The 269,050-nt window shown below is 35.6% G+C and overlaps 1 protein-coding gene across 1 annotated transcript; it reads right to left on the reverse strand.

Annotated features, from left to right (window-relative positions):
- Positions 1-26,686: 26,686 nt before the first annotated feature.
- Positions 26,687-231,339, reverse strand: LOC127983686 (alpha-(1,6)-fucosyltransferase-like). Its single transcript, XM_052585905.1, has 10 exons — positions 231,194-231,339; positions 61,315-61,775; positions 50,762-50,877; positions 46,891-47,056; positions 44,847-44,961; positions 41,030-41,267; positions 33,904-34,150; positions 32,423-32,599; positions 31,650-31,800; positions 26,687-30,693 (listed from the first exon to the last, which is right to left on the reverse strand). The coding sequence occupies exons 2-10, from the start codon at positions 61,515-61,517 to the stop codon at positions 30,364-30,366; spliced, it is 1,743 nt and encodes a 580-aa protein (XP_052441865.1). The 5' UTR covers positions 61,518-61,775; positions 231,194-231,339; the 3' UTR covers positions 26,687-30,363.
- Positions 231,340-269,050: the final 37,711 nt, after the last annotated feature.

Here is a 269,050-nt window from a genome sequence, read left to right on the forward strand (position 1 = left end):
AAAAATTATGATGCACCTAAATATTTGTGTTTTAAGCATCAACAAACAGACAGTGAAGGCACCAACACGAACCCCCATGTAGTTCCATCATGAACCTCAATTAAGAAACCCTGTGCTGAATTATTGCAAAAGTAACAATTTTATAGACATGGATATGGAATTAAGCATGATAGGATATATGACAACTGCAGCAGGTTTAGCATTAAAAAATACTTTTCGTCGGTAGGTGGTGCTGTTCACAAATTCAATCCCCCACAGGAATTGGTTGCTTACTGTTTAGAAGTCTTTAAAACATTGCAAAAGTAATTATATCAAACAATTTCACCATGCTCAACAAATTGGACAAATTATGCTTTTCTAAATGATCTGACTTGTTCAGACAATGTTTGTCAACCAATAGAAACAACACAGAACATCTTATTAATAGTTTAGCAAGTACTTCACTTCCTAAAGCAAAAGCATTAACACAGCCAGGAGAAACTCACACACAGACTTCCATTAACATCAGCAAACTCATCATCTCTTCCACATTCACAGCCATATGCAGGATCAATTAGCATCAAATTTGAATGCCCTGCACTGATGAGGAACATCACAACACACACACACACACACACACACACAGTCCTTCTGCAGTTCTAATAAGGTCATGAGAGGATCAGAGCTTTAGATGAGGTGAAGTTTTTACTCAGCAGTAAAAGTGTAACTTCAGCAGAATTACAGCAGCTCTGCTGTTCAAACGCTCGCGGCCAGAAAATCTGAGCCACAGCAACCCATTCAAGCTTTACATAATAAATATTAAAGTGTTAGTTCATCCGAAAAAATCATTGACTTACCCTCATGCCCATCCAAACGTGTGACTTTCCTTTTTCCACTCAACACAAGAACATAATCCTTCGGCAGAACTCATTGGATTGTGGACGGTGACTCCACGTACTGGAAAATGGGTTTTCTTAACATTAAATGAAACACTTTGTGTGTGAGAATCCTGAAACATAATAAAGCTACTAAATATCAAAGCAACCCAGCAGCTAAGCTAACTATTACTGGGGAAAAGCACTTGTTAGCATGCTAAATGTTGCCATATTAAACAATGCAAAAGTATTGTTAAAATTGTAAATAACAAAGTGAGAGTATTCTGAAAAAAAAAATGTCGGCTAAATAATTAAATGGAAATATAGATATTCTTGATGCATCTATCCTGAAGCTAAACAAATGCACCACTCTTCACCATAATGGTAACCCTTAAAACTGCTAACAGAATCTCTTTTAAATCTCAGTAACAGAACACAAAACACTATTAGGTCTCTCTGTTGTCTCATAGTTTAAAAACACACGAAATGCCACTTAATCTCCACAGTTACAGTCCACATTCAATTACATGAAAAGCATGCTGGGAACTAAAAACCCCTGGCCCAGTTTTAGCAAAGCCACATTAACGCAAATTAAAATTATGAATGGAGTTTCAGTATAAACATATTTAGTAAACTTTTATATGACAAATGAGACTGAGTACGTTCAATGCATTAAATTACATGCAATGCAATGCAATGTGACACAATATTCATGAATTGTGATGCATTAAAGTAGTAAAATGATAGAGAAGTAAAATAATTTTAATGAAATTTATGCTGCCAAGCTCTAAAAAATGAATAATTAAACGTATCTTATTACAGTAGTAGTCCATTATGCTTTGTGTATTGGTATTTAAAGGAATAGTTCACCAAAAAAATCTAAATTTGCCAAAATGTACCCAGCCTCATGTTGACGAGTTTGTTTCTTCTTCAGATTTTGAGAAATGTAGCATTGTGTTTCTTGCTCAGCAATGGATCATCTGCAGTGAATGGGTGCCGTCAGAATGAGAGTCCATACAGCTGATCAAAACATCACAATAATCAAGCACCACTCCAGTCCATCAGTTAACATCTAGTGAAGACAAAAGCTGATTGTTTGTTATAAACAAATCCATAATTTAAACATGTTTAACTTGAAACAGAGGCTAAAATACGAGTCTGAGAATTAGTGTATAGTTTTGCAGATTTGGTGTGTGGTTCTGGCATTTCAGTGTCGGGTTTCAGAAATTGTGTCACAAGTAAAGATTTTATGTGTAAGCAGTTGAAAAAAAAATGTAATGGTGGATTTGTTTCTTGCAAACAGTTTTTGGCTTCTCCAGATGTTAACTGATGGACTGATGTGGATTACTAGTAGATTATTGTGATGTTTTTATCAGCTGTTTGGACTCTCATTCTGACGGCACCCATTCACTGCAGTGCATCGATTGGTGAACAAGTGACACAATGCTACATTTCTCCAAATTTGATGAAGAAACAAACTCATCTACATCTTGCATGGCCTGAGTTTGAAGACCTTTTTAGGAAATTGTCATTTGCGGTGATCTATTGCTTTAATGTCAATGACACCTCCAGCTGTTACATGTAATATGTGAAAGCTACTTTACGGCAGAGGCAAGATTATCAGTGAATACTGACAAATGTCAGTTTGTTCCTCACAAAATTATCATATGAATCCCTTATTGAAGAATTTTGTGTTGCAGTCGTGTGTGTGTGTGTGTGTGTGTGCAGTAGAGAGATCTGTTGTTGCTGCTGTTAGATGTGTGCTGCACTTTGATGACAGACTTACTGCAATGAGAGCAGAGAGACAGAGAGTCAGTGAGATGACTAATGAGAAAGTGTCTTACAGAGACAAATGATGGAATTCTGCACGACACACAGGGAAAGAGATAGAATAGAATTACTTATCAGGGGTGGGGCAAAATTCTAATTTAAGAACTGTCTCCTTTCAATTCATTATTTTGAAATAAATTGACCACAACGCAGGAAGCTGGAATGACAGGAAGAGAAAATTACTGAACTGCAATTAAAAGAAACTGAACAGTGTCAACAAACATACTTTATTCCAGTACACATACATAAACATAAATAATTACATTGTAACATTTCGACTGATTATGTCTGATATATTACTTGATATACACAAAATATATTAACTGATTAAACCTTTATCTAAACTAATATCAACATAGGTCAGATCAATTAATAGCTTCTTATTTTGTCACATGGCTCCACTCTGGTTTCAGATTATATGCTGTTTGACTCTATTTTGAGACACCAGAGCATTCTGGGAAAGTGCTGTTATAACAGGGTCCAATAAATGATTTAAATAAAATGAAATGTTTTATTAAAAAAAGTAATTTCCAATTTGTTTTACAATAAACAAAATGCAAAATGTACACACACAGACTAGGGCAGTAGAAAAATTGAAGACGTTTAATAAATATGCAAATACATATAAAAGAGTATTTCAGATTTTTTGTTATATTTCTGAACAATTATTTACACACACACACACACACACACACACACACACACATATATATGCAAAAACACATATAGAGCACATAAATATGCACACACACTCTTCACATGACCTGTGCGCCGTGATAAGGTTGCTCTGAATTCAGAAATATGCCTGCTGCACGTTAAGGGCCCTTCAATGGTGCCCCCTGAGGCCTCTGCGCATCCCTACTGAACCGTTGCATTTCTGCACACTCTGCTCTCCTCTTAAAAGCCTTTCTTTATCTGTCCTTTTACTCCTTCTGCTATCTCCTCCACTGTTTTTGTGCCTATTTTTCAGATCAGATGAGTTGAAACCTTTGAGAAGATCTGAGGTCGAGGTTTTACACATTTATCAAAAACCAAAACCTGCAATGGCACTGAACGAGGAAGAATCTGTTTCCATCCTCTTTACAGAAAGTAAGCCCAAAAGGTTTTTGGATACCAAAGACAGACTTAAAAATGTCTGAATGTCATGTGCGTTAAATAAAATATCAAAACGAGTGGCATTTATTTTAAGCCAAACACTTGCTAGATGAATAAATGTAGATATATTTAATGCATTGATATTAAGACATTTAGGTGACAAGTGCTGAAATGTTTCTTCATACTTCATACGTATAAAGAGATGTGAATGACTACAATACAATTACTGAATCATCTTTCATATGAAATGTCATGTGAGAAATTGTTTCTTTATGAAATAATTAATTTAAAATAAAATGGATGTCCTTCAAACATAATAATTGCTTGTCTTTTTATCTTTGGAAGAAACAGAGGATCATTATCTCCCAGAATGTTGTCAGGATTGGATCTGTTTTGTCGTGTGTTTCAGTTCCTGTTTTGCCTTATTTGGTCTGTTTCCTGTCCTTGTTTAGTTTGATTATTAGTTGATTCCCCACACCTGTCTGTCCCTCGTTATCCTATCTTTACAAGCCCCAGTCTGTTCAGTTTGTGTTTGTCGGGATGTGTGTTGGTCAAGCTACTGTTGTGATGTTTCACAGTGTTTCCTTGATTAAAGACTGTTAAACATTCTGTTGTGCCTCTATGTTCTTCCTGAACAGTGTAACGTGACATGTGTTTTAAATAATTATAGGCAGAGTATCTCCAGCATATCTTCTCTTTTTAAGGTCCTGTTGATAAAATCCAGACTGAAGTGAATAAGGATAAAAACCGTGATAACCCCAAAAACAGACACCGCTTTACTCCTTCTGTATAGGCCTAGATATATGCAATATGCACCTTTTGTACTGTAAGAGTGTAAGCTGAAAATGAAAGTGTCCTCCACTTTGCTCTCTGGAGGACATTTGTGTCTTTCTACCCCAGTTTCTAACCCGTTTCTCCTGTAAAACACCTCTCTGTTCTGTCCTGTCCTCTTCTACTTTGCTGCAATGCGCTTTAGAGTAAAGCGTGCCGTCACAAGAGCACAGCATGCTCAGATCAATAATTAATAAACACTTGTGTGAGTGATAGCTATAAAGAAGAGCCTAACACACACACACACACACACACACACACTCGTGCATGTGCTTCCATGTGACAATGTGTCGATATGAAAAGTGTCATGTTCAGTTTAAACTTGTAATGAAAACATGGAAATCTGCTGGGCGGTATGACATAATAGAATAAATCATATAGAATTAATAATAAATTGATTTCCATCTGTATACATACTGTACATTCAGCACCTTTTTCTAGATAGATAGATAGATACTCTGGACTAGGTCTTTGCAATGTTTCTCCAGACTGTATTCTCCACATCATCCAGCAGGTGTCAGTATATGCCTGAAGTTTTATTACAGTTTTACTGAATTGCTAAAACACATTTCTCCAAACCATCCCTCATTTTCTTAAAAACCTTAAAAACAAATCCAAATACTAAGCTAGATTCATTAAAACTCTGACTCTTCCATAAAAATCTAACAATCACTGCAAAACCATTTTTCTTGCACTCAAAATCAAACGGTGCTCTCAGATCACACACACTATCCAATAAAATAAACCGTACAGAGCATTCATTTGACACTACAGAGAAAAATATATTGTATTTAGTAATAGAAAATTTGCAATCCTGTAAAAAAGTATAATAATTGGAACTGAATATATTGTATAGGCATACTGTATGTACTGCAAGAATAGTATTGTGCTGAATATTGAATAGTACAGAATTTGGAAACTGCATAAATACTCTATTCCAACTGCAAAGACCAAAAGGGTCAAATACAGTTTTTCTCGATTGCTTAAACACCAAGCAGGCTTTTGAGCTAAAATTTTAAGACCATAACACAATTTTTCAGAAAGCACACCCATTTCGCTGAACTATAAACACAATTCCCCTGCTTTAACACACGAGTCAGATTTGGTCAGCTCTTACTCTTACTGAATGTATCTCACCAGTGTGTAAGACTATGTTGTAGTGTGTGTGTGTGTGTGTGTGTTTTTTAGGGCTTGTGTGTGATGTCTGAGGGCAAAGTTTGGTTTTTCATCAAGAGTGACTGGTTTTAAGTGTAGAGCTTCATTTTGACCTGAAAATAGGTTGGTTGGGGAATTGGGTGAGAAGTAATGGATTTGTGTTTACTGTTTTGAGAATATGAGGCATAGTTTCAAGAAATGTGTTTAAGCAATCGAGAAACACTGTAAAACTCGAGATGAATGGCATGTTACAGTACAGTCAAATAATGTAAGTTGTGCAATTGTAAAATCAGGGTCTGTGAGAGATTAACTCCGTCTCAGCATCACGTCTTTATAAAGAGTTTGTCCACACCACAAGTAATGTTGTCTTTTCTGCCAGACAAAGAAAAAACCCTCTGGTCTGACAAATCCAGCCTTGATAACACTCTCTCCTCATCCTCCACTTCTTACATGTACTCCTCCTCCTCTATTTTGTACAGTTGGTTTGATCACATCATAAGAAACAAGTGTGAACAATTTCGCTGTGTAGACGATGACAACTGTGCTTTTTAGTTGTGTTTAACTTTTGACGCTTGTGTTACGCATTTTGCAGCACAAATGCATCACAGTGTGATAAGTGATTAAGTGAATGAGTTTATAGAGTTTTGCAAAAAAGATTGCATTAGATTTGACTGAACGTGTTTAGGATTTATCAGAAAGAGTGCTACATTCGACAAACTGGTTAAAGCTAGTGAGACTTTGGTTCTGAGATTGGGGTTTAGTGTTTTAGCAATTCAGTCTCTGCTGGAAGCAGAAGTACATCATGACCTGATGGTAATTGCAAATAATCTGCAGGAAGGGCCTGTGGCTTCACGTGTCATCCCGGCTACGATTAATGGGGCTTCAGCCAGAGGATCCAGACAGAGCGTTATAATTTATTCCAGTTAAAGCTGTAAAAAGAGGTGCGTTCTTGCTATAAAAACATCCCCTGAGACATGAACATAATTCAAAAGACAAGAGTCAGAAGCAGGGCCAAAAGCAGAACTCAAACAGGTCAATTTTAGCATGTGAAAACAATGTTTCTACTCCTGCATTTCCACGGTTTACTTGGAGTCACTTGAAATGTGTCAAATCATGTCAAACTGATGCAATATTTTTCCGTCATCATTTACTCATCCTCAACCTGTTTGAGATTCTTTCTTCACCAGTGTTCACCACAAACAGTTGACGGTGCAGACTTCATATAATTAGGTTTTGTTACACCTTAAAGAAGAGTTGCCCAGCCTCGACCGAAATCAGAACACACCCTCTCACTTCCTGAAAGGAGATATGAAGGAGATATGACAACTGCTGTTTTCAGATGTATTAAACACGCCGTAATCTCCCTATATTTGTTCATGCTGTGTTGTTTTCGAACAGCGAAAACCGATAAAGCTTTCCTCACTGTGAGTGTGTGTGAGAAAATGATTCCATTAATGGCCAGTAAGATGAAAGGGCAGCAGTGCAGGATGAGACAACATCTCGTTTCTTCAATTAGTCCATAATACAGAAAAACACAGGCCAGCTGAGACCGAGACGGAGCGCTCGTCTTCCATCTGAATGCACTCATACAGGGGAAATCCTGCCAAACAGAGACAAACACAAGCACACACGCCGCCCATCATGACATTAATGACGATGGACAGATGTGCAGATGGATGAACATCACATGGAGGATGAGGACATGAGATGTCATTATCTGTAGTGCTGCAGGCTACTAGCTAGCAATTCTGATCAGTATCAAGTCAAATTACACAAGATAAATGCAAATAAAAACAAAACAAAATCAGTCGACCTTCATCTCACACTCTGGTTAAATTGCAATAAGAAATAATATAATGCAACTCTTTCATTCTGACAATAGTACATTGTATTTACTCCTAAAATCACGATAAAGTAATAGCTACATATAATAATTTTCTTCAAGGACATTATTTTCATGACAATTTAGCACATTTCCTCTCTAAATTCGCATTGCAGTAATGTGAGCAAACCTCATTAATGGTAATATAGTACATTAATGAGAATGTCACATTTTTATTTAGGAGAAGTCTTGGTTAATTAAAACAAAAACTTCCATGAATATATACATACATATATAAATACACACACACACACACACACACACATACATAGACGCATTACTATACTGAGAATGAGCATTTTTTTCTAAATTAAATTAATGGTAATCTAGGGGGGAAAAGTCAAGAAAAAGGTTACATTAACAATTTGAATGAGTCAATAATATAATATAATATAATATAATATAATATAATATAATATAATATAATATAATATAACATAATATAATATAATATAATATAATATAATATAATATAATATAATATAATATTAAAGGCATTTAGCAAAAGTTCCTTTACATTTACAAGTACATTTGTAAAAAAAACCTCACAAACAAAATAATTTTCTTTTTTTAACGGAGTTTTGATTTTTCAGATTTTCAGATCTTTCTCCTGAGAAAAAGACCCCAGTAGACCAACATGTTTCTCCTCCAGATTTTCAGAAAATATCTCAGAATCAAAAGTCAGAGATATATCTCACAATAACTTATCAATTTAACCAAATTCTCTCTAAATCAAATGATCTGAGCTGCTACCCATATTCATTTAGCTCTAAATATTTGTCACCTTTACATTTGTGTCTATTTTTAATTCCGCTAGGGAATTTTAGGAGAAGCATCTGTAACACTTTAGTACAGGGACCAGTTCTCATAGAGACATATTCTGCATGACCATATTCAACATTGCAATAATTACATTTAACAACCACCTTACTAACTATTAATAAGCAAGTTTATTGAGGCAAAAGTCATAGTGAATTTTTTGTTATTAGTGAGAATTGGACCTTAAAATAAAGTGTGACTGAAAAACATCTTATGCTTTCATTCTGAGTGCATCCTCTGGGCTTTCTTCACGAGAGATGACTTCTTTGACTCTCTCTCTGAGAGCACTTGTTCTGTATTCTGATGTCATTTTCTAGCAACCTGACCTCCTTAACCATCATCTTCATCTCTTTCGTTCTGACTCAGTGCTTTTGTTCTCTCAGACTTTCTCTCTAACTGTGGCTTTTTGCAGCATTCGTCTAGCGCTCAGTAAAATCACCGCAATCTGTTCTCACATGTGTCCATTATGTGAATGCTTACCTATATATAACTGTAAGGAAAAGGTTTGGTTTTATATACCTGTAACTCGCAGTTCTGCATTGCTGTGACTGTAACACACCTCAGACACTCAAGGGGTGCTATGTTTTTCAGGTAACTAGATAAAAACATGCGGTTTGACCAACTTAATCGCTCATTAAACATTTTGTGCAAACACTTCCATTACAGGATTGACTCAGCTTTTATCTGTTCTATCCTAATAAAAGCAAAAATGTCATTACTACACTATATCTTTACACTGCAAATAGTTGTCGGCTGATAAAAACTGTATAGCAGCCTTAATTAATGTCGGAAAATAGGGCTTGGGCGTCGTGACGTCATTACTTGGCGTGGCCGCCACGTTGAATGCTTCCTTTACTGCCACTCGGACTACTGCGCAGTGTTTAGACATACTCTCTCTCATCCGTGTGTCTTAATTTGATGAATTAAAAATCTATTTTAACCATTTTCAACCGTTGCTTTATTGTGGGGTGTAATAGCGCAACACATAATAGCCATGGGGAAAATAAAATGAGAATGGATTAACTTTACACCGCTTTCCTGCTTGGAGGCGCGACTACGGAGACCATAACATCTGAATATTAATTTATATAGCTTAAGTCAACATTGAAAATAAGGGAAATTTCTCGAGTTACTCATCCAAAATACGGGAAATTTCAACATTTATCTTTTTGTTGCTATCCCTCTGCTGACAGCAAAAATTCGTACTATAAAACTGCTGCATTAACTAACGTTAAGCGATTTGTGAAGCTAGGTCTCACGTGATTTTAGTTACAGATTGGCGTGAAATCGTGGTCTCACAACAACAACGCGATCTTAAAAAGCCCAACATCACGCTAAGGTTGCTTTCAAGTAAACAAAACGATGCTTTGAAAACAGCTGTTTCGCTGGAAGGGCATGGAGTAGCAACAGGACAACAACACAGAGACTTGACAGGTCTGATGGAGGGGCTAACGGGATATTTTACAGGAAAATACTAAAACGGGAAGACAGCGGGAAAACAGCTCAAATACGTGAGAACCCCGGAAAAACGGGAGAGTGGACAGCTACTAACTACACTTTTGAAACACATTGTTTAAACTCCATGTGTGAATGGTTGTTAGCACTAACGGTTACTGAACTAGCAGCTAGGTAGAGTGCAGCTTACCGGATTACTGTATACTGTTTTGCCGCTGTTCCGTTTTGCAGCTCCTGAACCCATCCATTTGTGAACTGTACATGAGACTTGACTTGTAGCTTCGGAACTATTCTGAAGTGTAGGCGCTCACAAAACAAACAAGGTAGCCGAAGATATCTGTAATGCAAACATGCGGCAAAAAGTCTCCGTCGGTACTCCACTATTTGTTGGGAATTTCATATGGATCCAAACCGTTAATAGAGCCGATTTTGTCCACATACCGGTCCCTGGCATCCCTATTTAGCGTATCCCTATAAATTCCACAAACTTTTCGCGATTTTGACATCTTTTTTTCTTTCTACCAACTCTGCTCTTCTCGTTCAACTGGCTGTATGTTTACATTCGCGAAGCTGGCAACATGGCCGCCACGTCCCAGAATGCAACTTGGCGCCCAAGCCCTATTTAAATCTATTTTCTGAATTTGAATCAAGTAGCAAACAGGAAGCATAATTACCAATTGAATGCAAGAAAGTAGAAATGAAATTAAATGAAATTCAATTAAATATCACCTTACATTTGAACTAGAAATCTAAATGCAAGCTCTTGTTTTTGAACTTCTATAACAATACCAAAATACATTTCAAATATTAGTTTATTAAAAGTTCAAATGTATGCAATTGAGATGACACATTAACAGAGATATGAATGCTTATGTTTATGGCTCACTGATACTGTAAAATGAAAAAAAATTATACTTACCAGAATTGACATGTTGAAAGAGATTTTCTCTGCAGTTTTGAATGGCATGATCCTGGTGTTCAGTACAGTGTTTTCAGGTCTTTTTGGTGAATCACATAAAGAAACAAACATCATCTTTCTCCTTTTTTGTTAAGCACCCCGAAATAACTTATTTAAACACTATTCTTCATCCTGTGGCAGTGAATGTGTTTTTTTTGTAGCAGAGCTCAGGCAAGCTAACTCAAACTGGTTCTTGCCCAATTAAAAGAGACATTCGGACATTGTTTGCACTTTTTACTTTTATTCAAATAAACTAAAGCTCCCTGTTTTGTATATTCCAATGAACATAAAATCCCTTATGGGATTTTTGTTTTATTTATCACAAGACTTGAGCTCACATAATAAAATAAGCCTTTCTGGAAAGCATCAGGGGAAAAAATGCAGATCTCATGACACCCTTCTTCTGACCATCTGCAAGCAGAACATCTTTAAAATAAAGATCCAAGGATTGACATGGAAAGATGCAAGTGTAACACTGTGTGCAATGGAAATCACATTTACTTTAGGAATATATATATATATATATATATATATATATATATATATATATATATATATACACACAGTTAGCGAGTGAAGATGGACAAATTATGATGTTCCTAGTGATCTGAAGAGCAGCGGCTTGTTGAATATTTTACACACACTGGTACATTCAGAAGCAAATGAAGTGTTAGTTAGAAGTTGAAAGAGTCTCTTAGACTCACACATCACATCTCTAGAAATGGCTCGGGACCCTCCTTCAAGTCTGCAGGATTTTTCTCAGCAAACCAAAAAAAAAAAAAAAAACATAATCCAATCAAAGAAAGAGAAAAAAGTGGTTTAGCGCCCAATGAAACGCATCTTGACAGGAGGATTGATATCTGCAGATGCATCAGTCAAGTGTAAGCTTAAGACCACTTTTCCTTTCTTACTGCAATGCATCCAAATTTACTCTAAGAGCATCCAGCATCATTCCTCAAGATGGATGGTCATACTAGCTTTTTAAAAATTTATAGTGAATTTTCTCCTCTCTTTGTGGTCAGGAAGATTCACCCCCAATGCATTTGTGTTAAAAATAAAGCAATAAGCTGCTGGAGTCCGTGAGCTAGTGTTAGTTTCCATTCTGCAGTGTGTTCATCATTGTAACCTGATGACAGACCTCTGACTGCATGTACCAGAAACATCCTACAACACGCTCATAAGAAACACCACCAGAATGTCACGACCAGAATCATCAGTCTTGTGTCATATCTAATCTGTTACAGAGGATTCAAGTACTTTACCCAAAACTAAAATAAAAAGCACAGTACTTCATCACAAACTCACCAACAGAATGGTTGTGCATCTTTCAGAACTGAAAAGAGCATTTTAAATTTCACTGCATGTCCTGAGATTGAAATGAGGTAACTATCAGGAAGCAGAATTACAGTTTGAAATAGAATGCAAGGAAATACACTTACACTTAACCAAAAAACTAAACTGAACCAAAATTCAAATGTGACCATAAAATTAAACTAGAAAAGTTAATGCAAGCTCTTGTTCAGAATTCTTAAAAATGCATAAAATATATATTTTCCCTGCTGAAAATATATTTTAAATATTTGCAGACATAAAATGATATAAAATACATGATGAAATTTAAGTAAAACTTAAAATATTAAATATTAACTTAACATTCATATTTTTTCCATAACTTTATTTTAGTACTTTTTGTATGGGAAAATACCATGCAAGGCATTTGTAAATTTAATGTGTCTTCCAGTTTGTTTGCTTTCAGCTATTTCAGCTGTACAAAACAGCTCATTTTCCAAACTGGTGTGACTTATCATATTATTTTAATGTATAATCTTAATTATGAACACACTGGTAGTGCAAACTGTTTTGGTGGAAGCCTTTTATATTAGACTTTTATGGACTTCATTTCTCAGAATGCATTATTGAATATATTTTAACTTAATTCCACTCTTCCCTAAGTTAGTCATTTGGGTAACCCACTGGCTAGCGCAAATGACTAATTTTCAAAATCGAAATCCCTAATTGCTAGACAGTAAAGTGTCACTCGTGCAGAAATGCTCGATCCTCTCTGAGTTTGGCGTCATCTATCGTGTTTAAGTCTCTAGTTCGAGGTTGTGCTGTGATAACATTGTTCTTGTGCCGTGCTGCGCCCGGAGCCATAATCAATGCTGTCACCCTTCCAGAGCCTCCCAGCGCGCGATCAATCCTCCATCTGTGATTGGACATCGTTTGACGCTTCCTGCCGTTTGCTCGCGCTCGCGGCTCCGTGCTCCGGGCCTCTGTCCGGTGGCGGAGCTTATAATTGAGATTTATTAGACATAAATCAGAAATAATTTCTAATAGGAGATGGGAAGTCTCCCAGCAATCTCTTCCAGCTGTGATTTTCCCATCCGCAGTGAGTGATGGTGATGGATCAGAGCACGGTTTGATGGATAGAAGCTCAAAGGTGTCTGCTCTCTGCAGGGCCGTAGCCATCCTTTCAGAAGTGAGGGGGACAGAAATATATATATATATCTTACAGTTAAAAAAACTATTAATTGGTAGGCTATATAGATTACAGAAATGTTTTATAATATATATATATATATATATATATATATATATATATATATATATATATATATATTTTACATTTCTGTAATCTATATAGCCAATTTACAGTTTTTGAACTGTAAAACATTTTGTTTTTAAAGAAGTCTCTTCTGCTCACCAAGCCTGCATTTATTTGATCCAAAGTACAGCAAAAACAGTAATATTGTGAAATATTTTTATATTTAAAATAACATTTTTTCCTATTTGAATATATTTTAAAATGTAATTTATTCATGTGATCAAAGTTGTATTTTCAGCATTTTTACTCCAGTCTTCAGTGTCACATCTTGAGAAATCATAATATGCTGATTTGCTAATTATCAATATTTAAAACATCATAAAAAAAAAAAAAAAAAAAAAATCTGTATTCTTTGATAAATATAAGGATCCAAAGAACAGCATTTATGTGAAATAAAAAGCTTTTACAACATAATATACTATATCATTCAAAAGCTTAGAGCCAATATATAATTTTTGTTTTTTGGAAAAAAATATTATAGAAATTAACACTTATATTTAGCAAGGACTCTTTTGTGGGTTCGAGTCTCAGGCCAGAAACACCACTGCTCCCGAGGCACCGCTGCTCCGGGTGTGTGTTCACTGTGTGTGTGTGCACTTTTGATGGGTTAAATGCAGAGTACGAATTCTGAGTATGGGTCACCATACCTGGCTGTATGTCACTTCACTTCACTTTGAATTGATCAAAAGTGATGATAAAGTAATCATTTTTCAAAAGATTTCTATTTCAAATTAAATGCTGTTCTTCTGAACTTTCTATTGACAAAAAAATCTACTCCACTGGTTTCAACATTATCATGTGTTGTGTGTGTGTGTGTGTGTGTGTGTGTGTGTTTTTGAGAAGCAAATCAGAATATCAGAATTATTTCTGAAGGATCGTGTGACTGGAGTAATGATACTAAAAATTCAGCTTTGAAATCTCAATAAATTACATTTTGAAATATATCCAAATTTCTGTTTTGCTTTACTTTGGATCAAATAAATGCAAGCTTGGTGAACAGAAGGGACTTTTTAAAAAATATTAACAAGCTTAATGTTCAAAAACTTTTGACTGGTAGTGGATACTATAGGCAACTTTAATTTTTCTATAATTTCTAGCTTTTAAATGGCTTAGAAATCTATAACTGCTGGACACTAACAAATAATAATGACACATCCCCCGCCTAATCTACGCCCCTGCAGATCGCAAATCATTTGAATCAGTTCGGGAGTTCAAAGCGGGTTCGCGAATCATTTGAGTAATTTTGGGGATCGTCAATCATTTGAATCAGTTCGGGTGTTCGTAGCGGGTACGCGAATCATTTGAGTCATTTCGGGAGTTCGTAGCGGGTTCGCGAATCATTTGAGTCATTTCGGGAGTTCGTAGCGGGTTCGCGAATCATTTGAGTCATTTTGGGGATCGAAAATCATTTGAATCAGTTCGGGAGTTCGGAGCAGGATCGCGAATCATTTGAGTCAATTTGGGATTGCAAATCATTTGAATCAGTTCTTGGTTCAAAGCGGTTTCTCGAATCCTTTGAGTCATTTTGGGGATCGCAAATCATTTGAATCAGTTCGGGAGTTCGTAGCGGGATTGCAAATCATTTGAATCAGTTCGGGAGTTCAAAGCGGGTTCGCGAATCCTTTGAGTCATTTTGGGGATCGCAAATCATTTGAATCAGTTCGGGAGTTCGTAGCGGGTTCGCGAATCATTTGAGTCCTTTTGGGGATCGCAAATCATTTGAATCAGTTCGTGAGTTCAAAGCAGGTTCGCGAATCATTTGAGTCAGTTTGCAGATCGTGACCTGACTGGAGCTCTGCTCTAATGCCTCTGACGTCACATCATTAAGGCTGAGAGAAACACTGACGATTCATTGGCGGTTCCTTTTTAATCAAATTTCGACTTTGGAATAAAAAAGAAAAAAAAAAGAAAAAAGAAAATTATGAAGTTTTATTTATTTACTTACACTTTCATGCTATTTTATACAACCAGAATGTATTTATCTTGCCTCATGCAAAAGCCATTTTCTTGACATTTTGCCACTAAACAAATATGCATATCTCGTGTTTCTTTAACTCTTCTTTTTTCAATGCTTTTGATCTTTTAGAATACAAAATGTTCATTTACATTGACAAAATGCTTTAATTAATAAAACGTTTTACATACACTACACAATTCAAAAGTTTGTCGTTGATGAGATTTTAAAAATGTTTTTAAAGGTCCCGTTCTTCGTGATCCCATGTTTTAAACTTTAGTTAGTGTGTAATGTTGTTGTTAGAGTATAAATAATATCTGTAAAATTCTAAAGCTCAAAGTTCAATTCAAAGCGAGATATTTTATTTAACAGAATTCGCCTACAAAAAACGACCAGTTTGGACTACAGCCCTCACTAAAGACGTCACTAAAACAGTTTTTTCACATGAATTCACAAAAAGGGGGCGTGGTCTTGTTGAGCTCCTACAGAGAAGAGGAAGAGCTGCCTTTGTGCCTGCCGCCCAATATTTTTGTGGAAACTGTGAAATATTTTATTTTTCAGGATTCTTTGATAAATAGAAAGTTCAAAAGAAAATATTTATTTGAAATAGAGGTCTTTTGAACACTACTTACTTTTATTAAAGAATGATATGTACTGTCACTTTTGATCAGTTGAATGAATCCTTACTAAATAAAACTATCAATTTCTTCAAAAAAGCAAATACGTAAACTTTTACTTACAATACTTATACAAAAACTTTTCTGACTTTGTCACTTTTGGTAAAACGTGTAGATTGTTCATATTTAAAATAAATTCTCATGTTACACAACAAAGACTATTTTTGGCAGAAATGATTGACCGATGTACTGTTCTTGTTTTATCTGTCACTCTAACGTTGATGCATTTACACTACGTCACTTTGAGCTCCAATAGCAAGTCATTCTGACTCAGTCAGATCCAGAGCGATGAAGCTTTGATCTTCATGTCCACCTGCATCTGTCCTTTAATGTCAGAGGTAAGGAGAAGTAATAATGCGATCTGTGATGCACTTCCTCCATAAATAGCGAGAGGCCTGAGCATTTTATTTGCACTCAGTTTTGAGCTGATTTGACTTTATTCTGAGCATTATTACTCCATTCATCTGTCCTCAAATGCTTTTCCTTTTCAGTAGACCTCATCAGAGCTTCAAAGTACAACTCATGAAGACAATCCTGTCTGAAAGTCATGCAACTCTATCCCAAATCCCTTCATGAGGAACTTAAAGATTATGTGCAGAACATTCTGAGCTTGGATCAAAAATTCACATATTTTTTCACCCTTATCTTTCTGGAGGTTTGTTTCAGACAAGACGACAGCAGCGTACTGTCGAGTGATGATTCTTCAGGGCTGAATGTCTAAACTATGTCTTTATCCCAGTTTGCATACTTCTACTATTCCCTCGATGTGTGTACTTCACTGGGAAAGTTATACTTTTGAGAACCAACAAAAAGTTACTTGATAACACCACCATGCGTCACATTTGCTGAATTAAATACTTGTTTCTTATTCATTTTGGGCTAATTCCAAAAATATTGCCCGTTTGCTAAAGAATGTCACACTTTTTCATTACATTTTTTTTGTGTGTGTGTGTGTGTGTGTGTGTGTGTGTGTGTGTTTTGTTTTAGCATTTTTTTGCTTTTAAAACCATTTGTAAAGTGAAGAAGTCTTGCACTCTCCCTTTATAAGCAGAAAAACTGCCACAAAGACATGATTCCTGACTTCCTCTGAATCAGCTATTTGCACGCACACACACACACACACACACACACACACACACATAGGCTTTAATGCAGTCAAATGTCAAAAGTTTAGGTTTTAATATATAATAAAAAAAACTTTAAATTTGTGAAGAAAAACAATTTGGGTAATTAAAAAATAAATAATATAATAATAATAATAATAAACAATCAATAGGCCAAAATATGTTCAACATCTGTTCTTCCTTCAGCCAGAAGACCTCTAGATATCATTGTGTATTCTTTCATGTGCATGGGCTCATTTGATAGTCAAGTCTGTTTGAGACACACATACGGCTAGATCTCTCTCTCTCTCTCTCTCTCACACACACACACACACACACACACACACACACACAAAGTGGGATTGAAGAAACTTAGAAAAGTCAGCAGTTCACATAAGAGGAAGGCCTGTATCAGCATTTAAAGACACTCCGCCAGCTCAGCAGATATGAGTGCGACAGTAAAAACCTGATAAAATAAAAAAGCTAAAGAACTGGAGAGAGACTGGGCGAGTGAGCATAGATATATACAGGGAGAGAGAGGTGAACAGTATGATATATTCTGACAACTTCAGTATGTTTTGTAAAGTGACAGATGAATGCACACATGTTGGGAATGCTTTTCTATTGCTTCAAAAGAGATGAGTTGTGAGTGCATGGAGCAGTTTAGCATTATTTGAACAAACCCCAAACCCTAATAATCTTCACCTAGCAAACGATAAAACAAGCGAGGAAATCACTTACACTGAAAATTTAACAGACTTGCTTTGCATCAGAAATTCCTAATATGCCTACTTTATATTATGCCAAACTCAGTATGTCAAACACTGTAAAACGTTTTTCATAGCTGTTATTTCAAAATTTCAAAAAAGTTTCCACCACAGAAAAAAAAAAAAATCAAGGCAATTGTGACTTTTTATCTCACTATTCTATCTCCCCCCCTCATGATTCTGAATTGCATGAAATATAAACTTAGAATTTTGAGATCTAAAAAGTCACAATTACCTTTTTTATTTTTTAATTCATAATTCAGTTTTCTGGAAGGCAAAAACCAGAATGGCAAGATATAAACTCAGAATTCTCAGAAAAAAAAGTCAGAATTGCAAGAAGTAAACTCGGAATTGCAGAAAGCAGGTTCGCGAGTCATTTGAGTCATTTTGGGGATCGCAAATCATTTGAATCAGTTCGGGAGTTCGGAGCGGGTACGCGAATCATTTGAGTCATTTTGGGGATCGCAAATCATTTGAATCAGTTCGGGAGTTCGGAGCGGGATCGCAAATCATTTGGACCAGTTCAGGAGTTCGGAGCGGGATCATGAATTATTGGAGTCATTTTGGGGATCGCAAATCATTTGAATCAGTTCGGGAGTTCGGAGCGGGATCGCAAATCATTTGGACCAGTTCAGGAGTTCGGAGCGGGATCATGAATTATTGGAGTCATTTTGGGGATCGCAAATCATTTGAATCAGTTCGGGAGTTCAAAGCAGGTTCGCGAATCATTTGAGTCATTTTGGGGATCGCCAATCATTTGAATCAGTTCGGGAGATCGGAGCAGGATCGCGAATTATTTGAGTCATTTTGGGATTGCAAATCATTTGAATCAGTTCGGGAATTCAAAGCAGGTTCGCGAATCATTTGAGTCATTTTGGGGATCGCAAATCATTTGAATCAGTTCGGGAGTTCAAAGCGGGTTCGCGAATCATTTGAGTCATTTTGGGGACTGCAAATCAGGTTATCCCTTACGAAAAATTACCATGGTTTTATTATAGTAAAACTGTAGTAACCCATGGGTTTTTTGGCGTGTTGACTACCATTTGTATAACCACATATTTACTACAAATACCATGGTTAAACTATGGTTAATATAACAAAACCATGGTTATTTTGTGGTTACCATGGTTTAACTATAGTAACCATGTTTTTTTGGTTTTATTTGTAGTAAAACCATGGTTAATTTTCGTAAGGGATAATTCAGTTTTCTGGAAGGTAAAAACCAGAATGGCAAGATATAAACTCAGAATTCTCAGAAAAAAAGTCAGAATTGCAAGAAGCAAACTCGGAATTGCCAGAAAATTTAATAAATAAATACTGAAAAGTATCATCTTATAAAACATCTGTGTAATATGAGCATTAGTTTGAGTTTGAGTAACATGATTGTATAAATGTTAAATAAATTGTTATGTATTCATATTCATGAGGAGGTTCAGTGAAATGAAAACAGGAATATTTAGAGTCACTCACAAACTGCAACAATATGCTACACACTTTAAATGATCATCCAAAATATTTCTCCCACTTTATTAAAAGTCACTTTTTGGAGTGGGACTGAGTCTAATGCAACTCAACAGTGAAACATTTCTCAAGTCTCTTTTGGGACACTCTAAATAATTCATGCTGCATCCATGCGGTTATCTCCTGGGGAACATCTCTCTCTCTCTCTCTCTCTTTCACACACACACACACACACAGCGAGATGTCCATGTAGATAATCTGTCTTAGTTGAATCTCTTTAAAGGTTCAATGAGTCTTCATAGGAATATTAATCAAGACGGTCCCCGTCAGCCTGTGTCTCTCTGCATCTGGACCGCAGACTCCTGGGACCCTCACGGGGTTCGGGAAACATGTTATAGCATTTTTTTTTACCTTGAAAAGGTTGCAAAGAATAACCAGAGACCAGACGGTATATCAGAACTAATGACTGCTACTGAGAGACCCTCTTATTGTGAATCTCAAGAAACATGTCCAGGTCATAAACCCTAATCTAAAAAAAAAAGCTCTAAAAATAAAGAAAACACTTTTTTTATGGAAGATTAGTAAGACTTTACGTAAATAATAGCAGAAAGCCATTATCTTATATTTAAGTCAGGGTTATTATAGTTAACTAAAACTAAAAACAAACCAAAACTAAGAAAAAAATCATTACTTTAAATAAAATATAAAAATTTTAATACTACTAATAAACAACAAATAACGTGGTGTTAAAAAAAAACTCATTAATAAAATGGCGAAAACAAAAAACTTTTAAGTTAACTAGTGTTAACTTTAACATACATTTTAAGTTAAAGAAAATCTAAACAATATAATTTAATAATGAAAGATCATATTATCACTGATTTTTGTTTGGCTATAGTTTATTTTTAATTTTTTACTTAAAGGGTAAGTTCAACCAAATATGAAAATTAGCCTGTTTTACTCACCCTTAAGCCATCCTAGATGTATATGACCCTTTTCTTTCAGATAAATCCAACTGGAGTTATATAAAAAATTGTCCTGGCTTTTTTGTGCTTAATTCATGACCAGCGTTTTGTTTTGTTCCTCTCTCTGCACTGATCACTAATAACACTACGCCGACATCCACATCATCCGCTGAAACTGTGATAGCGGAAGTGATAGAAAAGTGTTTATAACATTTAAAATATGGATGTTAATCTGACCAAAATGCACGGCTTCGCTACAGGAGGCCTTCATTCACCCCTGAGAGTCGTGTGGGGCATGTTTTATTATGGATGCATGCTTTATTTCATGTGTTTTGGACTGTTAACGTGAAACATGCGTCCACTACAAAGACAGAGCTTAGAAGAGCCAGGACAATTTTTAATATAACTCCAATTGGATTCAACTCAAAGAAGAAAGTCATTAATATAGGATGGCTCATTTTCATTTTTGGTTAAACCAACCCTGTAATTTTTGTAACACACACACACACACACACACACACACGTACATACATACACACACACACTATATCTAGAACTATAAATCTTAACACATTCACTAACTGCTGTGAATCTGTCATTCAGAGACCACAGATGCATGAATTTATTAAACACAAGGCTTTGTTTCTGAATGGACCATTTACAGTTTCAAAATGTCTAATTTAGCAAAATGACCTTTAAAAATGAGCTGTGAAATGTACATTTCATTGGAAAATTGGATTTTTCTATTAGTATCAAATTGCAAGAACACTGCTGAAGCAAATCAATCAAATTTTGACTAATAATAGAGCATTTTTGCCATTACCTAGAATGAACGGAAACTGACAGGCCATTTCATATGAAGCAAACTAATATAAATAAAAACCACTAGTAATCAACTGAAAGCTAATGAGAATCAAACACAAACTTTTTTCTCTCCTCATTATCTCATAATGAACCCAAAGTCACTTTGCCGTTTCAGTTCTCTGTAAATTGCACAGTGTATTTTAACTAGCACAATATGTCATTACAACTACTGTATTTGGAAAGTTTTACAGGCCTCCAATTCTAGTTAATGTCAGGATTTTGGATTCACACTTTTTGGCTTTGTTCTCTCAGTTTTGCTAGTTTGCACACTGAAGACATGAAAAAAAGTTTTAAAGCTTGGTCGAATTAAAGCACATTTCAAGAATTTGTGCTGGATACAAAATAATCAAAATAAAACTAAAAAATTCAGAAAATAATGAAGACTGAAGATAAAGCAGTGCTCTGGGTTTATTATGAACATATCGTGCTTTAAGTAGAGATATTTTCTAAATGTTCTGTTCATCCGGTTCGATTGAGACACTTTGAATTACAGAACAGAACACAGGATAGTGAAGGAAAAGCACCAAGTGCTCAATATGTTCCTCATTCAATATTACCTAAAAGCTTGATGCACATTTTACAGATGCATGAGTTATTGAGCAGAAATGAAGACTAGATAAAGACAAATTGCATATTTTAAAGTTTGCATGACTTCATAATAAAACAAAATAATGATTATTTGTCTAAACCTATACTAATAATAATAACAGATTTCTATTCTATTAATTTATTTTATTTTATTTAGGCATTGATTCTTTAAAAGGCCCATCTTGGCTTCCCCAAAGACCCCTTCAGTTATAGAGGAACCTTTCTTGAAGAACACTTTAATGATCTAAAGATACACTTTGAAATATCCCATGGGTGTTAAAGGTGCCATATGCAAAAACTGAGGTAAAAATATCCATAACATGACCTACACGCATCAAAAGAATGAGAAGAAATAAGGGCGGTGATGTCATTAAAAAAATGTCAAGTTATAGTGCTGCAGAGATATCAACCTTAATTAGCATTAGCATTACTAGCCCCGGCCCGACAGGTGTCGTAATACCAGTTTCGGCCATGGGAGGCGATATGCGGGCAACATAACCACCAGCCAACCTGCAATACACGAATAACTCGCACGGCTTCTGGGCGTGTACTTGAACCTGATGTCAATCGTGTGGAAAGTACACCCGAGTACTTCATTTCAGTTCAGGGAAGAGAGCGTCACCCGCTACAGGGAAACAACCGCGCTCGGAATCACAAATCAAATTAACATTGGCACTGCTTTTAATCGCTGGAGACAACAGATGGACCTGAAAGAAATGAGGTTCGACTCCAAACTTGCAACATTTATTTTGGATTGGTCAGTTAGATGCTGTTAGTATTTCGCTAAAAGTTTGTTTTATATGTTTGTGTATTTGTTTTCGGAAGTTATAACATAGAAATGTATCGAAGGCTGTTCGATAAACGTGCTAATGTTAGCGATGGCTAACCGTAGCTGCGTTTGATAATTAGCTAGCTATAACTTAACGTTACCCATTTTATTATATCATAACTAACCTGCTCTGTCTAGTCTGTTGGTCTCCGTGTCCTCTTTGCTACGTGGTTTTTCTGTGCGTGAAAAAATTGATGTGTGGCGTGAAAGCGTGTGAAAAGAGTCAATTGCGTGTGTCTCACGGTGAATGCTTGAGAGTTGGCACATAGAGGACAGGTTGATTATTGCTGTTTAGCATTTGTATTAATCTATGATGTGTCCCTGTTTGCCTACAGGGACATAAAAAATAAATTAAAAGTAATACGTGGACCAAGGTGTCTGGGATTGTTCATTTTAAGTAAAGGATCCTAATATTTCGTCCACAACAATATTTAATGACGTTAACTTATAACTCCCTGTGGTTAGTCTGCACGAGATCAACAAGCTTGTTTTGATTTGCGGCCGCTTTAAATACAAAATAAGCATTCGATCTGCGTCTGAGCGCTCACAAATCTTTCTGCAGCGTCGTGAGCAGAGCGGCAAGAGCGATTTTTGACGCTCTAGACGCCGGCGGTGTGAACGCACAGTTAGGCTTCGGCTATGGCTGTAGTGTTGTTGTGAAAGTAGGGGCGGAGCATAGAGACTATGCCGTTTCTCGTTTGTTACTCTAGAGTAGACCAATTCACTTTATTGAGGCATACTGCCCCCATCTGGTATGGAATGTGGAGTATGATTTGATTTTTTTTGCAAAATATTACAGATGGCACCTTTAAAGGTTCTTCATGAAAGCTTTATTTTTATGGGTGTATCACAGTAAAAGTCCGATTGTTGCTGAAATGATTTTTGTAGTATTTCTGCAGTGGATGTCTGCACCCCTTTAACTCTTCACAAAGCTATTAAGCTGTCAAACAACAACAGTGTGATTAGGTGCTGATGAAAACAAACCTGGAGCCTGAAGCACTCTGGGTCGTCTGGGGACCGTCTGTCTGTGTTTCTCTGTGTGTGTGCGCGTGTGTATAGAACAAACTTTTTAAAGTTTGAAGACGTCCAACAACTTTCATCTTTGCTGTTGCAGCACTTTTATTGAAAGTTTACTGTCTGACAGACTCTTTCAGATGGTAGAACAACAAGTTCTATAGTTGCTTTTTAGTAAAAAAGACATCTTGCAATTCTGACAGATTTTCCAAAAAAGAGCATATCTCACAATTCTGCATTTATATCTTGCAATTCTGAGAATTTGAGAGAGAAAATAGTCTGAATTGTGAAACAGTTGCAATTCCCTTGGAGTCTTTTTCACCGTGGCGGGAACAAGCTTCCAAGTTTGAAACAACAATGATAACAACTTCTAGTCCTTTAATCCTGATCTAGAAGATTAAACTCACTTGACACCTGTTTTTGAGCTGTTAAACTCACCGTGAAACAATCTAATGGGATTCCAAACGGTTTTTAGTAAACACAGACTTCTGAAAAGTGCATAATGCGATGGGAACATGCACAGCCCTGCAGTTTTATCAAAAGCTGCGGACGGAGACAGATGGCTTTGAGCAGGAGCGATAAGACGAGAGAAAGAGCTCTAAATCACCGGTTATCTCGCGCAGACCGCCGCTGCGTGCTAATGGTCATCACAGCGACTCACAACGAGCTGACAGCAAACCTTTCACTGCCCTGGAACACACTTTTCAATCTGTGAGTCTAGATTTCACAAATGCATAAATACAGATTAGACTCATGTAATCACACAGGGTGATTTACCTCTAGTAAAGATCTGAGTAACTAGCAGCATTTCAAATACAGCGATTTGTGTTTAAAGTTTACCAAAAATGAAATGTCATTTATTTATCTTCATGTCGTTACAAACTGTGTGAGTTCTCTTTCATTGAACACAAAAGTACATTTTTCATTCAGATTTTATTTGTGCATGAATAGGGAGTCAGATTGATTCATTTATGTGAATCAGATCGAAGTGAATCAATTCAAAACTCTGTTTCAATGCTTTGTTTAGCCTAATTCACTCATTGTCCATTGTGTGGCATTATTTGTTAAAATGACTTATTAAAACATATGAAATAAATATTTCTGTTTATTAATATGTATTTTCATGCCAGTGCATATATATGAAAAATAAATTAATAAATATTAATTGGATTGATTTAGTGAAAGCTGGTTTAAAAAAAAAAAACCTGCTTTTATTAGTTTTTTAAAATCTAGATTATTATTATTTTTGGGTAAAATTATGGTTACTCTTTATATATATATATATATATATATTATATATATATTTTTTTTTTTTTTTTTTAATTAATCAACAATTTGACCCATATTTAAGAGAAAATATATAATGGATATTGCCAAACGTTGATAAAAAAGTGATACACGTTCACTGAATGGAAAACAGAGTAAGAAGGAAAGTCATATGGATTTGGAATATGAGGATTAGTAAAAGATGACAGAATTATTGCATGCACTTTTCCTGTAATACTGTAAAGAGTATCTGTCAGCTCTGATTCTCCGGACTGTCTCTCTCATAATGCAGAAATAGCTCAGGCTTTAAATATACGGAAGGATCGAAACAGATCAAAATAAATCTGAACACAAGACACTAGGGACCGGTGGCCAATTAACAGAATAATGGATCCAAACTAGGATCCATTCAGAAAAAAAGGTCACAGGGCAGCACACTCACGGCTTATAATCAAAGTGCTCTCAGATAACGTGAGGGTTTTCCACTCATTTAATCACTGTACGAGTACTTTTTGAAGGATATTTCCAGGTTGAATACAAGTTCAGCTCTGTGGCCAGCATCTGTGATGAGCATAAAATCAAACACAAATATGTTTAAAGTAAAACACGTGCATGAAAGTCTGTGGAACTGTTTGAAGATATAAGAAGAGACTTCTGTGACAGAAACACTCACCAACTCTGTGCAAAGTCATAATCCATGAGCAAGTAAACTTGTTATGAATTATAATACAAAACAATGGGACCTAGATACAAGGCTTCGGAAATTAAAAATGTATTACTGGAATAGTTTACCCAAAAAATAAAAAAAAATTTATTCACCCTCAGGTCATCCAAGATGTAGATGAGTTTGTTTCTTCATCAGAACATATTTGGAGAAATGTAGCACTCTATCACTTGTTCACCAATGGATGCCCTGCAGTGAATGGGTGCCGTCAGAATGAGAGTCCAAACAGCTGATAAACACATCACAATAATCCACAAGTAATCCACACCACTACAGTCCATCAGTTAACATCTTCTGAAGCTAAAAGCTGTGTGTTTGTAAGAAACAAATCCATCAGTAAGGCACTTCCAGCCAAAATACAAGACCATAATCCATAATAACACTTCCTCCAGTGAAAAAGTCCATCTCCTGTTATCTCTCACATCAAAATCCAGCCATATATTTGTTTAGAATTGTTTTACCTTGTAAACGGTGCTTGATCTGTGCAGATCTCTCTCCTGATTCAGATCGGATGACTTTTTACTGAAGAAAGCATTATGGATTATGGACATGCATTTTAGTTAAAAACATCTTAATGACGGATTTGTTTCTTTTAAACACACAGATTTTGTCTTCTCCAGATGTTAACTGATGGACTGGAGTGGTGTGGATTATTGTGGTGTTTTTATCAGCTGTTTGGACTCTCATTCTGACGGCACCCATTCACTACAGAGCATCCATTGGTGAGAAAGTGATGGAATGCTACGTTTCACCAAATCTGTTCTGATGGAGAAACTCTCTTGTATGGCCTGAGCACAGGATGCATGGAAGATGCATGGAAGTTTCACAATTAAACATCTAGGTTGCAAAAGAGTTACCTGCTAGAAGATGGTCACAAAGCACTGGTCTGAGGGATTCATGTCATGCAGGCGCATTAAACCTGAACTCTGATGAAAGGAACCAGTGAAAAGTCTGCAGACCCACAACCATCTGAAGGAACACATCAGCCAATCAGATTTCTCCACTTTAATCGATCATTGGGTTTATAGAAGGCAAAACCCGAAAACAAAACAAATGAAAACCGTCTCGCAGACAAAGTGAACATTATTTGTCTTCATTACAAAAGAAAGTTAAACTCCGAGTTCAAAGCAGCAAATATACAGACAAATAGTGTCAATAAAAATAAAGAAACGATGAAAGCTGAAAGAACATTTGGGTTTGCCTTCAGCTTCATTCAGAAACCATTTCAAAAGAGCATCTTGTCATTTTTAAATCCTCAGTTTGTAATCGCAGCGACAGTAACCATTAATGTTTCTAACACAACAACAAAGCCTTAAACTTACAGTGACACTTGAATCACATCCATTTCTCCATATGATGCAAAAACACAATTCATTTCTGGGGGTTATAGTCTCATCAGTAAAAAAAGATGCTTAAAGGGATACTTCACCAAAAAATTAAAATTCTGTCATCGTTTACTCACCATCATGTCGCTCCAAACCTGTATGAGTTGCTGAAGATATTTTGAAGATTGCTGGTAATCAAACACTTGGTGGTAGCCATTGACTTCCATAGTATTTTATTTTTTCTACTATGTAAGTCAATGGCAACCACCAACTGTTCAACATAAAAAAGCCACTCATACAGGTCTGGAACGACAATGATGACAGAATTTAATTTTTTTGGGTGAACTATCCCTTTAATGAACATTAAACCAAAAAAATTTGGTTAATTCTTTTAAATCTAGAGTGATCTCATTAGTTTTCATAAGTATCTGTGTGTAAAGTAAATTTGCGATTTTGACATTTGAACAAAAATTGTATTTATGTGCAATTTTTGTATATTCAATTTGTTATATCTAAAGAAACTTGCATTGCATTCAGTGTGCACATTATATAAATTGATGCATGAAAACATTTACGTGAAATGTATGTAAAGTAAAATTTGTACTAGTCACTTTACATTACAATACTTCCAATGAGATCATGTTTATAAATCATAACATCTAAAATTTGACTATAAATCTAATACTTTAAAGTATTCATTGTTTTTTTTTTTTATTAATTTGGAAAATGTCCAAATGCTTCAGGGTTCGCTAACAATGAGTAATTCGATATTGATGGAAAATTGTGAAGTACCACCTATTTAAGAATTTATATATGTATTTATATTTATATGTAAGGGGACGTTCACATATCGCGCCTAAAGACGAGTGGAAAATGCTAGGCGCGCCGCTTTTTTCTTTCCTTTCCAAAGCGCTCGGGCAGTTGCGCCCCTGAGGCATCTGCCTTTGCTAAGCAACCATGACGTGCTCTCTCCATGAAGACGCGGAAGTTTCAGCAAAGGATAAATGAATTTGCATGACTAAATATCGGTTGCAGTAGCTCTGCTACTAAATTTATGTCAAAATGTCAATCCATATACAGCTATGATCAGCTGTTCCTTCATCTTAGCTGAGCTTTCAACAGTGTTACAGGAAAGGATGAAGCTGATTGGTTAGTTCTTGTCACATGACCCGCGGTGCGCTTGCGGCATTCTGAAAAGTTGAAACGTTTTTAACTCGATGCGGTGCGGACGCGTCTGGAAAAAACGGGCGCGTTGCACCGCGTGCGCGTCGCTTCCATTATGAGCGCGCATGCCGCGCGCCTACATAGGAAATAATGAACTTGAGCGCGCAAAAGACGCGATATGTGAACGGCCCCTAATGCTTTCCTTTAATTTCAGGCACAACTGTGGATGCACAATACATAAAGCGCACAAACAATCTTTGTGAACACACACTTAAACACACACACATACGGACTGAAGACAGATAAAGAACTTAAGAGTCTGACAGGTGTGAATCAGATTACACCAATAAATCAAAAGAATGAAATATAGAAATTACATTTTGCATGAATAGCGCAAAGCCTGTTTTAGGAGCATTAATTGTTTTGACATTATTTATACATAAATATTTTCAGCAATTTATTTTACTGCATTGTGCATGAACATTTAATCTTTTAAAAAATAAAAAAGCATTATAACGAATACTACCATCAGGCAAAAATTATATTATATAACTATAAATAAATTAACATAATTACACATTTAAATGTACAGACAATTAATAATAAATACATACGAAATAAATAAATACATTTGCATTAATGTCTCAGAATGCTTTACTGATTTTATAATAAATTTAAGTCAGCTTAAAGGGGTCATATGATGCGATTTCCATTTTTCCTTTCTCTTAGGAGTGTTACAAGCTCTTGGTGCATGAAGAAGATTTGTGAACCCAAATATTCAGATGAGTGAAGCACATGTCATGGAGGATGAGGACTGTTTTCAATGTGTCTGTGGCACAAAGGCTGTTCTTTAAAGAGGGGCAGTTCAAACTCTGCAAGGACAGTCGTGCTTCTGACTCACAGCATGTAAGTACTGTACATTTTTTATATTCAAATAATTTCCCAGTGATGATTCAAACACGACTTTTGAGCAGTGTAGAGTAATGCTTGTTGTTTCTCTGATCACAAATTGCAGACATGGTTTTATGTTTATGAGGCATGATATGCAATGCAACGCATAAAAAGACAGTATAAAACATTATAATCAATAATTATGTCCTCAGTAGATGCAACAAATGCCTAGTTTGTAATGGGTTTTATTGATTTTTGTCTCCTCTAGTGAAGTATGGATCGCAAATGAATCTTTCTATTTAACCAGATTTTCTTGTTCACCAAATCGATCTGAATCATTTGAAATGGTTTTCGTCTCCAGTACGCACTTATCCACAAATTACTTAAGCTATTTGGCTTATAAACATGCCTGACACTCCTTCTGATGAGAAATAAACCAATATCCAGAGTTATTCACGCTTGAGGCATTCTGCCAATCAAAATCCGCTGGATAGCTGGCCAATCAGAGCACACCTTGCTTTTTTAGAACGATGAGCTTTGTAAAAATCAACACGTTTCAGAAAGGTGGGACATAGAGGAGAAACAATGTATAGTATGTATTTTTTTTTTACCTTAAACTGCATAAACACATTGCTGTGCACGAAATTCACAATTTTTTTGCAACATCATGACCCCTTTAAATAAAAGGAAAAAATTAAGAATTGAAATAATATTTTTCTTAATATGATCATATATTATAGCGCTAACAAAATGCAATAATAAAAAAAATTATAAATAAATAAATTACAAAATAATTTTAAATTTTTATGAAAATAAGCTGAAACGTTTGCATTAGATTTTATCCCCTGCTTTAAATTAATAAATATTATTTTATTGTCCAGACCTTTTTTTTGTACTTCATGAAAATAAATGTCAATGCAAAATATTCAAATAGGCTTCGCTTTCCTAATGCAAAATATAATGTCTTACTTTTTCTGTTGATTTTGTTGGTGAAATTTGTTCTCTATGAGTTTCACTCCAGTTTGAGGATAGAGAAAGTCACTAAAAAGGCAATAGAATATAAAAAACCCATTAAAACATTAAAAAAAAATGTTTTTAGCATTAGTTTCTGCTGATCGGAGTGCTGTTTAAAAGGCTCTTGATGACCACAGCAGTTTATGAGATCCTTTTGCAAACCAAAAAGGTGCGTCCATCCTATAAATACACACACGCATACATCTCTTGAGTGTCTGTTATCCAGTGCATGGCAAGTTCAGACGTCCATGCGTTAATTATTCATGTGTTGTTCTATAAGCTCAGCAGCTTGTCTGCTTCAGGGTAAGTGGGATACTTCACCGTCTCGATCTTCTCCTTGACTTTATAGGACGGATAGAGGCCGGTGCGTCCCAGTTTGCGGTTGACCCCTTTCGAGTAGCCATCCCAGTGGTTTCCGGCCACTCCGATGACGTCTCCAGGCTCCAGTGGGATGTCCTCTGCAGTGCGCGCCTGGTGCGGGTAGATGGCGATTTGGTTGTGTGCGTTCTGTCCACCGAAATAGTAGATATCGTCCAAAGAGCGGAAGAAAGCCGAGGCGTCCGGATGAAGAGTCTGCATGATCTCATACGCCACACGACACACCTGAGAAAACCAGAAGAACAAAGTCAGAAATCTGTTGGGCGGGAAAAACAAAAAGTGTTAAAGTAAAATGGCAATTCTTTACAAAAAAGTTAACATTAGTTAATGCATTAGTACGAAGCCACGGTTTACTAAAACAAGGGAACAAATGATTGATTTACTGTATTACCACAATACATATTTTTCTGTATGCATGTCATGTGCAGGGCTCCATAAATATGAAAATAGCAATAATTTTTTTTTACAGCATTTATTCATTATATTGTTGTTTTAGTAACAATAATTGTCTACCATTACTGCGATTACAAACGTATGATTTCAAAATGACAAAAATTCTGTTTATAAATGAACCTTTATGAATGAACTTGAGGCCTGTTTAAAGACCATTATAACTATTATTGCATTTTGGCATTATTTTAATAACAAAGCATTATTATGATTAACTAAAACTGAAATTAAAACCATAATACAATTGCATTACTTCAAACTAAAAAGTTAACTGCAATGAAACAAAGTATATATATATTTTTCTTTTATTTTAGCTAATTCCCAAGGCAACATTTCTATTCATTTTAATTAAGTTAACTTAACTTGATGTACTGAAATAACAAACTAAAATAAAAATGATAAAGAATTTAGACACACACCCATAAACAAAAACAAAAAAAAAGAAAAACAAACAAACAACAAAATGTCAAAAAAAGAGGAAAATATAAAACACTATCTCAGTAATACTGAAATAACACTTCATTATTTTTAATGACTTTATGTACTTACGTTTATGTTTAATAGATTAATTATTGACAGAAGTCATAAAACTATTATATTAACATTTAGATTAACAAATGCTGTAGAAATAGTGTTTACTGTTCATTCATGTTTACTAGTGTACTTAATGTTAACAAATTAATCCATATTGTGTTAAATGTCATTGATAAAATAAACAATTATCGATGTACCTGTGAGGAGAAGGTGCAAACCAGGAAGTCAGTCTGGGACAGGAAGTGGATGTCCAGGATGACGCCTCTGAGTGAATTCTCCGTGTATCGGTTATGTAAACTCGCTGACCAAGAGATGGAGTTATCACTGATGAACTCATAATCTGGATACCTGGAAAACACAGAATACTGGATTTCATTTATACTATTTTAAATCTCAATATTTTATATATAAAAGAGTTTCACATCATAGAAGACATTGTTAGCATCTGTTTTTTAAATGGTAGGAGACTACTGATAAATTTTGAGTTTTTTTGGCTTCCAAGTTTAAAATCTTCATGCCGTCTTTGATGTTGACAATGAGGATTTTTAACCTGGAAGATTAAATTATATATATAAGATTATAATCAAATAAATTCCAAACGAAAAAAAAAATAAAAATCGGAAACTATAAATACATATTAATTTTCATGACAATCTTAAAAATAAATGTCTAATTATAATTACATTTTCATGAAATTATAATGACTGCTGTGCATTAACATCTAGCTCTCATTGGATATCTGTGTATTCGTGTAATGTAGTTTAAGCTTTAATATATTTGTTCAGTTTGCTGAAAGCAGCAGTGAAGTGTAGAACGCATTGAGGAAAGCTTTGATGTTCTTTACTGAGATCAAAACTAAACCTACTATAGTCTGTAGTTTGTCTCCCATCTTTCCCTGAACTTTTTTCGGTTTGTTGTGTCATTTTTCAAATCTGTTGTTTCATGTCCTTAAGGACTCATCATAACTCACTTGATTTTTGCCTCCTGTAACAGCGAGGGGTCGTCGGTGGCCAAATACACTCGTTTTTTATCCACGCTGCCTCGTTGAGCCATGTACTGGTATTGTTCCTCCACATGGACCATGTACTCCTCTATGGGGTGAAACGCAGCCTCCGTCCCAACTTTATCTGTCCGTCTGACGTGGACACTGTAAGAAAAACTGGATTTATAGGCTTTATTTTTACACAAACCATTGGGATTTTCCACTAATTTTTTTTTATCTGAATGGTCATAAGTAAGTTTTCTTCAGTGTAGCTAGTAGTAACTATGTTGATTGAGCTCAGTTGAGTTTTAGTAAAGTGAGAAGGACAGTGTAAAGAGTTTAACTTGCTTTGCATTATCCATTTGGTGCCTCACTGAAAACCCTATACTGAACAAACATTAGAGCACAATGCTAGCAATGCTAAAGTCAAGGGTTCATTTCCCAGGAAATGCATGAACTGATGAAATGTGTACCTTGAATGTGATGTAGGTCACTTTAGATAAAAAGCATCTGCCAAATGCACTGATTTATTCATTTATGCACTTAAATAAACTGATAAAAATGATTTGTGAATTTTTGCATTCATTTTTGGTTTGCTAAATTACTTTAAATACTTATCAAACTCAAACATAAGTTGGGAATTTGATTAGTTCACGCATTCCCTGGGAAACAAACCCATGAGCTTGGCATTGCTAGTGCTGTACTTTACAGTCTGAGCTACTTATGCAGTCTCAACCATGAAAATATGTAAATTAAAGGCATTTTTTAACGATTCAAATCACATATGAACATGCAACCAGAATAAACACTTGTCTTTTGCATCATGCATTTTCCAAGGTTTGCTTTCTAAGATTTTTCAATCAACATGACTTGTCATGAATTAAAAACATAAATGAATAAAAAGATCCAAAAACTATTTGTCCATGCTGCCCTTTAGCATACAGTGAAAAGTGATGCAAAAGTGCATAAAATAAATAAATGAATACATAATATATATAGAAAATTAAACTTTTGTTGGCCTCACCAAGCTTATTTTTTTACACCAATCCAAAATCCAATGTTTCAGAAAGAGGTGCAAAAACTGCAGAAATCAAGTACTTATTCACCAAACACATCAATCACTTTCTATCTCTCTCTTTTCAGCTGATCTCTATGCTTCACTATAGATTTACTCTATTATATTTTGGGGGTTATTACATTTCACAGTGCTTTCAAGAGACAATGGTGCTTCCTATGGGGCCGCAGTCATTTAATTCTCATTTATTCTCAATTTCATTGTGATTGTGAGTCATGTTCACTCTTGTTATCGTGTGCCATCTTCATCTCGCAGTGTTTTATCAGCAAAACACCCACCCAGACACATCCGCCACGGGCGCAGATAACACACACACACACACACACACACACACACACGCACAGACAGACGGAAAGAAATGTGAGAAGACAAACAAGACGAGAGAAACACCCACCCAATGATGGGGTGTTTAAAGCCCAGTTTGCCACAGGTCTCCTGGATCTCCTTCTCCAGCCAGGCCTGAGGACGGACCAGGTACTTGACGAACTGAGACACCCACCAGACGGACGGGTCACCGTGCAGGCGCTGCAGTCGGGGAGCAAGGTCTTCTGGGATAGCGAGCGGGAGGTACGGAGGTCTGGGGTGAAGACTGTCCACGATGGGCAGCTCCACCACCTGAACGTCTCGGTCGTGAGCCTCACCTGTAGAGAAACACATCATAGCAACACATTGTTTTAAACCTTTACTACTGTTGGAGAGCTTCTAGCATCCTAACCAACACACAAATACATACAGTGACGGTCAAAGCTCAAGAGTGATCAAGGTTTTATAAAGTTTTTCCCTCAGAAATCAGTCTAATATGCTGATTTGCTGCTCAATTATCAACATTTATGATTGGAGGTCAATTATTATGAATGTCTTTACTGTCACAATTGAAAAAATTAAATGCAAATCATTGCATAAATTTTTTTAACTGCTCAGAATTGCAAGAAAAACTAAAGACATTTGTCAGAATTGTGAGATATAGACTGAGAATGTCAGAAACAGGCTTCCATAAATGATGGCATCATTTTAATTTTACTAGCAATGAAATAACAGGTGAAATAATACTAGAATACAGGGTGAAACTGTTTATTTTTAATTGGAAGAAACATTCCTGTGTACAGTATCAATCCTTTGTTGAATAATATACTGAGCTAATCACAATGCATTCGGGGATTGCAGATACATGCAGCGCTGCCAGAATGGCCAAAACAAAGCATTTAGCAGCCTGCTATGTGGAGCGCTGCATTGCCAACGATGCTTTCAAGGTAGAAAGCTCAACAGAATTTGGATTAGAGCTGCAGCATTTGCATCAAGTAGCTCAACCTGGCACTGCTCACTCAACCCATTTATCACCATTTCAAGACGCATGCAAATGTTTGATACAAATGACAAGCCATTGTTTAAAGCACAACCAATTCGCAATGCATCTAGCCAAGGTAAAAACAAAGAAAATGTCCGATTTGCATGAGAAAACTCATGTTTTTTAACAAGAAGGCAGTGGCCGCACCTGAAGACAATAGCTCACTCTTATCAGCATCTGTCTGCATGCACCTGTGTGCTCATAACAACACCAACACCGCTGCACCTGCTGCTAAATGATGAAATATACAGCCACAAACATGCTTTTGTGCTGAAATCTTCATTTTGAGATATAGTTTATTAGCTAGTAACTGCTACTATTAGCTAGAAGCTGTTTATGGTAGACGAATGTAAAAACCTGAAGCATTTTATTACAATTTTAAACAGTTCACTGCACAAAATTATCTTCTTATTCAATATTTTTGTCTTGTTTTCCAGTACAAATATCTAAATATTCTTAAATCAACATTCATTTAATCAAGCCCAAGCAAGATTTTGCTTAAAACATGAAACCCTTTTATTGGAAGATATTTATTTTTCTTCTTGTTTTAAATATAAACTCACTTAATTTTGATATATTTATTTATTTATTTGGTTTTAACCACACTGACAGATATTTTTCTCGTTTTAAGCATAAAACCATTAAATCTTTGTTTATTTTTTCAGAAAACAAGACGTAAGAAGTGAGACATAACAGTCATTTTATTTCTTAAGTAAAAGTATCTTTATTTAAGAATGTTAAGATATTAAAGAAGAAATAATAAAGAAAAAATGAAGAAAAAATCTGCCAGAAGAATCCGAAAAATATCATACATATTCAGTAAATCTCTCTTGTTTTTCTGTACAAATATTTAACTTAAATACTTAAATATTAAGTTATCTTTTCTTTAAAAGATATAAAAATTAAGCCATTTTGCTTAAAAATAGAAAAACTATTTGTCAGTGGGTGAGAAAAACTAATCCTGATTTACCACCGAATTCTGCCTTTTTGTATTTCATTTCATTTATTTATTTTTGTTATTTAATTTTACCACACAATTTTTTTCTTTTTGAAACACAAATTCATTTAATTATTGCACATAAAAAAAAGAAGAAAAAAAAGTAATTTTATATTATTTATTTAAAGTATATGGAATATAGGAATTTAAGATATTTTTACTGGAAGGCAATACAAAATTACTAATTTTTGATTATAATTATATCATATAATATAATTGAATATAATATGATTAAAATACCTGCTTTATTTTAATTTTTTTCTTTGTTTAACAATAAACTCCCTTTATTTTTGATAAATGCTAGAAAGAAGACTAATCTTAGTAATTTAGCAGCAATATCTCAAGTTATTTTGCTCATCAAGTAAACATATCTTGCTTTGATTGTTTAAATATTTGTATTAGATTTTAATTCTCAGCTGAGTTTACTGGATTACTCAGTGGATTCTCATGCATTAACCATAAATAAAAGCTTGACCTGCATGCTACAGGTTTCTCATAAATGTTTGATGCAGATGTCTCGTGTAGCGTTAAACTGCGTTAAAGTGTGGCATGCTTTATGTGTGACAGTAAAGTCCCCCCTGAGAAAAAAATCCCGATTAGATGTAATGGTGCCATTTGCATTACACTGGGCAGAGGAAGGATGAGAGCACAAGAGGAAAACAGAGAGAGTTTGATCTGAAGACATTCCCAAAGTGCTCCGTAGGCGAGTTTCTTCAAAAGTCGCTGGGTTTTGTGTGCCAAGGTGACCTGTTTCTGCACTCGCACACAAAACAATCCAGCTCTCCCTGGTGCTGGAATGACTGGCTCTGGTCTCGGGGCAGAAGTCTGGACAAGTCAGATTAAACAGGTCACTTACCCGCAGTCCTTTCACAAACACCCTCCAGAGAAACACAGAGGGATAAAAACACACAGGCCAAGAGAAAGAATGGAGCAGCAGGAGCTGCGGATGTTTATTCTGCAGATCAACAGAGAGCTTACAAAAACACAACACTATATTTTTATTTCTATATTTTCTTTTTTCATTTAAGTTAAAATTAGTTTTAGTAAATTTGTTGCGTCTTTCTGTGGTTTTTAGTTACTAATTAAAATGAGAAATGTTACTTTGGCATCTAGCGGAAATAAAAAAGTTTTCTTTGGCTCTAAAAACTGATAAATAACCAAACAATCCAAGGTTTGTATTTAGCACGGTGGCTAGATGAATAAATAACCAGAGCCACCTAATCTACATATTCCCTCACAGTTTACTAGTAATGACTTTATGAATTTTTTCACTGATAAAATAGATACTATCAGAAATACAATAACAAATTCAACTTTATTTATCGCACCCAAAGAAAAACTGCAGTGCTTTACAACCATAGGACAGGAAGAGCTTAATAAATTTATCACTGCATCTAAATCAAACAACATGTTTATCAGATCCTGTACCCACTGAATTACTGAAAGAGTTCTCTCAACATTATTAACTCGTCGTTATCATTAGGTCACGTCCAAAAACCATTAGAGCTGGTGGTTATTATACCTATTATTAAGAAACCACAACTAGATCCTAGTGAACTGGCAAATTACAAATCTTCCTAAAATATTAGAAACTTTGTGTCTGCTCAATTGTGCTCCTTCCTGCAAAAAAAATTATCTTTATGAAGAATTTCTCCCACCATAGCACAGAAACTGTGTTGTTAAATTTATAAATGACTTGCTTCTTGCGTCAGATCAAGGCTGCATCCAATTGCTAGTTTTACTTGATCTTAGTGCCACACTTGACACCATAGATCATGACATACTCATAGATCGATTACAAAACTAATGGGGTATTCAAGGGCAGGCTCTAAGATGGTTTAGATCCTACCTGTCTGATCACTGCCATTTTGTTTATTTAAATGGTGAATCAACTCATTTATCACAAGTAAAGTATGGAGTGCCACAAGGATCCGTCCTAGGTCCTCTGCTAGTTTACATTATATAAATGTTGCACCTTGGTAATATTAATAGAAAATGTGAGATTAGTTTCCACTTTTATGCTGATGATACTCAGCTATATATCTCAAAGAGACCAGATGAAACTTCTAAACTATCTAAGCTAATAGAGTGTGTTAAAAATATAAAAGATCGGATGACCAATAATTTCCTCCTCTTAAATTCGGACAAGACAGAGACATTACTAATTGGAACAAAAAACAGTTCACAGAATCTTGTAGATGTAAATTTGCAACTAGACGGATGTACTGTTACTTCATCTACAGTCAAAAATCTGGGTGTTATATTAGACAGCAACTTCTCTTTTGAAAATTATATTTCCCATGTTACAAAAACAGCATTCTTCCCTCCAGTTTCCTGTTTCTGATGCAGAAAAGCTAGTTCATGCATTCATGACCTCTAGACTGGACTATTGTAATGCACTTCTAGGTGGTTGTCCTGCTTCTTCAATAAACAAGCTACAGGTAGTCCAAAATGCAGCAGCTAGAGTCCTTAGCAGGTCAAGAAAATATGATCATATTACCCCAATTTTACAGTCTCTGCACTGGCTACCTATTAAGTTCCGTATCAGTTACAAATGATCATAACTTACCTATAAGGCCCTAAATGGTTTAGCTTCTGCGTACCTAACTAGCCTTCTACCACGTTACAACCCATCACGCACCCTAAGGTCACAAAACGCTGGACTTTTGGTCGTTCCTAGGATAGCAAAGTCCACTAAAGGAGGTAGAGCTTTCTCACATTTGGCTCCCAAACTCTGGAATAGCCTTCCTGATAATATTCAGGGTTCAGACGCACTCTCTCTGCTAATCTAGATTAAAAACACATCTCTTTGGCCAAGCATTCAAATAATGAATCTCATAATCTTGTACTGCAGTTATATCTGATCACATGCACATTAATATTATTCTTTAGCTTGGGATAAACAAATACATTCTGCTTGGTCGGAACATCAGCTACGCTAATTATGTCTCTATTTGTTTCTCTGTTTTTACGTACACTTTTATGCACTTCTATGACACTTTTATGATGCTTTTTGTAATTTTTGGAGAATTGGTCCTCATTCCCTTTACTTTTTTAAAGAAAATAGCAATGTGAAAGCTGTTAAACATCTCTTTTTGTGTTATGCAGAATAAATAAAGTTTTGAACAACAAGATATTGAGTAAATAAAGAGACCAAGTAAATTTTTGGCTGAACTTTCCTCTCACAATTTTTCTGTCACACCTTTATTAGAGAAATGAAACGTTTCTGATTAACCTACAAGAACTTGAACTGAGTTTAGAAACACACAAACCACAAATTAACCGAGTCTGAAAGTGTTGCATAGAAACAGAGGCTTTGTTTTAATCGTTTGTTAAAAAACAAGTTATGTCTGCTAATTATGAGCGTTAAAGCAGCAAAACGTTCCTGACCGCAAACCAACTGACAAGCAGCTCATTAAAACTCTCCCTAACAATTACCACACAACAACAGCGGCGGCTTTATGGCCTTTCCACCAGCAAGTGCACATGTGATCGGAGTATGCTTCAAATGTTAATTAGCTAAAGCATGAAATATTGAAGAAAATCTCCCAAGCCGTTACTGAGCTTATGTAAGAGCACTCTCAGCTCTTCTTCATGCTTCTGGCTGCTGGAATGGGTTTTGACGAGAATCCTCAGATAATCTATTCCTTCAACAGATTCTCAGCTGTAATAATTACACAAAGAAGAGAGGAAAGTTTCACAAGTCCTTATTATGCTTAAATAACCGTCTTGTGATAGAGCTTCACAAATTGTCTATTTAGCATTAAGAACATTAGAGGAGTTTTACAGTAGAAAATGCTGACGCATAAATTAAAAATATAGTCCTGAACTAACTTACAGTGCATTTCGTACACAGTGGTGCTTAACTAGCATAAAAGGAATAAAGATTAAAATCAGTTCAGAAGATAAAAGGACTGAAATGAGAGTTGTGTTCATTTAAAATCACATTAAAATGAATTAGAAGGAAAGCGAAAAACAATTAAATCAATGCAATCAGAGTACACAGATAAACATGTATTTTAATTAATACATTTAGATGTTACTGCAAAACTAAACTATCTAAAAAAAGTCTAATGTTATGTTGGTTTTGCAGGAAGTTCAAGAAAAATGGTTTCTATATTGTTCTTTACATTATACATTTAAAGCAAATTAAAAATGAAATGCACTACTATCCAAAATATTACTTGAACAAGATTATTTGAAATAAATAATGTATTTATGCTACAAGGATGCATTACGTTAACCAGGAATGACATTATCTACATTTTGAATGTTACATAAGATTTCTATTTCACTTAAATGTTGTCCGTTTGAACTTTCTATTCATCAAAGAATCCTGAAAAAATGTGGTTTACACAAAAATATGAAGCAGAAGAACAATCAGAAATGTTTCTTGAGCGCAAATCAACATTAGATTTCTGAAGGCTCATGTGACACTGAAGTAATAATGCAGAAAAATCAGATTTGATCACAGGAATATATTACCTTTTATAATATACTACAAACAGCTATTTTAAATTGCAATAATATTCCAAAATATTACTCGTTTTACTGTTTTTTTAGTCAAATAAATGCAGCATTGGAAAGCAAAAAATACCTTTGAATGGTAGTTTACATTTTTAAGTCATTTGATTATTATCATTATTTTTTTATTAAATTAGAAACATTGAAACTAACATTAAAAACACTATAACTTTGAACGAGACTAATGTAAAGCAGTGGTAATAGCCACCTTCACCATATCAGAAAATTAAATAAAACTAAATAAATAAAAGCTAGCTGTCAAGGCTAATCACAATCCCTTTTTCATTTAATTAAGTGTAAGTACTAAAAAATAAATAAATAAATCTACACCTAAATAAACAAATAATAAAAAAATATAAAAACATAAATAATAATTAAAATAAATAAATAAAATAATAATGTAAAAATATAAGAAAATTACTAATACTTTAAGTGAAAAAAAAATATAAAAAAAAATATATATTTAAAATATTAACAAAAAATAACAATTTAGTACTGTATTCATGATAGTGACTATAATAGTTTATTAAAATAATAGTTTAATATCAATGACAGTAAAACAATGACAAAAGAAAGAAAGAAAGAAGTCAGAAAGACACATTTTGACTTTCAGATCTGCTCCCTGTGAACAGCTACAGCAGGACTGACGCTCACCTGACCAGTGTCCGCTCGAGGCTCCGGATCGATCCGTGCAGGTGTCGCTGACGGCCCGGAAGACCGTCTCCCAGCCTTTAGGAGCGTAACGCCAGTTGTGGGACTCGAGGATCAGGACTCTCTGCGTGCCGTAAGCGATCATGAAGCAGTAAACCACGTGATGGAGCTGACAGCCGTATCCACAGCCTTTATTGATGTTACACACCAGCTTACGAGCTTTACTGCAGTCCTGCGGGTTCTGAGCAACAAATGACATTCGGAGCCCTGCGTTTAGATTGCATGAATTTGTATAATATGGCATACATAAAATAAAATAAAATCAAGAAGAGAAGTTACATACTGTACGCAATGACAATTAAAGCAGAATTTTAGATTTAAAAAAATTTGTACCAATGTTGCATGTGTAAATAAAATAAAAAATCTAGAAATCTAGAAAAAAAGAAGAGAAAAAAATGTATAAATACAAACGAATATGACAAATGAGATTTGCAATTAAAATTATCACTGCATTTTAGATAAAATGAATTTGCATGTGCATATGCACATACAATACAATGAAATATAATAAAGCAAACAAATATATAAAACAGAAAGATTAAGAAGAGAAACTACACATGTTATTAAAATCAAGGCTGTGTTTTAGATTAAATGATTTTATCCTAATATAGCATGTTAAAATAATAAAATGTAATAAAATTATATATAAAACATCAGAAGACTGTTTCCCAACAATTCCTTCACCAGGTTGCAATGCTTGCTTCCAGTGCAAGCTTTCAGGTTTTACGCAAATTCATATTCTCCAGTGAGAACTGATTTCATTATTAAATGACATTCACTGCATGTAAGCAGGGTTTCAAAGAGACAAGAAAGAAACCCAGACAGAGAAACAGAGACAGAGGGACAGAGAGGGACACAGTCAGCCCTTTGGAGATTGTAACAATCCCATCTGATGTCAGAAAGGCTTTCATGAGAAGCTTGATGCATTAGATCATCTACTTCATTCAGTGTTTTATCCACAGGGAAAGAGCGAGGTGAATAAGGTGTACAGCCATGCATAAGCAGGGTCAAAAACAAAACAAAATACAATTGTTTGGGGTCAGTAAGAATAAAAATAAAGCAGCAAATCAGCATATCAGAATGATTTCTGAAGGATTATATCACACTGAAGTTCAGCTGACAAACAGAGAGTGTGGGACTAAGAAATAACATGAATTTATGCATTTTTATGTGTTTGAAAGACGACATACTGCAGTAATAAATGGTTAAATTAGGAAGAATCAACGAATATGAAGTAATGATGCTGAAAATACAGGTTTGCATCACAGGAATAAATTACATTATACAATACACTCATAAAACACAAGGGTAGTGGTATTTCACAATTCAGCTGTTTTTACTGTATTCTTAATGAAATAAAATCAGCCCTGGTGTCATTTTTCAAAAACATTCAAAAACGTATGGACCTCAAACTTTTGAATGATTAAGTAAATAAAAGGTTGCTTGAAGAAGATCTCATATTAATTCTAATACTACAGTAGTAATAATAACTGCAGTTATTTGGGCAGAAATTATGGTTATCATGTTTCATATTTGCCAGAGATGAAGTGATTCTGTGTGTCCAGCAGGGGAAGATTTTAGCCGTCTATATCTATTTTTCATTTTTATTGTGCCATTAGAGGAAATGAGTTACGATAATCGAATTGTCTGGCGGCTCTTTCACGTTAGTGTATTTGTCTGGGGATTTTTTTTTTTTTTTTTTGAGTGAAGGCTATATAGACTTTACTCTTAATCCAAATTCAATAGTGTTGGCATGGAGTTTGCTTTGGCAGCAGATGAAGCACTCTCATCTCAAAAAGCCTCAAAGTGCTGCCTGAGCATAAAACTGGAGCAGCATTCGCTTACACAAATACACAGGGACCGTACTATTGTACAGTGATGCTGTGGAAATCAGCCCTCAGAGAGTATTTGATATATACTGAATGATAACCAGATTTATTCAAATAATATTAAATAAATTAAATAACAAATACAGAAAATTCAATGAACTGAGAATTAATAATAATAAAAACAAAAATATTAAATAAATAAAAGTGTTTTTGGTATGTTACAGTGATACAAACAATTATGGCACTAAATGATAAATAAATCAATAAAATATTTATCAAAATAAATACTATGGTACATGGCAATATAGTAGAGTGATTGTATGAAGATCATTGATAAAATAGTATTTGATATGTGCCATGGTACTGAATTATAACCAGATCCATTAAAACAATTTTGCATAATTAAAATAAATAATCTACAATAAATACAATTTATAAATTAAATGATAAAATGGAATATAACCGTAAAATAAAATAAAAATAAATGAAAAATAAAGTAATATAAAAAGTGTTGCTGAAGACTTTTCTCAAATAAATTACTGCTGCTGCAAAGTTACATCAGGTTTACATCAGGTGTGCTATTACACTGAAAAAAAAAACAATAAGTAGATTTACTTAATTTTTATTTAGCAAGTTTTTACGCACATACATTTTAAGTAAAATTTAAGTATTGAATTAAGTAAAATCTATTTAACTAAGTAAGGTGCATTTAGCAAAGGAATTGAATAAATTTAACACAGCCAGTAGGGAGTTTGATGAGTAACATCTGTCAAGTTATTCTGTTAAATACGCAATCCTTAAATACATTACCCTCATTATAGCTTTTATAATATACTCAAACAACGAAGCACTGGAAACAACCATGCTATTAAAGCATGTGGATCATTTGCATACATGTAAGCAAGCAAGTAGACAGCTTGTTATCCTCTGAAGATAATATGTCCACTCAATAATTATTACCCAAATGAACAGAGACCTTGATACTTGGTACACCATACACAATGACGGTGGATTGTGTTCGAGTATAAATGGATCATTTTGAGTAGAAAATTAACTCCAGATATTACAAAACAGCAAGTTACTAAACCTAACAACAAAATCAACCATAAAACAGTGTAAATTCTACTTGAAAACAGTGAAAATGGTAACCTTTTTCATTATTCATGCCCCAGTGCATGATGGGAAACACAGGATCATAACTTTGATATTTACTTAAAGAATCCTTGTAAACATAATACAATTTCAAGTAAAATAGGCTTATAATTTCAAAAACTTTAATTTCCACAAGCTTAAATTGATTAATAATATAGAATTGATTTTTTTAATTCTTGCCTGAACTTAGTTATTTCATGTAGAAATTGCATTTATTTTTATTTAGTATTTACTTAAATTATTAAATCATATATAAAAAAAGTTTTTCAATGTCATAATTTCGTTTTTTTTATTTTTTAAAGGCATTATTTTTTTTCTTACATAGTGGAAATGGGCTTCCATATATCTTAACCATATTTTGAATTACACATTGCATTGTTTTAGGCTTAAAGGAAATGTCCAAAAACTTGTTATTGACCGTTTTCAGAACTGAATGAAATATTAGTCATTTTAGATAGTTTTGACTAGATTTTAGCATTTGTGAAAAAATCTTTTCAACAAACTGTATGATTTGATGATATGATTCATTTCTGAAGCACACAGTGTGAGAGAGGACAAAATGCATCATTAATTAATTTTTCCATTAAATATTAATATAATATTAATAATAATTTAACTTATATGAAATCAGCATACTAAAATGACACCGAAGACTGGAGTAATGATGCTGAAAGTTCACCTTTGATATTACAATAGGAAACGGCTATTACAAATGGTAATTTCCCAGTTCTCCCTGTATTTTAGGAAGACTGAGCGCAGGAGGAAGGGTCCCTCTGTACCTGCAGGAAGGAGATCCTGTTCTGCACCAGGCTGGAAAGATCTCTGGCCTCCTTCTGTCTCCAGTCTCCTGCTCCGTCCGCCTGACTGAGATCCTGCAGGTCCGTCATGATGGTCCTGACAGAAACACACAGGAGACGCTCTAGCAGTGATTACATGAGTACTCAAAAATTACACTACGCTAGTGAACATTCATTGATTCTTTCGTAATTTTTTCTTATTTAGATGTATTGCAGGGAACAGTTCTTTGAGATTTTTTTAATGCAGGTAAAAAAAAAATATATATATTTCATTGTTTTGGTAAGCGTTTTACTTTAATTTACTTTAATTTTTATTTTATTTTGTTTCTATGATTCAATTAATTATTTGCGTAAATGTAATGATTAATGCATTTCAGGTTGTTAAAACCAACAACTGGAATATATTTTCTTTCTGTTTGATTTTTATTTTATTTATTATCAATATGGTTTTCCGATTTAAATCAATGTGAAAAACGAGTTAGGTCACAAGTAACCTGATTATATAATCTATATATAATCAGCTTTTGTCATGTAATCAGTAATCACTTTGAACAGAACTAAGAAATCAAGATCATCCTGCAAACTGAACAAATGCTACACTAAATCATAATATCATATGAAATCATAAAAGAACAGCGTGAACATTCAGCCCAACAACAATAGAAGAAATAAAGCAATACAGGTTTAAAACATGTTTGATGATCATTTATTTTTTTTGCATGAATTATTTCTTTAATAAATCAAATAAGATCTCAAAAAGCCCAAAACACAATTGAGTTTGAGATATGCTGGGTTTATGAGGAGTTTAATTATTACTTCATCAATGAGAGACTCCTCAGGGAGCCGTCCGCTGGAAAACAGCACCGTGTTAAATGTGTATCGAACACTTCTCTTTGTCAAAACGGAAAAACAGGTGTGAATGTGCTGATGGAGCGTCTGAGAGACTCTGAGATAATGAGATATTGACAGCGTCTCTGTCCTTAATTAGTCTAGCGGGTGATAACTCAAAATTAAGTGCTGCCATATTTCTAGTACAGCACTGTTAGTGTCTGGAGCGGTTTCATAATGATGAAACCAGAGATGCACGTCAATTCTTCATCATTCAACTCACCAAAAAACAATCCTGAATGTTATTAACCCTTAAGTGTCACTGGCCCACCGGTGGGCCCAAAGCCATTAAATATTTAAAACCGTAATATTCTATACTAAACCTAAACTAATCTTGACAAACTATATATCATTGGAGACCTTAGATATTGTATTTTTTATATTTGACCACTGTTTTATATTTTAAATTATGTAGTGACAGTAATTTATTAATTTGTGACAAGAACATTTAGCAAGTCGTCATTCACAGAGCATTCACAGCTCATTCCAAAACCAGAAAAATATAAATAAAACATATTTTGCTTTAGGAACATTAAGATTTTTTGCAATTGACAAATATATATATATATTTCCAAAATGTATACTGTATATATATATATATAATTTTTCGACACTGATAATAATTATATTATAATTTAAAATACATTTATAAAAATATAAAAACATTGTACATTGTATTGTATGCTTATTTTAATTATTTTTCTATTATTTCTTCTTATTATGATTTCTTACTATCTAGTTGTCTAGTTAAAATTCTAGTATAGTAAAAATAATAGCATAATGTATTTTTTTATTAAAGGCAATACAATGTGATTTATTAATAAATTTACATTAAATTAAAATTAAACAATATTTTTTTTTCTTATTTTACATTACAAAAATAATGTTGTCATTTTTTTCTTAATACATTAAAACGAATTTTGAGGGTAAATGTGCTCGTCACAATGCAATACATTTGAATACTTTTTTGAATACTTCTTCATTACTCTTTATTGTTTTGACTATGTGTCTAAATATGCTTTGAGAGAGACAATAACAAGGTTAAATGAGAGTAAGTGAAGCCTCCCAGTTTTCATTTCTCCTAAAGAATTAAAGACAAGACTTGAGCAACAGCGTGATCGTACTGTTCGTATCTGACCTCTGTTGATGACCGAGGTCCTGCAGCAGCGTCTCAGTGTGTTTCTGTCTGTCTGACGGCTCCACGTGACTCAGCTTCTGTATCTCGCTGTGAATAAAGTACCACAGCTCTTTCACTCCGTTCTCCACCTTCCTCCGCAGTTCCTCCTGTTCTCGACCCGGACCAACTGACAAAGAGAAGAGAGATTCATTCAGTGCTCTAATTAGGCAATGATGTCTGAAAGGCTGTGGAGATAATCACAACTAAATGGCCTCGGTACACAATGACTTACCAGCTATTACTGTTGACACATGTGTTTTATACAAAAAAGATGGCGGCTAGATTTGTAATAGTCTGAGCTCTTAGAAGAAAAGGTTGCAATTGCTGCTGATCTTCCCTACAGATTTCGACTGTCCTCTTTTTGATCCTGCTTTCGTCTCTCACTCCACACTTCTCTGCCTACTTCTTTTGCTCTTATGTAATAAGTTCAATTCAGTGCTTTTCAAGATATAATCTCTCCGGGAAGGGGGTGACCCCGAATGAAGACTCCTGAATCTGCTGTATGCTGTATACATGGGCAGCATCCTAACAGAGATGGAAACTCGTTACTGACTCGTTTAGATTCTTTGCATACGGTAGGATTGTTTGCTGTTCGTTATCTGGCTCGGCTCGGTGTTCATCACAGCAGTTCAGTCAGTGCACTGTTTGAGTGCATGAATTACTCCGGGATATTGGTTTGTTTGAACTCAGAGGGAGGGTCAGCCACATTAAAAAAAGTTAACAGTTTAAGTCATTTGTGGATTAATGCGTATTAGAGATGCGAACCGCTTAAAACGATTCAGTTCGATTTGGTGAACTGGTTTAAGAAGATCCGGTTACATCGAAAGATTCATTCGCGAACCGGATATCACAAACTGCTTTGTTTTGAACTCTCTCTCACAACAGACACGGAAGAGAAGACAATGCTGAATAAAGTCATAGTTTTTGTCATTTTTGGACCAAAATGTATTTTCAATGCTTCAAAAAATTCTAACGGACCCTCTGATGTCACATGGACTACTTTGATGATGTTTTTCTTACCTTTATGGACATGGACAGTATACCGTACACACAGCTTCAATGGAGGGACTGAGAGCTCTCAGACTACATCTAAAATATCTTAAACTGTGTTCTGAAGATAAACCGAGGTCTTACTAGTTTGGAACAACATGAGGGTGAGTTATTAATGACATATTTTGCTATTTGGTTGAACTAACCCTTTAAAGGTGCTGTAGGGAACTTTTGTAAAAAAATATTTTGTACATATTTATTAAACCTGTCATTATGTCCTGACAGTAGAATATGAGACAGATAATCTGTGAAAAAAATCAAGCTCCTCTGGCTCCTCCCAGTGTCCTATTGCCATTTGCAGAAACTCCATCGCTCCCGGTAAGAAACAACCAATCAGAGCTGCGCTCCGTAACTTTGTTTGTGTTCAAAATGTAGAAAAATTTATATAATAAGCGAGTACACCATGAATCCATTTTCCAAACCGTGTTTTTGGCTTGTCCTGAATCACTAGGGTGCACCTATAATAAGTGTTTATATTCGGACTATTTTAGATTGCTTCGGGGGTACCGCGGCGGAGTAACCCAGTACCTTTGTGATTCTTCATAGACATAAACAGAGAGAAGTAGATCCGGCTACGATGTTCTTCTGCAAGACGCAAGCAGTTCTCTTTATTAACCGCTAGAGCGTCAAAAGTTACCCACTGCAGCTTTAAGGCAGTAACAGTTTATGTTTTATTTCTTTCAACTATTTTGAATTTTTCGCATTATGAGTGATCAAAGCTCGCTAAAGTCTTAGTAGTCATATCTAAGTGTATGAGTTGTTAACTTTTAAAAATGTGTTTTTCCATTAACGCCATTATATAGTTCAATCTGACAGATTCATGAATGATGAACACACACAAACACAAGAGGCGGATTTATTGCATGAACCAATCACAGCCAATAATAACTAGTCATATCTATCTATCTATCTATCTATCTATCTATCTATCTATCTATCTCCAAACATAAACATGTGTATTTGATATATTTTAAATATTTAAATTGTCCTTATTTAGCTTTACTTGGTTTTAGTATCAAAGGAAATGGCATATTTGTCATTCAATTGTTTACAAATTTACAAACAAATCTCTAAATCTAAGAAATATACTGTATATAGTCCTTTTTTGAACATTTAGAAATTTGTTAAAATTATAAAACTACAAATAAGGGTTTTATTAATTAAAACTAAAACCACGAGAATTTTTTTCTGTCAACATAAATGTTTTATATACATATATATGTGTAAAATAGTGATAAAGATTATTACATATATGCCGTAGATACAATTACAACACAACTAAGGCAAATGCTGTTCAAGTCTACTGAAGAATCATTCAATTAAGATCAGATTAGATTAGATTCAACTTTATTGTCATTGCACATGTAAGGTACGAGGCAACGAAATGCAGTTAGCATCTAACCAGAAGTGCTATGACTGTGGCTGTGAGGTGCAGGTGCTGAGAAGCGTTCTCCTCTAATCCTGCTCTCATTACAGCAGAGGTGACCTGAGTGAGACACACAGCATCTATCGGTCTTTTATAGGGTCAGGACACCGTGTGAAGCAGCACCAGAGAAACAGGCTCTTTAAGGATGATTCTTATACATCTGTGACCCGTGCTCTTCTACGATGATGATGCTGCTGCTGATGTTGCTAGTTATTTCTGGCAGATCCTGCAGCAATGAGATCTCCCAACTCTGACCCATTCGCTAGCCATGATTATGCATGCAAAGACATGTTCAAACAGTCTAACTCTACCTACACAATGACTCATGCTGTTGTGCTTCTGTTAGGCCTACATGGACGTCAATCTGCAAGTCGAAATCTGAATATAAACAACTATTTTGTTATGTTAAAATGCAATATTGTATCCCGATTTCACATGTAACTACAAGTAAGACATACGTTGATTTCCTTGGAAAATGTCATATTCTCACCAACGCTCAACTCTGTCTGGAGAGCAGTTTATGCATTTTGAGATTTATATTTAAATGAAAGCAATAGGGCCTGATTCGAGGAAACAAACTGCTACTGATGATGCATAGTTTGTTATATCCGTCATAAAATATTCCCTTGCTGGTTCACAAAGAAAATTTGATTCTTGTTAGAAAAAAAAAAAACAAAACAAAAAAACAACTCAATCGATTTATAGGCTTAAACTGTTCTGATTGTATTGAAGGAAGTGCTGTCAAACAATGAATCATGATTTTGTTTACATATATGTGTGGGTACTGTGTATTTTTATTATGTATATATAAATACAACACACATGCATTTATATATATATATATATATATATATATATATATATTTATCATAAATGCATTTGGTCTTATTTCATGTTGGCATGATTTCTGAAGGATCATGTGACACTGAAGACTGGAGGAATAAAGCTGAAAATGTTCCTTTGACCACAGGAATAAATCTAATTTCACAATATTGTCAAATAGAAAACAGTTGTAATAATATTTCACATTATGTTTAACGTTACTGTATTTTTTGAGCATGAGACACAAAAAACATGCAGTGAACTGCGGTGTAAATTAGACAAATGTTACTTAGATTTTTTTGTAGATAGTCCTAAAAAAGTACATGTATTTACAGTATATCTTACTGACCTGGCATATTCTCCATTTGTTTTTAAATTTGTACTTAAAATAAGTTAAAATAAAAACATTCATATAAAAGATGCATTGTCTAAACAAAAATCTCTTAAAATCTTCCGACCAATGGAAGACTATGAGTGTTTGGGTTATGATTATGGGAAGGTTTTGTTATTGTTTATGATGATCTCCTCTCTTACCATCTCCAGATAATCTCTGAAAGCTGTGGATCTTCTGTTTGGCTCGGCTTAGCTGTTCCTCAAGAGACCGCAGTCTTCCTGATGATATTGGCCCGTCCGACTGTCCTTCCGGAATCCTGAAAAACACACATGGTTTGTTAGCGAACTCCTTCTGCAGCTTAAAGCGTTTGCAAACTCGCAGCATCCAGGAAGAAAGCAATCAGTCTGCAAACACTGCGTTAACAAACACAAACCTACAAGCTCCAAATGTTGATTCACTGGAGACCGATTACCAATTGGCCATGAATAAAATAATCATAAATGTCTTCTGTGATGTTCAATAGCGTTTAGTGTGATGCATAACTTTGCTGCTTACACTCGTCTAAAGCATAATTGCTAATTACAGTTTGACTGTTCATTTCTATTCAGCTGATTTAGATGAAATCACCCCTTAACTAATGAGCCTTTGGGAAACTCTGCATGACACCATGCTTATTTCACATTGCATATTTTCATATTGCCCTTATTTTATTACTGAATGTTTACTGAATATTTGCATTTGTTTTCCATGCGACGGTCAATATCCGTCCAAGTGCTGAAACCACTGAGTGGATCGTTTAATATGGTAATCATGCATTAATATTAATACTGCTGCTGCATGCATATGCATGAGGTCTATATGCAAAGGAACAAAGATTAGCGTTCAGAAATCAATAAAGCATGTTAGCACAATTTTCAAGAGTGGAATACTAATTGATTCAAAAGATGCAAAAAGGCTTTCATTTTAAAGCAAATAACAAAAACAACCACGAGTGCTGAGAAAACCAAAAGGCTTTTATTTAATTAATTTTTTTTATTCAGCAAGGATGCATTAAATTGATCAGATGTGACGGCAAATACATTTATTATGTTGCACAAGATTTCTATTTCAAATAAATAACTTTTAAAACGTTATGTTTATCAAAGAACCCTGAAATAAGAAATGTATCACGATTTTCAGAAAAAAATATTACCCGTTTCCAATATTGATGACAATGAAAAAAATGTCTTGAGCTGCAAATCAGCATGTTACTGTAGCATGATTTCTAAAAGACCATGACACTGAAGACTGGAGTAATGATGCTGAAAATTCAGCTTTGATCAGGAATAAATGACATTTTAACATTTCATAATATTACTGTTTTACTGTATTTATTTGCTTCGTGAAAGTGTGAAATACACAACACTTTTGAAAGTATAGTCTTAGTTATTGAGACTTTTGAGAAGCTCCTTTGATCTGAAAAAAAAAGAAAGTTATGTGGCATGAAATACAATCAGTGAAGAAAGCTATAATGAATAATTAGATTAAGGTTTCTCCAGGCTGCAGCGATATTATCCCAAGCAACCTTCCAATTAGATTCAGATTACAAAAGTTCCAGGTCTTTAATACAATAAACATCCAATTAAGATTTAATAGGAACATTCTAATATTTTATCATATCATTTGGATGCCTCAGACTTCATGAAGGCTTATTCAGAGCCTTTTTGCTTTAAGAGAAGCACATAACTGTAAAGTAAAAGAAAAACGAACACCCTGGAAGATTAAATTAGCCTTTCAAGTCCTGAAATGAACGAATAGACCCTGATTCCATAATGTGAATTACGCCTCTCTTATCTGCAGCTTGTAAAAGAAGTAGGTCGGTCCGCTGTAAGCAGCTTTGCATCATGATAAAGAGCTACAGAATCCAGTTCATTTTATAAACACCTGCGCTTAATAATGAGGTCGAGTTAGTCATTTACATCATGACTGTACATTTAGTATAGAGACTGTTCAAAATTCATAAATAAAGAAAAGAACTTACTCGTCCACAAGGTGTTCTGCTGAATTTCTTCTGTTTGATGCAAAAGATGTTATTTTGAAGAATGTGGAGAGTTGATGATCCCCATTGACTTCCATAGTTTTTTTTGGAAGACAATGGATACCATCAATTCTTCGGTTATCCACATTGTTCAAAATATCTTCTGCTGTGTGCATCAGAAGAAGCAAACCTCACACAGGTTTGGAACTTGAGGGTGAGAAAATGATGACACAATATTCATTTTTGTGTGCATTATCCCTTTAAATATTTAGGAAACCAGCAGAGATGGAATTATTCGGACAGCACAGCAAGAGCGGATAAAGAGAGAGAAATTGGGAAGCTTGTGGCCCTCAGGTGTTAGCAGGGAAGCTCTTTTCCCTTTGGACCCTGGACGTTCCTCTATTACACAAAGGACCCTATCAGCTCCCGTCTGCTAGAAACACACTTCAAAGAGCGCACATGGCTCAGTGTTCAAGGCTGCAAATATATATCTGCAATATATGCAAATGGGAACTAATATATATATATGCATGCAAATGAAAGTGCCTGAGGACTATTGAATTTAAGCATAAATGAAACATGTTATTAGAGCGCAGAAAGCTCAGTTCAATTCAATCTAACGAGTGTGAGACACAAGCATCAGAGGCGCAGAACTTCAGAACTGCTGATGGAGAGCAAAACGGAGTCTGATACAGGAGCGAACGGCGGCCAAATGACATTACAGTGAGTGAATTACTGTCAGTCACTGCCACATGCAGCTCTCCGGAGGAAATTACAAGGGTCGCGAGATTAGTCAGAAGATGATGATGATGGAGACTGAAGCCTGAAGATCACACAGATACGGCGATGAAAACGAGGCAAGAAGATCTGAATCCTGCAAAATGATTAGCGGATACGAACAAACCTCTAATCTTATGGTAAGTGTGCTTTTACTTTTTAAAAGCAATCAGACTGAAGGTTTTCACCTGCTGCTGCATGATGAAATCGGTGGAAAAATCCAACAGACTTACTTTGAAAGAGGAAGCCGAGCCATATCTACAAACCAGAAAACCACTGAGACCTGATGAAGGGATCTTTTCAATAGGACCAGTAAGAATCCACTCAATACCACAGTAAACGCATATCAACATGTTAAAATCATCTAGAACACGCGAGTAACTGCATAGCAACATTACATTAATCCAAAACACGCTAGCAACTGTAGAGCAATGCTACAGCCATCCAGAGCATCCTAGTAACTGCATACACCTATAACTATAACATACACCTATAACATCATAGCAAGCACACAGTAATATGTTAAAAGCACCAGAGTACTCCAGCATCCATATGACAATGCCTTGGCAATCATCTCAAATGTCGTGTCAACACAAAACTAAATACGCAGCAATGTGGGGGAACTTTTCTGCTGATAGTCAAAGTCTGGCTTTGCATACTAAGTGCAGCGGACAATATTCTTAATCATAAGAGACCTTTCAGTGAAGAGAAGCTATTTCATTTTCTGTGTTTTTGTGTGTGTTTTTGGCAAATGCTACTATGAAGAATGTCTGTGGCTGAATATTTTCCTGGGCTCGGAGGCAATTTTAATTGCACATATAATGCTATTGACAGAAAGCACACATATCTTCAGCCGGCCTGAGGGTGTGAGTGCTGAGTCTCTATGAAACAAATCAACGTTATGATGTGTGGAGAAAGCTTGGTAATAATGCACCACACACACACACACAGACACACACACACAGGCTGTTGTCAAAAACCATTCAATTTTATATCAGCAAAGGCTGCAAACATTATATTGCTTTGAGCATCATTTCCCTATCTATCCAGTAGGTTTTTACCATCACTTTATGATAGTAGTATGTGCATGAATAAATGACATAAAACACTAAAGTGCCTTTAGGCATTTAAAAAGTGCATTGTTGAAGATTTAAGAAACGTTTTGTTATTTTGGCAGAAAGGCGATGTTCTCTAAAACAATGTTTCAACATGGCTGCAGTAACACAAACTTTATATTTGTATTTTATTATTCAATAATGTATTATTATCAGAATGAGCTTTATGAGGTTTATTGCTAGGTATGTTTTCACAGGAATTTGTTTTCATGACAGAAGCTTCCGCAGTGCAACAGAAAAGAGCTGCAATCGGGCCATAAAAGTTAGGTTTCGACAGGTTTCGGCCCGAGTCCGACAAGTAACTTTTGAGCCCGAACCCGTTTACAGCCCGACATTATTCAAATGTGCGCACGCACACAGCTCTTTTGCCTTTTTTCAAGAATATGTCATTTATACATGTTTTAACATAATTTATTCATAACTAACCACTTGGAAGTTGGACTAAAGAAATAAAATAAGTCCTCTGTGACATCTTAACATCTCAGCACTTTAAATAGACATATGCTCATTTAACCCATAAACAGACCAACGCACCAATAAAAACAAGTCTTTTTTAACAAATTAAATTAAGATACATTTTTAATTAAGATGGGTATTTGGCAATAACGAAATTAAGATAAAGGCTCCGCCGGATTTGCATCGCCACTAGCAGCTGACATTAAAGGGACAATAAGTAACTTTTTAGGTATTTTATTATCTAAAATCAATATTTTTATTCATAAATATGCCCTCAATGGTGTACAAATACCTATGCCAATGTTTAAACTAATCCTCGTAAATGAAGAATTTATTATCTTTATATACATGGGACGGGTAGGTCGACGGAGGCTTCCATGTAGTTCCGCCATCTTGCAAAACTATAATAGCAGAGAGGGACAAAAAGTACTAAGCCAACGCGTTTCCACAGCGCGTTTTCGGTCAGAGCAAGAAACGCAGGTGCAGAGCAGTGAGAGGCGCTTGAAACTGCACCGGCAAGTTTAAAAGTCTGGATTGCATTCTTATTATGGACCATACATATGCCGCACCACAGGAGAAGAAAACATCGTCGCCAAAACAGTCAAAAATAGAACGTAAAAGGAAACGTGACCTTAGATTACAGAAAACAAGAGTTAATGTCGGGGAAGCTTTTTCTAGGTGGAAAGAGCTAATGCTTGATAAAGATTTCAAAAGAGACGCTGAAGTGGCCAGTTTTCTTCTAGACAGGTAAGTCAGTGTTACAATCTATATTACAATATTTTTTTTATATCTAACAATGCACATTATTCAGAAAATATAACGAATAAAGAAGACATAACTACTAATTACAATATTTCATGTTTTCCACAGTCAGTAATTCATACTGTAACATTCGTTTGTTAGTTGTCATGTTGCTGTTTGTGTGAAATAACACACCTGTTCACCTGAAGGAAAACTCGACGAAGTGCTATTAGAAGACATCCTGTCAAAGCTTTTTGGTACATATGGCCTACCGTAGATGCAACGCACATTTGAAAAAGCGAGGCGCTGGAGAGCAAAATTAGTTTGAATGCAAAATATAATTTCACCACTAGATGGGAGAAATTCCTACTTAGTGTCCCTTTAAAAGAATAATGCCAACATTAGCGTAAATACTCTGTCAACATTATGCATTTAAGACTCAATGAATATTTAGTTATCATTTGAAACCTTTACTCACAGCGATTAGGCTAAGCCTCCATGTTTTTGTGAAGGAAAATGATTGAATCCACTGTTGATGTCTTCAGCGCGCTCCTGCGCTCACTGATGATGCGTCATTATTCACTCATTATTCTCATTATAAACCTGGTCAAAACTTTTCCACACTTCAGACTTTGCTTTAGTTGGTGCAACCAAAACATAATCGCCAGAGGCAAGCCTCTGTTACACCTAATCAGCATCCATTTTCACATCTTTCTTGCACTAATCGAAACACATCACATGATCGGACGTTCAACTCGCAAACCGGAGCGCAAGCCCGAGCCCGGCCCGAGCCCGCGTAAGAGGGTATAAATTAAGCCCGACCCCATCGGGACACACACATATATGTACAGTATGACGAACTCTGCTGCAAAAGCCTCTTAGATCTAAAACTTTCTTCTAAAACAAGTATTTTTCTCAGGCTCTAATGTGAAAGTTCATTAATTTCACTTTAATGCCAATGAGTAGGTTCTATTTATTGCCATTAAAGTGAAAATTTGAATGTAAATATAGGATCATGAGAAAAATGCTAATTTCTGAAGAAGATTTCAGATGGCACTAAGAAGCTTTTGCATCCAAGCTCTTCATATATATATTCAAAAGAACTCAACACAAATGAGCACTATTCATAGTGAATCTTGCCTTAAACCCCACTAATAAATACAGCTGTTTCATAATCAATATTCCTCCAGTTCCCTGCTGCTGGACCTATCAGAGATCTGGGATTGTTATCATGGACCTCCAGGTTTAGAGCAGATCAATGAGAGACTGAGACCCGACCGAGGCTGAAAGACACACAAGAGCCACGATGGACGATCTGTTTGGTTTTAAAGCACAGAAGACATTGATCAGATCAAGATTTATATCTGAAACAAATGGCCCTCCTTCAGCCTGACAAAGACAAATGACCAACGTAGCTCTATTCAATCTAGATTGGCTTTCTGGATCCATAGAAAAGCTGTTTTTGAGAAACTACACGCTTGTGTGCTACAGCTTCGAGCCCGCTTCCCATAAAACTAAACATCACTGCACTGTAATCAACACGTTTCCCAATTATTTAATTGTGGTAGCTGTAATCCTTAATTATTTCTTCAGTTAATTTTGTAGTCCTGATGCAATCACTGATGATCTTGTTCAGAACTTGCTTTCTCCAGGTCCTCAGCAAAAAACACTTTTTCTTTGACATTTTGCACAATACTCTGACATTTGCTGTGCAGCGTCAAAAGTCAGCCAATGAAACCATGACAGCACCAAATTTCCTCCAAACTAGTATATGCTCTTTATATATTGTGACTTTTTCCACCAGAATTTTAGAAAACCTCCCTTATGTCTCTCCAGAACATCCTGCAAAACTCCTCAGACTCTGAGTCACACGTCACAAAACTGCAAGAACTCTGTGTGCCTCAATAAAAACAGTTATTGAGAGGAAAATAAATATGAGTTCAGTTTACAGTGAGACTTCTTTTAGCATTTTAAGTTAGGAAATTAATTCCAATTAAAAATATATATTAAAACATGCACATTTTAAAATTTATATTATTTAAGTATTTACATTTATCCAATAGACTTTCAAAATTATGAATATTAAATATTATAGTAATTACACGCACGCACACACACACACGCACACACACACACACACACACACACACACACACACGTATATAAATCATGGTTGAAAGCTACGGCCAGACTGGCTCAGTTTTGCTCAAAAGTAAATTTAGAATCATGGGATTTTATAATTTATAAAACAACAAAACGATAATATACAAATATATGTTTTTACAATGCTTTAAAATATTTTGTAACATTTTACAGCATATTATTAATATAATTATAAACAAATAAATATAAAATAAAAACAATCATTATTGAGAGGAAAATAAATATGATTTCAGTTGAGCTTTTTAATTCAGTTAAAACAGTTTAAAAATTCAAAACAAATGTTAATAAAAACATTCATATGTTATTAGTATTACACTAACATTTCTGCATTTCTCTGATGCTTTTATCAAAAGTGACTTGCAAAAAACGATTAATATTAAGATTATAAAATTTTAAATAAAAAAAACATTTCTAAACCTGTTTTTCTAATATAATTTATTAATATTAAAACAACAATCCAATAATATACATATTATAATTGTAAGAAGATTTTAAAATCATGTATATGTTATATATATATATATATATATATATATATATATATATATATATATATATATATATATATATATATATATATATATATATATATATATATATATATATATATATATATATAAACATTACACTGCAAGAGCTCTAATAAAAAACAACAATTATTGAGGGAAGTAATTAAAAACAAATGTTAATAAAAACATTCACATTTTAATATCAGTATTCTATGGAGCCAAAAGAGTATCAATAAAGATAAATGCACACACTACATTCACATATGCACACATAGGATTCATACATGCACACACATGATTCATGAATACACACAGAGGATACACAAATGCGCACAAAATTCACAAATGCACACACAAAATGTAAAAAAGCACAGAAGATTCACAAATGCATACAAAATTCAGAAATGCACACAAAATTCAGAAATGCACACACAATTCAGAAATGCAAACAACATTTACAAATGCACTCAAGATTCACAAATGCACAGGACAAGATTCAGAAATGTATTTCTGATGCACACACACATATATCTTGATTTACAAACTGCTTGTGGTCTGTGAACTTCACTGCATTTGTGTGTGAAGACTCCTCTGACTTGGCTCAACACACAAATGCCTTTTTTTTAAACAGGGAATGATCTGCAACCAATCAGATATCTCCCTTGTTTGAGCCAATCACAAGAATGCACCCCACATGGGGGATTGTTTACTTGTAAGCCAATCAGCGAATGACTCACTTTCCTCAGCGAACGACTCACTTTCCTCAGCGAACAATTCACTTTCCTCACGCAGCGAACGACTCACTTTCCTTAGCGAACGACTCACTTACCTCACGCAGCCGGACACCCACTTTGCGCAGCAGGAGACTCACTTTCCGCAGCCGGAGAGTCACTTTCTTCTCGCTCGCAGCGAACGACTCACTTTCCTCATGCAGCGAACGACTCCCTTTCCTCACGAGTCACGCAGCGAGCGACTCACTTTCCTCAGTGAATGATTCACTTTCCTCACCCAGTGAAGTTGAGCGAACGATTCCCTTTCCTCACGCAGTGGCGACTCACTTTGCGCAGCCGGAGAGTCACTTTCCTCTCGCAGCGAACGACTCACTTTCCTCACGAGTCACGCAGCGAACGATTCACTTTCCTCACCCAGCGAAGTTGAGCGAACGATTCCCTTTCCTCACGCAGCGGCGACTCAATTTGCACAGCCGGAGAGTCACTTTCCTCTCTCAGCGGACCACTGACTCTCTCTTCATGTAGGGACCGAATATTATAATTAAAGTGACTTCTATATTGCATCCAAAATAATATTTAGATATACTTAAAATAGATATACTTAAAATACTTAGATATACTTAGATATACTTAAAATACAAATTTATGAATCCATGGTAAAAAAAAAATCTGCAGTCACAGTCTGGGCTATATGTATTGAGACATTTTTAAATTTATATTTTGTAAAAAATAATAAAAAATAAACCTGAATTGTAATCTAAACATCTGTATTTCCATACAATTTCATAAATAGGCTGTGTGAATGGGTTCATGTGATTGGCTTATAAGTAAACAACCATGTGGAGTGCGTTCTTGTGATTGGCTAAAAGAAGGGAGACATCTGATTGGTTGCTGATCATTCCATGCATTTGTGTGTCAAGCCAAGTCAGAGGAGTCTCAAAATTCACAGACAAATGCAGTGAAGTTCACAGACCGCAAGCAGTTTGTAAATCAAGATATATGTGTGTGTGCATCAGAAACACATTTCTGAATCTTGTTCTGTGCATTTGTGAATCTTGAGTGCATTTGTAAATGTTGTTTGCATTTCTGAATTTTGTGTGCATTTCTGAATTTTGTATGCATTTGTGAATCTTCTGTGCTTTTTAAATTTTGTGTGTGCATGTGTGAATTTTGTGCACATTTGTGTATCCTGTGTGTGTATTTATGAATCATGTGTGTGCATGTATGAATCCTATGTGTGCATATGTGAATGTAGTGTGTGCATTTATCTTTATTGAGACTCTTTTGGCTCCATAGTATTCTACAGACAATTCTGCATTTAGCAGATTATAGACATGGGATTTTATGTCTACAGAACTCATATGCTTCTATTTCTCTTGTTCTGTTAGAAGCACAAGAGCTGACACTGTATGGAGGGCACTACACTCACATCAGACAGAATCGGGCCAAACGCTGCACATGTTAGAAACGCTATTTGGTGACAGAACTCAGCCTTGACACCATAAACCAAACTGTGTCTCAAATATAATATTCACCAACAAATTAATCTATAATACACAATGCATCTTTATTTTATTATTTATCAGCATTAGCTTACAATCTGCACAGGAGTGGAAAAACTGGAACTCAAGATAAAATAATGTTATCAGAATCATTTATACATGTGAAAATCTAATAAATAGTTGTACTTTGGTTCAAAAGAAAGACAGGAATCATGTATTTGTTGCAGTTTTTCTGCTGGTTAAGGGAGAATACAAGACTTCTTCACCTTACAAATGGCTGTTGAAAGCAAAAATAATATGAAATGAATATATGTGACCCAGGATCACAAAACCAGTCTCAAGTCTCTGGGGTATAATAGTCAACAATACATTGTTTGGGTCAAAATGATTTGCCAAAAATCATTAGGATATTAAGTAAAGATCATGTTCCGTGAAGATATTTTGTAAATGTCCCACTGTGCATTGCTAAGAAACTAATGTAAAGGCAATTTTCTCAGCATTTAGATTTTTTTGCAGTTTTTCATATAGTCGTATCTGTCAAATATCATAATATCCTAACAAACCATACTTCAATGGAAAGCTTATTTATTCAAATCCATAAATGCATTTATTCAAACATAAATGCACACATACAGTATGCACAAACTGTGAAATGCTGAAGCAAAACACCAAAATAAGTCAGAAATACGTTTAACTAATTAGATGCAAAGCAGTGTTATTTGACTGTAGTGAGCTGCTTTACCGTAGTGACTGAGCCATGCGCCGCAGGTCTTCGTTCTGCTGCTTCAGTCGCTCCAGCTTGGTGAGGATCTTTGCCAGCTCACGGCTGGAGCGTGGCACATCTTCGTTGTCTCTCACCAGATGTCCCCCGATATAAAAGAGCAATGTCCCCCAGGCCAGCAGGACCAGCGCTATCCAGCGCCAGGAGCCCGTCCATGGACGCATGCTGCCACCAAACTCCAGTCACAACCGATGGACGCCGGGCATGCTGGGTCTTAAAGTAGAGCTCTTCAAGTGGGGCGTCCAGAAGCGGTTGTGTCTATGTAGATACATCAATAGACCGTGGATATTTGTGCATCATGACAGATCTACCATTCTGTATCTACACTTGATGACTGTGGGGTTTGTAAGCTTCACTGGCGTCTCATTGGCTTTAACAGTTTTTGGAGTCCAAAAGTTGGGATCTCTGAATGCATTACTGCTCTGGAGAAAGAAAGAGAAAAAGATGTTACATGGTCGGTGGGTTAGAAGACAGCAGAGAAAAAACAATTTTCAAGCAACTATCTGTCATTGATATCTAAGGTTAAACATCATCAATCAAAAGGTTTCAATACATGCAAGATTCACAACAGGTGCATAATATATACATGTCTGCTCTAACATTGACAAATCTGAAAGGTTATATAAATAATAGATCTAACGTTGTATATTACAAAGTTAAGGCTTTTTGTTTGGTTTTGTATGAGAAACACTGCAAGTAAGAACAAAACTAACTTTTCTATGCGACCCTGCAAGCAAAGTAGAACTGTCCTTAAATAATAAATGAAGTTGTCAACACTGCAAACGCATGACCCTTCAAAATGTACAGTGCAAGAGAACCAGAACATTTCTGTTTAAAATCAACAAAGCTGACCAAACTGCAAGTGAGAAATGCAACAAGCATGCAACTGTGCAACACTCCAATTAAACACATCAAAACTATAATCTTCCTGTTTGAATCAATGACATTGCCAGCACTTGATATGCATAACGGCAAGGGTGCAATGCAGCAAAACTAGAACACTGCCAGTGTGTGATCCTGCATCATTACTAAAGTGTTCCTGTTAGAATCAACAAAGCTGTTTACACTGGATGCATGCAACGCTGCAAGAGAACATGTGTTGCAGTTGTAATTTAACGCACTGCAAGTGCATGTCTTTGCAACACTGCAAGCGATGACAGAACTAAAGTTCCTTTTATAATCAATGAAGCTGTTTACATTGCAATTGCATGCAAAACTGCAATTGTGCTGTTCAGCCATTCTATTCCTGTTGTAAATCAACAAAGCTGTGCTTACTGCAAGCATGCAGCATTGTAACAAAACAACTAGAATGTTTCGGGTTATAATTAATTAAACTCACTGCATGTGCAGGTTATTGCAACACTGCAAGCAGAGAGACACAACAATAATATTCCTTTTATAATCAATGAAGCCGTCTACACTGCAAACGCATGACCCTGCAACATTGCAAGAAATAGGATGTTTCTGTTTAAAATCAACAACACTGACAAATCTGCAAAAGAGAAATGTAACAATTAAAATGTTCCTGTTACAGTCAACAAAAGTTGTTTACATTGCAGGCATGTGTGATCATGCAACACTGCAAGAGAGAAATGCAATTAAACTAAAATGTTCCAGTAATAATTAATTAAACTCAAACTGCATGCAGGCCATTGCAACACTGCAAATAGTGTGTGACAGTGAAGTTGTCTAGACATTTGCATGACTGTAAGTGTGGAATTATTATATAAACATTTTAGCCTCACACACTCCATATTCCTAAGACCAAATTTTATTTTAATGCTTACTTTTTTCTGATAAAGTGTTTCTGTTTTGAGACACTACTTCAAATCCAGAGTCCTGATTCAAAACAGTTGCTACAGAGAACACAGCGGGCTAATGAAAATGAACTGAAAACATCCAAATACAACTAAAACACACAAATAAAAATGCAGTTCCTCACAGCCCTGCCTCAGCACCCACAAGGATTGATCAAAATGACAATCTCATGACAGATGTGAGGAGACTCTTAAAATGCCTGGACCCGCTGCGGCTCCTCACCGCGTACATCTGTTCTGCCCTCATCTTCACGTCTCAACTCTTTCCTTCTCACGGATTCAGACCCTGACAGCTAAATCCCCCTCGTTCCCCCAGACATGTCCCGCAGATGTTGACACATGCTTTGTGACCAATCGCCATGCTGTCAAACTGATGTGATAAGTGCACTGGAACGACCCAAGAAAACCCAGCATCATCAGTTTTCCTCCAGGAATGAGTGAGACATTCATTGCTGACAGCGATTTGCTGCGATATAAGCATTGGCAACCACAGGCGATGCAATGCTGTTGAGGAGAGTTTAACTTTATGCAAAATTAACAGAGTTATGTGGTAGCTACCAGTGGGAATAAGAGCATAAATTAAGCTTTTCTAGATGCAACAACTACAAAACTCTCATTATAATGAATAAAGCTGTCTTCTCAGCAACATTGCAAACCAACGACGCACAAAACTAGAATGATCCCTTTATAATCGGTGAGGATGATAAAGATATCATGTTGTTGTTTTATCTTAGAAAGCACAGTTTAAAAAATTCCTGTTTTAAATGAACAATGCTGACTATACTGTAAGTGAGAAATGCAACGAAAACTAAAATGTCCCTGTTATAATAAAAAAACGTGTCTACAGTTCACTGCAATGCAAAGAAACACAACTGGAATGATCCAATTATAACTCATATCTCTCACTGCAAGTGCATTTCATAACAACACTGCAAGTGGTGTGATAGTACTAGAACTGCAAGCAAGCAATGCAACAAAACTAAATTCAGATGCATTGATCTGGTTTTAATCGATGCAGTTTCTACAGTGCAAGCGTGCAGCTCTGCAACACTGACCAAACAAAATGTTGGAATCAACAAAATTCACTGCAAATACATGTCTTTACAAGCCCTGTGACAGAACTACAACAAATGCATGATCGTAAAACACTGCGGGTGTGCAATGCAACAGAACTACAGTAGAATGTTTCTGCTTTAAAATCAACATAGCTGACTACACTGCATACATGAAACAGTGCAAAGAAACAAAACTAGAATGATCCTGTTTGTTTTAATCAATGTAGTTTACAATGAACACTGCATGCAAACACAACTAGAATGTTTCTTATAAATCTACAAATTTGCTGCAAGTGCATGCTATAGCAAGCAATGTGACAACTAAAATACTGCTTTTATAATCACAGATGCTGTCTACAAACACATGGCACTGCTACAACGCAAGTGTGCAATGCAACAGAATGAGAATGTACCCGTATAGATACATTCTAAAAGTCTAAAGTACAAAATAAAGTACTTTTTCTTAACAAGCATTATTCACAAGTGCATGTCCTTGCAACAATGCATGCAATGCAACAAAATAAACAATATTCCTGTTACCTCAAAACAGAATTCTACACTGCAAGTATGCAAATGCATTTCTGTAAACACATGATACAACAAAACTATTTACTGTTATGATCTGATCAACAGCACTGCAAGACAGTAATGCGAAAAACTAGAATGCTAATATTTAGAGCAAAACTGCCAGAATACCTGTTGTAGACATCATAAAGAGATCATTCTAGTTTGTTGCATATCTCTCAATGCAAATGGAGCATTAAAGAGAAATATGACAGAACAGCTTTTAATGCATCTTTATTGAATATTAACAGGACATCAGTTTTCATTAAAAGAGAGAAAGACAGAATCCAGTGTGAGGGCTGATGAGGGATGATATGTCTGCAAAGAGTGAAGTTAAAGCAAGGAGCTTGTGTCATCATTTGATCTTCTAATTCCCCTGTAGTAACATCACAGTTGAGTAATTGTGTTCAGTTACATGATCTTTCAGCCACACTGTGCACTGATGTAAAAGTCAAGCCACATCCGATTTTCCTGCCATTTCTCTGATTAGAGACTGGGGGGATTCATTAAGAATGAGTCACAGCTGCTGATAGCACTGTGTTTTCTTTACAAGCCAAACTATGGAAGCCTGATTCTGCTGCAGAATAATAATAACAATAATAATAAACATAATCGCAACTTTCATCAACTCTCGATCCCACTAAATATTCTGTATACTCTGAAATGCATTACGTTATGGAATTGAAATTTGTTGCAAACAGCATTTTTGTATCATTTACACCTAAAACTCACCAAACAGAGCGTCAGAAATGTCCTCCTGTACTCAGGATGGACTGTTTCAGGGTTTTGACAGGAGGAAATGACACAGCAGCAGATGTGCTCGAGATCTGTCAAGCGATCATCATCTAGATATGTTTATGGAGTCTAACGGGGGTTTTATGTTTCCTCTGTAAATAGAGGCTAATGAGGACAGAAGATCAACAACGGAAACAGGTCTGTCAACAACAGAGTCTCTTGTTAACAGTGCCTTGAGATTAGCATAGCACATCAATTAAGATTAAGATGCATTTATGATAATAAAAAAAAAAGTTTTATAACACTTATCAGGTAAGCCTATAGCTATACTGTACAAAAATAAGTCATGTGCCACTTTGTATGGAAGAAAAAGATAAAAAGCTACTTGTGTGTGTACACACAACTGAATACTACCCATTACTGAACATGTGATGCTGCAGATTTTATAAGCTGCGCTCAGGCAGTATGTCGTTTTTGATGTTTTTGAAAGAATCTCGAAAGAATTTGAAATAGCAATTCGTCACAGCATTATAGATGTCTTAACTGTCACTTTTGATCAATTTAATACATCTTTGATGAATAAAAGTATAAATTATAATATAAAACCCTTTTGTAGAAGAAAAAGAAAGCCTCATACCTCATGCAATTTGTGATGTTCTTTAACCTGAAAAGACATTAAATTAAATTAAAACATTAAAACCCTCTCAGCTTGTGAAAGGTTCCGCCCTCTTTTCCCATCATGCTTTGCTTCCCCAGTAACGCCTCCTCTGACCTTTCAGACTCAAAGCTTCATCATCTTTATGGTGCTACACGACTGTCATTTACCTGTCAATCACTCAGAAGAAAGGTCAACCCAAATGACCCCCCCGACCCGACACGATGTCCCCAGAACCCAGACAGAGGGTCGTACATCACACAGCGGTACCTGCCCGCAATAAACCTCCCCATGAGCGCTGAATGATGCATGCATGACCTCACCATGAATTATACTTAAGGTCAACGTTTTGACGGATTACAACAGGAGACTTGCAGTGCATGTCTTTGTGTGTTTGTGTGTGTGTGTGTGTGTTAGTGGGGCCTACAATGATCCAGCAAAGGGGAATGACAATCTAGGACAGGATTCATACGGGAGATGCTGGACGCTGTTAATCAAACCAGGACAGGGGCACAGGGATCTGCCAGAACCACATCAAAACAAGAACACAAACTCAGCAATCATCCATTTAGAAATCTGTGCTTTTCCTCAAAAACTGGGATAGACTGTGTCATAGAAGCTTCTACTGTACTGAGAGATCGGGAAAGTTATTAACCTGTTCTAATAAACTATAGAAAACACAGACTGACATCAACTCCAGCTGAATCCAGCCAAACTCTACACTATTGTTTCAATGCTACTAATTATAATGATGGTGTTTAATAAACATTTATTATATGTAGGTATTAAATTATTATGTCACTTGAAAAGAGAGAATCACTTTGGCTTATAGTAACATCAATTTACTACTACAAGTACTACTAATAATAACAATTATGCATAATGAAAAAAAAAATTGAATAATAATAAAAATAATAATAATCATAATAATATTATAATTATAATAAATGATGTAAAAATCATAAATAAATAAAATAAAATAAATAAAAAATGTAAAATATTTTTTTTTATAATAGTACATACTATATACTGTTATAATACACTAACTTGTTTATTTATTATTTTTTTTCATTGAATTTATTTAAAGGAATTAATAATTTAATTGTATAAAAAAGGGGATGACACCTTTAAGATAAAAGCATCCCAAAAAAGCAGTTCTAACATAGCACAAGACAAAACAGAGAAAACAGAGAAGAGTAGAATTCTTCACAATTTCAACAGATTTTAATTTCCTTTTATAATGTATATAAATGCTGAAAACTATTCTAGGAGTAAAATCTTTACTGTTATTATATTTATGATCATGCTCACACCATTTCTTGGGAAACACGACACGAGGTCTTCTTCTGAAAACATTAATAAGTGAGCAACACGCATCAGACGAGATCTCCAGATGTATGATCACACAATCTTCAGGAGATTACAGGATTAAACTCCAGCCTCGTAATCTTAAAGTGGAGAAAGTATAAGAACTTGAGCCCTGAATCTCCATCATGTCCTTGACTCCAGGGGAAACATCCCTGCAGTAAGAGACTGTCAGTCATGTTAGAAAAGACACCATCAGCTAAACGTCAAAATAACTTGTGTGTGACACGTAACTCTATAAACTCACTGCCCAGAACAGTTTGCTGACGCTCAATATTGTGGTAATGTGACATCGACACAAAACACCACGGTTTTACAGCATTTAAAAATCAACTGAGGATGGCTTTCAAATTCAAGTTGAACTTCTGTATTTGAACATGAAGCAGAATTGCAATTAAAATTCAAATGAACTGAAATTTAAAAGTAACAAGAAAATCTGAAAAGTGGTTTCACAAACGATTTGGAAAAAGTATCAAAGGTTTGAAGGTTTATAGACCTTACTGAGAAAAAAAATAAATAAAAATAAATAAAATTTTAAAGTGAACAATAACAGGATAGAATTAAAGATTAAAAGATAAACCGATAGACTGAACGATAGACTGAATGATAAAACAATAGACAGAACAACGAATTAAACAAATTAACTATAGATTGAACAATCGAACAAAAGATTGAAAAATAAAAACAGAATAGATTGAAAGAAAACGACAGAACGATAGCATGAACGATTGAACAATACACTGAATGATTATGGAGTAGATTGAATGATAAAAATACTACATTATAAAATGAATGGATTAAATTATAGTAAGGGTGCAACGAGTAACCGTGAGCCGTTTGATTTACGGATAGGAGTTTATATTAATGTACGTCTGAGGGGAACTTAACTGTCCTTAAAAAAAACTTTAGATGGTATTTTTTTCTTTTTATCTGTATAATGCATATTAAAGTTCAAAAGTTTACGGCGGTAACCAAGAAAACACTTAAAGCGCCACCTGCTGGCAGAGAGTGAATCTGCATCTCGTTCAGTTCGTCTGCTGTTTCTGCTTCATGCAGATATTTCTTCTGAATAGTTTCAAAAAACTAAAGTCAAACCATTCTGTTTTTGCTTCAGATTTCAAAATTATACAATCTAATTTAGATTAAACTCTGCTCATGTTGCATGTATGCAGCATCTTTGTGTGGATCGTGATTCAAATGCAGTGGCTGCCTCTCGTTTTAAATGGAAAGAGCACAGCCACAGACAAAGCCTTGTTTTGTTTATATGAAGAAATATATTTTATTTGTGTTACTTGTTTGATTTGGGCCTTATTTTAAAATTTCAATTTAGTTTTGTTATTTACATTTACATTATATTTAATGTTATTTAGCAGACACATTTATCCAAAGTGACTTAGAAATTAGGACAACAGAAGCAATCAAAACCAAGAAAAGAGCAAAGATATCCAAGTGTTATATTAGTATATTGTTATAGTGCTATATTTCAATTTCACAAAGAAATGTGCAGCATTATGTCCAAACAATAAAACAAGGACAAAATTAATTTAATAGTTTGTCTTAAATCTAATTGCGTTGTCGTGAATCAATTTGAATCGTAAAATCTGAATTGTGAATCAAATTGAATCATGAGTTGAGTGAATCATTATATACCTAAATGATAAGACAGATATAAACTCTCTCTCTCTCTCTTGCTCTCTCTCTGTCGCTCTGCTCTTCTTTAGAGTTGGGAAAATGTTGTTTAAGTGTTTTGCAAACAAGGCTTTAATTAGACACCAGAGCAAATAATGAGCAGTCAGACGTCTCGTCTTTCATGTCTCACCGTCTCTCGTCTGTCTCTCGTTCATTAGTGAGGTGCAGCTCCAGCTGCTGAGGCCAGATGTGCCCTGCAGAACAATGCAGTCAAGGTCAGAGATCCCAGCAGCTATCGATCCTGCTCTCAGAGCGCTAAAGCACCGCCAGACCATGTGCTTTCATCCACACTCTGAGCTGAAGGGACTTACACTTACAGGGGCCGGGTTAAAGAAAATAAATAAAAAATCCAATAGGACATAAAAGACACAAAAGGAACCACTTTACCCTCAGAGTTATTTCTTCAACAGAAATGAGATAAAACTGATCTAAAGGAGACTCTCTCCTGCTACTAGATCTCAGCAATGACTCCAACTGTACTCATTCAAATCTCAATATGAACAAGCATTTCTCATCCAATAACGAAATCAATTATTAAAAAGGAAAAAAAATGCGTGCACACATCTCAATATAAGACGGTTATTCCTTCAATGAATAACTACTCAATATTTAAAAAATTTAAGTTATTATTTAAATATATTAAGTTATATATTTTTATTTATTTATATATTTAGTATTTACATTTAAATATTAAAGTGATTACAGTGGTGGCCAAAATTATTAGAACACTAGTATTTTTTATTTCTAGGTTTTGCTGAAGTGTGTCAGTAGGAAATATCAATTTACATTTCCAGACATTAATTTTATCATTTAATGTAATAATCCAGTGAGAGTTTTGTCTGACAACAGCCAGTGCTATATATATATATATATATATATTTTGCTTACAAGAGCATCATTGAAAAAAAAAAATTAAGTTTCATATCATGCTAATACATATTCATGGTAAAAAGGTTACACTGTACTGTATTAATATGAAGAAATGTTCATATTTTTACTGGTATTTTACCTGCATTTAGTATTTTGTACTTGTATTTTGAAAGCTGCGTTATGTTTTAGCGTTAATGAAAATGTCTGTAAAATTAATTGACCAATCGTGGACATATAATGCCATATAAGAATGAAAAAATCTGAGTAATTAATCACATCCTTGTTCAAAAGTTGGGCTCGTCTGGTTGATTGTTGGCTGTTGAAGGATCAAGCACTGAACTCAAGAGTCTGCTATCAAACACACACAGATCTGCGTGAAAGGTCTCCCGTGGAGAGCAGTGATTTGACATGCTTTCTTTCTTGAATGATCAGAAATGGACTGCAGGGGACAAACTTGACCTTTACTACCTGTGGTACATAACACACAGCTGCGGCGTCTCCGCTGTAATGAGCCGCGGTGACAGCTGACCTTTAGCGCTTCACAGGCTCCCGTCATAAAACTCCCAGCAGTCATTTACTTAAAACAACACGCCGGAGTGTATTTATGTAGCTGGAGAAATACATGACAAAAACTGCAAAGCTGGATATTTGTACTGTACTTCACATCTCTGTCTGCGCACCAGCATCACGGTCAAACACAGATGCAGGTTGAGAAGTTACCTTATACCAAAACTTTATCACAAACTAGTGACTTTATTAATCCCAAAATGCATGATTTTAGAAAGAAAATTCCTCCTAACAGTGGGGAAGTTAAGATAAATGAATTACAAAAAGTATTAATAAAAATACTTAATTGGCAAAAGAAATCTAAATAAATAAATAGAATACAAATATTAAATTCAAATAGCATAGAAAATATTTTATTAAAACTTCCTAAATTGCATTAAAATAAATTGAAATATTTAATTTAATATACACTTTTTTTTTTAGGTTTGGGGTCTGTAAGATTTTTGTCAGAAGCTGTGAAATATTACTTCAAGTGGTTTTCTATTAAAAATATTAAAAATATAATATTCTGTGGTGGCAAAGCTGAATTTTCAGCGGTCATTGCTTAATATCTTTGTGGAAACCACATTACATTTTTTTCAGGATTATTGTATGATTAGGAAGTTTAAAAGAACAGCATTTATGAATGTCTTTACTGCCACCTTGGATTAATTTAATGTATCCTTCCGATTTTTTTTTTTTTTTTAACTTAAATGACATATATACAGTATGTCCATAGTTTTGATTAATTTATATTTCCATTTTAGTTATTTTAGTACATCAGTAAAATAAAATGCAAAAATGGTATACATTTTATTTCAAGTAACAAACTTTTCTTTAATGGTTTTCATTTTAGGTTCAGTTTTAGCTATGACTATTACACCCCTGATGCCAGTATCATAAACATTGCTTCTTGTCCTCAAGTAGCACAGATAACTGTACACTTCAGGTAGCAAAGTAAAACCAGAGAGCAACATTACCCACTCCATGACTGTTTCTTACAATCGTAAAGAACAAACATTGACTTTTCTGTAACTGGCTTTTTTATGAGATGCATTTGAGGAGAATTTCTCCCGTTCGTGTTAATGCAAGTGATATACTGACTCAATATCTAATGCATCACTCAAATCAGAGAAAGCATGAGACCCAGTCTTCTACTGTAACCTTACAGTGTGTTTGTTTACTGTTGAATGCATGTGAGCTTCAGCTGAAACACACTCAAAAACAACATGTCTTTCCTTATTCAGCATGCAAGCTGCATTTTTAGGCTGCTTGTATTTGTATGATTGTTTCAGTTCTGCTGAATGCAATGTAATAGAAACATAATATCTCATTCAGCACATAAACACACATCTACTAGAAGTTTCCCTGAGCACACGCTACTTTCTTAAGGTCAGTAATGACGGGATAAACATATGCAATGGCAAAAAAACTTCAGCCCTTTCACACGACAACTTCTGTGCATTTGTTTGAGCAAAGAGTGTGTCAGTGTAACAGACTGTAAGTATGAAGACATAAGACGTGTTATTAAGACAGAGACCCTTATTTCCCCTCATAATCCTCTTAAACAGTCTTCTGATTTGACGGTAATATCCTCAGCGGACCGACCTGACCTGACTTCATGTGCACAGGTCACACTGCATCCTCTAAAAAATAAAGTAACGAAACAAATAAATATTCCTTGGGATTTAAGAAATCGTACATTTATGCAATAAATAAAAAGTCTTATTTTTATGCTTATCAAGATTTAGTTTGTACAGTGTTTAGACCCTTTTTTTTGTAATTCTTTTACTATAATAAAATACCATAAACTCAATTTAAGTAATATATCTAGTGTCACATTACTGTAATAAAATGCAATTTGTATGATATTGAAATCGACAATATAATTGTAGTATGTATATTATATTATAGTAATATTATATTTAATATCAATAACAGAACATTTTATGGAAATGTGAATTTATTTAAGCAATAAAAGAAAATTAAACTTTTTTTCATGACAATTAAACATTTTCTTCTCAAATTCTCAGTGTAATACACTTAGATGCTTTACAACTTTTTATAAGTATTTATATTCTCAATAGTTATTCTTTCCAATAATTAAACAGGAATTCATTTATTATTTTTTTATACACCACAGAAACACTGCTCTTCTGGTAAATACACTGATGCTGGTTGAATTATTCATTTGTTTGTTCTGAGAGCTCACAAGCAAATATTTGTTTATTATACCATTTCTAAATGTCTAAAAATTTTTGTACAATTATTATTATTTTAACAAGTTTTTTTATTACTTGAAATATTTATATTTAGAAAAATATTTAACTTTTGTAACTAATGTAGTTACATAACTAATGATGAACAACTATTCAGAAAAATTGTGATATGGTTTAGTGTGATTATCAAATCACAAAACCGTTGATATATCAATTAATGTAATATATGTAAAATAATATGTTAAATAAAATTCTCATTATTAGTATTATTAAATATTAAATTTATTGCAGTGTTTAATATAATATAATATAATATAATATAATATAATATAATATAATATAATAATTTGTGGCCAAATTGTGCAGCACAACAAAAAAGTACAGCAAATCTAGAGATCTAAAACTATTTATTTATTTATTTTTTTTGAATCACATTTTTCAAATAAAAGTCACAATTTTTAAATCACAAAAATCACATTCAGACCCCAAAATTGTTCAGCGCTAATTTGGTGCATTGCAACTTGCAATATAAGTTGAGGTATAATTTGACTGAATTATGACCTTTTTGGCGGGGAATTCTTGCTGATTTCTGCATTAAGATGTTATGGATTCTTGGGCCAAATTTCATTGCAATACATATAAACATTACACTTCCCATGAAGACGTGTGGCCAACAGAAAACTGCTAAGTTATGACCAGCTAGCTGAATTAAAAGCATGCAAATCTGTTGCAGGAAACTGCAGTAGATTTTATCTATCTTTATTTTGGGTGCATAATATGTTGAATCAAGTAGATGCAGGAAAGTGTGAGATTGCGGTCATATTACAACAATGACCATGATTCGTTACCATGCAGTCTAATTTACCGCAATACACTCTAAATGTGAAAACACAGGACAGTAAACAGATTCTCATAAACCTGTTCTTGGCCGCAAACAGAGACCAAATCAAATGCTATTACAGAAAACAAGAGAAAGACAGATCCTGTTTTGTCAGAGGCTGTTAAAAACAAACAGTGACAAAACCAGCAGAACCTCGTAATGAAACTCATCCGTCGCCGAAATACAATTTACTCCATCCCCAAAATAAGCCAATTCAACGTAAAATGAGCCGCCTTCAATAGGATTACCCACGAATGCCATTTCCTCCCGAGAGAAACATCTAATATGAAAAAGAGTGCCTTTAGTGCTCCTCAAATGTTAATGGAGTTTTCTGGAAGGCTGCCCATGAGGGCGACTGAAGGGGTCACACATAAAACCAAGACAGATTGAGAAATCAAGCCAATGAAGAACAATGAGGCTGCTCGAGCAGAAAGTGCTGGTTTTGCGATTTCTCTTTAAGGAGTTAACCTCTTTATAAACCCTCCTGAGAGGCCATACTCCAGGAGATATGATTTTACATCCACAAATTGTCCAGAACAGCTCTTAACAAATATGTGGTTGGATTTTAATGTGAGAGGACAACAGGAAATTGACTTTTTCACTTGAGGAAGCGTGAATTATGGAATCATATTTTTCTAAGAAGGAGGAGCTTAAAGTTTAATACATTATATAGATGGATTTGTGTCTTACAAAAGATTTTGGTTTTGGTTTCACAAGACATTAACTGATGGACTGGAGTGCTGTGGATTATTGTGATGTTTTTATCAGCTGTTTGGACTCTCATTCTGACGGCACCCATTCACTGCAGAGCATCCATTGATGAAATGACATTTCTCCAAATTAAAAAAAAACTCATCTACATCTCGGATGGCCTGAGGGGAGGACATTTTCAGCAAATGTTCATTTTTGGCTGCACTATTTAAAGCTACGTGACACTGGTTCATTTTTTATAAGTTGAATGGTTCTGATCGCATGTGTCCCGCAGGCATGAATTCAGAGCAGGAAGTCAGTTCAGGGTTTCTGTGAAGGGAATGAACGCACGTGCGATGTCACTAATGATACACTGCTGTGCATCCGTCAGGTGTCTGTGTGACAGGTTTGACTGACAGTAACGCGTCACTGCACACTTCTCCATCAGACGCACATCACGCACAACCTCGTGATTGATGATGTCTATTTATATCAGAACCTCTGCACAGCTTGACAAGACCACACACACACACACACACACACACACACGCACTTTACAGCCACAGTGATGGATGCAATGCTGTTGATTTTCTGATGGAGGAGTATTAAGAGGTCGTGCAATGAAATAAAGGACTTAAAGGACGAAAATTTAAATGTAGTGAAAATTCACTAACCCTCAAGCCATCTGAGATCAGATTTGGAGAAATGTAGCATTACATCACTTGCTCACCAATGGATCCTCTGCAGTATTTTAGCTGGAAGCAAAGGTTTTTAAGTCTTAAGTGATGGATTTGGGTCTTACAAAACAGATTTTGGTTTCACAAGACATTAACTGATGGACTGGGGTGGTGTAGATTACTTGTGGATTATTGTGATGTTTTTATCAGCTGTTTGGACTCTCATTCTGACGGCACCCATTCACTGCAGAGCATCCATTGATGAACAAGTGACACAATGCTACATTTCTCCAAATATGATGAAGAAACAAACTCATCTACATCTTGGATGGCCTGAGGGTGAGTACATTCCACAAATTTACATTTTTGGGTGAACTATCAATATAATATTCTATGTAAACACACTCAAACATCCATACAGTAAAAACGCCCATCCCAAGATTATTTATTGAAACTAAACAGAAAAAAATGTTTTTTCTGCTAAAGTGTCTCTGAGCAAATCTTCTTTTAATCTTGATCTCCGTATGATAATTTTTCACCCAGCCCTACAAAACAGCATGTTAAATGTAGAAGATTTTGGGCTGAATTATTCCTTTAACACTGAATTGTTCAAATGAGATTTAATGATATCTGTAGGGTCGAGGGTTTGTATCAACACTGCTTTTAGTTTAGATACTCCAAATTCTGGAGGCGAACCAAGACACATGTAGGCAAGAGAAGAAAGATAGAGTGGGTGTCTGTTCGTCCTCTTGCCCTCCACACACACACACACACACACACACACACACACACACACACACACACACACACACACACACACACACACACACAGTCGCCTATAACCTTGTTTACATGCGCTCATCGTGCCTGCAGACTGTGTGAGATGCTTCAGTGCGAGGCTGACAGAAACAGTGTTAGTAGGGCTCCTGGTCTCTTTGTTGGTTTCTGCAGAATCAATCCTCAAATACATACACACACATCTGAAGGAGACTCAACACCTCCAGGCTTCCTCTGCACTAGAAGTGGGCGGTAAGACCAAAAGCTTGTATCAATGAAAACAGGATAAATTGCAACATAGCTATAAATTCTTTTTTTGTTGTTGTTTTTATACACTTTTTAATTTCACACTCACTCAGTCCATCTTTTTCTTTCTATGGTAAATTTGCTGAAATTGCAATCATAACCAGATGGCAGCAGATGATCACTTATTGGCTCATTCAAGGTACAGTATACTTATTCTCTCAGGTTTTACTTGTTGGATTCACAATTGCAACTATAAAATTATTATTACATTTAGTAAAAGTTTACAACTCTCCATTGTGGAAGCATTTTAGTGTCAGCCATACATTTCAGGGTTGGCCTAGACCTAAACAGGTTTACACACAGAATGTAAAACACACTAAGGATTAATGAGCTCCTGGATTCATGAATATTAATCGAGTTGTGCACGTTCACTCAAACTGATTTGCTGAAATCAAAACAGGAACGATGATAGGTGAACACCAGCCAATGAGATTGCCGTTTGCGAATTAACTCCACCCACTAACAGAAAACCTGGCTGTTCATTTAAATTCAAGTTTATTTGTATAGCGCTTTTTACAAAACAAATCATTCCAAAGCAACTTTACAGAAAATTATGTTTTTTACAATATTTAGTAGTAGCTTATAAGTGGTGACTGTCAGTTTATGTGCATATGACAGGATTTTTCAGAAAAACTAATATAAGACGTAGTCAACCAGACGATGAACATTATTAACAGCAATTATTATATGATGCAATCACAATATTTGTTATTATTTAATATTTGGCTGTTCTTAAAAGCTGAAGAGGGACGCTGTTATTTTGGCAGGAAAATACAACAGAGAATATTGTTTAAATGTAGTTTCAACTCTCTCTCTCTCTCTCTCTCTGTCACTGTGTGTGTGAGAGAGAAAGCGACAGCGATTTGTGCACCTTCACACCAGAGTTTACAGTACATTAAATACAGGCGTGCTGCGCATCCATTGAGATGAAGTGGAAAAAAGCATGATTGCTTGACGGACAGTGAAACTCTGAAGTCCTCAGACAGAGAGTGTTCTTGAGTGAAAATATATCTGAGCTAAACTTAAAATTATCCTCCAAGAATATATAAGCATCATTGGCTAATATTAGACATCATTTAGTCGCTAGAAGGAAGATTTAGTCTCATATGCGAGTGATTTACTTGCAATGTAGAGCAGGGCTCCCAACTGCGACTAAAACGGTCGCATTTGTGACCATAAATATTAAAATGCGAGTGAAGTTTTTGCTGAGGTCGCCACTGGCGAATAGGCCTATGTATTTACATGTTATCTCTTAAAAAACTGCATGTAGTGGAATAGCTCCTGATTAGCTTTCCTGATTGTTTTGATAACAGTTTTAAACAGTCCCCATCTGCCGCGCAGCAGCGCTGACACACACCTGATAAACGCGCGAGAGAGAGAAATGATGGAGACTTAAAGAGAAAGTGCAGAAAAACAGCGTCTATTTCGTTCATTACTTGAACAAACTACAACAGGTAAAGCTGTCATCTGTGTTTATATAGGCAATATCGTTAACAGTTCTCGTTTATAATCATAAGGCTTCTTCTTAACAAGATCTTAGTCCATGCTGTGTTCTGTTAATGCATGAACTTCATTATTTGAAGTGCACTTGCCGTCCAGTAATCGCTTTGTGCTTTGTTACTTTTTAATTTACAAAGTATCAGCTTTATAATTATTCCAAATTCATAACAAAATTCAAACAATAAATACAGTTTTGGTGCTCTTTAAACCTGTTAACTGTCACTCATGTTTTTGAAGATAGACTTGAATGTGCATGATACAAACCTAAATTTTTATAATTCATGACTGAAAAAATTTTGTAACATGATTTTGATGTACCATTTACATGGTAATGCAATGTCTGATTTTAAAATGGGTTTTGAAGGATGAATTTTGAGATTTTATGTTTTCAAGTGATATATAACTTCTGATGATTTCTAAAATGTGATAGAGAAAAAGGCAACGAGGAAGTCTTTTTTTTAAACAAAGGTCAAAGCTCCTTTTGTAATGTAGATTTCTTTCTGTCATAAATTCATCTATTACTTTTCCTACATAATTTTTAACAAGAAATATTGGTAAAATATATATTTGGGAGTCTTAGACCTTTCCAACGATATATAGTTTGTCAAGATTAGATTAGATTTGATTGTAATATAGTATAGTCAACGTAGGCGTCCCGTATACGGGACGGGGTGACATTTAACAGGTTAAGGGGCCGTTCACATATCGCGACTAAAAACGCATGGAAAACGCTAGGCGTGCCGCTTTCTCCTTTCCAAAGCGCTCGGGCAGAAGCGCTCCTGAGGCGTCTGCCTTTGCTAAGCAACCATGACCTGCTCTCTCCATGAAGACGCGGAAAATTCAGCAAAGGATAAATGGATTTGCAGCTCTAAAAATCGCTTGCAGTAGCTCTGTCAAACTGCGGAAAACGTGTAAAGCTTGTAAACATTGCAACATTATATTAACCTCAGTAACCTTTTGGTGTCCATCATCAGTCAGTTGGAAAAATAACTATAAAGAGGAGCATTTTGCTATATTTATGAGCTATTTAATTTTTATATTTTTACTTAACCTGTTGTCTACATGATTCAACTCCTCCTATAAAATTTAATTTTACTAATTAAGAAAAACAGACTGTAAGTGTGAAAGACATGCACTCCTAAAAATAAAGGAGCTTAAAAGGTTCTTCACAGAACAATTTTGGTTCCACAAAGAACCATTCAGTCAAAGGCTCTTTGAAGAACAATCTCTTTCTGACCTTTTCATAATCTGTTATTCAAATGTTAAAGGTTCTTTATGAAACCATTTAGACAGGAAAATGGTATCATGAAGCACCTTTATTTTTAAGAGAGTATGACAACATTTACAGGATGCATTGAGGAGGACCCCAAACTATACTCAGGGGCCAAGTGATGCTTATGGTCCATGATATTGATACAGATTTTGTGTAATAAACAACGCATGACTGTATATTTCAAGTTGGAAAACACATTTAGCTCCCACTTTAACCTTCATTGCCAGGTCATCTACAAGATGGATTAAAATGCTGATAAAGTCAAGAAAAGATGAGACATAAACACGTCAGTATGTTTAAAAAGTTAAAATGTAAAATAAATAATTTAAATAAAACACATAAAACATGTTTATTCTGTGGCACCTAAAAAAATCATTTGGCACCTAAGTTTTTTTCTTATAGAAGCCAATGGCTCCTAAGTCGATTTTTTTCTTTGGAGCCCTGTAGAGGGTTGTATTTCTACTTGCAGCTATATTTATTATTATTGTTGTTGTATAATATAAATGTTAAAAATAGAACTTCTGTAAAATCCCAGTTCTCTTTTAAAAAAGATCCAATTAAGGTGACGCCCACCTGGGCTCAGATTGATCTCCACACACGTCACCGGTCATCAACATGCTGTCAGCAGCAGCAGTGTGTCTTCAGTTAGTGTGTTGAGATGCATGTGAATACTAACTACATGTGTGGGAGCACAGGCTGTCAGTAAGTGGCCGGCTGAATTCAAGGGTTCAGTGGTGTGTTTAGTTGATATTTCTTAATTACCCGAGCGAGTGTGTAGGCAAGAGAGTATGTCTTCAGAACACCTACTGATTTAAAATGCCTTTTCTCCTCTTGTGTATCATTTTATCTCACTGGAGTTCACTTATCATGTTACACAAGCTTTCGTGTGATAGTTGAGTTGCATTTACTTTGTGACTTTTTTTTTTTTTTAAATGTTGTTGTATGTTAAGTGTGATATTTTTATTTGATTAAATTCTTTACAAAAAAAATTGATGAAATTGCTTAAGTTTTATTAAATAATTTAATCAGACGCCATTTTTGATGATAATGTTTTAAAACATAATGCATCCAAAAAAATAAAAAATAAAAAAAAAAAATTCAAAAATAAAATAAAGTAAAATAAAACAACTATTAGTAAATATTTAAAAACTGAATTTTATGGAGCCCTGCAATTAAAATATTGTTTACTCTGAGGAGATTCTCAAGGTATAACATATTTGTGGAAAGCATTTCCAGCCCAATTAGCAGTAAATGAATACCGATACTGTCCGATATAAATATAGTGAAACTATTTTGGCCATGTCACCCAGCCCTAGTTTTGTGCCATTTGACTGAAGTCACACACACTCCCTTCAGTCTCCCTCCAGACTCCTCCAGTGTGTCTGGACTGGATTCTAACCCACAGCTAACGAGCCGCACACCAGAGAACATCCTCCACAAATCATTAGAAGAGACTGCCATGCAAAGAGGAGGTGAAGAGGCTGGCAGTTTAACCATTCATCTTCCTCTAGAGCCACTGTGAGTCTCACATTCACAGACCACTGAAAGTGCTCTGAAATCAACAGTATCAGTACTGCTAAGAATAGACACAAGCTGTATATCACATGTGTTAACCTGAACTTTAAAATAGCTGTAGCGTTGTTCTGAATGCACTGAAAATCAACAGATGGGTTCTTTGACATTAATTGACACAGAAGTATTCCATTGCCCCTGCTGACTGCATGAGAGCAACTCTAAACAAAACTAGCGTGTATGGTTTAAAATAAACTATTATTAGTATTGTCATTTAGTTGTAGTATATAGTTAATCACTTTTCATTATTTTATACTCCCTTTTATATAATGAATAATTATATGTACTGAAAATTGTATTTTATTATTTTTTGTTCGTGGGCCATTTTTTATTTAGTAGTATTAGCAGTAGTTGTAGTAACAACAACCACAACAATTACTTCTGCAACTGTAGTCATATTGATTTATAATTAAAAATGTAAGTTTCTTTCTTTAGTTTGGTGTGTTTTTTCATTTAAAAGGCCAATTTTGTGTTTAAAAATTAAATTTTCATTAAAAACACTGAGGTTTGTTTACCTCTGAACCTTATTTCTAATGCAATAAATAAATACAGTGATAACAGGTCCAGTAATTCTCACTATATGAAAATGTGATAGCAGCCGAAAGCTGATTAAGTGTGTGTGTGTGTGTGTGATCTGTGCAGAAAAACAAAAGAAACCCACTACAGACACACAAAAGTTATGCCTATAAAAAAACAAAAAAGGGACTGAAGGCCTTCTTCAAATGTTAAATGTCTGTCTTTTTCCAGATGGTCAGCACTCAAATCAACAGACACATAACTGAGAGACGCAGCGCAGCAGAACGTCAACCAGTGCACACGCAAACCTGCAGCATCTGACCTGCGGACGGACCGGAAACACACACCGGAGACATAACGTACTATAGCACACAAACTCAGAAGCTCCAAGCTCAACTGCATGCATTACTGCATCCTGACTGCAGATCTGACTGAAAACTAACTTCTAACATAGGGATGAATGATTAATTGAAATAAACCAAAATATGGTTTAGTGTGATTTAATGTAATCAACACAGAGTGTTATTGTGGATGATCCATCAGTGCACATTTTTCTACTGAAAGGTCTTCCTAATCTGTCATCAAAATGTAATAAATCATTCTGGTTTGTAACACCCGCTTCTCCTGATCAAAACAACTCTCAAAGCATAATGTATTTCTTTGTATCTGAGCAGTAATTAGGCTGATTGTTTAACTGGAGCTTGTGCTGCTGTCACTCATCACCGCAGGAGGACAAATCACACAACTTTCTCACGAGTAGCTGGAGGACCTGCACCACAATCTGTGTGTGTGTGTGTGTGTGTGTGTGTCTCGCTCCTGTTCGGCCCACACACTGCTGATGTCTGAGTCACCAATAACTGGAATGTTTCTCCCATTGCTCAACACAGAGAACGAAAGCTCTTACAGCTAAAGACATACCTCAGGGAAACACGAACAACCCTGGAATAAATCTCACTAACATTTATTTACAGACAGATTACACATCAGCATATACACACACACACACACACACACACACACAAATGTTACATTTGCAAATGTAATTTTTGAATTTCAATTATAAATCATTACATATTAGTGATGTGTCAAGATGGACAAATACTCTGTTATCAACAACTATCTAGTTGATTAGTGAGTTGACAGAATCAGAGCGGCAATTTTTGAACAGGCACCCTTCGGATTCTCTTCAAACAAAAACAAAAAGTCAAAGATTTATATGGACACATTTAGGGATGCACCGGTTGACAGGCCATTAATCAGAAACCGGCTGGATTTTGCTTAAAATATTATTTTAAGCGATTTTTTTTATTTTTTTTTTACTTGAGCTAATAGTTATTTATTTTTCATTGGCTCAAGTAATATTCCCCTAATCATTACCCTATTTTTTTTTTTAATTGGACAGATGAAATACTTTGCATCTTTGTTTTTTTCGCACCAACATTATTTGATTTTAACATTTTGGTGTAATTTATTCATATAGCATACTTTTATTTAGTCTCACTGGTAAAGAACTTTTTTTTTTTATTTAAAACCAAATGTAAAAACTAAAACAAATACTGAATGCTGATTAAGAAACCTCTTATTGAATGTGTGTTGATTGTGTTGTTTGGATTGTAGAACTATGCAGTTATTGCCTTTAATTTCACATGTTACAGTTAATCTTTTAACACAAGGCCAGTTCTCTGTAGTTTCAACACAATTCAGGATCGAAAGCTAAATGCTGATGTCTGTACCATCTGTGTTTGTATTAAATGTAGTCTGCTTACTGTGCACATACTGCTGTTAATTTCAGATGGTTAAGGTTATTGTTTTCAATAGCCAAAAGCCAGTTTGGCCTATTAAATACCAAATAAACATCTTATGCACACTTTCCTTTCTTGTTTGTTGCTTAAAGAAAAAATTAAAAAATCGGTATCGGAATCGGACATGAAAAGCATGATCGTGCATCACTAGATACATTTACACTTATTTTTCATGTGGTTGATCGTCGGGTACACACGTGGTTGATTAAGTGAGAACATTAAAGTAACATTAGATTAACGTATGACCGCTCTCGTCTCATTGCTGCTCACAAGCGTTTACCTGCTCGCTCCTGCTTAAGCAAATACTGATCTGAATCCACGCTGGATTTAATCAGACGCCAGCTTCAGCTCACATCTTCAGCGCTTAACCAGACGAAACGGTAGTTCCTCTTAAACGGGCCTGGGAACAATCAACCTGTTAATGTGACGACCTCCTGGAAATCATTACCTCATAACACCACAAACTTCTGTCTGCCAGGATCTGCGTCGTGCTCAATTCCCTGGACTATTCCTGGAAAATACTGGCTGATTTCATTCAATTTAGAGATTTTTTGTATTTTTTATACAGTGCTCATCACAATACATTTTGTTTCGAGGTAGCTTCACAGAAAATGCTTGTTTCAGTTTTACAATTAGTTTTGGAAAGCAAACCAAATTTTATGATTATGATTTACACATATGACATCTTATAACACTAAAGAAATAACATAACATAGATGTACATTTTACAAGAAAATAATATATCAGTGTGTGTTATATATAATATAACTTTGAATTTTCATGATTAATTCAATGTGCTACTTACTTACAATGTGTAGTTTCTTTGCACGTTCTAGTAAACACTGACTAGGCTTTATTAAAAAATTAGGAGGATTTAGTTTGTAATTTTTTATTTTTTATTTTTACATTTTCCGAGTGAAAATAGTTTTAAAGAAAAGGCAAGTAACAGTGAATTAAACATGTAACTTGGCCTAAAATTGAAATGTATTTAGTTTTGAACAGTAAAATGTACTCCAATAATTAAAAAAAAAAAAAATTATATATATATACATATATATATACATATATATATATACATATATATACATATATATATATATATATATATATATATATATATATATATATATATATATATATATATATATATATATATATATTTACACACTTTTAAAAACCTCATCGGAGTAAGCAATATTTCCTAGCTTTTTCAGGTAAATCCCAGTCCAGTTTTTTTTTAATGCACATATTATATGTGTTTTTATCTGTAGACACTCAGTCAGTGGGTGGTGTCTGTGCCCATCTTGTCTCATTGACTGTGCTGTCCTGTAGACAAATGAACAGACGTATAGCCACTTATGTGCTCTGGTCAACGCAGTCAGTGACCGGAATAATAAACACACACACTTACCTATTCGAGTTAGAATACATTTACTTGATTTCAATATGAAATCAAAATCGTTTTCCTATTTTTTCTGTTAGAGTAGATAAAATAGAGCTTGTATGACCTAAAATTTATATCAAATAACTTCATACTGATTTAGCAATAAGAATGCTCCGCTGTTAATGCATCAAAAACAAACCATCCCAAGAAAGACTGAGTCTTTCACTGTATCTCTGCACATTTACTTTCAATTTACACAGAGACTCACAACATTAGTCAAGAGGTCTGAGACCAGCCTCTCTGTGTCTGTAATCAGCGTGTGATGCAGACGAGAGCCAATCAAATCACGTGTTCAGCTGCGGAGAGCGCCATTACCCATCAGCCCATATGGATGTGCCTGTCACCTGTAATTGGACTCTGTTTAGCATTGTTTTCTGCTCTAAGAAACACCAGGTGTCATACATCTTAGCGTTTTGCTTTCTCTTGCCCTCTCAAGATTGTTGCCTTTTTCATCTTTCTGTTTCTGGCTCAAATAAACAGAAATATATATAAGTATGGCATCACACGACAGATCTTAGTTTTTAGACTTTGCTTATCAAGAAAAGGGGCTTTCTTTTTGAGAACTGGTTCTTATTCATAACTGTTGCAAATCATTCGAAACATAAAAAAATATGAATAAATGAAAACATAACATATGAATTAAAACAAAACATGAATACAATCTATAATAGTAACATTGATTTAAAGAAATATACAGAAGCCTAATGACTGTATTAATGGCAATGGTCTTGAATGCCATTCTTCTTATATGTTATAATTAGTGCTGTCAAAATTAGCGCGTTAACGCATTCGATTAATTTGAAATATTTAACGCGTTAAAAAAAAATAACGCAATTAACGCGGTTGTAGTTTTTTTTATTTCCAGTTGTGGCCATGTGTGTTCAACGTGCAAAGAAATATGGATAAGACCAAGGAAGGACTTTTAGACGGAAAGTTTCAGTATAAAACTCTGCCGGATTACTCTTCAGTCTGCCACAAGAAACATTACTCTTCATTTAGTCTGCCACAAGAAACAGCAACATTAAAATCATGAACTCAAATGTCATTGTTTAAAAAAAAAAAAAAAAACAATGACTGTAACAGTGCGTAAATCAGACCTTTCTGTAACGCTAACGTTAATAAGCTTAAACGAAAATAACGAAATAATTGTGTAGCGGAGTATTTTTTGTACACAGTGCCGCGAACTGTCAATCACTCCTGTGCGCGTGCCTCACTGTCCTCCTCAGCTGCAGCAACTTGCGCTCTCTCTCTTCATCAAGCTTTAAAACAAAAAGGGGACAAAAAGATCATATTGTCTTTGTGCATAGTCTATAGATTAATTAGATAAATGAATATCTAAATTTGTGCCTTGCCGTCTACGGTATTTTTTTAGAACTTAGAAAAAAGATGCTGCAGCCAATGAACAGCCAGCGGGGGCTGCAGGACGACTCAACCTCCGCAGACAGTTTTTAATGTTTATCAGACAATAAATACTCAAGATTTTGCTTTAGTATAACTCACAACGAGTTTCACACACCTTCTCCGGCCACGTTGAGTTGTTGACACTTAACAGTGGGAAAAGCGACACATGCGCTATTCACTTGTATAACTTAAGGGTGAATGGGTAATGTAGTTTCTGCTCTGGGTGGGATGAATTAGGAAGCTTGCATTGTGAAGGGCGCTCTGAAAAGCGGCAGCGCAGGCAAAAGATTAAAACCTCTATTAAAACAGATGTCCAAATGAGCGTACCGGTACGCTACAAGCACGTTCTGGGCGCACGGAGAGGTGGCGGTACGCTCAAGAGCTATATTTGGAAGTGGCGGTACTGAGTACCGGTGGTACCGGCCCACTTAAAGCACTGGCAATGACTATACTTTGGAATTTTTTTGCAGTCCACTTAGAATTCAACATGGAAATCATTTTTGTTTTTTATTGGCATTGATTGTTTTGAAATTCAAATGGTACTTACATGCCTGTGTTTTTATTTCTGTAATAAATATGGCTTTCAAGCCAACAGTTAATTTGGAGGATATTGATGGTTTATTGCAGGTATGTTGTTTACATGAGAAAATCTGTGTTACAAGTTAAACAAAAATTCCAATAAACAATCATATTTTGAATTTAAATAGTTTCTTTGTCTTGAGTTTACATTAATTATTTACATTTTACATTTACATATCCAAAAAGTTTCAGTCTTTTAATTGCGATTAATCGTGATTAATCGCGATTAATTTTTAAAAATTGTGCGATTAATTAGTTAATTTTTTTTTATCGATTGACAGCACTAGTTATAATGCAATCTGCAAAAAACAAAACAAAAGAAAAACAATTCAAATAGAATCCTGAAAAAAGGTTTCCTCAAATTCTAAAATCTAAATGTCAAAACAGGTGGAAAATAGCCATAAATAACTTAACTTATAATAAATTGTTAGAATACTTAGTCAAAAAGGGCCAAAACATACAGTATTGCAACCCATTAATGCTCAAACACATACAGGGAAACCTCCAAAACCTCTCTCCCAAGACTGCAGCCACATGTTTTATCAGCACAATCTCTAGCATTTACATATACTAGAGGTCAAAAATGAATGTGAAAAGCCATTGAAACTCAAGAGAAAGTTTGGAGAGATAATGTGGTCTACTAAGCGCAGAGAATATGAATGTAAAATCTGCTGAGGCATATGAAAATGAACATGCTCGTATTCTCCCGATCATTCATTTGATATCCACTACAGCACAGAGCAGCGGAGAGCAGCTCACTTCACATCTAAAGTGCCAGATAAGAGACTGTTGAACGCCAGCGCTCAGTTCCACTACATCAGTGCTGAAGCCTGCAAAAAAGACTGCTTACTATGGATACTTGTGTTTAATGTACTAATTTGCATACAAGAACCCAGACAGAGAAACAGAAAATCAGAATATACAAAACCAAAGATGTAAAGCGTACATATATATTTACAGATGTGGTTCTACAAGAACCAAGAACCAGTTTTAAGTTCATCAATAATAGCATAAAACAAAAACTGTATTTTTAACAGTATTTCAGGTCCATGCTCTGTTATAGCAACACCTTTTGTCCGAACATCATCAAATTTGAAATGCTTCCTCATATCCATGCAATGCATAGATACACCATTTTTTGCCAAATTTGATCACTGCATTCAAGAGTTATGACACTTTAAGTAAAATAGCTATGACCATAAACATTCATTACCTTGAAGCGGCCATGTTGATTTTGTTTATGCTGAATGGTTTTGACAAAACAAAAAACACAAAAAAATAATCTTCCAACACTGGTATTTACAGGACAAACGGGGCAAACATAGAGTCTACTGAATTAATGTAAATAATTTTTGAGTTAACAAATATATAATATACATTTTATACATCAGAAACACAATTAGCCAACTGGTGGCTAGTGTTTTTTAATGTTATCTGAAATCTGATAGGCTATCATAAGAACAGACCAGAAAAGAAGAATAACAGACCAATGAATCTCCACCAGAAAGATAAATTAAGTAAAGAGGACCAATGACTGAAAGACTGTAGTTGTGGACAAAGAAGGATGAGAGAAAGCAGCATGAGTGGTGGACGTGTTTAAACCAGATACAAATACAGTCAAGACAGAAATAGATGGATTGATGCAAAGCAAGAGGAAACAAAGAACAGAAAAGAGAAAATAAGAGAAATTTACTAGCTACAAGAGAAGAGGGAGGAAAAATGAACAGTGAATATCATCAAGAAAAAAAAGAGAATTTCACCACCTCCATAAGTAAAAGAAGGAGGAATGAAGAGAGAATGAATGCAATCACATTAGCTTATTTTGTTGTTGCTTTGGATACAGTCAGTGCAGTGGCTAGGATATGTTGGGTTGTGGCTAGGGTGTCAATATAAAAATACTAGGGTGTTCTAGGTAGTAACTATAATGTTTCTCTGTGATCTAGTTAGTAGATACGGCTGATTTGCAACAGGACGATGCACACACTCAGCTTCAATACTTTGTGTTATTTAGAAGTAAACTGGCCCAAGTTGGAAGAATCCAATTCAGTGTTGGATCCAATCAGTTATTTCCAGTTAAATATTCTGTTTGACTGAAATAAACCACATTATAGAGGATAAATGCTTTGTGAATGTCTAATGTGATTACAGTACTTCAGCTCTTGCCAAAGTTAAGCTGAGAAAACACAAAACCATTCCAGAAGCGTTCTGGGAAAATGCCTGTTAAGCAATTTTGCACAAATACTTATGTCAAGACTGTTTCTTTTGCAATGGGATTAAAGGTAAAAAATAAATTGCGTTTGGGTGAATAAAATTGCTAGGCAACTGCATTCTGGAAGACCAATGTAGCATCTGGCTAACTTCAATCAAAACCACAAATGTTCATCATCAAATGTAAAAACGCAGTTAAATCCAGGTGGAAAACTTATTGTGATAGTCATATACTGGGCAGCTGTATGAAAGTAACAACTTCAAGTGTGTATCCATAGCAACCTGCTTCAAACATTCCAGAGAGAAGAAAAAAGGAACACTTGAATCTGCTAAACACATGACTGGTGCCATAAAGAAAGCAGTCCATCTGTGATGTAATGTACAGTAGAATAATATTGAAGATCAGAACTGTCAGGATTGCAGTGATCTGATGAATTAAAGGGGGGTGAAATGCTATTTCATGCATACTGAGTTTTTTACACTGTTAAAGAGTTGGATTCCCATGCTAAACATGGACAAAGTTTCAAAAATTAAGTTGTACGTTTGAAGGAGTATTTTTGTTCCCAAAATACTCCTTCCGGTTTGTCACAAGTTTCGGAAAGTTTTTTTCGAGTATGGCTCTGTGTGACGTTAGATGGAGCGGAATTTCCTTATATGGGTCCTAAGGGCACGTTTGCCGGTAAGAGCGCGCGCTCCCGTATAGCAGAGCACTGAGAGGCTGAGCACAGCCTGATCAGAGCGAGAGCGTCGCGAAAAGTCACAAAAGGAGTGTGTTTTTGGTTGCCAGGGCAAGACAACCCTGCACAGATTACCAAAAAAAACAGCATTAAGGGACCAGTGGATGGAGTTTATTTTTACAGAGCATCAACGGAGTTGAGCAAGTGTTTTTGTTTGTTCCCTAAATTTCGAAGATGCTTGTTTTACAAACAAGGCCCAGTTTGACGCCGGATTTGCGTATCGTTTATTTATTAAGGATGATGCAATCCCAACGAAAAAGGGTCATGATCGTGTGTTGGAACCGCAGGCGGTGAGTAAAACTGCTTCAAATATCTCTGCCTCCTTGTTAGTGCGTCCCCTCCCATCAGAGACCCGGGTTCGAGCCCCGCTCGGAGCGAGTCGTTGCTGCTGCTGTTCTCGTTCAGTTTCAGCCTCGGGATCTGATTCTGGATCATAAATAAACGGCTGAATCTGACTGTTAGCCATGGTTTGTTTTGGATGATGTTTTTTTCCTCAAGGTAATGTCACAGCTTCCAAACGCTCTCAACGCAAAAGCCTACTGGCGCTCGTGATTCTTTAGCTCCGCCCACACATCACGCCTCCAGCCGGTCGTGTTTTTCCGGGAAAAATCAGTACAGACTATCTTTCTCTTATGAATATAATAAAACTAAAGACTTTTTGGAGTTATGAAGGATGCAGTACTACTCTATAGGTACTCAAGATTAACAGGATATTGAGTGAAAACGAGCATTTCACCCCCCCTTTAAGTAAAATTAACACTTTTTTGGACTATTTTTGGAAAAATTATGTTTTTATTGTAATACCTTGATCTTACATACCTATTTTACATCTGAAGAGTAACCAGGGTTAAGAGTCTTGTAACTCTTTTAGGTCTTTGTGTGATGTTTGAACCTCCTTCTATTTCTTTATTTATTTTTCCATCTGCGTGTCTGTATGTCACTCTGTGAAGAAACAGTACAGTTGTGTACAGCTACAGTAATGCTAGCTGGTTTCTTACTGGCCTCGAGGCAAAAGAGTCCACCAGCTGATCTCTCTACAGTTCACAGTACAGACAGATGTAAGAAAGTATTCTGCATTCTCTCGGCTTGCCCCAAAACACCCTGTAATTCAGCAGCGAACGACGTGACTGATGAAATAACATCAGGAGAGACTGACCCCATGTTTGGCCTCCGGTTATATTAAGCTCTATCAGATCCACGCGTTCTACTTTCAGCTGAGGGAGATGTCTGGATGGTTACTGCAGACTTCATGGGGAGAATCAGTCAATTTTTTGTTGATTTGAGGATAACACTGTAGAGTATGAAAGCGCAACATTCAGGTTTGTAAAGTAAAGGTCCTATTTATTTATTTTTCCAATAAAGAAATGTATCCATAACAATAAAATATAAAACCTTTTTGAGACTGATCCAAGATGAGCTGTAAGAATGTTAAGTGATGATATGTGCTTCTGTGTTTAATTTCTATCTTTATGGAGAAAATGAATGGGAAAATATTCCTGTAAAATACACTTCATTCTCCTAAGGAAGAACTACATTTACCATGATCCTGCAGAGTGATTTGTTAACATTAGAATATAAATCACCAGGAAAGAGATTAGGAAAGATTGATATGTAATATCAAAATATTGGTAAAAAAAAATGTATAATATTATAAAGTAAATTTAAAAAAAAAAAAAAGAATTTTCTTTATATTTATTTTTTGTGAATATTTTTATTTATTTATTTTCATTTTCCTTAGTTATTTTATAAAATCAAATTATATATATATATATATATATATATATATATATATATATATATATATATATATACATATTATTTTTTCACATAGAAAATAGTTATTATAAATTGCAATAATATTCAACAATATTGCAGTAAAAAAAATAAAGTAAATTACCAACTCCAACTACCAACTTTTGAACGCTCGTTTACATGTTTTTTCTACAGATAACGTGCATTGATGAATAAGAGCAAGAACAAGCAGATTTAGTAAACTGGTCTATTTTGATTTCATGAAAACTTGCAGTTTTCCAAATAGACTACGGGCTAAAATTGGCTTCACAAACAGGATTCTCACAGTTTAAGGTTATGGTTAGGAATTTAAAAGCAAAACCAAACTTCTGCTTTAAAGAGAGCGTCATCCTTTCTGTGGGAAGTTTTTCTATGTGGATGATGCAAGAAGTCTCTACTGTACACAGACGATGAGCGTGTGCTCCTGCTGCTCAATTAATCCCAGTTAAATCGAGCACAGCGATCTGATCCAGACATTAATACAAAACTCACCCTACATCCTTCAACTAAAGACAATCCTTATCCATGGAGAAGGTTTCAGTGCCGATAGACATCCAAACTAGCAGCCTAATTAAAGAAGCGTGAACAGAGGAAAACTAGAGGAGAACAGGAGCATGCCACAGCTGAGATGCTCAAGGAAGCAGTAAAAAAAATAAATCTCTAATCTGTTTAAAATCAATTTTTACACACTGAAAATGCATGCTTGCCTGTGTAATTTGCACGATTTGGGGTATTACTAGGTTACTGACCACAGTCTAAAGAGTTCAGCTTCACGTTTCTGGTTCATATACTGCACATGCCTGGTTCAAGCATGGACCAATAAGGTTAATAAAAGATCCTCTGTGTGTCAAAAGCCTTGCAAGTTAACTTAAATAGATAGTTCACCCAAAAATGTGCTGTTTTTTTTTACTGTATTCACCCTTCAGGCCATCCAAGATGCAAGTGAGTTTGTTTCTTGAGTAGAAGATTTTTAGCTGATACTGTGGTCCATGAGGATTCATAAAATTCATAAAACCTCAATAACTACTGCACTGAGAGAGTCAAAAAAGTATACAGGCAACACAACATTAATACCTGTAGCTCCTGACAATATATATTGAGGTCTTATGAAGTGAAATGATCGGTTTGTGCAAAAAAACGAACATTATTTACTATATTTTTACCTGTAATCCTGAGCCTCAAGCAAATAGGGAAATCAGATTATTTTTCTGTAAACTGGTTCTCTAAATAGTTTGTTCATGTCATCATACAATGATAAAATGTATACACAATTACATTATATTAAATAGCCTAACTTAGATTTTTTGATTCTCAACCACGGTCTCAGCTAAAAAAAATATATTTTATTTTTCTACTGAAAAAAAGTCATATATAGAAAAATTAACACCAAATTTTCATTTTTGAGTGCACTGTCCCTTTAAAGCATAGTAAAAAAGAGCTAAAAGATTAAAAAGTGAGTGGCCCTTCATTTGCTCTTTTCAACTGCAGATGAAAGAGGGATTCTGGGATAACTGCATTTACTTAAAACAGTGAAAAGGCCTTTCAAACACGGCGCTTTGAAGAGAAGGGTGAATCAAGAAGATGAATACGAGTAACTACCGCTGTGCAGCGATTTCCACTGTTTATTTAAACACATGTAAGAAGATGAGAGTCTTCTGGAAATGTCAAATTTATGGATCAAGACAATCTGCATAATTAGGCTCATGAGCACAGTGAGAGCTTATCAAAGACATTTCAACATTCTGCCTTATTCCAACTTAAAGCCTGCATTAGTTTGGCCTGTGGCTTAACAGTGTATTTAGTGCTGTTTGCTAAGGCAAGAATCATTATTAGTGTTTACTCATACTGTAATGTAGTGTCAGTGATCTAGATATGAATTAAAGAGCCACACAGATGGGAAATCAAAAATGACCTGTATTACAGTGTATGATGTAGCTGTCCATCAGTGTAAACAATGTGCAAAGTAATTAAACCAAAAAGTACATGATTTATAAAGTTTTTGCCTTTTAAAGTAAGGAGTCGACTCTGAATCACTGAAACGAGTCGTTATAGATTTCAAATCTTTTGCCCATCTCTATGTACATCACTAGGAGCACTTTACATAATAATCTCCGCCCACCGTCTTGGGAGAAACTGAACTCTGACCTGCCCCACCCCCCACACAGACGCTCTGGTTGGTGTGAGAGCATCATGTCGAGGAGATCAGTGTGTTTTTAATTGTAAAGGCAAGTTTGTTTCATTTTCACTGCCAAAGAATGAAGATCAGAAGAACCAATGGCTAAAATTCATTTTCACCACAATACCAGAGCAGTACAACAAATCCCTTTTGTTGTGTTCACAACATTTCACTGATGACTGCTTTTCTAATCTCGGTGAGTACCAGGCGGGATTTTCAAAGCGTTTGGCCATAAAAGAGGGTTCATTACCAACTTTATTTCGAACAACGAGCATCTCCGAATCACAACGGGAAGTTTGATTATGAAGTTATGTGTTTGTTTTCTCCCGAGCGTCTTATCAGTATGTGTGCTGTCTGCAGCCTGTCTGCGCTGATCGTCATGTACAAACACGTCATTAAAATGAAGTGTAACTCCGTGAATACTCAACGAAGAGACATGAGAGAGATATCTATAGAAAGCTTGACATGTCTACTTTAAAACTAAACAAGTGCTGCCGAAAACAGATATTCTGTGATAAAGTATGAAAACATATGAAAACAACGCAATGTCTGATTTCATGTCTCCCTTCGTTATATCTAATGTGACCACGCCCCCGCGCTGAAGCGCTATTCAGATTCAAACTGAAGCGCGGCTTGAATACACGCACACAGAAGAAAAAGCAGCGAGACTGTTCAAGTTTTTTATTGTACTGTTTGCTTCGCGGTGAGAGGAATAAGACATAATTCACCCCAAACAGATGCTAACGCATAGTTTACCGTGGAGGTGTGTGCGGAACAACCAATCAAATCTGACTATGTTAGTTGACCAATCAGAACACAGTATGCTACCGAAAAGGTGGGGTTTAAGGAAACTGAATCTTTTGAACAGCTCCGCGCAAACCGTTTGGGGATCTCTGAGAATTGAGGTAATTTTAAAATTATATTTTGACAAAATGACAATGTTTTTTAACCTTGGATGGATTTAAACCTAATGTACAGGACTTATAAACAGTGATAGGAAGCTTAGAATTTTCATCTTACTGGCTCTTTAACCTCAAATCAAGACATACTGTATCTGACCAGAAATCATAGACACACATGGGTGGGCTTTGACTTTAGCCAATAATAAACTATCCAGAACAGCCTAGCAATCACTAGAAACACACTAACAACCAATAATAAAAACACATATCATCATGCCGGAAAGTTTGGCACAATCAAACATAATTTTTTGTTTTGTTTTGTTTTCATAGAGATCTTAACAGTGCATTCTAAAAATTATTTAACCATGATGTTTTAGATGGGCAAAAACAAGGCATATTATTAGGGATGCACCATTTAGGGTTATTATCGTTAAGTAAAACGAAAATTATTAAAAACATTGGTGATTATTTAAATAAAGATGAAATTAAATCTAAACATTAAATGAAAAACAAACTAAAAAACTGAAATAAATTAAATTATTAAAAGTTAAGCTAAATAAAGAAACAATATAAAAATATTCAAAATACTGATATAAACTATAGTATATAAATGATTACCAATGTTTTCATAAAATATACAATAAAGTTATTTATATTATATGGAAATATAATTATACACACACAAAGACTTACACCAAAATTAAAATTCCATGAAATGTAATTTCATATTACAAATAACTGATGAATGCAAATATATATATTTTTTCTGAATAGATAAACAATGAGATTATATACACTTTCCGAATTTAGGCATCACAGCACTAAAAAAATAGATATTTGTGTGGATTCACTCAAGATTAGACCTGACAGTATTATGAAATTCTTAGTGTTTTTAAAGATTATTGTCATATACAGTAGACTTCATCACTTGAGCAGGAATCCACATTGTTCTCCCACATGTTTCCCATCACAACACAGACACTTAATATACCGTCTCTCTCCTCAGGCAGGCGGTCTCCCACTCGAAAGCCTGATGCGCTGACACAGCGGACGACTCCAGCGGCCCCGGCGCTGTCAGGACGCCCAAATGAGCCTTATTAGGGGCTGTTAGTGCTGAATGTCATGTTTGTACAGCTCTTGTAAGAGGAAATGAGCTCCACTGAGAGAGAGAAAGAGAGAGAGTTGCTTTTATCATTGCTTCTCCACAAGCTTTAACAAGGAGTTTCCAAAAGTCAGCGGTCCGATCGGAGTAAAAAGATTCATTTCCAGCAGCCGCATGCCGCATCCGCAAAGAATGAATGAACGCTGATGAAATTCTTTCACTGTATTGGTAGATCGGTATTTCTTAAACGACATAGCAGTGATTCGTTTTGAATAGCTGTCCTCCATTAATTGTTTTTAATAAAAAAAAAAATATATTTTTTTATTACTGTCGAGTGCTGACACCTGTTATGGAGGGACATTGGATGTATGGATGGATGGATGAACAGATAGATAGATGGATGGATGGATTGACAATGGTTGAATGGATGAACAGATAGATAGCTGGACGGATGGAGGGACATTGGATGTATGGATGGATGGATGGAGAGATAGATAGATGATGGATGGATTGACAATGGATGTATGGACAGATGTGTTGATGGATTGACGGATGGATGGACAAATAGATGGATAGACAGATAGATGGATGGATGGAAAAACAATAGATAGACGGATGGATGGACAGATAGGATTCTCTCCTCACTCTTTACTGAATGTCAGACTGAGGGCTATTGAATCATTCCTGATGGACCAATGGAGGGTCAGTATAATATGATAATACGTGAGAGATCAGGCCGCTGTGATCCAATCACTTCTGATAGACTGCAGTGTTTGATATTGTCTTATAACACAAGATAAGTGAACTTCACCTTTACTGCTGCTCTTCTGTTCTAGTGCAGAGTTTGAACTGATATATGTGAGCCGAACTGATGAAATAAGACAGTGGAAGTCATTAGAACAGAATATTACTGAGACTAAAGACAGTATTAATCATTGTGTCCATTGCTTTAGAGTGACAGAGTGTGTACTTGTGTGTGGAGATCTTATGTGTCTGAAGGAAAAGGATTGTGTGTAGGAAATGAATATTTTGTCATCATTACTCAATTTAATATGTCATCCTGGAAAAAGTTCTTCACAACAGAACACAAAGGAGTTTTAGATGCTCCTCTTTTTCATACAATGAAAGTGACCTGTGGATACCGAACTAACAAATCCAGAAAAAAACATACTTAAAAATCTCCTTTTGTGCTGTAGCAAAGGGAAAGTCTTACAGGTTTGAAACTAAACGTGGAAGAGTAAATAATGACAGAAGTCTCTTCATTTCAACTTTTAGATTTTTGATTCGGTTCAACTTTTAAGTTGCTAAGTTTTGGACCATTAAGATTTTTTTTTTTTTTTATCACTGAGAGAAATTAAAACTTTTATTCAGCAAAGATACATTAGAGTAATCAGAAGTGACAGTAAAGACATTTATAATCTTACCAAAGATTTCTATTTAAAAGAAATGCTGTTCTTTTTTAACTTTATATTTATGAAAGAATCCTGAAAAATACTTTGAATCATGCATAATCAGAAATGTTTCTTGAGCAGCGAATCGGCATATCAGAATGATTTCTGAAGATCATGTGACACTGAAGACTCGAGTCGTGATGCTGAATATACAGCTGTGTATCACTGAAATAAATTACAATTTAGAATATATTCAAATAGAAAGTAGTTATTTTAAATGGTGATAATATTGCACTCACAAGAGTCTTCTTTCAAAAACATCTTGCCAACCCCAAACTTTTAAATGATTGTGCAAGAATTAGATTGTAATTTAAAAGGCAACCTTAGATCAGTTCTGAACGGTGCACAGTCCTGAAGTTGTGCTGGTTTTTGGGGGTTGTTAAATAGATCTTCTTCTTTCTCAGATGTCTGCTGGGAGGAGAGATGAGCAAACACTGTGCTCAATAACAGGTGTCAGCACTCGACAGTAATTACATCAGCTATCACGCACATACCCAGCACAGTTTCATCCAAATGTCACTCATGTGTGATGATGACAAAACAACAAACACCGGCATGGACCTGAGACTCAACCGTCAAATCACGCAGAGAATCAATAACGTGTAGCTCCACATGATCGTGTGTTTTCAGAGGACCTGATCTGGGCACGATCCTCATGAATATGCATGAATCTCCATATTGCTCACGTCTTTGACTATTCAACTATAATGTTTATACATTTGCTCTGAATTGGTTTGAAGACTGATTCTCCTTCTTTAGAGGAACAATCACTTCAGCCAAACTGCAACTTTAGCAAAGCAGATTCAGTTAGATTTTGCAATAATGCATAATGTATAATACTTGTAAGTTATATAAATCTTAAATTAAGATTAATATTATACGAACAAACATAAGTTAACAATGAACAACTGGATATTTAGAAACTAAAATTAAACTAAATGACAATTACTAAACTCAATTAAATACTGTTACTAAATTTAACCTTGCATCTAAATTATAAGCGTTTTTGTGTTATATTTTGGGATCTTTATGCTTTGGATTATTGGTCGTTTTCTTTTATCCTGCACTTTTTAAATTATATAAATTAGGATTTCTGAAATACGAACAAACATAAATTAACAATGAACAACTGAATATTTCTAACTTAATTAGATTAATGAATTCAAAAAAAAAATTGTGTTGTTTAATCATACAATCAAAAGCATTAATTTAACCTTTTTATAAAAGATTCAAATCATTTAAATTCAAAAACTAAAATACAGCAAAACATATGCACAATAATGACTGTGTAGAATAATAAAATCTAACTCACATACACACATTTCCACTAAAAACAAATTTCATTACCCTGAAAAAATGTTAAAACAATTTTCACTCAGAAATTGGCAGTAAATCTAACAAATATTTTCAAAGAATTTGTAATTAACACACTTAGTTAAACATTTTGACATAAAAAGACTAAAATAGTATTTTCTTGTAATATGTACTGTACTCCAATAATATTATTTACAACTAAATTATAATTCAAATGAATCAGTTTTGAATCAATACATCTATTAACAAAAATATTACAATATTACAATTTAATATTAAATTAATATTAAATTACAATTTAACAATTTCTGCTACTGAAGTTAAATCAAAGATGTTATTAAAGCATTGCTTAATGCTCTTATAAATCACTGAGAATAAAGGCATGTAAGAGCGTGTAATTCACTGTCCTTTTATTTCAATGCAAACCTCAGAGTTTATAAAAAGAGGTCAAGTGACATTTCTCTGCCAGTGAAAGAGAGAAGAGTGACTATAAATGGAGTGTGTAACATCTGACTGCATTGCATTCATTAAACTAACATAATTAAGAGGGCGACTGTTAATCTGCTGCTCGTGACATGAGATTCCAGTCCATCTACAGACCAGACAAACACCAGCCTCCAAAAACAACTGCTCTCGGAAAATGTAGCGTTTGTCCGGTCATGGAATGTTGGGACATTCCGTTTTGATGTAACAGCAAACCATTTGGACTTGAGCAAAAGGTTAACTTTATTCATCTCCCGTGGCAGAAATTTAGACTTTTAGAGATAAAAGACATATTAACATATATAAAAAATACTCAAAATGCATTAAAATTTAACCAGGTGAACTTATGCAGATAACACTCCCAAGAAGAAAGCATCTGTTCTAATTCCACAGAACACATATCTGTGCGGGGGAGCGACAGGAGTTTATTATTTCCTATTTTAAACAAATATAAACAATATTGCAACAAACAAACCTAATAATCAAGTTAATGTTAATTTTATTGTAGTTACAATTAGCTTAATCAATAATCATTATTAAAATAAAGAATATGAAGACTGTATTTTTATTCGTTTGTAATATATTTTATATACAAATTAACAATTAATCAAACAAACCTAATATTCCATATGGAAAAGTTATGTAATGTTTATTTTATTGTGATAAGCTGTAATTTAATGAACACGGTATATTATTTAATATAAGCAATAAATAAATAAGTGTGCAGAATCTTAATAATGCAACAAGTAAAATCCAACATGAAAGCATGAAGATCACAATCAGAGCTTTTACATCTAAATTATGATCGTCTGAGAAGGTTAATCATGTTAATCATTTTGTACAGTATATTCAGAGGCTTCATAATTGTTATTAATGATCATGTCTTTCATAGTTCATGCATGACACCATGCATCTTTATATGGCTTCATGACAGATATTCTTCTACAATGTGGATCTTTGAATACTTTGTGTAAATGGATTCAGTTCCCAAATGATTGCCTGCAGCTTTCATTTTGTGCAAAAGAAACACTCATGTATTTTGGCTGGCATATGCAATTAACAAAAGTTTAAAGATATGAGGTATGTTGTTTTCTCCAGCTACACGCCTCTATGCTAGTAAGTTAATAATGATTTGGAACATTATTTCACAGACACAGACCTGAAACAGATGAGCAGCTGATTTCTAGCAGATCTGCTTTATTCAGGAGACTGCTTTAAAGTTCAGGTCTGTCTGACGACACCACAGAGACTCAGTGTGATCACCAGACAGACAGATGGGAGCTTCTCGTCCCCGCTAGATAAAATCAGCGTGATCCTGGAACAGTGAGTGAACTTTAAACAAAGCCCTGGATTTTAGCGAGCCGAATCAGCAGGTTTCAGATGAAGAGCATTTGCTGTCACATGATGACGTGCGAAACCGCATTAATAATATATGCAAATTTACAGCCTCTAATATCCAATCTGCTGAGGAAACACCTTCAGAATTCCTCTGTAAACATCAAAAGATCAAACAGGTCATCTATAATCACCTGCGTCCACAACAAGGGATGCAAGATCTATCACAAGACGTCAGTGAATCAAAAATGCCAGGCAAATGTCAGCAGAGCTCACATAAGTCTGTTCCTGACCTTCCATCTGCGCTAATATGTGCACAACGCTTTAACATCACATGAACTTGCGTGACATGAATGCTTGCACAAAGAAATGTCACTCCAGTGATGTTCCTCGTGTGCCATCAAATCTCTCAGATCCTGTTTAAAGCTTTTTTTTTTTTTGGAGGATAGTGTAAAGTGGTCTTCAGATGTCTTTAACTGCCGTGGCTTTCTGCATTAGAGCTTGAATTTTTAAAGGAATAGTTCAGTCGGAAATAAAAGTTCTGTCAGCGTGCGGCTCCAGAGTCGTGCGATTTTCTTTCTTCTGTTGAACACAAAAGGGGACGTTTTCGAGCACTGTCCTGGTCGCTGTTTCTGTGCAATTACAAAGAATAGAGAACAGGCTTTCAAGCTTCAAAAAATGACATAAAAGCATTATAAAACTAAAATAAATATTAAAGTGGTACATTTTGGCTTTTGCGCCATATTCTGAAGCCATATGGGAGCTTTGTGAGGAACAGACTGAAATGTTAGTTACTCACTATACAAACTTAAAACTAAAACTATAGAAACCCTTTATTAAAACATTCTCTTAATTAAAATTAAAAAAAATTTTTTAACTGATATGAAATAAAATATTAAAAGGTTTTATATACATTTGTTTTTCATAAAAAAAAAACAATTTCAGTTAGTTGCCAAAGCAAAAATTTATTATTTTTAAAACTCAAGTCAAATTAAATACAAGAAATTCATAAAACGTTAAAATAATATTGTTATTTTCATTTATCATTAAATATTTTTTTCATCTCAGTTGCATCTATTCTCATGGTGAGAACAAAGTAAACAATATGTGCAATTATATTCAATTAACTAACTAAATCAATCAATATATTTTGTTTATAAATAATCTAGAGCACGACCGATATATCGGCCGGCCGATATTATCGGCCGATATGAGCTAATTGCATTTAAATCGGCATCGGCATTTATAACGGCCGATGAAACATGAAAAAACAGAGTCTCATGCTTCACTCATGTTATGAGTGTTGCATACTTTGCCCACCAGAGGGCGGTCTGCAACTCCAGAGTTGACAATAGCGCCAGAAATTCACTACAGAAGAAAGCGATCAGCCAAGCCACCCAGGTGAGTCTGTCGTTCGTCGTGTGAAATGATTGTAGATTTAGTTCATACACTGTATATAAAAACGGTGTGGTAGTTCTAGTTAACGGTCCTATCATTATCACTTCTAAATATTCTGCAACATCACTTACAGCCGCTAATGCATTGCTATATTAGATTAGCCACAAAGCTAATACCATAGCTGTGTCCAAATTCAGGGTCTGCATCCTCCTTAGGATCCTTCCTACCCGGTTGAAGGAGGATGGGTCCTCCGACGACCGCAAAAACCGGAAGTCGGTGTTTGTGAATTTGGACAGCCTACCCTTCTTTCAGTTCCCTCCCTTTACCGTTGCTCATATCCTGTCGCCTAGCAACCGTGACAGCGCCAAGCAAGACGCGGGTGAAGAGCTCATCATTCGCTCCCCGGAGCTTTATAAACACTTCTGTCTGCTCTTTCGTCCTTAGAAGCGTTAAAACAGCTTCAATCACGAACAAATAAGCTGTGTGTAAGGGGATATTCACACAGGCAGTAAGGAAGAAGCTAGTTTACAAAAGTAAACGTTTTTTTTTTTTTTTTTTACATATACACGTACACATTTAAAAAAAATGCTTAATGCTAAAACAAAATGCCTAACTAGAAAACCACTGAAAATATATATTTTTGAAAAGCCAGTTTTTAAAAAACATCGAAAATAATACTCCTCCCCCACTCCGCTACCGCTCGCTTCGTCCTGCCGAAAAGAATTATGGGATAGGTAGGACGCGAAAGGATCCACCACACCCATCCCATAGACATATAAATATGAGTATATTATTTATATGTCTATGACCCATCCTTCGAATTCGGGGAAAAGGAGGACGCATTTGTGGGCCGCATTTGAAGGATCCTACGAATTTGGACAGCAATCGTCGCGGCGCTGTGACGTAACATCCTTCAAATGCGTCCTCCGAAGGATGTAGACCCTGAATTTGGACACAGCTCATGTTTATCAGTGGAAGAGCGCGAACGTTAATAAGAGGTCAAACTATAACGTTAGCATTTAAATTATTCTTATTCTATTGCGGTGTGTTTCCCACATAATGACCGCGTAATGGTCCTTTCACACATGACGCGGTATGCTGGGTTCAGCGTTGCCCTTCAGATACAACGCGATTTGCGCTGCGCTGCGCTATGGCGTTGGCGGAGTTTTAAAAACTTTTAGCGGGAGCTCTTTCATAGTCTGTTGTTCCTCCTTTCGGTCAGCAGCAAACATGTATCTGTCCCGTTGTAAGAAGCGAGCGATAGCGCTAGTCCAGCTGATGATAATTAAGAGAGAAGCAAGGAAGAAGAGGCTACCCTCAGGTCCAGAGAACAATTTGGTGAATTCAGGCTGGTTACGTTACTCTAACGCTAATATTGAGAATGAGAAGTTGTCGTCATAGCACAAAGCCCCTCCCTCGATATCACGGTCTCCGCCATATTGGAATCAGAATCAGAATGAGCTTTATTGACAGATATGTTTACACATACGAGGAATTTGTTTTCGCGACAGAAGCTCCGCAGTACAACAGAATGAAAGCAACAGCGAATGATACCGGCGGCGAAACAGGATTGTTTAAATGTGTTGTTAAGAGGAGGTTCTCGCAATTCTGCACTGTTTTACCAGGCCTGGAAGTTACTGCTGCGTTAAAAACTGCTGCAGTACCTCACACGATACATATGGAAAACATAGGAACAATGAAATAAATTTTTTTTAGCGCAAAACAGTGGTATTTGGAGAAGCTCTCAAGTGGCACAGAGACCTGGACCATTTACCTCCATGCACACATATGGACATTGTGAATTATATATTTTTTGGTTTAAGTTACTACACAATGCAGGAGTTTAAAAGTCACAAGTCTTTGGAAAGTTACGAGGCTTTCTGCTGTGGCTGGGTCCATTTACAGCAGGTGATGAAAACAGTGTTGTACTGGCCAAAGTAAGTTTATTCACATGCGTTTTAGTGTATTGTAATTACATTGCATTTAGAATTAACTGCGAATGAACACTAGATTGTAACGAGATGTTCAATGTATACGAACGTTTCCAACATGTTTTGATGTATGCTAAAGCTGTGTATGTTTAGTTATAATTTGATTTTAACCCAATGACATTTTTGGTTGGGGGCTGCAAAGTGGACAAACCAGTTCTGGGTTAGCTAGGGTAGTTAAATGTGTGATTGCAAGATGTAAATGTCCGGCTTAGATTAAGCCATTAACAGAGTGAATGCAAATTGACTTACATTATAAACAATATAATTCCCAATATAATGTCCATATGTGTGCACTGAGGTAAATTGTTCAGGTCTCTGTGCCGCTGCAGGGAGCTGCCTGAGAGCTTCACCAAACACCGCTGTTTTGCGCTTGGTGTGAGCTTGTTCCTGTAAGGTGCCCTTTCTATCGCCTTATGTTTTTGCATTGCTTTACTTTCTTCCTTTTCTTTCTCGTATTCGTAGATCCGTCTCGATCTGTTCCGCCGACAAAATAAATGCGCAAAAATGAAAGCGCTCTGAAATGTTTAGTCGCGCCTCTGTGAAGTTCTGAAGGCATCAGGGCCGACCGGCTCAGACCCCTCCCAAATCAACCCAAATCGGCACGTGACTTCTCATTCTCAATAGCTTCCTTTTTAGCAGGCCCCTTAAATGCTTGCTATTAACTTGTTTGAAGGTGGTTCTTCTCAAAATTGACAGCGGTGTGTTCATGACACTAACGTTAATCATTCAACTTCGAATTGATTCCGTAATCTTCCGGTAACAGTAGGCTAACTTTACGTTCGCCAGCGCATGACGATGTTTTGATTCAGACTGCACAAAGAGAAGAGGAGAAGATATACGGGTCCGTTGTGAATGTGTCTGTGAGAGCAAATATAGTGTAGTTACAGTAACTACAGTAGGTGCGTCAGAAATGATTAAACCAGAGGGGACATGTAAATAAATGTGAGCTCAACACGCGCTTTTTTCTTTTTTTTTCTTTTACATATTGTTTCAAAGCAGCTTTACAGACATAACAGGAAAATGTTGAAATAATATAGTTAAATATAAGTAGGTAATACCTATTGCTTGACAAATAAAAAAAATATATACATTTCTCATTTTTGCCTATGTAGGAGATCCCTGTTTATTAGGGCTCAAGCCTGGAGGGCGAGAGCCCTATTGTTTTCCTTAGGATTATTTGTTATTATTAGGGCTCAAGCCTGGAGGGCGAGAGCCCTATTGTTTTCCTTAGGATTATTTGTTATTAGGGCTCAAGCCTGGAGGGCGAGAGCCCTATTGTTTTCCTTAGGATTATTTGTTATTATTAGGGCTCAAGCCTGGAGGGCGAGAGCCCTATTGTTTTCCTTAGGATTATTTGTTATTATTATTAGGGCTCAAGCCCAAAGGGCGAGAGGCCTATTGTTTTCCTTAGGATTATTTTTTATTATTATTATTATTATTATTATTATTAGGGCTCAAGCCTGGAGGGCGAGAGCCCTATTGTTTTCCTTAGGATTATTTGTTATTATTATTATTATTATTTATTATTATTATTTTTCTTCAAGGTTTCGGGGGCTTTTGGGGCCCTTAACATGCTTAAAAAGTCTTGAAAATTGGCACACACATTGGAACCTGCGGCCATTAGGGCCGGGCAGAGACTGATACACGGGCGTGGCACAGGGGCTCTACAGCGCCCCCTGGAATATGGAGGGCCATATATCATACATACTTGCACGTAGACGTACGAAACTCGGTACACATATAGAACTCATAAATACAAACAACTTTCGTATTGCATATCATAGGCTCCGCCCAACAGGAAGTTGGCTATTTGGGGTTTATTATTCATATTTGTCGTCAAAGTTGTGGGGGCTTTTGGGGTCCTTAACATACTCAAAAACTCTTGAAAGTTTGCGCACAATTTGGAATCTGTGGCCTTTAGGAGCCTGCAGAGGCTGGGACACGGGCGTGGCACAGGGGCTCTACAGCGCCCCCTGGAACACAGTCATAAATGTTGATGTATAGCTCACACATACTTGCACGTATTAATATGAAACTCAGTACACATATAGATCTCATCATGCCGAACAACTTGCGTATTGCATGTCATAGGCTCCGCCCAACAGGAAGTCAGCTATTTAGAGTTATGTAAAAAGCGCATGCTCTGGAATTTGAAATACTTGTCATAGGTTTTTTACTCGATTGCCACCAAACTCGGTCAACATGATCTCAAGAGACTGGGGATGAAAAATTGCCAGGGGATTTTTGATATCTCAAACGGTTTGCTCGTGGCGAGGCGTTGAAATTATGGCGAGAAATGAGAAACAGGAAGTGTCTAATACCATCCACATACATTTCCTGATTTTAATCAAACTTCATCAGATTATTCTTTGTATGATGTCGATCGCATATATGTGACTATTAGGAGTCAAAGTTATAGCGCCACCAACTGGCAGCAGGAAGTGTGTCATTTTCAAAATGCTTTGTATTCAGCATCTTATTTTTACTCGATTTGCTTCAAACTTCATCAGAATAATGTTAAAACACAGCCTATATTAATCTGCTAGGGGGATATTGATATCTAAAAATATTGTTGCCGTGGCAACATGTCAAACTTGAATACTTCTCAGGTGATTTTAAGGCATATAACATGCTTAGAATTTCATCAAACTCAGAACACATATCAGTATTTATGATAACTAGACACTGGCAAAAGTTCATAAGAGGGCGTGGAAGAGGCACTCTATAGCGCCACCTTTTGTCAAAAGTGGGGGGGTTAGTTTTAGCTACAGACACCAAACTCGGTACAAAAATTGTTCTTATCAAGACGGACAACTTTCTAATTCACAGTCATCAGCTACGATCAACAGGAAGTCAGCTATTTTGATTTGAATGTGGATTTTTTTTTACATTTAGCTGTGAATTAATGCATACTGCTCAGAGGAGAGTAACACTATACACACCAAACTTTGTCTACATGATGCCAAAACATTTTAAACAACTTAAATTGCCAAAGGATTTTGGATAGCTTGAACGGTTTTGTCATGGTGATTTTTTTAAATGACAGTAAAAATGGAATTATTAATTGTCCTGCATTTTTAAATTCCAAACACTTCAAAACCTTTTTTCATACAGAAAAAAAGTCATTCTGAGTAAATATGGATAGTTTCACGACTTTACAACACTGTATGGATAACAGAAAATTAAAAAACTGTCAGACATCTCATCTCACTCTGTCCATCTGTTTGAGTATTATGTGCTGAGACTTACATTGTCTGAGAGAAAATGCGCCCCTACAGGTGCAATTCCTGAAAGGGAAATTCGACTGAAAGGGAGGAGACTCTCTTTTAGTTTCATTTTTAAATCGGTTAAAATACAAATAAATACTTAGATTTAATTCACACTGACAAGCTAAACCAACATATATGATTATTATCAGGTCAGGGCTCATTAATAATTGATGTGTGGTCAGTGATACGTGAGAAACACGAGAGATGAATCACGCTCTGAGCAGGAGCGTGTGGAATGATGAGCTCAGAAAAAACGAGTTTATTCTTGTTTTATAGCTTTTAAAATTAAAATATTAAAGCGATATTACACAATTCACCAATTAGAACACACCAGGAGCTAAATTCAGATGTTTTTGAACTGTTTGTGTGAAAATGAAATATTCGCGGCTGCCTATCTGAAATCACTGCCTCCGATCAGCGCGCACAGTGTCACAAGTTCAAAACTAACGAATTTATTCTTGTTTAAGAGCTTTTTCAAATAAAATATTGTCATAAATGCACACAATACACCCATTATAACACAACACGAGCTAAATGCAGGTGTTTGTGACCCGTTTAAGTGTGCAAGACTATTTGAAAGCGCGACTGGCAGAATACATATATCTCTCGAGCTGCAGGATTCTGCCTTTCGTCGTAAGAACGAACACATCACGGACAAGATTATTTCAAAATACATAATAGCTTGGCGAATATAAACGAAAACAGCCACGTGAACATAAACTGTTGAGAAATAAATCTGAAGTGGATCTACTGGATTTGAATATTAAGTGACCGCATATACCAGCTGCTTCTGTCTTCAATTTTAAGCTACATATAAAAAAGGAAACTCATTCATCTTGGCGGCTTTTTTAATGTGTGTACGTATTTATTTATTATTTTGCTCTAACAAGAATTAATCTATATTTAATTAAATCAATTACATTTTATTTTACATTTGATTTGTCCATTTCTGCATCTAAACGCCTAAAAACCTAAAACATGCTCTATTATACTATTGTTAGCAATTTCTTTATCGTCCAATTTATCTGGTGTACACACTTTTATTTTCATAATAAACTTGTTTCTTAGATTATACACAGTTACAGTGGTCTATAATAAATATTAACAGGTTTTATTCAAGCTGTTTAGAATGATTGCAGTAGGCTAATTTGTTTTTATGTAAATCCCAAAAAATAAATTAAATAAATAAAAAACATTGGAAAACAATAACTGTTGTACTTTTTTATACATTTTGTATAATTTCATAGTTTATGCATTATAGTTATAAAAACAAACAAATTTAGCCACTCACATAGAAATCTTAGGCCTTATCCTTTTCTGACAGTTTTAGGTTTTTTTTAAGAAATCCTAAAAAACCTTATTTGTGCTGCAAATAATAATTTCAAACTAATTTGATACTGACCTCTGACATCCTGTGACATGATATTTATTTGAATTTACATAATCTCATGGATGTAACAGTAAATCTGTTCAGCTCACAGATCAAGACTAAGCTGTAATGCAAGCAGAACTTTCACAAATGCTTGTAGGCAAATAAAATCATTACAAAACACTTACAAATCATTTAAGGGATTTGATAACACTGTAAAATAATATTTAATTTGTTAACATTAGCAAATGCATTGATAACACTTTATAATAACTTCACTCATTTGTAAATAGTCAGTTCATGCTTCATAAAGCCTTGTCCCAATATTAATAGTCAGTAGTAGTTTATAAATACAGCTATAAATAGCTTGTTCTTGGTTTATAAGCACATTTATTAAAAAGGAGAGTAAAGGGTCAGTTATCTTCCTATGAAAAATAAAAAAAATGAAAATAAACAAACAACAACAGATTGATACAGAACTCAGAAATGTTATTGTGGATTTATGATAAACTCAGCCTGTAAATTAATTCATTCTCCTCCAAGAAGACACAAGTAGTTCACACCAAACTTTTTTAACATGAAGCCAATATACTGAAGATATTAAATTGCGAATGGGTTTAGGATACCTTAAATGGTGTGGCCATAGCGATTTATTAAAGTAACATAAAAAATACAATAGTTATTTTACTATATCTTTAAAATTTTTAATTCCAACTCTTCATAATTTTTTATATACGTAGAAGTCATCATTTGAAGGAAGCACAGTAAGTTTCATAGCTTTATCATTTTCAAGAGCCAGCATAAAATTAAAACTATCATAACATATAAATCAAGCTTGCAATTCTTAGTACCAATAATGGCCACCAGATGGAGCTATAGGATTACTTTTAAATAATTATTGTAGAAACAAGTATGATTTAAATCATTTATAGAAATCTTTCAAAGAAAAATAATATGAATTTTATGTATTTTACTGATAAAATGACCCTCACTTAATTAGAATAACAAGCTGAAGTATTGTGAACTGTATATTAAGAATAATTCTTTATAGGCTTTATGGACAGATACGTTTTGAGTGACTCTTGAAGGTTCAGCACCACATCCTCTTTTACCACTGTTTAAAGAATGTATCTTACAGAACAGGTGCGGATGAATTTTGAATGGCTTGAATGGTTTTGTCGTGGTGATTTTTTGAAATAACAGTAAAAAAGTAACCAGTAAATGTCTTTTATTTTTTTAAGTGCAGCTTCTAAACGCTTCAAAAAAATGTACACATAGAAGACAAGTCATTCTGAGGAAATATGCATGGTTTCATGACTATACAACACTATATGGATGATAGAAAATTAAAAAACTATCATACATCTGATGTCACTCTGTCCCTCTGTCACTGTGGGTAATGTGTGTTTGTGTGTGTGTTAAGTGAATTAGGTGTGAAACTATCAGGGAGCATTTAGTCTCCAGTGCCAACATTTTACAGAACTGCCACTTTCCTGGAGTCTCAGAATTACAATGTGTCAGGTTCTGAGAAATCAAAGATTCCAAAAAATGATTTAATTAGAATACCATGAAGTATTGTGAAATACTATATATTAAGACTTTATATATAGGCTTTATGAACAGATTGGAGTGACTCGTGAAGGACCAGCACCACCTCCTCTTGTCCGATGGTTTGAGGAATATATCTTCCAGAATCCGGGATTAAGATTTAAGGAGCTCATTTTTATTCCACCTCCTTTCCTGAAAGTCTGTCTTGCAGAATTGACTAAAAATTAATCTTCACATTAATTCCTAATTATTTTGCAATTATTTTTGTCAGTTCTTCTTGACCTGTTTTTTTTTCTTCTTCTTTTCTGACCTCATGACCCAGTCAGCATTTTTGTACAATGGTCACGTCTTAACTTATCTATTTCTGTATTGCATTTGTGTTTGATATTTCTCATGGGTATTTCATAATTTTCGACTTTGAGTTAAAACAGTTTGAGTTAAAACTCTTTTTTAGCGCATTTCATCTGTAAAAGAAAACATGCCTAATAATTCTGCACATGAATATAAGGAGTTTTTCTCTTCCAGCTTTCCTGGAATATTGTATAGCACTCATAAATGATTAAATAAAAAATAATGGTAGTTATTAAGATTGATATGGCTTGGAATTGGTAAAATGTGCTTGGAAAAAAAATCACAATAAAACAATGTTTTAATGTTTAAGTTTGGAATATTAACTGACATGAATGAATGCTATATAAATATTGTTCATGTTAACATAATGTTTATAAATGAAATCTTATTGTAAAGTGTTACTAAATATATATATATATATATATTAGGGGTGTAACGGTTCACAAAATTCACGGTTCGGTTCGATACGATACACTGATGTCACGGTTCGGTTCGGTTCGGTTCGATACGTTTTAGATACAGCAAAATGTAAAAACATCTCAACTTTTCAGAATGCCGCAAGCGCACCGCGGGTCATGTGACAAGAACTAACCAATCAGCTTCATCCTTTCCCGTAACAACGTTGAGAGCTCAGCCAAGATGAAGGATCAGCTGATCATAGTTGTATATGGATTGCAATTTTGAAATAAATTTAGTAGCAGAGCTACTGCAAGCGATTTTTAGAGCTGCAAATCCATTTATCCTTCGCTGAAATTTCCGCGTCTCATGGAGAGAGCACGTCATTGTTGCTTAGCAAAGACAGACGCCTCATGAGCGCTTCTGCCCAAGCGCTTTGGAAAGGAGGAGAAAGACGCGCTTAGCGTTTTCCATGCGTTTTTAGGCACGATATGTGAACGGCCCCTAAGGCGCTCGCTCACTCAGCACGCGCTGAAGGCTCGTTGCAAAATGTCGAATGCCTTTAACAGACCAGAAATATAAGATCCTAAAATAACCAACAGGTCTGGTGTTTGGGTTGGATTCCCTGTAAGCTATAGTTTCTAAATGCTGCAGGGATAGTTTGCTGCGTGCATGTTTCTCCTTTTTTTCGTCTTTTCCCAGATAGTACTGACGCATATATCCCAGATATTCCCGCTGGTGTTTTTTTTTTTTTTTTTTTTATTCCCGCTGGTGTACCCTGTCATGTTGCAGATGCGACATACCGTTGTTTTTTTATCCACCACTCTCTTGCCATCACCATTATAGCTTAAAGGGAATCCAAAGTGCACCCAAACACCAGACCTGTTGGTTATTGGAGGATCTTCTCATTTCTAGTCTGTTCAACGCATTGGCTATTTTGCAACGAGCCTTCAGCGCGTACTGAGTGAGCGAGCGCCTGCTGAGTAGCCTAACATAAACATATAAGATGGTGTTTTTTTCTTCTTCGGGAGTGTCATGGGCGTTGCCTGTTACGTTGTTTGGGTTATTGGGCTACCTTGTTGAACGCATATCATTATATTTCTCTCTCTCTCTTTTTTTTTTTTTTTCAAATATAATTAATTACTCCAACGAACCGTTCGGTATACATAATGCGTACCGCGTACCGAACCGAAAGCGTCGTACCGAACGGTTCAAAACGAATACGCGTATCGTTACACCCCTAATATATATATATATATATATATATATATATATATATATATTGTTCTGTGAATGTGATTTTAAAGTCTAGATGATTCGGATTAACCCTTTAACCGCCATATCCTTTAAAACCTCACTGCCAGAGGGATATTGTGAATGCATGTGCCCGCTGGGCACAGTTTACCTGATGCCACCGGTGTGGCGATGGCATTGGTGGCTTGAGCCCGCCATCGCTGCTTGCAGCTATATTTAGGGCTCAAGCCTGGAGGGCGAGAGCCCTATTGTTTTCCTTAGGATTATTTGTTATTATTATTATTATTTTTCTTCAAGGTTTCGGGGGCTTTTGGGGCCCTTAACATGCTTAAAAAGTCTTGAAAATTGGCACACACATTGGAACCTGCGGCCATTAGGGCCGGGCAGAGACTGATACACGGGCGTGGCACAGGGGCTCTACAGCGCCCCCTGGAATACTGAGGGCCATATATCATACATACTTGCACGTAGACGCACGAAACTCGGTACACATGTAGATCTCATCAAACCAAACAACTTTCGTACTGCATGTCATAGGCTCCGCCCAACAGGAAGTTGGATATTTAGGGTTTAGTATTCATATTTTTCGTCAAAGTTGTGGGGGCTTTTGGGGTCCTTAACATACTCAAAAACTCTTGCAAATTTGCGCACACTTTGGAATCTGTGGCCTTTAGGAGCCTGCAGAGGCTGGGACCCGGGCGTGGCACAGGGGCTCTACGGCTCCCCCTGGATCACAGTCAGAAATGTTGATGCATAGCGCACACATACTTGCACATATTAATATCAAACTCAGTACACATATAGATCTCATCGTGCTGAACAACTTTCGTATTGCATGTCATAGGCTCCGCCCAACAGGAAGTCAGCTATTTAGAGTTATGTAAAAAGCGCATGCTCTGGAATTTGAAATACTTGTCATAGGGTTTTTTGCCGATTGACACCAAACTCGGTCAACATGATCTCAAGACATTGAGGATGAAAAATTGCCAGGGGATTTTTGATATCTCGAACGGTTTGCTCGTAGCGAGGCGTTGAATTTATGGCGAGAATTGAGAAACAGGAAGTGTCTAATACCATCAACATACATTTCCTAATTGTAATCAAACTTCATCAGATTATTCATTGTATGATGTCGATCGCATATATGTGACTATTAGGAGTCAAAGTTATAGCGCCACCAACTGGCAGCAGGAAGTGTGTCATTTTCAAAATGCTTTGAATTCAGCATCTTATTTTTACTCGATTTGCTTCAAACTTCATCAGAATAATGTTAAAACACAGTCGATATAAATCTGCTGGGGGGATATTGATATCTAAAAATATTGTTGCCGTGGCAACATGTCAAACTGGAATACTTCTCAGGTGATTTTGAGGCATATAACATGCTTAGAATTTCAACTCAGAACACATATCAGTATTAGTGACAGCTAGACACTGGCAAAAGTTCATAAGAGGGCGTGGAAGAGGCACTCTATAGCGCCACCTTTTGTCAAAAGTGGGGAGGTTAGTTTTAGCTACAGACACCAAACTCAGTACAAAAATTGTTCTTATCAAGACGGACAACTTTCTAATTCACAGTCATTAGCTACTACCAACAGGAAGTCGGCTATTTTGATTTGAATGTGGATTGTTTTTTACATTTAGCTGTGAATTAATGCATACTGCTCAGAGGAGAGTAACACTATAAACATCAAACTTTATCTACATGTTGAAAAAACATTGAGGAACTTAAATTGTGAATGGGTTTTGGATAGCTTGGATGGTTTTGTCGTGGTGATTTTTTTAAATGACAGTAAAAATGGAATTATTAATTTTCCTGCATTTTTAAATTCCAAACACTTCAAAACCTTTTTTCATACAGAAAAGAAAGTTATTCTGAGTAAATATGCATAGTTTCATGACTTTACAACACTGTATGGATAACAGAAAATTAAAAAACTCTCAGACATCTCATCTCACTCTGTCCCTCTGTTTGAGTGTGTGTGCTTAGACTTCCATTGTCTGAGAGAAATAGCGCCCCTACAGGTGCATATCCTGAACTAAAAAAGGGAGGAGACTCTCTTTCGGTTTTACTTTTAAATCGGTTAAAATACAAAATAATACTTGGATTTAGTTCACACTGACAAGCTAAACCAACATATATGATTATTTCCAGGTCAGGGCTCATTAATAATGGATGTGTGGTCAGTGATACGTGAGAAACACGAGAGATGAATCACCGCTCTGAGCAGGAGCGTGTGGAATGATGAGCTCAGAAAAAACGAGTATTTCAGCGATATCACACAATTCACCAATTAGAACACACCAATAGCTAAATTAAGATGTTTTTGAACTGTTTGTGTGAAAATGAAATATTTGCGGCTGCCTATCTGAAATCACTGCCTCCGATCAGCGCGTACAGTGTCACAAGTTCAAAACAAACGAATTTATTCTTGTTTAAGAGCTTTTTAAAATAAATTATTGCCATAAATGCACACTATACATCCATTATAACACAACACGAGCTAAATAGGTGTTTGTGACCCGTTTATGTGTGCAAGACTATTTGAAAGCGCGACTGGCAGAATAACATGTATCTCTCGAGCTGCAGGATTCTGCCTTTCGTCGTAAGAACGAACACATCACGGACAAGATTATTTCAAAATACATAATAGCTTGGCTAATATAAACGAAAACAGCCACGTGAACATAAACTGTTGAGAAATAAATCTGAAGTGGATCTACTGGATTTTAATATTAAGTGACCGCATATACCAGCTGCTTCCGTCTTCAATTTTAATCTATATAAAAAATTAAACTCATTAATCTTGGCTGCTTTTTTAATGTGTGTAGGTATTTATTTATTATTTTGCTCTAACAAGACTTAATCTATGTTTAATTAAATCAATTACATTTTATTTTACATTTGATTTGTCCATTTCTGCATCTAAACGCCTAAAAACCTAAAACATGCTCTATTATATTATTGTTAGCAATTTCTTTATCGTCCAATTTATCTGGTGTACACACTTTTATTTTCATAATAAACTTGTTTGTTAGATTATACACAGTTACAGTGGTCTATAATAAATATTAACAGGTTTTATTCAAGCTGTTTAGAATGATTGCCGTAGGCTAATTTTTTAAATGTAAATCCATACAGCTATAAATAGCTTGTTCTTGGTTTATAAGCACATTTATTAAAAAGGAGAGTAAAGGGTCAGTTATCTTCCTATGAAAAATAAAAAAATAAAAATAAACAAACAACAACACAGATTGATACAGAACTCAGAAATGTTATTGTGGATTTATGATAAACTCAGCCTGTAAATGAATTCATTCTCCTCCAAGAAGACACAAGTAGTTCACACCTGTTTTACTGTTTTAACATGAAGCCATACACTGAAAATGTTCAATTTCGAATGGGTTTAGGATACCTTAAATGGTGTGGCCATAGCGATTTATTAAAGTAACATAAACAAAATACAATAGTTATTTTACTATATCTTTAAAATTTTTAATTCCAACTCTTCATAATTTTTTATATACGTAGAAGTCATCATTTGAAGGAAGCACAGTAAGTTTCATAGCTTTATCATTTTCAAGAGCCAGCATAAAATTAAAACTATCATAACATATAAATCAAGCTTGCAATTCTTAGTACCAATAATGGCCACCAGATGGAGCTATAGGATTACTTTTAAATAATTATTGTAGAAACAAGTATGATTTAAATCATTTATAGAAGTCTTTCAAAGAAAATTAATATGTATTTTATGTATTTTACTGATAAAATGACCCTCACTTAATTAGAATAACAAGCTGAAGTATTGTGAACTGTATATTAAGAATAATTCTTTATAGGCTTTATGGACAGATACGTTTTGAGTGACTCTTGAAGGATCAGCACCACATCCTCTTTTACCACTGTTTAAAGAATGTATCTTACAGAACAGGTGCGAATGAATTTTGAATAGCTTGAATGGTTTTGTCGTGGTGATTTTTTGAAATAACAGTAAAAAAGTAACCAGTAAATGTCTTTTTTTTTTTTTTTTTTAAGTGCAGCTTCTAAACACTTCAAAAAAATGTACACATAGGAAATATGTGAAATATGCATAGTTTCATGACTATACAACACTATATGGATGATAGAAAATTAAAAAACTATCATACATCTGATATCACTCTGTCCCTCTGTCACTGTGGGTAATGTGTGTCTGTGTGTGTGAGTGTGTGTGTGTGTGTGTTTGTGTGTGTGTTAAGTGAATTAGGTGTGAAACTATCAGGGAGCATTTAGTCTCCATCGCCAACATTTTACAAAACTGCCACTTTCCTGGAGTCTCAGAATTACTCTGTGTCAGGTTCTGAGAGATCTAAGATTCCAAAAAATGATTTGATTAGCATACCATGAAGTATTGTGAAATACTATATATTAAGACTTTATATATAGGCTTTATGAACAGATTAGAGTGACTCGTGAAGGACCAGCACTACCTCCTCTTGTCCGATGGTTTGAGGAATATATTTTCCTGAATCCGGGATTAAGATTTAGGAGCTTATTTTTATTCCACCTCCTTTCCTGAAAGTCTGTCTTGCAGAATTGACTAAAAATTAATCTTCACATTAATTCCTAATTATTTTGCAATTATTTTTGTCAGTTCTTCTTGACCTGTTTTTTTCTTCTTCTTCTTTTCTGACCTCATGACCCAGTCAGCATTTTTGTACAATGGTCAAGTCTTAACTTATCCATTTCTGTATTGCATTTGTGTTTGATATTTCTCATGGGTATTTCATAATTTTCGACTTTGAGTTAAAACAGTTTGAGTTAAAACTCTTTTTTAGCGCATTTCATCTGTAAAAGAAAACATGCCTAATAATTCTGCACACATGAATATAAGGAGTTTTTCTCTTCCAGCTTTCCTGGACTATTGTATAGCACTCTTAAATTATTAAATAAAAAATAATGGTAGTTATTAAAGGTGCTGTAGGGAACTTTTGTAAAAAAAATTTTTTTACATATTTATTAAACCTGTCATTATGTCCTGACAGTAGAATATGAGACATATAATCTGTGAAAAAAAATCAAGCTCCTCTGGCTCCTCCCAGTGGTCCTATTGCCATTTGCAGAAAGTCATGCGCTCCCGGTAAAAAACAACCAATCAGAGCTGCGGTCCGTAACTTTGTTTGTTTTCAAAATGTAGAAAAATGAACATAATAAGCGAGTACACCATGAATCCATTTTCCAAACTGTGTTTTTAGCTTGTCCTGAATCACTAGGGTACACCTATAATAAGTGTTTATATTCGGACTATTTTAGATTGCTTCGGGGGTACCGCGGCGGAGTAACCCAGTACCTTTGTGATTCTTCATAGACATAAACAGAGAGAAGTAGCTCCAGCTACAATGTTCTTCCGCAAGACGCGAGCAGTTCTGTTTATTAACCGCTAGAGCGTCAAAAGTTCCCTACTGCAGCTTTAAGATTGATATGGTTTGGAATTGGTACAATGTGCTTGGAAACAAATCACAATAAAACAATGTTTTAATGTTTAAGTTTGGAATATTAACTGACATGAATGAATGCTATATAAATATTGTTCATGTTAACATAATGTTTATAAATGAAATCTTATTGTAAAGTGTTACTAAATATATATATATATATATATATATATATATATATATTGTTCTGTGAATGTGATTTTAAAGTCTAGATGATTCGGATTAACCCTTTAACTGCCATATCCTTTAAAACCTCACTGCCAGTTTACCTGATGCCACCGGGGTGGCGATGGCATTGGTGGCTTGAGCCCGCCATCGCTGCTTGCAGCTATATTTATTATTTATTCTTCTAATTTTTTTCCAAGGTTTCGGGGGCTTTTGGGGTCCTTAACATGCTTAAAAAGTCTTGAAAATTGGCACACACATTGGAACCTGCGGCCATTAGGGCCGGGCAGAGACTGATACACGGGCGTGGCATAGGGGCTCTACAGCGCCCCCTGGAATACTGAGGGCCATATATCATACATACTTGCACGTAGACACACGAAACTCAGTACACATGTAGATCTCATCAAACCAAACAACTTTCGTATTGCATGTCATAGGCTCCGCCCAACAGGAAGTTGGCTATTTTGGGTTTAGTAGTCATATTTTTCGTCAAAGTTGTGGGGGCTTTTGGGGTCCTTAACATACTCAAAAACTCTTGAAAATTTGCGCACACTTTGGAATCTGTGGCCTTTAGGAGCCTGCAGAGGCTGGGACCCGGGCGTGGCACAGGGGCTCTACGGCGCCCCCTGGAACACAGTCAGAAATGTTGATGTATAGCTCACACATACTTGCACATATTCATATGAAACTCAGTACACATATAGATCTCATCGTGCCGAACAACTTTCGTATTGCATGTCATAGGCTCCACCCAACAGGAAGTCAGCTATTTAGAGTTATGTAAAAAGCGCATGCTCTGGAATTTGAAATACTTGTCATAGGTTTTTTTCTCGATTGCCGCCAAACTCGGTCAACATGATCTCAAGACACTGGGGATGAAAAATTGCCAGGGGATTTTTGATATCTCGAACGGTTTGCTCGTGGCGAGGCGTTGAAATTATGGCGAGAAATTAGAAACAGGAAGTGTCTAATACCATCCACATACATTTCCTGATTTTAATCAAACTTCATCAGATTATTCGTTGTATGATGTCGATCGCATATATGTGACTATTAGGAGTCAAAGTTATAGCGCCACCAACTGGCAGAAGGAAGTGTGTCATTTTCAAAATGATTTGAATTCAGCATCTTATTATTACTCGATTTGCTTCAAACTTCATCAGAATAATGTTAAAACACAGCTGATATAAATCTGCAAGGGGGATATTGATATCTAAAAAATTGTTGCCGTGGCAACATGTCAAACTGGAATACTTCTCAGGTGATTTTGAGGCAAATAACATACTTAGAATTTCACAAAACTCTGAACACACATCAGTATTTCTGATAGGAACTTAAATTGTGAATGGATTTTGGATAGCTTGAATGGTTTTGCCGTGGTGATTTTTTTAAATGACCTTACAAAGGGAATCATTATTGTATTTTTAAATTGCAGCTTCCAAACACGTCAAAGAATTTTTTCATACAGATGAAAAAGTCATTCTGAGGAAATATGCATAGTTTCACGACTTTACAACACTGTATGGATAACAGAAAATTAAAAAAACTGTCAGACATCTCATCTCACTCTGTCCCTCTGTTTGAGTATATGTGCTTCAGACTTCCATTGTCTGAGAGAAATAGCGCCCCTACAGGTTCAATTCCCGGACTTTTACTTTCACTTTTAAATCGGTTAAAAATACAAACAAATACTTAGATTTAATTCACACTGACAAGCTAAACCAACATATCTGATTATTACCGGTTCAGGGCTCATGGATAAATTATTTCTGGCCAGAGATACGTGAGAAATAGGAGAGATGAATCACCGCTGTGATCACGAGCGTCTGGAGTAAAGAGCTCAGAGAAAACGAATTTATTCCTGTTTTAAAGCTTTTAAAAATAAATTATTACAGCGATATCACACAATCAACCAATTAGAACACACCAAGAGCTAAATTAAGATGTTTTTGAACTGTTTGTGTGAAAATGAAATATTTGCGGCTGCCTATCTGAAATCACTGCTCCGATCAGCGCGCACAGTGTCACAAGTTCAAAACTAACGAATTTATTCTTGTTTAAGAGCTTTTTAAAATAAATTATTGCCATAAATGCACACAATACATCCATTATAACACAACACGAGCTAAATGCAGGTCTTTTGTGACCCGTTTATGTGTGCAAGACTATTTGAAAGCGCGACTGGCAGAATAACATATATCTCTCGAGCTGCAGGATTCTGCCTTTCGTCGTACGAACGAACACATCACGGACAAGATTATTTCAAAATACATAATAGCTTGGCTAATATAAACGAAAACAGCCACGTGAACATAAACTGTTGAGAATTAAATCTGAAGTGGATCTACTGGATTTTAATATTAAGTGACCGCATATACCAGCTGCTTCTGTCTTCAATTTTAATCTACATATAAAAAAGGAAACTCATTCATCTTGGCGGCTTTTTTAATGTGTGTACGTATTTATTTATTATTTTGCTCTAACAAGAATTAATCTATATTTAATTAAATCAATTACATTTTATTTTACATTTGATTTGTCCATTTCTTCATCTAAACGCCTAAAAACCTAAAACATGCTCTATTATACTATTGTTAGCAATTTCTTTATCGTCCAAGTTATCTGGTGTACACGCTTTATTTTCATAATAAACTCATTTGTTAGATTATACACAGTTATAGTGGTCTATAATAAATATTGACAGGTTTTATTCAAAATGTTTAGAATGATCGCCGTAGGCTAATTTTTTAAATTTAAATAAATAAAAAACATTGGAAAAGAATAACTTGTACTTTTTTATACATTTTGTATAGTTTCATAGTTTATGCATTATAGTTATAAAAACAAACAAATTTAGCCACTCACATAGAAATCTTAGGCCTTATCCTTTTCTGACAGTTTTAGGGATTTTTAAAAATCCTAAAAAACCTTATTTGTGCTGCAAATAATAATTTCAAACTAATTTGATACTGACCTCTGACATCCTGTGACATGATATTTATTTGAATTTACATAATCTCATGGATGTAACAGTAAATCTGTTCAGCTCACAGATCAAGACTAAGCTCTAATGCAAGCAGAACTTTCACAAATGCTTTTAGGTCAATAAAATCATTACAAAACACTTACAAATCATTTAAGGGATTTGATAACACTGTAAAATAATGTCTAATTTGTTAACATTAGCAAATGCATTGATAACACTTTATAATAACTGCACTCATTAGTAAATAGTCAGTTCATGCTTCATAAAGCCTTGTCCCAATATTAATAGTCAGTAGTAAGCAGTTTATAAATACAGCTATAAATAGGTCATTTATTAAAAAGGAGAGTAAAGGGTCAGTTATCTTCCTATAAAAAAAATAAAAAAAAATAAAAATAAACAAACAACAACACAGATTGATACAGAACTCAGAAATGTTATTGTGGATTTATGATAAACTCAGCCTGTAAATGAATTCATTCTCCTCCAAGAAGACATAAGTAGTTCACACCAAACTTTTTTAACATGAAGCCATATACTGAAGATGTTAAATTTCGAATGGGTTTAGGATACCTTAAATGGTGTGGCCATAGAGATTTATTAAAGTAACATAAAAAAAATACCATAGTTATTTTACTATATCTTTAAAAATTTTAATTCCAACTCTTCATAATTTTTTTATATACGTAGAAGTCATCATTTGAAGGAAGCACAGTAAGTTTCATAGCTTTATCATTTTCAAGAGCCAGCATAAAATTAAAACTATCATAACATATAAATCAAGCTGGCAATTCTTAGTACCAATAATGGCCACCAGATGGAGCTATAGGATCACTTTTAAATAATTATTGTAGAAACAAGTATGATTTAAATCATTTATAGAAATCTTTCAAAGAAAAATAATATGAATTTTATGTATTTTACTGATAAAATGACCCTCACTTAATTAGAACAACATGCTGAAGTATTGTGAACTGTATATTAAGAATAATTCTTTATAGGCTTTATGGACAGATAAGTTTTGAGTGACTCTTGAAGGATCAGCACCACATCCTCTTTTACCACTGTTTAAAGAATGTATCTTACAGTACAGGTGCGGATGAATTTTGAATAGCTTGAATGGTTTTGTCGTGGTGATTTTTTGAAATAACAGTAAAAAAGTAACCAGTAAATGTCTTTTATTTTTTTAAGTGCAGCTTCTAAACACTTCAAAAAAATGTACACATAGAAGACAAGTCATTCTGAGGAAATATGCATAGTTTCATGACTATACAACACTATATGGATGATAGAAAATTAAAAAACTATCATACATCTGATGTCACTCTGTCCCTCTGTCACTGTGGGTAATGTGTGTGTGTGTGTGTGTGTGTGTGTGTGTATGTGTGTGTGTGTGTGTGTGTTAAGTGAATTAGGTGTGAAACTATCAGGGAGCATTTAGTCTCCAGCGCCAACATTTTACAGAACTGCCACTTTCCTGGAGTCTCAGAATTACTCGGTGTCAGGTTCTGAGAGATCTAAGATTCCAAAAAATGATTTGATTAGAATACCATGAAGTATTGTGAAATACTATATATTAAGACTTTATATATAGGCTTTATGAACAGATTAGAGTGACTCATGAAGGACCAGCACCACCTCCTCTTGTCCGATGGTTTGAGGAATATATCTTCCAGAATCCGGGATTAAGATTTAGGAGCTCATTTTTATTCCACCTCCTTTCCTGAAAGTCTGTCTTGCAGAATTGACTAAAAATTAATCTTCACATTAATTCCTAATTATTTTGCAATTATTTTTGTCAGTTCTTCTTGACCTGTTTTTTTTTTTCTTCTTCTTTTCTGACCTCATGACCCAGTCAGCATTTTTGTACAATGGTCAAGTCTTAACTTATCCATTTCTGTATTGCATTTGTGTTTGATATTTCTCATGGGTATTTCATAATTTTCGACTTTGAGTTAAAACAGTTTGAGTTAAAACTCTTTTTTAGCGCATTTCATCTGTAAAAGAAAACAGCCTAATAATTCTGCACATGAATATAAGGAGTTTTTCTCTTCCAGCTTTCCTGGAATATTGTATAGCACTCATAAATGATTAAATAAAAAATAATGGTAGTTATTAAGATTGATATGGTTTGGAATTGGTAAAATGTGCTTGGAAAAAAATCACAATAAAACAATGTTTTAATGTTTAAGTTTGGAATATTAACTGACATAAATTAATGCTATATAAATATTGTTCATGTTAACATAATGTTTATAAATGAAATCTTATTGTAAAGTGTTACTAAATATATATATATATGTTTGGGGAATATATATATATATATATTGTTCTGTGAATGTGATTTTAAAGTCTAGATGATTCGGATTAACCCTTTAACCGCCATATCCTTTAAAACGTCACTGCCAGAGGGATATTGTGAATGCATGTGCCCGCTGGGCACAGTTTACCTGATGCCACCGGGGTGGCGATGGCATTGGTGGCTTGAGCCCGCCATCGCTGCTTGCAGCTATATTTATTATTATTATTTATTATTATTATTTTTCTTCAAGGTTTCGGGGGCTTTTGGGGCCCTTAACATGCTTAAAAAGTCTTGAAAATTGGCACACACATTGGAACCTGCGGCCATTAGGGCCGGGCAGAGACTGATACACGGGCGTGGCACAGGGGCTCTACAGCGCCCCCTGGAATATGGAGGGCCATATATCATACATACTTGCACGTAGACGTACGAAACTCGGTACACATATAGAACTCATCAATACAAACAACTTTCGTATTGCATATCATAGGCTCCGCCCAACAGGAAGTTGGCTATTTGGGGTTTATTATTCATATTTGTCGTCAAAGTTGTGGGGGCTTTTGGAGTCCTTAACATACTCAAAAACTCTTGAAAGTTTGCGCACAATTTGGAATCTGTGGCCTTTAGGAGCCTGCAGAGGCTGGGACACGGGCGTGGCACAGGGGCTCTACAGCGCCCCCTGGAACACAGTCATAAATGTTGATGTATAGCTCACACATACTTGCACGTATTAATATGAAACTCAGTACACATATAGATCTCATCGTGCCGAACAACTTGCGTATTGCATGTCATAGGCTCCGCCCAACAGGAAGTCAGCTATTTAGAGTTATGTAAAAAGCGCATGCTCTGGAATTTGAAATACTTGTCATAGGTTTTTTACTCGATTGCCGCCAAACTCGGTCAACATGATCTCAAGACACTGGGGATGAAAAATTGCCAGGGGATTTTTGATATCTCAAACGGTTTGCTCGTGGCGAGGCGTTGAAATTATGGCGAGAAATGAGAAACAGGAAGTGTCTAATACCATCCACATACATTTCCTGATTTTAATCAAACTTCATCAGATTATTCTTTGTAGGATGTCGATCGCATATATGTGACTATTAGGAGTCAAAGTTATAGCGCCACCAACTGGCAGCAGGAAGTGTGTCATTTTCAAAATGCTTTGTATTCAGCATCTTATTTTTACTCGATTTGCTTCAAACTTCATCAGAATAATGTTAAAACACAGCCTATATTAATCTGCTAGGGGGATATTGATATCTAAAAATATCGTTGCCGTGGCAACATGTCAAACTTGAATACTTCTCAGGTGATTTTAAGGCATATAACATTCTTAGAATTTCATGAAATTCAGAACACATATCAGTATTTATGATAACTAGACACTGGCAAAAGTTCATAAGAGGGCGTGGAAGAGGCACTCTATAGCGCCACCTTTTGTCAAAAGTGGGGGGGTTAGTTTTAGCTACAGACACCAAACTCGGTACAAAAATTGTTCTTATCAAGACGGACAACTTTCTAATTCACAGTCATCAGCTACGATCAACAGGAAGTCAGCTATTTTGATTTGAATGTGGATTTTTTTTTACATTTAGCTGTGAATTAATGCATACTGCTCAGAGGAGAGTAACACTATACACACCAAACTTTGTCTACATGATGCCAAAACATTTTAAACAACTTAAATTGCCAAAGGATTTTGGATAGCTTGAACGGTTTTGTCGTGGTGATTTTTTTAAATGACAGTAAAAATGGAATTATTAATTGTCCTGCATTTTTAAATTCCAAACACTTCAAAACCTTTTTTCATACAGAAAAAAAGTCATTCTGAGTAAATATGGATAGTTTCACGACTTTACAACACTGTATGGATAACAGAAAATTAAAAAACTGTCAGACATCTCATCTCACTCTGTCCATCTGTTTGAGTATTATGTGCTGAGACTTACATTGTCTGAGAGAAAATGCGCCCCTACAGGTGCAATTCCTGAAAGGGAAATTCGACTGAAAGGGAGGAGACTCTCTTTTAGTTTCATTTTTAAGTCGGTTAAAATACAAATAAATACTTAGATTTAATTCACACTGACAAGCTAAACCAACATATATGATTATTACCAGGTCAGGGCTCATTAATAATTGATGTGTGGTCAGTGATACGTGAGAAACACGAGAGATGAATCACGCTCTGAGCAGGAGCGTGTGGAATGATGAGCTCAGAAAAAAACGAGTTTATTCTTGTTTTATAGCTTTTAAAATTAAAATATTAAAGCGATATTACACAATTCACCAATTAGAACACACCAGGAGCTAAATGCAGATGTTTTTGAACTGTTTGTGTGAAAATGAAATATTCGCGGCTGCCTATCTGAAATCACGCCTCCGATCAGCGCGCACAGTGTCACAAGTTCAAAACAAACGAATTTATTCTTGTTTAAGAGCTTTTTCAAATAAAATATTGTCATAAATGCACACAATACACCCATTATAACACAACACGAGCTAAATGCAGGTGTTTGTGACCCGTTTAAGTGTGCAATACTATTTGAAAGCGCGACTGGCAGAATAACATATATCTCTCGAGCTGCAGGATTCTGCCTTTCGTCGTAAGAACGAACACATCACGGACAAGATTATTTCAAAATACATAATAGCTTGGCGAATATAAACGAAAACAGCCACGTAGACATAAACTGTTGAGAAATAAATCTGAAGTGGATCTACTGGATTTGAATATTAAGTGACCGCATATACCTGCTTCTGTCTTCAATTTTAATCTACATATAAAAAAGGAAACTCATTCATCTTGGCGGCTTTTTTAATGTGTGTACGTATTTATTTATTATTTTGCTCTAACAAGAATTAATCTATATTTAATTAAATCAATTACATTTGATTTTACATTTGATTTGTCCATTTCTGCATCTAAACGCCTAAAAACCTAAAACATGCTCTATTATACTATTGTTAGCAATTTCTTTATCGTCCAATTTATCTGGTGTACACACTTTTATTTTCATAATAAACTTGTTTGTTAGATTATACACAGTTACAGTGGTCTATAATAAATATTAACAGGTTTTATTCAAGCTGTTTAGAATGATTGCAGTAGGCTAATTTGTTTTTATGTAAATCCCAAAAAATAAATTAAATAAATAAAAAACATTGGAAAACAATAACTGTTGTACTTTTTTATACATTTTGTATAATTTCATAGTTTATGCATTATAGTTATAAAAACAAATAAATTTAGCCACTCACATAGAAATCTTAGGCCTTATCCTTTTCTGACAGTTTTAGGTTTTTTAAAAAAATCCTAAAAAACCTTATTTGTGCTGCAGATAATAATTTCAAACTCATTTGATACTGACCTCTGACATCCTGTGACATGATATTTATTTGAATTTACATAATCTCATGGATGTAACAGTAAATCTGTTCAGCTCACAGATCAAGACTAAGCTGTAATGCAAGCAGAACTTTCACAAATGCTTGTAGGTCAATAAAATCATTACAAAACACTTACAAATCATTTAAGGGATTTGATAACACTGTAAAATAATATCTAATTTGTTAACATTAGTAAATGCATTGATAACACTTTATAATAACTGCACTCATTAGTAAATAGTCAGTTCATGCTTTATAAAGCCTTGTCCCAATATTAATAGTCATTAGTAAGCAGTTTATAAATACAGCTATAAATAGCTTGTTCTTGGTTTTATAAGCACATTTATTAAAAAGGAGAGTAAAGGGTCAGTTATCTTCCTATGAAAAATAAAAAAATTAAAATAAACAAACAACAACACAGATTGATACAGAACTCAGAAATGTTATTGTGGATTTATGATAAACTCAGCCTGTAAATGAATTCATTCTCCTCCAAGAAGACACAAGTAGTTCACACCAAACTGTTTTAACATGAAGCCATATACTGAAGATGTTAAATTGCAAATGGGTTTAGGATACCTTAAATGGTGTGGCCATAGCGATTTATTAAAGTAACATAAAAAAATACAATAGTTATTTTACTATATCTTTAAATTTTTTAATTCCAACTCTTCATAATTTTTTATATACGTAGAAGTCATCATTTGAAGGAAGCACAGTAAGTTTCATAGCTTTATCATTTTCAAGAGCCAGCATAAAATTAAAACTATCATAACATATAAATCAAACTTGCAATTCTGAATACCAATAATGGCCACCAGATGGTGCTATAGGATTACTTTTAAATAATTATTGTAGAAACAAGTATGATTTAATTCATTTATAGAAATCTTTCAAAGAAAAATAATATGTATTTTATGTATTTTACTGATAAAATAACCCTCACATAATTAGAATAACAAGCTGAAGTATTGTGAACTGTATATTAAGAATAATTCTTTATAGGCTTTATGGACAGATACGTTTTGAGTGACTCTTGAAGGATCAGCACCACATCCTCTTTTACCACTGTTTAAATAATGTATCTTACAGTACAGGTGCGGATGAATTTTGAATAGCTTGAATGGTTTTGTCATGGTGATTTTTTGAAATAACAGTAAAAAAGTAACCAGTAAATGTCTTTTATTTTTTTTAAGTGCAGCTTCTAAACACTTCAAAAAATATACACATAGAAGACAAGTCATTCTGAGGAAATATGCATAGTTTCATGACTATACAACACTATATGGATGATAGAAAATTAAAAAACTATCATACATCTGATGTCACTCTGTCCCTCTGTCACTGTGGGTAATGTGTGTGTGTGTGTGTGTGTGTGTGTGTGTGTGTGTGCGTGTGCGTGTGTGTGTGTGTGTGAATTAGGTGTGAAACTATCAGGGAGCATTTAGTCTCCAGCGCCAACATTTTACAGAACTGCCACTTTCCTGGAGTCTCAGAATTACAATGTGTCAGGTTCTGAGAGATCTAAGATTCCAAAAAATGATTTAATTAGAATACCATGAAGTATTGTGAAATACTATATATTAAGACTTTATATATAGGCTTTATGAACAGATTAGAGTGACTCGTGAAGGACCAGCACCACCTCCTCTTGTCCGATGGTTTGAGGAATATATCTTCCAGAATCCGGGATTAAGATTTAGGAGCTCATTTTTATTCCACCTCCTTTCCTGAAAAGTCTGTCTTGCAGAATTGACTAAAAATTAATCTTCACATTAATTCCTAATTATTTTGCAATTCTTTTTGTCAGTTCTTCTTGACCTGTTTTTTTTTTCTTCTTCTTTTCTGACCTCATGACCCAGTCAGCATTTTTGTACAATGGTCAAGTCTTAACTTATCCATTTCTGTATTGCATTTGTGTTTGATATTTCTCATGGGTATTTCATAATTTTCGACTTTGAGTTAAAACAGTTTGAGTTAAAACTCTTTTTTAGTGCATTTCATCTGTAAAAGAAAACATGCCTAATAATTCTGCACATGAATATAAGGAGTTTTTCTCTTCCAGCTTTCCTGGACTATTGTATAACACTCATAAATGATTAAATAAAAAATAATGGTAGTTATTAAGATTGATATGGTTTGGAATTGGTAAAATGTGCTTGGAAAAAAATCACAAAACAATGTTTTAATGTTTAAGTTTGGAATATTAACTGACATGAATGAATGCTATATAAATATTGTACATGTTAACATAATGTTTATAAATGAAATCTTATTGTAAAGTGTTACTAAATATATATATATATATATTATATATATATTGTTCTGTGAATGTGATTTTAAAGTCTAGATGATTCGGATTAACCCTTTAACTGCCATATCCTTTAAAACCTCACTGCCAGAGGGATATTGTGAATGCATGTGCCCGCTGGGCACAGTTTACCTGATGCCACCGGGGTGGCGATGGCATTGGTGGCTTGAGCCCGCCATCGCTGCTTGCAGCTATATTTAGGGCTCAAGCCCAAAGGGCGAGAGGCCTATTGTTTTCCTTAGGATTATTTTTAGGGCTCAAGCCTGGAGGGCGAGAGCCCTATTGTTTTCCTTAGGATTATTTGTTATTAGGGCTCAAGCCTGGAGGGCGAGAGCCCTATTGTTTTCCTTAGGATTATTTGTTATTATTATTATTTTTCTTCAAGGTTTCGGGGGCTTTTGGGGCCCTTAACATGCTTAAAAAGTCTTGAAAATTGGCACACACATTGGAACCTGCGGCCATTAGGGCCGGGCAGAGACTGATACACGGGCGTGGCACAGGGGCTCTACAGCGCCCCCTGGAATACTGAGGGCCATATATCATACATACTTGCACGTAGACACACGAAACTCGGTACACATGTAGATCTCATCAAACCAAACAACTTTTGTACTGCATGTCATAGGCTCCGCCCAACAGGAAGTTGGATATTTAGGGTTTAGTATTCATATTTTTCGTCAAAGTTGTGGGGGCTTTTGGGGTCCTTAACATACTCAAAAACTCTTGAAAATTTGCGCACACTTTGGAATCTGTGGCCTTTAGGAGCCTGCAGAGGCTGGGACCCGGGCGTGGCACAGGGGCTCTATGGCGCCCCCTGGAACACAGTCATAAATGTTGATGTATAGCTCACACATACTTGCTCGTATTAATATGAAACTCAGTACACATATAGATCTCATCGTGCTGAACAACTTTCGTACTGCATGTCATTCGGCTCCGCCCAACAGGAAGTCAGCTATTTAGAGTTATGTAAAAAGCGCATGCTCTGGAATTTGAAATACTTGTCATAGGTTTTTTTGCCGATTGCCACCAAATTCGGTCAACATGATCTCAAGACATTGGGGATGAAAAATTGCCAGGGGATTTTTGATATCTCGAACGGTTTGCTCGTGGCGAGGTGTTGAAATTATGGCGAGAAATGAGAAACAGGAAGTGTCTAATACCATCCACATACATTTCCTGATTTTAATCAAACTGCATCAGATTATTCGTTGTATGATGTCGATCGCATATATGTGACTATTAGGAGTCAAAGTTATAGCGCCACCAACTGGCAGCAGGAAGTGTGTCATTTTCAAAATGATTTGAATTCAGCATCTTATTTTTACTCGATTTGCTTCAAACTTCATCAGAATAATGTTAAAACACAGCCGATATAAATCTGCTGGGGGGATATTGATATCTAAAAATATTGTTGCCGTGGCAACATGTTAAACTGGAATACTTCTCAGGTGATTTTGAGGCATATAACATGCTTAGAATTTCATCAAACTCAGAACACATATCAGTATTTATGATAACTAGACACTGGCAAAAGTTCATAAGAGGGCGTGGAAGAGGCACTCTATAGCGCCACCTTTTGTCAAAAGTGGCGGGGTTAGTTTTAGCTACAGACACCAAACTCGGTACAAAAATTTTTCTTATCAAGACGGACAACTTTCTAATTCACAGTCATCAGCTACGATCAACAGGAAGTCAGCTATTTTGATTTGAATGTGGATTTTTTTTTACATTTAGCTGTGAATTAATGCATACTGCTCAGAGGAGAGTAACACTATACACACCAAACTTTGTCTACATGATGCCAAAACATTTTAAACAACTTAAATTGCCAATGGATTTTGGATAGCTTAAACGGTTTTGTCGTGGTGATTTTTTTAAATGACAGTAAAAATGGAATTATTAATTTTCCTGCATTTTTAAATTCCAAACACTTCAAAACCTTTTTTCGTACAGAAAAAAAGTCATTCTGAGTAAATATGGATAGTTTCACGACTTTACAACACTGTATGGATAACAGAAAATTAAAAAACTGTCAGACATCTCATCTCACTCTGTCCCTCTGTTTGAGTATATGTGCTTCAGACTTCCATTGTCTGAGAGAAATAGCGCCCCTACAGGTTCAATTCCCGGACTTTTACTTTCACTTTTAAATCGGTTAAAAATACAAATAAATACTTAGATTTAATTCACACTGACAAGCTAAACCAACATATCTGATTATTACCGGTTCAGGGCTCATGGATAAATTATTTCTGGCCAGAGATACGTGAGAAATAGGAGAGATGAATCACCGCTGTGATCACGAGCGTCTGGAGTAAAGAGCTCAGAAAAAACGAATTTATTCCTGTTTTAAAGCTTTTAAAAATAAATTATTACAGCGATATCACACAATCAACCAATTAGAACACACCAAGAGCTAAATTCAGATGTTTTTGAACTGTTTGTGTGAAAATGAATTATTTGCGGCTGCCTATCTGAAACCACCGCCTCCGATCAGCGCGTACAGTGTCGAGCTCAAAACAAACGAATTTATTCTTGTTTAAGAGCTTTTTTAAATAAAATATTACCACAAATGCACACAATAAACCCATTGTAACACTACAAGAGCTAAATGCAGGTGTTTGTGACCCGTTTAAGTGTGCAAGACTATTTGAAAGCGCGACTGGCAGAATAACATATATCTCTCGAGCTGCAGGATTCTGCCTTTCGTCGTACGAACGAACACATCACGGACAAGATTATTTCAAAATACATAATAGCTTGGCAACTATAAACGAAAACAGCCACGTGAACATAAACTGTTGAGAAATAAATCTGAAATGGATCTACTGGATTTTAATATTAAGTGACCGCATATACCAGCTGCTTCTGTCTTCAATTTTGATCCATATAAAAAATGAAACTCATTCATCTTGGCTGCTTTTTTTAATGTGTGTACGTATTTATTTATTTATTTATTTATTTATTTATTCATTTATTTATTTATTTATTTATTTATTTATTATTTTGCTCTAACAAGAATTAATCTATATTTAATTAAATCAATTACATTTTATTTTACATTTGATTTGTCCATTTCTGCATCTAAACGCCTAAAAACCTAAAACATGCTCTATTATACTATTGTTAGCAATTTCTTTATCGTCCAATTTATCTGGTGTACACTTTTATTTTCATAATAAACTTGTTTGTTAGATTATACACAGTTACAGTGGTCTATAATAAATATTGACAGGTTTTATTCAAGCTGTTTAGAATGATTGCAGTAGGCAAATGTTTTGAAATGTAAATAAAAAAAAATAAATAAATAAATAAATAAATAAAAAACATTGGAAAAGAATAACTGTTGTACATTTTTATACATTTTGTATAATTTCATAGTTTATGCATTATAGTTATAAAAACAAATAAATTTAGCCACTCACATAAAATCTTATAGGCCTTATCCTTTTCTGACAGTTTTAGGGATTTTTAAAAATCCTAAAAAACCTTATTTGTGCTGCAAATAATAATTTCAAACTCAAACAGTAAATATTCAGTTCATGCTTTATAAAGCCTTGTCCCAATATTAATAGTCAGTAGTAAGCAGTTTATAAATACAGCTATAAAAAGCTTGTTCTTGGGTTATAAGCACATTTATTAAAAAGGAGAGTAAAGGGTCAGTTATCTTCCTATGAAAAAAAAAAAAAAAAAAAAAAAAACAAACAACAACACAGATTGATACAGAACTCAGAAATTTTATTGTGGATTTATGATAAAATCAGCCTGTAAATGAATTCATACTCCTCCAAGAAGACACAAGTTCACAGCAAACTTTTTTAACATGAAGCTAATATACTGAAGATGTTAAATTGCGAATGGGTTTAGGATAGCTTAAATGGTGTGGCCATAGCGATTTATTAAAGTAACATAAAAAAATACAATCGTTATTTTACTATATCTTTAAAATTTTTCATTCCAACTCTTCATAATTTTTTATATACGTAGAAGTCATCATTTGAAGGAAGCACAGTAAGTTTCATAGCTTTATCATTTTCAAGAGCCAGCATAAAATTAAAACTATCATAACTTATAAATCAAGCTTGCAATTCTTAGTTCCAATAATGACCACCAGATGGAGCTATAGGATTACTTTTAAATAATTATTGTAAAACAAGTATGATTTAAATCATTTATAGAAATCTTTCAAAGAAAAATAATATGTATTTTATGTATTTTACTGATAAAATGACCCTCACTTAATTAGAATAACAAGCTGAAGTATTGTGAACTGTATATTAAGAATAATTCTTTATAAGCTTTATGGACAGATACGTTTTGAGTGACTCTTGAAGGTTCAGCACCACATCCTCTTTTACCACTGTTTAAAGAATTTATCTTACAGAACAGGTGTGAATGAATTTTGGATAGCTTGAATGATTTTGCGTGGTGATTTTTTGAAATAACAGTAAAAAAGTAACCAGTAAATGTCTTTTATTTTTTTAAAGTGCAGCTTCTAAACACTTCAAAAAAATGTACACATAGCAGACAAGTCATTCTGAGGAAATATGCATAGTTCCATGACTATACAACATTATATGGATGATAGAAAATTAAAAAACTATCATACATCTGATGTCACTCTGTCCCTCTGTCACTGTGGTTAATGTGTGTGTGTGTGTGTGTGTTTGTGTGTGTGTTAAGTGAATTAGGTGTGAAACTATCAGGGAGCATTTAGTCTCCAGCGCCAACATTTTACAGAACTGCCACTTTCCTGGAGTCTCAGAATTACAATGTGCCAGGTTCTGAGAGATCTAAGATTCCAAAAAATTATTTAATTAGAATACTATGAAGTATTGTGAAATACTATATATTAAGACTTTATATATAGGCTTAATTAACAGATTAGAGTGACTCGTGAAGGACCAGCACCACCTCCTCTTGTCCGATGGTTTGAGGAATATATCTTCCAGAATCCGGGATTAAGATTTAGGAGCTCATTTTTATTCCACCTCCTTTCCTGAAAGTCTGTCTTGCAGAATTGACTAAAAATTAATCTTCACATTAATTCCTAATTATTTTGCAATTCTTTTTGTCAGTTCTTCTTGACCTGTTTTTCTCTTCCAGCTTTCCTGGACTATTGTATAGCACTCATAAATGATTAAATAAAAAATAATGGTAGTTATTAAGATTGATATGGTTTGGAATTGGTAAAATGTGCTTGGAAAAAAATCACAATAAAACAATGTTTTAATGTTTAATTTGGAATATTAACTGACATGAATGAATGCTATATAAATATTGTTCATGTTAACATAATGTTTATAAATGAAATCTTATTGTAAAGTGTTACTAAAGTTATATATATATATATATATATTGTTCTGTGAATGTGATTTTAAAGTCTAGATGATTCGGATTAACCCTTTAACTGCCATATCATTTAAAACCTCACTGCCAGAGGGATATTGTGAATGCATGTGCCCGCTGGGCACAGTTTACCTGATGCCACCGGGGTGGCGATGGCATTGGTGGCTTGAGCCCGCCATCGCTGCTTGCAGCTATATTTATTATTATTATTATTATTATTTATTATTATTATTTTTCTTCAAGGTTTCGGGGGCTTTTGGGGCCCTTAACATGCTTAAAAAGTCTTGAAAATTGGCACACACATTGGAACCTGCGGCCATTAGGGCCGGGCAGAGACTGATACACGGGCGTGGCACAGGGGCTCTACAGCGCCCCCTGGAATATGGAGGGCCATATATCATACATACTTGCACATAGACATACGAAACTCGGTACACATATAGAACTCATCAATACAAACAACTTTCGTATTGCATATCATAGGCTCCGCCCAACAGGAAGTTGGCTATTTGGGGTTTATTATTCATATTTGTCGTCAAAGTTGTGGGGGCTTTTGGGGTCCTTAACATACTCAAAAACTCTTGAAAATTTGCGCACACTTTGGAATCTGTGGCCTGAAGGAGCCTGCAGAGGCTGAGACCTGGGCGTGGCACAGGGGCTCTACGGCGCCCCCTGGATCACAGTTATAAATGTTGATGTATAGCTCACACATACTTGCACATATTAATATGAAACTCAGTACACATATAGATCTCATCGTGCCGAACAACTTTCGTATTGCATATCATAGGCTCCGCCCAACAGGAAGTCAGCTATTTAGAGTTATGTAAAAAGCGCATGCTCTGGAATTTGAAATACTTGTCATAGGTTTTTTACTCGATTGCCGCCAAACTCGGTCAACATGATCTCAAGACATTGGGGATGAAAAATTGCCAGGGGATTTTTGATATCTCAAACGGTTTGCTCGTGGCGAGGCTTTGAAATTATGGCGAGAAATGAGAAACAGGAAGTGTCTAATACCATCCACATACATTTCCTAATTTTAATCAAACTTCATCAGATTATTCATTGTATGATGTCGATCGCATATATGTGACTATTAGGAGTCAAAGTTATAGCGCCACCAAGTGGCAGCAGGAAGTGTGTCATTTTCAAAATGCTTTGAATTCAGCATCTAATTTTTACTCGATTTGCTTCAAACTTCATCAGAATAATGTTAAAACACAGCCGATATAAATCTGCTGGGGGGATATTGATATCTAAAAATATTGTTGCCGTGGCAACATGTCAAACTGGAATACTTCTCAGGTGATTTTGAGGCATATAACATGCTTAGAATTTCATCAAACTCAGAACACATATCAGTATTAGTGACAGCTAGACACTGGCAAAATTTCATAAGAGGGCGTGGAAGAGGCACTCTATAGCGCCACCTTTTGTCAAAAGTGGGGGGGTTAGTTTTAGCTACAGACACCAAACTCAGTACAAAAATTGTTCTTATCAAGACGGACAACTTTCTAATTCACAGTCATCAGCTACGACCAACAGGAAGTCGGCTATTTTGATTTGAATGTGGATTGTTTTTTACATTTAGCTGTGAATTAATGCATACTGCTCAGAGGAGAGTAACACTATACACACCAAACTTGGTGTACATGTTGAAAAAACATTGAGGAACTTAAATTGTGAATGGGTTTTGGATAGCTTGGATGGTTTTGTCGTGGGGATTTTTTAAAATGACAATAAAGATGGAATTATTAATTTTCCTGCATTTTTAAATTCCAAACACTTCAAAACCTTTTTTCATAAAGAAAAAAAGTTATTCTGAGGAAATATGCATAGTTTCATGACTTTACAACACTGTATGGATAACAGAAAATTAAAAAACTGTCAGACATCTCATATCACTCTGTCCCTCTGTTTGAGTGTGTGTGCTTAGACTTCCATTGTCTGAGGGAAATAGCGCCCCTACAGGTGCAGTTACCGGAATAAAAAAGGGAGGAGACTGTCTTTTGGTTTCGATTTTAAATCGGTTAAAATACAAATAAATACTTGGATTTAATTCACACTGACAAGCTAAACCAACATATATGATTATTATAAGGTCAGGGCTCATTAATAATTGATGTGTGGTCAGTGATACGTGAGAAACACGAGAGATGAATCACCGCTCTGAGCAGGAGCGTGTGGAATGATGAGCTCAGAAAAAAACGAGTTTATTCTTGTTTTATAGCTATTAAAAATAAAGTATTGCAGCGATATCACACAATTCACCAATTAGAGCACACCAAGAGCTAAATTAAGATGTTTTTGAACTGTTTGTGTGAAAATGAAATATTCGCGGCTGCCTATATGAAATCACTGCCTCCGATCAGCGCGCACAGTGTCACAAGTTCAAAACAAACGAATTTATTCTTGTTTAAGAGCTTTTCAAAATAAATTATTGCCATAAATGCACACAATACATCCATTATAACACTACACGAGCTAAATGCAGGTGTTTGTGACCCGTTTAAGTGCGCAAGACTATTTGAAAGCGCGACTGGCAGAATAACATATATCTCTCGAGCTGCAGGATTCTGCCTTTCGTCGTAAGAACGAAGACATCACGGACAAGATTATTTCAAAATACATAATAGCTTGGCTAATATAAACGAAAACAGCCACGTGAACATAAACTGTTGAGAAATAAATCTGAAGTGGATCTACTGGATTTTAATATTAAGTGACCGCATATACCAGCTGCTTCTGTCTTCAATTTTAATCTATATAAAAAATTAAACTCATTCATCTTGGCTGCTTTTTTAATGTGTGTACGTATTTATTTATTATTTTGCTCTAACAAGACTTAATCTATATTTAATTAAATCAATTACATTTGATTTTACATTTGATTTGTCCATTTCTGCATCTAAACGCCTAAAAACCTAAAACATGCTCTATTATACTATTGTTAGCAATTTCTTTATCGTCCAATTTATCTGGTGTACACACTTTATTTTCATAATAAACTCGTTTGTTAGATTATACACAGTTATAGTGGTCTATAATAAATATTAACAGGTTTTATTCAAGCTGTTTAGAATGATTGCCATAGGCTAATTTTTTAAAATGTAAATCCCAAAAAAAAAAAAAAAAAAATGTAAATAAATAAAAAACATTGGAAAAGAATAACTTGTACTTTTTTATACATTTTGTATAGTTTCATAGTTTATGCATTATAGTTATAAAAACAAACAAATTTAGCCACTCACATAGAAATCTTAGGCCTTATCCTTTTCTGACAGTTTTAGGGATTTTTAAAAATCCTAAAAAACCTTATTTGTGCTGCAAATAATAATTTCAAACTAATTTGATACTGACCTCTGACATCCTGTGACATGATATTTATTTGAATTTACATAATCTCATGGATGTAACAGTAAATCTGTTCAGCTCACAGATCAAGACTAAGCTGTAATGTAAGCAGAACTTTCACAAATGCTTTTAGGTCAATAAAATCATTACAAAACACTTACAAATCATTTAAGGGATTTGATAACACTGTAAAATAATGTCTAATTTGTTAACATTAGCAAATGCATTGATAACACTTTATAATAACTGCACTCATTAGTAAATAGTCAGTTCATGCTTCATAAAACCTTGTCCCAATATTAATAGTCAGTAGTAAGCAGTTTATAAATACAGCTATAAATAGCTCATTTATTAAAAAGGAGAGTAAAGGGTCAGTTATCTTCCTATGAAAAATAAAAAAATAAAAATAAACAAACAACAACACTGATTGATACAGAACTCAGAAATGTTATTGTGGATTTATGATAAACTCAGCCTGTAAATGAATTCATTCTCCTCCAAGAAGACACAAGTAGTTCACACCGAACTTTTTTAACATGAAGCCATATACTGAAGATGTTAAATTGCGAATGGGTTTAGGATACCTTAAATGGTGTGGCCATAGAGATTTATTAAAGTAACATAAAAAAATACCATAGTTATTTTACTATATCTTTAAAATTTTTAATTCCAACTCTTCATAATTTTTTATATACCTAGAAGTCATCATTTGAAGGAAGCACAGTAAGTTTCATAGCTTTATCATTTTCAAGAGCCAGCATAAAATTAAAACTATCATAACATATAAATCAAGCTGGCAATTCTTAGTACCAATAATGGCCACCAGATGGAGCTATAGGATCACTTTTAAATAATTATTGTAGAAACAAGTATGATTTAAATCATTTATAGAAATCTTTCAAAGAAAAATAATATGAATTTTATGTATTTTACTGATAAAATGACCCTCACTTAATTAGAACAACATGCTGAAGTATTGTGAACTGTATATTAAGAATAATTCTTTATAGGCTTTATGGACAGATAAGTTTTGAGTGACTCTTGAAGGATCAGCACCACATCCTCTTTTACCACTGTTTAAAGAATGTATCTTACAGTACAGGTGCGGATGAATTTTGAATAGCTTGAATGGTTTTGTCGTGGTGATTTTTTGAAATAACAGTAAAAAAGTAACCAGTAAATGTCTTTTATTTTTTTAAGTGCAGCTTCTAAACACTTCAAAAAAATGTACACATAGAAGACAAGTCATTCTGAGGAAATATGCATAGTTTCATGACTATACAACACTATATGGATGATAGAAAATTAAAAAACTATCATACATCTGATGTCACTCTGTCCCTCTGTCACTGTGGGTAATGTGTGTGTGTGTGTGTGTGTGTGTGTGTGTATGTGTGTGTGTGTGTGTGTGTTAAGTGAATTAGGTGTGAAACTATCAGGGAGCATTTAGTCTCCAGCGCCAACATTTTACAGAACTGCCACTTTCCTGGAGTCTCAGAATTACTCGGTGTCAGGTTCTGAGAGATCTAAGATTCCAAAAAATGATTTGATTAGAATACCATGAAGTATTGTGAAATACTATATATTAAGACTTTATATATAGGCTTTATGAACAGATTAGAGTGACTCATGAAGGACCAGCACCACCTCCTCTTGTCCGATGGTTTGAGGAATATATCTTCCAGAATCCGGGATTAAGATTTAGGAGCTCATTTTTATTCCACCTCCTTTCCTGAAAGTCTGTCTTGCAGAATTGACTAAAAATTAATCTTCACATTAATTCCTAATTATTTTGCAATTATTTTTGTCAGTTCTTCTTGACCTGTTTTTTTTTTCTTCTTCTTTTCTGACCTCATGACCCAGTCAGCATTTTTGTACAATGGTCAAGTCTTAACTTATCCATTTCTGTATTGCATTTGTGTTTGATATTTCTCATGGGTATTTCATAATTTTCGACTTTGAGTTAAAACAGTTTGAGTTAAAACTCTTTTTTAGCGCATTTCATCTGTAAAAGAAAACAGCCTAATAATTCTGCACATGAATATAAGGAGTTTTTCTCTTCCAGCTTTCCTGGAATATTGTATAGCACTCATAAATGATTAAATAAAAAATAATGGTAGTTATTAAGATTGATATGGTTTGGAATTGGTAAAATGTGCTTGGAAAAAAATCACAATAAAACAATGTTTTAATGTTTAAGTTTGGAATATTAACTGACATAAATTAATGCTATATAAATATTGTTCATGTTAACATAATGTTTATAAATGAAATCTTATTGTAAAGTGTTACTAAATATATATATATATGTTTGGGGAATATATATATATATATATTGTTCTGTGAATGTGATTTTAAAGTCTAGATGATTCGGATTAACCCTTTAACCGCCATATCCTTTAAAACGTCACTGCCAGAGGGATATTGTGAATGCATGTGCCCGCTGGGCACAGTTTACCTGATGCCACCGGGGTGGCGATGGCATTGGTGGCTTGAGCCCGCCATCGCTGCTTGCAGCTATATTTAGGGCTCAAGCCTGGAGGGCGAGAGCCCTATTGTTTTCCTTAGGATTATTTGTTATTATTATTATTATTATTATTATTTATTATTATTATTTTTCTTCAAGGTTTCGGGCGCTTTTGGGGCCCTTAACATGCTTAAAAAGTCTTGAAAATTGGCACACACATTGGAACCTGCGGCCATTAGGGCCGGGCAGAGACTGATACACGGGCGTGGCACAGGGGCTCTACAGCGCCCCCTGGAATATGGAGGGCCATATATCATACATACTTGCACGTAGACGTACGAAACTCGGTACACATATAGAACTCATCAATACAAACAACTTTCGTATTGCATATCATAGGCTCCGCCCAACAGGAAGTTGGCTATTTGGGGTTTATTATTCATATTTGTCGTCAAATTTGTGGGGGCTTTTGGGGTCCTTAACATACTCAAAAACTCTTGAAAGTTTGCGCACACTTTGGAATCTGTGGCCTTAAGGAGCCTGCAGAGGCTGGGACACGGGCGTGGCACAGGGGCTCTACAGCGCCCCCTGGAACACAGTCATAAATGTTGATGTATAGCTCACACATACTTACACGTATTAATATGAAACTCAGTACACATATAGATCTCATCGTGCCGAACAACTTGCGTATTGCATGTCATAGGCTCCGCCCAACAGGAAGTCAGCTATTTAGAGTTATGTAAAAAGCGCATGCTCTGGAATTTGAAATACTTGTCATAGGTTTTTTACTCGATTGCCGCCAAACTCGGTCAACATGATCTCAAGACACTGGGGATGAAAAATTGCCAGGGGATTTTTGATATCTCAAACGGTTTGCTCGTGGCGAGGCGTTGAAATTATGGCGAGAAATGAGAAACAGGAAGTGTCTAATACCATCCACATACATTTCCTGATTTTAATCAAACTTCATCAGATTATTCTTTGTATGATGTCGATCGCATATATGTGACTATTAGGAGTCAAAGTTATAGCGCCACCAACTGGCAGCAGGAAGTGTGTCATTTTCAAAATGCTTTGTATTCAGCATCTTATTTTTACTCGATTTGCTTCAAACTTCATCAGAATAATGTTAAAACACAGCCTATATTAATCTGCTAGGGGGATATTGATATCTAAAAATATTGTTGCCGTGGCAACATGTCAAACTTGAATACTTCTCAGGTGATTTTAAGGCATATAACATGCTTAGAATTTCATGAAATTCAGAACACATATCAGTATTTATGATAACTAGACACTGGCAAAAGTTCATAAGAGGGCGTGGAAGAGGCACTCTATAGCGCCACCTTTTGTCAAAAGTGGGGGGGTTAGTTTTAGCTACAGACACCAAACTCGGTACAAAAATTGTTCTTATCAAGACGGACAACTTTCTAATTCACAGTCATCAGCTACGATCAACAGGAAGTCAGCTATTTTGATTTGAATGTGGATTTTTTTTTACATTTAGCTGTGAATTAATGCATACTGCTCAGAGGAGAGTAACACTATACACACCAAACTTTGTCTACATGATGCCAAAACATTTTAAACAACTTAAATTGCCAAAGGATTTTGGATAGCTTGAACGGTTTTGTTGTGGTGATTTTTTTAAATGACAGTAAAAATGGAATTATTAATTGTCCTGCATTTTTAAATTCCAAACACTTCAAAACCTTTTTTCATACAAAAAAAAAGTCATTCTGAGTAAATATGGATAGTTTCACGACTTTACAACACTGTATGGATAACAGAAAATTAAAAAAACTGTCAGACATCTCATCTCACTCTGTCCCTCTGTTTGAGTATTATGTGCTGAGACTTACATTGTCTGAGAGAAAATGCGCCCCTACAGGTTCAATTCCTTAAAGGGAAATTCGACTGAAAGGGAGGAGACTCTCTTTTAGTTTCATTTTTAAATCGGTTAAAATACAAAATAATACTTGGATTTAATTCACACTGACAAGCTAAACCAACATATATGATTATTACCGGGTCAGGGCTCATTAATAATTGATGTGTGGTCAGTGATACGTGAGAAACACGAGAGATGAATCACCGCTCTGAGCATGAGCGTGTGGAATGACGAGCTCAGAAAAACGAGTTTATTTTTGTTTTATAGCTTTAACAAATAAAATATTAAAGCGATATCACACAATTCACCAATTAGAACACACCAAGAGCTAAATTCAGATGTTTTTGAACTGTTTGTGTGAAAATGAAATATTTGCAGCTGCCTATCTGAAATCACCGCTCCGATCAGCGCGCACAGTGTCACAAGTTCAAAACTAACGAATTTATTCTTGTTTAAGAGCTTTTTAAAATAAATTATTGCCATAAATGCACACAAGACATCCATTATAACATAACACGAGCTAAATATAGGTGTTTGTGACCCGTTTAAGTGTGCAAGACTATTTGAAAGCGCGACTGGCAGAATAACATATATCTCTCGAGCTGCAGGATTCTGCCTTTCGTCGTAAGAACGAACACATCACGGACAAGATTATTTCAAAATACATAATAGCTTGGCTAATATAAACGAAAACAGCCACGTGAACATAAACTTTTGAGAAATAAATCTGAAGTGGATCTACTGGATTTTAATATTAAGTGACCGCATATACCAGCTGCTTCTGTCTTCAATTTTAATCTATATAAAAAATTTAACTCATTCATCTTGGCTGCTTGTTTAATGTGTGTACGTATTTATTTATTATTTTGCTCTAACAAGACTTAATCTATATTTAATTAAATCAATTACATTTTATTTTACAATTGATTTGTCCATTTCTGCATCTAAACGCCTAAAAACCTAAAACATGCTCTATTATATTATTGTTAGCAATTTCTTTATCATCCAATTTATCTGGTGTACACGCTTTTATTTTCATAATAAACTTGTTTCTTAGATTATACACAGTTACAGTGGTCTATAATAAATATTAACAGGTTTTATTCAAGCTGTTTAGAATGATTGCAGTAGGCTAATTTGTTTTTATGTAAATCCCAAAAAATAAATTAAATAAATAAAAAACATTGGAAAACAATAACTGTTGTACTTTTTTATACATTTTGTATAATTTCATAGTTTATGCATTAGTTATAAAAACAAATAAATTTAGCCACTCACATAGAAATCTTAGGCCTTATCCTTTTCTGACAGTTTTAGGTTTTTTTAAAAAATCCTAAAAAACCTTATTTGTGCTGCAGATAATAATTTCAAACTCATTTGATACTGACCTCTGACATCCTGTGACATGATATTTATTTGAATTTACATAATCTCATGGATGTAACAGTAAATCTGTTCAGCTCACAGATCAAGACTAAGCTGTAATGCAAGCAGAACTTTCACAAATGCTTGTAGGTCAATAAAATCATTACAAAACACTTACAAATCATTTAAGGATTTGATAACACTGTAAAATAATGTCTAATTTGTTAAGATTAGCAAATGCATTGATAACACTTTATAATAACTGCACTCATTAGTAAATAGTCAGTTCATGCTTTATAAAGCCTTGTCCCAATATTAATAGTCATTAGTAAGCAGTTTATAAATACAGCTATAAATAGCTTGTTCTTGGTTTTATAAGCACATTTATTAAAAAGGAGAGTAAAGGGTCAGTTATCTTCCTATGAAAAATAAAAAAATTAAAATAAACAAACAACAACACAGATTGATACAGAACTCAGAAATGTTATTGTGGATTTATGATAAACTCAGCCTGTAAATGAATTCATTCTCCTCCAAGAAAACACAAATAGTTCACACCAAACTTTTTTAACATGAAGCCAATATACTGAAGATGTTAAATTGTGAATGGGTTTAGGATACCTTAAATGGTGTGGCCATACCGATTTATTAAAGTAACATAAAAAAATACAATAGTTATTTTACTATATCTTTAACATTCTTCATTCCAACTCTTCATAATTTTTTATATACGTAGAAGTCATCATTTGAAAGAAACACAGTAAGTTTCATAGCTTTATCATTTTCAAGAGCCAGCTTAAAATTAAAACTATCATAACATATAAATCAAGCTTGCAATTCTTAGTACCAATAATGGCCACCAGATGGAGCTATAGGATTACTTTTAAATAATTATTGTAGAAACAAGTATGATTTAAATCATTTATAGAAATCTTTCAAAGAAAAATAATATGAATTTTATGTATTTTACTGATAAAATGACCCTCACTTAATTAGAATAACAAGCTGAAGTATTGTGAACTGTATATTAAGAATAATTCTTTATAGACTTTATGGACAGATATGTTTTGAGTGACTCTTGAAGGTTCAGCACCACATCCTCTTTTACCACTGTTTAAAGAATGTATCTTACAGAACAGGTGCGAATGAATTTTGGATAGCTTGAATGGTTTTGTCATGGTGATTTTTTGAAATAACAGTAAAAAAGGAACCAGTAAATGACTTTTATTTTTTTAAATGCAGCTTCTAAACACTTCAACAAAATGTACACATAGAAGACAAGTCATTCTGAGGAAATATGCATAGTTTCATGACTATACAACACTATATGGATGATAGAAAATTAAAAAACTACCATACATCTGATGTCACTCTGTCCCTCTGGGTAATGTGTGTGTGTGTGTGTGTGTGTGTGTGTGTGTGTTAAGTGTGTGTGTGTTAAGTGTGTGTGCTGAATTTGTGTGAATGTGTGGGAGAGGGGATGGGCTTGGTGTCAGAGAGAGAGAGAGAGAGAGGGAGGGAGACTTAATCATCTCTTTAATCACCAGCAGAAAAAAAAGCAATTTTGTGTTGTTGTTGTTTTTTCATCATTAAAACTTAAGAAATATCTTAACTCAGAAACATTTATTTCAAGATGCAGTAAAAGAAAACTGTACACTATATATATATATATATATATATATATATATATATATATATATATATATATATATACAATTGCATAAGTTTATATTTATTTTTTTTATCAAGTGTACAGCTAATAATAATAATAATAATAATAATAATAATAATAATAATACAGCTATAATTAAATTGTTCATGGTTTATATGCACATTTATTTTGAGGAGATTAAAGGCTGTAATCTTCCTAAAAAAAAAAAAAATAAAAAAATAAAAAAAATTAACAAACACAGAACTCAGAAACATTTATTTCAAGATGCAGTAAAAGAATACTGTACACTATATATATATACAATTGCATAAGTTTATATTTATTTTTTTTATCAAGTGTACAGCTAATAATAATAATAATAATAATAATAATAATAATAATAATAATAATGCATTTTATTTAAGGCGCCTTTCAAACCACTCAAGGTCACCGTACAACAAGTAACAACAATAACAATATTAAAACAAAAAATAACAGCAAATAACAATGTCAATAAAAAAAACACAATAATATTAGAATAGCACAACATATTGTGGAATACTATATTAAGACTTTATATATAGGCTTTATGAACAGATAGGTTTTGAGAGATTCTTGAAGTACTAGCATCACCTCCTCTTGTACGACGGTTTAAGGAATATATCTTCCAGATAGTACCGCCGCTCCCTATATGCAGAATACGCAGTCTTCTTAGGGCACCAACTCCCAGAGTGGGCACCATCCAAGTAGCTCAAAAAAAATAAAACATGCGCCATTCTCCCATCCGCGCTCGCGACCGCTCGGACATTTGCGGATGAATGTTCGTAATTGATGGATGGACATCTATGCCCGGGTAAAAGACATCAGCAATCCGGCACAGAGAAAAGAAAAATAAAGTAAAAAACAAAACAAAAACAGGCATAAAGTTGGCTTGACATTGGACATTCTAGAGTCTCAAATTTAGGGACCGTCTCTAAAGTTACATGTGATATTGTTATACACTTTTCTAACGTCAGTAGCATTTGAAGAGAATGACTTACAGTCATAAAAACAACTGTAATTGTTCATCTAGGTGACAGCTATAATGCACCATTAAATTGAATGTTTGATATTTATTAAAACAAACTGTAAGTCATATGTAAATTATGCTACTTTTTCACATGGGCTCAAAAGCAAATTTGAAGCTCAATAGCATTTGAGGAGAAAGACTTGCAGTCATAAACCAATTGTAATGTGTTCATTTAGGTGTCAGCTACGATGCACAACTTATACATTTTTTATATATATTAAAATAAAGTGTTACTAAAGTTATATATATTGTTCTGTGTATGTGATTTCAAAGTCTAGATGGGTCGGATTAACCCTTTAACTGCCATATCCCTTAAAATTTGATTGCCAGAGGGTTACTGTAAATGCTTATGCCCGCTGGGCACAGTTTTCCCGATGCCACCGGGGTGGCGTTGCACTGACGGCTTGAGCCCGCCATCGCTGCTTGCAGCTATATTTATTATTATTATTATTTTTCTTCAAGGTTTCGGGGGCTTTTGGGGTCCTTAACATGCTCGAAAACTCTTGAAAATTGGCACACAGATTGAAACCTGCGGCCATTAGGGCCGGGCAGAGACTGATACACGGGCGTGGCACAGGGGCTCTACAGCGCCCCCTGGAATACTGAGGGCCATATATCATACATACTTGCACGTAGACACATGAAACTCGGTACACATGTAGATCTCATTAAACCAAACAACTTTCGTACTGCATGTCATAGGCTCCGCCCAACAGGAAGTTGGCTATTTAAGGTTTAGTATTCATATTTTTCGTCAAAGTTGTGGGGGCTTTTGAGGTCCCTAACATACTCAAAAACTCTTGAAAATTTGCAAACACTTTGGAATCTTTGCCCTTTAGGAGCCTGCAGAGGCTGTGACCCGGGCGTGCCACAAGGGCTCTACAGCGCCCCCTGGAACACAGTCAGAAATGTTGATGTATAGCTCACACATACTTGCACATATTCATATGAAACTCAGTACACATATAGATCTCATTGTGCCGAACAATTTTCGTATTGCATGTCATTGGGCTCCGCCCAACAGGAAGTCAGCTATTTAGAGTTATGTAAAAAGCGCATGCTCTGGAATTTGATATACTTGTCATAGGATTTTTACCCGATTGCCACCAAACTCGGTCAACATGATCTCAAGACATTGGGGATGAAAAATTGCCAGGGGATTTTTGATATCTCGAACGGCTTGCTCGTGGCGAGGCGTTGAAATTATGGCGAGAAATGAGAAACAGGAAGTGTCTAATACCATCCACATACATTTCCTGATTTTAATCAAACTTCATCAGATTAATCGTTGTATGATGTCGATCGCATATATGTGACTATTAGGAGTCAAAGTTATAGCGCCACCAACTGGCAGCAGGAAGTGTGTCATTTTCAAAATGCTTTGAATTCAGCATCTTAATTTTACTCGATTTGCTTCAAACTTCATCAGAATAATGTTAAAACACAGCCGAAATGAATCTGCTGGGGGTATATTGATATCTAAAAATATTGTTGCCGTGGCAACATGTCAAACTGGAATACTTCTCAGGTGATTTTGAGGCACATAACAGGCTTAGAATTTCATCAAACTCAGAACACATATCAGTATTAGTGACAGCTAGACACTGGCAAAAGTTCATAAGAGGGCGTGGAAGAGGCACTCTATAGCGCCACCTTTTGTCAAAAGTGGGGGGGTTAGTTTTAGCTACAGACACCAAACTCGGTACATAAATTGTTCTTATCAAGACGGACAACTTTCTAATTCACAGTCATCAGCTACGACCAACAGGAAGTCGGCTATTTTGATTTGAATGTGGATTTTTTTTACATTTAGCTGTGAATAAATGCATACTGCTCAGCGGAGAGTAACACTATACACACCAAACTTTGTCTACATGATGCCAAAACATTGAGGAACTTAAATTGCCAAAGGATTTTGGATAGCTTGAACGGTTTTGACGTCGTGATTTTTTTAAATGACAGTAAAAAGGGAATTATTAATTGTCCTGCATTTTTAAATTCCAAACACTTCAAAACCTTTTTTCATACAGAAAAAAAGTCATTCTGAGTAAATATGGATAGTTTCACGACTTTACAACACTGTATGGGTAACAGAAAATTAAAAAACTGTCAGACATCTCATCTCACTCTGTCCCTCTGTTTGAGTATTATGTGCTGAGACTTACATTGTCTGAGGGAAAATGCGCCCCTACAGGTGCAATTCCTGAAAGGGAAATTCGACTGAAAGGGAGGAGACTCTCTTTTAGTTTCATTTTTAAATCGGTTAAAATACAAATAAATACTTAGATTTAATTCACACTGACAAGCTAAACCAACATATATGATTATTACCGGGTCAGGGCTCATTAATAATTGATGTGTGGTCAGTGATACGTGAGAAACACGAGAGATGAATCACCGCTCTGAGCAGGAGCGTGTGGAATGATGAGCTCAGAAAAAAACGAGTTTATTCTTGTTTTATAGCTTTTAAAATTAAAATATTAAAGCGATATCACACAATTCACCAATTAGAACACACCAGGAGCTAAATTCAGATGTTTTTGAACTGTTTGTGTGAAAATGAAATATTTGCAGCTGCCTATCTGAAATCACCGCCTCCGATCAGCGCGTACAGAGTTGAAAACAAACGAATTTATTCTTGTTTAAGAGCTTTTTCAAATAAAATATTGCCATAAATGCACACAATACACCCATTATAACACAAGAGCTAAATGCAGGTGTTTGTGACCCGTTTAAGTGTACAAGACTATTTGAAAGCGCGACTGGCACAATATCTCTCGAGCTGCAGGATTCTGCCTTTCGTCGTACGAACGAACACATCACGGACAAGATTATTTCAAAATACATAATAGCTTGGCAAATATAAACGAAAACAGCCACGTGGACATAAACTGTTGAGAAATAAATCTGAAGTAGATCTACTGGATTTGAATATTAAGTGACCGCATATATACCAGCTGCTTCTGTCTTCAATTTTAATCTACATATAAAAAAGGAAACTCATTCATCTTGGCTGCTTTTTAATGTGTGTACGTATTTATTTATTTATTATTTTGCTCTAACAAGAATTAATCTATATTTAATTAAATCAATTACATTTTATTTTACATTTGATTTGTCCATTTCTGCATCTAAACGCCTAAAATCCTAAAACATGCTCTATTATACTATTATTAGCAATTTCTTTATCGTCCAATTTATCTGGTGTACACACTTTCATTTTCATAATAAATTTGCTTGTTAGAATTTACACAGTTACAGTGGTCTATAATAAATATTAACAGGTTTTATTCAAGCTGTTTAGAATGATTGCAGTAGGCTAATTTTTTTAAATGTAAATCCAAAAAAAAAAAAAAAAAAAAAAAACATTGGAAAACAATAACTGTTGTACTTTTTCATACATTTTGTATAATTTCATAGTTTATGCATTATAGTTATAAAAACAAATAAATTTAGCCACTCACATAGAAATCTTAGGCCTTATCCTTTTCTGACAGTTTTAGGGATTTTTTAAAATACAAAAAAACCTTATTTGTGCTGCAAATAATAATTTCAAACTCATTTGATACTGACCTCTGACATCCTGTGACATGATATTTATTTGAATTTACATAATCTCATGGATGTAACAGTAAATCTGTTCAGCTCACAGATCAAGACTAAGCTGTAATGCAAGCAGAACTTTCACAAATGCTTGTAGGTCAATAAAATCATTACTAAACAAAAATCATTTAAGGATTTGATAACACTGTAAAATAATGTCTAATTTGTTAACATTAGCAAATGCATTAATAACACTTTGTAACAACTGCACTCATTAGTAAATAATCAGTTCATGCTTTATAAAGCCTTATCTTAACATTAATAGTCATTAGTAAGCAGTTTATAAATACAGCTATAAATAGCTTGGTTTATAAGCACATTTATTAAAAAGGAGAGTAAAGGGTCGGTTATCTTCCTATGAAAAATAAAAAAATAAAAATAAACAAACAACAACACAGATTGATACAGAACTCAGAAATTTTATTGTGGATTTATGATAAAATCAGCCTGTAAATGAATTCATACTCCTCCAAGAAGACACAATTAGTTCACACCAAACTTTTTTAACATGAAGCCAATATACTGAAGATGTTAAATTGCGAATGGGTTTAGGATTCCTTAAATGGTGTGGCCATAGCGATTTATTAAAGTAACATAAAAAAATACAATATTTATTTTACTATATGTTTAAAATTTTTCATTCCAACTCTTCACAATTTTTATATACGTAGAAGTCATCATTTGAAGGAAGCACAGTAAGTTTCATAGCTTTATCATTTTCAAGAGCCAGCATAAAATTAAAACTATCATAACTTATAAATCAAGCTTGCAATTCTTAGTACCAATAATGGCCACCAGATGGAGCTATAGGATTACTTTTAAATAATTATTGTAGAAACAAGTATGATTTAAATCATTTATAGAAATCTTTCAAAGAAAAATAATATGAATTTTATGTATTTTACTGATAAAATGACCCTCACTTAATTAGAATAACAAGCTGAAGTATTGTGAACTGAATATTAAGAATTATTCTTAATAGGCTTTATGGACAGATACGTTTTGAGTGACTCTTGAAGGTTCAGCACCACATCCTCTTTTACCACTGTTTAAAGAATTTATCTTACAGAACAGGTGCGAATGAATATTGGATAGCTTGAATGGTTTTGTCGTGGTGATTTTTTTAAATAAAAGTAAAAAAGTAACCAGTAAATGTCTTTTATTTTTTAAAAGTGCAGCTTTTAAACACTTCAAAAATATGTACACAAAGAAGACAAGTCATTCTGAGGAAATATGCATAGTTGCATGACTATACAACACTATATGGATGATAGAAAATTAAAAACTATCATACATCTGATGTCACTGTGGGTAATGTGTGTGTGTGTGTGTGTGTGTGTGTGTGTGTGTGTGTGTGTGTGTGTGTGTGTGTGTGTGTGTGTGTGTGTGTGTGTGTGTTTGTGTGTGTGTTAAGTGAATTAGGTGTGAAACTATCAGGGAGAATTTAGTCTCCAGCGCCAACATTTTACAGAACTGCCACTTTCCTGGAGTCTCGGAATTACAATGTGTCAGGTTCTGAGAGATCTAAGATTCCAAAAAATGATTTAATTAGAATACCATGAAGTATTGTGAAATACTATATATTAAGACTTTATATATAGGCTTTATGAACAGATTAGAGTGACTCGTGAAGGACCAGCATCACCTCCTCTTGTCCGATGGTTTGAGGAACATATCTTCCAGAATCCGGGATTAAGATTTAGGAGCTCATTTTTATTCCACCTCCTTTCCTGAAAGTCTGTCTTGCAGAATTGACTAAAAATTAATCTTCACATTAATTCCTAATTATTTTGCAATTCTTTTTGTCAGCTCTTGACCTGTTTTTTTCTTCTTCTTTTCTGACCTCATGACCCAGTCAGCATTTTTTGTACAATGGTCAAGTCTTAACTTATCCATTTCTGTATTGCATTTGTGTTTGATATTTCTCATGGGCTTTACAGTTTGAGTTAAAACTCTTTTTTAGCGCATTTCATCTGTAAAAGAAAACATGCCCAATAATTCTGCACACATGAATATAAGGAGTTTTTCTCTTCCAAATAATGGTAGTTATTAAGATTGATATGGTTTGGAATTGGTAAAATGTGCTTGGAAAAAAATCACAATAAAACAATGTTTTAATGTTTAAGTTTGGAATATTAAGTGACATGAATGAATGCTATATAAATATTGTTCATGTTAACATAATGTTTATAAATGAAATCTTATTGTAAAGTGTTACTCAAGTTATATATATATATATATATATATATTGTTCTGTGAATGTGATTTTAAAGTCTAGATGATTCGGATTAACTCCTTTAACTGCCATATCCTTTAAAACCTCACTGCCAGAGGGATATTGTGAATGCATGTGCCCGCTGGGCACAGTTTACCTGATGCCACCGGGGTGGTGATGGCATTGGTGGCTTGAGCCCGCCATCGCTGCTTGCAGCTATATTTATTATTATTATTTATTATTATTATTTTTCTTCAAGGTTTCGGGGGCTTTTGGGGCCCTTAACATGCTTAAAAAGTCTTGAAAATTGGCACACACATTGGAACCTGCGGCCATTAGGGCCGGGCAGAGACTGATACACGGGCGTGGCACAGGGGCTCTACAGCGCCCCCTGGAATATGGAGGGCCATATATCATACATACTTGCACGTAGACGTACGAAACTCGGTACACATATAGAACTCATCAATACAAACAACTTTCGTATTGCATATCATAGGCTCCGCCCAACAGGAAGTTGGCTATTTGGGGTTTATTATTCATATTTGTCGTCAAAGTTGTGGGGGCTTTTGGGGTCCTTAATATACTCAAAAACTCTTGAAAGTTTGCGCACAATTTGGAATATGTGGCCTTTAAGAGCCTGCAGAGGCTGGGACACGGGCGTGGCACAGGGGCTCTACAGCGCCCCCTGGAACACAGTCATAAATGTTGATGTATAGCTCACACATACTTGCACGTATTAATATGAAACTCAGTACACATATAGATCTCATCGTGCCGAACAACTTGCGTATTGCATGTCATAGGCTCCGCCCAACAGGAAGTCAGCTATTTAGAGTTATGTAAAAAGCGCATGCTCTGGAATTTGAAATACTTGTCATAGGTTTTTTACTCGATTGCCGCCAAACTCGGTCAACATGATCTCAAGACACTGGGGATGAAAAATTGCCAGGGGATTTTTGATATCTCAAACGGTTTGCTCGTGGCGAGGCGTTGAAATTATGGCGAGAAATGAGAAACAGGAAGTGTCTAATACCATCCACATACATTTCCTGATTTTAATCAAACTTCATCAGATTATTCTTTGTATGATGTCGATCGCATATATGTGACTATTAGGAGTCAAAGTTATAGCGCCACCAACTGGCAGCAGGAAGTGTGTCATTTTCAAAATGCTTTGTATTCAGCATCTTATTTTTACTCGATTTGCTTCAAACTTCATCAGAATAATGTTAAAACACAGCCTATATTAATCTGCTAGGGGTATATTGATATCTAAAAATATTGTTGCCGTGGCAACATGTCAAACTTGAATACTTCTCAGGTGATTTTAAGGCATATAACATACTTAGAATTTCATGAAATTCAGAACACATATCAGTATTTATGATAACTAGACACTGGCAAAAGTTCATAAGAGGGCGTGGAAGAGGCACTCTATAGCGCCACCTTTTGTCAAAAGTGGGGGGGTTAGTTTTAGCTACAAACACCAAACTCGGTACAAAAATTGTTCTTATCAAGACGGACAACTTTCTAATTCACAGTCATCAGCTACGATCAACAGGAAGTCAGCTATTTTGATTTGAATGTGGATTTTTTTTTACATTTAGCTGTGAATTAATGCATACTGCACAGAGGAGAGTAACACTATACACACCAAACTTTGTCTACATGATGCCAAAACATTTTAAACAACTTAAATTGCCAAAGGATTTTGGATAGCTTGAACGGTTTTGTCGTGGTGATTTTTTTAAATGACAGTAAAAATGGAATTATTAATTGTCCTGCATTTTTAAATTCCAAACACTTCAAAACCTTTTTTCATACAGAAAAAAAGTCATTCTGAGTAAATATGGATAGTTTCACGACTTTACAACACTGTATGGATAACAGAAAATTAAAAAACTGTCAGACATCTCATCTCACTCTGTCCATCTGTTTGAGTATTATGTGCTGAGACTTACATTGTCTGAGAGAAAATGCGCCCCTACAGGTGCAATTCCTGAAAGGGAAATTCGACTGAAAGGGAGGAGACTCTCTTTTAGTTTCATTTTTAAATCGGTTAAAATACAAATAAATACTTAGATTTAATTCACACTGACAAGCTAAACCAACATATATGATTATTACCGGGTCAGGGCTCATTAATAATTGATGTGTGGTCAGTGATACGTGAGAAACACGAGAGATGAATCACGCTCTGAGCAGGAGCGTGTGGAATGATGAGCTCAGAAAAAACGAGCTTATTCTTGTTTTATAGCTTTTAAAATTAAAATATTAAAGCGATATTACACAATTCACCAATTAGAACACACCAGGAGCTAAATTCAGATGTTTTTGAACTGTTTGTGTGAAAATGAAATATTCGCGGCTGCCTATCTGAAATCACTGCCTCCGATCAGCGCGCACAGTGTCACAAGTTCAAAACAAACGAATTTATTCTTGTTTAAGAGCTTTTTCAAATAAAATATTGTCATAAATGCACACAATACACCCATTATAACACAACACGAGCTAAATGCAGGTGTTTGTGACCCGTTTAAGTGTGCAGGACTATTTGAAAGCGCGACTGGCAGAATAACATATATCTCTCTCGAGCTGCAGGATTCTGCCTTTCGTCGTAAGAACGAACACATCAAGGACAAGATTATTTCAAAATACATAATAGCTTGGCTAATATAAACGAAAACAGCCACGTGAACATAAACTGTTGAGAAATAAATCTGAAGTGGATATACTGGATTTTAATATTAAGTGACCGCATATACCAGCTGCTTCTGTCTTCAATTTTAATCTATATAAAAAATTAAACTCATTCATCTTGGCGGCTTTTTTAATGTGTGTACGTATTTATTTATTATTTTGCTCTAACAAGAATTAATCTATATTTAATTAAATCAATTACATTTTATTTTACATTTGATTTGTCCATTTCTGCATCTAAACGCCTAAAAACCTAAAACATGCTCTATTATACTATTGTTAGCAATTTCTTTATCGTCAAATTTATCTGGTGTACACACTTTTATTTTCATAATAAACTCGTTTGTTAGATTATACACAGTTATAGTGGTCTATAATAAATATTGACAGGTTTTATTCAAGCTGTTTAGAATGATTGCCGTAGGCTAATTTTTTAAAATGTAAATCCAAAAAACAAAATAAAAAAATAAATAAAATAAAAAATAAATAAATAAAAAACACTGGAAAAGAATAACTTGTACTTTTTTATACATTTTGTATAGTTTCATAGTTTATGCATTATAGTTATAAAAACTAACAAATTTAGCCACTCACATAGAAATCTTAGGCCTTATCCTTTTCTGACAGTTTTAGGAATTTTTAAAAATCCTAAAAAACCTTATTTGTGCTGCAAATAATAATTTCAAACTAATTTCAAACTGACCTCTGACATCCTGTGACATGATATTTATTTGAATTTACATAATCTCATGGATGTAACAGTAAATCTGTTCAGCTCACAGATCAAGACTAAGCTGTAATGCAAGCAGAACTTTCACAAATGCTTGTAGGTCAATAAAATCATTACAAAACACTTACAAATCATTTAAGGGATTTGATAACACTGTAAAATAATGTCTAATTTGTTAACATTAGCAAATGCATTGATAACACTTTATAATAACTGCACTCATTAGTAAATAGTCAGTTCATGCTTCATAAAGCCTTGTCCCAATATTAATAGTCAGTAGTAAGCAGTTTATAAATACAGCTATAAATAGCTCATTTATTAAAAAGGAGAGTAAAGGGTCAGTTATCTTCCTATGAAAAATAAAAAAAATAAAAATAAACAAACAACAACACTGATTGATACAGAAATCAGAAATGTTATTGTGGATTTATGATAAACTCAGCCTGTAAATGAATTCATTCTCTTCCAAGAAGACACAAGTAGTTCACACCAAACTTTTTTTAAAATGAAGTCATATACTGAAGATGTTAAATTGCAAATGGGTTTAGGATACCTTAAATGGTGTGGCCATAGAGATTTATTAAAGTAACATAAAAAAAAATACAATAGTTATTTTACTATATCTTTAAAAATTTTAATTCCAACTCTTCATAATTTTTTTATATACGTAGAAGTCATCATTTGAAGGAAGCACAGTAAGTTTCATAGCTTTATCATTTTCAAGAGCCAGCATAAAATTAAAACTATCATAACATATAAATCAAGCTTGCAATTCTTAGTACCAATAATGGCCACCAGATGGAGCTATAGGATCACTTTTAAATAATTATTGTAGAAACAAGTATGATTTAAATCATTTATAGAAATCTTTCAAAGAAAAATAATATGAATTGTATGTATTTTACTGATAAAATGACCCTCACTTTATTAGAATAACAAGCTGAAGTATTGTGAACTGTATATTAAGAATAATTCTTTATAGGCTTTATGGACAGATAAGTTTTGAGTGACTCTTGAAGGATCAGCACCACATCCTCTTTTACCACTGTTTAAAGAATGTATCTTACAGTACAGGTGCGGATGAATTTTGAATGGCTTGAATGGTTTTGTCGTGGTGATTTTTTGAAACAATAGTAAAAAAGTAACCAGTAAATGTCTTTTATTTTTTTAAGTGCAGCTTCTAAACACTTCAAAAAAATGTACACATAGAGGACAAGTCATTCTGAGGAAATATGCATAGTTTCATGACTATACAACACTATATGGATGATAGAAAATTAAAAAACTATCATACATCTGATGTCACTCTGTCCCTCTGTCACAGTGGGTAATGTGTGTGTGTGTGTGTATGTGTGTGTGTGTGTGTGTGTGTGTGTGTGTGCGTGTGTGTGTTAAGTGAATTAGGTGTGAAACTATCAGGGAGCATTTAGTCTCCAGTGCCAACATTTTACAGAACTGCCACTTTCCTGGAGTCTCAGAATTACAATGTGTCAGGTTCTGAGAAATCAAAAATTCCAAAAAATGATTTAATTAGAATACCATGAAGTATTGTGAAATACTATATATTAAGACTTTATATATAGGCTTTATGAACAGATTGGAGTGACTCGTGAAGGACCAGCACCACCTCCTCTTGTCCGATGGTTTGAGGAATATATCTTCCAGAATCCGGGATTAAGATTTAGGAGCTCATTTTTATTCCACCTCCTTTCCTGAAAGTCTGTCTTGCAGAATTGACTAAAAATTAATCTTCACATTAATTCCTAATTATTTTGCAATTATTTTTGTCAGTTCTTCTTGACCTGTTTTTTTTCTTCTTCTTCTTTTCTGACCTCATGACCCAGTCAGCATTTTTGTACAATGGTCAAGTCTTAACTTATCAATTTCTGTATTGCATTTGTGTTTGATAGTTCTCATGGGTATTTCATAATTTTCGACTTTGAGTTAAAACAGTTTGAGTTAAAACTCTTTTTTATAGCGCATTTCATCTGTAAAAGAAAACATGCCTAATGATTCTGCACACATGAATATAAGGAGTTTTTCTCTTCCAGCTTTCCTGGACTATTGTATAGCACTCATAAATGATTAAATAAAAAATAATGGTAGTTATTAAGATTGATATGGTTTGGAATTGGTAAAATGTGCTTGGAAAAAAACCACAATAAAACAATGTTTTAATGTTTAAGTTTGGAATATTAACTGACATGAATGAATGCTATATAAATATTGTTCATGTTAACATAATGTTTATAATTGAAATCTTATTGTAAAGTGTTACTAAATATATATATATATATATATATATATATATATATATATATATATTGTTCTGTGAATGTGATTTTAAAGTCTAGATGATTTGGATTAACCCTTTAACCGCCATATCCTTTAAAACCTCACTGCCAGAGGGATATTGTGAATGCATGTGCCCACTGGACACAGTTTACCTGATGCCACCGGGGTGGTGATGGCATTGGTGGCTTGAGCCCGCCATCGCTGCTTGCAGCTATATTTATTATTATTATTATTTATTATTATTATTTTTCTTCAAGGTTTCGGGGGCTTTTGGGGCCCTTAACATGCTTAAAAAGTCTTGAAAATTGGCACACACATTGGAACCTGCGGCCATTAGGGCCGGGCAGAGACTGATACACGGGCGTGGCACAGGGGCTCTACAGCGCCCCCTGGAATATGGAGGGCCATATATCATACATACTTGCACGTAGACGCACGAAACTCGGTACACATATAGAACTCATCAATACAAACAACTTTCGTATTGCATATCATAGGCTCCGCCCAACAGGAAGTTGGCTATTTAGGGTTTATTATTCATATTTGTCGTCAAAGTTGTGGGGGCTTTTGGGGTCCTTAACATACTCAAAAACTCTTGAAAGTTTGCGCACACTTTGGAATCTGTGGCCTTAAGGAGCCTGCAGAGGTTGGGACCTGGGCGTGGCACAGGGGCTCTACAGCGCCCCCTGGAACACAGTCATAAATGTTGATGTATAGCTCACACATACTTGCACGTATTTATATGAAACTCAGTACACATATAGATCTCATCGTGCCGAACAACTTGCGTATTGCATGTTATAGGCTCCGCCCAACAGGAAGTCAGCTATTTAGAGTTATGTAAAAAGCGTATGCTCTGGAATTTGAAATACTTGTCATAGGTTTTTTACTCGATTGCCGCCAAACTCGGTCAACATGATCTCAAGACACTGGGGATGAAAAATTGCCAGGGGATTTTTGATATCTCAAACGGTTTGCTCGTGGCGAGGCGTTGAAATTATGGCGAGAAATGAGAAACAGGAAGTGTCTAATACCATCCACATACATTTCCTGATTTTAATCAAACTTCATCAGATTATTCTTTGTATGATGTCGATCACATATATGTGACTATTAGGAGTCAAAGTTATAGCGCCACCAACTGGCAGCAGGAAGTGTATCATTTTCAAAATGCTTTGTATTCAGCATCTTATTTTTACTCGATTAACTTCAAACTTCATCAGAATAATGTTAAAACACAGCCGATATTAATCTGCTAGGGGGATATTGATATCTAAAAATATTGTTGCCGTGGCAACATGTCAAACTTGAATACTTCTCAGGTGATTTTAAGGCATATAACATACTTAGAATTTCATGAAATTCAGAACACATATCAGTATTTATGATAACTAGACACTGGCAAAAGTTCATAAGAGGGCGTGGAAGAGGCACTCTATAGCGCCACCTTTTGTCAAAAGTGGGGGGGTTAGTTTTAGCTACAGACACCAAACTCGGTACAAAAATTGTTCTTATCAAGACGGACAACTTTCTAATTCACAGTCATCAGCTACGATCAACAGGAAGTCAGCTATTTTGATTTGAATGTGGATTTTTTTTACATTTAGCCTTGAATTAATGCATACTGCTCAGATGAGAGTAACACTATACACACCAAACTTTGTCTACATGTTGCCAAAACATTTTATACAACTTAAATTGCCAAAGGATTTTGGATAGCTTGAACGGTTTTGTCGTGGTGATTTTTTTAAATGACAGTAAAAATGGAATTATTAATTGTCCTGCATTTTTAAATTCCAAACACTTCAAAACCTTTTTTCATACAAAAAAAAAGTCATTCTGAGTAAATATGGATAGTTTCACGACTTTACAACACTGTATGGATAACAGAAAATGTAAAAACTGTCAGACATCTCATCTCACTCTGTCCCTCTGTTTGAGTATTATGTGCTGAGACTTCCATTGTCTGAGAGAAAATGCGCCCCTACAGGTTCAATTCCTGAAAGGGAAATTCGACTGAAAGGGAGGAGACTCTCTTTTAGTTTCATTTTTAAATCGGTTAAAATACAAATAAATACTTAGATTTAATTCACACTGACAAGCTAAACCAACATATATGATTATTACTGGGTCAGGGCTCATTAATAATTGATGTGTGGTCAGTGATACGTGAGAAACACGAGAGATGAATCACGCTCTGAGCATGAGCGTGTGGAATGACGAGCTCAGAAAAAACGAGTTTATTCTTGTTTTATAGCTTTAACAAATAAAATATTAAAGCGATATCACACAATTCACCAATTAGAACACACCAAGAGCTAAATTCAGATGTTTTTGAACTGTTTGTGTGAAAATGAAATATTCGCGGCTGCCTATCTGAAATCACGCCTCCGATCAGCGCGTACAGTGTCACAAGTTCAAAACAAACGAATTTATTCTTGTGTAAGAGCTTTTTCAAATAAAATATTGCCATAAATGCACACAATACATCCATTATAACACAACACGAGCTAAATGCAGGTGTTTGTGACCCGTTTAAGTGTGCAAGACTATTTGAAAGCGAGACTGGCAGAATAACATATATCTCTCGAGCTGCAGGATTCTGCCTTTCGTCGTACGAACGAACACATCAAGGACAAGATTATTTCAAAATACATAACAGCTTGGCGAATATAAACGAAAACAGCCACGTGAACATAAACTGTTGAGAAATAAATCTGAAGTGGATCTACTGGATTTTAATATTAAGTGACCGCATATACCAGCTGCTTCTGTCTTCAATTTTAATCTATATAAAAAATTAAACTCATTCATCTTGGCTGCTTTTTTTTATATGTGTACGTATTTATTTATTATTTTGCTCTAACAAGACTTAATCTATATTTAATTAAATCAATTACATTTTATTTTACATTTGTTTGTCCATTTCTGCATCTAAACGCCTAAAAACCTAAAACATGCTCTATTATACTATTGTTAGCAATTTCTTTATCGTCCAATTTATCTGGTGTACACTTTTATTTTCATAATAAACTTGTCTGTTAGATTATACACAGTTACAGTGGTCTATAATAAATATTAACAGGTTTTATTCAAGCTGTTTAGAATGAATGCAGTAGGCTAATTTTTTTAAATGTAAATCCCAAAAAAATAAAAATAAAAAAAATAAAAATAAAAATAAAAAATAAATAAAAAAATAAATAAAAAACATTGGAAAAGAATAACTGTTGTACTTTTTTATACATTTTGTATAATTTCATAGTTTATGCATTATAGTTATAAAAACAAATAAATTTAGCCACTCACATAGAAATCTTGGGCCTTATCCTTTTCTGACAGTTTTAGGGATTTTTAAAAATCCTAAAAAACCTTATTTGTGCTGCAAATAATAATTTCAAATTAATTTGATACTGACTTCTGACATCCTGTGACATGATATTTATTTGAATTTACATAATCTCATGGATGTAACAGTAAATCTGTTCAGCTCACAGATCAAGACTAAGCTGTAATGCAAGCAGAACTTTCACAAATGCTTGTAGGTCAATAAAATCATTACAAAACACTTACAAATCATTTAAGGGATTTTATAACACTGTAAAATAATGTCTAATTTGTTAACATTAGCAAATGCATTGATAACACTTTATAATAACTGCACTCATTAGTAAATAGTCAGTTCATGCTTTATAAAGCCTTGTCCCAATATTAATAGTCAGTAGTAAGCAGTTTATAAATACAGCTATAAATAGCTTGTTCTTGGTTTATAAGCACATTTATTAAAAAGGAGAGTAAAGGGTCAGTTATCTTCCTATGAAACATAAAACAATAAAAATAAACAAACAACAACACAGATTGGTACAGAACTCAGAAATGTTATTGTGGATTTATGATAAACTCAGCCTGTAAATGAATTCATTCTCCTCCAAGAAGACACAAGTAGTTCACACCAAACTGTTTTAACATGAAGCCATATACTGAAGATGTTAAATTTCGAATGGGTTTAGGATACCTTAAATGGTGTGGCCATAGCGATATATTAAGTGAACATGAAATAATACAATAGTTATTTTACTATATCTTTAAAATTTTTAATTCCAACTCTTCATAATTTTTTATATACGTAGAAATCATCATTTGAAGGAAGCACAGTAAGTTTCATAGCTTTATCATTTTCAAGAGCCAGCATAAAATTAAAACTATCATAACATATAAATCAAGCTTGCAATTCTTAGTACCAATAATGGCCACCAGATGGAGCTATAGGATTACTTTTAAATAATTATTGTAGAAACAAGTATGATTTAAATCATTTATAGAAATCTTTCAAAGAAAAATAATATGTATTTTATGTATTTCCTGATAAAATGACCCTCCCTTAATTAGAATAACAAGCTGAAGTATTGTGAACCGTATATTAAGAATAATTCTTTATAGGCTTTATGGACAGATACGTTTTGAGTGACTCTTGAAGGATCAGCACCACATCCTCTTTTACCACTGTTTAAAGAATGTATCTTACAGTACAGGTGCGGATGAATTTTGAATGGCTTGAATGGTTTTGTCGTGATGATTTTTTGAAATAACAGTAAAAAGTAACCAGTAAATGTCTTTTATTTTTTTTAAGTGCAGCTTCTAAACACTTCAAAAAAATGTACACATAGAAGACAAGTCATTCTGAGGAAATATGCATAGTTTCATGACTATACAACACTATATGGATGATAGAAAATTAAAAAACTATCATAAATCTGATGTCACTCAGTCCCACTGTCACTGTGGGTAATGTGTGTGTGTGTGTGTGTGTGTGTGTGTGTGTGTGTGTGTGTGTGTGTGTGTGTGTGTGTTAAGTGAATTAGGTGTGAAACTATCAGTGAGCATTTAGTCTCCAGCGCCAACATTTTACAGAACTGCCACTTTCCTGGAGTCTCAGAATTACAATGTGTTAGGTTCTGAGAGATCTAAGATTCCAAAAAATGATTTAATTAGAATACCATGAAGTATTGTGAAATACTATATATTAAGACTTTATATATAGGCTTTATGAACAGATTAGAGTGACACGTGAAGGACCAGCACCACCTCCTCTTGTCCGATGGTTTGAGGAATATATCTTCCAGAATCCGGGATTAAGATTTAGGAGCTCATTTTTATTCCACCTCCTTTCCTGAAAGTCTGTCTTGCAGAATTGACTAAAAATTAATCTTCACATTAATTCCTAATTATTTTGCAATTATTTTTGTCAGTTCTTCTTGACCTGTTTTTTTTTTTCTTCTTCTTTTCTGACCTCATGACCCAGTCAGCATTTTTGTACAATGGTCAAGTCTTAACTTATCTATTTAGGGCTCAAGCCCAAAGGGCGAGAGGCCTATTGTTTTCCTTAGGATTATTTTTAGGGCCCGAGCCAATGGGCGCAGGGCCCTATTGTTCCCCTAAGGATTATTCTTATTATTTTTATTTTTTTTTTAACCTTCCGGGGGTTTTTGGGGGCCTTAACATACTCAAAAACTCTTGAAAATTGGCACACACATTGGAACCTGCGGCCATCAGGTCGCCGCAGAGACTGGAACCCAGGCGTGGCATAGGAGCTCTACAGCGCCCCCTGGAACACCGTTAGAAAATCCTGAACCATAGCTCACACATACTTACATGTATTTATATGAAACTCAGTACACTTATAGATCTCACTGAGCCGAACAACTTTCACACTCTATGTCATAGGCTCCGCCCAACAGGAAGTCAGCTATTCAAGGCTGTTTAATAAAAGCATGCTCTGGAATTTGAAATACTCCTCTGAGGTTTTCCACCCGTTCGCCACAAAACTTGGTGAACATGATCTCAAGACATTGAAGATGAAAAATTGCGAGGGGATTTTTGATATCTCGAACGGTTCGCCCGTGGTGAGGCGTTGAAATTAGGGCACAAAATTTGAAACAGGAAGTGCCTAATAACATCTGCGTACATTTCCTGAGTTTCATCAAACTTCATCGGTTTGTTTATTGTAATATGTTACTCGCATATATGTAACTATAAGGTGTCAAAGTTACAGCGCCACCAACTGGCAGCAGGAAGTGTGTCATTTTCAAAATTATTTTAATTCAGCGTCTTATTTTTACTCGATTTGCTTCAAACTTCATCAGAATAATGACAAAATACAGCTGATGTAAATCTGTTGTGGGTATACTGATATCTAATATAGTGTTGCCATGGCAACATGTCAAACTTGAATATTCTGTTATGGTGATTTTGAGGCAGACAACAAGCTCAGATTTACATTAAACTCAGAACACATATCCGTATTAATGATATCTAGACAATGGCATAAGCTTTTAAAAGGACGTGATAGAGGCACTCTATAGCGCCACCTTTTGTTAAAAGTGGGGGGGTTAGTTTTAGCTACAGACACCAAACTTGGTACATAAATTGTTCTTATCAAGACGGACAATTTTCTAATTCACAGTCATAAGCTACGACCAACAGGAAGTCAGCTATTTTGATTTGAATATGTATTTTTGGCAAATTCGGCTGTGAATTAATGCATACTCCTCACAGGGGAAGTGCACTATACACACCAAACTTTGTCTACATGTTGAAAAAACATTGAGGAACTTAAATTGCGAATGGATTTTGGATAGCTTGAACGGTTTTGCCGTGGTGATTTTTTGAAATAACAGTAAAAAGGGAAACATTAATTGTCTGGTATTTTTAAATTGCAGCTTCCAAACATTTCAAAACCATTTTTCATTTAGAGAACATGCGATTCTGAGGAAATATGCATAGTTTCACAACTTTACAACACTGTAAGATTAAAATAAAATTATAAAACTGTCAGACATCTGATCTCACTCTCTGGCATTGTCTCTGTGTGAGGGAAAGGGGGGGGGGGTGCTTGAGGACCTGCCTGACAGAGAGAGAGAGAGATAGGGAGAGAGAGAGAGAGTTAACATCTCTTTAATCACCAGAAAAAAAAATTGTAATTGTGTGTTGTTGATTTTTTTCATCATTACAGCTTAAGAAATCTCTCTATCATTTTCTATCATTTTTAGGGACGAAAAAAACCTAGTACAATTTGTAATCTTGCTGATTTAACAGTAAAACAGTTCAGCTCACAGATAAAGACTAAGCTGTAATGCAGGCAAACATATTTTACAAATGCTTATAGATCAATAAAATTGTTAAAAATGCTTTTTCACAAAGTACATAATAATAAGGCACGTTGATATTCTGATGACATTTTTTTCCAAGTACATTTTACCAATTTCAAATCACATCAATCTTAATAAATACTATAGATCTGGTATTTCATGATTTATGAATGATATATATAATTGTCCTCGAAGGCTGGAAGTGAAATACTCATATTCAGGAGTGCTGAATTTTTAGGCATGTCTTCTTGTCATGCATTGGTCATTGAGCTCATTGTAGCGATGCTTCAGGTGTTGAAATAGATTTGTTATAGATTATACAGGTTCACTGTTTGAAGAGTGTATACAGTATGTGTATGTGGTGCAGACGCAGTAGCGAGAGCATGTTATTGTTACGCAAAAACACATTGAAATAATGTGCGAGCATGAATCTCTCCGCTTGCATGCACATTTCCTTTACTTTGACAAAAAACGCGTCCTCTGATACATGCTGCTTTTGCTCGGAGAGCGTGCGCGCACTTAAAACTCGTTTCCTCTGCTCAAACTGTGTCCTGTGCACTCACAACTCTCTCTATGCTCATGCGCTAGATATTCATTCTTTTCACACCTTTCTACTTCTAACCTTTTCTGTTCACATCTTTTACCATGTGCAGTGTGAATGCTCTGATCCATTAACATGGGCTCTGAAAAAAATATGCATTACAGATAGAGCTTGTGAACCTGGCCTTGCATAGGTATATGCACAGTCTGTCCTGTTCTCCTGCTCCATTTAGGAACGCTTCATTCGGACTGGTTCAGATAGCAACACCAAACTTGCAGTGTGTAATACCTATCATGGCCACCACCAGATGGAGCTATAGGATTACTTTTAAATAATTGTTTTAGAAACGTCTATAAAGCATTTAAATCATTTATAAAAATCTTTCAAAGTAAAACAATATGTTTTTTTAAAAGCTAATGAATTTTACTGGTAATATAGTTTTATATAATAATTTCAGAAATGTTTATAGATCAATAAAAGTATTTTTAAAAATGGTTATAGATCATGAAAAGTGCGAATAAGCTCTCTTTGGTTTACATAAGTTAATGCATTAACTAACATGAACTAACAATGAACAATCTATTTTTCAGATAATTTATTAATCTTTTTTATGTTAGTTATTCCTATCATTAAAAATATTATTATTTATGTTTTTTCACAGTACATAAACTAATTTTAAAATAAAAATGTAATAAAAAAAATATTATTAATAATGTATTAAAATATTTTAACTAAGCTTTAATTAACATTTATATAAACACTTATATTGAAAGAGACTGAAATTGAAGTAATTTTTACTTTTAAAAACCACTTGTAAGACACAGTTAACAAATGCAGTGAGCAGATGAAAGGACAGAACAACAAAGATATATAGTGCCCCCTATTGGCAACAGGAAGTGTCATATTTTACACTGCGACAAACTACTCCTAGAAATTTTTTGACATTAATGTCTTTTTCGTGGTCAGTCTATCTTGAGTTTTTGTTAAGGGTCGTGTCCATGGTGCCATGACAAAATTGATGTCTCGCCATAGGAAGAGAAGTTGTTGTAACTCAGGCATAAAATATTCGATCTTCCCCAAACTTCAAATGTTTGATAAGAGTCTTGGCCTGAACACATCTGAAGGAAAATATTCCATTATAATGATAGCGCCACCTGCTGGCAAAAAGAAGATTGGCACATATAAATGACTTTGACATATTCCACTTATATTTACGACTTTAAATGCATATTTCTCGCCGTTCGCTTTTTTTACTAAAGCCGCTTGCTGGCGGTGAGCCCGGGTGCGAGGGCCCGATCATCGCTGCTTGCAGCTTTAATTATTATTTTTTTTATTTTTTATTAAACCTTCCGGGGGGTTTTGGGGGCCTTAACATGCTCAAAAACTCTTGAAAATTGGCACACACATTGGAATCTGCGGCCATCAGGACGCTGCTGAGGCTGGGACCCGGGCGTGGCACAGGGGCTCTACAGCGCCCCCTGGAACACAGTCAGAAATCTTGAACCATAGCTCACACACACTAGCATGTATTTATATGAAACTCGGTACACTTATAGATCTCATTGAGCCGAACAACTTTCACACTTTATGTCATAGGCTCCGCCCAACAGGAAGTCAGCTATTCAGGGCTGTTTAAAAAAAGCATGCTCTGGAATTTGAAATACTCCTCTGAGGTTTTCAACCCATTCGCCACGAAACTCTGTAAACATGATCTCAAGACATTGGGGATGAAAAATTGCGAGGGGATTTTTGATATCTCGAACGGTTTGCCCGTGGCGAGGCTTGGAAATTATGGCTAGAAATGAGAAACAGGAAATGTCTAATAACATCCACATACATTTCCTGAATTTGATCAAACTTCATTGGTTTGTTCGTTGTATGATACCGATCGTATATATGTGACTATTAAGAGTCAACATTATAGCGCCACCAACTGGCAGCAGGAAGTGAGTCATTTTCCAAATGCTTTGAATTCAGCATCTTATTTTTACTCTATTTACTTAAAACTTCATCAGAATAATGACAAGACACGGCCGATGTAAATCTGTTGTGGGGATATTGATATCTGATATAGTGTTGCCATGGCAACGTGTCAAACTTGAATGTTCTGTTATGGTGAGTTTGAGGCATACAACAAGCTCAGATTTACATGAAACTCAAAAGACATATCAGTATTAGTGATAGCTAGACAATGGCAAAAGCTTTTAAAAGGGCGTGAAGGAGGCACTCTATAGCGCCACCTTTTGTCAAAAGTGGGGGGGTTGGTTTTAGCTACAGACACCAAACTTGGTACATAAATTGTTCTTTTCAAGACGGACAACTTTCTAATTCACAGTCATCAGCTACGACCAACAGGAAGTCGGCTATTTTGATTTGAATATTTAAATTGAGCTCTGATTTAATGCATACTCCTCACAGGAAATGTTCACTATACTCACCAAACTTTGTCTACATGTTGAAAAAACATTGAGGAACTTAAATTGCGAACGGATTTTGGTTAGCTTGAACGGTTTTGTCGTGGTGATTTTTTGAAATGACAGTAAAAAGGGAATCATTAATTGTCTTGTATTTTTAAATTGCAGCTTCCAAACACTTAAAAAAAAATCATACAGAGATCAAATCATTCTGAGGACATATGCATAGTTTCATGACTTTACAACACTGTATGATTAAAAGAAAATTAAAAAACTGTCAGACATCTCAACTCACTCTGTCCCTCTGTTTGAGTCTGTGTGCTGACTGAGTGTGTGAGTGTGTGTCTGTGAGTGGGGGATGGGCATGAGCTGAGTGGCAGACACAATGAGAGAGAGAGAGAGAGAGAGAAAGAGAGAGAGAGAAACTTAATCATCTCTTTAATCACCAGAAAAAAAAAAGTATTTTAAATTGTTATTTTTTGTTGCTTTTGCTAACATTGCTGTTTTCATTACAGCTTAAGAAATCTCTTAGGCCTTATCCTTTTCTGACAGTTTCAGGAATTAAAAACAAAATTCTAAAAATACTTACTTGTGCTGCAAATAATAATTTCAATCTCATTTGATACTGACCTATTCCATCCTGTGACATGACATTTATCTTAATTTACATAATCTCATGGATGGAACAGTAAAACTGTTCAGCTCACAGATGAAGACTAAGCTGTAATGCAAGCAGAACTTTCACAAATGCTTATAAGTCATTAAAGGATTTTATAACACTGTAAAATAATGTCTAATTTGTTAACATTAGTAAATGCATTGGTAACACTTTATAATAACTGCACTCATTAGTAAATAGTCAGTTCATGCTTTATAAAATCTTGTCCCAACTTAAATAGTCATTAATAAGCAGCTTATAAATACAGCTATAAATAACTCGATCTTGGTTTATAAGCACATTTATTAAAAAGGAGAGTAAAGGGTCAGTTATCTTCATATGAAAAATAAAAAAATGAAAATAAACAAACAACAACACAGATTGATACAGAACTCAGAAATGTTATTGTGGATTTATGATCAAATCAGCCTGTAAATGAATTCATTCTCCTCCAAGAAGACACAAGTAGTTCACACCAAACTTTTTCAACATGATGCCAATATACTGAAGATGTTAAATTGCGAATGGGTTTAGGATACCTTAAATGGTGTGGCCATACCGATTTATTAAAATAACATAAAAAAATACAATAGTTATTTTACTATATCTTTAACATTCTTCATTCCAACTCTTCATAATTTTTTATTTACGTAGAAGTCATCATTTGAAAGAAGCACAGTAAGTTTCATAGCTTTATCATTTTCAAGAGCCAGCTTAAAATTAAAACTATCATAACATATAAATCAAGCTTGCAATTATTAGTACCAATAATGGCCACCAGATGGCGCTATATGATTACTTTTAAATAATTATTGTAGAAACAAGTATGATTTAAATCATTTATAGAAATCTTTCAAAGAAAAATAATATGTATTTTACTGATAAAATGACCCTCACTTAATTAGAATAATATGCTGAAGTATTGTGAAATACTGTGTATTAAGAATAATTCTTTATAGGCTTTATGGACAGATAAGCTTGGAGTGACTCTTGAAGGATCAGCATCACATCCTCTTTTACCACTGTTTAAAGAATTTATCTTACAGAACAGGTGCGAATTAATTTTGGATAGCTTGAATGGTTTTGTCATGGTGATTTTTTGAAATAACAGTAAAAAAGGAACCAGTAAATGTCTTTTATTTTTTTAAGTGCAGCTTCTAAACACTTCAACAAAATGTACACATAGAAGACAAGTCATGCTGAGGAAATATGCATCGTTTCATGACTATACAACACAATATGGATGATAGAAAACTAAAAAACTACCATACATCTGATGTCACTGTCCCTCTGGGTAATGTGTGTGTGTGTGTGTGTGTGTGTTTGTGTGTTAAGTGTGTGTGTGTTAAGTGTGTGTGCTGAGTTTGTGTGAATGTGTGGGAGAGGGGATGGGCTTGGTGTCAGAGAGAGAGAGAGAGAGAGAGGGAGGGAGACTTAATCATCTCTTTAATCACCAGCAGAAAAAAAAAGCAATTTGGTGTTGTTGTTGTTTTTTCATCATTACAGCTTAAGAAATATCTTAGGCCTCAACATCAACTGTTGCTGCTTTATATAGCCTTCTCCCAAAATTAATAGTCATTAGTAAGCATTTTATAAATACAGCTATAATTAAATTGTTCATGGTTTATATGCACATTTATTTTGAGGAGATTAAAGGCTGTAATCTTCCTAAAAAAAAAATAAAAAAAACAAACAAACACAGAACTCAGAAACATTTATTTCAAGATGCAATAAAAGAAAACTGTACACTATATATATATATATATATATATATATATATATATATATATATATATACAATTGCATAAGTTAATATTTAATTTTTTTATCAAGTGTACAGCTAATAATAATAATAATAATAATAATGCATTTTATTTAAGGCGCCTTTCAAACCACTCAAGGTCACCGTACAACAAGTAACAACAGTAACAATATTAAAACAAAAAATAACAGCAAAAAACAATGTCAATAAAAAACCACAATAATATTAGAATAGCACAACATATTGTGGAATACTATATTAAGACTTTATATATAGGCTTTATGAACAGATAGGTTTTGAGAGATTCTTGAAGTACTAGCATCACCTCCTCTTGTACGACGGTTTGAGGAATATATCTTCCAGATAGTACCGCCGCTCCCTATATGCAGAATACGCAGTCTTCGTAGGGCACCAACTCCCAGAGGGGGCACCATCCCAGTAGCTCAAAAAAAAAAAAAAACATGCGCCATTCTCCCATCCGCACTCACGACCGCTCGGACATTTGCGGATGAATGTTCGTAATTGATGGATGGACATCTATGCCCGGGTAAAAGATATCAGCAATCCGGCACAGAGAAAAGAAAAATAAAGTAAAAAACAAAACAAAAACAGGCATAAAGTTGGCTTGACATTGGACATTCGAGAGTCTCAAATTTAGGGAAAAGTCTAGTCTAGACGGGTCGGATTAACCCTTTAACTGCCATATCCCTTAAAATTTGATTGCCAGAGGGTTACTGTAAATGCTTATGCCCGCTGGGCACAGTTTTCCCGATGCCACCGGGGTGGTGTTGCACTGACGGCTTGAGCCCGCCATCGCTGCTTGCAGCTATATTTATTATTATTATTCTTCTTCTCTAAGATGAATCGCATTTTTGAGGGCCTAAACATGCTCGAAAAGTCATGAAACTTTGCACACACCTCAGAACTGGCGAAAATTTACGTCTGATATGGGTTTCAGAAGTGGGTGTGGCAAAATGGCTCAACAGCGCCACCTATACACGTTCAACGGTGTGCGCCTCGAGCTACGTTTCATGTACATGTATGAAAATCGGTATACACATGTAACTCTCCAATACCTACAAAAAAGTCTCTTGGAGCAAAATCCGAAACCCAACAGGAAGTCGGTTATTTCTAATATTATGAGCAAATTTTGTGTCATTTTTGTCATTTCCATGCGTTGTATTTTAACGAACTCCTCCTAGAGATTAATTCAGATCAACACCAAATTTGGTATGCCTAATCTAAAGGCCTTTGCGATGTTAAATTGCGAAGCTTTTGAGTTTTCGTTAAAGGGCCTGTGTGTGGCGGCCTGGCGAATTTCGATGATTCGCCATGAAACAGGAAGTTGCTATAACTCAGACATACAATGACCAATCTGCCCCAAACTTCACATGTTTGATGAAACTCCTGTCCTGAACAGTTTGACATGACCATATTCAGTTATAGTCATAGCGCCACCTATTGGCAACAGGAAGTGACATATTTTACGCTGCGACAAACTACTCCTAGAAATTTTTGACATCAATGTCTTTTTTGTCGTCAGTCTAATCTAAAGGCCTGTACGATGTTAAATTGAGAAGATCTTGAGTTTTCGTTAAAGGGCGTGTCCATGGCGCCATGTCAAAGTTCGATGTCTCGCCATGGGAGTAGAAGTTGTTGTAACTCAGTCATAAAATATCAGATCTTGCCCAAACTTCAAATGTTTGATAAGAGTACTGACCTGAACACATCTGGAGGCTAATATTCCATTGGGTGTGGCAAAATGGCTCGATAGCGCCACCTATACATTTTCAATGGAGTGCGCCTCGAGCTACATGTCATATACATGTAGGAAAATCGGTAAACATATGTAACACACCAATAGCTACAAAAAAGTCTCTTGGTACGAAACCCGACTCCCAACAGGAAGTCGGTTATTTTTAATTTTCCCTGCAAAATTGGTGTTGTTTTTGTCATTTTCAGGGGTTGTATTTTAACGAACTCCTCCTAGAGATTTATTCAGATCAACACCAAACTTGGTCAGTGTAATCTAAAGCCCTTTGCCATGTTAAATTGCGAAGGAATTGAGGTTTCGTTAAAGGGCGTGTCCATGGCGGCCTGACAAATTTCGATGATTCGCCATGAAAAATGATGGTGCTATAACTCACACATACAATGTCCAATCCGCCCCAAACTTCACATTTTTGATAAGACTCTTCACCTGAACAGATCTACATGCCAATATTCAGTTATAGTCATAGCGCCACCTATTGGCAACTGGAAGTGACATATTTTACACTGTGACAAACTACTCCTAGAAATTTTATGACATCAATGTCTTTTTTGTGGTCAGTCTAATCTAAAGACCTGTGTGATGTTTAGTTGTGAAGATCTTGAGTTTTTGTTAAAAGGCATGTCCATGTCGCCATGACGAAGTTCGATGTCTCGCCATGGGAATAAAAGATGTTATAACTCAGGCATAAAATGTCCGATCTTGCCCAAACTTCACATGTGTGATAAGGGTCCTGGCTTGAACACATCTGAAGGCCAATATTCCATTATAACAATAGCGCCACCTGCTGGCAACAGGAAGATTGGCACACATATGGAATAAACTTTGATATATTGCACTTATATTTATGAGTTTAAATGCATATTTCTCAACGTACACCTTTTTACTAAAGCCACACGATGGCGGTGAGCCCGGGTGCGAGGGCCCGTTCATCGCTGCTTGCAGCTTTAATTTATTATTATTATTATTATTAGGGCTCAAGCCCAAAGGGCGAGAGGCCTATTGTTTTCCTTAGGATTATTTTTTATTATTAGGGCTCAAGCCTGGAGGGCGAGAGCCCTATTGTTTTCCTTAGGATTATTTGTTATTATTATTATTATTATTTATTATTATTATTTTTCTTCAAGGTTTCGGGGGCTTTTGGGGCCCTTAACATGCTTAAAAAGTCTTGAAAATTGGCACACACATTGGAACCTGCGGCCATTAGGGCCGGGCAGAGACTGATACACGGGCGTGGCACAGGGGCTCTACAGCGCCCCCTGGAATATGGAGGGCCATATATCATACATACTTGCACGTAGACGTACGAAACTCGGTACACATATAGAACTCATCAATACAAACAACTTTCGTATTGCATATCATAGGCTCCGCCCAACAGGAAGTTGGCTATTTGGGGTTTATTATTCATATTTGTCGTCAAAGTTGTGGGGGCTTTTGGGGTCCTTAACATACTCAAAAACTCTTGAAAGTTTGCGCACAATTTGGAATCTGTGGCCTTTAGGAGCCTGCAGAGGCTGGGACACGGGCGTGGCACAGGGGCTCTACAGCGCCCCCTGGAACACAGTCATAAATGTTGATGTATAGCTCACACATACTTGCACGTATTAATATGAAACTCAGTACACATATAGATCTCATCGTGCCGAACAACTTGCGTATTGCATGTCATAGGCTCCGCCCAACAGGAAGTCAGCTATTTAGAGTTATGTAAAAAGCGCATGCTCTGGAATTTGAAATACTTGTCATAGGTTTTTTACTCGATTGCCGCCAAACTCGGTCAACATGATCTCAAGACACTGGGGATGAAAAATTGCCAGGGGATTTTTGATATCTCAAACGGTTTGCTCGTGGCGAGGCGTTGAAATTATGGCGAGAAATGAGAAACAGGAAGTGTCTAATACCATCCACATACATTTCCTGATTTTAATCAAACTTCATCAGATTATTCTTTGTATGATGTCGATCGCATATATGTGACTATTAGGAGTCAAAGTTATAGCGCCACCAACTGGCAGCAGGAAGTGTGTCATTTTCAAAATGCTTTGTATTCAGCATCTTATTTTTACTCGATTTGCTACAAACTTCATCAGAATAATGTTAAAACACAGCCTATATTAATCTGCTAGGGGGATATTGATATCTAAAAATATTGTTGCCGTGGCAACATGTCAAACTTGAATACTTCTCAGGTGATTTTAAGGCATATAACATACTTAGAATTTCATGAAATTCAGAACACATATCAGTATTTATGATAACTAGACACTGGCGAAAATTCATAAGAGGGCGTGGAAGAGGCACTCTATAGCGCCACCTTTTGTCAAAAGTGGGGGGGTTAGTTTTAGCTACAGACACCAAACTCGGTACAAAAATTGTTCTTATCAAGACGGACAACTTTCTAATTCACAGTCATCAGCTACGATCAACAGGAAGTCAGCTATTTTGATTTGAATGTGGATTTTTTTTTACATTTAGCTGTGAATTAATGCATACTGCTCAGAGGAGAGTAACACTATACACACCAAACTTTGTCTACATGATGCCAAAACATTTTAAACAACTTAAATTGCCAAAGGATTTTGGATAGCTTGAACGGTTTTGTCGTGGTGATTTTTTTAAATGACAATAAAAATGGAATTATTAATTGTCCTGCATTTTTAAATTCCAAACACTTCAAAACCTTTTTTCATACAGAAAAAAAGTCATTCTGAGTAAATATGGATAGTTTCACGACTTTACAACACTGTATGGATAACAGAAAATTAAAAAACTGTCAGACATCTCATCTCACTCTGTCCCTCTGTTTGAGTATTATGTGCTGAGACTTACATTGTCTGAGAGAAAATGCGCCCCTACAGGTTCAATTCCTTAAAGGGAAATTCGACTGAAAGGGAGGAGACTCTCTTTTAGTTTCATTTTTAAATCGGTTAAAATACAAATAAATACTTAGATTTAATTCACACTGACAAGCTAAACCAACATATATGATTATTATCAGGTCAGGGCTCATTAATAATTGATGTGTGGTCAGTGATACGTGAGAAACACGAGAGATGAATCACGCTCTGAGCAGGAGCGTGTGGAATGACGAGCTCAGAAAAAACGAGTTTATTCTTGTTTTATAGCTTTTAAAATTAAAATATTAAAGCGATATTACACAATTCACCAATTAGAACACACCAAGAGCTAAATTAAGATGTTTTTGAACTGTTTGTGTGAAAATGAAATATTCGCGGCTGCCAATCTGAAATCACTGCCTCCGATCAGCGCGCACAGTGTCACAAGTTCAAAACTAATGAATTTATTCTTGTTTAAGAGCTTTTTCAAATAAAATATTGTCATAAATGCACACAATACACCCATTATAACACAACACGAGCTAAATGCAGGTGTTTGTGACCCGTTTAAGTGTGCAAGACTATTTGAAAGCGCGACTGGCAGAATAACATATATCTCTTGAGCTGCAGGTTTCTGTCTTTCGTCGTACGAACGAACACATCACGGACAAGATTATTTCGAAATACATAATAGCTTGGCTAATATAAACGAAAACAGCCACGTGAACATAAACTGTTGAGAAATAAATCTGAAGTAGATCTACTGGATTTTAATATTAAGTGACCGCATATACCAGCTGCTTCTGTCTTCAATTTTAATCTACATATAAAAAAGGAAACTCATTCATCTTGGCGGCTTTTTTAATGTGTGTACGTATTTATTTATTATTTTGCTCTAACAAGAATTAATCTATATTTAATTAAATCAATTACATTTTATTTTACATTTGATTTGTCCATTTCTGCATCTAAACGCCTAAAAACCTAAAACATGCTCTATTATACTATTGTTAGCAATTTCTTTATCGTCCAGTTTATCTGGTGTACACACTTTTATTTTCATAATAAACTTGTTTCTTAGATTATACACAGTTATAGTGGTCTATAATAAATATTAACAGGTTTTATTCAAGCTGTTTAGAATGATTGCAGTAGGCTAATTTGTTTTTATGTAAATCCCAAAAAATAAATTAAATAAAAAACATTGGAAAACAATAACTGTTGTACTTTTTTATACATTTTGTATAATTTCATAGTTTATGCATTATAGTTATAAAAACAAATAAATTTAGCCACTCACATAGAAATCTTAGGCCTTATCCTTTTCTGACAGTTTTAGGTTTTTTTTTAAAAAATCCTAAAAAACCTTATTTGTGCTGCAGATAATAATTTCAAACTCATTTGATACTGACCTCTGACATCCTGTGACATGATATTTATTTGAATTTACATAATCTCATGGATGTAACAGTAAAACTGTTCAGCTCACAGATCAAGACTAAGCTGTAATGCAAGCAGAACTTTCACAAATGCTTGTAGGTCAATAAAATCATTACAAAACACTTACAAATCATTTAAGGATTTGATAACACTGTAAAATAATGTCTAATTTGTTAAGATTAGCAAATGCATTAATAACACTTTATAATAACTGCACTCATTAGTAAATAGTCAGTTCATGCTTTATAAAGCCTTGTCCCAATATTAATAGTCAGTAGTAAGCAGTTTATAAATACAGCTATAAATAGCTTGTTCTTGGTTTTATAAGCACATTTATTAAAAAGGAGAGTAAAGGGTCAGTTATCTTCCTATGAAAAATAAAAATAAACAAACAACAACACAGATTGATACAGAACTCAGAAATGTTATTGTGGATTTATGATAAAATCAGCCTGTAAATGAATTCATTCTCCTCTAAGAAGACATAAGTAGTTCACACCAAACTGTTTTAACATGAAGCCATATACTGAAGATGTTAAATTTCGAAAGGGTTTAGGATACCTTAAATGGTGTGGCCATAGCGATTTATTAAAGTAACATAAAAAAATACAATAGTTATTTTACTATATCTTTAACATTTTTAATTCCAACTCTTCATAATTTTTTATATACGTAGAAGTCATCATTTGAAGGAAGCACAGTAAGTTTCATAGCTTTATCATTTTCAAGAGCCAGCATAAAATTAAAACTATCATAACATATAAATCAAGCTTGCAATTCTTAGTACCAATAATGGCCACCAGATGGCGCTAAAGGATTACTTTTAAATAATTATTGTAGAAACAAGTATGATTTAAATCATTTATAGAAATCTTTCAAAGAAAAATAATATGAATTTTATGTATTTTACTGATAAAATGACCCTCACTTAATTAGAATATCAAGCTGAAGTATTGTGAACTGTATATTAAGAATAATTCTTTATAGGCTTTATGGACAGACACGTTTTGAGTGACTCTTGAAGGATCAGCACCACATCCTCTTTTACCACTGTTTAAAGAATGTATCTTACAGTACAGGTGCGGATGCATTTTGAATGGCTTGAATGGTTTTGTCGTGGTGATTTTTTGAAATAACAGTAAAAAAGTAACCAGTAAATGTCTTTTATTGTTTTAAAGTGCAGCTTCTAAACACTTTAAAAAATTGTACACATAGAAGACAAGTCATTCTGAGGAAATATGCATAGTTTCATGACTATACAACACTATATGGATGACAGAAAATTAAAAAAACTATCATACATCTGATGTCACTCTGTCCCTCTGTCACCGTGGGTGATGTGTGTGTGTGTGTGTGTGTGTGTGTGTGTTAATTGAATTAGGTGTGAAACTATCAGGGAGCATTTAGTCTCCAGCGCCAACATTTTACAGAACTGCCACTTTCCTGGAGTCTCAGAATTACAATGTGTCAGGTTCTGAGAGATCTAAGATTACAAAAAATGATTTAATTAGAATACCATGAAGTATTGTGAAATACTATATATTAAGACTTTATATATAGGCTTTATGAACAGATTAGAGTGACTCGTGAAGGACCAGTACCACCTCCTCTTGTCCGATGGTTTGAGGAATATATCTTCCAGAATCCGGGATTAAGATTTAGGAGCTCATTTTTATTCCACCTCCTTTCCTGAAAAGTCTGTCTTGCAGAATTGACTAAAAATTAATCTTCACATTAATTCCTAATTATTTTGCAATTCTTTTTGTCAGTTCTTCTTGACCTGTTTTTTTTTTTTCTTCTTCTTTTCTGACCTCATGACCCAGTCAGCATTTTTGTACAATGGTCAAGTCTTAACTTATCCATTTCTGTATTGCATTTGTGTTTGATATTTCTCATGGGTATTTCATAATTTTCGACTTTGAGTTAAAATAGTTTGAGTTAAAACTCTTTTTTAGTGCATTTCATCTGTAAAAGAAAACATGCCTAATAATTCTGCACATGAATATAAGGAGTTTTTCTCTTCCAGCTTTCCTAGACTATTGTATAACACTCATAAATTATTAAATAAAAAATAATGGTAGTTATTAAGATTGATATGGTTTGGAATTGGTAAAATGTGCTTGGAAAAAAATCACAAAACACTGTTTTAATGTTTAAGTTTGGAATATTAACTGACATGAATGAATGCTATATAAATATTGTTCATGTTAACATAATGTTTATAAATGAAATCTTATTGTAAAGTGTTACTAAATATATATGTTCTGTGAATGTGATTTTAAAGTCTAGATGATTCGGATTAACCCTTTAACTGCCATATCCTTTAAAACCTCACTGCCAGAGGGATATTGTGAATGCATGTGCCCGCTGGGCACAGTTTACCTGATGCCACCGGGGTGGCGATGGCATTGGTGGCTTGAGCCCGCCATCGCTGCTTGCAGCTATATTTATTATTATTATTATTATTATTATTATTTTTTTCCAACGTCTCGGGGGCTTTTGGGGCCCTTAACGTGCTTAAAAAGTCTTGAAAATTGGCACACAGATTGGAACCTGCGGCCATTAGGGCCGGGCAGAGACTGATACACGGGCGTGGCACAGGGGCTCTACAGCGCCCCCTGGAATATGGAGGGCCATATATCATACATTCTTGCTCGTAGACGTATGAAACTCGGTACACATATAAATCTCATCAATCCAAACAACTTTTGTATTGCATATCATAGGCTCCGCCCAACAGGAAGTTGGCTATTTAGGGTTTAGTATTCAAATTTTTCGTCAAAGTTGTGGGGGCTTTGGGGGTCCTTAACATACTCAAAAACTCTTGAAAATTTGCGCACACTTTGGAATCTGTGGCCTTTAGGAGCCTGCAGAGGCTGGGACCCGGGCGTGGCACAGGGGCTCTATGGCGCCCCCTGGAACACAGTCATAAATGTTGATGTATAGCTCACACATACTTGCACATATTCATATGAAACTCAGTACACATATAGATCTCATCGTGCCGAACAACTTTCATATTGCATGTCATAGGCTCCACCCAACAGGAAGTCAGCTATTTAGAGTTATGTAAAAAGCGCATGCTCTGGAATTTGAAATACTTGTCATAGGTTTTTTTCTCGATTGCCGCCAAACTCGGTCAACATGATCTCAAGACACTGGGGATGAAAAATTGCCAGGGGATTTTTGATATCTCGAACGGTTTGCTCGTGGCGAGGCGTTGAAATTATGGCGAGAAATGAGAAACAGGAAGTGTCTAATACCATCCACATACAGTTCCTGATTTTAATCAAACTTCATCAGATTATTCGTTGTATGATGTCGATCGCATATATGTGACTATTAGGAGTCAAAGTTATAGCGCCACCAACTGGCAGAAGGAAGTGTGTCATTTTCAAAATGATTTGAATTCAGCATCTTATTATTACTCGATTTGCTTCAAACTTCATCAGAATAATGTTAAAACACAGCCGATATAAATCTGCAAGGGGGATATTGATATCTAAAAAATTGTTGGCGTGGCAACATGTCAAACTGGAATACTTCTCAGGTGATTTTGAGGCAAATACCATACTTAGAATTTCACAAAACTCTGAACACACATCAGTATTTCTGATAGGAACTTAAATTGTGAATGGATTTTGGATAGCTTGAATGGTTTTGCCGTGGTGATTTTTTGAAATTACCTTACAAAGGGAATCATTATTGTATTTTTAAAATGCAGCTTCCAAACACGTCAAAGAATTTTTTCATACAGATGAAAAAGTCATTCTGAGGAAATATGCATAGTTTCAAGACTTTACAACACTGTATGGATAACAGAAAATTAAAAAACTCTCAGACATCTCATCTCACTTTGTCCCTCTGTTTGAGTATGTGTGCTTCAGACTTCCATTGTCTGAGAGAAATTGCGCCCCTACAGGTGCAATTACCGGACTTTTACTTTCACTTTTAAATCGGTTAAAAATACAAATAAATACTTAGATTTAATTCACACTGACAAGCTAAACCAACATATCTGATTATTACCGGTTCAGGGCTCATGGATAAATTATTTCTGGCCAGAGATACGTGAGAAATAGGAGAGATGAATCACCGCTGTGATCACAAGAGTCTGGAGTAAAGAGCTCAGAAAAAACTAATTTATTCCTGTTTTATAGCTTTTAAAAATAAATTATTACAGCGATATCACACAATCAACCAATTAGAACACACCAAAAGCTAAATTCAGATGTTTTTGAACTGTTTGTGTGAAAATGAAATATTTGTGGCTGCCTATCTGAAATCACGCCTCCGATCAGCGCTTACAGTGTCGAGCTCAAAACAAACGAATTTATTCTTGTTTAAGAGCTTTTTTAAATAAAACATTACCACAAATGCACACAATAAACCCATTGTAACACATCAAGAGGTAAATGCAGGTGTTTGTGACCCGTTTAAGTGCGCAAGACTATTTGAAAGCGCGACTGGCAGAATAACATATCTCTCGAGCTGCAGGATTCTGGCTTTCGTCGTAAGAACGAACACATCATGGACAAGATTATTTCAAAACACATAATAGCTTGGCGACTATAAACGAAAACAGCCACGTGAACATAAACTGTTGAGAAATATATCTGAAGTGGATCTACTGGATTTTAATATTAAGTGACCGCATATACCAGCTGCTTCTGTCTTCAATTTTAATCTATATATATAAAAAAGGAAACTCATTCATCTTGGCTGCTTTTTTAATGTGTGTACGTATTTATTTATTTATTTATTATTTTGCTCTAACAAGAATTAATCTATATTTAATTAAATCAATTACATTTTATTTTACATTTGATTTGTCCATATCTGCATCTAAACGCCTAAAAACCTAAAACATGCTCTATTATACTATTGTTAGCAATTTCTTTATCGTCCAATTTATCTGGTGTACACACTTTTATTTTCATAATAAACTTGTTTGTTAGATTATACACAGTTACAGTGGTCTATAATAAATATTAACAGGTTTTATTCAAGCTGTTTAGAATGATTGCAGTAGGCTAATTTTTTTTAATGTAAATCCAAAAAAAAAAAAAAAAAAAAAAAAAAAAAAAAACATTGGAAAACAATGACTGTTGTACTTTTTTATACATTTTGTATAATTTCATAGTTTATGCATTATAGTTATAAAACAAATAAATGTAGCCACTCACATAGAAATCTTAGGCCTTATCCTTTTCTGACAGTTTTAGGGATTTTTAAAAATCCTAAAAAACCCTAATTTGTGCTGCAAATAATAATTTCAAACTCAAAAAGTAAATAGTCAGTTCATGCTTTATAAAGCCTTGTCCCAATATTAATAGTCAGTAGTAAGCAGTTTATAAATACAGCTATAAATAGCTTGTTTTTGGTTTATAAGCACATTTATTAAAAAGGAGAGTAAAGGATCAGTTATCTTCCTATGAAAAATAAAAGATAAAAATAAACAAACAACAACACAGATTGATACAGAACAGAAAAATAAATTTTATTGTGGATTTATGATAAAATCAGCCTGTAAATGAATTCATACTCCTCCTCATACTACTCCATACTCCTTTTTCAACATGATGCCAATATACTGAGATGTTAAATTGTGAATGGGTTTAGGATAGCTTAAATGGTGTTGCCATAGAGATTTATTAATGTAACATAAAAAAATACAATAGTTATTTTACTATATCTTTAAAATTTTTCATTCTAACTCTTCATAATTTTTTATATAAGTAGAAGTCCTCATTTGAAGGAAGCACAGTAAGTTTCATAGCTTTTTCATTTTCAAGAGCCAGCCTAAAATTAAAACTATCATAACTTATAAATCAAGCTTGCAATTCTTAGTACCAATAATGGTCACCAGAGGGAGCTATAGGATTACTTTTAAATAATTATTGTAGAAACGAGTATGATTTAAATAATTTATAGAAATCTTTCAAATAAAATAATATGTATTTTAGGAATTTTACTGATAAAAATGACCCTCACTTAATTAGAATAACAAGCTGAAGTATTGTGAACTGTATATTAAGAATAATTCTTTATAGGCTTTATGGACAGATACGTTTTGAGTGACTCTTGAAGGATCAGCACCACATCCTCTTTTACCACTGTTTAAAGAACTAATCTTACAGAACAGGTGTGAATGAATTTTGGATAGCTTGAATGGTTTTGTCGTGGTGATTTTTTGAAATAATAGTAAAAAAGGAACCAGTAAATGTCTTTTTATTTTTTTTAAAGTGCAGCTTCTAAACACTTAAAAAAAATGTACACATAAAAGACAAGTCATTCTGAGGCATATTTCCTCAGAATGACTGGTCTCATGACAATAGTTTCATGACTATACAACACTATATGGATGATAGAAAATTAAAAAACTATCATACATCTGATGTCACTCTGTCCCTCTGTCACTGTGGGTAATGTGTGTGTGTGTGTGTGTGTGTGTGTGTGTGTGTGTGTGTTAAGTGAATTAGGCGTGAAACTATCAGGGAGCATTTAGTCTCCAGCGCCAACATTTTACAGAACTGCCACTTTCCTGGAGTCTCAGAATTACAATGTGTCAGGTTATGAGAGATCTAAGATTCCAAAAAATTATTTAATTAGAAATACCATGAAGTATTGTGAAATACTATATATTAAGACTTTATATATAGGCTTTATGAACAGATTAGAGTGACTCGTGAAGGACCAGCACCACCTCCTCTTGTCCGATGGTTTGAGGAAGATATCTTCCAGAATCCGGGATTAAGATTTAGGAGCTCATTTTTATTCCACCTCCTTTCCTGAAAGTCTGTCTTGCAGAATTGACTAAAAATGTATCTTCACATTAATTCCTTATTATTTTGCAATTATTTTTGTCAGTTCTTCTTGACCTGTTTTTTTTTCTTCTTCTTCTTTTCAGACCTCATGACCCAGTCAGCATTTTTGTACAATGGTCAAGTCTTAACTTATCCATTTCTGTATTGCATTTGTGTTTGATATTTCTCATGGGTATTTCATAATTTTCGACTTTGAGTTAAAACAGTTTGAGTTAAAACTCTTTTTTAGCGCATTTCATCTGTAAAATAAAGCATGCTTAATAATTCTGCACACATGAATATAAGGAGTTTTTCTCTTCCAGCTTTCCTGGACTATTGTATAGCACTCATAAATGATTAAATAAAAAATAATGGTAGTTATTAAGATTGATATGGTTTGGAATTGGTAAAATGTGCTTGGAAAAAAATCACAATAAAACAATGTTTTAATGTTTAAGTTTGGAATATTAACTGATATGAATGAATGCTATATGAATATTGTTCATGTTAACATAATGTTTATAAATGAAATCATATTGTAAAGTGTTACTATATATATATATATATATATATATATATATATATATATATATATATATTGTTCTGTGAATGTGATTTTAAAGTCTAGATGATTCGGATTAATCCTTTAACTGCCATATCCTTTAAAACCTCACTGCCAGAGGGATATTGTGATTGCATGTGCCCGCTGGGCACAGTTTACCTGATGCCACCGGGGTGGCGATGGCATTGGTGGCTTGAGCCCGCCATCGCTGCTTGCAGCTATATTTATTATTATTATTATTATTATTAGGGCTCAAGCCTGGAGGGCGAGAGCCCTATTGTTTTCCTTAGGATTATTTGTTATTATTATTATTATTATTTATTATTATTATTTTTCTTCAAGGTTTCGGGGGCTTTTGGGGCCCTTAACATGCTTAAAAAGTCTTGAAAATTGGCACACACATTGGAACCTGCGGCCATTAGGGCCGGGCAGAGACTGATACACGGGCGTGGCACAGGGGCTCTACAGCGCCCCCTGGAATATGGAGGGCCATATATCATACATACTTGCACGTAGACGTACGAAACTCGGTACACATATAGAACTCATCAATACAAACAACTTTCGTATTGCATATCATAGGCTCCGCCCAACAGGAAGTTGGCTATTTGGGGTTTATTATTCATATTTGTCGTCAAAGTTGTGGGGGCTTTTGGGGTCCTTAACATACTCAAAAACTCTTGAAAGTTTGCGCACAATTTGGAATATGTGGCCTTTAGGAGCCTGCAGAGGCTGGGACACGGGCGTGGCACAGGGGCTCTACAGCGCCCCCTGGAACACAGTCATAAATGTTGATGTATAGCTCACACATACTTGCACGTATTAATATGAAACTCAGTACACATATAGATCTCATCGTGCCGAACAACTTGCGTATTGCATGTCATAGGCTCCGCCCAACAGGAAGTCAGCTATTTAGAGTTATGTAAAAAGCGCATGCTCTGGAATTTGAAATACTTGTCATAGGTTTTTTACTCGATTGCCGCCAAACTCGGTCAACATGATCTCAAGACACTGGGGATGAAAAATTGCCAGGGGATTTTTGATATCTCAAACGGTTTGCTCGTGGTGAGGCGTTGAAATTATGGCGAGAAATGAGAAACAGGAAGTGTCTAATACCATCCACATACATTTCCTGATTTTAATCAAACTTCATCAGATTATTCTTTGTATGATGTCGATCGCATATATGTGACTATTAGGAGTCAAAGTTATAGCGCCACCAACTGGCAGCAGGAAGTGTGTCATTTTCAGAATGCTTTGTATTCAGCATCTTATTTTTACTCGATTTGCTTCAAACTTCATCAGAATAATGTTAAAACACAGCCTATATTAATCTGCTAGGGGGATATTGATATCTAAAAATATTGTTGCCGTGGCAACATGTCAGACTTGAATACTTCTCAGGTGATTTTAAGGCATATAACATACTTAGAATTTCATGAAATTCAGAACACATATCAGTATTTATGATAACTAGACACTGGCAAAAGTTCATAAGAGGGCGTGGAAGAGGCACTCTATAGCGCCACCTTTTGTCAAAAGTGGGGGGGTTAGTTTTAGCTACAAACACCAAACTCGGTACAAAAATTGTTCTTATCAAGACGGACAACTTTCTAATTCACAGTCATCAGCTACGATCAACAGGAAGTCAGCTATTTTGATTTGAATGTGGATTTTTTTTTACATTTAGCTGTGAATTAATGCATACTGCTCAGAGGAGAGTAACACTATACACACCAAACTTTGTCTACATGATGCCAAAACATTTTAAACAACTTAAATTGCCAAAGGATTTTGGATAGCTTGAACGGTTTTGTCGTGGTGATTTTTTTAAATGACAGTAAAAATGGAATTATTAATTGTCCTGCATTTTTAAATTCCAAACACTTCAAAACCTTTTTTCATACAGAAAAAAAGTCATTCTGAGTAAATATGGATAGTTTCACGACTTTACAACACTGTATGGATAACAGAAAATTAAAAAACTGTCAGACATCTCATCTCACTCTGTCCATCTGTTTGAGTATTATGTGCTGAGACTTACATTGTCTGAGAGAAAATGCGCCCCTACAGGTGCAATTCCTGAAAGGGAAATTCGACTGAAAGGGAGGAGACTGTCTTTTAGTTTCATTTTTAAATCGGTTAAAATACAAATAAATACTTAGATTTAATTCACACTGACAAGCTAAACCAACATATATGATTATTACCGGGTCAGGGCTCATTAATAATTGATGTGTGGTCAGTGATACGTGAGAAACACGAGAGATGAATCACGCTCTGAGCAGGAGCGTGTGGAATGATGAGCTCAGAAAAAACGAGTTTATTCTTGTTTTATAGCTTTTAAAATTAAAATATTAAAGCGATATTACACAATTCACCAATTAGAACACACCAAGAGCTAAATTCAGATGTTTTTGAACTGTTTGTGTGAAAATGAAATATTCGCGGCTGCCTATCTGAAATCACTGCCTCCGATCAGCGCGCACAGTGTCACAAGTTCAAAACAAACGAATTTATTCTTGTTTAAGAGCTTTTTCAAATAAAATATTGTCATAAATGCACACAATACACCCATTATAACACAACACTAGCTAAATGCAGGTGTTTGTGACCCGTTTAAGTGTGCAAGACTATTTGAAAGCGCGACTGGCAGAATAACATATCTCTCGAGCTGCAGGATTCTGCCTTTCGTCGTAAGAACGAACACATCACGGACAAGATTATTTCAAAATGGCTAATATAAACGAAAACAGCCACGTGAACATAAACTGTTGAGAAATAAATCTGAAGTGGATTTACTGGATTTTAATATTAAGTGACCGCATATACCAGCTGCTTCTGTCTTCAATTTTAATCTATATAAAAAATTAAACTCATTCATCTTGGCGGCTTTTTTAATGTGTGTACGTATTTATTTATTATTTTGCTCTAACAAGACTTAATCTATATTTAATTAAATCAATTACATTTTATTTTACATTTGATTTGTCCATTTCTGCATCTAAACGCCTAAAAACCTAAAACATGCTCTATTATACTATTGTTAGCAATTTCTTTATCGTCCAATTTATCTGGTGTACACACTTTTATTTTCATAATAAAGTCGTTTGTTAGATTATACACAGTTACAGTGGTCTATAATAAATATTGACAGGTTTTATTCAAGCTGTTTAGAATGATTGCCGTAGGCTAATTTTTTAAAATGTAAATCCAAAAAACAAAATAAAAAAATAAATAAAATAAAAAATAAATAAATAAAAAACACTGGAAAAGAATAACTTGTACTTTTTTATACATTTTGTATAGTTTCATAGTTTATGCATTATAGTTATAAAAACTAACAAATTTAGCCACTCACATAGAAATCTTAGGCCTTATCCTTTTCTGACAGTTTTAGGAATTTTTAAAAATCCTAAAAAACCTTATTTGTGCTGCAAATAATAATTTCAAACTAATTTAAAACTGACCTCTGACATCCTGTGACATGATATTTATTTGAATTTACATAATCTCATGGATGTAACAGTAAATCTGTTCAGCTCACAGATCAAGACTAAGCTGTAATGCAAGCAGAACTTTCACAAATGCTTGTAGGTCAATAAAATCATTACAAAACACTTACAAATCATTTAAGGGATTTGATAACACTGTAAAATAATGTCTAATTTGTTAACATTAGCAAATGCATTGATAACACTTTATAATAACTGCACTCATTAGTAAATAGTCAGTTCATGCTTCATAAAGCCTTGTCCCAATATTAATAGTCAGTAGTAAGCAGTTTATAAATACAGCTATAAATAGCTCATTTATTAAAAAGGAGAGTAAAGGGTCAGGTATCTTCCTATGAAAAATAAAAAAAAATGAAAATAAACAAACAACAACACAGATTGATACAGAACTCAGAAATGTTATTGTGGATTTATGATAAACTCAGCCTGTAAATGAATTCATTCTCCTCCAAGAAGACACAAGTAGTTCACACCAAACTGTTTTAACATGAAGCCATATACTGAAGATGTTAAATTGCAAATGGGTTTAGGATACCTTAAATGGTGTGGCCATAGAGATTTATTAAAGTAACATAAAAAAAATACAATAGTTATTTTACTATATCTTTAAAATTTTTAATTCCAACTCTTCATATTTTTTTATATACGTAGAAGTCATCATTTGAAGGAAGCACAGTAAGTTTCATAGCTTTATCATTTTCAAGAGCCAGCATAAAATTAAAACTATCATAACATATAAATCAAGCTTGCAATTCTTAGTACCTATAATGGCCACCAGATGGAGCTATAGGATTACTTTTAAATAATTATTGGAGAAACGAGTATGATTTAAATAATTTATAGAAATCTTTCAAATAAAATAATATGTATTTTAGGAATTTTACTGATAAAATGACCCTCACTTAATTAGAATAACAAGCTGAAGTATTGTGAACCGTATATTAAAAATAATTCTTTATAGGCTTTATGGACAGATAAGTTTTGAGTGACTCTTGAAGGATCAGCACCACATCCTCTTTTACCACTGTTTAAAGAATTTATCTTACAGAACAGGTGTGAATGAATTTGGGATAGCTTGAATGGTTTTGTCGTGGTGATTTTTTGAAACAACAGTAAAAATGTAACCAGTAAATGTCTTTTATTTTTTTAAGTGCAGCTTCTAAACACTTCAAAAAAATGTACACATAGAAGACAAGTCATTCTGAGGAAATATGCATAGTTTCACGACTATACAACACTATATGGATGATAGAAAATTAAAAAACTATCATACATCTGATGTCACTCTGTCCCTCTGTCACTGTGGGTAATGTGTATGTGTGTGTGTGTGTGTGTGTGTGTGTGTGTGTGTGTGTGTGTGTGCGTGTGTGTGTTAAGTGAATTAGGTGTGAAACTATCAGGGAGCATTTAGTCTCCAGTGCCAACATTTTACAGAACTGCCACTTTCCTGGAGTCTCAGAATTACAATGTGTCAGGTTCTGAGAAATCAAAAATTCCAAAATATGATTAAATTAAAATACCATGAAGTATTGTGAAATACTATATATTAAGACTTTATATATAGGCTTTATGAACAGATTGGAGTGACTCGTGAAGGACCAGCACCACCTCCTCTTGTTCGATGGTTTGAGGATTAAGATTTAGGAGCTCATTTTTATTCCACCTCCTTTCCTGAAAGTCTGTCTTGCAGAATTGACTAAAAATTAATTTGCAATTATTTTTGTCAGTTCTTCTTGACCTGTTTTTTTTTTTTCTTCTTCTTTTCTGACCTCATGACCCAGTCAGCATTTTTGTACAATGGTCAAGTCTTAACTTATCAATTTCTGTATTGCATTTGTGTTTGATATTTCTCATGGGTATTTCATAATTTTCGACTTTGAGTTAAAACAGTTTGAGTTAAAACTCTTTTTTATAGCGCATTTCATCTCTAAAAGAAAACATGCCTAATGATTCTGCACACATGAATATAAGGAGTTTTTCTCTTCCAGCTTTCCTGGACTATTGTATAGCACTCATAAATGATTAAATAAAAAATAATGGTAGTTATTAAGATTGATATGGTTTGGAATTGGTAAAATGTGCTTGGAAAAAAACCACAATAAAACAATGTTTTAATGTTTAAGTTTGGAATATTAACTGACATGAATGAATGCTATATAAATATTGTTCATGTTAACATAATGTTTATAATTGAAATCTTATTGTAAAGTGTTACTAAATATATATATATATATATATATATATATATATATATATATATATATATATATATATATATATTGTTCTGTGAATGTGATTTTAAAGTCTAGATGATTTGGATTAACCCTTTAACCGCCATATCCTTTAAAACCTCACTGCCAGAGGGATATTGTGAATGCATGTGCCCGCTGGACACAGTTTACCTGATGCCACCGGGGTGGTGATGGCATTGGTGGCTTGAGCCCGCCATCGCTGCTTGCAGCTATATTTATTATTATTTTTTTCCAACGTCTCGGGGGCTTTTGGGGCCCTTAACATGCTTAAAAAGTCTTGAAAATTGGCACACACATTGGAACCTGCGGCCATTAGGGCCGGGCAGAGACTGATACACGGGCGTGGCACAGGGGCTCTACAGCGCCCCCTGGAATATGGAGGGCCATATATCATACATTCTTGCTCGTAGACGTATGAAACTCGGTACACATATAAATCTCATCAATCCAAACAACTTTTGTATTGCATATCATAGGCTCCGCCCAACAGGAAGTTGGCTATTTAGGGTTTAGTATTCAAATTTTTCGTCAAAGTTGTGGGGGCTTTTGGGGTCCTTAACATACTCAAAAACTCTTGAAAATTTGCGCACACTTTGTAATCTGTGGCCTTTAGGAGCCTGCAGAGGCTGGGACCCGGGCGTGGCACAGGGGCTCTACGGCGCCCCCTGGAACACAGTCAGAAATGTTGATGTATAGCTCACACATACTTGCACATTTTCATATGAAACTCAGTACACATATAGATCTCATCGTGCCGAACAACTTTCGTATTGCATGTCATAGGCTCCGCCCATCAGGAAGTCAGCTATTTAGAGTTATGTAAAAAGCGCATGCTCTGGAATTTGAAATACTTGTCATAGGTTTTTTTCTCGATTGCCGCCAAACTTGGTCAACATGATCTCAAGACACTGGGGATGAAAAATTGCCAGGGGATTTTTGATATCTCGAACGGTTTGCTCGTGGCGAGGCGTTGAAATTATGGCGAGAAATGAGAAACAGGAAGTGTCTAATACCGTCCACATACATTTCCTGATTTTAATCAAACTTCATCAGATTATTCGTTGTATGATGTCGATCGCATATATGTGACTATTAGGAGTCAAAGTTATAGCGCCACCAACTGGCAGAAGGAAGTGTGTCATTTTCAAAATGATTTGAATTCAGCATCTTATTATTACTCGATTTGCTTCAAACTTCATCAGAATAATGTTAAAACACAGCCGATATAAATCTGCAAGGGGGATATTGATATCTAAAAAATTGTTGGCGTGGCAACATGTCAAACTGGAATACTTCTCAGGTGATTTTGAGGCAAATAACATACTTAGAATTTCACAAAACTCTGAACACACATCAGTATTTCTGATAGGAACTTAAATTGTGAATGGATTTTGGATAGCTTGAATGGTTTTGCCGTGGTGATTTTTTTAAATGACCTTACAAAGGGAATCATTATTGTATTTTTAAATTGCAGCTTCCAAACACGTCAAATAATTTTTTCATACAGATGAAAAAGTCATTCTGAGGAAATATGCATAGTTTCACGACTTTACAACACTGTATGGATAACAGAAAATTAAAAAAACTCTCAGACATCTCATCTCACTCTGTCCCTCTGTTTGAGTGTGTGTGCTTAGACTTCCATTGTCTGAGAGAAATAGCGCCCCTACAGGTTCAATTCCCGGACATTTACTTTCACTTTTAAATCCGTTAAAAATACAAACAAATACTTAGATTTAATTCACACTGACAAGCTAAACCAACATATCTGATTATTACCGGTTCAGGGCTCATGGATAAATTATTTCTGGCCAGAGATACGTGAGAAATAGGAGAGATGAATCACCGCTGTGATCACGAGCGTCTGGAGTAAAGAGCTCAGAGAAAACGAATTTATTCCTGTTTTAAAGCTTTTAAAAATAAATTATTACAGCGATATCACACAATCAACCAATTAGAACACACCAAGAGCTAAATTAAGATGTTTTTGAACTGTTTGTGTGAAAATGAAATATTTGCAGCTGCCTATCTGAAATCACCGCCTCCGATCAGCGCGTACAGTGTCCAGCTCAAAACAAACGAATTTATTCTTGTTTAAGAGCTTTTTTAAATAAAATATTACCACAAATGCACACAATAAACCCATTGTAACACAACAAGAGCTAAATGCAGGTGTTTGTGACCTGTTTAAGTGTTAAAGCAAGACTATTTGAAAGCGCGACTGGCAGAATAACATATATCTCTGGAGCTGCAGGATTCTGGCTTTCGTCGTACGTACGAACACATAACGGACAAGATTATTTCAAAACACATAATAGCTTGGCGACTATAAACGAAAACAGCCACGTGAACATAAACTGGATCTACTGGATTTGAATATTAAAGTGACCACATTTACCACTTGGTTCTGTCTTCAATTTTAATCTATATAAAAAAGGAAACTCATTCGACTTGGCTGCATTTTTAATGTGTGCGTATTTATTTATTTATCTTTTTATACATTTTGTATAATTTCATAGTTTGTGTATTACAATTATAAAAACAAAAATAAAATTAGCCACTCACATAGAAATAGCTTAGGCCTTAACCTTTTTCTGACAGTTTTAGGGATTTTTAAAAATCCTAAAAAAACCTTATTTGTGCTGCAAATAATAATTTCAAACTCATTTGATACTGACCTATGACATCCTGTGACATTATATTTATTTTAATTTACATAATCTCATGGATGTAACAGTAAATCTGTTCAGCTCACAGATCAATACTAAGCTGTAATACAAGCAGAACTTTCACAAATGCTTATGAGTCATTTAAGGATTTGATAACACTGTAAAATAATGTCTAATTTGTTAACATTAGCAAATTCATTGATAACACTTTATAATAACTGCACTCATTATTAAATAGTCAGTTCATGCTTTATAAAGCCTTGTCCCAATATTAATAGTCAGTAGTAAGCAGTTTATAAATACAGCTATAAATAGCTTGTCCTTGGTTTATAAGCACATTTATTAAAAATGAGAGTAAGTTATCTTCCTATGAAAAATAAAAGATAAAAATAAACAAACAACAACACAGATTGATACAGAACTCAGAAATTTTATTGTGGATTTATGATAAAATCAGCCTGTAAATGAATTCATACTCCTCCTCATACTACTCCATACTCCTTTTTCAACATGATGCCAATATACTGAGATGTTAAATTGTGAATGGGTTTAGGATAGCTTAAATGTGTCACGGTTTTACGCTGCCTGAAGGAATACGGAGCCGAGGATAAACGAAATAAGGCTTTTAATATATCCAACACAGGGGATATCCAACATGGAGCACAGAGGTAGACACACGTAAGTAGCAAGTGGTCACAAGTGAGCACAAGTGAGGCACAAGTGAGAAGACCCGACAAAACAGAACTGAAGGGACACGGCTTATGAACAACAGATAATTGGGGAAACACAGGTGGATGGAATCATTAAATTAACAGGGACATGGAACACATGAGGAAGATAATAGACACCTGGGAACTAATCAAACTAAACACGGAAGACAGAAACTGGGTCACGGGCAAAAACAAGCTAAATGAGTCCAGGTGTATGACAGTACTCCCCCCTCCCGGTAGGTGCGTCCTCGCACCGTAGAAACAACAGAGGGAGGCATGGGTGGGAACCTGGGAGGAGGTTCCGGTGGAGGACGGACTCCCAGGAGGGGGCCAGCAGACAGGGACCACAGAAGGAGGAGCCAGGGAGGAGACGACGGAGGAAGGAGCCAGGGAGGAGACAGGAGCAGGAGGAGCCAGATGGTCCACCAGAGACCAGCCAGGACGGAGATCCAAGGTGGAGTCGACGGCGGGAGGAGCCATGGTGAAGGAAGGGTCGACGACACCAGGGGGCCGACAGGCGGAGACTGCACCGATGGGTGAGGAGCCCAAGATGGAGCAGCACAGCCGCAGAGCCAGGGGGACGTCGAGGTTCCGGAGGGCCTAGGTGGAGCAGAAGGCTCAGGCGACCAAGGCGGAGGCAGGGTCCTGGCAGACCGCTGTGGAGCCGGAGCGACCGAGGATGGAGGTGGAACCGGAGGGAAGGAGGAGCCTGACAGAGCCGGAGGGATGGAGTGACGAGGTGGAACCAGAGGAGTGGAGTCCCGAGGCGGCGGATGGTCGACGACTGACCAAGGTGGAGCCGGAGGGACGAGGGAGCCCGGTGGAGCAGGTGGGATGACAGGCCACGGTGGAGACGAGGGAGCTAAGAGCCAAGGCGGAGCCGCTGGGTCGAAGGACCGAGGAGGAGTCCAGGGCTCGGAGGCTGGAGGCGGAGACAGGGCCTTAACGCGCCAAGGCGGAGCTGGAGACTGGCAGTCCAGCGGCGAACCACCGCGCCCCGATGGCGCGGACTGAGGGTGAGCTGCGGGACTGACTGGCACCAGCAGGGATGGCGAGGAACTGGCTGGTCTAGGAGGAGGAGAGAGGAGAAGGATGGGAGGAAGGACAGGAGGATCAGGACTGGACGGAACCAGCGAAAGAGTAGAGGGACCAGCAGGTTTGGGAGGAGGCGGGAGAGGGAGGCTGGGAGGGAATACAGGAGACACAGAAGATTCAGGGCTGGGTGGAACCAGCGGAGACACAGATGATTCAGGGCTGGGCGGAACCAGTGGTGAAACAGAAAAATCATGGCTGGGCGGAACCAGCGGAGACACAGAAGATTCAGAGCTGGGCGGAACCAGCGGAGACACAGAAGATTCAGAGCTGGGCGGAGCCAGCGGAGATACAGGAAACTCAGGGCTGGGCGGAACCAGCGAAGAAACAGAAAACTCAGGGCTGGGCGGAACCAGCGGAGACACAGAAGATTCAGAGCTGGGCGGAGCCAGCGGAGATACAGGAAACTCAGGGCTGGGCGGAACCAGCGAAGAAACAGAAAACTCAGGGCTGGGCGGAACCAGCGGAGAAACAGAAAACTCAGGGCTGGGCGGAACCAGCGGAGAAACAGAAAACTCAGGGCTGGGCGTAACCAGCGGAGAAACAGAAAACTCAGGGCTGGGCGTAACCAGCGGAGAAACAGAAAACTCAGGGCTGGGCGGAACCAGCGGAAATGGAGCAGAGGAAATGACTGGAGGAGGTAGGAGTGGGAGACTGAGAGGGTATACAGGGGAATCAGGGCTGGACGGAACCAGCGGGGAAACAGGAAAATTAGGGATTACCTCCATAGACCAGTCCATCAGATCCTGAACTTGCTCCATATGATCTTCAGAGACTGCATACAGCTCACCCTCAGTCGCAGGAGTGTGGGCAGGGCTTTCCTCCACGCCCTCGATCTCCACGAGGACTCCCACGATGCACGGTGTTGCCGGCTCACACACCTGGTCAGTCGCGCTCTCGAGATCCGGCTCCCTGTCAGTGGATGGCTCGGGCTCTGCGGCTGCGGTGGGCTCTGGCTCCGTGCGGCGTGATGGTGGCTGGCTGGTCTCTGGGTCGGGAGTGGGGCTGGCGAGGTCCTCTATGGGGCAGATGGTGAGAGATGAGCCATTTCTCGCCAGAGTCCACTCCACGAATGCGGCGAAATCCTCTCGAGGACCATCTTCGGACGACAACGCTCTGCATTTGGAGTTCAGGCTGGTGTTGTAGAAGGTGCAGAGCGCGTTGTCCGGGTAGCTGGTGGCATAAGCTAATAGAATAAACTGTCTGGTATGGTCCTCGAGAGAACGTCCTTCCTGCTTCAGCAGAAGGATGAGGAATTCGGGACGATAGAGGGGATCCATAGAACACTATGAAACAAAAAGACTTTGAAAACACAAAAACAAAACAGAGGGAAAAAACACGCAGTTTTCTATTTTCTTTTTCTGGTCGGGTCTTCTGTCACGGATTTACGCTGCCTGAAGGAATACGGAGCCGAGGATAAACGAAATAAGGCTTTTAATATATCCAACACAGGGGATATCCAACATGGAGCACAGAGGTAGACACACGTAAGTAGCAAGTGGTCACAAGTGAGCACAAGTGAGGCACAAGTGAGAAGACCCGACAAAACAGAACTGAAGGGACACGGCTTATGAACAACAGATAATTGGGGAAACACAGGTGGATGGAATCATTAAATTAACAGGGACATGGAACACATGAGGAAGATAATAGACACCTGGGAACTAATCAAACTAAACACGGAAGACAGAAACTGGGTCACGGGCAAAAACAAGCTAAATGAGTCCAGGTGTATGACAAAATGGTGTTGCCATAGAGATTTATTAAAGTAACATAAAAAAATACAATAGTTATTTTACTATATCTTTACAATTTTTCATTCTAAATCTTCATAATTTTTTATATAAGTTTTATATAAATTTTTTATATATCACACAATTCACCAATTAGAGCACACCAAGAGCTAAATTAAGATGTTTTGAACTGTTTGTGGGAAAATGAAATATTCGCAGCTGCCTATCTGAAATCACTGCCTCCGATCAGCGCGCACAGTGTCACAAGTTCAAAACTAACGAATTTATTCTTGTTTAAGTGCTTTTTAAAATAAATTATTGCCATAAATGCACACAATACATCCATTATAACACAACACGAGCTAAATGCAGGTGTTTGTGACCCCTTTATGTGCGCAAGACTATTTGAAAGCGCGACTGGCAGAATAACATATATCTCTCGAGCTGCAGGATTCTGCCTTTCGTCGTAAGAACGAACACATCACGGACAAGATTATTTCAAAATACATAATAGCTTGGCGAATATAAACGAAAACAGCCACGTGAACATAAACTGTTGAGAAATAAATCCGAAGTGGATCTACTGGATTTTAATATTAAGTGACCGCATATACCTGCTTCTGTCTTCAATTTTAATCTATATAAAAAATTAAACTCATTCATCTTGGCTGCTTTTTTAATGTGTGTACGTATTTATTTATTATTTTGCTCTAACAAGACTTAATCTATATTTAATTAAATCAATTACATTTTATTTTACATTTGATTTGTCCATTTCTGCATCTAAACGCCTAAAAACCTAACTTTCACAAATGCTTGTAGGTCAATAAAATCATTACAAAACACTTACAAATCATTTAAGGGATTTGATAACACTGTAAAATAATGTCTAATTTGTTAACATTAGCAAATGCATTGATAACACTTTATAATAACTGCACTCATTAGTAAATAGTCAGTTCATGCTTCATAAAGCCTTGTCCCAATATTAATAGTCAGTAGTAGGCAGTTTATAAATACAGCTATAAATAGCTCATTTATTAAAAAGGAGAGTAAAGGGTCAGTTATCTTCCTATGAAAAATAAAAAAATAAAAATAAGCAAACAACAACACAGATTAATACAGAACTCAGAAATGTTATTGTGGATTTATGATAAACTCAGCCTGTAAATGAATTCATTCTCCTCCAAGAAGACACAAGTAGTTCACACCAAACTTTTTTAACATGAAGCCATATACTGAAGATGTTAAATTGCGAATGGGTTTAGGATACCTTAAATGGTGTGGCCATAGCGATTTATTAAAGTAACATAAAACATACAATAGTTATTTTACTATATCTTTAAAAATTTTAATTCCAACTCTTCATAATTTGTATATACGTAGAAGTCATCATTTGAAGGAAGCACAGTAAGTTTCATAGCTTTATCATTTTCAAGAGCCAGCTTAAAATTAAAACTATCATAACATATAAATCAAGCTTGCAATTCTTAGTACCAATAATGATTATATGATTACTTTTAAATAATTATTGTAGAAACAAGTATGATTTAAATCATTTATAGAAATCTTTCAAAGAAAAATAATATGTATTTTACTGATAAAATGACCCTCACTTAATTAGAATAATATGCTGAAGTATTGTGAAATACTGTGTATTAAGAATAATTCTTTATAGGCTTTATGGACAGATAAGTTTGGAGTGACTCTTGAAGGATCAGCACCACATCCTCTTTTACCACTGTTTAAAGAATTTATCTTACAGAACAGGTGCGAATGAATTTTGGATAGCTTGAATGGTTTTGTCGTGGTGATTTTTTGAAATAACAGTAAAAAAGGAACCAGTAAATGTCTTTTATTTTTTTAAGTGCAGCTTCTAAACACTTCAACAAAATGTACACATAGAAGACAAGTCATGCTGAGGAAATATGCATAGTTTCATGACTATACAACACTATATGGATGATAGAAAATTAAAAAACTACCATACATCTGATGTCACTCTGTCCCTCTGGGTAATGTGTGTGTGTGTGTGTGTGTGTTTGTGTGTTAAGTGTGTGTGCTGAGTTTGTGTGAATGTGTGGGAGAGGGGATGGGCTTGGTGTCAGAGAGAGAGAGAGAGAGAGAGAGGGAGGGAGACTTAATCATCTCTTTAATCACCAGCAGAAAAAAAGCAATTTTGTGTTGTTGTTGTTTTTTCATCATTACAGCTTAAGAAATATCTTAGGCCTCAACATCAACTGTTGCTAGCCTACTCCCACAATTAATAGTCATTAGTAAGCATTTTATAAATACAGCTATAATTAAATTGTTCATGGTTTATATGCACATTTATTTTGAGGAGATTAAAGGCTGTAATCTTCCTAAAAAAAATAAGAAAAAATAAAAATAAAAAAAATAAACAAACACAGAACTCAGAAACATTTATTTCAAGATGCAATAAAAGAAAACTGTACACTATATATATATATATATATATATATATATATATATATATATATATATATATATATATATATATATATTTAGATATATATATATATATATATATATATATATATATATATATATACAATTGCATAAGTTCATATTTATTTTTTTTATCAAGTGTACAGCTAATAATAATAATAATATTAATAATGCATTTTATTTAAGGCGCCTTTCAAACCACTCAAGGTCACCGTACAACAAGTAACAACAGTAACAATATTAAAACAAAAAATAACAGCAAATAACAATGTCAGTAAAAAACCACAATAATATTAGAATAGCACAACATATTGTGGAATACTATATTAAGACTTTATATATAGGCTTTATGAACAGATAGGTTTTGAGAGATTCTTGAAGTACTAGCATCACCTCCTCTTGTACGACGGTTTGAGGAATATATTTTCCAGATAGTACCGCCGCTCCCTATATGCAGAATACGCAGTCTTCGTAGGGCACCAACTCCCAGAGGGGGCACCATCCCAGTAGCTAAAAAAAAATAAAACATGCGCCATTCTCCCATCCGCGCTCGCGACCGCTCGGACATTTGCGGATGAATGTTCGTAATTGATGGATGGACATCTATGCCCGGGTAAAAGACATCAGCAATCCGGCACAGAGAAAAGAAAAATAAAGTAAAAAACAAAACAAAAACAGGCATAAAGTTGGCTTGGCATTGGACATTCGAGAGTCTCAAATTTAGGGGCCGTCTCTAAAGTTACATGTAATATTGTTATACACTTTTCTAACGTCAGTAGCATTTGAAGAGAATGACTTACAGTCATAAAAACAACTGTAATTGTTCATCTAGGTGACAGCTATAATGCACCATTAAATTGAATGTTTAATATTTATTAAAACAAACTGTAAGTCATATGTAAATTATGCTACTTTTTCACATGGGCTCAAAAGCAAATTTGAAGCTCAATAGCATTTGAGGAGAAAGACTTGCAGTCATAAACCAATTGTAATGTGTTCATTTAGGTGTCAGCTACGATGCACAACTTATACATTTTTTATATATATTAAAATAAAGTGTTACTAAAGTTATATATATTGTTCTGTGTATGTGATTTCAAAGTCTAGACGGGTCGAATTAACCCTTTAACTGCCATATCCCTTAAAATTTGATTGCCAGAGGGTTACTGTAAATGCTTATACCCGCTGGGCACAGTTTTCCCGATGCCACCGGGGTGGTGTTGCACTGACGGCTTGAGCCCGCCATCGCTGCTTGCAGCTATATTTCTGTATTGCATTTGTGTTTGATATTTCTCATGGGTATTTCATAATTTTCGACTTTGAGTTAAAACAGTTTGAGTTAAAACTCTTTTTTAGCGCATTTCATCTGTAAGAAAACATGCCTTATAATTCTGCACACATGAATATAAGGAGTTTTTCTCTTCCAGCTTTCCAGGACTATTGTATAGCACTCATAAATGATTAAATAAAAAATAATGGTAGTTATTAAGATTGATATGGTTTGGAATTGGTAAAATGTGCTTGGAAAAAAATCACAATAAAACTATGTTTTAATGTTTAAATTTGGAATATTAACTGACATGAATGAATGCTATATAAATATTGTTCATGTTAACATAATGTTTATGAATGAAATCTTATTGTAAAGTGTTACTTAATATATATACATATATATATATATATATATATATATATATATATATATATATATATATATTGTTCTGTCAATGTGATTTTAAAGTCTAGATGATTCGGATTAACCCTTTAACTGCCATATCCTTTAAAACCTCACTGCCAGAGGGATATTGTGAATGCATGTGCCCGCTTGGGCACAGTTTACCTGATGCCACCGGGGTGGCGATGGCATTGGTGGCTTGAGCCCGCCATCGCTGCTTGCAGCTATATTTATTATTATTATTATTATTATTTATTATTATTATTTTTCTTCAAGGTTTCGGGGGCTTTTGGGGCCCTTAACATGCTTAAAAAGTCTTGAAAATTGGCACACACATTGGAACCTGCGGCCATTAGGGCCGGGCAGAGACTGATACACGGGCGTGGCACAGGGGCTCTACAGCGCCCCCTGGAATATGGAGGGCCATATATCATACATACTTGCACGTAGACGTACGAAACTCGGTACACATATAGAACTCATCAATACAAACAACTTTCGTATTGCATATCATAGGCTCCGCCCAACAGGAAGTTGGCTATTTGGGGTTTATTATTCATATTTGTCGTCAAATTTGTGGGGGCTTTTGGGGTCCTTAACATACTCAAAAACTCTTGAAAGTTTGCGCACACTTTGGAATCTGTGGCCTTTAGGAGCCTGCAGAGGCTGGGACACGGGCGTGGCACAGGGGCTCTACAGCGCCCCCTGGAACACAGTCATAAATGTTGATGTATAGCTCACACATACTTACACGTATTAATATGAAACTCAGTACACATATAGATCTCATCGTGCCGAACAACTTGCGTATTGCATGTCATAGGCTCCGCCCAACAGGAAGTCAGCTATTTAGAGTTATGTAAAAAGCGCATGCTCTGGAATTTGAAATACTTGTCATAGGTTTTTTACTCGATTGCCGCCAAACTCGGTCAACATGATCTCAAGACACTGGGGATGAAAAATTGCCAGGGGATTTTTGATATCTCAAACGGTTTGCTCGTGGCGAGGCGTTGAAATTATGGCGAGAAATGAGAAACAGGAAGTGTCTAATACCATCCACATACATTTCCTGATTTTAATCAAACTTCATCAGATTATTCTTTGTATGATGTCGATCGCATATATGTGACTATTAGGAGTCAAAGTTATAGCGCCACCAACTGGCAGCAGGAAGTGTGTCATTTTCAAAATGCTTTGTATTCAGCATCTTATTTTTACTCGATTTGCTTCAAACTTCATCAGAATAATGTTAAAACACAGCCTATATTAATCTGCTAGGGGGATATTGATATCTAAAAATATTGTTGCCGTGGCAACATGTCAAACTTGAATACTTCTCAGGTGATTTTAAGGCATATAACATGCTTAGAATTTCATGAAATTCAGAACACATATCAGTATTTATGATAACTAGACACTGGCAAAAGTTCATAAGAGGGCGTGGAAGAGGCACTCTATAGCGCCACCTTTTGTCAAAAGTGGGGGGGTTAGTTTTAGCTACAGACACCAAACTCGGTACAAAAATTGTTCTTATCAAGACGGACAACTTTCTAATTCACAGTCATCAGCTACGATCAACAGGAAGTCAGCTATTTTGATTTGAATGTGGATTTTTTTTTACATTTAGCTGTGAATTAATGCATACTGCTCAGAGGAGAGTAACACTATACACACCAAACTTTGTCTACATGATGCCAAAACATTTTAAACAACTTAAATTGCCAAAGGATTTTGGATAGCTTGAACAGTTTTGTCGTGGTGATTTTTTTAAATGACAGTAAAAATGGAATTATTAATTGTCCTGCATTTTTAAATTCCAAACACTTCAAAACCTTTTTTCATACAAAAAAAAAGTCATTCTGAGTAAATATGGATAGTTTCACGACTTTACAACACTGTATGGATAACAGAAAATTAAAAAACTGTCAGACATCTCATCTCACTCTGTCCCTCTGTTTGAGTAATATGTGCTGAGACTTACATTGTCTGAGAGAAAATGCGCCCCTACAGGTTCAATTCCTGAAAGGGAAATTCGACTGAAAGGGAGGAGACTCTCTTTTAGTTTCATTTTTAAATCGGTTAAAATACAAAATAATACTTGGATTTAATTCACACTGACAAGCTAAACCAACATATATGATTATTACCGGGTCAGGGCTCATTAATAATTGATGTGTGGTCAGTGATACGTGAGAAACACGAGAGATGAATCACCGCTCTGAGCATGAGCGTGTGGAATGACGAGCTCAGAAAAACGAGTTTATTTTTGTTTTATAGCTTTAACAAATAAAATATTAAAGCGATATCACACAATTCACCAATTAGAACACACCAAGAGCTAAATTCAGATGTTTTTGAACTGTTTGTGTGATAATGAAATATTCGCGGCTGCCTATCTGAAATCACTGCCTCCGATCAGCGCGCACAGTGTCACAAGTTCAAAACTAACGAATTTATTCTTGTTTAAGAGCTTTTTAAAATAAATTATTGCCATAAATGCACACAAGACATCCATTATAACATAACACGAGCTAAATATAGGTGTTTGTGACCCGTTTAAGTGTGCAAGACTATTTGAAAGCGTGACTGGCAGAGTAACATATCTCTCTCGAGCTGCAGGATTCTGCCTTTCGTCGTAAGAACGAACACATCACGGACAAGATTATTTCAAAATACATAATAGCTTGGCTAATATAAACGAAAACAGCCACGTGAACATAAACTTTTGAGAAATAAATCTGAAGTGGATCTACTGGATTTTAATATTAAGTGACCGCATATACCAGCTGCTTCTGTCTTCAATTTTAATCTATATAAAAAATTTAACTCATTCATCTTGGCTGCTTGTTTAATGTGTGTACGTATTTATTTATTATTTTGCTCTAACAAGACTTAATCTATATTTAATTAAATCAATTACATTTTATTTTACAATTGATTTGTCCATTTCTGCATCTAAACGCCTAAAAACCTAAAACATGCTCTATTATACTATTGTTAGCAATTTCTTTATCATCCAATTTATCTGGTGTACACGTTTTTATTTTCATAATAAACTTGTTTGTTAGATTATACAGTTACAGTGGTCTATAATAAATATTAACAGGTTTTATTCAAGCTGTTTAGAATGAATGTAGTAGGCAAAAAAATAAAAATAAATAAATAAATAAAAAACATTGGAAAACAATAACTGTTGTACTTTTTTATACATTTTGTATAATTTCATAGTTTATGCATTATAATAATTATAAAAACAAATAAATTTAGCCACTCACATAGAAATCTTAGGCCTTATCCTTTTCTGACAGTTTTCTGACCTTATTTTTGCTGCAAATAATAATTTCAAATTAATTTGATACTGACCTATGACATCCTGTGACATGATATTTATTTGAATTTACATAATCTCATGGATGTAACAGTAAATCTGTTCAGCTCACAGATCAAGACTAAGCTGTAATGCAAGCAGAACTTTCACAAATGCTTGTAGGTCAATAAAATCATTACAAAACACTTACAAATCATTTAAGGGATTTGATAACACTGTAAAATAATGTCTAATTTGTTAACATTAGCAAATGCATTGATAACACTTTATAATAACTGCACTCATTAGTAAATAGTCAGTTCATTCTTTATAAAGCCTTGTCCCAATATTAATAGTCAGTAGTAAGCAGTTTATAAATACAGCTATAAATAGCTTGTCCTTGGTTTATAAGCACATTTATTAAAAAGGAGAGTAAAGGGTCAGTTATCTTCCTATGAAAAATAAATAAAATAAAAATAAACAAACAACAACACAGATTGATACAGAACTCAGAAATGTTATTGTGGATTTATGATAAACTCAGCCTGTAAATGAATTAATTCTCCTCCAAGAAGACACAAGTAGTTCACACCAAACTGTTTTAACATGAAGCCATATACTGAAGATGTTAAATTTCAAATGGGTTTAGGATACCTTAAATGGTGTGGCCATAGCGATTTATTAAAGTAACATAAAAAAATACAATAGTTATTTTACTATATCTTTAAAATGTTTAATTCCAACTATTCATAATTTTTTATATACGTAGAAGTCATCATTTGAAGGAAGCACAGTAAGTTTCATAGCTTTATCATTTTCAAGAGCCAGCATAAAATTAAAACTATCATAACTTATAAATCAAGCTGGCAATTCTTAGTACCAATAATGGCCACCAGATGGAGCTATAGGATTACTTTTAAATAATTATTGTAGAAACAAGTATGATTTAAATCATTTATAGAAATCTTTCAAAGAAAAATAATATGAATTTTATGTATTTTACTGATAAAATGACCCTCACTTAATTAGAAAAACAAGCTGAAGTATTGTGAACCGTATATTAAGAATAATTCTTTATAGGCTTTATGGACAGATACGTTTTCAGAGACTCTTGAAGGATCAGCACCACATCCTCTTTTACCACTGTTTAAAGAATTTATCTTACAGAACAGGTGCGAATGAATTTTGGATAGCTTGAATGGTTTGTCGTGGTGATTTTTTTTTTTAAATAACAGTAAAAAAGTAACCAGTAAATGTATTTTATTTTTTTAAAGTGCAGCTTATAAATGCTTCAAAAAAATGTACACATAGAAGACAAGTCATTCTGAGGAAATATGCATAGTTTCATGACTATACAACACTATATGGATGATAGAAAATTAAAAAACTATCATACATCTGATGTCACTCTGTCCCTCTGTCACTGTGGGTAATGTGTGTGTGTGTGTGTGTGTGTTAAATGAATTAGGTGTGAAACTATCAGGGAGCATTTAGTCTCCAGCGCCAACATTTTACAGAACTGCCACTTTCCTGGAGTCTCAGAATTACAATGTGTCAGGTTCTGAGAGATCTAAGATTCCAAAAAATGATTGAATTAGAATACCATGAAGTATTGTGAAATACTATATATTAAGACTTTATATATAGGCTTTATGAACAGATTAGAGTGACTCGTGAAGGACCAGCAGCACCTCCTCTTGTCCGATGGTTTGAGGAATATATCTTCCAGAATCCAGGATTAAGATTTAGGAGCTCATTTTTATTCCACCTCCTTTCCTGAAAGTCTGTCTTGCAGAATTGACTAAAAATTAATCTTCACATTAATTCCTAATTATTTTGCAATTCTTTTTGTCAGTTCTTCTTGACCTGTTTTTTTCTTCTTCTTTTCTGACCTCATGACCCAGTCAGCATTTTTTGTACAATGGTCAAGTCTTAACTTATCCATTTCTGTATTGCATGTGTGTTTGATATTTATCATGGGTATTTCATAATTTTCGACTTTACAGTTTGAGTTAAAACTCTTTTTTTAGCGCATTTCATCTGTAAAAGAAAACATGCCTAATAATTCTGCACACATGAATATAAGGAGTTTTTCTCTTCCAGCTTTCCAGGACTATTGTATAGCACTCATAAATGATTAAATGAAAAATAATGGTAGTTATTAAGATTGATATGGTTTGGAATTGGTCAAATGTGCTTGGAAAAAAAATCACAATAAAACAATGTTTTAATGTTTAATTTTGGAATATGAACTGACATGAATGAATGTTATATAAATATTGTTCATATTAACATAATGTTTATAAATGAAATCTTATTGTAAAGTGTTACTAAAGTTAAATATACATTGTTCTGTGAATGTGATTTTAAAGTCTAGATGATTCGGATTAACCCTTTATCTGGCGTATCCTTTAAAACCTCACTGCCAGAGGGATATTGTGAATGCATGTGCCCGCTGGGCACAGTTTACCTGATGCCACCGGGGTGGCGATGGCATTGGTGGCCTGAGCCCGCCATCGCTGCTTGCAGCTATATTTAGGGCTCAAGCCCAAAGGGCGAGAGGCCTATTGTTTTCCTTAGGATTATTTTTTATTATTATTATTATTATTATTTTTTTCCAACGTCTCGGGGGCTTTTGGGGCCCTTAACGTGCTTAAAAAGTCTTGAAAATTGGCACACAGATTGGAACCTGCGGCCATTAGGGCCGGGCAGAGACTGATACACGGGCGTGGCACAGGGGCTCTACAGCGCCCCCTGGAATATGGAGGGCCATATATCATACATTCTTGCTCGTAGACGTATGAAACTCGGTACACATATAAATCTCATCAATCCAAACAACTTTTGTATTGCATATCATAGGCTCCGCCCAACAGGAAGTTGGCTATTTAGGGTTTAGTATTCAAATTTTTCGTCAAAGTTGTGGGGGCTTTTGGGGTCCTTAACATACTCAAAAACTCTTGAAAATTTGCGCACACTTTGGAATCTGTGGCCTTTAGGAGCCTGCAGAGGCTGGGACCCGGGCGTGGCACAGGGGCTCTACGGCGCCCCCTGGAACACAGTCAAAATTTTTGATGTATAGCTCACACATACTTGCACATATTCATATGAAACTCAGTACACATATAGATCTCATCGTGCCGAACAACTTTCGTATTGCATGTCATAGGCTCCACCCAACAGGAAGTCAGCTATTTAGAGTTATGTAAAAAGCGCATGCTCTGGAATTTGAAATACTTGTCATAGGATTTTTTCTCGATTGCCGCCAAACTCGGTCAACATGATCTCAAGACACTGGGGATGAAAAATTGCCAGGGGATTTTTGATATCTCGAAAGGTTTGCTCGTGGCGAGGCGTTGAAATTATGGCGAGAAATGAGAAACAGGAAGTGTCTAATACCGTCCACATACATTTCCTGATTTTAATCAAACTTCATCAGATTATTCGTTGTATGATGTCGATCGCATATATGTGACTATTAGGAGTCAAAGTTATAGCGCCACCAACTGGCAGAAGGAAGTGTGTCATTTTCAAAATGATTTGAATTCAGCATCTTATTATTACTCGATTTGCTTCAAACTTCATCAGAATAATGTTAAAACACAGCCGATATAAATCTGCAAGGGGGATATTGATATCTAAAAAATTGTTGGCGTGGCAACATGTCAAACTGGAATACTTCTCAGGTGATTTTGAGGCAAATAACATACTTAGAATTTCACAAAACTCTGAACACACATCAGTATTTCTGATAGGAACTTAAATTGTGAATGGATTTTGGATAGCTTGAATGGTTTTGCCGTGGTGATTTTTTTAAATGACCTTACAAAGGGAATCATTATTGTATTTTTAAATTGCAGCTTCCAAACACGTCAAAGAATTTTTTCATACAGATGAAAAAGTCATTCTGAGGAAATATGCATAGTTTCACGACTTTAAAACACTGTATGGATAACAGAAAATTTAAAAACTGTCAGACATCTCATCTCACTCTGTCCCTCTGTTTGAGTATATGTGCTTCAGACTTCCATTGTCTGAGAGAAATAGCGCCCCTACAGGTTCAATTCCCGGACTTTTACTTTCACTTTTAAATCGGTTAAAAATACAAACAAATACTTAGATTTAATTCACACTGACAAGCTAAACCAACATATCTGATTATTACCGGTTCAGGGCTCATGGATAAATTATTTCTGGCCAGAGATACGTGAGAAATAGGAGAGATGAATCACCGCTGTGACCACGAGCGTCTGGAGTAAAGAGCTCAGAGAAAACGAATTTATTCCTGTTTTAAAGCTTTTAAAAATAAATTATTACAGCGATATCACACAATCAACCAATTAGAACACACCAAGAGCTAAATTAAGATGTTTTTGAACTGTTTGTGTGAAAATGAAATATTTGCAGCTGCCTATCTGAAATCACCGCCTCCGATCAGCGCGTACAGTGTCCAGCTCAAAACAAACGAATTTATTCTTGTTTAAGAGCTTTTTTAAATAAAATATTACCACAAATGCACACAATAAACCCATTGTAACACTACAAGAGCTAAATGCAGGTGTTTGTGACCCGTTTAAGTGTGCAAGACTATTTGAAAGCGCGACTGGCAGAATAACATATCTCTTGAGCTGCAGGATTCTGCCTTTCGTCGTACGAACGAACACATCACGGACAAGATTATTTCAAAATACATAATAGCTTGGCGAATATAAACGAAAACAGCCACGTGAACATAAACTGGATCTACTGGATTTGAATATTAAAGTGACCACATTTACCACTTGCTTCTGTCTTCAATTTTAATCTATTTAAAAAAGGAAACTCATTCGACTTGGCTGCTTTTTTAATGTGTGCGTATTTATTTATTTACCTTTTTATACATTTTGTATAATTTCATAGTTTGTGTATTACAATTATAAAAACAAAAATAAATTTAGCCACTCACATAGAAATAGCTTAGGCCTTAACCTTTTTCTGACAGTTTTAGGGATTTTTAAAAATCCTAAAAAAACCTTATTTGTGCTGCAAATAATAATTTCAAACTCATTTGATACTGACCTATGACATCCTGTGACATTATATTTATTTGAATTTACATAATCTCATAGATGTAACAGTAAATCTGTTCAGCTCACAGATCAATACTAAGCTGTAATGCAAGCAGAACTTTCACAAATGCTTATGAGTCATTTAAGGATTTGATAACACTGTAAAATAATGTCTAATTTGTTAACATTAGCAAATTCATTGATAACACTTTATAATAACTGCACTCATTAGTAAATAGTCAGTTCATGCTTTATAAAGCCTTGTCCCAATATTAATAGTCAGTAGTAAGCAGTTTATAAATACAGCTATAAATAGCTTGTCCTTGGTTTATAAGCACATTTATTAAAAAGGAGAGTAAAGGGTCAGTTATCTTCCTATGAAAAATAAAAGATAAAAATAAACAAACAACAACAACACAGATTGATACAGAACTCAGAAATTTTATTGTGGATTTATGATAAAATCAGCCTGTAAATGAATTCATACTCCTCCTCATACTACTCCATACTCCTTTTTCAACATGATGCCAATATACTGAGATGTTAAATTGTGAATGGGTTTAGGATAGCTTAAATGGTGTTGCCATAGAGATTTATTAAAGTAACATAAAAAATACAATAGTTATTTTACTATATCTTTAAAATTTTTCATTCTAACTCTTCATAATTTTTTATATAAGTAGAAGTCCTCATTTGAAGGAAGCACAGTAAGTTTCATAGCTTTATCATTTTCAAGAGCCAGCATAAAATTAAAACTATCATAACTTATAAATCAAGCTTGCAATTCTTAGTACCTATAATGGCCACCAGAGGGAGCTATAGGATTACTTTTAAATAATTATTGGAGAAACGAGTATGATTTAAATAATTTATAGAAATCTTTCAAATAAAATAATATGTATTTTAGGAATTTTACTGATAAAATGACCCTCACTTAATTAGAATAACAAGCTGAAGTATTGTGAACTGTATATTAAGAATAATTCTTAATAGGCTTTATGGACAGATACGTTTTAAGTGACTCTTGAAGGTTCAGCACCACATCCTCTTTTACCACTGTTTAAAGAATTAATCTTACAGAACAGGTGTGAATGAATTTTGGATAGCTTGAATGGTTTTGTCGTGGTGATTTTTTGAAATAATAGTAAAAAAGGAACCAGTAAAAAAAAGTGCAGCTTCTAAACACTTCAAAAAAATGTACACATAGAAGACAAGTCATTCTGAGGAAATATGCATAGTTTCATGACTATACAACATTATATGGATGACAGAAAATTAAAAAACATACATCTGATGTCACTCTGTCCCTCTGTCACTGTGTGTGTGTGTTTGTGTGTGTTTTAAGTGAATTAGGTGTGAAACTATCAGTGAGCATTTAGTCTCCAGCGCCAACATTTTACAGAACTGCCACTTTCCTGGAGTCTCAGAATTACAATGTGTCAGGTTCTGAGAGATCTAAGATTCCAAAAAAATATTTAATTAGAATACCATGAAGTATTGTGAAATACTATATATTAAGACTTTATATATAGGCTTAATGAACAGATTAGACTGACTCGTGAAGGACCAGCACCACCTCCTCTTGTTTGATGGTTTGAGGAATATATCTTCCAGAATCCGGGATTAAGATTTAGGAGCTCATTTTTATTCCACCTCCTTTCCTGAAAGTCTGTCTTGCAGAATTGACTAAAAATTAATCTTCACATTAATTCCTAATTCTTTTGCAATTCTTTTGTCAGTTCTTCTTGACCTGTTTTTCTCTTCCAGCTTTCCTGGACTATTGTATAGCACTCATAAATGATTAAATAAAAAATAATGGTAGTTATTAAGATTGATATGGTTTGGAATTGGTAAAATGTGCTTGGAAAAAAATCACAATAAAACAATGTTTTAATGTTTAAGTTTGGAATATTAACTGACATGAATGAATGCTATATAAATATTGTTCATGTTAACATAATGTTTATAAATGAAATCTTATTGTAAAGTGTTACTAAAGTTATATATATATATATATATATATATTGTTCTGTGAATGTGATTTTAAAGTCTAGATGATTCGGATTAACCCTTTAACTGCCATATCAAGTTCAAGTTCAAGTTCAAGTTCAATTTATTTGTATAGCGCATTTACAACAGCCTCCTGGCTGACCAAAGTGCTTTAACATAAGAGCAAGAATATTACACATACATAAAAATAGACCAGACAAAAAATTTAAAACCACCCATTTCAAAATGTAGCATAACACAGTAGTCAGTACACTAAGGAAAATAAAAAAGTTTTTAGCAAAGATTTAAAAATAGACAAGGAAGGGGCCAGTCTGATCTCTAAAGGCAGGGTATTCCAGAGTCGTGGCCCAGCCACTGCAAATGCACGCTCCCCTCTACGCTCCCCTCTATCCTTTAAAACCTCACTGCCAGAGGGATATTGTGAATGCATGTGCCCGCTGGGCACAGTTTACCTGATGCCACCGGGGTGGTGATGGCATTGGTGGCTTGAGCCCGCCATCGCTGCTTGCAGCTATATTTATTATTATTCTTCTTCTCTAAGATGAATCGCATTTTTGAGGGCCTAAACATGCTCGAAAAGTCATGAAACTTTGCACACACCTCAGAACTGGCGAAAATTTACGTCTGATATGGGTTTCAGAAGTGGGTGTGCCAAAATGGCTCAACAGCGCCACCTATACACGTTCAACGGTGTGCGCCTCGAGCTACGTTTCATGTACATGTATGAAAATCGGTATACACATGTAACTCTCCAATACCTACAAAAAAGTCTCTTGGAGCAAAATCCGAAACCCAACAGGAAGTCGGTTATTTCAAATATTATGAGCAAATTTTGTGTCACTTTTGTCATTTCCATGCGTTGTATTTTAACGAACTCCTCCTAGAGATTAATTCAGATCAACACCAAATTTGGTATGCCTAATCTAAAGTCCTTTGCGATGTTAAATTGCGAAGCTTTTGAGTTTTCGTTGAAGGGCCTGTGTGTGGCGGCCTGGCGAATTTCGATGATTCGCCATGAAACAGGAAGTTGCTATAACTCAGACATACAATGACCAATCTGCCCCAAACTTCACATGTTGGATAAGACTCTTGACCTGAACAGTTTGACACGACAATATTCAGTTATAGTCATAGCGCCACCTATTGGCAACAGGAAGTTACATATTTTAAGCTGCGACAAACTACTCCTAGAAATTTTTGACATCAATGTCTTTTTTGCCGTCAGTCTAATCTAAAGGCCTGTACGATGTTAAAATGAGAAGATCTTGAGTTTTCGTTAAAGGGCATGTCCATGGCGCCATGTCAAAGTTCGATGTCTCGCCATGGGAGTAGAAGTTGCTGTAACTCAGTCATAAAATATCAGATCTTGCCCAGACTTCAAATGTTTGATAAGAGTACTGACCTGAACACATCTGGAGGCTAATATTCCATTGGGTGTGGCAAAATGGCTCGATAGCGCCACCTATACATTTTCAATGGAGTGCGCCTCGAGCTACATGTCATATACATGTACGAAAATCGGTAAACATATGTAACACACCAATAGCTACAAAAAAGTCTCTGGTACGAAATCCGAATCCCAACAGGAAGTCGGTTATTTGTAATTTTCCCTGCAAAATTGGTGTTGTTTTTGTCATTTTCAGGGGTTGTATTTTAACGAACTCCTCCTAGAGATTTATTCAGATCAACACCAAACTTGGTCAGTGTAATCTAAAGCCCTTTGCCATGTTAAATTGCGAAGGAATTGAGGTTTCGTTAAAGGGCGTGTCCATGGCGGCCTGACAAATTTCGATGATTCGCCGTGAAAAATGATGGTGCTATAACTCAGACATACAATGTCCAATCCGCCCCAAACTTCACATTTTTGTTAAGACTCTTCACCTGAACAGATCTACATGCCAATATTCAGTTATAGTCATAGCGCCACCTATTGGCAACTGGAAGTGACATATTTTACACTGTGACAAACTACTCCTAGAAATTTTATGACATCAATGTCTTTTTTGTGGTCAGTCTAATCTAAAGACCTGTGTGATGTTTAGTTGTGAAGATCTTGAATTTTTGTTAAAAGGCATGTCCATGTCGCCATGACGAAGTTCGATGTCTCGCCATGGGAATAAAAGATGTTATAACTCAGGCATAAAATGTCCGATCTTGCCCAAACTTCACATGTGTGATAAGGGTCCTGGCTTGAACACATCTGAAGGCCAATATTCCATTATAACGATAGCGCCACCTGCTGGCAACAGGAAGATTGGCACACATATGGAATAAACTTTGATATATTGCACTTATATTTATGAGTTTAAATGCATATTTCTCAACGTTCACCTTTTTACTAAAGCCACACGATGGTGGTGAGCCCGGGTGCGAGGGCCCGTTCATCGCTGCTTGCAGCTTTAATTAGGGCTCAAGCCCAAAGGGCGAGAGGCCTATTGTTTTCCTTAGGATTATTTTTTATTATTATTATTATTATTATTTTTTTCCAACGTCTCGGGGGCTTTTGGGGCCCTTAACGTGCTTAAAAAGTCTTGAAAATTGGCACACAGATTGGAACCTGCGGCCATTAGGGCCGGGCAGAGACTGATACACGGGCGTGGCACAGGGGCTCTACAGCGCCCCCTGGAATATGGAGGGCCATATATCATACATTCTTGCTCGTAGACGTATGAAACTCGGTACACATATAAATCTCATCAATCCAAACAACTTTTGTATTGCATATCATAGGCTCCGCCCAACAGGAAGTTGGCTATTTAGGGTTTAGTATTCAAATTTTTCGTCAAAGTTGTGGGGGCTTTGGGGGTCCTTAACATACTCAAAAACTCTTGAAAATTTGCGCACACTTTGGAATCTGTGGCCTTTAGGAGCCTGCAGAGGCTGGGACCCGGGCGTGGCACAGGGGCTCTACGGCGCCCCCTGGAACACAGTCAGAAATGTTGATGTATAGCTCACACATACTTGCACATATTCATATGAAACTCAGTACACATATAGATCTCATCGTGCCGAACAACTTTCGTATTGCATGTCATAGGCTCCACCCAACAGGAAGTCAGCTATTTAGAGTTATGTAAAAAGCGCATGCTCTGGAATTTGAAATACTTGTCATAGGTTTTTTTCTCGATTGCCGCCAAACTCGGTCAACATGATCTCAAGACACTGGGGATGAAAAATTGCCAGGGGATTTTTGATATCTCGAACGGTTTGCTCGTGGCGAGGCGTTGAAATTATGGCGAGAAATTAGAAACAGGAAGTGTCTAATACCATCCACATACATTTCCTGATTTTAATCAAACTTCATCAGATTATTCGTTGTATGATGTCGATCGCATATATGTGACTATTAGGAGTCAAAGTTATAGCGCCACCAACTGGCAGAAGGAAGTGTGTCATTTTCAAAATGATTTGAATTCAGCATCTTATTATTACTCGATTTGCTTCAAACTTCATCAGAATAATGTTAAAACACAGCTGATATAAATCTGCAAGGGGGATATTGATATCTAAAAAATTGTTGCCGTGGCAACATGTCAAACTGGAATACTTCTCAGGTGATTTTGAGGCAAATAACATACTTAGAATTTCACAAAACTCTGAACACACATCAGTATTTCTGATAGGAACTTAAATTGTGAATGGATTTTGGATAGCTTGAATGGTTTTGCCGTGGTGATTTTTTTAAATGACCTTACAAAGGGAATCATTATTGTATTTTTAAATTGCAGCTTCCAAACACGTCAAAGAATTTTTTCATACAGATGAAAAAGTCATTCTGAGGAAATATGCATAGTTTCACGACTTTACAACACTGTATGGATAACAGAAAATTAAAAAACTGTCAGACATCTCATCTCACTCTGTCCCTCTGTTTGAGTATATGTGCTTCAGACTTCCATTGTCTGAGAGAAATAGCGCCCCTACAGGTTCAATTCCCGGACTTTTACTTTCACTTTTAAATCGGTTAAAAATACAAACAAATACTTAGATTTAATTCACACTGACAAGCTAAACCAACATATCTGATTATTACCGGTTCAGGGCTCATGGATAAATTATTTCTGGCCAGAGATACGTGAGAAATAGGAGAGATGTATCACCGCTGTGATCACGAGCGTCTGGAGTAAAGAGCTCAGAGAAAACGAATTTATTCCTGTTTTAAAGCTTTTAAAAATAAATTATTACAGCGATATCACACAATCAACCAATTAGAACACACCAAGAGCTAAATTAAGATGATTTTGAACTGTTTGTGTGAAAATGAAATATTTGCAGCTGCCTATCTGAAATCACCGCCTCCGATCAGCGCGTACAGTGTCCAGCTCAAAACAAACGAATTTATTCTTGTTTAAGAGCTTTTTAAATAAAATATTACCACAAATGCACACAATAAACCCATTGTAACACAACAAGAGCTAAATGCAGGTGTTTGTGACCTGTTTAAGTGTGCAAGACTATTTGAAAGCGCGACTGGCAGAATAACATATCTCTCGAGCTGCAGGATTCTGGCTTTCGTCGTACGAACGAACACATCACGGACAAGATTATTTCAAAACACATAATAGCTTGGCGAATATAAACGAAAACAGCCACGTGAACATAAACTGGATCTACTGGATTTGAATATTAAAGTGACCACATTTACCACTTGCTTCTGTCTTCAATTTTAATCTATATAAAAAAGGAAACTCATTCGACTTGGCTGCTTTTTTAATGTGTGCGTATTTATTTATTTATCTTTTTATACATTTTGTATAATTTCATAGTTTGTGTATTACAATTATAAAAACAAAAATAAAATTAGCCACTCACATAGAAATAGCTTAGGCCTTAACCTTTTTCTGACAGTTTTAGGGATTTTTAAAAATCCTAAAAAAACCTTATTTGTGCTGCAAATAATAATTTCAAACTCATTTGATACTGACCTATGACATCCTGTGACATTATATTTATTTTAATTTACATAATCTCATGGATGTAACAGTAAATCTGTTCAGCTCACAGATCAATACTAAGCTGTAATACAAGCAGAACTTTCACAAATGCTTATGAGTCATTTAAGGATTTGATAACACTGTAAAATAATGTCTAATTTGTTAACATTAGCAAATTCATTGATAACACTTTATAATAACTGCACTCATTATTAAATAGTCAGTTCATGCTTTATAAAGCCTTGTCCCAATATTAATAGTCAGTAGTAAGCAGTTTATAAATACAGCTATAAATAGCTTGTCCTTGGTTTATAAGCACATTTATTAAAAATGAGAGTAAGTTATCTTCCTATGAAAAATAAAAGATAAAAATAAACAAACAACAACACAGATTGATACAGAACTCAGAAATTTTATTGTGGATTTATGATAAAGCCTGCAAATGAATTCATACTCCTACTCATACTACTCCATACTCCTTTTTCAACATTATGCCAATATACTGAGATGTTAAATTGTGAATGGGTTTAGGATAGCTTAAATGGTGTTGCCATAGAGATTTATTAAAGTAACATAAAAAAATACAATAGTTATTTTACTATATCTTTACAATTTTTCATTCTAACTCTTCATAATTTTTTATATAAGTAGAAGTCCTCATTTGAAGGAAGCACAGTAAGTTTCATAGCTTTATCACTTTCAAGAGCCAGCATAAAATTTAAACTATCATAACTTATAAATCAAGCTTGCAATTCTTAGTACCTATAATGGCCACCAGAGGGAGCTATAGGATTACTTTTAAATAATTATTGTAGAAACGAGTATGATTTAAATCATTTATAGAAATCTTTCAAAAAAAAAAATGAATTGTATATATTTTACTGATAAAATGACCCTCACTTAATTAGAATAACAAGCTGAAGTATTTTGAACTGTATATTAAGAATAATTCTTTATAGGCTTTATGGACAGATACGTTTTGAGTGACTCTTGAAGGATCAGCACCACATCCTCTTTTACCACTGTTTAAAGAATTAATCTTACAGAATAGGTGTGAATGAATTTTGGATAGCTTGAATGGTTTTGCCGTGATGTTTTTTGAAATAATAGTAAAAAAGGAACCAGTAAATGTCTTTTTATTTTTTTAAAGTGCAGCTTCTAAACACTTTAAAAAAAAAAATGTACACATAGAAGACCAGTCATTCTGAGGCATATTTCCTCAGAATGACTGGTCTCATGACCATAGTTTCATGACTATACAACACTATATGGATGATAGAAAATTAAAAAAAAACTATCATACATCTGATGTCACTCAGTCCCACTGTCACTGTGGGTAATGTGTGTGTGTGTGTGTGTTAAGTGAATTAGGTGTGAAACTATCAGGGTGCATTTAGTCTCCAGCGCCAACATTTTACAGAACTGCCACTTTCCTGGAGTCTCCAGAATTACTCGGTGTCGGACTCTGAGAGACTTAAGATTCCAAAAAATGATTTAATTAGAATACCATGAAGTATTGTGAAATACTATATATTAAGTCTTTATATATAGGCTTTATGCACAGATTAGAGTGACTCGTGAAGGACCAGCACCACCTCCTCTTGTTCGATGGTTTGAGGAATATATCGTCCAGAATCTAGGATTAAGATTTAGGAGCTCATTTTTATTCCACCTCCTTTCCTGAAAAGTCTGTCTTGCAGAATTGACTAAAAATTAATCTTCACATTAATTACTAATTATTTTGCAATTATTTTTGTCAGTTCTTCTTGACCTGCTTTTTTCTTCTTCTTTTCTGACCTCATGACCCAGTCAGTATTTTTTGTACAATGGTCAAGTCTTAACTTATCCATTTCTGTATTGCATTTGTGTTTGATATTTCTCATGGGTATTTCATAATTTTCGACCTTACAGTTTGAGTTAAAAGTCTATTTTAGCGCATTTCATCTGTAAAAGAAAACATGCCTAATAATTCTGCACACATGAATATAAGGAGTTTTTCTCTTCCAGCTTTCCTGGACTATTGTATAGCACTCATAAATGATTAAATAAAAAATAATGGTAGTTATTAAGATTTATATGGTTTGGAATTGGTAAAATGTACTTGGAAAAAAATCACAATAAAACAATGTTTTCATGTTTAAGTTTGGAATATTAACTGACATGAATGAATGCTATATAAATATTGTTCATGTTAACATAATGTTTATAAATGAAATCTTATTGTACAGTGTTACTAATATATATATTGTTCTGTGAATGTGATTTTAAAGTCTAGATGATTCGGATTAACCCTTTAACTGCCGTATCTTTTAAAACCTCACTGCCAGAGGGATATTGTGAATGCATGTGCCCGCTGGGCACAGTTTACCTGATGCCACCGGGGTGGCGATGGCATTGGTGGCTTGAGCCCGCCATCGCTGCTTGCAGCTATATTTATTATTATTATTCTTCTTCTTCTTCTTCTCCCGAATGAATCGCATTTTTGAGGGCTTTAACATGCTCAAAAAGTCATGAAACTTTGCACACGCGTCAAACCTGGTGAAAATTTTCGTCTGATATAGGATTCAGAAGAGGGTGTGGCAAAATGGCTCGACAGCGCCACCTATACCAAGAAAATCAACAGCCTTCCAGCTATGTTTCACGTACATGCACGAAAATTGGCACACATATGTAACACACCAATACCTACAAAAAAGACTCTTGGAGCGAAATTCTAAACCCAACAGGAAGTCGGTTATTTTTAATATTATGAGCATATTTTGTGTAATTTTGGTCATTTCCATGTGTTGTATTTTAACAAACTCCTCCTAGAGAGTTCTTCAAATCAACACCAAATTTGGTATGCCTAATCTAAAGGCCTTTGCGATGTTAAATTGCGAAGATCTTGAGTTTTCGTTGAAGGGCATGTCCGTGGCGGCCTGGCGAATTTCGATGATTCGCCATGAAAAATGAAGTTGCTATAACTCACACATACAATGTCCAATCTGCCCCAAACTTCACATGTTTGATGAGACTCCAAACCTGAACAGATTGACATGCCCATATTCAGTTATAGTCATAGCGCCACCTATTGGCAACAGGAAGTGACATATTTTACGCTGCGACGAACTACTCCTAGAAATTTTATGACATCAATGTCTTTTTTGTGGTCAGTCTAATCTAAAGGCCTGTGCGATGTTCAGTTGTGAACATCTTGAGTTTTCGTTAAAAGGCTTGTTCATGGCGCCGCGACGAAGTTCGATGTCTCGCCATGGGAATAAAAGATGTTATAACTCAGGCATAAAATGTCCAATCTTCCCCAAACTTCACATGTGTGATAAGAGTCCTGGCCTGAACAGATCTGCAGGCCAATATTCCACCGGGTGTGGCAGAAGGGCTCTATAGCGCCACCTATACACATTCAACGGAGTGCGCCTCGAGCTATGTTTCACGTACATGTACAAAAATTGGTACACACATGTAACACTCCAATACCTACAAAAAAGTCTCTTGGTACGAAATCCGGATCCCAACAGGAAGTCGGTTATTTTGAATTTTCCCTTCAAAATTGGTGTTGTTTTTGCCATTTTCAGGGGTTGTACTTAAACGAACTCCTCCTAGAGATTTATTCAGATCAACACCAAACTTGGTCAGTGTAATCTAAAGCCCTTTGCGATAATAAATTGCGAAGGACTTGAGGTTTCGTTAAAGGGCGGGTCCATGGCATCCTGACAAATTTCGATGTTTCGCCATGAAAAAGGAAGTTGCTGTAACTCAGACATACAATGTCCAATCTGCCCAAACTTCACATGTTGGATAAGACTCTTGACCTGAACAGATCTACATGCCAATATTCAGTTATAGTCATAGCGCCACCTATTGGCAACAGGAAGTTACATATTTTACACTGCGACAAACTACTCCTAAAAATTTTATGACATCAATGTCTTTTTTGTGGTCAGTCTAATCTAAAGACCTGTGTGATGTTTAGTTGTGAAGATCTTGAGTTTTTGTTAAAAGGTGTGTCCATGGTGCCGTGATGAAGTTCGATGTCTCGCCATCGGAATAAAAGATGTTATAACTCAGGCATAAAATGTCCGATCTTGCCCAAACTTCACTTGTGTGATAAGGGTCCTGGCCTAAACAGATCTGAAGGCCAATATTCCATCGAGTGTGGCAAAATGGCTCGATAGCGCCACCTATACACTTTCAACGGAGTGCATATACACTTTAAACGGAGTGCGCATCGAGCTATGTTTCACGTACATGTACAAAAATCGGTACACACATGTAACACACCAATATCTACGAAAAAGTCTCTTGGTACAAAATCCGAATCCCAACAGGAAGTCAGTTATTTAGAATTTTCTCTGCAAAATTAGTGTTGTTTTGGCCATTTTCAGGGGTTGGACTTTAACGAACTCCTCCTAGAGATTTATTCAGATCAACACCAAACTTGGTCAGTGTAATCTAAAGCCTTTTGCGATCTTAAATTGCGAAAATCTTGAGGTTTCGTCAAAGGGCGTGTCCATGGTGGCCTGACAAATTTTGATGTTTCGCCATGAAATAGAATGTTGTTGTAACTCAGGCATAGAATGTCCAATCCTCCCCAAACCTCACATGTTCGACAAAAGTCCTGCCCTGAACACATCTGAAGGTCAATATTCCACTATAATGATAGCGCCACCTGCTGGCAACAGGAAGATTGGCACATATATGGAATAAACATTGATATATTCTACTTATATTTGAGTTTAAACGCATATTTCTCGCCGTTCACCTATTAACTAAAGCCACTCGCTGCCGGTGAGCCCGGGTGCGAGGGCCCGTTCATCGCTGCTTGCAGCTTTAATTATTATTATTATTAGGGCTCAAGCCCAAAGGGCGAGAGGCCTATTGTTTTCCTTAGGATTATTTTTTATTATTATTATTATTAGGGCTCAAGCCTGGAGGGCGAGAGCCCTATTGTTTTCCTTAGGATTATTTGTTATTATTATTATTATTATTATTATTATTATTATTTATTATTATTATTTTTCTTCAAGGTTTCGGGGGCTTTTGGGGCCCTTAACATGCTTAAAAAGTCTTGAAAATTGGCACACACATTGGAACCTGCGGCCATTAGGGCCGGGCAGAGACTGATACACGGGCGTGGCACAGGGGCTCTACAGCGCCCCCTGGAATATGGAGGGCCATATATCATACATACTTGCACATAGACATACGAAACTCGGTACACATATAAATCTCATCAATACAAACAACTTTCGTATTGCATATCATAGGCTCCGCCCAACAGGAAGTTGGCTATTTGGGGTTTATTATTCATATTTGTCGTCAAAGTTGTGGGGGCTTTTGGGGTCCTTAACATACTCAAAAACTCTTGAAAATTTGCGCACACTTTGGAATCTGTGGCCTGAAGGAGCCTGCAGAGGCTGAGACCTGGGCGTGGCACAGGGGCTCTACGGCGCCCCCTGGATCACAGTTATAAATGTTGATGTATAGCTCACACATACTTGCACATATTCATATGAAACTCAGTACACATATAGATCTCATCGTGCCGAACAACTTTCGTATTGCATATCATAGGCTCCGCCCAACAGGAAGTCAGCTATTTAGAGTTATGTAAAAAGTGCATGCTCTGGAATTTGAAATACTTGTCATAGGTTTTTTACTCGATTGCCGCCAAACTCGGTCAACATGATCTCAAGACATTGGGGATGAAAAATTGCCAGGGGATTTTTGATATCTCAAACGGTTTGCTCGTGGCGAGGCTTTGAAATTATGGCGAGAAATGAGAAACAGGAAGTGTCTAATACCATCCACATACATTTCCTAATTTTAATCAAACTTCATCAGATTATTCATTGTATGATGTCGATCGCATATATGTGACTATTAGGAGTCAAAGTTATAGCGCCACCAAGTGGCAGCAGGAAGTGTGTCATTTTCAAAATGCTTTGAATTCAGCATCTTATTTTTACTCGATTTGCTTCAAACTTCATCAGAATAATGTTAAAACACAGCCGATATAAATCTGCTGGGGGGATATTGATATCTAAAAATATTGTTGCCGTGGCAACATGTCAAACTGGAATACTTCTCAGGTGATTTTGAGGCATATAACATGCTTAGAATTTCATCAAACTCAGAACACATATCAGTATTAGTGACAGCTAGACACTGGCAAAATTTCATAAGAGGGCGTGGAAGAGGCACTCTATAGCGCCACCTTTTGTCAAAAGTGGGGGGGTTAGTTTTAGCTACAGACACCAAACTCAGTACAAAAATTGTTCTTATCAAGACGGACAACTTTCTAATTCACAGTCATCAGCTACGACCAACAGGAAGTCGGCTATTTTGATTTGAATGTGGATTGTTTTTTACATTTAGCTGTGAATTAATGCATACTGCTCAGAGGAGAGTAACACTATACACACCAAACTTGGTGTACATGTTGAAAAAACATTGAGGAACTTAAATTGTGAATGGGTTTTGGATAGCTTGGATGGTTTTGTCGTGGGGATTTTTTAAAATGACAATAAAGATGGAATTATTAATTTTCCTGCATTTTTAAATTCCAAACACTTCAAAACCTTTTTTCATAAAGAAAAAAAGTTATTCTGAGTAAATATGCATAGTTTCATGACTTTACAACACTGTATGGATAACAGAAAATTAAAAAACTGTCAGACATCTCATATCACTCTGTCCCTCTGTTTGAGTGTGTGTGCTTAGACTTCCATTGTCTGAGAGAAATAGCGCCCCTACAGGTGTAGTTACCGGAATAAAAAAGGGAGGAGACTGTCTTTTGGTTTCGATTTTAAATCGGTTAAAATACAAATAAATACTTGGATTTAATTCACACTGACAAGCTAAACCAACATATATGATTATTATAAGGTCAGGGCTCATTAATAATTGATGTGTGGTCAGTGATACGTGAGAAACACGAGAGATGAATCACCGCTCTGAGCAGGAGCGTGTGGAATGATGAGCTCAGAAAAAAACGAGTTTATTCTTGTTTTATAGCTATTAAAAATAAAGTATTGCAGCGATATCACACAATTCACCAATTAGAGCACACCAAGAGCTAAATTAAGATGTTTTTGAACTGTTTGTGTGAAAATGAAATATTCGCGGCTGCCTATATGAAATCACTGCCTCCGATCAGCGCGCACAGTGTCACAAGTTCAAAACAAACGAATTTATTCTTGTTTAAGAGCTTTTCAAAATAAATTATTGCCATAAATGCACACAATAAACCCATTGTAACACTACACGAGCTAAATGCAGGTGTTTGTGACCCGTTTAAGTGTGCAAGACTATTTGAAAGCGCGACTGGCAGAATAACATATATCTCTCTCGAGCTGCAGGATTCTGCCTTTTGTCGTAAGAACGAACACATCACGGACAAGATTATTTCAAAATACATAATAGCTTGGCGAATATAAACGAAAACAGCCACGTGAACATAAACTGTTGAGAAATAAATCTGAAGTGGATCTACTGGATTTTAATATTAAGTGACCGCATATACCAGCTGCTTCTGTCTTCAATTTTAATCTATATAAAAAATTAAACTCATTCATCTTGGCTGCTTTTTTAATGTGTGTACGTATTTATTTATTATTTTGCTCTAACAAGACTTAATCTATATTTAATTAAATCAATTACATTTGATTTTACATTTGATTTGTCCATTTCTGCATCTAAACGCCTAAAAACCTAAAACATGCTCTATTATACTATTGTTAGCAATTTCTTTATCGTCCAATTTATCTGGTGTACACACTTTATTTTCATAATAAACTCGTTTGTTAGATTATACACAGTTATAGTGGTCTATAATAAATATTGACAGGTTTTATTCAAGCTGTTTAGAATGATTGCAGTAGGCTAATTTTTAAAAATGTAAATCCCAAAAAAAAAAAAAAAATGTAAATAAATAAAAAACATTGGAAAAGAATAACTTGTACTTTTTTATACATTTTGTATAGTTTCATAGTTTATGCATTATAGTTATAAAAACAAACAAATTTAGCCACTCACATAGAAATCTTAGGCCTTATCCTTTTCTGACAGTTTTAGGGATTTTTAAAAATCCTAAAAAACCTTATTTGTGCTGCAAATAATAATTTCAAACTAATTTGATACTGACCTCTGACATCCTGTGACATGATATTTATTTGAATTTACATAATGTCATGGATGTAACAGTAAATCTGTTCAGCTCACAGATCAAGACTAAGCTGTAATGTAAGCAGAACTTTCACAAATGCTTTTAGGTCAATAAAATCATTACAAAACACTTACAAATCATTTAAGGGATTTGATAACACTGTAAAATAATGTCTAATTTGTTAACATTAGCAAATGCATTGATAACACTTTATAATAACTGCACTCATTAGTAAATAGTCAGTTCATGCTTCATAAAGCCTTGTCCCAATATTAATAGTCAGTAGTAAGCAGTTTATAAATACAGCTATAAATAGCTCATTTATTAAAAAGGAGAGTAAAGGGTCAGTTATCTTCCTATGAAAAATAAAAAAATAAAAATAAACAAACAACAACACTGATTGATACAGAACTCAGAAATGTTATTGTGGATTTATGATAAACTCAGCCTGTAAATTAATTCATTCTCCTCCAAGAAGACACAAGTAGTTCACACCAAACTTTTTTAACATGAAGACATATACTGAAGATGTTAAATTGCGAATGGGTTTAGGATACCTTAAATGGTGTGGCCATAGAGATTTATTAAAGTAACATAAAAAAATACCATAGTTATTTTACTATATCTTTAAAATTTTTAATTCCAACTCTTCATAATTTTTTATATACCTAGAAGTCATCATTTGAAGGAAGCACAGTAAGTTTCATAGCTTTATCATTTTCAAGAGCCAGCATAAAATTAAAACTATCATAACATATAAATCAAGCTGGCAATTCTTAGTACCAATAATGGCCACCAGATGGAGCTATAGGATCACTTTTAAATAATTATTGTAGAAACAAGTATGATTTAAATCATTTATAGAAATCTTTCAAAGAAAAATAATATGAATTTTATGTATTTTACTGATAAAATGACCCTCACTTAATTAGAACAACATGCTGAAGTATTGTGAACTGTATATTAAGAATAATTCTTTATAGGCTTTATGGACAGATAAGTTTTGAGTGACTCTTGAAGGATCAGCACCACATCCTCTTTTACCACTGTTTAAAGAATGTATCTTACAGAACAGGTGCGAATGAATTTTGGATAGCTTGAATGGTTTTGTCGTGGTGATTTTTTGAAATAACAGTAAAAAAGTAACCAGTAAATGTCTTTTATTTTTTTAAGTGCAGCTTCTAAACACTTCAAAAAAATGTACACATAGAAGACAAGTCATTCTGAGGAAATATGCATAGTTTCATGACTATACAACACTATATGGATGATAGAAAATTAAAAAACTATCATACATCTGATGTCACTCTGTCCCTCTGTCACTGTGGGTAATGTGTGTGTGTGTGTGTGTGTGTGTGTGTGTATGTGTGTGTGTGTGTGTGTGTTAAGTGAATTAGGTGTGAAACTATCAGGGAGCATTTAGTCTCCAGCGCCAACATTTTACAGAACTGCCACTTTCCTGGAGTCTCAGAATTACAATGTGTCAGGTTCTGAGAGATCTAAGATTCCAAAAAATGATTTGATTAGAATACCATGAAGTATTGTGAAATACTATATATTAAGACTTTATATATAGGCTTTATGAACAGATTAGAGTGACTCATGAAGGACCAGCACCACCTCCTCTTGTCCGATGGTTTGAGGAATATATCTTCCAGAATCCGGGATTAAGATTTAGGAGCTCATTTTTATTCCACCTCCTTTCCTGAAAGTCTGTCTTGCAGAATTGACTAAAAATTAATCTTCACATTAATTCCTAATTATTTTGCAATTATTTTTGTCAGTTCTTCTTGACCTGTTTTTTTTTTTCTTCTTCTTTTCTGACCTCATGACCCAGTCAGCATTTTTGTACAATGGTCAAGTCTTAACTTATCCATTTCTGTATTGCATTTGTGTTTGATATTTCTCATGGGTATTTCATAATTTTCGACTTTGAGTTAAAACAGTTTGAGTTAAAACTCTTTTTTAGCGCATTTCATCTGTAAAAGAAAACAGCCTAATAATTCTGCACATGAATATAAGGAGTTTTTCTCTTACAGCTTTCCTGGACTATTGTATAGCACTCATAAATGATTAAATAAAAAATAATGGTAGTTATTAAGATTGATATGGTTTGGAATTGGTAAAATGTGCTTGGAAAAAAATCACAATAAAACAATGTTTTAATGTTTAAGTTTGGAATATTAACTGACATAAATTAATGCTATATAAATATTGTTCATGTTAACATAATGTTTATAAATGAAATCTTATTGTAAAGTGTTACTAAATATATATATATATATATGTTTGGGGAATATATATATATATTGTTCTGTGAATGTGATTTTAAAGTCTAGATGATTCGGATTAACCCTTTAACCGCCATATCCTTTAAAACGTCACTGCCAGAGGGATATTGTGAATGCATGTGCCCGCTGGGCACAGTTTACCTGATGCCACCGGGGTGGCGATGGCATTGGTGGCTTGAGCCCGCCATCGCTGCTTGCAGCTATATTTATAATTCTAATTCTAATGATGACATGAGTAATGATACATGGTGATATTATTAATACACATGCTTATTCTTTCTCTGTCTCTCTTTCTGCCTACAGATACCTGAAAAAGGTGAATGCTGTAGCAGCAAAGTGTGGGACTACTTCTGCAAATACTTTAGTATTATAATTTATTTACAGTACACACACAGACTGTTAAAACCAGCTTCAACTGGAAGAAAGTAAAAGTGTTAAATGTTTAAAACCAGACTGTTTTTTGATCATTAAAAAATATATACTGTTGATGTGCAATTGTTTAGTCATTGAGACTGTAATCTAAGGCTTTTTTTTTTTTACATAAATCCCTTCTGGAAAATGGTTTATACAGCCCACATACATAGAACAGGCAGATATTTTGCTATTGAATGTTGTGTAAGTGCAGTTTATAGGAAATGGGTCTAATATCCAGTTTATTTTCAAAATCAAAATATCGGCTTATAAATCGGCTATTTTCGAGTTAATATCGGCATCGGCCCCCAAAAATCCATATCGGTCGGGCTCTAAATAATACCTAACAAATATATTCATGGTGAGAACAAAGTAGATAATATTATAAATACAATAAGACATTATGACGATTTTAAAATATTTATCTATTTTTATATATATATTTTCTTAGCTTTTATGACTTCGTTTGACTTCAGAAGGGTTTAAACATAGTGCACAAGTTGTATGCAATGAAAGTTTAATGTCGCACTTTTAAGTTTGAAAGCCTCAGTCCCCATTTATTGCAACTGCATGGAAGAAGACTAAGAACTAAACTAAGAACGAAATTCTTCAACATATCTTTTATGTTCCACAAAAAAAAAAAAAAAAACGATGACAGTATTCTCATTTCTTTAATTTAACTCAACATCTAATGTTTCTGCTCACACTCTTAAGACTCAGCCAGCTCAGCCTGTCCTCTATCGTTTGACCTGCAGGGGTTTTCCAGCACAAGTGCTGGATGTTTATGTTCTTAATTGAATTTTCCCAAGGCCTGCTCCAAACAAAATCATTACAGTCAAACATCTCTGGAGACAAATATCCACACCTGAGCCGACGGCACCACAACATGCATATGTGAACATCTGTAATATAGAAGCCAGAACTGACAGCAAATAACACAAAAGACAGAGTGAATGTGCACAAGGCACTCAATAAATAAAAGACATTCAATCTGTGACTGCAACCTAGAGAACAAAGCAGCACACATCTAGAGCTCCATCCAGAACGTTCCATTACAGTTAACCATTGCCACTGCTGTTTAATGGAGTCATTACGCTCAAATGATGACAGACAGGTGTGTTCGACTGGCTGAGGGCAAAACAGACACACACACACACACACAGAATATTAATGCAGTTAAGAAAATGTAAATGCATGATATGCGTGTGGCTCTGCACTAACAACATCTGTGGAAATGACTGTATTACTTAATATCAATAAACAAATGTCTGTAAATACTCATTTATGTGTTTAAAAATGACATGCTGACTTATCTGAAGTGGAATGTGTGAAGCATGCAATGATTATATATAGATTATGAATAGTAGTGATGCACCAAAATGCATTTTTAGTGAGTTGCCAAGTTGATTTTTTTGAAAATAACTAGACTAAAAAATAAATAAATACAAAACAATAAGAAACACTAAATAGAAATGCATAAAATGCATAAAATTTAAATGCATAAAAACAACAAAAACTAAAATTAAAAATGATGAATATACAGTAGATACACCAAAAAAAACATTTTTAGTTAGTTACAGAGACAACAATAACCTAATATTTTTTTCTAAAAACAAAAATAACTAAACTTAAAAAAAAAAAAACTAATCTAAACTAAAAGAACCGTGAGATGTAAACTGGGAAACGTGAGATGTAAACTGGGAATCTCAAGATGTAAACTCGGAACCGTGAGATGTAAACTGGGAATTGTGAGATGTAAACTGGGAATCGTGAGATGTAAACTCGGAACCGTGAGATGTAAACTGGGAATTGTGAGATGTAAACTGGAAATTGTGAGATGTAAACTGGAAATTGTGAGATGTAAAGATGCAGATAGCATCTCTGAATTTAAATTAAACAGTGCAAAAATATCATGAGATATATAATAATATAATACGTTTATAACTCTAAAGCTGTGCTGCTCCAAACACTCACATCTTGCTGCAAATTATTTTAAAAGTCTGTATGTATTTTACTGAACCCATGGGAGACATTAGGAAACACAATGAAGACTTTTATGATCCCAAACAAGATTACTGAGAGTAAACAGCCCACATTCTGCAGCAAACTACATCGACACACAGATTCAGATACATTAGAGACTCATTCACTAAGCGCTCGAGAAATTTTTAACTCCCAGATAAACCGTATGCGTTCAGTATTCAGTGTGTCTCCTCTGGAAAAAATATTTAGGTTGCATCCTGAATGCACTTGTGTGGGGTTCATTTCATAAGAGATCATCAATTTATTCATTAGTTGTCTGAATGCTGAGAGTTTGCCATGCTCTATTCAATTATCAGACAGACTTGCATTAAAACGAAACAACTCATTAGCAATACACATGCTAAAATCAATTCAAACTACCATCCTGAGACAGATACTGTATATGCGCTCTGGTCTCATAATGCAGACAAGCTAGTCAAAAGAAAATCAGTACAGTCAACAATGGTTGATCTGACAGGTGTAACCAGCAGGTGTTAGTGAGTCATAAAGGTTTTAGCTAAACTAGTACACAGCTCCTTAACTTCACTTTATAAAACTTAACAACTGTTTTATACAATAGATTTAATTGGTTCTTAGAAGAACAAAACATACTCCATTTTACACATCTGTGAAAACTACCCTATTTATTCTCTTTTTTTAATCATTACTATTTGTCAGTTTGAAAGCTAGTGCCTTTTCTCATAATTGTGAGATATAAACTCGGAATAGTGAGATGTAAACATGGAATCGTGAGACGTAAACTTGGAATCGTGAGATGTAAACATGGAATCGTGAGATGTAAACTCGGAACCGTGAGATGTAAACTCGGAACCGTGAGATGTAAACTCGGAACCTTGAGATGTAAACTCGGAATCGTGAGATGTAAACTCGGAATCGTGAGATGTAAACTCGGAACCGTGAGATGTAAACTCGGAACCGTGAGATATAAACTCTGAACCGTGAGATGTAAACAGGGAAACGTGAGATGTAAACTGGGAATCGTGAGATGTAAACTCAGAACCGTGAGATGTAAACTGGGAAACGTGAGATGTAAACTGGGAATCTCAAGATGTAAACTCAGAACCGTGAGATGTAAACTGGGAAACGTGAGATGTAAACTGGGAATCTCAAGATGTAAACTCGGAACCGTGAGATGTAAACTGGGAATTGTGAGATGTAAACTGGGAATCGTGAGATGTAAACTCGGAACCGTGAGATGTAAACTGGGAATTGTGAGATGTAAACTGGAAATCGTGAGATGTAAACTCGGAATCGTGAGATGTAAACTGGGAATCGTGAGATGTAAACTAGGAACCGTGAGATGTAAACTGGGAACCGTGAGATGAAAACTTGGAATCGTGAGATGTAAACATGGAATCGTGAGCTGTAAACATGGAATCGTGAGTTGTAAACATTAGTGATGCGCGGGTCGGGGTTTTTTCCAACCCGCGGGTCCCGCTTTTATGAAATTATTTGGCCCGCCCCAGCCCGCCCCGCAAATAAAGTACAATTTCTTGACCCACCCCGCCCATCAGGCACATCACGGAAGTTAAAGTTGCTACTTACACCTTCATATCGTAACCTTATCAATATAGGCTATAGGTAATTGCACTATGATGGTTCGTTCTTGAACAAATCTTTTAGGTGAACGAATCATTCTCGTTTACGTAATCCACTGACCATAGACCGTAAAAGACTAATTTCTCATTCAATGAAGTTCCTCCAACAGCAGCATGTGAGCGCGGCACTTTTAGCAGCGCATTCGCAGCTCGTGAACAGCTCTGTGAACTGTTTCATCCTGTCAAAAAGAGTTACTCAAGATGTGACGGAGCATGTGATTTGATGAATGTAGTGAACGAATACGATCTTCTCGTAGGTGAAAGAGTTGAATGAACTGATACATCTCATTCGTGAATGAAATGAATGAGAGTATACAGGGTCAGTGAGCCAAGCATGTAAATCTCGATCAGCAATCAGCAGATACAAAGCGCAGTTATAGGTGCACATACCTTTGTTTTCATATTTGGAATACAGAACATAACTCCACGTTTAATCCCCGATAAAACCTTGTGCTTTGTTAATCTGAACAATTTACTATTTATTTAATGCGATCATGCACACACTTTAATAAAGCCAAATCAGTTTTTGTCACAAGTAAATACGTTCGTTGACTTAAGACATAACACATAAGACACTCTTTTTCGCCAACTGCTGGCGTATTTGTGAAATATGAAGAAATGGTCACTGAACGAATCACCGAATGAATCATTTCGGTGAACAAACTGAAAATCAATGAATCTCTTGAATCAAAATTTCCACCACTAAATTCCATGCAACATAAATAGATTTTTAAAAATTTTGTTTTTAGTGACCCGCCCCAAGTCGCCCCTCAATAAAGTGCCAATTTCTTAACCCGCTCCGACCCGACGCCCACGGGTTATGAGACGACAAACTCAGAATTGTGAAATATAAACTCTGAATTGTGGTATGTAAACTTGGAATCGTGAGATGTGAACTCAGAATCATGTAAACATGGAATTGTGAGATGTAAACATGGAATTCACCTATCAGTAAGCCCCTCCCTTCGAATGCAGATGAGCCAATGGCAGTCGAGTATCAGTTGCATGGTGAGTGGAACGATGTGCCTATGGTACTTGTAACACTAATTCCAGTTATCCTGAGAGGATAGACAATGTAATTTATTTTATTCCATTTCCAAATCCAACCAAAACAGAGCAAAATGTCCCTAAGCATTCATCTCCATTCACAATAAAGACAAAAACGTTCATTTTCTGTTTGTCATAATCTCATTAAGTTACACATCTACTCAAGCAGAACGTTAATGTCATCTTCTGCTTTAGCAAGGTATCTATAGATAAAACTAGCTAACATTAGCGTTAAAGTTACCGATACGTCAGTTGTGAGAAACAACTTTGAAATTCTGAGACATAAACTCGTAATCGTGAGGTGTTAACTCGTAATCGTGAGGTGTTAACTCGGAATCGTGAGGTGTTAACTCGGAATCGTGAGGTGTTAACTCGGAATCGTGAGGTGTTAACTCGGAATCGTGAGGTGTTAACTCGGAATCGTGAGGTGTTAACTCGGAATCGTGAGGTGTTAACTCGGAATCGTGAGGTGCTAACTCGGAATCGTGAGGTGTTAACTCGGAATCGTGAGGTGCTAACTCGGAATCGTGAGGTGCTAACTCGGAATCGTGAGGTGCTAACTCGGAATCGTGAGGTGCTAACTCGGAATCGTGAGGTGCTAACTCGGAATCGTGAGGTGCTAACTCGGAATCGTGAGGTGTTAACTCGGAATCGTGAGACACAGTCAGAATTGCAAGAAAACAGTCAGAATTGTGGTGAAAACAGGCTTTCATATGTCAGTGCACATTCTGAAGGAAAAACGTTTCACTTTATAATAATTCATCAAATTCTAAGAACTCGCTCTGTTTCTAAACTGACTTTCCTTTTCATCTGACATTATAAATACCACCTTTCCACCTTCTCCCTCAAAACCACGACTTTCATTCTGCTATAAATACCCCTTTTCATGATCCAATCAATTCCTAATGAATAAAATAGAGTCCCACCCTGTGGGTTTTCCTAAATAGGTCACATTATGGAAGTGCACATACAAGTGTTCATGTACCACAGTAAATCAGTGATTTTCTTTACATCACCATCAGCTACTGAAGTATTTTGGCTTTAAACAAAAAACACAAATCACACAGTCCACAATCCTAAAAACAAACCCCCAAAACAGCTTCTCCGGACGTCAACATGTTTTATCCATGAGATTCAATGCAACAGGCCGTCTGATTCACATGCTGCGTCTCAAAACCTATAAGCTGTATCATAGACGCAGAATCATAAAATGTTACTGACTTGGAAGTGTCTATTATGATGCCCAAAAATGCTACACGCACAAATATGATGCCCAAAACTGCTGTTGACTTGGAATACGTCCATTATCATGTTCAAAATTGCTTCACACACAGTTCTGATGTCCGAAACAGCACTGACTTGGAACACGACTGTGTTTATGTCCAAAATTGCTGTTGGTTTGGAACGCGTCCGTATGAAGCACAAACACGTTGCTGGCTCTGAAGTGCATGAACAAAAACGCTGCATGCATCTCAACGCCGCGTGTGTTTATCACCACACATGCTGCACGCGCGTCTTGCTTTGAGACGCGTCTAGCGCGCGCTGCTGCAAAAGCGTTTATTTACATATACAAACAGACTCACGTACCGTAAAACCCCGCCGCCGCTCCGGAGAAAGATCCTGAAGGGTGGAGGAGAGGAGCGCGTGTGTGAGAGGAAATCAGCGAACGGACACACATCCACCGAACAGCATCCGCGCACTGCGCATGTCACAGTGCCGCACCGACCATCATCATTCACGGGACCCGCTCACTGACACTGGGGTCTGTCTCTGGAGAATATGAAACACAAACACGGAACGGATTCATCACATCTCATATATTAACCAGCTAACCTTGATCTGCGAAGTAGTAAATGGTTAATGCAACTCAAATGCTCTTTATTAAAGTTAAACAATGTGTTGCTGAGTAAATCAAGAGTTGAGTTGAGTGTCCTACGTTTAAACTCGTTACATGCCTACTATTGCATATTACTTTTATTTTATTTTACCTTAATAAAATAATTGTTGAATCAAAACATTCTTATTTACAGTAATGCAATACATTATCTTTCCCTTTAAGGGGAATAAATAAGAGCAACATTTTTATGCATATTTTTATTTATGCATAAATAAAAATTACATACAGTATATGCATGCATTATTCATTTATTTAAACAGGTGTAACATTTGTATTATTTACTATGGCAGTGCAATATCTTTTCCTCTTTAAGAGGAGCAAATATATTACATATGCAAATACATAAATAAATACATACATATTTAGCTAGGCAATTATTTAAGAGCAACATTCTTATCATCTTTTCATCTTTAGAATAAAAAGGAGAACACTGAAACATAATAATTAAAAACACTTTATATGCAAATAATGAAAGACTTGCTGCCATAAAATATTATATCAATATAATTTACAATAGTTATAAACAAACAAACTGGTAGAAATCATTGTATTTTTAGAATTTACAGAAAATGTAAGAACAGAAGGATACATCTGTTGAAGGTCACCTTTACAATCACATCTTTACAACATCTCCATAAATAAATATCTGTATATTTCCATAAATAAATATGGGAGGATGCTTGTTCAGACCAGGTGTGTTTTGGAGGACAAAGGAAAAGCGGGTCAGATAAGGTACAAAAATAAAAAAAAAAACTACATAAAAAAGATAATAAGACTGGATTTCATGTTCACCTGCAAATGTGCAAGATTTACAAAAAGAAAGAAAAAATCATCACGATAAATATCAGGTCTGTAGAATTAGGTCTGTATTCCTTCTAGAAAAAAGTTTTTGGAATAAGGCTGGTTGTTTCCGGTCCAAAGTGGTCAACCATCTCTAAAGCAGCTTGGTCAATAATCTCAGGCCTCAGTGGAGAGAAGTGTACATCATCTGAAGAGAAAAGCACAAACAGGACAAGTAGTGCCATGTACAGAACATGTAAATACACCACATCACATAGAGTGATGCTGGAAATCTAAAGATGCCACCTGGTTTCTGATCACTGAGCATGTGATGGTTTAGTGCAGTTAGTTTGAACAGAAACGACGATGAAAAACATCACAAACACGTTCAGATTCAGTTTGAGTGGGAGTCAAATGGGCCTGTGGCCTAAACGCAGATCAGACCTTTAACAAGGCAAATGTGTTTCTATTTCATGAGAATGTGCGGATTGCTTGAAACTGAAAACCTGCCAGAAGCAGCGAACAGCACAAAGGATGGCAGCTCGCAGAACATCCTTCATTAAAGAGCACAACACCAGCACTCAATGCAAAACACATTATTCGTCAGGATGGGTTTGTAGCACACAGGAGACGCTTTCCTCCGAGATCACATACACTATTCCAGAGAAAAAACCGCCTGAAATCACGCTTTTCCTTATGTACTGAAGTCTAAGAACCAGCTTTTATTTTCTCTTATTTTAAAAGCCATTTAAGAGCAACTTTCACTTAAGTCTAAGAACCATTTACATTACTTAAAATTAAACAAGTACAAATCTGAAAAATAATCAAAATTAAATATCATGCCACTATTTAATTTGATCAAATAATCAGTGCATCCATTTATTATATTGTTTTATTTTTATTCTTTACTTCCTTTTTTTATTTTATTTCACCTTTCTATTTATTTAAAAACAAGATCTTAAACACATTTTTTATTATTATTTACTCAAGTGTTATACTTTAATATTTTATTTATATATATATAAAAAATAATATTTTATATCACCCATTTATTTAAGAGTATTCTTTATTGCACTTTCCCTTATTTACTGAAGTCTAATAACTATCAGTGCATCTTTTTTGTTTTATTTTGTTATTTTTATTTTATTGTTTAACTATTTATTATTTATTTTATTTTACTTATTTAAAAGCAACATTTTTCATCAGATATAAATATCTGAAAAAGCTAATCAGCATTCATCTATTCATCTGATTATTTTACTTTTATTTTATGTTTCATTATTTTACTAGCTATTTATTTTAAAACTACCAAAAATGACCAAAGACTAATATTTATTAGACATTCATGAAGTACTCCATTGCATATGTAATATTTATTATCCAACAGATTTATTATAATACAACAGATTATATCTATACATCTTTTAGAGTGAATAAATGCACTTCTATTGATCTGCTGATAGTTCAGTCAGAAATTCTGCTGCAAAACTGTGAGCTGTGCTGAGATCTGCTCATATTTACACACTGCCATCTACTGCTCACATCGTCTCTTCACAGGAACACTGTCCTGTGATTTTTACACATGCAACATGCTGACAAATAATAGCAGATAATATTCACATGTGCAGCATTGATTTTACATGCACTAGAATCATGCAACCACTTAATAAAAATAATAATAAAATTAAAACATGAATCGTCTCCAAGACTCAATAGGTTTTCAATGATCTTCATTCAGCTGAACAATGAACAGACTAAACTGAGTCTAATTTTAACAATGTTAAAATGTTAACACGCTGTCAGAGGGTTGCTTCTTGACAAATAAACCCCTCATTTGCTCTCTGTGGAATCAGAGCCTCATAAAGAATGAAAATCAGTGAAAATGCAAATAGTGCACAAGACAAAGCAGAAATAATCTAATAAAAAACCTGCTCTATTGAGAAATGCTGGATTAATTAACATTATAACCTTCATGGAACTAAACCAGTACGATGCACTGACATAATCATTCACATCACAGGAGGGTAAATAAGTCAATAAAACTTTAAACTTGAACCAAAAAGCTCAATGAAGATATATATATATATATATATATATATATATATATATATATATATATATATATATATATATATATATATAAAACAATAAAAAAGTGATGTCAATGTATGTCATGTTTGAGACAGAACTAAATAGGATAACATTAAAAAAAGTACCAAAATAATATCCTTTCTCAAAATAAATAAATAAATAAATAAAATAAAATAAAAATTGCCTATGGCTTTTACAGCATCACGTTCATCAGCTGAAGAGAATTGCTTGTTTTTGTCCTATATATATTTAACCATCAGCTTTGGAATCCATTGTCACACGCTAGTTGATATAAAGAGGTGTCAGTAATCAATAGGCTACTGTCGATTCGACTGACATTTGAGGATAATTCCGTGAGCCTGTGGAGTTGACCAATATTACACGCGTAGCGTGGTGGAATCATACAGGTGTGCAGTGACTGATAATGCAGCTGATTCTAAATATAGGCTCATTGATTTACAGGGTTGCCATGGTGATGCGCGCTGCCGTGCACCGCTCCGCTCCGCCGGCAGATGGCAGCAGTGCTACATCGGATCAGACTCACGAGAGCAAACCGTTTCATTTCTGTGAAAAACCAAACAGAAAGTCATAGAAATAAAATAACTGGGGAAAAAAGTGGATTTACTGAAAAAATAAATAAATAAATAATAATAATAAATATATATAGAGAGAGAGAGTATATAAGACTGTGATATATAGATAGGTCATATTTTTATATATAAACCCGAAAATAATAATAATACTGCAGGTTTAATTTTGTTATATGATACAAAAATAAAGTGCAATTTTACTATCACATATTTTTCATTTCAGTTTAACTTTTGTTAAAAATTAAGGCTAGTTGTTTGCCATTTTTAGTATTTTTTTCTACATATGATTTTTTTATTTTTTTTTATTTTTTTTAATAATATTTATTTTATTTCAAGGATTTTTTTATTTTATTTTATTTTATTTTTGTTTAGTGTTAGTTAACTATAACAACCCCGATAACAGATTATACAGGGTCCCCAAAACCATCAATATCAATAGTATCAGTATCAAATATCAAGCCCAACATTTTTTTTCTTCCTTTATATTTTGCTATCTAATGCAATGATAGAGTATTATTTTAGTCTTACTGAGATACTATTGTAGTTTGTAGTTTGTAGTTGTATTATTATTATTATTATTTTAATAATACATATAGGTTTATTAAATTCATTGTCATATTTCAGTTTTAGTTTTTTTGTCATTCCAGTTAAACTAAATTAAAAGGAGGAGAAACTTTTCTTGCGGCAACAAGTTAAATAAAAAAATATGAGTTTTATATTATATTATATTCCAGTTAATTTTTATCTTATTTTGATAATACATTTTTTTTTTTTAGATTTTTCACTTAACATTTCTAATTTAAATAGTATGTTAAAAATAAAGAAACGCAGATCAGGAATGAAGGCAGAAGGAGAGATTGTATGAGCTGTGACTCACTATACAGACCCAAACAACTGCACTTAACACTTCAAGACACGCTTCACTCTTGCACATAAAACATTAAACAATATGATCTATTATTTACCAGAAGAGAATGTTGCCTCGCAAAAGTACTGAGCTCATCTTTTCATCTCTAGAAGCTGATTATTTATGAAGTTTTGAGCTTGATGAGGAGGACAGAACACCATGCCGATGTTCTCCTGACGTCTGAGATCTGATGCTTCTCCAATCAGCATGTGATCAGCTCAAATAGTTTTTCTTTCTAATGCAGTATTTCACACACACACACACACACACACACACACACACACACACACACACACACACACACACACACACACACACACACACACACACACACACACACACACACACACACACACACACCAATGATGCTTTGAGTCCTGGGCACTGCCTTCTAAGCAACTGAAATGATTTGAATCACTCTACATGACCAACATAAAATATACTGTAAATAGCCATTTTTATAAGACTAAACTATATTTTATTAATACAGTACCTTCTTCATGAACTGAATAAAATGCATGCATAATTAAAAAAAAATTGTGAAGCAAAATGACATTAGATATTTAGCTTTTAAGTGAGTTTTCAGTTAAAACAAGAAAAAAATTGGGTCACAAACATTTAGTCTTTCATTTGAAGTTAATTTTTCTGTCACATATTTTTTCTTGTTTTAAACACGCCCCACATGTCTACATCACAATCCAGCTTGGGGTCATCACATGTGTCCTGAATTCACCCACAATCTGCCACTGATGATTCAAACGCGAGTTTTAAGCAGTGTAGAGTAGTGTTTTATGTTTGTCCTTTCTCCAATCACAAATGTAGACATGGTTTTATGTTTATGCAGTGCAATATAAGTATACACATACATATGCAACACAGTATAAGTCATTATAATCAGTAATTATGTCCCCACTGGATGCAACAAATGCCTCCTTTGTAATGGTTTTATTAGTTATTTCTGGTTGTGTCGGGACACGGCATCACAGTATGGTAAGGGGTGTAACATTTCCGTCACATGCTTGAGGTGTCCAGCCAATCACAACGCACTTGATATCTGGCCAATCACAGCATACCTTGTTTTTCAGAGTGATGAGCTTTGTAAAAATCTGCACATTTTAGAAAGTCGGGGCATAGATGAGAAACAACAATGTGCATTATATGGAAAATAATGTGTTTTTTAACCTTAAACCCTTAAACCCATAAACACATTGCATTACACCAAATACATAACATAATGTTTTTTTTAGCAACGTCATATGACCCCTTTAGGCGGTATAACAGGTATAATGTTTTTGTACAGCTAAAATCAAAGATGATTTTGCCATAGGGAGATGAACGGGGTCTGTATCACCAAAGACTATAGTAAACCCAAGACATGACTTTGAAAGGTGAAAAATGCAACTCTCAATATGGCCGCTCTATCGCAGGAGGCTTCTGAATGAAAGAGACCAATCACTAATCTGTAAAGTCAGCACGTCACTGCAGCTGCTGTTAGACGTCTCAGGTGCTACAGTAAGTCCTGGTTGTGTTCAGTGGAAGAGCATTGCATTAGCAGCACAAAAGGTGGTGGGTTCAGTTCCCAGGGAACACACATTTTGATAAATAAACAAAAAAACAAATGTATAGCCTGAATGCACTGTAATTTGCTTAGGATAAATGTAAATCTTTATAGAAACAGTCAGTGCTCTAAGACATGTGCTCAGGACTGTGCATGGGCACTGGCTGGTCTAGCCTGAATAATAAACTTTTTATAACACTATTTGAGCAAAGGTAACAACATTTCAAAGATGGCCGCTAAGTGACATGACTTGGTATTACTTACTACTGAAGAAAGCTGCTAACTTGGATCACGTGTGCCTTAATAACCAATCACATTACAGCCTTGATGTCACTGAATTCATTTCACTGAATGAGTTGTTCGACACCAAATCACCGTTTATGGATGAAAGAGAAGTGCTGTAAACTGAATCCCACCTGATGCAAAAATTCAGTGACTTCTCTTATGCAACAGCATTTTTTTTTTCCCATGGAAAACTCTAAAAATAGTCCAATTCAAACGTATTGTTTAGTGTAAAACATGTTGGAGATTAGCAGATAGACTGTCTGTTCATTAAATGATAAGCCACTTCCTCTAAAAATCTGTTTATTCAGCATAATGAAGCTTCTCCTCCAATGAAATCCATAAAAAAAAAAAAAAATGATGCTAATAAGGTGGATACAACAATGTGTACTGCACAGCATCCTGTATCCATCAGTGCAATGCACATGATTAGTGTGAGCAATTAACCAGAATTAATATCATCCTGCAATATAACACATTTATACCCACAGATGCATTTTTACACATAATTTCCTTAATAGTATATTTCTGACACAACTTGAATGTTGCACACTCAACTTTTTAACATTTCAACAATGTGCTTTAGTCTACTGTTTAAATATGGCTGCATATTACACAGGTTTATTTATATTGAATACATTCATTTTTTTTTTATGTTAAGCAATATTTAAGTTACTCTTAATGTGCAGAATGCTATTGTTTAGCCAACGACACCCAGGCACATTGAGAATCAGGAAAAGCACTTGAAAATGCAGTAATTCCAATGCAAGGCTCCAGAAACATTAGGGATCTGGAAGTAGGTTAACTCATTAGCACAAACAGGTGTGATGGTAACTATGGCAACTACTCTGTACTGAGGTGAGACTTCAGCGAGCAAAACTGAGAGGGTGTCCACATCACAGTTATGAATAAACACGTTCTTAAACACATCTGGGAAAGAAAGTGTGTACAATTCCACCATGCTGATGCAAGGAGGGTTCAGAGAAAACAAATAGTCACTGGGTTTGTGAGGTTAATGATAGGTGTTCAGGGTTTTTTCTGTGTAGAAAATAAATAGTAAATAAACAAGATATCCTGAAGCACGCCACATTTTAAGGAATTATATTTTTGCACATGATACAATGCATAATTCAAAATATGGGGGAAACACCTGTGAAAAATCAATATGGAAAATGTCTTCACAGTATCATAATAAATTGGACCTGTTTTCACACACTCTTTTTTTTAGAGTGCAAATATTCTGTTTTGTTTAAAAGCTTCTCATTAGAAACTAACTGTGATTGGATGCCTCACATGTCAATCAGACTCTTCTGATCCAAGTGGGCTGTTCTTGGGAAGAAAAAACAAACAAGCAAGAATTTGACGATATTCAGAAGTCTGAAAATACGAGACGGACGATCCAAGCAGAACATGAGAGAGTCTGTCAGAAGGACATAACAAGGACAGAAACAAGAGGAGAAATAAATACTATACATGGTGGATGTAATGCACCTGACAGGACAAAGCAGCAAGAGGAAAGAGGAGGGAAAGAACAGAAGACAATGTTGAAGAAAAGACAACAAACTGATCCCACTGTGTCAATTATAGAGGATGAAGATAACAGTGAAGTGCTGAAGAGAAGAAACCATGATGGGAAGAAAAGTCACAAATTAGATCTCTAAATTGTTTCTCCTAGACATAAATGAAATTGCACGTGCTGTATTGTCCTTTTCAGATGTTTCTCCTGAACAAACAAACAAACAAAACACCATCTCCTTTAGATTTTCAGAAGAGATCAAACTGGGCTCAGATTTGATAAGATACCAAAGTTACTCTTGCTGCACATGGCCAGTGCTGAATAATGTAAAGAAAGCAGAATTCATACGGTTAATCTGGTAAACAAACTGTTGCCGGATGTTCTGGTACTCAAGGCTTGTTATGAAATATTAGCAGATGAACAGCAATGAACAAAAGCAGCCTCGTCACAGTATAGAGTGATGCCGCTCATTTGCAAACACTAGACATTGAAAAGACCTTGTGTTTCAACTGCATAACTTTAACTGGATAAAAATGTAAATAGGTTTGCCTGTGCAAAACTCACCTTCACAAGGCTGGTGTACTGTAGATGACTGCCAGGTTTTACTGAGGTTATTTTGCAGGCCTTTTAATAAATAATTGCAATAAATCAGAATGTCTAAAATACACAATTTAACGCATAAAGATCAAATTTGTGATTTGTGTTGGGTCCTCTATTCCACAGGTGAAAATCCCAAATGTGGATGTAAATTTATTTCATGCTCCTCACGAATGGGTTTAATGAATATGCAAGCTGGACTTGCTCATCCTCTGTTCAAATATCGAGCAGGACAGAGATTCTGCGGAGAGGATCTTTGATCACATCTGTTCCTCAGAGGAGACGCCATGTTCTCACGCCCAGAGTCACGGCACAGTGTCACTAACATCAAAGTATGAGGAAAAACATGTTTAATCAAGTTCCTCTCACTCTCTCTCTCTCCTGTTCTATGAAAAAGAAAAGTTTGGCTTTGTTAGCTGCACTTGAAGTCCAGACTCAAAAGGTCTCAGGCGGTCAAGTCTCTCCTGTAGAGTTCACGTCTAACAGAGTAATTACCTCTAACGGTTCAGAAAACATACAGCAAATCGCTGGAGGAAGCTCTCAAATCATTGTTCAGCTTCACCTTTGAATCTCAGCGGTGGAGAAGAGGCCCGGCTGAGCGCTCATTAACCAGCGTTTGGTAACCTGCATCAGATTGGAGACAGCCGCGGTTATTTTTGTTTTTGAGATCTCTGCGTAATTACCTTGGAGTTTGCCTGTTAGATTGAGTTGAATACAAGAGGATTTCGAGAGACACAAGATTTGTTTGCAGTATGCCAGCTAAAAAAAAAAAAGAAGCTAAATCTCATAAAGAGATGTGACATTTCATGCCGGAAGATGCACAAAACGTGTGGGATTTAAGGTGCCACAAAGTGCAATACTGCAGTTACAAAACTCAAAATAACATTGTACACAAGCTAGAGTCAAATGAAAGAAACACTGCTTCAAAGTCCAGTGAGCTGCATAGAATAGCATTGCAATGCATCAAATAAGCTATGCACTCTCAAAGATGTAATCTGTTTCCAAACTTATAAATCACATTTTAAATTACCCAATATCGGTGTGTGGAACATATTTTATGCTTATTAAAGAAATAGGTCACCCAGAATTTTCACATTTACTGAAGATGTACCATCTGGCCATCCGAGATCCAAGTTTTTGCTCACCAATGGATGCTCTGCAGTGAATGGGTGCCGTCAGAATGAGAGTCCAAACAGCTGATTAAAACATCACAATAATCCAAAGTAATCCACATCACTCCAGTCCATCAGTTAATGTCTTATGGCACGAAAAGCAGCATGTTTCTAAGAAACAAATCTATCATTAAGAAGTTTTAACTTTAAACTGTTGCTTCTGGCTAAAATCCTAGTGTCTATAATCTTTAATAACGCTTCCTCCAGTGGAAAAGTCTATCCACCTTTGTCTCTTACATCATAATCCACCCACTGTTTTGGACTTTTTGGTTTTTTGCTTATAAACAATGCTTGATCTGTGCATAATTTCCTTCAGATTCAGACCACACATTAATAAAACATCTTAATGATGGATTTGTTTCTTACAAACACACAGTATTCACTTCAAGATGTTCACTGATGGACTGGAGTGGTGTGGATTATTGTGATGTTTTTATCAGCTGTTTGGACTCTCATTCTGACGGCACCCATTCACTGCAGAGTGTCCATTTGTGATCAAGTGATGAAATGCAATGTTTTGAAATCTTATTAAGAAACAAAAAATTATTATTTTTTTTGGTGGGGGGTTGAACTGTTCCTTTCAGAAAATTACATTGTTAGCTAAGTGGCGTGTCAAAATCTTTTCGAATAATTTGTGAATCATTTGATACCTGTGAGAAATACTCTGGTGTTATTGTCTGCTGAGGATAACTTTCAAATTAGTAACTTTTCAGGTTTCATTTCAGTTAATATGCTGCCTTAGAAGAAGACTGTTGTGTAAGTAGGGAGCAAGGTAACTCACTAGGGAAATCACAGAGCTCAAACCAATTAAAGAAGTTCTTCAGTATCAGACAGACAGATATACAGAGAACAAATGTTTTATTTTGATTGGCTGGGCTATACAGCAACTTCATGATCTATACACACTAACCCTCTCTCTCTCTCTCTCTCTCTCACACTCTCAGTAAGGCTAACAACACTCTCAACATTGACATCAACTAACACTCCTCCATTCAAGGACACCAGAACACATACAAAATACATAATGTTACGATATAATGTTACATTATATAAATACATACTGTACTAATTCAAGAACTACAAATGCTGGTTATACTGAACAAATGCATCTCACTGAGGCTGCATTTATTTGGCCAAGAATACAGTTGAAATATATCTTAAAATTAAAGTAACATTCTATTTAAATATATATGCAGTATATTAAAGCGTAATTTATTCCTGTGATGTAAATCTGAATTTTCAGCATCATTACTCCAGTCTTCAGTGTCACATGATCTTCAGAAATCTATCAATCATCGAACGAATGGAATAGAACGTTCAAAAGTACAGCATGTATTTGAAATAAAATATTTTGCAACATTATAAATGCCATGCATCCTTGCTGAGTAAAAGTATTAGTTTCTTACTGACCCCAAATACAAATACAGATATATAATGTATGTACATTAGAGAGGATTTTAAGGCAGAAATATACAGCTTGTTTTTTGTATTCATGTCATATTGCATGTACTTCTTTTGTATGAGCTATACAATTGCCTTTTTTTTCTAAGAAAGAAAGAAAGAAAACTGAGTGACTTTAATTTTGATGTAGTTAATAAAAACAAGAAGTGTGGGCTAGATATATCAAAGAACTTTCTTTGGATTGGAAAGTCAACATAAGAATGGCATACAGTATGATGTGATATAATGACTTACTGTGTGATGAAATGCACATTTAGGTTTTTCTCTGCAGCGTTCAGCCACAGGAGGGTCATATGCTGAGCCACCGTGACGTTTCTGCTGATTTTGCATGACAAGATCTCAACAGCACTTGCCTTTCACTGAGAGCTGTTTCCCATGCTTCACCTGAGATCAGGACACGCAGAAGCACTGATTAATATGAACTGCATGAGCATGATTAATTAAAAATATGCTGCTTAAGAATACGCTATTTTAAACAGATTGAGTTTCCAACTGCTACCAAGTGAAGATTATGCTGAAAATATATTCACATAACTTTATTTATTGTTCTTATATATCTGTATTTTTTATGTATTAATTTAGTTTGATAAAATGCATATACATTATGTTAATATTTGCATCAATTAACTATATAAATGTATCTTTTTACAACTACATTTTCTTGTATTTTTTGAGAACTTTGTTCAACCTTGTAATGCTGGGTTATATTTTCCTCAAATTAACTGTTAAAAATGTATAAAATGTAATGTTTATTTTTGTGTATATAAAAATGTGTATATTTAAATTTTTAATACACTACAAATACGATCAGAAATCCATGGCAACTAATGCTTTTACATTATTAATAGCAATTTATATTTATATTAATTCATGTTTTTCTGTATCCACAAGTGTGTTTGTGTGTGTGTATATTATATATATACAGGGGCGGATCTAGAAAAATATTGATGGGGTGGCGAGAAGGGGCAGGAATTTTTGGGGAGTGGCAAAATATGGCAGACGTATACTGAATTTAGTCACAGTTATCACAGTTTGATGATAAATATATGTGCACACTACAAAAGGACACAGGCTGCCATTTACAAACTTAATCTCATGCAATCAATGTCTTGCATTTGAAACAATTACGTATCCTCACACTTTTTAAAAGTGGGTAACTATGTTTGACAGGTGCAGTATTTGAAAATCGAAAATTATTAATTTATTTTTTTATTAATTTATTATATGTCAGAGTTCGGAGCAGGTTCGCGAATCATTTGAGTCAGTTCGGGAGTTCGGAGCGGGATCGCAAATCATTTGAGTCAGTTCGGGAGTTCAAAGCGGGTTCGCGAATCATTTGAGTCAGTTTGGGGATGCAAATCATTTGAATCAGTTAGGAGCGGGTTCGCGAATCATTTGAGTCAGTTTGGGGATCCACGAATCATTTGAATCAGTTCGGGAGTTCGTAGCGGGATCGCGAATCATTAGATTCAGTTATGGGGATAGCGAATCATTTGAGTCAGTTTGGGAGTTCGGAGCAGGATCGCGCATCATTTGAGTCAGTTCCGGAGTTCGGGGCGGGTTCGCGAATCATTTCAATCAGTTTGGGGATCGCGAATCATTTTTATCAGTTCGGGAGTTCGTAGCGGGATCGCGAATCATTTGAGTCAGTTATAGGGATCGCGCATCATTTGAGTCAGTTTGGGAGTTCGGAGCGGGATAGCGAATCATTTGAGTCAGTTTGGGGATCGCAAATCATTTGAATCAGTTCGGGAGTTCGGAGCGGCTTCGCGGATCATTTGAATCAATTCGAGAGTTCGGAGCGGGTTCGCGAATCATTTGAATCATTTCGGGAGTTTGTAAGGGATCGCGAATCATTTGAGTCAGTTCGGGAGTTCAAAGCGGTTTCGCGAATCATTTAAATCAGTTCGGGAGTTCAAAGCGGGTTCGCGAATCATTTGAGTCAGTTCGGGAGTTCGGAGCGGGATCATGAATCACGAAAGATTCACGATGGTAAATTTTCAAATTGGCCATAACCTTTAATTCGTTGCTGCAAACTGGGGTGTATATATATGATATGAATGAAATGATAAATTATACTAAAAACATTTTGTAATGTATATTTATTTTTTAGATAAGTCCATTTGAACAACTACATTTTAGTTGGTGTTATATTTATAGACTGTGGATACATGTGTGTGTGTGTGTGTGTTTCTACAATGTATTTTCTGAAAACTTTGTTTAACTTCTTTATGCAGCAATTTTCTCCATCAAAGGTCAAGTTTTACTGACTTTTTTTCTTTGGCGTGAAGCACAGAATTATTGTGAAGCATACAATTTCAGTCACCAGTGGCACGTTTCATGCAAATGCGATATTGAAAGTCTTCTCCAGGGACGGAGCATCAAATGTCAGGCCAGCAGCAGGATGTTATAACTCTCCTGTGGCAGGTCAGTTAGTAGAGGATTTGGGTGTAAATCCATGACGACCCCGCTGCACTACTTCACTCACATTTACTGTGGTGCTAGAGCTCAATCCTGCTCCTTCATACCATGCTTCCTGGCACAAGCATGCAGAAACAACAACATCGATTTCATCTGGCCATCCGCCCACCATCGTGTTTACACCTCACCCGCGTGACCCATGCGACTGCTCGCAGAACAACACAGCTGAAATAGCTGGAATCATGTGGAGTAAAACAATCATTAGACAGATGGATCCACCTCTTCACACCGCAGTCCTCTACTCTTCCTTGTGTTAATGTATTCAAAAAACTGCACAAAAACAAACAAAACAAAAACACACATACACAAAAACAAATAGGCCTGGAATTATTAATACGATTCTGTAGGTTATTCTCTGTTATCAGTGGTTTTCAGACAGTTCAAAATGGTCTTAAGTATTGCAATGTTTCTAAATTATGTCTCTTTTTTAACCTTTATTTTTACAGGCAAGTAATTAAGAACAGGTTATTGTTTAAAATGGCGGTCTGACAAGTGGAATAACCACTTAGGGAAATGGAAGTAGGGCTAAAATAAATACAGAACATTAGAAATACATACAGGGGTGCGTTTCCCAAAAGCATAGTTGCTAATCTGTTAGCAACATAGTTGGTTGTCAATGGGAAATTATATTGCAACCAACAAAGTTGCTAACTTAGTTCCTTTTGGGAAATGCACCCCAGGTTAGCATTTGCATAAATACAATTTAACACATCAAACATCATCATCAATCTATTTGCTATTAAATAAATAAAAAAAAATAATTATGTAGTGACGCCACTGCATATGTCCGTGAACGAGTACGATATAGTTTTGAAGGATGAAATTGGAATTGGTTTATCCAGTTTGAGAATGTTTTGCTGAGTGTTCCAGTCGTGAGCTCCAGCAGATTGAAAAGAAGTAAGATCAAATGCAGAATTAGTTTTGGGAATGCTTAGTTGAAGATGAAGTGAGGAAAGGGTGTTATATGTTACGGGCTTTGGCTGCAGCAGGTGACCTAAGAAAGTGAGTGGCCAAGAAGTGTCTTGTAAATGAAGGCGAACCAGTGAATTTTACGGCGATTGTGAAGGGAGGGCCAGTTAACAGGTGAATATGAAGCACAGTGGTGTGTGTTGAAGGGTGCATTGTGGCAAACCTGATGATAGCGGAATGATAAAGATCATCAAGTTTTGAAAGAATGGACTTGCAAGCAACACTGTATATAGTGTCTCCACAGTGGGTAGAATGGTCATTTGAATGAGAGAAAGATTGGCAGAGGTGATGAAGGAAGAGCGGTTTCTGTAAAGGAAACTTTAGTAGTAGTAGTAGTAGTCCTTTATTGTCACTAGTCACAACTACCAGCGAAATTACCCATCAACCTGTCCATACATACATAGCGGCGAAGGCAAGATTTGATATAATAAATAATATAATATAATAAACATACATAAACATTATAATAATAAATAAAAATATATAATTGAGAATCATTTTTGTGCTTTATATATAGATTATGGGTGCATTTCTCAGAGAAATAAAGAAATAAAATTATATTAAAAATAGATTGATAATATTCATTAATAAATGAATGAAAATGAACAAAACATTATATTTTGTGTGTGTATACTTTTTTAATATTAAATAAATCAATCTTTGATGTCAGTATCATCATATTTGTGCAATATCTTTTGGGACATACCTTGGTGACATTTATTCAGACAAACAGGTGTTTTAAGAAATTCAATAAATGTCAGACAGGGGCAAGTCACAGTGTCACTAAAAAATAGTGCTTATAAAACACATTTAAAAATATTTATCAATACAAATATTTAAACATATTTATAAATACGAATATTAAATATGTAATTTTTTTAATTACATTCATTACACTTATGTGTGAATTAGAAATATATTCATATATAAATTTTTATAGTAAAGACATATATTTTAACAATAAGCCCACACAAAGAGTGACAACTAGCCCCAGCTTGATGTACAATCCACACCTTTCTAAAACAAACAAACAAACAAACAAATAAACAGAGTACGGAGAGTATGGTGCATGGATGATCTATCTATCTATCTATCTATCTATCTATCTATCTATCTATCTCATGCTGCAAATATAAAATGTATGTATACAGTAGGACGGGGTTTTCTCGTATTGTGGTGTTTGGTGCAATATTTGGCCGTGTTGTGTAGTGCTGCTCTTAACTGGTGTCAGGTGTTGTTTAAATGAATAGCAGTATAGCGATGCTCCTAAAAGCAAACCACTGCTCTGTTTCACACTGAGCATCTCTGTGCTGCCGTAATGACACCAATTAAACAAATTACCTCTGCCATTATCAGCAGCCAGCCGGCCCACGCCGCACGCCTACTCCTTCATTACTGCACTTCATTCACTTGCATTAATAGTAAGCACACAGTACACCGAGTTCTTTGTTTTCATGCGTGCCGCAGCGATTTTCAGACAAACCAGCAGATGAGAAAGATATGTTGACTTTGCTATTGACTCTTGATCTCCAACCAAAGCCATCTGTGCAGTTTTCTGAACTTTTTTTCACAATTATTATTCATTTAGAAATGTGCTGCACTTACAAAACTCAAATTTAGTTAAAATGCTGGATAAAACAGTCATAATTGTTTCTGTGTATTTGATAAGATGCTCTGCTTGTTTTTAGCACACTCCTGCAAAAAAGTTGATAACCTAATTTATCATCGGTCTGCAAAAAGTGCCAGTCTGATCACTTAATAAAGCAACAGCACACTCTCATACAGACAGAATTCATAGCAGAAATAGTTTTATTTTACTAGTTTCTAACAAAGTTTGTTTATAAAATAAATACTGATAACACAAAACAAGAAAAAAAAAATATATTTAATATTAAAAAGTATACACACTCTCAAAATATTAGTTTTTGTTAATTTTTCATTCATTGAATGCACTGAAAATTTAAATGCACCCATAATCTATATATAAAGCACAGAAATGATTCTAAATTATATATTTTTATTTATTATTATGTTTATATGTTTATTCTAATATTTATTATTGAATTATATAGAATGCAACGTTCAAAACATTAAACACACACACATTAAAACTAAAAATACAAGTTCACATTTCATACCTAAACAAGCATGGAAAACGTAATTATAACTAGCTACTAAATTAGTTAAAAATGCCTATCCATACAGCTATGATTTGCAATCCCCAAACTGACTCAAATGATTCGCGAAACCGCTATGAACTCCCGAACTGACTCAAATGATTCGCGATCCCCAAACTGACTCAAATGATTCGCGATCCCGCTACGAACTCCCGAACTGATTAAAATGATTCGCGATCCTCAAACTGACTCATATGATTCGCGATCCCGCTACGAACTCCCGAACTGACTCAAATGATTAGCGATCCCGCTACGAACTCCCGAACTGATTAAAATGATTCGCGATCCTCAAACTGACTCATATGATTCGCGATCCCGCTACGAACTCCCGAACTGACTCAAATGATTCGCGATCCCGCTCCAACTCCCAAACTGCAGTCAGATGACTCAAATGATTCGCGATCCCGCTACGAACTCCCGAACTGATTAAAATGATTCGCGATCCTCAAACTGACTCATATGATTCGCGATCCCGCTACGAACTCCCGAACTGACTCAAATGATTCGCGATCCCGCTCCAACTCCCAAACTGGAGTCAGATGACTCAAATGATTAGCGATCCCGCTACGAACTCCCGAACTGATTCAAATGATTCGGGATCCTCAAACTGACTCAATTGATTCGCGATTCTGCTAAGAACTCCCGAACGGACTCAAATGATTCGCGAACCTGCTACGAACTCCCGAACTGACTCAAATGATTTGCGATCCCAATACACATAATTCTATAAAAGTGTGCACATCGAGAAAAATAAACAGCAGATGTTCATGTTAACAACTTCTTTAACTTGAGCAAACGCTGCTAATACACATACACTTGTAAATAAAGTATATAAAACGAAAACATGAATGTTTTAATGCTACTGAATAAAAATAAACAATCCACTCGAAAGTCTCTGCTCATCATGACAGGACCTGGATCAGTGAGCTGCGTCTCGGGCCGATGACGTCACTTCCATAGAGGCATGTTGTACACGCCCCCGTCCATTGACTCCGCCCCCACTTCAAAACAGTGCCACAAAGAGAGACGTGCAGAAAAGTGAAGCGCAAAGGAAAAATGGCATGGCAAGCTCAAACTAGGCTGACATGCAAAATTAAAGCAGCGTTGCAAATAAATTAATATGACCGTGGAAAATATGTATTCTAAAATCATTGCTTTCACGCTGTTTCATTTGTTTTGCAATTCTTAATTTTTGTTTGCAAAAAGCAAATGTATTTTCCTCAATACTTTAAAATAAAATGTTTTAAATTTGTTTTTGTTTTTATTGTTTTTGTATATTTTAAACAAGGTAAATCTTTCTGATTTATATAAAAAAAAAAAAATCTGGGCTAAGCCCCGGATCTCCACTCACCCTAGAACCACCACTATACATACATATATATATATATAGCCTCTATTGCAAATATTCAAAAATGTATACATTTGAAAAGAACAAATATATTAAATATTCAAATAAATATTAGTTTCATTTTATTTTTGAAATCAAATTGAAAGCTAATATATTTTCAATAGAAATCTATAATAAAAAGTATACTAAATATTTAAATAAATATAATTTCAAACATTTATTTATTATTAATATTCCAAATATTCCAAACGTATAAATAAATAAAATTCTAATATTATATAACATTGTAGTCTTTTGCAATTAAAATGCAAGCCAGCACAATTTTTTAATGCATTTAAATATAAAAAAATATATTTTTGTCTTTGCAATCAAAATATGAGCTTTGAGCAGACTTCTCCTTCCTGGGAAGTCATGTAATGAGGTTGGCCTGATTGATTAAACTCGTCCAGCTTCAATGCGGTCGCTGGATGTAGATAAAACACCCCTGCCATTTTGGGATTGCTGGAGTTGAAGTGTAAAACACTGACAGAGCTTCAGCATCGGCAGAGTGTGTCTGAAACACAAAAAACTTGTGGTTCTGAAACATCTTCTCCCCGATGGACTGTTCTCCTCATCTCAGCGTCAACAACACTCGGCTCCTCATCCACCGCAGGCTGGTGACTCTGTCAGAGCTTTACTATGACACACTGTGATGTTTGCCTCGGTTTGAAGTATTCCCATCTTTCTAAAGAATTCAGGTTAGTGAAGGAAGCAGTGTGTACGTCTCACTCTTTCTCAGGGGATCCCACGACAGCATCTGTTTTAAACAAGACCAGCGTCTGTGAGAATAAGATCGTTCAAATTAACTTCTGGTTTGACTTTCACTCATTTACAGAAACTTTGCTTTGGTCTTATTATAGCATGAGAATTAATTAAACATGTTAACTTATATTGCCATAAATCATTGGTTTTTGAAAGAAGTCCCACTCATCAAGGCTGCATTTATTTAATCACAAATACAGTAATTTTTAAGGTAACGATATATTTCATGATATAGTCATTAATATACAGTATGTAGTAATTCTGAAAATCAACAAAAATGACTTTAAATAATAGCAAATGCTTTAGAAATGAAAAGTACTTCATTTATTTTTTTATTTATACTTACATTTCTACAGCAATTTCAGTGTCAGGATCCTTCAGAAATCGTTCTATAATGCTGATGTGCATCTTAGGAAACATTTCAGATTATTATCAATGTTGAAAACAGTTCATATGAATTAATAAAAAATAAACGAAAGGTAAGACACACAGTGACAGACACACAAACATCTCCACTCAGTTCTCCTGCCTGAATCCAGATCACTTAAGCAGTTTATAGCTTTACTTTAGCTTTATGGTCTGTTTTAGTGTAGATTAATGACAATTTAAATATAAACGTAGTCATGCTTTTACGTAAATTTGATTTTCCAACAATAAAATGCATTCCCAGTAGCTTTTTCCTCATTACCAATTCATTATTTAAAGGAAATAGTCAATATAGTAGCTCAGACATAACTTTGTGTAGAGATGCAGCACAAACACTGAAAGCTAAAAGCACAAGTCTCAAGATGAATATTTTGAGATACTGGATTTTTGACTTTCATGAGCTGTAAGCTCTAATGAAATGTTACAAAAAAAAGTAACTTTTTCCACGATATTCTAATTTTTGGAGATGCGCCTATATATATATATATATATATATATATATATATATATATATATATATATATATATATATATATATTAGGGATTACTTTTTTTTAGTAAAAATTTTATAAACTAACTACACTTTATTTTAAGGTGTCCTTTTTACAAAGCAATTATAGATTTAATGAGTAATATTAATTAACTACATGCACTTACTATATTGTTAGGATTAGGAGTAGGGTTTGGCTTTGATTTGCTTGCATCTAATTAAACATAATCTATTGTTATTATAATAGTAATTACATGTACTGTATTTTCTGGACTATAAGTCGCACTTTTTTTCATAGTTTGGCTGGTCCTGCGACTTATAGTCAGGTGCGACTTATCAAAATTAATTTGACATGAACCAAGAGAAAACATTACCGTCTCCAGCCGCCCTCTCGCGCCTGGAGACGGTAATGTTTTCTCTTGGTTCTAAATAAATGCGACTTATAGTCCAGAGCGACTTATATATGTTTTTTTCCTCGTCATGACGTATTTTTGGACTGATGTGACTTATACTCAGGTGCTACTTATAGTCCGAAAAATACGGTAACATGTAACAAGGACACCTTAAAAAAAAGTAAATGAAGATAGCTGTCAATAAATGTAGTCTTGCTGTCAGTGACTAAGTCATTAAAAAACGTAATTAAAATGAATTAGCCAACACTGTGTCAAAGATAACACCTTTTTTCTTCTTCAAAAGAACGCAGTAGCGAAGTAAAGTGGAGAAAGAGCTCTTAAAGGACTCAACGCTCTTCAGCAGAGGATTCAGAAGTGAAGTAGTCAGCAGGAGGAGATCGATGGTGGATCTCCAGGAACAGCACAAATCCACACTGCTCACAGTCTCCCTGAGGTCACTCAGTTTATCCCTTAAAACTCATCTTTGATTATCCACTTTTGTCCTGTGAAAAGAATTTCTTCTATCCTAAAGTAGCTTGAATATAACTTTACATCCTTACCTCATCTAGTATACAGGGATTCATGAATATGCTAATTAGCCCCACCTCCACTCAAGCACAGTATTGCAGTCACAGACAAAAAAGTAATACGCATGTGACTAAAAATGTTAAAACTTAAAAACGATATCAATGATACCAGAATAACAAGCAACCAAGATCCAATACTGATGAAGTCTACTACTGTAGGTCCCAAAGTTTGCCTGCTATTCTCCTACACACACTATATATTTCTTCTTCACAAAAAGAGTACATAGCTTTAGGGCGAAGTAAAAGTAGCTGAACTGAGACACTTAAAACAATAAACGCTCGAAGAAAACACACATTAGTCAACATAGACGCATTCACTACCCGTTTTACTGGGTTGATTCTCACCAACTCATACATCTTTCACGTTTCACATGCATTTGGGAACACTATATGCGCTAGGATCTCTCTTTTTCAACAGTTTTGTTGACAGAAGCATTTCACCGCTTTTCTGCCAAAACAAAAGTTTGAGGACTTGAAAGGTCATAAGCTCGAGGGTTTGAACATTTGAAAGTGAAGAATTTAAGACATAAACATTGGTACTGTAACATGGAGTGTAAAAATATATATATATTTTTTTGCAATTTTTATGAAATATTCAATTTTTACTTTTACTTTAATTTACATTAATTATATCACATACTGTCAAAGGGACAGTTTTGATTATTTAAAACATATTTTAGTCTAGTTATATAATGAATATGGGCTTAAAGTGCACACTATGAACTTTAATTTATTATTCACATCAAAATTGTTTAAGGAATTACAGCTCTTTATTTTTGTCCAAACCCTTGAATTAAAGCTTAAAGTATGTGTCAAAATTGTGTCAGGATCCAAAAATATTTGTGTATATAAATATATAAATTAGAGTTAATAATAATAAGAAGAGCAACAATAATAATAGTAATTTCATTTAAATATTAAATGTCATTTAATTTGACCATTGATTGTCATAGAACGTCTCGGTTACGTACGTAACCCTCGTTCCCTGATGGAGGGAACGGAGACGTTATGTCGACCGACAAATGGGGTCTCACTTGGGAGGCCAATCATCTCTGATTTTAAGAGAAAACGCCAATGAAATTGGCAAGTGGATTAACACACCTGAGCCACTCCCCGTGCCAGCGGGTATAAATAGGGCGACAGGTGCATCCACTCATTAGGTTTTACGCTGAGGAGCCGAGAACGTGTCCCGGCAACAGCGAATGGTTCAAGGTTGTGGCATGGGGACATAACGTCTCCGTTCCCTCCATCAGGGAACGAGGGTTACGTACGTAACCGAGACGTTCCCTATCTGTCGGTCACTACGAGTTATGTCGACCGACAAATGGGGTCCTATGGAAAACGCCATAACCTGAACCTCGTCACAACCCTGAGGCGCTGCAATTGTTGACAAGCCTTGGCGTGCCACAAAAGCTACGCTTAAGGTCGTAACCTTCCCAAAGCCCCAGCGCAAATTCACTGACCTTGGTACCGAGGGGCCAAAGGGTGAGTACATCGCTGCTGGAGAAGGCCATGCTGCTGTTCCGCCCACATAAAGTAAATGGAAGGGATTTCAACCTTCAGTGAAAGATAGCTTCAAATCTTCCCTATTTGTTCTTTCAGCTGGCAAGACAATGGGGAAGCGAGCCTTTAGGAAAAGGTCGCTACGGAGACCACATCCTACCCGTAGGGAGGTGACATGTGGATATACCGATATGGACTGACCCAGGGGGCAGTACTACATATGGAAGGGGTCTCTGAGGCAGGTCCTACCTTGGAGTAGGGATGGAACGGCTGCCAGAAGAGACTGACAAAACTATCTGTCAAGGGAAGACACGGGTTTGCCAAGAGGGAAACCTTACCGTGGAAAAATACACATATGGGATTACCCGTAGGGAACCCAGCCATATGGACACCTAGCCCAGTACAGGGGCTGACCGGCTCCGGGCATGCTAACGCCAGTACTGGGCCTGGCGACAGACTGCTCCGCCAAGTCTGACGCCGAGGGTGCTGGAGGACGCTCGACCAGGGTACGCCAACCGGGGAACTCTACTGGGAGAAGAAGGCGCTCACACCCCCGTGTTAGGGGGAATGGCGCAGCAAGCGAGACACCCAGCCAGCCCTTCCCGCCAATTACCTGTTACCCAACACACGGGAAGAAACTGGCTCTACACGGAGGTTGTAAAACCTCGCAAAGGTGTTAGGTGTCGCCCAGCCCGCAGCTCGACAGATGTCTGCCAGAGAGGCGCCGTGTGCCAACGCATAGGAGGAGGCCACACTCCGTGTGGAGTGGGCCCTCACCCCCAGGGGGCACGGCTCGCCTTGGGAATGGTAAGCCAAGGCGATGGCGTCCACTATCCAGTGGGCCAACCTCTGCTTAGAGACAGCCTTCCCCTTCTGCTGACCTCCAAAGCAGACCAGGAGCTGCTCAGAGCTTCTGAAGCTCTGGGTGCGGTCCACGTATATGTGAAGTGCTCTTACGGGACACAGCAACGACAAGGCTGGATCTGCCTCCTCCAGGGGCAGCGCTTGCAGGTTCACCACCTGGTCTCGGAAGGGAGTGGTGGGAACCTTGGGCACGTATCCAGGCCAGGGTCTCAGGACAACGTGAGAGTAGGCCGGCCCGAACACAAGGCACTCTTCACTTACCGAAAATGCTTGGAGGTCCCCGACCCTCTTGATGGAAGTGAGCGCGATCAGGAGCGCTGTCTTGAGAGACAGGAACTTCAGCTCAACCGAATCCAGCAGCTCAAAGGGACCCCTCTGAAGTCCCGCCAGGACAATAGAGAGGTCCCAGGAGGGAATCAGGGGTGTCCTAGGAGGATGTAACCTTCTGGCACCCCTCAGGAACCTAACGATCAGGTCATGCCTCCCCAGGGACCGGCCGTCCACTGCATCGTGATGGGCTGCAATGGCAGCCACATACACCTTCAGGGTGGAGGGTGACAGCCCACGCTCCAGCCTTTCTTGCAGGAAAGAAAGCACGACTCTGACCGGGCATCTCCGGGGGTCTTCTCGGTGAGAAGAACACCAATTCGTGAACAGACTCCACTTCAGAGCATAGGCCTGCCTCGTAGAAGGGGCTCTAGCCTGAGTGATAGTGTCTACCACCGCTGGGGGCAGATCACTTAGGTCTGCCACGTCCCGTCTAGAAGCCACACGTGGAGGTTCCAGAGATCTGGACGCGGGTGCCAAATGGTGCCAAGCCCCTGAGAGAGAAGGTCTCTCCTCAGGGGGACGCGCCAGGGAGGGGCTGTCACGAGGAGCATGAGTTCTGAAAACCAGGTCCGGGTGGGCCAGTAAGGCGCAACCAACAGGACCTGTTCCTCGTCCTCCCTGACCTAGCACAGAGTCTGTGCGAGCAGGCTCACTGGGGGAAACGCATACTTGCGTAAAGCCCAAGGCCAGCTGTGTGCCAGTGCATCTGTGCCCAGGGGGGCCTGGGACAGGGAATAGTACAGCTGGCAGTGGGAGGACTCGTGGGAAGCAAACAGGTCTACCTGGGCTTCCCCGAATCGACTCCAGATCAGCTGGACCGTCTGGGGATGGAGTCGCCATTCCCCGGGGAAAGTGAGCTGTCGTGAGAGCGCGTCGGCTGCACGATTGAGCTCCCCCGGGATGTGGACAGCGCGCAGCGACTTGAGCCACGTCTGACTCCAGAGGAGGAGATGGCGGGCGAGTTGAGACATGCGACGTGATCGTAGACCGCCCTGTCGGTTGATGTACGAAACAGCCGCAGTGTTGTCCGTGTGGACCAACACGTGCTTGTCCAGCACTAGCGGACGAAACCGTCGCAAAGCTAGATGCACTGCCAGCAACTCCAGGCAGTTGATGTGCCAAAGCAGTCGAGGTCCTGTCCAGGACCCTGAAGCTGCCTGCCCGTTGCATGTCGCGCCCCAGCCCGAGTTGGAGGCATCTGTTGTGACAACAACGTGCCGGGACACTTGTTCTAAGGGCACGCCGGCCCGTAGAAAAGCAAGGTCCGACCAAGGACTGAATAGGCGGCGACACATCAGTGTGATGGTGACACGATGTGTACCGCGGCGCCATGCCCATCTCGGGACTCGGGAGTGTACCCAGTGCTGAAGTGGTCTCATATGAAGCAACCCGAGCGGCGTGACTGTGGCTGCGGATGCCATATGCCCCAGGAGCCTCTGAAAGTGTTTCAGTGGTACCACTGTCCTGCCTCTGAAGGAACTCAGGCAGTTCAGCACTGACTGGGCACGCTCGCTGGTGAGACGTGCCGTCATACTCACCGAGTCTAACTCCATACCGAGATAAGAGATTCTCTGCACAGGGGAGAGCTTGCTCTTCTCCCGGTTGACCTGAAGCCCCAACTGACTGAGGTGCCGAAGCACGAAGTCCCTGTGATCGCACAACTCTTCTCGGGACCGGGCCATAATGAGCCAGTCGTCGAGATAGTTGAGGATCCTGATGCCCACTTCCCAGAGTGGGGCAAGGGCGCCCTCCGCGAGCTTCGTGAAGACACGGGGGGACAGGGAGAGCCCGAAGGGGAGGACCTTGTACTGCCATGCCTGACCCTCGAAAGCAAAGCGCAGGAACGGTCTGTGACGAGGGAGGATAGAGACATGAAAGTACGCGTCTTTCAGGTCGATCGCTGCAAACCAGTCCTGGGGCTGGACGCATTTGATAATGCGTTTCTGCGTCAACATCCTGAACGGGAGCTTGAGTAGGGCCCGATTCAAGACTCGCAGATCCAGGATAGGTCGAAGGCCACCGCTTTTCTTGGGCACGATGAAGTAAGGGCTGTAGAACCCCGTCCTCATCTCGGCTGGAGGGACCGGCTCGATTGCATCCTTCGCCAGGAGGACAGCAATCTCCTCGCGCAAGACAGGGGCGTCCTGGACTGCCACCGAAGTCTCGAGCACGCCATTGAACTTGGGGGGTTGCCGGGCGAACTGAATCGCATAGCCGAGTCGGACCGTCCGGATGAGCCAGCGTGACGGGTTGGGCAGCGCAAGCCACGCTCCCAGATACCGTACAAGTGGCACCAAAGGGACAGTCGACATACCCGTAGTGGTGCAGCGATAGGGAGTCGTGCCGGAAGGCCCAGAAGGCACTGCGTCCTGGGTCATCGCAACCACACTCCCCGTGTTCCCGGAGGAACTGGCCAGAGACGCGTGGAGAGGCGTTGCGTCTCCGAACCGCGACCTCTTGGCCACTGGCGAAAGGGGGCGTCGTGGGTGAGATTGAGGAAGCTGTGCGTCGCTCATTGTCAGCCCACGAGCCTTGCAACTCGGAGGAATGAGAAATTGCTCTTTCAATGAAAATGTGGGTGCCACTGGCTGTTCGACCAGCGGCGGAACAGAACCAGAAGATTCTCCACCCGGCCCTCCCCCGGGGGAAGGAGTGGCGTTGTCTTCGCCATCTCCTGAAGAGCAGTTCTCCGCATCTCCGAGTTGCCCGTGTCAGGGCCGCTTAGTCTCTCAGCACGGGGCGGAGCTGGTGTGGAGGACGCAGGGGGGCGCCCTCGGCGACGAGCAGGCTGAGGCACTGCCTGCGACGGAATGGTGGCAACCAGAGGATCACGTCGTGGCAAGATGCGCTGTATGGCCTCAGTCTGCTGTTGTTCTGTCAGGAACTACTGGGCACAGCCCCTGACAGCGTCGCCACACAGGACAGCCTGGGACATGGGAGCATCGAGAAAATGCACTTTGTCAATGTCTCTCATACAGACCAGGCTGAACCTGAAACGGCACTACTGGACCATCAGAGTGGACATCGCCTACCCGAGGGACTGCGTTGTGACTTCCGTCACCCTGAAGGGGGAGGTCAGTCGCCATGCGCAGCTCCTGCATCAACCTCGGGTTGGTCCTACCCTCGTGCATTTGTTAAAGCCTTGGCTTGTTGGGATTGCAGGATAGCCATGGCATGCAAAGCAGAGACAGCTTGGCCCGCAGCACTGTAAGCCTTGGTAGCGAGCGCGGCCGACAGCTTACAGGCCTTGGGTGAGAGGCACGGACTATCCCTCCCAGTGGCGGCGTTTTGCGGACACAAGTGCACCGCAATCGCACTCTCCTGCTGGGGAATGTCAACACACCCCTAGCTGCCCCGCCATCGAGGGTAGTGAGGACGGAGGAACGAAATGAGCTGCTTCCGGCCATAAAAGGGGCCATCCACGACTACATCACTTCCCCATGCACATCCGGGAAGAAAGGAACCAGAGTAAAACGCGGTTGTGAGTCGTGCTCCACACCGAGAACCAATCAAACAGCCATGAGCACTCAGGGCTGGGCGGTGCATTCACCTCCATCCTGATGCTCACAGCTGCCCGGGCAAGCACGGCTGTCAACTCTGGGTCCAATTCGGCAGTGGCGACAACACCCGAGGGGGGCAGCCCCGCCGAATCTTCATCCACAGAGGTCAGCAGCCCATCCCCGATGCTGCAATCGACATCTGATCTCCGGCGGCAAACTGAATGACCCGTTGGGACTGCCATAAGACAGCCCAGCAAAATCACCCAGCAGCCGCACAGAACAAACACTGTGGAAGGGGTAAGAGGTCCGTGGGGCGTGGCCCGGCGGAGAAGCTCTCACTGTCACCTTCAAATCTCCCAGAGCACTAGCCGGCGGTCCTCTGCTCGAGACAGAGAAACCAGAACGGGTAGTGACAGAGGGGTCTGCTCCCTTCCCTTTAAGAAAGGGGAGACGCGATCACAGCGTTGCCATGGTCACACACGCAGTGCGTGCATGAACCATCCACGAACGCGCCTTCAGCGTGCTGAATGCCCAGACACGGAAGAGAGCGAACGTGGCCGTTGTCAGAGAACAGGAAACGACCGCATCCAGAAGGACGCGGACGAAACGGCGTCTTGAAAAAGACGCGAATCGTCTGCGATTTGCTCTTTTAGGAAATCTGCTCTCTTAGTTGAAGCGCCCAGGGGAATCGCTGAAAGGGACACCGCTGTTTGCGCCGTACCGCCAACCAGAACAGCTTCCCGACACAGCAGATGAATGGCTTTGTGGAGTATAACAGCTTTCATACAACCACTCGGCTCCGAAGCAAAAATCTAATGAGTGGATGCACCTGTCGCCCTATTTATACCCGCTGGCACGGGGAGTTGCTCAGGTGTGTTAATCCACTTGCCAATTTCATTGGCGTTTTCTCTTAAAATCAGAGATGATTGGCCTCCCAAGTGAGACCCCATTTGTCGGTCGACATAACTCGTAGTGACCGACAGATAGGGAACTGTGGATATGCAAGTACTGTATACTGCTACATTATTACAGTAAGAACATATTTGATGTCTAAGAGGTTCAGCTGGGTCAGATTTAAGACAAAAGAGTGGATTTGACCCTCCTGATGAGACTGTGAGATGGAGACTGATGACGTTTGGTGGGGGTTTAGAAGCGATACGGTAAGGATAGATTTGGGATATGTGAAAAACAGGAGCAGCAGCATCACTCCGGGGCTGACGGTGGATGTTGGGAGGATGAAGTCTCTGCTGGATTAGTCAAGATGCTGAGCTCGACAGAGCGAGAGAGAGAGAGGGAGAGAGAAAGAGACTCAACACTGGCTCTTCTTGACGCTTGCTCACTTCACAATCATTCAAAGAAAATTTTTAAATTACATTTGCTTTAATAATGAGATTAAAGGGGGGGTGAAATGCTCGTTTTCACTCAATATCCTGTTAATCTTGAGTACCTATAGAGTAGTACTGCATCCTTCATAACTCCAAAAAGTCTTTATTTTTATTATATTTATAAGAGAAAGATAGTCTGTACCGATTTTTCCCGGAAAAACACGAGCGCCTAGAGGCGTGACGTGTGGGCGGAGCTAAAGAATCACGAGCGCCAGTAGGCTTTTGAGTTGAGAGCATGTGGAAGCTGTGACACAGATCCAGAAGCTGAAATTTAACAAGAGCAGCATCAGCAAAGGCGGTATGCTATGTGGTATGTACTGAAACTGTATATATTTGCTTAGCGGTTTTGGAAAATGACTAAGTTCCACTTTATGTCGTCTTTTTTTTTTTTTTTTTTTTTTTTTAAGCTATACATGTGGAAAGTGCAGTTTGATGACAACATCGCATGTTGTTTACTTGATGTGCTTACGCGCTGATAGCTAAGTAAACAACAAAGAGATATTTGAAGCAGTTTTACTCACCGCATGTGGTTCCAACACACAATCGTGACCCTTTTCCGTTGGGACTGCATTATCCTTAAGAAATAAACGATGTGCAATCCGAAATGCAGGGAACAAACAAAAACACTTGCACAACTCCGTTGATGCTGTGTAAAAATAAACTCCATCCACTGGTCCCTTAATGCCGTTTCTCTTTTGGTAATCTGTGCAGGGTTGTCTTGCCCTGGCAACCAAAAACACACTTCTTTTGTGACTTTTCGCGACGTTCTCGTTCTGATCAGGCTGTGCTCAGCCTCTCAGTGCTCTGTTATACGGGAGTGCGCGCTCTTCCGGCAGAAGAGCGCGCTCTTCCGGCAGAAGAGCGCGCACTTAGGACCCATATAAGGAAATTCCGCTCCATCTAACGTCACACAGAGCCATACTCGAAAAAAACTTTCCGAAACTTGTGACAAACCGGAAGAGGTTTTTTTGGAACAAAAATACTCCTTCAAACGTACAACTTAATTTTTGAAACTTTGTCCATGTTTAGCATGGGAATCCAACTCTTTAACAGTGTAAAAAACTCAGTATGCATGAAATAGCATTTCACCCCCCCTTTAAGAACAGATCCTCATTGCCTTCATTTGTCTTGTGTGTGTGTGCTTCTAAGAGAATTGCGTAGGGGGAAATTGTTTTTTATTTCTTTTATTTTTATTTTTTTAAACAACTACTTATTTTCCAGTTTACAGCACAAATACTATAAATGACCCGGGAGCACAAAAAAAGTAATAAGTTGCACAGGTATATTATTTGTAGCAATAGCCAACAATGCATTGTATGAGTAAAATATATATATATTTTTTTCTTTTATACCATAAATTATTAGGATATTAAGTAAAGCTCATGTTCCATGAAGACATTTTGTGAACTTTTTACTGTAAATAAATCAAAACTTATTTCGAAAAAATAAAAAAGGACCCGAATGACTAGTTTTGTGATCCAGTCACATACATCAATGTGAAGCTTGAATCTACACGTTAGTGTTAAAGCTGCTCTGTTTCACTGTTTGATGACTTTTCTTTAAACTTTTGTTCTTAAAACATGTTCCTGATCTAGTTATGAACTATTCATCAGTGCACATTATTTTGAAGAAATATCTGTTCATCATAAACCTGTTCATCTTTATAACATTTTAAAAAAATATAAGAAGTTACTCTGTCTGTGGTTTTTCAGAAAGTTTTTCAAATTTATTTTATCAGAACCAATCAGATCATTTATTTTCACATGGACACAATAGAGTCACAATAATATTTCGTTCCACACTACAGATACCTTCATTTAAAGCACATTTAATGAGTTCAAATGGATTGCAGCACATATTACATGTGTCATTTGTGGACATGTATTACTTTGGGCATGATATATGATTAGTGGACACTTGTCAGCTCTGTGCACCTTTGCACTTGATTCATGAGTCTTTCAGTTCAAAACATGCACTAATGGGACTCAGTGTCTAGTAATGATAAATAACTCAAACTTTATATGCTATTTGAAGAGGAATTATCTATTATACGCAAAACCTAATGTGAGAACTTCATTATTTATTCAATTATGCACTTTACCTTCAAAAATACATTTAAAATGGTCTTTTTGTCAAACTTTATTTTAATTATTATTATTATCCTAGATTTAATCACATAAATGTCCACTGATATCAATTAAATTAAATGGACATTAAATTAAAAATAAATTGTATTCAAAGTAATTAATAAATGTATTTAAAGTAAATAATACATTTTGTAAAATTTTATAAAAATAATCAAATCAAATAAAAATTGAATAAATGAAACGACTGAACATTATTTATCAATTATATTTAAATAACATAAATTATTACAATTATGTAAATTATTCAAAATTAATCATTTAAAATTAAATTATGTAAAATTAAGTAAAATGATTGAAGGTTATCGGTAAATTCTACGCCCTCGAATACACCGCATACAATTGTGACCCTAGACCACAAAACCAGTCGTAAGCTTCAGTTTTACAAACTTGTGATGTACATCATATGAAAGCTGAATAAATCATCTTTCCATTGATATATGGTTTATTAGCATTGCACAATATTTGGACGAGATAAAGCTATTTGGAAATCTGGAATCTGAGGATGCAAAAAAAAAAAAAAAAATCTAAATACTATTGTCATATAGTTGTCCAAATGAATTCTTAGCAATGCATATTACTAATCATTTACAAAATATCTTCATGGAACATGATCTTTACGTAAATGAAAAATAAAAATAAAAATTTTTGACCCATACAATGTATTGTATGAACATACCCCAGAGACTTAAGACTGCTTTTGTGCTCCAGTGTCACAACTGTGAAAAAAATTATAATAATAATGTGGAACTGAAGGCAGAAAACTTGGTGATTAATAAAGATGTCAATAGTACTAATGGTGATACTCAAGCTAATGTACCTCGGTAGAGGACAAAACAAATTGTGATGCTAATAGCATAATTTATTTGCATGCACCATCTGAAAATCATATTACAAACACAAGCAACACAATTAGTGCAGAATGCACAACACTTTGTGATGAAGCTAAATGACACCATGCCGCATGCTAAAATAAGCCGCATTTGCAAAGAAAGGAGACGCGCTTGCACTGAAAACAATCAGTTGAAATGCTCAGTGCAACTCTAATGCATTAAGCATCTTCTACTGAATTGCAGATGCTTTGTGAATGGGTCTCGACCTCTGTGCATCTGAACTCTGATTAAACTACTGTAGTGTGTGTTGAAGATCTGCTCTGACAGACGTCCTGCAGTGATGAACGGCTGCTGAACGCAAGGCCGGACACAGTTAATGTCACCAGGATTATCGCTCCTGTCCCGCTGAACGAGACTCGCACATGCTGTAAATCTCCTGTCGCGATGTCCCTTTCCATTAGCCGTATTTCATCACTCACTTAAGGTGAGAACTTCCACTTTTTTTTAACACTCGTGCTGCAGTTGTAAATCTAGAGAAAGGAGGGAAGAGAGACTCTGGCTTATTGGTTCTCTAATGGCCTGTTATCATAGCTCCTAATGTGAACTTTAATTACTGGTTGAGGAACATGATCTGGAGGCGCAGGAAAATTACAGCTTTTCGCTTCACTCGAGTTACATTACTTTCTTCTTGTGTTTTTATGTGAACTGCTTTGGAAACGGGGCTGTCTGCACCAAAGTCATCAAAGGTTTGAGATTAACATGGGATGGGATATTTCAAAACCAGAATGTTGTTATTAAACCATAAGCTTAATTTGACTGGATCTCAGTCTGTTATGAATATGAGATATTAACAGTTGGTTTAATTTGCTATGTGCTTATGAGCACCTACAACTAAAGTTGATGGTGCATACACAGACAAACACGTATACACTCAAAAAAATGATTTTTCACATTTGTTCACTTTACCTGAACAATTCATGTTGAATTAATGCCATTTTGGCTATTTTTCAGTTCAACATGATTGTGTCATGTTAAACTGACTTAAAACTGTGACTCATTGGTTTAACATAAAGTTTTCATTTTGAAAGAACATGTTTCAATCAAGTACCTCAAAATAAGTTTTACACTTCCCATCATGCTTTGCACAGGACTGGATATGGGGAGAGAAAATGTTGAAATAAAGTGTTATTTTATGCAGTTTTTAGTAAAATGTGATAATAAGGAGACTTTTTCATGTCTAATGCTCTATTATATGGGCATTTTAAAAGACTTTATATTAGTGTATTTTGTGCGAGTTACCATTGTGGTGAAGTGTGGAGCTTGTGGTTGGGTTGAGGACCTGCCAAGTTAGCTAAAATTATAAAAATAGAGAAGTTGCGGCCCAATGGTTAGAGTTGAACTGGCAATCGAAAAGTTGTGAGTTCGAGTCCCGGGCCTGCAGGAATTGTGGGTGGGGGGAGGGCATGTACAGTGCTCTCTCCACCTTCAATACCACGACTTAGGTGCCCTTGAGCAAGGCATCGAACCCCCAACTGCCACCCCGGGTACCGCAGCATAAATGGCTGCCCACTGCTCCGGGTGTGTGCTCACAGTGTGTGTGTGTGTGTTCACTGCTCTGTGTGTGTGCACTTCGGATGGGTTAAATGCAGAGCGCAAATTCTGAGTATGGGTCACCATACTTGGCTGAATGTCACGTCACTTTCACTTTTGTCACTTTCAATTACAACAATAAAGGTTTGAAAATGTAACATGTTTTGTCCATTTATTCAATAGAATTAAGAAAATGTAAGGTGCTTATATAAAGCAAGTAACAATAAGTTATTGAAAATGAGTAAAGTTTATGTATTATACAAGCTTAAATCACAGTTCATCAGTTTTCATATATTGTATTTAATTCATTTACGTTAACTGAACATGAAAAGGTGAAGCTTAAACAAATATTAACTTTTGCGTTGGATTTATGTGATTACATTGGATGGAAAATTGACATCTAATTGAATTAAATAAGTTTTAGCTTTTGGGGTTAAATATTTTTTTGAGTGTATACAGTATTTAACCTTTATGTATACTTTTAGCATTTTCTCTATATCTCACACACTTCTGGGACTTCATTTTGTTGGTAAACATGAATGTGTATGCCTAATTAACCACTGAAGCATGAAAAACTGCCGGTTCTGCAGAATGCAAACCTGCTAAAGACAAGCAGAGGAAGGTCATTAGATAGAAGTCACAGCAGACGGTTACATTATACAGCTCAATTCTTCTTCACAGTTAACTTCTGATAAGTCGCTGCTGCTCAGTGGAAAGAGGGCACAGCTGTATCTCTCCTCTCATCCTCCCACCCGCTGATCCTTTCTGAGCGCTTCTGTTTTATAGATCTGCTTTCCTCTCCACGCCACAGGACGCATTAATGCACCTGTTAAAAACGCTCTTCTCACCCCCTGATGAGATGCTGTCACTCAACACGACTGACAGCTAGAGAGCGTTACTGTGCAGTGCATGCTGGGAAATGTCCCCCTGCTGCTGTCCTGACAGTGGACCTCTGGGACTCTGGCTCTTTAAATTGTACCTTGATACGAGGAGGATAAGGAAACAGCTCCGTGTTTCAGCTAAACCCACCAGCTCTCCAAAGACCTGTCGAAACGGTTTGGGATGCAAGACTGGAAAAATCTGGCTTGGGTTTTTTTTCCGTGCAATTACAGTTTTCTTATTTTTTTACTGCACAGAGAAAAAAAAACTGTTCTGCTCAAAACAAGTAAAATCTTTTCCGTATTTAGTTATGAAGTTCAATGAGGACACCAAACTAACTTTTCTCTCTTGCTGTTTTTAACTACTTTAAAAGAAAAGCAGAGACAATGTCCTTAGAGAAACTTGAACTAACAGAAAAACTTTTCTATTAAAGCAAACTGTGACAGAAAAATAATCCAATTAAATGACTAACAATTACATTTAAAAAAAGTAAATTATATTTAAAATTATTAGTAGGTTTGTTTAAATAAACATGAAAAAATAAAAATAAATGATTATTAAATTAAATAATAATTTTATTTTAAAGCAATACATTTATTTTAATAATTAAAACAAACAGTTAATAAAGATAATATAAATTATTCAACGTGAAATAAAAATGATTCACATTTAAATTTATTGGCTGAGCAATAAGTATAAAATATATTTTATAATAATGTTTAAATAATTAAATCGCCTTAAAAAATTGATTTAAAATTAAAATAATTTTGATTAAAAAAATCGAACATTAAATATAAATTAGATATAATATCAAATAAATGTTTCAAAATGATTCAAAATAAAATAATGACTTGAAAATTATAAAATGAAAAATGTATTTTAAAATGGTGCAAATGATAATTATTTTCAAATTATAAAATAAAATGTATATTTAAAAAAATATTATTTAAAATAAAACATAAAAATAGAGTACATGAATCACTCTTACTCACCTCAGTAATAATATCAGAGACCCCAACCCGTTTGAAAACAGTCATTGTTTTTGCTCTTCTGTTTGCTAGCACTAGTGACTTCACTATCAATATCCTATTATTTCTCATTATATCTGTGGGAGCGGGTGGACAGTGAAACAATCAGAGAACGGAAGCACTCAGGTTGATCTAATGTGACTTTCAGAGGTGACACTGAAGAGAAACACAGCGGATTGGGGACGTTAACATCTTCTGTACAGCTGGATAGCGAAGCTTAATTCTCTTAAAGTGAGGCAGTGTTTATCACAGCACAGCTCCTCCTGAATCATCTCAGACTGACCGTGTGTGTGTGTGTGTGTGTGTTTGTTCCCTGTGGTGACGATCAGCAGCATCTCTACGAGCCAATTTATCAATGAGTCACCGAGAGCATTTCAGCCGCTCTCATCCTCCAGATAGAAATCACTTCAGCCTGTGTGTGTGTGTGTGTGTGTGTGTGTGGATCAATCTCACATTCACCTCAAAATCAACGGGAAACTAGCACAAATAAACTATATTTTGCATGAGCATCAAGATTTTTTGTACATTATTTTTAAGGCATATTTCTTTCCAAATTCTCATTACTGTAATGACAAAAGTCTTATTCTCATTTCCAGAGCTCACATTATTCCGGTTGGTGATCCTCATTAGGCCCCATCCATGAATAGGGTATAAAACAGACTCTGAAACAGACTCCTAAAATAATGAAGCATTTCTTTATATTTTAAACAAATGCCCAGTGAAAGATATTAAATATTCAGAACACTTTACTGAAAATGAGAAGTTATATATCACTTGAAAACATAAAATCTCAAAATTCATCCTTCAAAACCCATTTTAAAATCAGACATTGCATTACCATGTAAATGGTACATCAAAATCATGTTACAAAATGTTTTCAGTCGTGAATTATTAAAATTTAGGTTTGTATCATGCACATTCATGTCTATCTTCAAAAACGTGAGTCACAGTTAACAGGTTAAATTGAAAAATAATTGAAATTTAAATATAAATTATATATAAAGAAAATGATTATTACTTCTATTTAAATATTTATGTAAATAAAAATAAATTAATTAAAATAGTATAAATTATGGATTATTACAGATTATGGATTGTAGGATTAAGTATTGTTTATATGTATTTATAAATATATAAAATAAATAAATATAAAATAAATATATATATATATATATATATATATATATATATATATATATATATAAAGAGAGAGAGAGAGAGAGAAAGAATAAAAAATAAATCATATTTAAATAAATTAAGTAAATTATTATTTAAAATAATTATTTCTATAAAACAAATGTAACAAATTAATTCTGAGGACAAATTAAGAATTATATATGAACTTTAAAAAAATCCTTAATGTGCTTGAAAATAAGCTGTTTTCTTTATGAAAAAAAACAAGATTTTTGATGACTCTGCGGGTGAAATATGACCTGTTCACGTTCCTGACAGGTTTGATGAGATTCAATCAATCAGACACTGCTCATCTGACGGCGTGTGTCACCGCGGGAGAATGACACGCTTCCTCTCATATGATAAGTGCCTGTGTTTTCTAATTTGATCCTTCTGTCACCTATCTAGCACTTCTGCAAGTCTGAAAATGGAAAATCTGCCATCTGAGAGAGAGAGAGAGAGAGAGAGAGAGAGAGAGAGAGAGAGAATAGTGGCGTTATGGAGGACACTCGAACAAAGCCTCACACTGTTTTTCCCAGCAGCCTCTCTGATGAGATCAACCAGTGTTTGTGTGTTCGTCTGCCTCTCAAACACACGTACTGAAACACACCATCTGAAGCTAAAGATGCAAAGATTACTGAAGGATTGTTCATCCAAAAATGTGACTTCTGTCATCGCTTACTAGCTCTTGTGTTGCTCCGAACCAGATTTCCACAGCAACAGATTGTTTTCAGTGCAATGGAGTCTTTTATCGCAGAAGATCAATCAAAGCTTGATTTATGAGACCCTTTTTAATCTCTTCTAAGAGTTTGACAAGCACAGCCACATGAACATTTCAGATGCTTTTCAGGAAATATTTATCTGAAGGAGAAGTGTGCATCAGTGATTCATGATGCACTGCAAAAAACAAAACAAACACCAAGTACAAACATCAAAATGAAGTGAGTTTATGCTCAAAACAAGAAAACATATTTATCAGTTGGTTCAGAAACAAAAATTTGTTCAGGTTTAAGCAAAAACTCACTTAATGTTGGCACATTTTTCAGAAATAGGACTCAAGTAATTTTGCTTTTCAAGTCTTGTTGACTAAAAAATGATTAAAAGTGAAGCAAGTTTTTGCTTAAAACAAGAAAACACGTCGCAATTCAGACTTTATTTTTTACTACAGTATCTCAGAATGTTTGACTTGTAAAATTGTGTAATTATATCTCAAAATTAATAGAAAATTTGATAGAATTGCAATAAATAAAGTCAGAAGTGTATGAAAGCCAATAAACTCAAAAAGTAGAAATGGGCTTTCATAGAAAAACTTCTAATTAAATTTAGTTTTCTAACTAAATTGGCAGATTGTTTTTTTTTGTTGTAAGCTTAAACTCACTTATTTTCTGAAAAAATCTGAAACTTAATATTTAAAAATATTTTACTTCTCAAAAACGCTTTCTATATATCATATACAAATATTTGTACAAATACCTATAGAGTAGTACTGCATCCTTCATAACTCCAAAAAGTCTTTAGTTTTATTATATTCATAAGAGAAAGATAGTCTGTACCAATTTTTCCCAGAAAAACACGACCGACTGGAGGCGTGACGTGTGGGCGGAGCTAAAGAATCACATATCCATTACGCACTGTACTCTTGATAATATCCAGATGATACAGACTATAGTTTTGGACATTTTGGTGTGAATCT

This window comes from Carassius gibelio, chromosome B20 (assembly GCF_023724105.1).
Source record: "Carassius gibelio isolate Cgi1373 ecotype wild population from Czech Republic chromosome B20, carGib1.2-hapl.c, whole genome shotgun sequence".
Taxonomy (NCBI): Eukaryota; Metazoa; Chordata; class Actinopteri; order Cypriniformes; family Cyprinidae; genus Carassius; species Carassius gibelio.

Bases quoted from the DNA above. Each gene is read 5' to 3' on its own strand.
- LOC127983686 (XM_052585905.1), bottom strand. From the start codon at position 61,517: ATGCGTCCATGGACGGGCTCCTGGCGCTGGATAGCGCTGGTCCTGCTG. The intron at 31,801-32,422 runs GTGAGTTATGAT...TGTGTTTTCCAG, and splicing joins TTACAGGAGGCAAAAATCAA to GTATCCAGATTATGAGTTCA. The intron at 30,694-31,649 runs GTACATCGATAA...TGGTTTTCTCAG, and splicing joins TTTGCACCTTCTCCTCACAG to GTGTGTCGTGTGGCGTATGA.